Source organism: Colossoma macropomum, unplaced genomic scaffold (assembly GCF_904425465.1).
Source record: "Colossoma macropomum unplaced genomic scaffold, Colossoma_macropomum, whole genome shotgun sequence".
In the NCBI taxonomy this organism is placed as follows: domain Eukaryota; kingdom Metazoa; phylum Chordata; class Actinopteri; order Characiformes; family Serrasalmidae; genus Colossoma; species Colossoma macropomum.
In genome coordinates, this window is record NW_023494809.1 from 16780516 (window position 1) to 17068873 (window position 288358).

Here is a 288358-nt window from a genome sequence, read left to right on the forward strand (position 1 = left end):
AGAAGAGCAGATGCATGTTTTGTACACTCTCAGAACAAAAGGTACTAAATTGTCACTGGGGTGGTACCCTCAAGGGTATGTCTTCACTACTCTTAGGTAGTGAACTTAATTGTACCATATATACAGTATACATCCTGTCTCGTGTCAAATCTTTTCAATGTCTTGTTTCGTTTTAAAATTAAATTAACTAGGTCATAAAATAGTACAAATATATACCTATCCCTATTTAAACCTAACCTATTTTTCCAACAATTTTTCAAAATTTTTGCAAAAATTCTGTTGTGGCGATGTAAACAAAGTGACTCGGAGTGGTTTGATGTAAAATGGTTAGTTGTAAAGAAAGTTACAGACTTCTTTAGTTGCAAATTTCTTTATAGTGGTGGTGATGGGAACCAGCGGGTCACCATGTCAACAACACAAATATAGCCATTTTATTTACTATCCAAAACCAGCAGTGAACCTAAACATGTCTTCTGAGTTTTTATATGCAACGTTGATGATGGTAAAATAGTGGAAAATCTGAAAGAATTTGTGTTTTGGGGGGACTACTTTGCCTTACTACAGTCTGCATGTACCCCTCCACCATGAATGGATTGAAATAAATTGAATAACGAGACATTTTAGGCCAAAATATTATCACAAACCTATCAGACATTTTGTGTAGTAACTTTCTGTGAGGGAGATTTTAGAGGCTTCAAACTCCTCAGATGTTTGGCTCCTATCACCACCACTGTGAAGAACTGTGAAGAACTCTGCAAGTTTCTCTAAAATGAAGCATTTCACACCAAACCACTCTGAATGACTTTGTTTACCTCTCAACCATTTAATTATGCAGAACTTTGAAAAATTGGTGGAGTTCCACTTTAAGGTACAAATTTGGATCTTACTACATTTGGAAGTACATTTACATTGTTTGTACCCTCACAGTACCATTTTTCTGACAGTGTAGGAAAATGTTGCATTGAACTAATTGTTGGCTTCATGTTAAACAGTGTTCATGTTAACGTGCATAATCTTGCCATTGTTTTGTCTCAATTGTCTCAACCAAACATTAGTGCACACTGAAAAGTTGATGATCTGGGCCTGGTCGTGTCGTCATTTTACAACTGGTGACACGTCCATGGGCGCCTGACCTTGAGTGGGGGAGCATCTTTTTTTTGGATGATGCTAAAATGTTTATACCATCAATTGTGTGCCAGGCACCCAAGACCCAGCACTGACAAGAGGTGTGAGAGGTGGCAAGACTATGAGCCCTCAGCACCGCCGAGAGCCACGAGAGGCGGTGCGATGTTTGCACCCATGCTGCGGGGCGAGGGAGGTGATGTGGAGGCAGACCAACAAGCCCTCTCTTTCCCTCTCAGATCAGGTGCTCACGCTGTGCTTAACGAGAGCCAGAGTTTGGCTTCGGTAGTGCAGGTACCTTTAAAGAGAGAGAGGAGAGAGAAAGACGGTCAGCAGGGCAGCTGCAGAGTGAAGAGACTGCTGGAAAGCATGTTATAAAAGAAGGATTGAAAGGTCTGAGAGTAAAAAGACCCCTAAAAATGGCAGGTTTTTGTTTTTGTTTAGAAAATAAAGCAAAAGTGCTTGCTGTACTCGTCCACCTTGCGGGCGCAGTTTTTTATATATTATTAGGATATTTTTCTTCTTTAGCTGGCAAAAATCACGTTTGAAATGTTTTTTTTATAGGAGCATAATTAAATTATATGAAACATTTAACTGTGTTCATGCAGTTGTTTCCACAAGAAGGCTTTTTTTTTAAAATAAAAAGTGGGGGAGCATGCCATTTTTGCACCCCTTCTAATGAAAGTAGGTGTGCACATGCTCCATTTGTTCCATTGCTCAGGCACCTGACTGGTTACACCTATAATAGGAATGATGCATTTAAGTAGTTGTTCTCAGTGAGAAAAGTGAATGGAGTTGTCTAAAATGGCCTCGATTGCGTCCTGTTGCAAACAACAATGTTGCATAGTCTATATGTTTTGCCCTGTGTACATTTTTTACCCTGAATGTCTATGGACTATTACAACCATAACTATTAGAGCTAGGCCTAAGTTTGGACATAAACTGTCAAAAACAAAGAAAAAAAACACCTCTACAATCATTTCTGCTAGCCCCCCTATGGGATTCTAGTAGTACATTAGTGCTAACACTGGTGCACCTGAACATTTTTTGCTGAGGATTAAACACAAACATATGAAAGTAGTAAAAAACATTCCATATGTTTTGTTTGAAGCTAGTAACAGACATTAACATATTTTTAACTTGTATGTTTTGCAGTGACTCTTTCAGTTCTGGCATAGAACTGCTGCTGTTACATTCCTAACAAATAACTGAAACCTGCTTACATTGTTAGAAATAAAGGTTCTGTGCAGGTACATTTTCGTTCATCAAGGTACAAACAGTGTAAATGTACTCTCAAAGGTACAAGAGTGGTTTAACGTCCAATTGTGTACCTTAAATAAGGTTTTCCCAGGTAAAAAGTACATATTTGTACCATGTCATAACCTAATGAGATGAGACGGGTGTGGAGGCAATACAACTTAGAAAATACAGTTTAAATGAACTATGGTACAATGATGTTCCCTGACTAAAGGTACTGAGATGTACCCTTGGGGATACAACCCCAGTGACAAGAGGGGTACCGCCCCAGTGACAGTTTCGTATCTTTTTTCTCAGAGTGTAGAATATGGCTCGTATTTACAGTCAGTGACATATCTAGAACCTCCAGAGGGCCTGGAGTATTTTCTCAGTAAATTTCTTCCACCCATTATAAAAATCCTAACAATTTTCCAACCATACTGTGAAGATTTCAGCCCTTTTATTTCTATTCAAAGCTTAATAGGAATATTACTATGATACTCACAAAGTTAAAGTAAAAAAACATCATGATTCTATTAAATAAAAATGTATAAAACACATATTTCTTTAATGTCACAGAAGTCGTTCAGCAAATGATGAGGGTTTCCTACTGGAATTATGTAATTGTTAGGTATTTAAAATACTAATCATGCTACATACACGCTACAAAGCTAACATGAATTGAAATGGTATCACATGGGAGTACGTTTAATGCTGTACCTTATCTATTCTCTATATATAACAATATGAGCTGCTCAAAAGCAACTTAACCACCAAAATTGGGCAAAGTTTGCTGGTTTCTGTGGGATATTTTGGTGAGGGTGTCAATCTTATGATGTCAATTTAGTGTGCCGCAGTGTAAGGTTGCATGTTGCAATATTTGTATTTTGACTACTTATAATTGACCCTGTGATTCAGAGCATCCAGTAATATTTGGGGGAAAAACATGCGTACAGCAAAACATATCAGCTTTGGAATATTGTTTGTCACAGGGTAAACGATAACAGTGATCAAGAATGTCGTATATCTTTCCTCCTAAAGAGAAACAGCTTAGCCCAGAGTTCCTAATATGTGCATGACACTGCCTACAGAGGTCTATTTAGTAAAGATAAATGACCTCTGTGGAGAAGGCACATTGAACCTTCACAGCATTCAAAATCAGGAAAGTAGGTCACTGGACAACAGCATGGCCTAATATCTGGTCAACATGTAATTTCTATAAATAATATTGATAGAGCCCTGTGTTCCAATTCTGTCACACATTCTGAGTATATTATTGTAATGTCTGTTTTAGGGGGAGCTTTTCATCTATCTTTTGTTTCCTATGTAAGAAAGGTTGTCCTGACTGGCCATGCAACCATACAGAGAGTTTTATTTCTGTTGTTACATATTTGTAAAATAGTAACTACAAAACAGCAAGCTTAGCACAAAACCTCCAATGAATCACGCTGGTTTCCTCACATTCTCCTGCCATATGGTAGCTTATATAAATAAAAAACTCATTCTGGCCCAGCAGTAGGTGTGATTTGCCTCTCTTTGACATTGCCCTGGTCTATCCACCCCGTTTGTCTTCCCCCAAGAACAACTCCACCTCTCGACTGTGGGCCAAACAGATGTATAGCAGGCCGGTCATTCATCCTCCACTGACCTCCCATTGAGAACATTTCCTCTTCAGGAGAAACCTGCAAAACCAGAGAGCTGACAGAGATCCAGCTTCAGCTCCAGCCAAGGACTCTGCTAGCCTTGCACTTATCCCAACTTGCCTAGTGAGGCAGGAGTGTTAGCAAAGGCAGATCAGAGTCAAATTCAAGAGCACTGTAGGAGTACCATGTTACTATATATATATACAATACTATATACTAAATATTACAATGTGCAGGTCTGTTTTTGCTGTCCTGTTTGTCCTGCCCCTTAATATTCTGTGAAAAAGACAAAGAAAGCAAAAGACACAGTCACACCAACATCTAGCCAACTAAAGCCCTATATATGTTTGTTCATGAGATTGGTGCCTGCTGATGCACAATTAACCATTCACTGATGTTACAGTTATAGACTTATTTATATTAATATCTCACATCACTAATACAGAAGTCAATATCGCGATGCCGATTGAAAAACAGTATTTCGTGTAGCCCTAGCTGACCCATTGCTTTTATAGTGCACAGTTGAGCTCTATTGCTGGGACTCTTACTCGAGTCCAAAAGGTGCCATTTATCATCTGTGGCCAGCAGTCCATGAGGATGGAGTCAGGATGGATAGCAGGGTTTCCTCTCCGCCCTTCTGTTGAACTCAGCCGGAACGGATGGATGTCCTATAAGAACTAAGGCAACCTGTGGCAACAGGAACAGCCAAGACTGGAACATAATAGACAAAAATGCAAGCAGAAGAAGAGGAAAGAGTTTGCAAACATGCTGGAGGCCTTGTTAGAAAAGTACTGATAGATAGATAGATAGATAGATAGATAGATAGATAGATAGATAGATAGATAGATAGATAGATCGATCGATCGATCGATCGATCCGGCATGGGACTAATTCTCAGTGCTGTGCATGGGAGCGGGCAGGTAACCAGCACACTGCAGGCAGGAGCGGGATAAAGCACGCATGAAGAGAAATCCTGCAAATTAATGAATAGCTTAAATAAGGTGGAGCAATCAATAAATCATAAGTATAAATAATATAACATGATAACAATAAAACAATTAACATGAACAAAGTATTTCTAAACAGTTGCAAAACAACCATTCACATGAACACGTAAATTCTTAAAAGCTTACAGAGATGGTGGAGCCTTCAGTCCAATGGCCACAGTTGGCAAGTCCAGCAAAATACCAAACAGAACTGCATAGGTGGGAGAGGGCCCACAGTTTTGGATGCGGGCAGGTTCCAATTTTCTGCAGGAGTGAGCGGGAGCTGGAGAAAATCTTGCGATGTGACCTCTACTTTGGACTCCTTCCCCAAGCGAATGAATCTAATGATTGGAAGCACATTGAAAGAGTACTCAAAGAATTCCAACCACCAAGTGAAAACTTGGTGAAGGGCGTGTCTTCTGAGAACGTGAGAGAATTATCTACCATTGTCATCATATCTTCATTGATGTTATGTTGATTTTGCATTTGAGACCTAAACATCAAGGAGCTAAATTGGTGTGATGTTGATCATTAATAAGTAAAGACTTATGATGTAGCGCTCACAGCAGTGCATGCACACTGTATTTTAGCATATTTTTTGTTTCACACCTAAAGGAGCCATTACATTTCATCAGTTTGTTCCTTCATTTAAGCCAAAGGTGACAGCTCTGCTTCTAAAACATTACATTTGGTGCAGTGGGCATGAACACCTGTTTAACCAGGTCATGAAAGAAGCTGATTCAAGCTGCATATTTGTGGAAGCCCCAGTTGGATGACATATCAACATAACATACACTGTAAAAAATGGCTCACCAAATCAACCTGAAAAATTACTTCATGTAATAACAAGCAATTAAACTAGTTTTATTCAACTCAAACAATTACTTTGATTGAAAGAATCGTGAAGAAAATTTGTTAATTTACTTGTTACCACCATATTTACCACGGGACCACAGTTTGAACTAATTAAAAAGAAGATTTTGTTCCAAAAACAACTTACAAGAATTATGTTATGATCTATTTAAAAAGTAGACATTAATTGAGTAATGTAATGAGCTAAATATACACAGGATCATTATTTAATTGGTACTTACTATTGAGAGGTGTCTGTCACAAACCTTAGCCCCTAAATGTCAACTTTAGAAAATAATACTTACTTTTTTCAAAATCATGATTTATGATGTAAAATGAATTTAGATGTATTATGAGTTTCAGTTTTGAAGAAAAAAATTATTTAAAAATAAATGCTATCTTAAGTTTTTATGTCACTACCGAAACACAGAGTTTTAGGCAGAGCTTTATTTTAGCCACACCCCTGCATTTTAGAGCAGGAAGTGAGACTGCAGCCCTGTTCCTCATGACCACATGATGAGCAGTAAGATCCCATAGTTTTGAAGTAAATGTGTTCCAAAGTCAGGGTGTAACATTAGGATCTGTCACCACAAAAACATAGATTTTCTGCAATTAAGTAAACTTTTTGTGTTTTAATAAAAATATTCTGATTTCATGTGTGTACACCTGTTCAAAGTTATGTTTGGTAAAGTTTTGGTTCTGTTGTGATTGCTTTGGTAGCAACAAAATAAAAATTTCAGTCATTCACTTTAATATCATAAACATAAGTTACAGAGTCACTCAAAGCATAAGGATTTTAGTCTAAAGTCCAAGACACTTAAAAGTTTGAAATGGGTTTTTAACTATGACTTTAAAACAATTTGGTAGAATGATTTGTATACTAGATAACATTAAACAGTGTTAAAGGGCTCATATCCTTCAGTTTTCTTGTGTTTTATTGTGTGATTTTATGTACCATAAATTGCTCATAATTCATTTTTACATAATGATAATTATTTTCATTGATTTGTGAAAATAAACTCTGTTCTGATTGTTTGCGCCTCATTCAGAAAGCAATCTGGGCTGAAACACTGCTTATAACTTCAGTGTGAATGGGTGGAGCTAAACTGCAGTAGGCTGAATAGGTAGAAATATGTAAATGAGTTGACATCGCAGAAACAATTAATTCTAAACAGCCTAATTAATCTTGAAGTTTAGTTTCCATATATGGACAGTATGACAATGTTACTGTGGCTGATACACACCGATCAGGCATAACATTATGACCTCCTTGTTTCTATACTCTTTGTCCATTTTATCAGCTCCACTTACTATATTGGTGCATTTTGTTCTACAATTACAGACTGTAGTCCATCTGTTTCTCTGCATACTTTTTTAGCCCCCTTTTGCCCTGTTCTTCAGTGGTCAAGACCCCCATGGACCCTCACAGAGCAGGTACTATTTGGATGGTGGATCATTCTCAGCACTGCAGTAACACTGACGTGGTAGTGGTGTGTTAGTGTGTGTTGTGCTGGTACGAGTGGATCAGACACAGCAGTGCTGTTGGAGTTTTTAAACACTGTGTCCACTCACTGTCCACTCTATTAGACCCTCCTACCTTGTCAGTCCGCCTTGTAGATATAAAGTCAGAGACGATAGCTCATCTGCTGCTGCACAGTTTGTGTTGGTCATCCTCTAGTCCCTCATCAGTGGTCACAGGACGCTGTTGGCTGGATATTTTTGGTTAGTGGACTATTCTCAGTCCAGCAGTGACACTGAGGTGCTTAAAAACTCCAGCAGCACTGCTGTGTCTGATCCACTCAGACCAGCACAACACACACTAACACACCACCACCACATCAGTGTTACTGCAGTGCTGAGAATGATCCACCACCCAAATAGTACTTGCTCTGTGAGGGTCCATGGGGGTCCTGACCACTGAAGAACAGGGTAAAAGGGGGCTAACAAAGTATACAGAGAAACAGATGGACTACAGTCTGTAATTGTAGAACTACCAAGTGCACCTATATAGTAAGTGGAGCTGATAAAATGGACAATGAGCGTAGAAAAAGGAGGTGGTCATAATGTTATGTCTGATCGGAGTATGTAAATGAGCTCTGTTTGGAATGGTGCCTCATTTACAAAGCAGTGTGACTGAAACACACAGTATAATTTCTGCATGAAGTGGGGTTCAACTGCTGCAAGGTGAATAGGGGAATGTATGTAAATGCATATATGACATGTATATGACAGGCTCTCACAGTACAGTTTCCATATATGGGCTGTATGGACTGGGTAGTGCATGGCACAGGAAAGCAAAGAATTGTTGGATTTGCATCATATTGGCCCGTTAAAGCAATAGTACTTGATGGTAGGGAGTGAAACCTGTTAGGTTTCCTAAGGTAGAACTGTAAAATAGTGTAAAAATGACTTCAAACCTCTGTCACACTGAAATCTATGCCACTTTTCAGATCATTAGTTGGTTCCAAATGAATGACATACTTATACTCATACAGCCTATAGCATTTAGCTTCAATCACTATGAGCCAATATCCACTAAAAAGGAATAGCAGGCTAATCTGTAATAGTCTCCAGTTATGTTTTAATCATTTTCTGGCACCCCTTTGATAAGCACTGTCATACTGAGGCATTCTAAAAGACTAATTCTGTTGGAGTTTAGCATGACACAAAGGCAGTTTCCATGTTAATGCTGATGGATGACTATAGGTTAGGAAATAAATGAAACGGTCCCCTCTGTTCCGATAGCGCAGAGATATATTGGAGCTTTCGGAGGCAGAGACAGGGACGCAGCAGCAGCCGTGTTGGAAGCACTGTCAGCATGGTTAATGCACATTAGTGCAGCTAGAGACAAAGCCTCTGACGCCGGGTGATAAGGAGAAGACGCTGGTGGGAAGCTGTGGGAGCGAGGCTGGGATTGGACTGCAGGCCTACAGGCACATATCTCAGCAGAAAGACTTTTTCATCTTATTCAAGGACCTGAAAAAATCTACAGTTGTTTCATCAGAAAGAATGACTTCAGTATCTATGAAACATTGTTCATAACCTTAGCCAGTTAACAGATTATATGTAGAGGTGGGCATTAACTAGTGGCATTTACTGAGTTACATATAATTAAAGGGGAATTCCACTGATTTTCAAAATTTCTGCATAATAAATCATTGTGTGGCAAACAAAGACATTCAGAGTGGTTTGATGTGAAATGGTTCATTGTAGAAAAACTTACCGACTCAGATTCTTTACAGTGGTGCTGAACCAGGGGTCGTGATGTCTACAACACAAATATAGCCATTTTATTTACTATCCAAAACCACCAGTGAACCTACGCATGTCTTTTGAGTTTTTTTCTATGTAATGTTGATAATGATGAAATAGTGGTGCATCTGAAAAAAAAAGAAAAAAAGTTCTTGTTAGGCACTGTTTTGCTTTAGAACGCCCTGCATAGATTTGATTGATTGATTTCTTCCTTGACACATGACGTGTCAGTGGTAATTGTTTTCAGTGCATTAAAATATAATTCAACTCTGAAGACACACAATATACATAATCATACAATGTAACATATACTTCGACTGGCCACTTCATTAAGTGCACATCCTTGTTTCTACACTCATTGTCCATTTTATCAGCTCCACTTACTATATAGGTGCACTCTGTAGTTCTACAGTTACAGACTGTAGTCCATCTGTTTCTCTGCATACTTTGTTAGCCCCCTTTTACCCCGTTCTTTAATGGTCAGGACCCTCACAGAGCAGGCATTATTTACATAAAAAAATTTGAATGTAGCGTGTAAACACTGTTAAAGTTTACTGTTCACTCTGCAGTCCAGTCCATACATGGAAACTAAAGCACAAAAATGGCCCATTTTGAATTCATTGATTTTGTCATGTCATGAAAATGAACACTTTTACATATAGCGTTCTTCTGTTGTTACAAGCTTGACTTTGTAATGATAGCAGAACCCTTTTTGGTGCTATATAGAACCTTTTTCAAAAAGGTTCTATGCAGAACCATATGCAACACATTCTCTGTCAATCTGAAGGACGATTTCACCATGCAAAGAACCATTTAAGCATGCAAATGGTTATATGTAGCTCATGGTCCTTAATAGAACCATTGCCTTTACTAAAGAACCTTTGAAGAACCATCTTTTTAAAGTGTGTAGCTCATATTTGTTTGACCATTTGATTTGATTTAATTCCGTTTTGCTGTCCTCAGGCACTAAGCAGGTTAAACTGAATAACCAATTAATAGAAATATGATATAATTTCTGTCAATCTGTAAAATGAAACGTGATACTGACAGTCTACATGACAAATAACCTACATATGAAAACAATTAAGACTTTCTTAAGAGAATATCTAAGAACATTGGGCTTCATTCATCATATAGTTTTTTTCTAAAAGTTGTTCTTGAGAAAGATCCTAAGAAAAAGTCTACGTCCAGATTCATGACGTGTTCTTAAACTGCAGAACTGTTCACACCTTTGTGCTCTTGAGTGTGTAGATTGTGATTTTACCTAAGAACAAATCCCAAATAAAAAAAGAAACTGGCGAATGTCAGAATCTTTGTGAATAATTGGGTTTTAAGTGGGTTTTAAGAGGAAATGAGGCCCATTCTTATGAATTTCGTAGTGTTTGTCAAAAGATCTTCCATAAGTCTTTTCTTAGAAAAAGCTTTTGTGAATCCTGCCTCTGGTCTTTCTCTACAGACTTCATTTCATAACTTCATTTTGACTGTTTGTTTGTGCTAGAATGATTGAAGATGTTCAGTAAGGCACATTTCATAAAAACCTCCCAACATTAGACAAACTCATGCCATTTTCTTGTTCCTTTAAGTCGTAAACTGTTGAAGTCTATTGAGGGGACGAGATAACAGGTTGTTTTAGGGGGGAAAATGTTTTAATTACAGACAAAGCGCTCCAACAGCATGATAATCAGGCCTGTCTATTCCTGTGTGAGTTGAGCCTGATGGTATATGCGATGTTTGTGGTGTCCACGGTTGTTTTCTGGCTGAAATCCATTATTCAGTCATCAGTCCAACCACCTGCTGTCGGCCATCACACATCTCTAATAGAGAATAACCAACACAAACGACTCTCTATGCTACTGCCGTCTCACTGTTGTTAGAAAAGCTTGTAGCTCAGAAACAGTAACTTTAAAAGAGAAGACAAAAAACATTCAAAGGCTGCTTTCACACCAGATTGATGCCTCGTCAGTGGTGGCCCACCCACTGTTATCATTGGCCCACCTAAAATGACTGCTCAGATTTGTTTTCAATATTAGAATCTGATCATAGCCAAAAAATGGGAAAATATTGAATATATGTGACATTCGAAATTTCATTTTTGACATTGACCAATCAAAATCACAGTTTAACTAAAAACTATAGGTTGTTCAGTAAGTGTTGCTCCATCCTGAGCCTACATGTCTTTCATAACGTATGTCTTTCTGCCATGCTGTCTTGTTTTCTATTGGCTCACACTTCCAAGGTCTGCAAATTTGAGGGGTTAAAGTTCACTAAATGAAGTCACAAAGCAAAATTAACTTCTAATGGAAAGTTTCCACATCCATTCACCAGGCAGCACAGCTGCCCCCTGCTGGCCCCATGCTAGTTGTTAGCCACTTACCTCCCCAGTGATTTATTTTTTTCACCTGGTCCCCAAAAGGCAAGGGAAAAAAAACAAATGTCTAAACTGGTGTAATGTGCTAACATGCTAAATTTTAGCTAATTTCTTTCTCCATAAAATAGTGAAAAAAATATTTTTTTGAGGTTTTGATGGTTGACTTCGTGATGCTAGAAATATATATATTTTTTATCTTACCCTTCAGGGCTTCCATAAATTTTTGAGTGTCATTAAAAATAATAAAATAAACACAGTGTCTCTGATGCAAAGCATTGCTCTTTTGAAGCCCCTCAAGCTATTTGAGTGCTAACTGAGCGCCCCCTTGTGGATTATCTCCAACATGCTTAATGTGAGTAAGTGAGTTATGAACCTGACCCATGTAAACCTGTATAGCTTTAATAATAATACATTAATGATGTCAACCTCTATAGACAGTAAACATTATATTCACAGCCTTTAAACTGTATAAATTCACTGATACCTGTGTAGAACATTTCTACCAATCAAATCATTAACAGCAACAGCAATTTGTCCAGTATTGTTTTCTATGCTGTGATATATTCCTCTGGTAATCATGCTAATTACTTCACACAGAATTAGAAATGTATTTTTACCTCATTTGACAGTTAAAGTTAAGCAGCTAAAAGGCCTCTCACACAGTTAAAGAGAAAGAGAAAGACAGAGAGAGAAACACAGATAGACAGAGAGAGAGAGAGAAAAGGACAGAGGCTACATTCTGTGATGAAATTAACTGACTGAATAAAGGAGTAAAGTGACAGAAATGAGGACTTTCACATCAAAAAAGTTTTAATATAACAGCAACATTTGGTTTGTTTGGTGCTGCTGAATAGTTCCCAAAGTAACTTATTTTTTCAGGTTTATTACTATTTTACCATCATCAACAATATATATAAAAGCTCAGAGGACACATATAGGTTCACTGCTGGTTTTGGATAGTAAATAAAATGGCTATATTTGTGTTGTTGACATCATGACCCCCTACCACCACCATTGTAAAGATACCTGAGTCTCTACATGAACCACTTCACATCAAACCACTCTGAACGACTTTGTTTACATCTTAACCACTGAATTATACTGAAAATATTCAAAAATAATACAGGATTGAGTTGATGTGTGCGGTCATACATTTATATACCAAGAATTTTAGAACACAGCTCAGCTAAGATTTTAGAAGTGGTATCTGGTTTATCACAGCTTTAAAAATGTGCCTGTCCACTCCCTTTATCTGATGGACAGCGAAGTTGATGAAAACTATGCGCTTCTTTTTTCCGTTATCTGTCCTTTTGCTTGGATTACAGTGTTTTGTATTAAGCATTCTACTTTGATATATTACTGCCTGGCTAAAGCAGTTTATCAATGTCCTGTGATCATTACTGGGAAGCTGATAAGGACTAAGCGGCTCAGGCAGTGTGGCGCGTGACGTTTAGTGGAATTAAGTCATGGGCGCTAATGGCTCTGTGCTTCTGATACGCAGCATGAGCACCGTACACGCTTGGGCATGTGCTAGGACGTTCTTTTATGTGGCTCTTTGTATAGATCATGTGGAAGAAGCAGTGAGCGTAGCCCCCTCCATCTGTTCCCTCAGGTTTTCTGCCAGCGCAAGTTTTCTAGTAGCTTTTTTCTAACAGGGGTTCCTCCAGTGACACCATTAATCATTCCTCACCCTCAGATTCAACTGCTAGATTCAGTGAGCTGCTGCATTTAGTATTTCTGTTCCCTACTACACCAATCTGTCTCATCTTAGGCCATGTGTTTGAACAGTTCAGAATTTAAACGTGCTGAGTTCCCTGATTTTTCTAAATTTCTGCCTAAATGGTGGTGATAAGAACCAGGGGTCGTTATGTTGCAACACAACTATAGCCATTTTATATACTAATGTGAACCTACACGTCTTCTGAGTTTTTATATGTAATGTTAATGATGGTAAAATAGTTGTAAACCTGAAAAAATAAGTTTTCTTTGGGGACTATTTTGCCTCACAACACCCTGCATATACATGGATTTTAGGCCAAAATCTTTGCATACGTTTATTTCTTTAGTTCATTTGAAAATAAAGAAAGATGACCATTTGGAAAAGTATGTTCATTGTGTGTGCTAACATTCCCCTCCTTCTTCTTCCTCTAAACTGAATGTCTCTGAACTCATCTGCAGCATTTTTGCGGCTTGAAACTGCTCTGTTTTGTTGTGTTTTGCTCTGCTTTTTTGATGGACTTTCAGAACTGAATCTTTTAAATTGAACCACACTTTGTTCTAATTGGTTTATGAGCTGATGCGCTCATAAATTTAAAAAAATATATTTTTTTTTCTTCTGTAACGTTATTAAAAATGACATTTTTTCAAAAAAAATTTAAATACCATGATTTCGTTATAGAGTAACAAGAGTAACTGTAATTCATTACTTTCCACCTCATTAAATCGTTATTTAAAACAGCATTATGTAACAGCTTCAAAACCATTTTGATGGTAAAAGTTAGTTTATATAGAAAATAAGTCAGTTATAGTAGGAAGAATGGCATCTCTGTCATTGCCATTCCAGGCCCAGAATGCTTGCTATAGCGCTATGTAACTTTGGAGGAGCAGGCACAAGATCTCTCAGAGAACTGCCTAACACTTTACGGTACCACATCACACACCAGCAACTCAACTAGCTATAAGAAAAAGCTTGGTATTCCCAGCATGGACATCATGGCAGAGGCTCAAAGAGACCAAAGAAGACATTGTCAGAGAAAGCAAGGAAGAGAAAAAGCAAGAGTGACCAAGCAGGAGACCAGACAAGAATAAATCTTAGACTGACTTGTACTTGTTGGCGAGAGCTAAAAGAGATGAAAGGATGCAAGACAGTCTCATGACTAATGGGACAAACAAAACTTCAGAAGCAGAGTGTACAAGATTGCGTTGTAGGCTGCAACCTTATCTGTGTCATCCCTGTCTCACAGAGTTTTGTGGTTTTTGCAGATGCCAAAATTCATCTAACCTCAGTCCTGCTTCAAGCCAGCATGCAAAGAAATAAATTCATCTCAGTTTGGTCAGTCTTTGTCGATCTCAGGTCAAATAAGCCTTCAAAGTTTGCAACGTCCTGTAATAAAATCCTGTGATATTCTGTGAGTTGACATGTTTCTTTCTCTTCTGATGTTGTCTTTGGTGGTGTTGTGCCGAATTCTGACTCCCCAGCAGAATCTGACTCTTGGGGTTGACAAAATCTTACGTGTATATAGGAAAACAAACATTTTGGAGTAGAAAGGTGTGGATATCTCAGAAAACTGCAAGACAAGTTAGGAGACAAAAATCCGACAGCAAAGTAAGAAAAAAAAGAAGAATATAACTCGTATAACATTAGTGATGTGCACTGCATTGCAAAAATATCTCCTCTTCTACTTACAAACACAAACATGGTCTGGATTAACAGTTTAAAATCTGCACTTTCCACGCAATTTCTTGACTTGATTCAATGAGCTATGAAATCATTCATATAAAACTGCACATTTTATTATTACTGGCAATAATTGCATCGTCTAATTTGACTATAGGCTTTAATTCTAAAAGGCTTGTGATGAGTATTGGAAAAGTATCAGAGATCAGAGTGAGTGACTTATTGAATTATTTAGCCCTCACATATTGCGGCTCATTACACATACATGTATCCATATGTCATGTTGTCCTGCTGTATGTTTTATTAATGGAACTAAATAGAGTTACATTTTTTATTTAATCAGACAAAGAGCTTAGAGCTTCAACTTTTATTTAATTATTGCAGCAGCATTTCTTTGTAATTATATTTCACTGACAGATATGCTTAGCATATAAATGGATTAGAAACACTTTATTCTGATAATTCTCCATAGATTATCTACAGATGCTTTAATTGTTAATCATCTTTTACTAACAACAGACCTGATTTATATCGCACCTTTCATTGCAGCAAGTATAATACATTTACATAGTTCACATGCAGTCTTATCCAGAGTGACGTACAATGGCAGGTCTTAACATTAGCAATAATAAGGTGCATTGTAATTATGTACGCTCATTAACTATTTGGCTGCTTATAGCAAATGCATTTTCCCGTTTTTTAACAAATCATACACAGGCTACCTCAATATCATGCTACACACAGTCTGAAAGGGACATTTTACTGTTTTTTTTTATTTCTACATAATTAAATGTTCCACTCTAGAGAAACACACTGAGTCAGAATTGTTCACAGAGGTGGTGAAAGGAACCAGATGTCTGATGATTTTAATGCCTCTAAACAGGGCTGGACTGGGACAGTTGTGCAGGCCAGGAATCATGGCAGGACTTAGGCCACACACATACTAACAGCTCCTACATCTGCATAAATAGTTGTTTAGTATGGGTTTTTATATGTATGTTCAAGGTAATACAAATAGTGGGTGATACTTAAAAAAAGTTGAAATCATTGAGTCCAAGCAAAATAATCAAATGTTTTTTCTGCTCTTTCCTTGTCTTGTTCCCCTGTATCTGTGTTCTGTTCTGAAATGTTATCTCCCTATTTCTGCATTTGCTGCGCAATTAAATGAACATGTAAAATATATTTTGCATTAAGTGCTGAAATAACTACTTCTAACAATATCCCCATTATCCCCAACATCTCCTCTGTATTTTTTTTAATTATTAGGTAAACCTAATGTAAGCTGTACCTGGAGCTCTTCCTGAACTTGAAGGTGTCTCATGCTCTTTTTCTGGTTGTGTATCTCCACCTTTGCAAAGAAAAAATGAAAACACAAAGTTAATTATCAATTTAAATGCATATTTTTTTCCTAAGTATCTAGCACTATATAGCATCACCAACCAATGTATGCAATGTACACTATGTGGCTCAAGCTTTACATCGTGCCAGGATAAAAAAAATGCTGTATGATTTATTTTTTAAAAAAGCATCAGAGCCACACTTGTTTCATATAATGTATGCATTTGAAACATCCACGAATGAACAATTGTGCCTCAGCTAAAAAGCACACTTTTTCATGCTAATCGCAAGCATCAAGACAAATCTTTTGAAAAGTCACAAATAATCAAACTGCTGTGTACTGATTGGCAAAACTGTACATTTAAGATTATCTAGACTTCTACGTACAGTACCGCTTAGTGTAGATGTTACTATGACAGCGGGCATCACATGAGTCCAGTCAGAGTGAGACGAGCAGCAATGAGCAGTGCTTGTGTTTTTAATTGCGTTAAAATGATGTCAGACTTAGGAAAACGCACTTCACATGTACTTATTAAAGGAGGCCAAGAGCAAGACGTCATGTTCTGAGACACATAAGCTGGTTGGCCGTCCCACCGCCGTCTTTCAAAGATCAAAACCTAAACTTTGTCTCCTCTGCAGACTAGTTTCTGCTCCCGCCATGTTGAACATTATAAACTTTCACTATGACCCAAACGCACATGCGCAGAACTTACACTTTCCAATTGGACATGTAATCGGATACAGGCGTTCACACGGCTATTATTCTTCTATTTAAAGGGGTTTTTCACAGGATTACCCACCTCATTCAATCAGATAGAAATTGCATTCCAAATGGCCTCAATCAGACTAGCCTATTCCGACTGAGGTGTGTACATGGACGCACTCTATTTCAATTGAACTATTAGTTGAATTGTTAACGGATTATCAGGCTGTGTGTTAACATGACTTTTAAACTTTTTCACATCAAACCATTCTGAATGTCTTTATTTTCATCTCAACTATTGAATTAGACAGACATTTAGAACAGTGGACTAGCAGATTAAACTATATATAATTGAGTACTAACTAATGTACTGCCTCGTGGCTCATTTTTACTTCTCCTTAGTTCTTTTTACTTTAAAAACACTGCAAGGTAAATTATTTTGACAATCAGTTGTTTCCCTGAACATAAAACACGTTGCCTGGAAACACGCTTATAATGGAACCCAGTGGGCAGTTGCTTCATTTAAATATAGAAGTCAATGGGCAATTTGTGTGCTAATAAAAGTATATTTTGAGTAAATATTACAGTAGTAATATACAGGGAAACCTGCAGATACAGAAGACAGAAATTGGGCTGAAAAATGCTGGAGAATGTGCTGAACATTTTTTACAGTAGTTCCCTCTGGTTGAAGGGGGAAGTGGCCGTATCCTGGGGTTTGACACTCAGCAGTTAGCCCCGCCCCCCTACTACCATGCTAATGAGGTCAAACGAAGAACCGCAGAGCCAATTAAACTAGAGGGGCGAAGCACAAGAGGACCAGATTGAAGAGAGGACAACACAGGCCAGCGGCCAAAACGCCAGCTACTGGGGCCAGAACCAAGCAGAAGGAGGCTAATGAAAACATTTTTAATCCAGCACAATGAGACACAGCACTGTAATGTCCAGCATGATAATGTTTAAGTTTTAAATTGACAGCAGTGCTTTAATAAGACACGACTGACTTCACTGATATTTCCCAAAATGACTAATATTACACAGACTGTGGTATCACTCAGGAAAGGGCAAAATATTACAGATCTGAGTTTAATTTAAGGGACCATTTTTCATCAGCTTTATATAATGGTGTCACATTTTATCATGTGAGGTCATAATGAATCCTTTCTTGAACCTCATTTTTAGGATGATAATTCCATATAATAGTTCAAATAGTTTTATCTAGTTTTGCCTTTTTCACTAGATAATAAGAATATCGAGCTCTGAAAGCTCCCTCACAGAAAAGTTATGAAAACACTGCCTAAAACATACTTTTGTAATCCATTCAGGGTGGAAGGATACAGGCAGGGTGTTATGAGGCAAAATAGGCCTAGGTTTTTTTGAGGTTTACCTTTATTTTACGATCATCAGCATTACATATAAAACTCAGAAGACACATGTAGGTTCACTGGTGGTTTTGGATAGTAAATAAAATGGCTATATTTGTGTTGTGTTGTATATTTGTGTGACCCCTGGTTCCTATCACCACCACTGTAATGAAACCTGAGTCTAAGTTGCAATAAACCGTATAATAATAAAATTGGTGGAATTCTCCTTTAAGCTACATGTTATGTATAAAGTACATTGAAAGTAGTTTAACAAAGGGTTTTACAAAGTTTTTTAATGCAACCAAAAATAAGTGGTCACAAATTACTCTAGTGGTGGGCATTGTTATTGTTATTGAAAAAAACAAAATGATAATACCTGGTTATTGAGGGTCCTTTGGTGGTCCCATTGAGGTTCTGGGTAGACCAGGGCTGCAGCAACAGCTGGGCTACAATCTGTAACTCTAAACCTACAAAATGCACCAATATTTCAGTAAAATGGCCAGTAAATGTAGTTACAAGGTGGCTGTTTCCAATAAATTGGCCATTCTAGGGTATATAGCTGTGAATCGCACTAAATATAAAGTGTTGAGACCAAACACTGACATAAATTCCTAATACATTTTAATATATATGGTGAATAAGCTTCTGTTTTTGTCTCTCCTGGCTATAATTTCAGAATGATTATGCACACCTGCTCTTCAGTTTCTCTCAGCTATAGGAAACACCCTGCAGTTCATGCAGAAGCAGCAGCCTTCCTCTTCCCACCGCTCAGCCGCTTCCTGCAGAGAATAAACAGTGCCGCGGGGGCCTTATCCACGTCCACATCCATAATACTAAGCAGCCTCTTCTGCAACTGCTGAGCAGCTCAATAAAACCGTCTGCACTGGCTTTTCAGGCTGTTCTTTCCTCCAAAACTAAACCTCAAACCAGATATTTGTACATGCAACATATAGTCTGCAGTGTTTTGAAGCACCCCTCAGTAAATATAATCCTCAATAAAACATTTATAAATCTGGAGTATGATGTTAAAGGTCACTTGTGCTCAGTAAAAACACAGTATAAAAATAGCAAGGCTAAATTAAGTAAGTAAAAGAATCCCTTCAAACGTGTAGTTATCTTAAAGCAGCTGGCCCTGCTAGTGAGTGGATTCAGCTACTTTAAAGGGCCCATATCATGGAAAAACTAATTTTCCTCTCTTTGTGTTGGAATAAAAGAGTTTGATGTAGTATGTAGACAGTGTTAAAGTTTCAAAGCATACCATTCACTCCCTAAACCATACAGTCCATATATGGAAACTACACAGCCTATTTTGAATTCACTGTTTTTGTGATGTCTCAAAAAAGGCAACTTATTTGCATATATCTTCCTATTTAGCCTAAGCCAATTTAGCTCCACCCATTCACACTGAAGTTATAAGGAGTGTTTCAGCCCTGACTGCTTTTGAATAAGGCACAATATAGGGCAACCAATGAGAACAGAGTTAATTTACATATATTAGTCTTAAAGGCACAGCAACAGTCTTTTTGATTCTGAGGGATAAACAGTGGGCAGTGGATCAGTGGAACTGCATTCTCTGGAGTGATGGAGCTCCATCCAATACCTTTGGGATAAGTTGGAGTGATCCAGAACTAATCTTCCAACATCAGCACTTGACCTCACTAATGCTCTTGTGGCTGAATGCAATCAAATCCTCACAGCAATGTTCCAACATCTAGTGTAAAGCCTTCTCAGAAGAGTAGAGACTGTTACTGCAGCAATTGGGGAAAAAACTCACTATAAATTCCCTTTATTTCAGAAGAAGCGCTGGTGTCTACAGACCTTTGGGCTTATATATATCTACAGTGAGCAGTATTCCTAACCTCAGCTATCTGATTCAGTTAGATTATGTAAATATTCTCACCTACACAGTTTCCATGCTGAATGGTCTTTTGGTCAATAACTAATGGATTTGAACTGAATGACACCCACCAGCTTGTGGTTTGTGAATGGCCTTTTGAAGTCCAATTGTGCAGCGGCTTTTCCTGCATTGTAGTCCATTCTATTTTTGGAATAGCTCCCCATTCTGGTTAAAACATGTCAATTTCCATAAACCTAAGCCTCTTTCTGCGCTTTCATAAGCTGTGAAAGGCTAGTCTTTTGCATTCTCCAGGTATATTACATTTTAACCAGTATGGCTCCATGGAGATGTGTCCAAAAAGTGCCATGAACATCAGTTCTATGTGGGCAATACAAAAAATGATATCCTGACCAGTGAAATCATCTTAAATGGAGGAAATATATCTAATATTTCTCATTATAATATTGTTGTAAGGCTTGGGATGCATATTGCTGGTAAATAAAGCAATAAGCCATGGTAGGGCGTGCATTACAGTGATTTTATGGTGGGTGAAGGCGTTATTAGGCACAATGTGAAAAATCCTCTTACCTGTGATAAAATCACTGGAATGCACTCATGCCTTTCGCTAAACGGCAGATAACATAAAATATAGTTTATCAAAGCACGCTGAGGAAGCCCATGTGCTGAAACCTGTCTGCATTTGTGAGTCAAACAAATATTCTGCAGTTATTATAAGAGAGCTGTCCGAGCTTTTTTCATTTTTCAACAATAAATATGATCAAATACACAATTCTCAATAAATTATGTCAGTTATTATTAATACCTGTCTGGGGTGTTTCCTGCCTTCCATTGAGTGCTGGAATAGGCTCCAGCACCCTCCCAATCCCAGGAAGATAAGTGGCTTAGATCAGTGATGAGTGAGTTATTATTAATAATAATTGCCATAAACAATTATTCTGATAAGAAATATAGTTCCTTTAGAGTAAGTTATTGTTGCCAAGCAAACATGGACTACTCCTTTTTGTCAAGTAATAATGAATATATCATATTATAGAAGTGTTTAATGCAAAAAACTTTTGCACTTTCTAAGTAGTTTTTGCTCACTAAACTCACCACTGCAATGACAATGCTAATTTCCATTAGCACTTTTACGCAATTTCCAGTCTTATTTAGCATCCAGCTAACAGTGTTGTATGTCCCCTTTTCCCAAGCTGGGGCTCAACCTCAAATGGTTCCCTACTTCCTATGTAGTGCACTACAAAAGAATTAACATACTGGGTCCTACACTGCAATACTGCATAAAATATCTAACAAATAGTCATTTATGGTCATTGCACAGTCCACACTGGATAAAAAGTGCACTATTTGGGTGTAGAAGCCAAAATCCCTGCTGAAAAAACAGCACAGACCTGTATGAAGTCCATGCTGGTCCAAGCTGGTTTATGCTAGTCTGGCGCTGGTTTAGCTAGTCACCCAGCATGATCATGATAGTTGACCAGAATACCAGCAGCCAAAACACAACATATGCTAGTTTTGCTGGTGACCACCATACGAACTTCCACTGCTGCTGACCAGCACACAAGCTTTCAAAACACAACAAATGCTGGTTTTCCTGGGGACTAGCTATGATGGTCAGAGAGAGTCATTTTAGGTTCAGCCTAGGTTTTGACACTACTAAAGGCACATCTGACTTAAACACTGACATTTGAAACATGTAAGATGTTCAAGTGACATTATTTAGTCTTTTATGTTGCAGTTTTACTGCAAATCATGTGGTAAGTACTTAAATTCAAAGTCTGTGATATTAATGGAGGAGTTGTTTAGCCTGTTAGCTATGTTTAAGCCTGTTAGCCAGCTGATCGGCCTAGTTCTGGTTAAGAAAAATAGGCTGCCAGCTATTCATTTCAAACTAAACAGGGTTCTTACTTCATCAGTACACTCAGTGGCCCTGCGAGCAGCATTACAGTCAGCAATGGTTCCATTATGTGTTTTAGTGACTTGTAAAACAGAAATCAGTTGTTGTGAAGGTAGTCATAGGTGTGCGTATCGAGTAGTTTACAGCAGCTTCGAACATGGCCGTTAAAATGCTTTAAAATCCCAAGATAGATTTTATTTTTCAGTGAATAGCATTATGGGAAGCACATTAAAAGCATAGAATTTAGGATCATTGAAACAGCAAAGAACCAAAGAAGGAAAAAGGCATCAGCACTAAAGATGTGATGACTGACTCCAGCTTCCGCGACAGATGAAAAGTAGAATGAAACGGCATGGCCAGAAGCAACATCTTATAACTCCATTATGATCTTTATTATCAAAAGACTGCCATTTCTTTCATTTAGCAAGCGCAAACTCGTGTCTTATCATATCCATCCTAGAGGAGGAAAAATAATCCCCCCTATACAGAAGGAATTGAGCAGATAGAGGAAGAATATGGGCTTAAAAACTCAATACAAAAGACAAATGAAGGCCAGATGGCACCAAAAAAAATCCCAGAGGGCATGTTTTGAAAGGAATGACAAATATGATGCTGGTATCGCAGAATATTTTTCACTGCTAAAGGCGCTGTGCTTACTGACAAGCAATCAGTGAAACTGCCTGCATACCTTCAGTAATAAAACGCGCAGCACTAGCCTGCATGAGACACAGCCGGCAGCTAATACAGCAGCAAAACTGCAAATATTTGCTTGTGGTAAGAGTGACATAGTCTCTTGAAAGTGTTGTTTAATGAAGTACCATCTTGTTGAATGGCAAACAGATGGCATTTTCTGTTTTTGTGAACTTACTCCTTAGTGACTAAGCAATAACGTTTATGTGGCCAAGAGCACCCATGTTTGTTTGTCCACTTTACAGACAGAAGGTAGGTCAAGTAAGGTATTTAAAGGAATACTCCAGCATTTTTCGACGTAATCCCTATCTGTTGCATCTGTCACTTACTGTCGATTACCATGGATGATAATTTCAATACCCTTCTGGGTTCTGAAGAAAAGAATGGAATGCCACTTAACTCAAAACATACTTATAATAGAACTCAATGGGCAGTTGCTTCAGCTTCTCAACCATGTAATCCTCTATGCAAAAATGACCAGCCAAGAGTGTCGTTATGGTCATAAATGGATTATTGATGTACCTATAAGGCTGTATATGGTAGGTGTTTCTAATAAAGTGCCCAGTGCCCTGACTGCTGGTCATAACATTGGTCCTTCCCAGCTACAGCAGTGAAACAATCAAATAAGCTGTCGAGCTAGTCATTGGTTGCATGTATGTGTTTAAATACTGATGTGTACCATTAGCTTAAAAAAATTCACAAGCTAACAGAACAATCACAGTATTCTTCAGTGTAATATTGTACTTTTTATTAACTATGATATGGGCAGATCTGTAAAACAGCAATATACAAAGTATAAAAATATATCACCTGAATGTCTGTTAAAGGCAGTTAAAAGCTTTCAGTGCCCATGTACTCTGCTAGAGTACCCCTGTAAGCATGGTGCTAAAATAATATTGCAAATCCCATAGGTTCCCTTTTGGAAATTAGTATCATTGCGGTGGTGTAAATCGGATAATTACAGGTGGTCTCTTATGAAGCATATGAAAATGTTTCTACATGAAACGTTGCCGTACCTTGTGAAAGAAAAAACACTTTTCAAAAGTGTACTTAATATGACAAAGCATAAACTTTTCATGCTTTCTCTTTAAACATACTGTAATACATACTAAATACATACTTTTGGAACAACTTATGACAAGTGTGTTTAAAATATAATTAATCTATGATTACATATTAAACATCATTATTACATATTGCTTTGTCAGCAGTCACCTATGTAGTGTATTTGTGCAAAAGTCAGAGACCCGTCTTTTATTTGTTTAATTTCCAGTCAAAACTGCCATTGTATACAAGATATTAATTTTTCAGTGTCAGGGAAAAACAGAATATATTTAACAGAAAATTACACAAAAGCCTCAACATTTAAATATAATTTTTTTATAATTTCTTTTTCCCTTTGCCTTTATTACAGCTTTCATTCTTTTCAGAAGAAGTCTTCAGGGATATTTTTTCACACCTCCAAAGTTCAGTCTTAAAAGATGATTTTGCATTTTCTGCTTCTCACCATCCAAGTAATCCCAAACACTTTCAGTAATGTTGAGGTCGGGACTCTGGGCTGGTCAGTCCATTGTTCTGAGAACACCAGCAGCTTCTTTGTTTGATGTGTCTGTTTCCTTTTTTTTTAGTAAGAACTTCTCAACACCTATACATCCTTCAGACTCATAGTGTTGAGTTGTCTTCTCACAGTGGAAGGATATGGAATTTTTCATATCTGAAGTCAGAGTGGAGCTTGATTTTCTCCTCTCTCTCAAAGATGAAAGCTTTCAGTGCTGTTTATCTGATGGGGACAGTTTTGATGGTCTACCAGCTCTTGCAGGTGGTTGTTAGGAGTCCCATTTTCTCTGTAGCTTTTAATCACTTTTTGATCTCCAGTTTTGGAAACTCACTTATTTCCCTCTGTTAAATCTCATCAGAAATATCTCCTGAGAAATGAATGACTTTATTCACTAATTGAAGGGTGGTCTTTGACTTTTGCACTGTACCAATAAGCATGACCATCTAGTGTGGTGTTTCTATTATTTTGTCCACCCACTGAAAATGTACTACAAAGAAAGATATTAGCAGATAAATGCTAAACATTAAAAATCAGCATGACGCACACAGACGTTAATTATTCAGAAATGGTTCCTCATGTTTATTTATCAATTTCCCTCCTATTTGTTTATCGTTTGCTTATTTATTACACCCATATAGCCTACATGCTTGAACATCCCATTTCCCCGAGCAGTTTTTAATTACAAATTCAGAGAGGCGGAACTAGCACTGAGCTTATCGCCACTCTGATAGAGATTTTATTCCATTAATTAAAACGAGCAGCGAGTTTTTGTTTTTTTTTCCCAAGGAACCGAGAAAGAATCGGTTTCTTTGAGATGCTTTAGATTCCTTCCTGTTCACGCTGCTGCTGCTGCTGCTGGAGCATTTCAGTAAAAGCGGAAATGCAACAGTAAGCTAGATAAGACCTCGTTTGCATAATTGCCATGTTGTCACTATTCATCCCATGACTCACCCATCAGTTGGCTGAATTCTGACTTATTTGGTCACATAACCTTCATATTTCACATCCAGTCAGAGATTCTTGTATCATCCGTCTGAGATTCAGAAAGACCCTCTAATAGGATTAGCATGTGTACAGATGCATTTGCATTTGAATCCTTCTTACACTGTCTTACCAAGTTAAAGCTAAGAAAGGTTGACAGAAGGAATATTCTGGAGATCGTTTATGTGCTGGTGACTATTTGAAAGCCATCACTGTCCTTCTCGATTGTGCCTTTATAACTGATATATGTAAATAAGTTCTGTTCTGATTGGTCACCCTTATATTGTGCCTCATTTCAAAAGTAGTCCAGGGTGAAACACTCCTATGTGACCAGATGGGATAAAAATGCTGTAGGCTGAATAGGTGGATATATGTAAATATGTTGGTGTTCGTTACACCACAAAAACACTGAGGATACACTTTAAAGGGCCCACATCTTAAATTTTTTGACCACTTATAATGTATTTGAGTGGGTTCATGAAACAAATACCAGTCATAATTCAGTTTTACATTGCCAATTTACAACCTCTCTTTATCCCTTTACAATTAAACAGGCTGTTTTTTAACTATGCCTTTAAGACTGGTATATGTACATGAGCTCTGTTCCGATTGGCTGTGCATCATTCAAAAAACAATCTAGTCTGAAACACTCCTCATAATATCAGGGTAAATGTGCGGAGCTAAACTGCTGTAGGCTGTATAGGTTGATATACACTATATTGCCAAAAGTATTCGCTCGTCTGCCTTCACACGCATACGAACTTGAGCGACATCCCATTCTTAATCCATAGGGTTTAATATGAGGTCGGCCCACCCTTTGCAGCTATATCAGCTTCAACTCTTCTGGGAAGGCTTTCCACAAGGTTTAGGAGTGTGTTTATGGGAATTTTTGACCATTCTTCCAGAAGCTCATTTGTGAGGTCGGACACTGATGTTGGACGAGAAGGCCTGGCTCGCAGTCTCCACTCTAATTCATCCCCAAGGTGTTCTATCGGGTTGAGGTCAGGACTCTGTGCAGGCCAGTCAAGTTCTTCCACACCAAACCCGCTTTATGGACCTTGCTTTGTGCACTGGTGCACAGTCATGTTAGAACAGGAAGGGGCCATCCCCAAACTGTTCCCACAAAGTTGGGAGCATGAAATTGTCCAAAATCTCTTGATATGCTGAAGCATTAAGAGTTCCTTTCACTGGAACTAAGGGGCCGAGCCCAACTCCTGAAAAACAGCCCCACACCATAATCCCCCCTCCACCAAACTTTACACTTGGCAGAATGCAGTCAGACAAGTACGTTCTCCTGGCAACCGCCAAATCCAGACTTGTCCATCGGATTGCCAGACAGAGAAGCGTGATTCGTCACTCCAGAGAACACGTCTCCACTGTTTTAGAGTCCAGTGGCAGCTCTTTACACCACTGCATTCGACGCTTTGCATTACGCTTGGTGATGTGAGGCTTGGATGCAGCTGCTCACCCATGGAAACCCATTCCATGAAGCTCTCTATGCACCGTTCTTGAGCTAATCTGAAGGCCACATGAAGTTTGGAGGTCTGTAGCAATTGACTGCAGAAAGTTGGTGACCTCTGCGCACTATGTGCCTCAGCATCCACTGACCCCGCTCTGTCATTTTACGTGGCCTACCACTTCGTGGCTGAGTTGCTGTCGTTCCCAATCGCTTCCACTTTGTTATAATACCACTGACAGTTGACTGTGGAAGATTTAGTAGCAAGGAAATTTCACGAGTGGACTTGTTGCACAAGTGGCATCCCATCATGGTACCACGCTGGGATTCACTGAGCTCCTGAGAGTGACCCATTCTTTCACAAATGTTTGTAGAAGCAGTCTGCATGCCTAGGTGCTTGGTTTTATACACCTGTGGCCATGGAAGTGATTGGAACACCTGAATTCAATTATTTGGATGGGTGAGTGAATACCTTTGGCAATATAGTATATGTAAATGTGTTGAGTTTTGAGTTTTCTCAATTTAAAACGGGTTGGTTTTGCAGCTTAGTTTCCACATGTGAACATGTGAATATGGAGTTAATTGTAGGTTTTGAAACTTTAACATTGTTTACATACTACATCAAACTCTTTGATATTATTAAAAAGAGGCAAACTTTTCCATGATATATGCCCTTTAAAACTAGTAAGAGTCAGATCTTTTGGCTGATTTATATATTTGAATAACTGTTTTTTGCTGTTGTTTCTGATAAATGTGTACAAGATTAGTGCTGGGTGATATCTATCCCCCTACACCAGTACTTAAGCTATTATGATAAATACTAGCAACATAAATACATTGCAGAAGTTTCCCTTTGGTGTCATTGTTAAAGGGAATACATTTTTCAAACATTCATGTAATTCAGTGGTTGAGAAGTAAACAAAGTCATTCAGAATGCTTTAACATGAAATGTTTCATCATAGAGAAACTTACTTACTCAGATTTCTTTACAGTGGTGGTGATAGGAACCAGGGGTTGTGATGTCTACAACACAAATATAGCCATTTTATGTACTATCCAAAATCACCAGTGAACCTACACGTATCTTCTGTGTTTTTATATGTAATGTTGATGATGGTAAAATAGCTTTCTTTAAAAAAATGCTTTCTTTAGGAACTCTTTTGCCTCACGACACTCTACATGTACCCCTCCACCATGAATAGAAATACATTTTTGACCAAGATCTCCACAAAACTATGGTAAAATGATGTCTCAGACATCAGGCAGTGTATTCACAACCCTTTAATGTAATCATTTGTGAGGGAGCTTTTAGAGGTGGACGTCTGGTTCCTATCACCACCACTGTGAACAATTCTTACATGGCAAGTTTCTCTAGAAATGAGCATTTCACACCAACCCACTCTGAATGACTTTGTTTACATCTTAACCATTTAATTGTGCAGGAATAAAACAGTCCAATCAAAACAAGTCCGATTTTTTTTTAAAGATTTTTTTAGAATAGTAGCAGCTCTCAGCGTGGACCCAACACAATCAACACAATGTTGTCTTTCAGTTTCTTCATTAATTTTGGTAATACAGTACTGTGCAAAAGTCAGAGACCACCCTTCATTTATTTATCTGGTAAAGCAGCTATTAAGTACAAGTTATTCATTTTTCAGTGTCAGGAAACAAAAGCAAAAAACAAACGTTTACAATAATTGTTATATAATTACAACTAAATATAATATCAGTTTTTCAGTACTTAGTATGTCCACTCTTTACCTTTATTGCAACTTCTGTTATTTTCAAGAGATTTGCTTTCAGTTTTTCAAAGAAACCTGCAGAGATATTTTTCCAGACCTCCAAAGTTCTGTCTAAGAAGTTGTTTTTGCTTTTTCTGCTGCTTACCATTAAAGTAATCTCAAACACATTCAGTGATGTTGAAGTCCAGACTTTGGGCTGGTCAGACCCTTGTTCTGAGAACACCAGCAGCTGATTTGTCTATTTCCTTTCTCAGTAAGAGCTTCTTGACAGCTACACATTCTCTAGACACCCAGTGTTGTCTTCTCACAGTGAGCAGATCTGAAGTAAGAGTGGAGCTTGATTTTCTCCTCTCTCTCAAAGATGAAAGCTTTAAGTGCTGTTTTTCTGATGGGGACAGTATTGGTGGTCTACCAGGCCTTGCGGGTGGTTGTTAGGAGTTCCATTTTCCCAGTAGCTTTTAATCACTTTTTGAACTCCAGCTTTGGAAACTCCTGGATTATCTTATCTATCTAATCTCCTCAGAAATATCTCCTGAACAATGCTACTGTTATGGTATTAGTGTAATACATTTTATTCTTGCCATTATGTACACATTTCAATCAACTTCAAGTGAAATTCAATGCAGCACTTTTTTCAGTGTGAGTGGACTGATTTTGACTGGCCGTCTGCACCACTTTCAAAAGAAAAACATGTAATATTTTAAGCCTTGTAATGTCTACATGATTATTTGACTGGGTAAAAGAAAATTACTGAGTTGTATTTTGAAACACGCTCCTCTTTTGCCAGGGTCTGCTGCGGTGACTCAATCTGTCCAAACAATACAGCCACTTAGTCACAAACGATGGCTAAAGAAACTCTGAATGTCATCTCTCTGACCTCTCGGCCTCCGTCTCAGTCTGCATCGCTGCAAAAAATGTCCAGCTGAGTGTATCTTTCCTCACATGAATGCGCTCAGTGTCAGAGTCAGTGTCTCCGCGGTTCATTCTAATGGCTTTCAGTGTCTCATTATGAGTAGTAGTAGCCGTAGTGCTTGCTGAGTGAGAAGACATGAAGGACAGTCTGTTCACTTTCATTCATTCAGTTTCCTTCACAGTCAGTGCACTTTCAGTCCTAACACTGCCAGAAGATACATGCACTTACACTGGTTTAGAAGAAGCTTCTCTCATCTGAACTAAAATCTTAAAGGGCCCATATCCTACATTTTCCTTGTATTTAAATTTGTTCCCACCTGTAGTGGTGGGAATGTTTGTGTGGTTATGGGCCAAAAACAATCATCATTTCATGTTACGTGACTATTTTTCAACCTGTCGTTATCCCTTACAGGCTGTACATCCCTGGTCAAAATGCCACTTTTTTGCTGACTTTAACATGTTGGAACAAGATATAAATGTGCCATAACTTTTGCACAGGCCACTTTTTTTTTTTGCTAAACATTACATCCAGTGTATAAAGAGAAAATATGCAGAAGTGTGCTCAGTGTAGAGATTGTGTTAACTTTATTTCACTCAAAAAATCAAAACCACATAATTTGATCAGTGGTACCCAAACTTTTGCATACAACTGATATATGTAAAAGACCTCTGTTCTTACTGACACCCTTCATGCAAAACGCAGTCCAGGCTAAAACACTTTTTTTTTTCTTTATAACTTAAACATGAATGATTGGGGCTAAACTGCTGTGCATAGGTGGATATATGTAAATGAGCTAGTTTTTGTGACATCACAAATACAGTAAACTCAAAATGGGCTGTTTCTGGAGCTTAGAAAGCATTTTTCAGTTTTTGACATAATTTGAAAATGCCTGTTGACCTTTACATTATGTGTAAATTTCATGATGGACCAAAAGAAAAGGCCCAGAATTACTTGGAAAAAAAGTCTGGTTCCATTGACTTACATTAAAATTAAAAGTTTTTTCCTTCTCCTGTACAGTTACCATTTTGGAGATACAAGGTTTTGTTCTGACAGCAGCGATATTTGGTCTTTAGACTGGGGAGTGAACAATACATTTTGAAACTATAACAACTCTTTTATTTAAAAAAAAATAAACAAGAAAAATTTATTTTTCCAAAATATGGGCCCTTTAACCATTTTAAACACTCTGGAAGTCATTTAGCTCTACTTTTCTAATGTAATTACATAATTGGAAATTTAATCATATGCTGAATTACATTTATGCTTTGTTTACATCCTGTATTTACAGGAGTTATTAGTTTTTCTTTTAAACCCAAATGAACTGAAAGTTTAGAATCTACACTTTCCACACCATTTCTCCTCTTGCTTCAATGAGCTACAAGCCAGAAAGAATTAATCTACGATTACAGCATGGTTTTGTTATCACCACCTATAACTGCGACTTCTAAGCTTAAAGGGAAAGTCCAGCATCAGTGTCAGATTTACTAATGCTCAACCTGTTCAGGCCTGGAACCATCTATGAGCTGGCTGTTACTCAAAAGCCCTTGATGTACTTGAGGAGTGTCATATTTTATGCAGGTCGATGCATGCATACAAATGCATTTATTAGCATGCACGGAGTGGCATCAGGCCCGAGCAGGACATGCTGAATGTGAATATTGCAACATGGGAAATGTCCACTGGTTGCCAAGGCTCATTTAACAGCGCAGACATCACTTCACATCCCCGAGTCACTTTGATCAGCCGCGTCATCAAGTATGACAATGACTAAACACTTCTGGGCACTTTTTAGACATTAGCTGACACTTTTTCCTCTCTAGAAGAGAAGTCTCTCCCTGTTTGTGGTGTTTTTCCAGCTTTCAAAAGCAGGAAGAGCTGCTATGAGTAGTTATGATACCTATAAATTATAGTTATGATAGCTTCCACAGAACGAGTGCTTTTGCTCAGATTATCACACTCGACTGAGAAAGTGTTAAGCTTGTGTGAGTGCACAGAATAGTGTAGTTTATTATTTCATATCAGGTAAGCTAACTGGCAAGTAAGGTAGCTAATTAGCCAAATTAGATACTTTAGAGCAGTGGTCACTAATCCACCTCCTGGAGATCCTGGAAAAACTTCTTAGGAATTATTTTAATTTTTTCAAGACCTGCATTGGAGAACATTCTTATGAACTTCCTCGTGTTTGCCTTGCGAAGCTTGTTGTCTTGAGAAAGCTTTCGTGAATCCAGCCCCAGATCTCTTGAACTATGGTTGATGACCACTGCTTTATAGTGAGATAACATGACCAAAAAGACCATTAAATATGTCTCAGGATTAGTGCAGAATCCTGTTGTACCAGTGCAGCACTACCTGCGTTATCCACCCAGAGGAAAGTTCTTTGCTTTTGTGATATAACACTGATTTATCCTATATTGGATTATTTTTTGTATGGATTGCAAAAAATTCAGTGTAAGCTGCCGACCTTGTTTTCAGTGTTGCCAGATTGGGTGGGTTCCCTCCAAATTGAGCAGACTTTAGATGGATTTAGAGGGTGAAAAAGTGCTTTGTCTGGTTTTAATAAAGTATATAAAACTACATTGTGTAATAATGCAGCTGAAATTTGAAGAGGCCTAAGTTCTCCTCACATCCACTCAGTTATGAAAACTTCAACTGATACATTTTAGTCAGTCTTGTTGAGAGGAAGCCGCAACCCCGGCCATCTGTATCATTCGCAGTTGACATCAGCGTCCAGTTTATTGTGGATGTAATGGATGCGCGTTCGGGTCTAACATGGAATAAATGATCCAGTTCACTCTGCTTTACTGACTGTTACGCTTGAGATATTAGTGCTGTTCAATTGCCTTTCTGATTACATAGCATCATTAGTCATGTGAAATACAATGAATTAAAAATGCTAATACTCTAAAAACACTGATGAGTTTGTAAGAGCTCTGAATGTTATGGAAAAAAATACACATACAAATCAAAGCATTTTAGCTGGGATACTAAAATTAAAAAATCTAAAGTAAAAGTAAAATTTGGATATCTTGGCTGGTGTCTACATGTGGGGTAAGTGGAAAACTGTGTAATTTTATTTTTCTGACAAACGATTCCTTTAACCACTAGGGATGTGTGGATCGATACTAAAAAATCAATACTCCCAATGTTGATGTTTCCTTTTGAGAGTCAACCCTTACATGAAAATATATGATATGGGGTGTTTTCTTTAACCAACAACTAATAATTGTTTAAAAGGATTGTTCATGAATGTATGCTTGATGCTACACAGCCCTACTGGTGACATCCCGTATAAATAAAAATAATGTGTAGCCATGACTTAGTAAGGCATGGGATTAAGATCATGCCTTATTAAGCTGTGGTCACTGCTTATCTCATTCCCATGCCTTACTGAGTTGTGGCCACTCATTAGGATCTCTTTCTCACACCTTACTAAGTTGTGGCCATGCATTAGGATCTTGTTCCCAAGCCTTACTAAGTTGTGGCCACGCATTAGGATCTCGTTCCCATGCCTTACTAAGTCAGGGCCACAACTTACTTATCTCGTTCCCACGCCTTACTAAGTCATGGCCATGCATTAGTTTTATTTATACAGGATGTCACCAGCAAGGCTCCGCACAATTTTTTTAAAAGTGGAGTTTTAGCATAATACGTTGATCAGTGGGCATATATAAGCTTAGAATGGACAGATTGGTATAGACCAGTGTTTCTTAGTCATGCTGGTGACCCACAGCACTGCTTGATTCAACACAGCTCATTGACTGATTATGGAACTCATGAGTTGAATCAGATGGTTGGAGTAGTAAATAGTGAAGCTGTGCTGTGGGTTCACATCCCTGTTATCAACATATTAGCTTGTATTACGTGTAATGGCATTGAAAAAGATCAGTGCTATATCGCTCAGCACTGTTAACCACTAGTCAATCTCAGCGCAGGAGGCGGAGCTACTGCTAGCCAACCCTCACGCAGGAGGAGGGACGCTACACGCCAAACGTAGCTTAAGAAGCGGAGCGCCAACCAACCACAGCGCAGGGGGCGGGGTTTGTCAGAATACGGGTGTTAAAAAAAACAGCGTACCGCGTCCAGCTCAGCAGTTCCTGCTGCAGGTGCCACTGAGAGCCGGGCGTCTCCTCACATTTCTCTTTATTTCTCTCTGTCTCTTTATGTTTCTCTTCTCTTTCTTCCTCTTTCGCTTCTTTCTTCCACTCTCTTTCTCACCGAGTGGTTTTCGCTCACCTGCACATTCGCTGTCAGTCTCTCTGTCTTCCTCCCGCTCTCTCTCTCTCTCTCTCTGAGGTCCTGCAGTCTGGCCGGCTTTGCGCCAGCAACATCCTCCACTTTCTCTCAGCGTTTTTAACTGGATTGCAAACATATGGGGAGCAGATAGAAGTGCATGTTCCTGCCTACTGCTGTGGGAAAACAAGATGAACTCCAAGCCATGCAAGACAGGAAAGCCCAGCTGCTGCCAAGGATGATGGTGATGACCGAACTCTTGGGCTGCTGACCAGCAAAACCAGCAGAAAGCCTGCTGATTGCACTGGGGGGATTTGTCGTCGTCTGCTCTGGAGGAGAACAACATAAATACATCTTTTAAAAATTGATTTTTCATGTTGCTGAAGTTGTTGTTGAGGCTCGTGCTGTGCGTGCTGCAAACAAGTGAAGAGCAGAAGGAGAAATGAACTGGCGCACGGATCGATTCTGAGGATTGTTCCTGAAAAGAGATGGAGGATTTCTTTCTGGTTTCTCCAAATGTCAGCATCGTTGTGTCGCTGAAGAGTGAAGGTGGAGAGCAGCAAGGAAGCTAATGAAGGACCTGTCCACGCGCTCCGTGCAGCGGAAGGATTTGGAAGCGTTTGGATGGATTTCAGGCTCATGTTTTAAAGCCTGGTTTTATCCCGAGCTGGAGAGGAGTTGAGCTTTTCTTTACGGAATTTTCTCCCCCGCATCAGCAGCTGCTGCATGAAATCTCTCTCTCTCTCTCTCTCTCTCTCTCTCTCTCTCTCTCTCTCTCTCTCTCTCTCTCTCTCTCTCGCTCACTCACTTTAGACCCATCACTCGTTTCTTCTTGAAGTATTCCCTTCTAAATGGAATTAGTTGAGGTCGAAGCACGTTGTGAAAGGAACAGACATGGTACATGGGCGCAGTTTCCTTCACGGTGAGTCCAGAACCCCCCAAAACCCATCTTAAAGTGAATCCCACCGATTTTTTTTTAAATCTCTGCATGTCAGTGGTTGAGAAACTTACAGACTCAGATTTGTTTACAGTGGTGGTGATAGGAGCCAGGGGTCGAAATGTCTGTAACACAAATATAGCCTTTTATTTACTATCCGAAACCACCAGTCAACCTGGACATGTGTTCTGTGTTTTTATAATGGTAAAATAATAGTAAATCTGGAAAAATGTTTCCTTTTGGGGACTCTTTCGCCTTATAACATCCTACATGTACCCCTCCACCACGAACCTTATCTCAAAAATGCTGTGAAACAATGTCTCAGGCATCAGGTAGGTCGTGTATCCTTAGTCTTTTCATGTAATAACTTTCTGTGAGGGAGCTTTTAGAGGTGGACGTCTGGTTCCTGTCACCACCACGGTGAACAATTCTGGCTCGGTGAGTTTCTCCAGAGCAGAGCGTTTCACATATATATATATATATATATATATATATATATATATATATATGTGTGTGTGTGTATATATAGATGTTGTATAGAATTCCCCTTTAACTTCACTCTGCCTTCTCGGTTCACGCGAGACTGGCATTTTACCCGCGCTTTGTGCATGAGTTAGTCTTTGCGCGTGAGGTTTACATTGTGTCTTTTCTTGTGAGGTAGGCTATGCTAACATTTACGCGTGAGGTACACGTGAGATGTACTGGTGGTTTATGCGTGAGGTATATTGGAGTTGTAAGCGTGAGATATGCTGGCGTTTCATGCGTCAGTCACACTACTGTTTGATGTGTGAGGTACACTGATTTTTAAGTGGGAGGTATTGTAATGTTTTATGAGTGAGACTGGTGTTCTACAAACAGGGTTAGGAGGTAATGGAATACAAGTTTTGGGAATACATATTCACAATACAGAAATTAAAGGGGAATTCCACCAATTTTTGAAAAAAAATATGCATCGGTCAATGGTTGAGATGTAAACAAAGTCATTCAGAGTGGTTAACTGTAGAGAAATTTACTCACTCAGTTTTCTTTACAGTGGTGTTGATAGGAAGCAGAGGTCACAATATCTACAACACAAATGTTTTATTTACTATCCAAAACTACCAGTGAACCTACATGTGTCTTCTGAGTATTTATATGTGGTGATGATCATGGTAAAAAAGTTTAATTTTCTTTGGGGACTATTTTGCCTCACAACACCCTGCATGTACCCCTCCACTATGAATGGATTAAACAAAATATGTTTTAAGCCAAAACCTGATCACAAAACTGTCATAAAACAATGTCTCGGTCACTAAGGAACATCTTCATAACCAATTAATGTAATTACTTTCTGTGAGAGAGCTTGAAGAGGCATCGAACGCTTCACACGTCTGATTCCTCTCATCACCACTGTGAACAATTCTAACACGACAAGTTTCTCTAGAATGGAGCTTTTCACACAAAACCACTCTGAATGACTGTTTACATCTCAATGATTTAATTATGCAGAAATTTAGCAAAATAAGTGGAATTCCCCTTTTAGTATCTGTATTCAGTCTGAGTTATATTTTATAAGGTCAATATTCAGAATACAGTTACCTGATACATTTTAAGTAAATACTTTTAGAATACTTAAAAATGTATATTTGTCATCTGTAAAAGACACACCATCAATGCTTATTTATGAACTATTTTAAAATGAGCGCACAGTGTGTAGACATGCTCTAAGAAGTTCCTGCTAAAGACTGAGAAGACTGATGAATCAATGTGATGATCAGTTATTAATCTCAGTGTTACTGAGCTCTGCTAAAGCCTGAGTAGACTGATAAATCAGTGTGATCAGTTATTAATCTCAGTGTTACTGAGCTCTGCTAAAGCCTGAGTAGACTGATAAATCAGTATGATCAGTTATTAATCTCAGTGTTACTGAGCTCTGCTAAAGCCTGAGTAGACTGATAAATCAGTGTGATCAGTTATTAATCTTAGTGTTACTGAGCTCTGCTAAAGCCTGAGTAGACTGATAAATCAATATGATGATCAGTTATTAATCTCAGTGTTACTGAACTCTACTAAAGCCTGAGTAGACTGATAAATCAATGTGAAAATCAATGTAATAATCAGTTATTAATCTCAGTGTTACTGAGCTCTGCTAAAGGTAGATTGGAGTTCTAAATGTGAGATATTACAGTGTTTATGCATGAGCTATACTGATGTTTTTTATGCATGAGTGGTTGGCATTCTATGTATGACATACAGTCTGGGTACTGGTATTTTGTATGTGAGGTACACTGGAATTTTATAAGGTTTACACGTAGTCTCTGTGAGACATAAACTGTGTTTTTCATGCATGAGCAAGCCAGGAGTTCTATGCATGAGATATACTAGCATTTTATGCGTGAGACGTACAAACGTGTAATGCTGCTTTTATGCGTGAGCTACACTGGCTATTTTAGGTATGAGCTATAAGTGTGAGATATACTGGCGCTTTTACTTTTAGGGTTGAGGTATGTTGCTGTTGTAGATGCAACTAATACTGGCTGTTTTTGTTTGCAGTGTAGTGGGATGTTAGTTGTGAGGTAGATTTGCAATTTACATTTGAGGTATATTGAGGTGCTTATATAAGAATATGTAATATTTAATAATATAATATGTTATATGAGAACACAAACACTAAAAGAGTTCAACACTGGGGATTTTGCTGTGTAGCTTCTGTTCCCTATGTACGCTACACACTGAAAGTAGCACCTTCTACTTTGTGCTTAAAACCTATCCTCTTTTACAGGTTATTTAATCAGAGTTTTTATTGTGTTTTTCTCTTTTGAAATGAACCTCATAATAAACCTGAAATAGAGTTCCATCTTTCTGGGCAATGAACTAGCACAGCACAAATTTATCGATTAGCAATACAATAGCCTTCACAGGCTTTTGGAACTGATAATAATGCTCTGTTGATATTAAATTCTTTCACAGCTGTTGCAAGTCTCCTCATACTTGGGTTGTCTGGGGCAACGAAGAAGGAAGCAGGTAATTTTTTTATTTTTTTTACCCCTTTTGGTCACAAAACCCTCACTTATTCTCAGTTCACTCATTAACGTTCTTCTTCCAGTGAAAAACAACTCAGGGGTGCAGCCAGCAGGGCAGTGCGGAACGTGGGTGAAAAATCCAGAGGGAGGGCTCTTCACATCTCCAAATTACCCCAACAAATACCCCCCAGAGAGAGAGTGCATTTACATCATTGAAGGTACGCGCACCCCAAGGGCGGATTTATCTGCGTTTCATTTCAGCTGCCCTTTGCGTTTTGTCTGATATCTGCTCATTGGAGGAAGAATGGAGCACATTCACATTCACTGTTTACTCAATTTTCTTTGTATACTATGTCAGTGATGTTGTGTAAGGGAGTTTCGGTAAATTTCACTCTAATGTAAGCATGTATAAGTCTATTTCTCATGAATGACACTGTATCATCTGCACAATTTCTTGTTAGTCTTTATCAGTAGATGTATCAGATATACATCAGATATATATTGTTTCAGACACAGCAGTGTTGCTGGAGTTTTTAAACACTGTCCACGCACTGTCCACTCTATTAGACACACCTGCCTTGTTGGTGGCAGGTGGTGACCTTGTAGATGTATAGTCAGCGACAGTAGCTCACCTGTTGCTGCACAGTCCTTCATCAGTGGTCACAGGATGCTGTCCACAGGATGCTGTTGGCTGGATATTTTTGGTTGGTGGACTATTCTCAGTCCAGTAGTGACACTGAGGTGTTCAAAAACTCCAACAGCACTGCTGTGTCTGATCACTGCAGTGCTGAGAATGATCCACCACCCAAATAGTACCTGCTTTGTGAGGGTCCATGGGGGTCCTAACCATTGAAGAACAGGGTAATAAAGTGTGCAGAGAAACAGATGGACTACAGTCTGTAACTGTAGAGCTACTAAGTGCAACTATATGGTAAATGGAGCTGATAAAATGAAATGGACAATAGAAACAATGGCCAGTGTTGAAACAAGGAGGTGGTTTTGAAGGTGTAGATGTTATTGAAGTAAATTTAACTAAGTTTGAGAAAATTGCCCTGAAAGTTTAGGTAAATTTAACATAAATTTAACAGTATTAGTATATGAATGTAAGAGTATCACCTTCACAATTTACTTTATTTTTACTTTAACAGTAGAAAAACATGCACACTTTATTAGAGATGCTGTAAAAGTAAATGAAAGTACATTTATTTAAAATCTGGTAAGTAAATATTACTAAAATTTAAGCAATTCTAATGCCAGGTTAAGTAAATTTCACTCTAGGTACATATTGCCTGTTGGCTAATAACTGGTTATTAATGGATGAGCAAATCAGTTTCACTTTCTCAGTTTCCTTTAATAATAAAAACTGTGCAAATATGCACACTTTATTAGTAATTTTATGGAAGTAAATTTAAAACCTGCTCCTCACTAAAAGAAGCAACACCAGTAATCACTCTGGAACCAGATCACAGCACATCCAGGTGTCTTTAAATGGATCTGACTCATCTGCGTCTAGAAATTAAAATAACATTGATATTTAATGGGTTTTTTTTCTGAATAGCTGCGTAATTCCAGTTGCACCTGCTCAGCTCAGAATAGTCAGCTAATGTGCTTGTTGACCCATGAACCAGTTTAGAACAGGGAACAAATTACAAATCCCAGTTTTGCTAATGATCTAAACTGGCTGAGCGCTCTAATCGCTCTTGTAGATTGTCACCATCATAATAAGATTACAAACATCTTGATTGGAGGATCATCTTTACAGAGGAAATTACATACTCCAGTCTAAAAATATCCAGCTTTTTCGAGTCATGAAGGATGTGATTGGTTCACTCTATTCTTTCTAATTCATTCATTTTATCTTGATTTTTTCATGTTTGGTTTGCTTGCACTTTCTGAAATGCTGTATTTTCTCCACAGTATTATTAATTTTAAGTTCGTGCTTTTGTGCTTTTGAGATATGTACACTAAAAATGTAATATGTTGATTTTATTTGTTTCAAAACATTCCCACATTAAGTTCTGAGATGCACCCATATGAGAATTGTGGGCCGATGCCGTTATCCGAAATGGTTCTTGTAGCAATGTAAAAACTGTATTATCATTACAGAGAGATATAACATTTATTTTTGCAGTAAAATGAATAAAATACAGATATTTTATGGAAGTTACCTAAACATTCAGCTCTCCCAGAGTACAATAAATACATCATATACATCATCAATTATTGCTTTAAAATATCTGTCAAATCTAAACATCTGTCTGACACCGATATTTCGTGTTTTTAAGCTATTTATGGCAACATCAGTACTTTTGTCAGTCAGTGTGTTGTTGTGGACTTGAATCCAGTTCCTTCAGTGCAGCACTTTTGCAGTGCGCATAGCTTGCATGGGTGTTGAAAATATGCCTTCTTTCTCTTTAAATAATGATTTAAATAAGGCTGTTAACCCATTGTACAAATCTGATCATTTAAATTTCGTTTGGTGCATGTTAGGGTCTGACCGATGTGAACATTTTAGGGCCAATACTGATACCAAACGGTATAGCATAATATTCAAGTAACCAAACATATCAGCCGATTGTAATTATACATTTACATTTTAGTTTCAAAGTTTTCTACTTCAGTAGTTTTAGTTAAACAGCTTTATTGACTATATGATTGTCAGCAGAGACTCACAGTCTTAAATAATACATTGTAGCTCTGGGTGTGGAGAATGTTTTCCACTTTTAGTTTCTGTTTATCACCTCTAATTGTTCTTATTTTGCATTACATCTCTTTATAAAGTGTTATGATATTCTGATACTCATACACGTTTAAATTTAATGTCTGAATTTTTTGTAATGTTTACCTTGAAGGTGTCCTGTGTTGTTATAGGATAATACAGCTGATGTATCGGTTGAGCCCATGTGTTTCAATAATTAAAAATGGGATTTGGCATGTTTTTGCTCAAAACACGAAATCGACAGATAATAAAGTGAGGCAGGTAAGAGGTGTATTTGAATGCTGCTGCTACATCTGAACTAAAATATGGTAGCATAATTATACACATCTGTGTAACATGATTTGAAATAAAAAAAAGTAAAATGCCAGTTTGGCCCATTAAATAGCAAACGTTAGTCATATTGTGAGTTTGGTTAATAGAAAGTTTCATGTGTTTGTTTAACCACACGGTGTGAGCTTTGGATGTAAAAATAGCTTGTAAAAATTGACCGAAACAATTGGCCATCAGCCAAAAAAGAAATCAGCCAAGATGAGTTTTCATCACTTTGTTTAATCATTTTATCATATTTAGTAAAATAGGAAACACAAATTTGACACTGAATACAAAATATTAGATGAAAAAAATAGTTTTGTCAGTGCCTGTAGATAAATTGTATTTTTTACCATAGCACAATGTGGGTTTCCCCAATAACGTTGCTAAGGGCTCTTCAAAATATGAAAATTAGACATAATAAAAAGATCAAATAAGTACTGTTAATCACCTAAAGTATAACTATAGCATTTATTCCCTTATTATTTCCCTTATAAATGCAGCTGTTGGACATGAGTGGGTCAAAATTGACAGCATGCATTCAATTACAGCTTAATTGTTCCCTGTAGATTGCAGTCATGTTTGTGTTTTGTGTTTGCTTTTGCTGTTCCAGCTCCCCCGAGACAGTGCATTGATCTCTTCTTTGATGAAAAGTACTCAATAGAACCGTCATGGGAATGTAAATTCGACCACATCGAAGTGCGGGACGGTCCTTTTGGCTTTTCTCCGATAATTGGACGTTACTGTGGTCAGCAGAGCCCCCAGTACATCAGGTCCAGCGGCCGCTACCTCTGGATAAAATTCGTCGCAGACGGTGAACTGGAAGCCATGGGCTTTTCAGCGAACTACAACTTCACAGCAGGTACCGTGCCATGTTTGTTTCTCTTCTCTCTGTATCACCTGCTGCTGCAGCTTTACGGCTGTTATTTATAAACTCTCCTAATTTACTGATGTCGGTGCCATTAAGACAGCGGCTCGGTTTATAGCCAGACTGATTCAGTGTAGCACATTGAAATGCTGTAATGTGGCAGCTGCTCTTTTGACATATTGGACTCTGACTTGACTCTCTGACCTCTGGGGCCGTCGTGAATTCCTAATGCAATCAGTAACTGCTTGTTAGAATCTCAGCCTCTTGATTTTTGCACTGGTATCGTGCTTCATATATATCATATGTGGCCATTAAAGGAATACTCCAGTGTTTTTGACCTAATCTCTGTCTGTTCTATCTGTAGCGGATGGTCGATTGCCACAGACACTCATTTCAACACGTTTCCAATGGGCAGATGCTGAAATGTGCAATCTTATTGACAGTAATGATACAGATGCAGCAGAGGCTGGAGTGTTCCTTACGTGAGCCTGCTTGGCTCAAAATAGTCAGCTAATATGCTTGTTGACCCATGAACCAGTTCAGAATAGGGAACAAATTGCATTTCCTAATGTAGACTGTACTCATTGTTGTATTGATTCACATTCACATCTCAAAATCACAAATTGGTCTTTTTTGCATATCCCAGAGCACAATATTTTCATTCATATTTGAAAAATCAGATACTCACAAAAAGAATAATTCATATATGCCTGTTGTGGTTACTTTTAAAATCATGAGTTTCATCATTTGGCCACAAAGTGGTGCTGAATTGCTTGTTGACGGTGAAAAGTGTTCTACTAAATTAATTTCCTCCACTGTACGTTTTCTTTCCACGTTGAACTATTTTCTTTGAAATGGACCTTGCCAGTGGTGCAATCACACTGTGGACCCCTAATGGGGGAGCGAATTACAAATCCTAGTTTTCCTAAACTCACTTGTAGATTGTATTCATTTCTGTATTCATTCACTCACTTTTTTAAAATGTTTTTTTTTTTGCATATCACAAAAATCACAATATATTCAGTCATATTTAAAAAATCAAACACTCAGAAAAGAAATAAAACATCCTTTGAAATCTGCACTTCATTTTTTTAATTATTTGGAACTTATTTGAATTATTTGAATTGCTTGCTAGCAGTGACGTGTTCTAAATAATAAACTTTCTCCTGTGTGCGTTAATTTTTCCATTTGAAATGAAACTTGTCAGTGGTGTAACCAGTGGTGCAGTCACGCTCTGGACCCCTAATGAGTTTTTTTGAACATCTTATCTCACAACTTTACGCTATTTTATCACAATTTAACACCCATTAATTTGCTGTCCAAGGTAGCTACAGTTACTTAATACCAGCCAACATACCAAACAAACATTACATTACATCACCAACTTGTTTGAGACATAACAATAAACAAGCAAATGATATTGTCATTTCTTTATTCACTGAAGGACATTTTTTAGGGTGGGACACACGAATCGCGCTGGAGCCCATAAGATCCGAATTACACGACTGAATCTTGTGACTAAGTTTGTACATTCCTTCTGTGTCACACTCTCATGTTTGTACGTGGTGCTTTTCACAAAAACTTCAACAGTGCCTTGTTATATCTAAATTTCTATGTGTGGCTCTTTTCTAGAGATGTGAATTTTGATGAATTCTTTTGACCGAAAATCAACGGTTATTAGTCAGTGATTAATTGTTAACCTACAGTTGTTGCTCATGAAAATATGTAACACAGCACTTTAAGGTGTATTGAATGAAAAGACAGCCTAATGTAACAGATATGTCAGTAACGTAATGTGGTCTACTTACTTACATTTACCACATACCACTACGCAGTCGGTATGCACAAGTTGCGTCTGGTCAAGGTTGCTGGCCTCAGCAGCTCTCAAAGCCGTCTCCCTGAGAACATTGGCAAAATACTTGGCTGTCTTTCCTAGGCCTTCTTGCAGAAAAGGGGTCACACAACAGTTCTTCTAACGCTTTTTTGTGTTGGGGAGTAGATTCTGCAAGAGTCAATTTCAGCATGTCTTGATGTTGGGGTAGACTCTTGGCCAATGACTTTGAGAGCCGAAAAGCATGGATTTGTAGCACATCACTGATCTGTAGCTACTCCAAATAGTGTAAACTAAGCTTGAACGAAAAAACCACCTATTCAAATTCAGTTGTTTTTCAGACATTAACCTAATTTTTTAATCAAAAATATTGGTCGGACATTTATGTGTTTGTAGTAAAGCATTAACATCACTTCTCCTTTCAGACCATAATACATGCTTGCATTCCTGATAGGTGATTGGTTGACATGCTTGCAAGAAGGCGATTAGTTGACGTGAGAAGTCAGTAAGAAGACGTGTGAAGTGGCAGTAACAGAAACTAACATGTTGGTAAAAATATGGTTAGATGTCTGGTACTGTTTTGTTTTGATAATATTGTCAAGTCTATACTGAAAAAAAGTAAAAAAAAAAAATATTGAATTTAATCAATTCATATGCGTGCGACAAATATTTAACATATTGCAACACTGATTACTTTCAGTGTACTTACTTTCAGAAATAATTACGTTGTGCATTTTTATGTAATATATTGTTGTCATATGTTTTTACTAGAGCTGTCAATCCATTAAAATAATTAATTGGAAGTAATCATAGCAGTTTGTGTAGTTAATCGCAATTCTCTTTTGCTCAAATGTGACCAAAAAAAAGATGCATGATTTCCACGGATGAACAGTTTCCAGTCTTCATCATCAACAGCCAGTGAGAGCAACAGCGGCTGCATGTTCCCACCAATGCGTATATATATATCATGTATACAGCTCTCCCACAAACACTATCCAGCATAGTCTGCTGAAGGTGCTGAAAGTTTCACTTCAAAAGCCATTTAAATGCTGTATTTGAATGAGAAGGCTTCAATCATGGATTTTATCAGAGCAACACAGAGCACGCTACAGCTGGGCTTCAGCCTGCACTACTAAGTCTGAACTAGAAAAATGAGTTAACAGCATTAATAATGTATCATAGAAACTGCTAACCACAACAAATGTTATTGATGAGTTACTTTGGCAGCCCTAGTTATTATTATATATTTTATTTCAGTCATGTGTTGTGTAATGTTTTATACAAAATTATTACAAAAAACTATAAGTAAAAGTTGATATAATATATACTTATTCATGTGGAAATTATGTGCACATTTGAATCAAGTACATTCACTTCCCTTTTTTCAGCCTAGTAACCACCACTATGTTTAGAGACATAATTCCTGCTGCTTCAATCAGCGGACATTTAATATTGAATCAGTAATAACTGGAGGCAGTGAATGTGACAGCTATAGAGCAGATCAGTGTGGATCAGGACGGCTCACGACTTCTTTATTAATAATGCAGAACACTTGCGGGTAAAAACTGTTACAGAATCTGGTGGTAATACTCGGGATGGCTTTATACCCAACAGACGACTGAATGTGAGATTGAGGTTTCACAATGCATTGGCAGATAAACTGAGTTGTTTCTGCAAAATTAATGCTCATAACTGACGTTTTTAATTGTCTACAATTGCAGATAAACTGTGACATTTGTCATTAATGATGTGACTAATATTTGTGTGATCAGAGTTTTGAATGTGCACTGTGACACAATCAGAAGATCACTGTTTGTACATCTATAGCACGCTGAACGAAAAGTAATACATTTACTTATACATATGCATTTCCCAAAGGGAAATTCCACTGATTTTTCCAAATTTCTGCATAATTCAATGTATGAGTACACGATATATTGCTTCTTAATCATTATCATCACCTCGGATTTCGCAGTACTGATATTGCAGAAGGATGCCATATACAAATGAGCCAGTGTTTTGTTGTGTACTATGACCACATCTGTGTGTTTGGATGAAGGTTAGCAGGTCATCCTTTAGCCATGTCCCATCAAATGTTCATGAATATATTAATTGAATATATTGAAATGTATATTGCAATTGCAGTGTGTAGCAATGCAAGTAATAGTTTGCAAAATTTTAGAATGTCTTGCTACCCTTAGTTACTGTTGCTATGTCTGTCAAACCAGGCCACCTGGTAGCACTCAGAAGAGTACATGTGAAAACACTGTTTATTCAGAAAATAAACTGGCTGTACAAAATGTTCAGTGTAAATATGCATGTTTGAGAATCTACACAATATGAATGTAGGTCAGTTTAAATAAAAAGCAATTATCAGTAATCATTTTCCAAACCAGGGAAGCCTCTGCATGTTAAAGCAGCAGATCTTTTATGTCTAATAAGGTTTTAGTGACTGAAACTGCATCTTCAGCTGAGCTAATGTTAAAGTTAGCGCTAACCACACTAGCACTAAGAAAACTCATCTTAACATTGCTCTATAGTGTCATTTATCATTAAACATGATATTAAAATGAATGTTAGCAAGTACAGTAACTTAGATGAATTTGAGTTTAGCTTAGAGCTGCTTGTTAATGGTTTTGCTATTGAGCTGTGAGTTTTTCAGCTTCAGGGAAGGGATGAGTAAGAGCACCACTGTCCAGATGATCAAAGAATATAGAATATTCAAGAATTATGTTCCCCTCATGGCAAAGTTGTTCAGAAAAGTTTTCCTTCACTTGATGGAGGAATAGCACTTTTGCCCATCTTAATTTTGCGAAGGGTCAGTTGCTAAATGGTGTTTGTGTAGCCCATCCAAAGTATTGAACTACTGTCTAAATTGCCCTCTAAACTCATCATTCTCTAAACTTATCATTCCCATTGCTAGAATGAGAATTAGCTCAATTTACAAATAGTTTATCTGGGGAATTTTTTGTTATTATTTTTTTGTGTAACAAATATCGCTATATTTATCACAAAATCCTAAAACACTTGACTTTTTCTCAATGTTGTTCAGCCCTAATTCAGTGGTTGAGATGTAAACAAAGCCATTCAGAGTTGTTTGATGTGAAATAGTTCATCATAGGAAAACTTTACAGTGGTGGTGATAGGAACCAGGGGTGGAAAAGGCCGTATATTTTAGGCCAAAATCTTCTCAAACCTATCGTAAGACAGTGTCTCAGATCATCAGGCAGTGTATTCATGACCATTTCATGGTTTTAGAGGTGGATGTCTGACTCTAGAGCAGAGCATTTCACATCAAACCACTCTGAATGACTTTGTTTACATCATAACCATTTAATTAGGCAGGATTTTTTAATTCAGTATTCATATAGTTATTTTATACACATTTTGGGTAAATTCAGTGCATGAAGACCTGAACTGAATTGGCCTAATTAAACGTTTAGCAATTATGTAACACTACCAGAACACCATAAATAGATTTTATGTTGTAGTTCCTTCACTATGCCTTTGACTGAGTCAGAAAGAGGTGAAAAGACTGTAACTGTGTGAGCTAATTGGTATTGTTAAACACAAACCATGCAATTACAGCGACTCACAAAGGCCTGACACACTTCATTTACGCTTCGTTCTGGAGGACGCCCTATTGCCATAGTGAGAAGATTCAGTATGGTCCATTTATAAACCATTATTTGACATTGATTCTTCACAATCAGCCTTTACACCGAGTTAATGTCTCAGTTAACTCGGTCTCAGAGAGGTTTTGTGTGAAAATGACACCTGGAAGAGATAAGTGGACCTGGTAAAGCATGCTGTAGTTTTCTATGAATTATTTCTGACTTAAAGCTCATTGAAAAAAATGGAGAAATTATGTGTAAAGTGTAGATTCTAAACTTTCAATCCAAACCCAATTTGTGTTTGTAAGTAGAAGAGATATTTTATTATGATTTGAATTTGTATTTGAACAGCTTCTGCAGGTAAAACAAGCACAACATTCAACATGAGGCTGAAGCTGACTTGTTATTCACCAGCTTCATATTGAAATTTACCGTTCCACCTTAAATGGTGCAGAAGTCAGGCGCCAGCTGTACCATTTAAGGAGGAAATGAAAAATCAAATAAAAAGCTGACGAATAAAAAGTCAACTTCAGCTTTGAACATTCACCATCATGTTTGTTGTCTTTTCTGTAAACTTTGATCAGCCCGGTTGTTTAGGTTTCTGTTGTTATCTAAATCCTATTCAAACTAGCAGCTGTTTTTAGTTAACTGAGCTAGTTTTAGTGCTGAGCTAGTTTTTATTTTAATCCAGTGCGCTCAATGTTCCCAAAAATAAGGGTGCAAAAAAAAAAAATAAAAAGTTAATGTACAGTCACACACTACTACCATGCTGTCATTAAAAGGCTGTATTAAGGTTACCGTCATTTTGGTATTCAGGGTTGAAATTAAAAATTTTAATTAGCTAAAGAATGCAGACTGACTTGTTTAGGACTTGAAAATTAGGACATGGGACTTGAGACTTGCCTGTATTGACTTGGGACTCGACTTGAGACTTTCCCTTACTGACTCGAGACTTGAATCGAGACTCAACTTTCTTGACTTGGGGCTTCACTCGGGATTTGAGTGTTAAGACTTACTTGTTACTTGCAACTTAGTGACTTGTTCCCACCTCTGGTGTCTACTATGAATTATTCAGTATGCACTGTAAATTATTCTGGAACCAGTATACATTTTTCAGTACCTACTAAGAATTATTCATGGTCTACTATGACTTAGTCAGTAACTGCTATGCATAATTCCTTAGGAACTTTTTCAATAACTACTATGAATAAATCAGTACCTACTATGAATTATTCACTGTCTAGTAACTACTTTGAATTATTCAGTAAGCACTATGAATTATTCAGTGTCTATGGTGTGTTATCTCATAACCACTATTAATTTTTCTGCATCAACTATGAATTATTCAGTAACTACCATAAATTTGTCATCATCTGCTATGAATTATTTATTAATCTCTATAAATTATTCCATAACTACTATAATTTATTCAGTATCTAGTATGAATTATTCATAATCTACTATGAATTATTCAGTATCTACTATGAAACTAATCTTTAAATTCTCTAGTTATGAGCATGAGATATTGAAGTGCTGACCCACATACAGACTTTTAAGGGGTTAAATCTCTTACAAAGTCCTCACTGCAGCACCCTAAAAGTCATGGCATTTTACATCTTTTCTCTCTAGCAGAGTTTTCATTCATCTGTTCTGCCATCTGCATTAGCATGTGTTAGCACTGGCAGGAGAGCAGCAGATGCTGGACTTTTTTTGGTGGGGCAACATCGAGTGAAGTGAATTTGTGGACTTTTATCTCGCTAATTATGGAAATCTTATGCCATGGATATTCTTTATCAGGACCATGGATGCTGTGTGTTTTTTCCCCTAGGCTGTGTGTCGCCCATACTGAACAGAAGCTCTTCTATTTCATCACCAGCTGCAGTAAAGGAGTAAAAAAAACGGTGCCTTTACAATTCATCTCTCAGAGATCACTCTAGATAACTCTTACCTTCTCTGGTGAGCTGTTTTTTCTCTGAACGCAGCCACATGCTGCTGTGCAATCTTTCCTCGAAGCCTCAGACGTGCAGATGAGGCTCCAGTGCCGTGACTGTCATCTCTAAAGTAGACTAGCCTGTATCGTCTCCTAATAGTCATATAATAAAATATCTCCTGGTTTGGATTGTTAGTTTAGAATTTGCACAGTTTCTCCATTTGTTTCAATGAGCTACAAGTCAGAAATAATTCATAAAATTACAGCACAATTAATTATTCAGTAACTACTATGAATTATTCAATATCTTTCATGAATTATTCATTAACTACTGCTAATTATTCAGTATCTACTATGAATTGTTCAGTGTGTTCTGTGACTTTTTCCGTAACAACTATGACCTTTTCAGTAACTGCTATGATTTATTCTGCTATGCTCATTGCTCACCAGCAGCTCAACACAGAATCACAACATTTAACACAGATAGACAACAGTGTCCTAGTCAATCTGATAACAGAGTTACATGGAAAACATTTTATTTGATTGTATTAATTAAAATATATCTGAGTCAGTCTCCATTATGCTGGCAGAATGGCAAGTAGGGGGCCTGCAGAAAGAGGTTAAAGTTGACGAGGTGTAGTCTGAGTGTCTATTTCTGGTTCATGGCAGTAAATACATTAATCTTTCACTCGGTTATCTGACCCAGAGAGTGATGGCTGTGCCTGGACAGGACGGAGAGGGATGTGCTGGTGTGGATGATCATGGTTCTGCTTGAATGAAATACAGCAGCAGCTTTTAGAAAGCACAAGCTACTATAAATCTTTAGACAGTGTCTGCAGTAGCTGTACAGTCTACGCTGTTTAGGACTGTTGTGGCACATTTTTAACATTGCTACGTTTGTGTTTCTCACCACTGTGATATCAAGGTACCACTGCTGCTTTGCTTGTTTAATGGTTTGAAATTATAAACATGGCATGACACAGAATATTTCTGGACAAATTGTTTTTTCTTATTAGAGAGCACTTTTATGTCTTTTTTGCTTTATTTTAGGCTCATAAATATAATTGATATTTATGCCTAGCGAGAACTCTGGGAGCTGCATTTTAAATCAGCTGAAGCTGTTTGTCTTTTTTGGGAGTTCAGTTAGGAGATCATTACTGTAATCAGTCCTGCTAGAAATAAAAGTGCGGATGAGTTTCTTCAGGTCTGGTTTAGTCAGAGAATCTCTTCTTTCTTTTTGATGTTCTTGATGTTCTTCTAAAATGCTGATTTACTAACTGCTTTTACTTGACCGCTAAAACTGAGATCAGAGTCCATTAGTACACCAGGTTACATGCTACTTCTTCAGATTTTAGGGCTCTCAAACCCATTTAATCAATTAGTTTGTGCCTCTCGTTGCTATTTCCGAATATATTAAAATCTGTTTTGTTTTTGTTCAACCCCAGAAAGTTTTGTCCTGTCCAGTTAGTGATGTACTTAAGGCACTTACAGAGTGAGTCAAGGGGACCGTAGTTGTTTGTGAAGAGGGCAAAGTAGATCTGAGTATCATCTGTATAGCTGTGGCAAGATATCTTGTAGGTGTTGGCCAAGATGAATTATGTATAAATGAAATAAGAGTGGCCCAAGAATTGAACCCTTGGGGACACTGTGCTCTTAGAAACCTTATTTTCTATTTCGACAAAATAGTTCCTGCCTAGCTGGTATGAACTGAACCATTTTAGGGCAGTTCTTGAGAGTCCAAACCAGTTCTTAGGTCTATCTATAATAATTTTTATGGTCTATGGTATCAAAAGCAGCACTGAGATCGAGCAAGTAGAACAGATATTTTTCCAGAGTCTGTATTTAAAGAGTTTGTGGGTAAATGGGTTTAACTCTGCTTCAAATTACAGTATAAAAAATGACACTAAACAATGCTTAATAGTCAGATTTATCTTACCGAACAACTGGTGTACTGCAAAGATAGTTCTATCAGAAAAATATGTACCAAGGTAATGCCATGACTACACTGTATATGAAGGACACAAAGACAGACCTAGAGTTACACCTGAGAGTGATAGTGGTAATAATCTATGCATTATATGATTTCATTATATGAAATGATAATTCTTGACTGAAAGCAAAACTGAAATTCAGTACACATTCAGTTGAAAACCAAAAACCAAAAGAAAAGGTTCTTGTAAAGAGAATTTGCTTTATTATTTATGCTTTTGAATTATAAACATAATGCTGAGATGCTTCACAGGGGATAATCACCTTGTTGGGAAAGAGAACTGAGAGAACTTGAAGTCTAATTTCATTTTACACAGGTTTCTAAATAGTATACAACATTGATGAAATTATTCACTCTTTCTGAAAGCTCTAAAGCTGAATTCCAGAGCACCTCCTCTATAACGATGGAAAGCACCTTGTTTTCCAATTTGTAAAGTATGTGGGCATGTCTTTGGAACTCCCGTCTAACAGTCTGAAGTGTCTCCAGCAGGGGGCTTGAACACACAAGTCACTTTAGTGTTAGTCATTTAGTGAAGAAATAGTCGTAAACACATACTACCAGAATCTTATCAACACTCATGTTCACAGTAGCATCTTTCAAAACCAAAAGATATTGAGTTACTCAGTATTATTTATGTGATTTCCATTAAAGATCTTCATTAAATCAGTTAATGTTGAAAAGCATGTACGTTAAAGACTATAGAGTGCAGCTGCAGCGGATGTGTTATTTTAAATATCTATTCCTCATTTTTATTTACATTTACACTTATTTGTTAAGTGCTAAATTTAGGACTTTATTGTAGACTTATTTAATTATGTGCTCTTATTGGCTTTTTTCGTTTTCGCCAAAAAATTTTGGTGCATCCCTATTAGTTATTGCACTTTAGGGCCTTTGTAATAGTGCTTTGTCCTTTGCTGCTGTCCTTGGCCTTGGTCAGTCTCTCTCTCCCCTCCTGGGCTCTGTGCACAGTATTACTCCCTTCATCTCTGTCTCTGAGATAAAGTGATGTAGATGAGATCTGGCTGGCTTTAATAAAACGTAAACTCACTCACCTCACATTCCTATAGCCAGCTCAATAGCTCACCTCTGTGGTAAACAAACCCAGCAGCACTTAGAAAAAAACAACAGAGAAGTAAATGCAGTGAACGCTGTTGATCTGGATATTATATTACAAAGCAAAGTTAAGCCAATAGTTTAGTATTTCACATAGAACTCTTAAGGCTACAGGCTACTGCACACGTCAGGCCAACAACACGCATCCCAAAACAGTGACTCTCAGCATTTTCCTATTATTGTACTATATTAAACCCAGGACACAAGTTACATTACCTTAACTTTATTACCTTATCTACGTTAATGTAATTACTTTTTCTTATAATGAAGTGGTGTAATGTATTCTTGTAATCACATTGCAGTTACTGACTTTCTCATACAGTCATATGCAAAAGTTTGGAAGCCCTGGTCAAATGACTTTAAAAGGATAACAAATCCCCCACAGAGAACACAATTCTGCACATTTTAATGCACAGTTTATTTACTAAATTTAACATATTGGAAAAAAAGGAAAACGTAAAAGTTGTGACACATTTGTGCAAAAGACTAATAGTGTTGTATATTTGGTAAATAATACAAACCTGTATTACATTCAACAGATTTATAATATTTCATAATCCATTACTTTACCATCGCTGTTCACTGTAGTGTGTTCATATTCTTTTCTGAACCTCATGCAGAGTCATGATCATCCATAACAGCGACAGTGTAACACATATCAGACGAAGTAAATGAAACATTTCATATGAAGAAGATGAAGGAAAGCTAGACAGAAGCTCATTCACAATAATCACGATAAGGCAGTGATGGAGGGAGTGCATTTAATCTCCTAATTTGTGGATTGGGAATAGTATTGGATTTAAATCACTCTAATGACCTTTGAGATTAGACCAGGCTGGCCCCGGCGCAGCAGATCAGTCCATGTTATTGAGCTGTGATGGATTCAAACTGGAAAATTGAAAATTTTAAATTGAAAGAATGGACCTTCCTCGCTTTCGGGTGGCCACATGTCTCTGCAGTGAGATTGGGCAGGAATTGAAGTGAAGTCTGGTTTTTCTGACTTTCTATAAAGTCTCAGAGGGAGCTGATATAGTTTGGGAGATGCGACAGGTGGATCAGGCTGAAGACCGAGAAAGTATTTCAGAACGACTGGAATCTGTCTGGATTTTTTTGCAGTCGTGTGCTAAGGCATGCTACAGCTGAGCCAGAAAACCAGACTAGAGGAATAAAGAAATGCTACGCTCTTAAATAAACGTGATGCCACTGAAGAACCTTTTCAGTTCCCCAAAAATGGTTGGTGGTTCTTTAAACAACTTAATTGACACAACTTATTTGAAAGGTTTTTATGGAACCGAAGTGTTTCCTCTGTGGCATTGAAAGAGCTTTCTTAGCAGCATTTTCATTGAGTCATTTTGTGCTGTTTACAGTAGAGTACATTTGTGAAAATAGAGGTTCCAAAATGGCTCATGGGGGTTCTACACTGTAAAAAAAATATTTGTTTGGAAAATTCAACCTAAAAAATTTACTTGGTAAGCAGAAATTTAATCAATGAGTACATATATATATATATGGAATATATTAGATGATAAACAAATAGTCGTTTCTCGAGGCGTGAAGACCCCTGTTCACTGGCAAAAGCATCTACTGTACACATACACCTACAGTGTCCACAGAACTGGACCTTGGAGCAGTATAAAAAGGTCACCTGGTCCGATGAGTCGTTTTTTTTTTACATAACGTATACGCCCAGGTACGTGCACCATTTACCTGGGGAAGTGATGGCACCAGGATGCACTGTGGGAAGAAGGCGAGCCGTTGGAGGGAGTGTGATGCTCTGGATGATGTTCTGCTGGGAAACCCTGGGTCCATCAGTGTGGACCAAGTTCACCCCTTCATGGTAATGGTGTTCCTCAATGGCAGTGGCCTTTTTCAGCAGGCACACTGCACACGTTGTTCATGAATGGCTTAAGGAACATGACAAAGAGTTCAAAGTGATGCCCTGGCCTCCAAATATAAAATAACACACATGTATAAAATAAATGTGCAAAAGTTATGGCACATTTCACGTTATGTTTCATTCTTTTCAGTATATTAAACTCGGTGCAATAAAATTAGCGGAAGCGTCTTATTTAAGTGTGTTCTCTTTAGAGGATGTGTTAACTTATGTTCACTTCATACGTTAAATGAATGAAAATCAACAAAACACATTAATTGACTTGGTCTCAGTTGACTTTCGCATATGTATATATGTATATGTACAGGTGTGACAAACTTTAGGTTTCGGATACCAGTCTACCATGACATTATCATATGTTTTAAAATCCCTCCAAATACAAGCTTTATTAACCCGCCATACAGTCTGTAGTAGGAATAGACTTATACTCTGCAGAGAATATATATATATATATATATATATATATATATATATATATATATATATATATATATATATATATATATATATATTTTGCTGCTGTAATCGTACCCAAAGGCATCGCAGCATAAATTCCATTTGGGAAGTGCCGACACGGCACACTCTTCTAAAGAAAAACAGCAGAACTGCCGGCGATACAGCTGCCACCAACATGTACAAGATCAAGTGCCTCGTTTTCCGAGTGTTCATAGACTGCAGACATTTTTTTGCGAAAAATGTTAGAATGTTTTGTGAAAGGTTTGATAGTGTTACTGTTTTGAAACATACATTATATTGTCCTACAGTACTGGTCAAAAGTTTGGATGCTGAGAATGTTTTGCCTAATATTAAAGACCTTCTTGATCTAAATGCTTATGCATAAATGCTTAAAAAAAAGGCAAATATAAAGAGTGAGGTTCAATACCCATGAGTGAATTTATATATCCATATTTGATGTTTTAACTTAATTTTAACATTGTGCGTAAATTTTATGAAGAATGGACCAAAAGAAACATCCCAAAATGACTGTGAAAATGTCTGGTTCCATTAAAATCAAAGTAGGTTTTTTTCCTTCTCCTATAAAGTTATTATTTTGGAGATCCGAGGTTTTCTTCCGACAACAGCTATACATATATATATATATAGATATATAGATAGATAGATAGATGGATATCTAAAATGTGTATGTACAGTACTGTTCAAAAGTTATCAAATACAAGTTATCCATTTTATCCATAAGGAAAAGGCAGGAAATGTATTTAACAGAAAATTAAATATATCAATTAAATATATAAGGGTCTCTTTGACTGACTTTTGTACAATACTGTATGAATTTGTGCTACTTTGAATCTAAAATTGAAGATACTTTGGGTTTCTTTAACCAAGCCTAGCCCACTGTGTATTTCCATGTGTATTATTTCATAGTTCTTTCACTATTATTCTAAAATGTGGAAAGAGTACAACAAAAGAAAACCTTCTAGAAGTGGATGTCTCCAAACTTTTGACTGGTACTGTATATTATATTAACTGCAGAAATGTGCAGAAATTGAACATCTCCCTTGGTTATTTTCTGTCAGTATCTGTGACTGCTAGATGCTGTTTTCTAGGGGATGCGACTGAGTCGACACTTTTTTCATCTAATAAAACTGGATTAAAAGACTTTATGCAATATCTCCACCTGCCAGAAATGGTTTCGTTGCACATTTTTTTAGAACATCAAAATAAATTCAATCTGTAAGTCCATCAAATCCTGACCACTAAACATGCATATATGCTGACAGTAGATTTGGGTTTAATGGAAACATTCTGCCAGCAGAAGAGCAGACTCGTCTCCTAAGAGAGCCAGTCTAACTCTGAAGAAGACAAAACATAAAGCCAACGAGAAAAAAGCATGCTGTAGTTTTATATGATTTATTTCCGGTTCAATGCTTGTTGAAACAAGTGGTGAAATTGTGTGGAAAGTGAAGATTCTGAACTTTTTATACATACCAGATTTGTGTTTGTAAGTATTAGAGGAGATTTTGTTATAATTTGATGAAAAGTGTTGTTTATAGTCTTTTTTTTTACATAAAAACCTGTTGATACAGTATGTAAACCATATGTTAGTGTAATTTATTAAAGATTAACTATGTAATAAATTATGTAAGTAAATGAACATTTGGGCACATATATATGTCTCATTATTATGCTCCACTAGAGGACACTACAGAGCCTACATCTTACATTTTGTTCAGAGTTTCTTATCTGTTTACTCTAATGAAGGAAGCATAGAATGCCTGCTGCAACTGTCTAAAAGCTACTGCAGCTGTCGGAAGGCTAATGCAGCCGTCTAAAAACTTCTGCAGCCATCTAAAGGCTACTGCAGCTGTCTGAAGGCTGCTGCTGCGCTCTAAAGACTGCTGTAGCCCTCTAAAGTTTACTGCTGCCATCTAAAGACTTCTACAGCTGTCTAAAGGCTACTGCTGCAGTCTAAAGACTACTGCAGCCATCTTTAGGCTACTGCTGCAGTCTAAAGACTTCTGCAGCCTCCTAAAGGGCTACTGCTGCTGTCTAAAGACTACTGCAGCCATCTTAAAGCTACTGCTGCCATCTAAAGGCTGTCTGCTGCCGTCTAAAGACTATGGCAGCCGGCTAAAGACTAGTGCAGCCATCTTACCGCTACTGCTGCCGTCTAAAGACTACTGCAGCCATCTTAAAGCTACCTCTGCTGTCTAGAAGCTATTGCTGCCCTCTCCATCTAAAGGCTTTTGCTGTGGTCTAAAGACTCCTACAGCTGTCTAAAAGCAACTGCTGGCATCTTCCTCTAAAGGCTACTGCTGCAGTCTAAAGACTACTGTAGCCGTCTAAACGTTACTGCAGCCGTCTACAGACTTGTGCATTTGTCTAAAAGCTACTGCTGTGGTCTAAAGAATGCTGCAGCAGCCTAAAGACTACTGCAGCCTTTTAAAGACTTCTGCAGCTGTCTAAAAGCTCCAAGCTGTGCTACAAATAGTAGCAGAGAGTACAAAGCATGGCTACACCACATAGTGTTAGATGCAAAAGTTTGGGCAACGCCTGGTCAAATGACACGTTTTGGTGATTTTCTAAGTGAAAGTAAATTAACACATCCTCTACAGTGAGCACACTTCTGCACACTTTAATGCACAATGACTGTTAATTCACTGAATTTAACATACTGGGGAAAAAATAAAACAAAATATGGCCCGTGCCAAAAAGTATTAGAAAGTTTGGTATCAGCTCAGCTTCTCACAAACTCACTGTTTTTCAGCTAAAATGTAAAAGGTAAAATATGAAGTGACTAGGCTTATACTGTTAGCTGAGGTGAAAACAGATGATCAGAATTGGTCTGTTTATATTAAAGACTGACTACAGATTTGTTGTCAGGGTAGTACACTAATTTTAAGATGCAGAGAGGCATCACAATCTCTGGTCACTGTCCCCTGATGCGTCAGATACAGTAGACTGTAGCCATGATTCCTATACTTTTTCCCCCCTGTGGGGGTGGTGGTGGGGGGTTATTTAAATATTTTTCAAAAAAATGCCATGTAAATTCAGATAGCAGATTGCAATGCCCATGCCTAGCACACATTTCTGTGTTTCAGAAACTACTTTTTTTCTATCAATAATCAGCTGTTGCTTCTCGGATGTTTTCCCTGCCTGGTTATAAAAAATGCAGGTGCTTCAAGCTGCTTGCTGCTGATCTAATTTCCTAAAGTAATACAATCAGACTGAGGTGTTTGGCACGAGTAGATGCAGGCTGGGAGGGAAATAGCACTCGGGAATGAACACTGGTAGCCTTTCTCTCTCCCAGACTTATTCTTCTCTTTACATTATTATTTCAGTAAAGTAAGGATTGCTCTAAAGTGGACAGGCGAAAAAGGAAAAATAAGAAAAGAAAGAGAAAGGTTCTGCAGCGTAATTGCTAAGATGAATAACAAACACTTTCTGATGCTTATAAAAATGTCCCATATTAGAGTGGAAGTTACGTCATCTGATAATTGATATTACTAATTGGGTCTACTGTTTTGGTGGAAGAAATTTCCAATATTAAATACATATTGAAGCAAAGTAGAACTCTGGAGGTGAAGTTCTATGATGAACAACATTATAGCTGGTATGATCTGCTACCAAATCACAGGCCAGATCGTATTCGCTATAACATACAACCTCCAACGTTCAAGTGAGAAACTGGACAAGAGGAAGGAAAAGGAAGGGAAGAGAAGAATTCTGCTTTTATAATAAACTTTCTGATACTTTCAGGATGGATGAGATATTGCTTGCCAGTCTTTATCGCAGTATGTGAGGTGAAAGTGAAGCTTGAGTAGTATGTTTGTCATATCGTATTTCCTTATAGTTCGTAGGGGTGTAATGATACGCACATTTCATGATACGATATGTATTGCTGTTTTTGCATCATGATACAATACTTTTTCAATACAGAATTAGTAATGCTAACATTACTTCAACATTTATTTACTTCATTTGAGATCAATTTGAAAGGGTAACAAACACATAATTTAGAATACATAAAAAAAATAAAAAACAATATAAACAAAAGTGAAATCTATATATATGTAACCAAAACGTAGCTGTTAGGCTACATCTAAATATTAAACTGAGCATTACAAGTTTATTTGCAAGCAGATCTTGTGTTCTATATAAAGTGTGGGCTTTCACCTTCTGGCTGAAATGAGTGTGAGAGGGGGTTTTCTAATCTGACTGAGTCACTCCCAGCAAACTGCAGAATCCAAGACTTGGGACAACTGAGCAGTGGTGTAATCAGAAGCTATGAACACCTCTATGAGTTATTTGTTTTGCCTGTTCAGAATCAACACTTGAATCCTGTGGGGAGAAGTAGCTGCTGAGACTTGTGTTTTCTCCATGAAGTTGGCTTTCTGTTCAGCTTGGCTAATTTTCTCCTCGCTCTGGTAACTGACACGTTTAGGTGATGTCTTCACAGATGAGTTAGCGTAGTTGAGGTATTAACACGGGTATCTGATCTTCACATTAGGCAGCGTCTGCATGCTGTCACCATTTTATCTACCACTCTTTGCCCATCATTATTCTACTTGACTGAGAAACCTTGCCATTTCAAACAGCATGGCTAGTCAATCTTCTGAGGCAGGCTAACCAAACCTAAACTAAATAAAAAACGTTCAGAGAGCAGCGAAGGTTTTATTTTATATTGTGGATCCTGTAGCGTGAAATCTAACGGTATTTAATTCACAGCACGTCTCACAACCCCTGCATTGAAAAAATGAGTATTAACGTGTGTCTTGTGACACACCTAGGAGTTTGTGAAACAAACTGAATAAAAATCGACCCATTTTGTGTGTTGTTAGATCTTCTTTGTGTGTTGTTAGATGTTCTTCATGATGAAATAGCCACTTTTTAGTATAAACCTTATAAAGAATTAAGCTTTTTAGAGAACATTATATATTGTCGGAACACACCAGCTGGAAGACAGTGGTCTCCTCTCTCACACACACACTCTGAGTGTACTCTGTGTTATTGTGGCTCAGTCTTCACTCATAGGAGATACACTGTGTGCTTATCAGACCCACAGAGCTCACTTAGACAATCCACATCACACATTATTTAACTTGAAACTCTTACATCTCTCTTTCTTTTCTTCCCAAATCGGACTGGGGACAGTGTGAGTCGGTGTGTGTTTGCTTTTGTTCAGTTTTAGGACAGAAATGCTCCTGACTTTGTGAAGTGCTTTCAACAGAAACTTCTTTAATTTAATTCCATCATTTCATTTCAACCTCTTTCATTTTTCAAAACCGAGGTGCAAAACAGTTTTTTGGTTCCTGAGATTAAGATTAGTGTTAGGTTAGGAAATATATATGCATGTGTGAGACATATTATTATTATTATTATTATTATTACTACTATTATTGCTTACAATACTGTGCAAAAGTCATTTTTCAATGCCAAGAAAAAAAATGGGAAACAGGAGATTTTTCCACTCCTCCAAATTATGTGTTAGAAGAAGGTGTTTCACTTTCTTCTCATGATCCAAGTAGACACAAGTTTATGCATATAATGTATATCAGCCATATTATTTTATTATATAGATGCTTATATATATATATGTGTGTGTGTGTGTGTGTGTGTGTGTGTGTGTGTGTCAGCATGGCTTCTGTTCAACATACTCTTCCTCTCTTTATCCCCTTTCTCTGTCTCTGCTCTGTCTTCCTCTCTTTTCTCTCTCTCTCTCTTTCTCTCTCTCTCTGACTCTTCTTCTCTCTCTCTTGTGCACACACCCTTTCTCTCTTTATATATATATATATATATATATATATATATATATATATATATGTGTGTGTGTGTGTGTATGTATCAGCATGGCTTCTGTCCAACATACTCTTCCTCTCTTTATCTCTCCCTCTCTCTGTCTCTGCTCTGTCTTCCTCTCTTCTCTCTCTCTCTCTCTCTCTCTCTCTCTCTCTCTCTCTCTCTTTCTCTCTCTCTCTGACTCTTCTTCTCTCTCTCTCTTGCGCACACACCCTTTCTCTCTCTATCTCACTCTCTGTCTTTCTCTCGGTCTCAGTCTATCTCTCTTTCTCTTCTTCTCTTTGCTGTCTCTCTTTCATTCACCCTCTTCTCTCTCTGTCTTTCTCTTTTTCTGTCTTTCACTCTGTCACTCCTTTTTTCCTTCTCTGTCCCCATATCACCCTCTCTGTCCTCTCTCTCTCTCTGTGTCCCCATCTCACCCCCTTTTTCCTCTGCTCTCTCGCTTGCCCCCACCCTCTCTCTCTCTCTGCAGAAAAACCTTTGCTGTCTCAAAGCCCTCGAAGCCCATGCAAATGTCTCCTTTAAACTCATACTGTATTCATCTCTCTCTCTCTCTCTCTCTCTCTCTCTCTCTCTCTCTCTTTCTCTATGTCTGTGTCTCATAAAGACATACTGTCTATTCTATTGCTAACATTGATTTCTATGTTCACTTACATCTATTCCCATGATTCCCGTGATTCCTGTGAACATGTTTTAAGCCACTCAGCCTTTAAGGTCAACACAAAGAAGTGGCTGCTTCTGATGTTTCATGCCCTCTTCTCCATTAATAATGTTGCTTATTAAAATTGATTCTAAGCGTCTACACTTCACTTCCACACAGTCATAACAACAGAATTTACATATTAGTTTCATTGTAGGTACTGAATAATTTATAATAGATACTGAATGATTCATAGGAGATCATGAATAATTCATCCTAGATACTGAAGAATTCATAGTAGCTACTAAGTAATTAATAGTAAATACTGAATAATTTACAGTAGTATGTCACTGAAAACTGGATAATGAACCTAGATTTTGAGAGAGGTTAAGGCACATGATCAAGTAACTGCTATGAATGCCTGTAGAATTTGTCACTGGCTGAATGTTATTATTTTGTAATATATTGAAAATGCCCGAAAATTTGAATTTTAAATCTTCATAATAAATCAAATATAATGCTTTGATAAAGTTATGGTGGTCTGGGCTGAAATAGTTGTGTTTATTTATTATGCTAATTTCTGCTTCCCTGTGGGATTCAAGTAGCAAATTAACACCAAGCTAACAGCAATTAACATAAACGTTTTATGCCCATTCCAAGGTAAACATACACATTTGTAAATTAAACACATTTTATATGTTTCATTTGAAGCTTGTAACAGACATTAACCCCTTAAATGGTCAAAGCGGGCCTAGTAACACACTTACATAACCTAAGAATAGCTCAACCAGTTTGCATGGAAGTCCTTATAGTTACTAAATAATAAGCCTTAATGTATGGTAAGCCTGGGATTTTAAGGGGTTAACCTATATTTGAGCTTGTATGTATCAGTTCCACGGTGACTCTTTCAGTAAAGAATCCTGGCATTGCTGCTTTCCATTTCTAACAATGGACTGAAATGTGGTTAGACTATGGCTCGCATTCACAGTCAGTGACGTATCTAAAACTTCCAGCAGGCCTCGAGTGATGTCTAACATGTAAGGCCTTCAGTTCAGCTCCTGTAGTCCTAACCAATTAGACAGTGGGCTTGGCTGTATCTGTTGGGCATTTCAGGATTTTTAACCCTTTTGTTTCCCAATGAAACTTAACAGTGAAATAAGAATATTACAGCAATACTTGGGTTTAAACAAGCATGACATTTCTATCAAATTAAAAAAACTAGAAAGGACTGACTTGTATTGTTTCATTGCACAGAAATCATTAGGCCTTCTCTGAAGTCCTAGAAGGCCCTGAGGGTTCCCCACCGCATAGCTCTGCTTTCAAACATGAGAGTGTCATGACGGCTTTAGCATGTGCAGCAGGTTAAAATTAAAACACTTTAATACTTGCTCTCTCCTGGCATTAGATAGAAAGCCTGGCTTTAAATACCAAATCCATTACTTATTTTCACTGGCACATGCCACTTAAGCCAAGAATCATAAGTGACCTCACATTTGATGTATGTCACGGGCGTTTTTGCTGTTTGGCTCTAAGGCTTAGGGACAAGTGGCTGCAGATCGGAGAGTTTTAGGAGTATTTTAGGAGTGTTTTTAATCAAAGCCCGCTCTACAGCGCTGAAAGGAGCTCAGAGAGCTGCAGTTCATTCATAATCATGATGGCTCACTGCCCAGTGAGGTTAAAATCTTGCTGAAATATTACCTCATACGATCCTAGATCCTCAACATTCACACTGTATATCCACTCACTGTGTAGTTTTGCCAGTTTATAGCTGACTTATTATACTTTTCTGAGTCTGTTATGTATATATTTCCCACTTTGTTTGCAGATATAATAGTCAAAACAAGGGCTAAAGTCGAAGTTAATATCTTAATATTGTGTTAACATGATAAGTTATCAATGCCACGTTTTTTTTTAAACACCAGTAGTGCATTTTTCTAGTGGGCTGTGACCTGTGACCCCCCTAGTAGGTCATGGTGGTACTGTAAGAAGGCTGTTGGCAGTCATATTTATCTTTGTAGTGCAAATCTTCATTACAATATATAGACATTTATCCAGACTAGTGATTTTAAATATGACTAATATTAATGTTGCTAAAATAAAATATCAAACATACTAAATATCAGTGATTGGACTGGAAAAAATGATGACCAACATAGCTACCTAGATATGTTTTTGTTTTCAGTGCAAGTCAATATAAAATGTGTTTCTTTTGGATCATATGGAATTCCTCTGTCATAGATAAATGTCTACAAACAGAAATTTAGGATTTTTGGTCAAAGGTATGCGGTCAAGTGAGACGTTATATTTGCTTGTATTTGAAACAATCAGGCTGACTGAATCTTCTTGTGAGCCGCAATAGCTTTCGAGGTTTGTTGTGTTGGCTGTGAGTTGCAAAGGATTGACCCTTCGACCCATCTGTAGAAGTGCAGGCTGAAGCCCAGCTGAAGCGCGCTGTATGTTCCTCTGATTGAATGTGTGATTGTCACCCTCTCATTCAAATACAGCTTTTTAAAAGTATTTTAAAGTGATACCTTTAGCACCTTCAGTTAAATAGGCAGTGATCGTGGGAGAACTATCAACTAGCAGCAAACTAACAAAAGGAACAGCAAAGTTGATCTCAAGTTCCTCTCAAGAGCCTCCACTGCTGTATAAACAATAGTGAGAGGCTACAGTCATGGAGGAGTCGAACCACTGACTGTATATATGATATACATGAAATTTACACTCATTAGTTGGAATATAGTGACACTGTTGCTCTCACTGGATGTCGGTTGGAAATTGCGCTCACTCTGCGGAAACTACACGTTCAGGCTCTGCATTCAAAATAATGTTATTGATATACTGAAAGCGGTAAATACTTTCCGATGAAGCTTATTTTGTTCAGTCATATAGCTATAACAAAATGCACTGCTTTTAAATGGAACAAAATCTTTCTTTAGGGTCAAATTTGAATAAATAAGACAAATGCCTTAATTATTATGCATTATTCTTTAATGCACTACTGATTTCTTTTGATCATAAATCACCTTATCTGATTTTGGGTTGTATTTGTGTTATTATATACTATTAGAGTGCTTTTGTTTGATTGTATTTGTGTGTAGGTGTAATCAGTGTCAGTTTTACATCCATTAGCTCTTTTCTCTTTTCTGCTTTGCCACTTTCCATTAGGTGTGCAGGTCTGGAAACATCAATTAAAGTAAACACTCCCGGTGGGGATATTAAAAACCTTAAAGGAATACTCCAGCACTTTCCACCTAATCTCTGTCTGCAGCTTCTGCAGCACATAGTTGATTACCACAGACAATAAATCTAAATTTCCCTGACAGAAAACATTATAATAGAAAATTCTCCCTAATTTAGTGGGTGAGATGTAAACAAGGTCATTTGGTTTAATGTGAGATGATTTAATCATAGAGAAACACACTGACTCAGATTTCCTTTTGGTGGTGGTGATAGGAAGTAGGGGTCACAATGTCTACAACACAAATATAGCTGTTTTATTTAATATCCACAACCACCGGTGAACTGCACTTGCGATTTTAAATGTAATGTTAATAATGATAATATAAAAGTTCTACTAGAAATGGATTTTAAAAACACATTTGCTCAAAACTAGTGCGAAAAACAATGTCTCTGACATCAGGCAGCAAAAGTAATAATTCCATTCTGATGATCTTTTAGAGGCATCAAACTCTTCAGACGTCTGGTTCCTAACACCACCACTGTGAACAATTGTGACTCAGTAAGTTTCTCTAGAACGGAGCATTTCACACCAAAACACTCTGAATTACTTTATTTACAACCATTTAATTATGCAGGAATTTTGAAAAATCTCCTGTCATTATCCCTGTAACACATAATAATGACTTCCTCAGGCAGCAACTAATTGTTTTTTGGGCTGCATTATGCAGACATAAAATGTGTGTTGAAGTTGTTGGATATTGTAATTACACTGATCAATAAATTGCAATTAACTCTATAGGACTGACACATAAAATGGCTCTTTCTGCTATTTTATCTAATCTACTGTATTATTAATGATTTATGGGTGTTGTAATTGTGTTTATTTTGAAATGGAAAAACGTGATCAAACAAAGCCGAAAATTTAGAGATTTTTGTTTAGTTTATGTCACAATTTATCATTTTTGAACAAGGAAGTCTTTTGCATCTTTTTATATAGTGATATTCAACACAGTAGCTCATAGAAAGCTGCAGTTCTACATGCTGAAATTGATTACATGATTCTACTGTTGCCAACGCCAGGTGCACATGCCATACCTCTTCTACTTTTTCAACTTGCCTAGTTTAGATTAGCCAACATTAATATAAATTCTAATCTATATTCATTATGCTGATAGGTATTTTTACCAATGTTCTATAAAGCTTGTCCAGCCTCCCAACAGCACATATTTGTAGGTGGACCCTGGATAGGGTAATTAAACTCTAGAAACTGTGGTACTATTTGGTACTATTGCCATTTGTTACTGTTATTAGTGAATTCAAATAAAGTCTGCTTATTTTTTAAATTATAGTTTTGTCTCTGAGGTATTCTGGGGCAACGTGCCACCTGCAGCTGTCAGAACAGCCAAGTGAAGATGAAATTACGGTGAGAACAGCAATGTTATAAGCATAAATAGCGCAGAGCTTCAGCACACTTGAGAATGTGGCCTCATAACGACTCCTTGAAAAAGCCCAGTTGTTAGCATTGAAATCTGTTAAATGCAACTAGATGATAAACTGCCAGTTGAACTTCACTAACAGACTCACATTAACTTGTTTACACGTTATATTCTCTTTATAATTGGCTATATTATGCTCTCACTGGTAGTCGGCTAGACAGGTAACAGAAACCTAGCTGGCTAACAGGCTAACACTACAATAATAAAAGACAGACTTCAGGTTTAAGCCTTTAAATAAAGCTTTACTTAAAAACAGAGACATACAAAGTAAAGAATGTTACTTATATGCCTGTTAGAGGCTAAAAATGTCTTGTATGTATTTAAACTAGAGCTGACATAAAAATCTCAAATAGCTCTGAGCTAATCCAGCTAGCTTGACGGTAATATAGCTAGCTACCGTGGTGAAAATACAAGGAGCATAATTGAAACGCTGGTTTAAAAAGCAGGTTTCTACATTAAACATTGCTAAACTAAAAAGTTTGAATGAAATGAATTTATTAGTGTGAATAATTGGTGTAACATTAGGCTGTAAATAGCATCCTCTGGCTAAAGCATGGGTGTGTGGGGGTGGTGCTGTCATAACGCCGTTATCTCAATGTCCGTCACCCACTGACGATGGATGATGGCATCATGTGTTGGCCAAACCCTTCTCATGATAAAAGACATACTTTAACCAGACATGTATTCAAAAGCAGTACAGCTGGCTGCATGGTATATACATCTTGCAACTACAGCGTAGCTTGAAACTGCACCATGCAGAGTGATACATGTGTTTTCATGAACAAATGCAAATGACTATATGCAGTACATCTGTTTAGGGGAACTTCTGCATTGAGAGAATATATTCATGCATGAAACAGCAAAGCTTTTCTACATTTTTTTCTTTTTTTTCCTGCTGAATAAGGCACTTTTCAGATGACTCTTCCCACAGTTGTTGGCTCGTTTCTGCGGCCGCATGTTAAAAAATGATAGTTGTCCTCTAACAAATGGCGCAGGCTCCGCTCGACTCAATGAATATTCAGATATGGAGCAGCCTTGGGGAAGCACGCTGGCCCGGAACTGTTATCAGGCCAGTTTCACTTCTTTCTCTTTCTTTCTCTCTCTTCCCATTCCCCCCTCCCAGAACGGCTGTATGTTTTCAAGGACTAAAAATAATTAAAGGAGGCGCACGGCTGGTGTGATTAATTGAGCTTGGCAATCAGAGACGGAAGTGCAGGGAGAGCAGCTTTGTGCAGTAGCCTGTACAGTGGTTGTGTGGGCAGCTGGGACAATGAAAGCCCAAAAAATAAAACAGGGCTGCACAATGTGGGATTACATGATAGAGAGCACACAATTTTTGTCCATTCCGATACCAATATCGATACCAAAACCTTGAGTATCGCCTGATATCCAATATTTCTTCTTTAAGAGCTACTAAGCTTTGAAATGAGCTATTTGTAATTGAAGCACTTCACTCAACTGAAGTCAAACAAAAATAATAGCTACTCTTATACATTAAAAAACAATATATTGCCATGCAAAACACATTGTTAATCATTATTATAATATTGGGCTTTGCCATACTGACTGTCAGATAGCTTCAATATGCAGGTGAGAATACTAACCAATCACAGTGCTTTTTACTATATGGTGTGAGTTTCTGTGGGTGTTTTTGATGATTGCAATATATGGTATACCACAGTATATAGTGGTGTAATCGCAGCACTAGCATTTTGTCCATATTGTGCATCACTTAAATTGCATTACCCATGTGCAGCACTGTGATTTAACCCTGAAGGATTGTGTAACTGCAATTAGAGTAGCACCACAGAGCATCAGAAAGCTAGAAAGTGAACCAGTTAGCTACACTGTCAGAAAAAAAGGGTACTTTTGAGTAAATTTTAGTCCCCTAAGGTACAACATGGTTGTTTTGGTCCAATTGTATAGCTTTATGAGTTTTAAAGGTATACTATATTCACATTCCGAATAAAAAGGTGTACATTTGTACCTCTTTCTGGCTTGACTTTAATAATTAGCAATGGTGGACCATGATTTTTAGGACTAGGCCTTCAATTCTCAATGAAATCAAATCAAATCAAATCAAAACTCAATGAAAACATGAAGAAGCTAACTGTGATTCGTGTTAAGATTTTGTTGCAGTTCTAGGTGAAACACAGACATTTGAAGCTAAAAGTCATTCTATGTTTTATTTGAAGCTTGTGACAGACATATTAGCATATTTTTACCTTGTATCGGTTTCAGTGAGTCTTTCAGTGGAGATGCCTTGTATAGAGCTGACTGTCTCTTTTCTATTCTCTATGTTTGCACTTTCGGATTCACTTACTTTCAGCAGTTTGTAGAATACTTTCAGCATATGCTGCCCTCAATGTTCTCAGCGCAGTGTTATCCTTGTAAGTTAATCCTGAACATCTATTTTTCTTGGTTTGACAAATGTAGAGCAGAGAAGAAGTAACACACTGACAGAGATGAAGCGGTGAAGAAGAGGATGGACAGGATTGGACAGTGTGAGAGTTTTGCTGTATGACAGTGAAATACGAGCGATGGGTACAGATTCAGTGCAGTTTGATACAATCAAAAAGTCAGCACGATACTTCCAGAATTGGTTGTTCAAACATTTTAAAACTTTTTTAAAAATCACTGGCCACTTTATTAGAGAAACCTACCTTGTACTTCCACTCACTGGCCACTTTATTAGAAACACCTACCTTATACTTCCACTCACTGGCCACTTTATTAGAAACACCTACCTTATATTTCCACTCACTGGCCACTTTATTAGAAACACCCACCTACCTTGTACTTCCACTTATTGGCCACTGTATTAGAAACACCTACCTTGTGGTTTCACTCACATGGCACTTTATTAGAAACTCCAACCTTTTACCGCTAGCAAAGAGGAACTATAAGAGAGCGTTTCAGATAAAGTGACTAGTGAGTATATAGTGATTTGATGTCAGTTGAGGAGTCAATCACAGTTGTTCATAGTACATCCTCATTGCATTTCATGGGGTGACTAGACATTGCATTTACTTTTTGACTAGAAATTTATATACAGTATTTAGTATCAGTAGCATATTTGCTTGTGCCATTGCTATTAACTGATAAATCCTTCTGCTTATTTGAATGGACAGGCCTGCATGAGAGATTTTTTTCCCCTTTTTCCCATTTAATGTTGCAGCTGATGTCATTTGCGATCTCATTTGGTTTAATCGGACAGATGAATCAGTCTCTTAGGGGTCCGGTTCCATTTCACATAATTAGCGACTTGGTGGAGGTGACAAATGATACTGGAATTAGACGCTAATATTCTAACCCAATGTTTTCCAGTTCTGCTCTTGGAGTCCCACTACACTGCATATATTAGTGTTTATTTCTGCTCAAAAACACAACTTTAGACAAAATAAGGGCTTGTTCTTTAGGAGATGAGTTGAGTCAGGTGTTTTGGCAGCAGGAAATCACTGAAATGTGCAGCACAAGAGGAAAACACTGCTGTAGCTCAATAACCCAGAGCTAAAACCAAGAAACTTCCTCTGAGTTCCCGGTTCTTTTTTTAGTGAATTGCTGACTTGATTAAACGGCATCTGCTTATTTAATGTTTTTTGTCTCATTAAATCACAGTGAGGACGAAATGTCTTTAAGGGCTGCACAATTTATTGTTCTTTAATGATTATCATGAAATTGGTCTTTGCATTAGTGACGTTGGAGAAGGCTGCAATATGCAAACAAGCCTCTAACCAGTTGCCAAATTTCACTCAGCAGGACATCTCACAAGAGTCACTGCCTGCTGCTGAGTCACTGACTGATACACATTGTTAAAAAAAAACAGGCAAGCATCGGCCTAGAAGGACAGTAAATGGCAGTATACACTTAATTAATTTTATACTGACACTATTAGACTATTAGAAATCCCATAGGGACGCTAGTATAATTTAGTAGAGGTGTTCTAATCATTTTAAGTTTTGACATTTCAGGTCTGAATTGAAGGCCTCTAACACAGTTAGGTACTGCACAGTTGTAGTCCTAGTATTTTGTTCATATCATTCAGCTTTAAAATGAATCTTTTTCATTGAGCTCTACAATCTGGTGTAGAGAATTGCATGCCTGCTTATAATATCATTATATTGTAACTTAAAGCATGTTCATTCGAAGCTATCACTCATTATAAGGTCAAAAACAAATACTAATAGATTATAATCCACAATAGCAATAAAATCACCTTTCCTGAATAATTGTTTAGTGAAGTGCTATTTTAAATTATTGCCACTATGCTAATTGTGAAAGCTTTGTGTAGTTTTACATTTATTGTTAGAAAAAAAAGACAAATAAGTAAGCCATTACGATCCGATCTTGTTGGGTAATTAGAGCTGGAGATATCTGAAACAGCCTGACAGACTCTTATGAAGGGCAGTACATGGCACAGCTGGGATTTGAACCTAACAGTTTCAGATTAATATAAAGTCAGCGATAATAATCATGCTGTAATTTTTTTTATGAATTATTTTGTAGCTCATTAAAACAAGGGAATTGTGTGGAAAGTGCAGATTCTAGATTTTCAATCCATACCGCATTTGTGCTTGTAAGTAGAAAAGGAGATATTTTATTATGATTTGAATTTGATAACTGGAAGTAGCAAGTAGGAATTGCCAACGCATAAACTGGGAGATGCTAATGTTATCCCGTTTAGCTGAGTGGTTGAATCAGGGATGTTTCAGTCACATTTCCAGTGAAAATACAAACGTAGCAGACTCTCAAGACCCTTGAGAAATGAGACTAAGCTTGATTTCTTATTAGAATTCTCCATTCCACTTTAAATGGTTCAGCAGTTGCATTCAGGAGTTTGTACACTGCTGCTCCATTTAAGGTGGAACAGAAAATTCAAACAAAAAGCTGACAAACAGAAAGCCAACTTCAGCTCTTTAGAAATTCAGAACTAACATTTAGCACTGTTTTGCCACAAAGCAATATTAACCGGTGTATCTATGCATTGTTCAGGTTTGTTTTTACTACTTTGCACAGTAAAAATATTTCATATTTACTTTGGCTGTTAAAAATGACTGCATTTAGAAGTGATGAGACATCCCAGAATAATAAGTCACTGTTAACCTACAAAAATAGGTTTGTTTAAACATCTAAAAGGGGTTTATTTACCATCTACCATGAAATGGTATGTACAAAAACTTTCAGACATTTTATTTATACCTATATATTTTTTTTTATGCCATACCACCCACTACTAAATTGAATGTAAATGTAATTTATTAGGTAATGCATTATGTTACTAATTATGGAATTAATCATAAAATAACATTTGAACAGTATAGAAAAACAGCCTCTTATTCCAGACTTCTAACTCTTAAGACCCCCGCCTGAATTAGTAAAAGCTGTCGGATTGATTAAGATGATTAGTTCTGCTTGAGCTTTCTCTGGGATTTCATCAAAGCAATGATAGATCCTCTCTGATCCCGTCCTGCATGTTTTTTTTTATTCCTGCAAGATTTCTGATTACAGCTGCTCAATTAATAACTGCTCTTTACACAAAAAGCCAATTTAAGACCATTAACGGTTTTCTAAAAACGATAAAGTTATCTCCAAGTCCCCGAGACGTCTTTACGGAGCTCAGCTGAGGCATGACTTCCATTAACACAGGCTCTTGGGGTTGGATATAAATATTCCTCTCTTTAATTTAGATAACGAATAAAGGATGGAGCATCAGTGGAGTGTGGTTGGTGTGTGGGGGGAAAAAAAAGAAAACAGTTGATCCTCTACTTTCCCCCCCCAAACCATCCTGACTCGTTCGGCCTTACATGACTCACCTCTTACTCACCCATCATCCGGGCAGCTGCCTCTTTCAGATCAAATCAAAAGTAAAAACGTCAAAAGCCAAAAGCCGAAAGCTCCTTCAGACAGAGCCTGTCGAGATCTGCATTGTCCTCACATATGTTCAGCAATGACAGCGAAATAAAGGGAGAATGGAGGAGAACAGAGTGAAACAATAAACATTTCCTTTTTACGTTCATTCTGTGTGACTTTTCACCACTCGCTGTGTCTTGTAAATTAGTAACCGTGTACAGTCACTGGCGGCTTTATTGAAAATTCCAACCTTGTACTTCTTCTTGGCCACTTTATGAGAAACCTCTCCCTTGTACTTCCACCAACTGGCCACTTTATTAGAAACACCTACCTTGTTCTTCCACTCACTGGCCACTTTATTAGAAACACCTACCTTGTACTTCTGCTAACTGGCCACTTTATTAGAAACACCTACCTTGTACTTCTTCTAACTGGTCACTTTATTAGAAACACCTACCTTGTACTTCCACTCATTGGCCACTTTATTAGAAACTGCTATCTCATACTTCTACTAACTGGCCACTTTATTAGAAACTGCTATCTCGTACTTCTACTAACTGGCCACTTTATTAGAAACTCCAACCTTGTGCTTTCACCCACTGGTCATTTTATTAGAAACACCTACCTTGTACTTCTTCTAACTGGCCACTTTATTAGAAACTCCAACTTTGCACTTAAACCAACTGGTCATTTTGTTAGAAACATATATCTTGTATGTTCACCAACTGGCCACTTTATTAAAAACTCCATCCTTGTACTTCCACCACCTGCCCACTTTATTAGAACCACATACCTTCCACTCACTGGCCATTTTATTAGAAACGCCAAACTTGTAGTTCCGTTTATTAACCACTTTATTAGAAGCACCTACCTTATAGGTTACATTAAATAGGTGTACAATTGTAGACTGTAGTCCATCTGCACAGTTTATCAGCCCCCCTCTAACCTATTCATCACTGGTGAGTTTCTGACCACAAGAGTGCTGTTGCAAAGATATTATTTGGGTCCATTCTCAGCACCACAGTGACACTGACAGGGTAGTGTTTGTGGGGTTCACCAGCAAAGTGGAGCTGCAAAAGAGGGGTTTCCAGGAAAGTAGCTGTAGAATTAGCACAGCAGCATTTACACACTCATACAGAAGTCAATGAATGCACACACACACACACATACACACACACACACACACACACTCAGTGCATCAGATCTGAACGTTCTGGTTTTAATGCGATGTGCAAACATCACCATGTTTCTCCTCTGTCCTCTTGAGGCTGTGTAATGCAGAATATCAAAGTCAACCTGGATTCTCGGTCTTGTAGTCTCTCACATCAAAGGCCAGCCAGCATCCTTTCAACTGACCGTGTAACATGGATATTAATGTAGGAGCATTCTAATTGATGTTTCAGCTAGTGCTGTGCAATGTGATCACATGTTATTTTATGTTTGTTCATTTGTTAGTAGCTAATGTTAATGTTGTAATTTTATGTTTTAATTTTTTGTCAGATTTTCTCTTGAATTTGATGTTTAAAAATTATACAAATAGTCAAACGCTTTGATATGGTTTTTGATAGGAATGTGCCGAAAATTTGCCTACTGAAAATTTTCACCCAAAAATGGTCAAACGTAGCACTTTTGGGGAAAAAAGACTAAACAAACCAAATACAAAGTGCCAAAATGAAACACTTTGCAAATTATGGAAACAATGGATGAGAAAAAACATTTTTAATTCTTTTCATTATCCATGATGATGAAATCAGCTTCATGTTTTTTATTTGGATTTACCTTCACATCACAGGAAACACTGTGTATAATACTAAAATTGTGTTTTAAACATATAGCAAAATTTGAATTAAAAAAAGAAGATCATCTGACCTATCCAAGAACAATGTGGGTCTAATATTCGAATTAGCTTGCATGGTTGACAGCCCTAAGTCCAGCACTGCCAGCCTGCTATGCCACTGAAGCAGAATTAAACACAAATGAGTGAAATTGGCTTTATGTGGTGTTGCTGGGTTAGCTTTTGCTTGGTGGTTAGCTTTCTTGCAGCTTCAGCAGAGAGACAGGTAGCGCTGTGGGGTACAGTTTTATTAAAGGGCAGGACACCCCAAATCAGCCTTGTGAAGATGCTGTTTACGTATGTGCTATCCAGGATTAGGACTGCAAAGTTTACATCAGGAGGGGAATGTTGGCAAAATACATTGTCCATTTATTGATCAATAAAAAGTTATTTACGGGACATACTTTGTAGGTGTATACTGTGTGCCCACAAGAGCACTGCTTTAAATGATGTGGCAGTTACATAGGATGCAATGCCTAGTTCTGATTATTGACAGTTGTTACCACAGAAGGCGGCAAATGTGAGACTCCTGGAGGAGAAATATACAAACCTAATTCCAAAAAACAGTAGGAAAACGTGAACGCGTATGGGAACCAGTTAGCTTGGACACCAGTTGGGACATAACACCGGCTCCTGTGTGAATGCACTGTTGATGCATATGCTTTGAAGCATATTCCACAAGCTTTTTATTCTATACTTTCTACAAGGAAGTCAGGGCATTTAGTTGGTTGTTTCAGAGTCATTTTGTTCTGTAAATGCATTGTGGCAACAACACAACAATGCTTTGGCTTTCAAAAGAAAATGTACTTTTAAATTCGGCAGTATTTTTAAATCCAAGTACTCCAGTACTTTAACTCAAATTCAAATTTGACTGAACAACTTTTTACTTGTATTAGAGTAGTATTTGACCAGGAGCACCTTTAGAAATAAAGGTGCTGTGCAGGTACATTTTTCGTTCATCAAGGTGCAAACAATGTAATTGTACCCTCGAAGGTACAACAGTGGTTTTAAGGTACATATTTGTACCTTTTCACAGCCCAATGTTTTAAAATAGAACAATAAAATAAAAAGCCTGGAGACGAGATGGGGTGTGTGGAATCAATACAACTTGGACAAGAGAAACAGAATTTCAGTGGATTATGGTACAATTATGTTCCCTGACTAAAGACACTGAGATGTACCCTTGTGGGGACCACCCCAGTGACAAGAGGGATACTGCCCCAGTGACAGTCTCATACCTTTTTTTTCTGAGAGTGTACTTTTTGCTCAAGTAATGAAGTTGTGTACTCTGTCTGCACGTAAGTGACTGAGATTTTCATGAATTCTCATGAATTTTTATACCTGTGAAAAGTTAGAAAACAGGTGTTTTTGGTCGTTCCACAAATTTCCCAGTCTTATGCTGTCCCTGTCTCAACTTTTTTGGAATGTGTTGCAGATATCAAATTTTGATTTAGCGTACATTTACAAAAATCAATCAAAGTTAATAATGTAAAACATTCAATATCTCTTCTTTGTGCTGTATTCATTTAAATATCTGTAAAAGACAGTTTACAAAACACTGCTTTCTGTTTTTATTTGCATTAAAACTACTGTCCCAACTGTTTTGGAGTTGGGTTTATAGGTACTGAATAAGTCCTGTTACTGAAGAAGTCATAGAAGACACTGAATAATTTGTAGTGCTGATTGTGATTTATGGCACCGAAAAATAATTCTGCATTAAAGATGACAAACATTGTTTTCTTTTTTACTAGAGCAATGGCAAAAAATAATATTGCAATACTACCAATAATCTAATTTTCACATTAAACGATATGTCAAGATATTTCTTTCTTCAGACACCTGATCAGTTGGAACAGAGAAAAAAGAACCAGTAGTGCTAGATTTTAAAAATTACTGTCAAAAACTGTGAATACAATGATTTTTATTCCACATTTTGCACAGTGTTGCACTAAATCCCGTTAAGAGGGACTAATTTTATATAATGATGATATCCACGATACGTTCAGAAAAGCATATTGTATTGTAATGTGACATAATTTATCACAATAATAACATATGTTGTCATATTGCCCAACCATATTTTTTCCATTGGTCCACATACCTTTGTAATGACTGTGTCACCTGCATTTATTGGTAACACTTTAGGTGGAGTGGTCCTTTGTAGACGATTAATAAACTCTTAATATTAAGTGACCCTTATTAGTCCCACAATGGGGAAATTTCACCTCTGCTGCGTTTAACCCATCCGTGCAGTGAAACACCACATAGACACTAGTGAGCGGTTAGGTGCCTTGCACAAGGGCACTTCAGTCACATGCTGTCAGCACTGGGGATCGAACCGGCAACCTTCCGGTCACAGGGCCGGTTCCCTAACCTCCAGCCCATGACTGCCCCGGAGAACCAGAGTATCAGTAACACATCAACAACATATCAGTGAAGTAGCAGTAGTGAAGCATCAGAATACATTGAAGTAAATATCTTGTAGATGTTCTGTTGATATATTACTTACATTAAGTAGATGTTAATATGTTACTTCCACCTAATCTTCTCCCTGGCCCTAATCCTAACCTTAACATCAACCCAAAACCTAACCCTAACCCTGGCCCTAATCCTAAAACCTAAACTTAACCTCAACGTAAAACCTTATCCTAACCCTCATATGTTTTTGGCATGTTTCTGAAAGTCTGTTGAGTGTTTGTTTCATCTAAAAGGACCACCCAAAATAAAACGTCACCCATTTATCTGTAAATACAGTGGTATGTTTGTTAAAAGCAAAAACTGTAACAATGCTGTCATGAGTGTCTGTTTTGATACGGAACAGGCAGAGTTTTCTCAAAGCGTTGTGCTCTTACAAAGAGATCAGAGATCAACAGTTAGAGTGTTAAACCGGTGTGATTCTTGCTTTAACTGTTTGTGATGTTGTTTTTGCTGCGCTGCCAGCAGAGCTCAGAGAAATTAAACTCTCAGTGAACATAACAGCTACAGGAGTTTACATTAAAGCGACTCACATTCACACGAAGTGCTGTAACATGCTGAATCTCCTGCTGACTGGATGAAGACTGTGTTTCTGTTCAAGCTCTGATGTTTATGCACACTTCAGCCTCACACTGGGAGTCCGTTAATGTGAATGAATAGCTGGAAGAGAGTAAAATAATGAGGTGGATTATGTGAGTTTATTATTGTGATTACAGTCTTTCGTTTTGGCCTGTTTTCATTCTCTCAGCGTGAATACGTTATGAAAGAATTCACTGCATTTCTAATTAACTTCATGTGTTTGTGGTAGTTTTTGATTTGCTTTTGCAAAAATGCTCTCTCTCCCTCTCTCCCCCTCTGCCTTTCTTCTATCTCTCTTTCACTCATGTTGTCTTGTCACCATCAACTTTCTGCCAAGTAGAATTTGTTAGCGTAAAGCATCATGGGATTGGACCTAATCTGTGATTTCTGTGTGATTTCTCCTTAATCTGACTGCTGCTGGTCAGTTACATAACAACTGCGATGCTCAGAATTACTGCATGCTCTTACCAGACTGTCGACCAAAAATTTAGCCTTCCAACAGGATGATCATTTACAGTTCATTGTTCTTTTTTTGAGCATATCTCAAAAACCCTAGCCAGTACACGACTCTGAAAAGCTTTACACACTTAAAATCATAGTATTTTTCATTTAAAACACAAAAATGTTTACTTAATTGCAGAAAGTATGTGTTGTGGTAGTGACAATTCTTAATGTTACATGCTGATTTTCAGACTTTGAAAATTAGCATGTAACATGGGGGGGGGGGTTTAGTCATATCCAATTACACCCACTAGCTAAGTCTCCCCCAATCCCATGCTACCACCAGCGCTAGGAGGGCAAAGGCTTCCTTCAAGCCCTGTGAAGCGCCACCGCATCTTTTCAGGCTGCCACTAACACAACGTCAATGGACAGCCGAACGCGCTAGGAGGAAAGCGTCATCCGCCAGCTCTGCTACGTCAGCTAACAGATGCCCGCGCTGACTAATGAGGGTACAGGGGAGAGCGAGGCCAATTATGCTCTCTTGGACTCCCGGCCACGAATGGCTGTAGCATCACCAGGAATTGAACTCGTGATCTACTGATGATAGGGTCAACACTTAGAAGGTTGCGCCACTCAGGAGAGGGGCAGCGTTTTTCAAATTAAAAACTGTAAAAAGTATTCAGCATTTAGGGTTTGGGACAGCCACCTCCCAATATAAAGTACCCTATAAATTATGGTTTTGTACATATTTAGCTTAATACTGTATTTAACTTATACATTATTATCTTGGGTTTGAAGAAATCATAACATAATCCTTGTAAATATCGAAGATCTGAATACTTAATTGTTTTTTAATTGTGTTTTATACAATGGGACCACAGTTTGCACTAATTTAGTAGAATGGTCCATATAATGAGTGATAGTGATTAAAACGTTTTTTTCCTTTGCTCTCCTGCACCAGCCAGCACAGACATGTTCAAACAGTTTGAGCTGCAGTGGATCAACAGTGAAAATATCAGCCATGTGGAACTATTTCACATTTTTTAGACAAGCGATTTATAATCTCTGTTCACGATACTCCACTTGATACAGAGAATACAGCAAAACAACAGAAGCAGAAAGGAAAGTCCCATGCCGATACCATCTATACATTCAGTTTATTAAAAGACAAAAAAAATAACTAAAAATAATGGAATTTATCGCCTTGAATGACCAACAGTTCTCTGATTTTGAGGATGTTGAATTTCATGGCACTCTAGCCATACTGTTATCATGTTAGAAAGTTTGTTTTATGTAAACTGTTTTTTTGTTTTTTGGTTTTGATCTTTGCCCAAATGTGTTCTGATTTTTGGTTTAAGCTGTAATTTCTATGAACCTAGAGCTTTGCTTCACATTTGGTCATGCCACGCTCTATTCAGGTGAAAAGTTGATGATATTGTGTGTATAAAGAAGTTCTTTGATGTAACTGTGTAGCTGTATGTTAATATTAAGTGCTTTATACATGTAGCTGCCTTTCTAATCATCCCTTCAATCAGCGTCTCTGATAGACTTTCTCTTCAACGTGCTCATCTAGTGTAGAGAGGATGGAGACCAGGTTTTTCCTCCTAAACCAAGTAAATAGTTGAAAGACTTCCAAAGCATTCACACTGGGAACATGTTAAATATAGATATATGTGCTAGGATACTAAATACAGCAAGTAGCAGCACTCATAAAGTAACATATGCATGAAAAATCCAGCAAAATCACAGAGATGTGTGTCTGGACAGGAGTAAATTTATCAGATGACCACTGTTTTCAGAGTAAAACAGTAGGTAATTGGCCTGTAATTTTCTCAGGGGAGGAGGTAGAAAAACTGACATGGCCAATACAGACAGAAAGAAAATCACTAAGGAGCACCTGTAAGAGAAGAAATGACCCCAGATCCACATGGGATTAAACGCACAACAGAGAGCTGTAAAAATAGCCTTTAACAATACATCATCTTCTGCTTCAGTTATCTCTAATGAGCCTCACATTTCAGACCCTTCACAGATCCCATAAAACATAGAATGGAATCGAATTAATATCTGAAATTTGAGATTTTGGTCCAGTTCAGTAGATCTAATGTTGCTGAAACAGTAATTTTCCCCCCAAAACAGAATCTGATCATTAGTGTAAGATAATGTACCGCCTGCCTGGCTTGTGTGTGTGTGTGTGTGTGATGATGATGATGAGTGAGTGTAAAAATCACACTTAATGTATTATCAGACTTATTCATCTGCTCAACAGAATGTTCATCTCTCACTTATCCTGGTGTGTCATAGACATGATTCTAATACTGTTCTGACTTAAATGATACAGGATATCTCAATATACAGTATAACATAATTGTGCAGACATTTTGAAAAATCAGTGGAAATGTCCTTTAAGTGTTATTTAAAATTCATACATAATCATCGTCTTACTTTGTCACAGAAGCAAATTTCAACCATTCAAGCATTTTCCTTTTATCTAAATGTCTAAGATTATGGAAAACATGCGCTCAGTCAGGGGGGTGCAAACTTTTGACTGATACAATATGTCAAAATCTGTTGTTTGATTATATTTAAGTATGTTTTCAGTACTGTATATTTTTGTTTCAGAAGGGTAAGCCCCTCTCCTCTCTGCACCTTATAAATAAATCAGACATGAACAGAAAAAGGACTGAGAGGAAGTCGCTGTTGACTTAGCAACCGGCCTAGCAACTGACAGGTATCTGCAGTGAGTGTGTTATTGTTGTTATGATGCTTTTGTTTGGGCAGAAAAGGCTGGAATAGTACTTAAAGAGAAATGTGACTGATTTTTCTGCATAAATCAGTGGCTGAGCACAGAACAAGTCATTCAAAGTGGTTTTCTTTGTGCTGTGCCTAATAAGAACCCTATGCTCAATTACACTGCTCTGGCATGTCAACTCATCCATTCGTTTACAGTAGGAAGCGTTGGTTCCTTTTTAGGGGGATTTTTGGGGGATGCGCTGCATCCAAAAGTTCAGCGAAGGTGAACTTTTTACAGATGAATCCAGCCAACATGATGCGTGATGGTCTAAGAAGTGTAACAACATCTTACCATCAGCCTGTTTCACATAATGAGGGGTGAGGGGAAAATGGGAGTGATGTACTGAGATCATTACTGTAACCATAATTTTTTATAAGAAACCATTTTTAATTTTTTTTTTAATTCTATGTAAAGGAACCAAGTTTGCATTCAGGAGCAGTTGGATGTTACCTTGTTCCGCTTTCCATGAGGCTGAAGTTAGCTTCATATTTGCCAGCTTCTTATTCAGCTTTTCCATTCTATCCTAAAAGGTGCTCCAGTTACACTAATGTAAAAAACTGTAGCTTCATTTAAGTTATGCTTCATCCTCTTTTCTACAATGCTATGTGAAAAGTATTGTTTTTATTTGATTCCTTGTACTGTTTCCAATCATTGCTTATTGCAACGCTAATAATGAATAAAATGAAGAATCAGGGTGAAGAGTGGGATCAAAAACATTCTTCTGAGCAGAGTTTGTGCTTATAGCGGCTGATGAGCAGTGTTGGCATTGTTTAAAGGCTGTAATTAAACTCTCACTACTGGAACCCTGGACTCCTCAAACTATCCCTCGAGCCAATTACGAAGGAAAAACACAGAGTCGACTCCAAGCGTTTTGACTCTCAGAGCAACTGGCTAAGTGAGAGAGAGAGAGAATGAATGACAGAAAGTGAGTGAAAGAGAGAGAGTGAAATAGGGAGAGTGAGTGTGTGAGTGAAAGAGAATGAGTGAGTGAGTGAGAGTGAGTGAGTGAGTGAGTGATAGAGAGTGAGTGAAAGAAAAAGAGTGAGTGAAGGAGAATGAGTGAAAGAGTGAGTGAGGTGAGTGAAAGAGAGTGACAGAGAGAGAGAAACAGAGAGTGAGTGAGTAAGTGATAGAAAGAGAGTGAGTGAAAGAATGTGTGAGTGAAAGAGAGTGACAGTGAGTGAAAGAGTAAGTGAAAGAATGAATGAGTAAAAGAGAAAGAGTGAGTGAAAGAGAGAAAGAGAAAGTGAAAGAGAATGAGTGAGTGAAAGAGAGAGTGAGAGTGAGCAAAAGAGTGAGTGAAAGAGTGAGTAAAAGAATGAGTGAGTTAAAGAGAGAAAGCGAGAGTGAGACTGAGTGAACAAGAAAGTGAGTGAAAGAGTAAGTGAAATGAATTGAGTGAAAGAGTGTGAGTTAGTGAAAGAGTGAATGAGTGAAAGAATGAGTGAAATAGTGAATAAAGGGTGAGTGAAAGAATGAGTGAGTGAAAGAGGAAGAGCGAGTGAGAATGAGTGAAAGAGTCAGTGAAAGAGAAAGTGAGAGTGAATGAAAGAGAGAGCGAGAGAGAGTGTGAGTGAAAGAGAGAGAGCAAGGGAGTGAGTGAAAGAGAGAGAACAAGAGAGAGTGAAAGAGAGCGAGAGTGTGAGTGAAGGAGAGAGCAAGAGAGTGATTGAAAAAGAGCAAGAGAGTGAGTGAAAGAGCAAGAGAGTGAGAGAGAGAGAGAGAGAGAGAGAGAGAGAGTGAAAGAGTCTGAATCACTGATGTTTCATCCTTTCAGTGAAGTATAAAACACTCTTATATGTGCGCTGTGTGCTGGAGTACCACATAATGACCAAAGTACACACACGCATTAAACAGACCACAGCAAGTGTGTGAATCTCATTAATCTGACCATTCACACACACACACACACACACACACACACACACACACACACACATCCTCCCACACACACTCTCTCCGTTCATTCACACACTCACACTCTTCATCTTTAAACAGATATGCACATCACATCATCCTCCCACTGGACAATAAACTTCACAGCTACATCAACACAGTCCTCTCTACAGCTGTGTGCAAAAGTTTGGGTGCCAAACTCAAATTGTTTTGATCAAAGTGTTTTGATAATTCCATGGTTCCATGTGCAAATAATTTTAAATTGTTTATTTTTTTTTTGTAATATGTTAAACCAAAATTGTGTGCATCCCTGTCCCTCATGACTACATAGTGAGCAGTTAGATCCCATTACTTTGAAGTAAAAGTACTGAGTCTGAAAATCAGTGTGTACCATTAAGAATTGTCACTACTGAAATACATTTTTTCTAATATTAAGTAAACTTAATTGTGTTTTAAATTAAAAATATTATGATTTTATGTGTGTAAAATTGTTCAGAGTCGTGTACTGGCTAGATTTTTGAGTTCAAAATTAGTTAAAATGTTCACTACTGAAACATTACCAAATGTTCTGATTGTTTGTTAGTGACAAATCCAAGCTTAAATTGTTTGTTTTAATAAAATAAACATTATTAAGGTGTAGGCGTTCATAGTAATGGGACTTTTAGACTGAAGTCCAAGTCAGTTAAAAGTCTAAAATGCTTTTTTGAGCCAATTTATTAAAAATTATATACATATGTATATATATATATATATATATATATATATATATATATATATATATATGAGAAAAATATTCCTGTGTTTAGTCAGATACATACAAACTTTTGCCTTTGACTGACAATTGAAATAGAAGGGGGTTAAACTAAATTAGTTTAAAATTCTGTTTTATCAGGTCTGGGCACCCACACACACAAACGCGCGCACACACACACACACACACACACACAGTGTGTTGGTGTGAGGTCGTGGGCAGCATATGCTCCCCTGCTGATGAACAGGGCTCCCTCAGGTTGGCAGATTGGACTCTAGTTAAAAGCTGCGCTGGTATGTAAATGAGCGGGCAGGGGAGGCACCAGTCTGCAGGGGCAGGTAATGAGGACCAGCAGACGCAGGACAGACCCTGCAGAGCCACTCTGCCCACTCACACACACTCCGACTGCCCATATGCTCCCGGCTGTGCGCCCACACCACCACCACCACCGCTCAGGACACTCCAAAGTCATGGCCGGGCTTGGTTGTTTACTCCACAGGAAATTAACAAATCCAAATGAACCCAAATTGATTGCTGTAGGTGGCAGCACAGCAAACAGCAGTGAACAGCTTTGAATTAAACCGTGGTTGTCTTTTGTAAACAGTGTGAGGAAATGATGGGTTTCATTGCAAAATGCATTATAGACCAATATCAAGAATTTCATGGGGCCTGAAATCACTTAAATGTTTGTGTCTACAAGGTTTAATATGCTGTGAATGAAGATTTGTTGCAAACTGGGATATTTAAGATTTTCTAGCTAAGTATTTTCTGTGTATTTGAATACTAATTGTGTCGGATTTTGTTGGACTAAAATTAATGCAGAGTCGTTGTTAAAACTGAAAAAAGTAGCATTACTGTGTCAGGAGAATAAAAACAGGCTGAAATATGTTGTGCATTTGCTGCTGTAAAGCATGAAATAATAATTTAAAAGCCAGAGGTGTTGAGTTTTTCAGACCACGTCGTAGGTCTTCATATATTGAGATCGCACACAAAAGCTCAAAAAGGATCTGGCTTGATGTTTAGGTCTCAAGGGCAAACTCTGATGAAGATATGATGACAGTAGTAGATCATTCACTCACATCCTTGGAAGACACGTCCTTCACCAGGTTTTGACTGAGTACTGAGATTGAATTCTCTTTCAACAAACTCTCAATCATCAGATCCATCCACTCATGGGGATCCGAAAACTCATGTTACCAGTGTTCTTCCGCATGTTGTGTGCAATTACACTAGAGATGTCATCAAATCCCCAGATTTCACATTTTAAACCAATATTTTTCAAATACTTTGTTCAGGTAAGAAAACAAATGCTATATGGGTCAACATACTAAAGATTTTGTACAGTGTACAGCTGTGTTTCCAGAACAGTCTCACCTATGTTGGGTACAATAAATTGGTATTAATGTTGGATATTACCCAGCATGGTTAGAAGTTTAGCTATGTTCACATGTGGAATTTCTGTGTCTTTACAGTAATTAATTAACAACCAGCAAAAAAACAAGGTTTTACCATCACTGGGTGCTGTTATCACAATAGCTTGATTAAAGGAGAACTCCACCAATTTTTCAAACATTTCTTCATAATTAAATGGTTAACATGTCAACAAAGTCATTCAAATTGTTCAAAGTGGTAGTGATAGGAACCAGACCTAAACTTCCAAAAGCTCCCTCACAGGAAGTTAATGGTTTTGAATACACAGCCTGATGTGTCAGACATTGTTTTATGGTAGTTTTGTAAAAACATTTTGACCTAAAATACATTTTAAGCAATTTATGTTATTCCATTCATGGTGGAGGGATACACGGACGGTGTTATAGGGCAAAATAGTCCCAAAAGAATGCTTATTTTTTTCTAATACATTTTCTAATATTGTTGGATCAAAATTACATTTCTTAAATTAAATTAAATTATAAAACTCATTGGTAGGTTCATCGGTGGATAAATAAAATAAAATGGTAAGTAAAATGGCTAGATGTGCATCATAGTTATCGGGACCCCTAGTTCCACCACCACTGTAAAGAAATCGGAGTTGGTAAGTTTCTCTACAAAGTAACCATTTCACACCAAACCATTCTGAATTACTGTATGTATTTAGTTTATGTATCAATCACTGAATTATACAGTGAGTTTTTAAATTGGTGGAGTTCCCGTTTAACCGTCATCAGGCATAGGCCTGGTGGCTAAGATTAACAATAAAAGGACTACGTTTTGGTTTTAACATTTGCAGCATGGGAATTTGGCTTGTGATTGAAGATTGTTTAGTGTAAAATATGACAGGAAGTCACTGAATTTGCTTAATTGAAAGTGCTGTATTGAAATATAAACTATATCAACAGTTGTGGCTATAAGTTAGTGCAGTAAAGAAACTGTATTGATGTAATACATTTTATTCCTATGGAAATGATGTAAACATTTAACCCAGGTCAATTCAATTCACAATTTTCTGAGAAAGTACATAAGAGAAGCTGGAGGGAACTTAAAGAAGAGAAGAAAAAGAGGAGAGTAATTCACACGGGCAGTGATTTTAGTGTAAAGATGGGGCTGTGGAGATGGTAGAGTAGAAAACAGCTGGTCCTCCGCCAGCTCTGTCGGTAAATTGGATTTTTGCCATGGCAGCGCTGCTCTGATAGCATCAGATGGCCAAGGACTGGAGGTCGATGGGCTAGATCGCTCACAGACAAGAAGACAGAGTGAGTCGAGAGAAAGAGTGGAGTTCAGAGTGGAAGCAGCAAGATAAGAACCCAGCCCAACTCTGAAAAGTAGAGACGTTGAAACAGGGCAGAGTTACACAAATGGATGTACCATCACTGTGGAAACAAAACCTTTTATCACTGAAACAGTAACTTTACAGGAAAATGTTCTTAACTTTTAATGTAAGTTAATGTGATGAGATTTTATTCCAAGTCATTTTGGACCATTTGTTTGAGTCCTTTTGTTATGAAATGTTGACGCATTGTAAAAGGCAGCTGGCAGTTTCAAATTTTAGAGAGATGGTCCTACCTTGTTTCTACACTCATTGCCCATTTTATCAGAAACATCTACCATATAGCTCCACTGCATATGTGTACAATTACAGACTGTAGCCCATTTGCACAATTTATCAGCCCTCAACCCCACCATATTGGTACAGTTTCTGACCATACTAAAACTAAGAATCACACTACAATTATGTCAATCAAAAAATCTATGAATTTATCATTAAACATGCTTGTTTACCCAGACATTGTTTTGAGAGACTGATCTTAAACCTCACCTTGTTTTCTTAGCTCTCCAGTCTTTGCCTAGTTTTTCCATAAATATATTTTGAATGTAAAACTGCAGATATGGTGGTACACAACTGATTATTGTTTATGTATGTCTTGTATATATTTACATTTCTTTTTGCAGCACAATACTGCATTCACTTACTGCACTGAATTTACTTGATTCAAATGTGTACATAATTTCCACATGAATATTATGCATTTATCGTTCAGTTTACTTACTTTGGCAATGACTGTGTTGACATTAGGGGTGGGATAAAATATCGTTACGGTGATATATTATATTGCTTTCTTTTGCGATACATTATCGATACACTGGTGCCAAATATCGATTTATTTATTGAAACATGCATCCGCTGTAAATGCTCCAAACGGACTCCCCCTCCTTCGTGACTCCACATGGTGTCGTTAAGACGGTAATCAAATAAATAGGGTAAAACTACAGTGAAGAAAAAGAAACTCAGGGAGAAATGGCGGACAACGCAGGGAAACAAATCAGAGGCACCGTCCTCTTTCAAGTCGAAGGTCTGAGTTCACTTTGGCTTTTACAGCATTGAAGGAACAAATGAAACAGACAAAGACTATGTGATGTGCAAGAATTGTCTCTTTAAAATAAAGTACACGGGCAACGCAAGGAACATACATAGCCACCTCCTGATCTGGTTGTTGAAAAAACAGCTAACGTTGCCACAACTCGGAGTCAGCCTACAATTAATACAGGGCTACCAGTATTACTAAGGACCAATTCACCCCTTGCCCCTAACACTTCGTTCACGTCTAGGGTTAGGGTGTCCCAATTTTTGTTGAGATTGAGTTGTAGGGGTTGTAGGGCTACAAGGCCCTCCAAACAGAGGTTTTTCAGAGGCACACTCCAAACGTAGTGCTATGAGAAAAAGAGAAAAACCGACAAGATGGCTGCGCGAGCGACCAAAGAAACCCACAAATGTAAGTATTTTCTCTGTAAAAAATTACGATAATCATTGTATAATCTTAGTTTGATGTCGTTTCAATGTATTATGCTTGTTTTCTTCATAACAAGCATAAAAAAACACTAATAGGATACTAATGTCTTGGTAGCTAGCTAGCTAACTTTCCCATTCCACCTTAAATATTCCAGCAGTATTGACGCCTGAAGCACCAGAATGTAACTGCTGCACCATTTAAGGTGGAGCAGGAAAATTTGAACAAAAAGCTGGTGAATATCTGACATCAGCTTCATATCACCAAAGAATTAGCAGTGGGTGATAATAAATAATTGTCTTATACCCCTCTTTGAAAACATATGATGCCCTAAATGTAACTAAAGCCCAGCAGCGAGGTTGCTGAACTTTTTCTGCTATCACTGAAGACCGGCCGGGTCACCTATAGAGCACCGCTAATAGCCTCTTAATGAAGCACGTTTTGAGGGTTGTCCCATTTCATAGGGCAAGATTTCAACCACTATCCCTTGTAACTCAGTTCCAAGGGGTTAGGGTTTATTTGCAAGGCCCTTTGCCAATAAAGTATAGTCAAAAGTTAAGGTGTTCTACCTTTAGACATTTTAATCCCAGAACTGCTCTGCTTTCTGGCAGTTTATCTCTTTTTTACTTTGGAATGATGACACACACAGTCAGTGTATGTGTGTTAAAGAGGCATGAAGCTGAGCTATGCACTTTGTTGTTTCATATTGGTTGTCAAATTCTGTGAAACTGACATTAATAAATAATTCCTGCTATTTGCCTGTTTAGGAGTATTTTACTTTCTTCAGTTACACAGATATCGTGATGTATTGCAGAGGATAGTCTTGCAATATATCAAGTATCACAGAATCACAGTATCGTGATATCATTATTATCATGGGCAACGTATTGTGATAATATCGTATCGTGAGACGCCCTGTGATTTCCACCCCTAGTTGGCATAACAGGTTTTGTTTTTGCAGAGCTGATGTACATGTTTACATCAAGTCAGTTCAATGAAGCACTTTTTGCATTGCACTAATCAAATCAGGACTACCAAATTTCTTCTTCATTTAACGAGTTCCCACCAATTACACCATTCAAGCATTTAGCCACACGCCCACTCTACAAACAACTATGAAAAAAAAGATATACACGCTCTCCTTGCTCATGCCTTTGAGCTGAAATAGTAACAGCAAGGAAATACAGTTCATAAAGCAGGTGCTGAAGCAATGCACGGTGACAAAAAAATCAATAACGTACTTTGCACATCTTTCACGAAAGCCCTTCTAGGGATAACTACCTAGCGGATGCTTTGATTGTCGCGGTGAATGCAGTATGTCTGCACAGCGTTAGAGTACTGCATTCAGCGCCAAGACGATAAAGCAGCAAAAAAATGACTGCCTATTATAAAGAGTTTATGTGAAGTGCAGTATTGATTGTTTCAGCACTGCTTTCATGAACATTTACCTCTAGTTCAGCAAAAAGGAGCAAATGCCTTTTAACTATGTGCTACATCAGTGGTATTCTTGATGTTTTTTCAGCAGCACATTCTGAACCTTGTCCTCATCTGGTTGGAAAAAGTTTTCATTGATTGATGAAGTCTAATAGCCTATAATCTGTTTTCTGACATTACATTTTGAATGTTTGTTGTCTACAATGAGCCAGCCATTTCCAGACATAATCATCAAACATAGAGCTTTTATGAGTCTACACTGATAATATTTCAAACCTGCAGTACTGTGCAAAAGTCTTAAGCAGCCAAGAATATTTATCAGGGCAGTGAGTGTGTTTTTGCTAGTAAAAAGACTAGATAACATTACAATAAATGTAAATACAGTAAGACATTACAAGAATGCTTTGTTTTTAAAAAAGGTTATTTACATTTATGACAGACATGCTTATCCAGAGAGGTAGGCTAATGCAGCATTCTTGCCCAGGCATTCTAATGCTGCAGGTGTTGTAGCAAAGACCACTAGAGGCAGGCCTGAGTCAAGACCAAGACTGTGAAAAGGCAGAGAAGAGACTGAGTCTAAATGATGTTGAGACAGAGAAAGAACTGAGACAAGACAGAGTACAAGTGATGTCAAGACTGAGACAAGACTGAGTCTAAATGATGTTGAGACCGAGAAAAGACAGTCAGTACCAAGTTCAAATGATGTTGAGGCTGAGACAAGACAGACATCATTCATTTAATTTCCTTCTCGAGAACTATTTCCAAGTGCACCTTAAATAATGTCGAGACTGAGAAAAGACGGAGACAAGGCCGAGTCCAAATAATATAAACACAAAGAAAAGACAGACAAGACTGAGTCCAAATGATGTCAAGACTGAGAAAAGACTGAGACAACACCAAGTACAAATGATGTCAAGACTGAGACAAGACTAAGTCCAAATGTTATCAAGACTGAGACAAAACCAAGTCCAAATGATAAGAAGACTAAGACAAGACCGAGTCCAAATAATGTAGGAACTGAGAAAAGACAGAGACAAGACCGAGTCCAAATGATGTCGAGAACAAGACAAGACAGAGACAAGACCGAGTCCAAATTATATTGAGACTGAGACAAGACAGAGACAAGACCAAGTCCAAATCATAGACACTGAGACAAGACCAAGACAAGACAGAGTTCAAATGATATTGAGACTGCGAAAAGGCAGAAGGTCCAAGTTCAAATGACTTCAAGACTGAGACAAGACAGAGTCCAAATGATGTCAAGACTGAGACAAGACCAAATTCAAATAATGTAGAGACCAAGAAAAGACAAGTGCAAATAATGTTGAAAACATGACAAGACCAAGTTCAAATGATGTCAAGACCAAGAAAAGACCAAGACAAGACAGAGTCCAAATGATGTCGAAAACGAGAAAAGACTACTCTGGTAACAACGTCACGAATGAAAATGGATGATTATCAGAGGAGCTTTAGCAGTGTAGATTGTTTATTAAAGGTGGAAAAAGTCAGGAGCACATTTTAATTAATGATCTCATTATTTATTAAAACATTATTTTCCTTATTTTAGTTTATCATTTCTTTATTTTATTACTGTTAGTGAACTAATTTTATCATTGACCTGTAAAGCGTTTGAGCTGCTGCTCTATAAATTAGGTGTTATTGTTATATATTATTGTGATCATTTTTTCACATGAAAAACACAGCTTTGTTCTTCAGTTTGCTCACATTTGAGAATAAATATGTTGATGTAATAGCTTTCTTTCCATTTGAATCCAAGAAATGCAGTGTTTCTGCTTTTTCAGTGCTGCTTTCAGAAGCAGTGCTGGGATGTCAGTGCACAAATGTAAAGCTCAAGTCACACAGAATTTAATCAGCTGGTCTTTTGGAGAAACAAGAGAACATGAGGCATACATGATGGAGAGATTTTCAGAGATTTTTATAAGGAAAGGCCTCGATTTCTGAAGCTAATAAATGATGAGCACGGCTTTTCCCGTGCAGTGCTGTGGAGAGGTTTTATTAAAAAGACGTTTTACAAATCCAGATTAAATTAATATTTCCTTGTGCTATTTGTAGGAGCAAAACTCGAACAGGAGGAGTAGTTGAGAACTTCCATAGAGAGTTTGTAGCACTAGAATTGCTTCTGGCCTAATATGTGCATATATTTATATATACACTGACCACCTGCTTGTTTCTACGCTCATTGTCCATTTTATCAGCTCCACTTACTATATAGGTGCTCTTTGTAGTTCTGCAATTACAGACTGTAGTCCATCTGTTTTTCTGCATACTTTGTTAGCCCCCTTTTACCCTGATCTTCAGTGGTCAGGACCCCCATGGACCCTCACAGAGCAGGTACTATTTGGGTGGTGGATCGTTCTCAGCACTGCAGTAACACTGATGTGGTGGTGGTGTTAGTGTGTGTTGCGCTGGTCTGAGTGGATCAGACCAGCGCAACACAACCCTCAGTGTCACTGCTGGACTGAGAGTAGTCCACCAACCAAAAATATCCAGCCAACGGTGTCCATATATAGCTAGCGGAGCTGATGAAATGGACAGTGAGCATAGAAACAAGGAGGTGGTCATAATGTTATGCCTGATCAGTGTGTATATATATATATACATACATACATGCAGCTATTAGATGTTCATTTAATGACATTTCATTCAGGCTTCATACCTTCGTTCCCCTAAGGTGTTTTTTTTTCTCTTCCAAAACTGTTCTATGCATGAATGTGTTCTCCTCCTTCAGACTCCTTTGCAGATTATTCATTGGAAACAAACCACTTAAAGATGTTTATTGGAATCATAGTCGCATTTTTCCCCAGGAAGCTGCAGTGTTAAATGTTAAAGCAGAAAACACTGCTGAGACTTCATAATGAAGCTTAGCTCGTGCTTATCTGTTTGAAATGAGGAAACACACTATTACAAGTCTTTTGGGTCATAATCACTGTTAAGACACAGACGTGCTGAAAAGATAATTAAGCAGTTCACAGGAGAAACTTCTGTGATCACTTTAATCTAGCAAGCCTACATGAATTCTGATCATGATTTGTAAGAAGCAGCGCAGGCCCAGAAATAATAGATTATTCATCGTCTTGCTTCAAAACCGGAATTATACACACTGGCCACTTTGTCAGAAACTCCTCTCTTGTAGCTCTGACTTGCTGGTGTACATTTAGAGACTGCTGATAAAGTGGCCAGTGAGTGGAAGTTGAAGGTAGGTGTTTCTAATAAAGTGGCCAGTGAGTGGAGGTACAAAGTAGGTGTTTCTAATAAAGTGGCCAATGAGTGGAAGCACCATACTGGTGGTTCTGATAAAGTGGCCAGTGAGTGGAAGCACAGTGTAGGCCAGTATGTTTTGCCCTGTGTATATTGGCCTGTGTATATTGTTTATACAACAGTTAAATAAATAAAGTTGGAAATTAATAAATTGGGCCGTGAACGTGTCATTGTCATGTTAACAGTTTAATGTTAGCAGTTCCTTCCGCCAAATTATAGTTCCTTAACAAGCAGCTTGTTGCTACGTCAGAGTAACAAGCTCCACTCACTCGCTGCACAGCCGGCAGTTCGTTCTCCAGCTCCTTACACAGACCAACTGACCGTTTCAGAATTTAGTGTAGTCTCATCTTCAGAGTCTGACCAAATCGGCTGTAGGTCAAATGTAATCTTAAAAGTATCCATTTTCTGTCACTGGATCCTTTCAATTATGAGGTCAAGAATACAAAATCCCTTGTATTTTAACATGATATTTGAACATTCTGACACAAAACATTCTGTATAAATCTGGTACCGTCACAGAGGGATTCTTTGCTGTTCAAATACACTGTGGAATAAGCTCCGCTGTGTGAACACACCCTAATGCTAATTTTATCAGGCTTTAATTGGAAGTTTTTCTTGTGTATTTGGACCCTTTTAATGGTTTTCCTCTGATAAAACTAATCAAGCCAAAATAAGATGTACATATTTAACAATGTGATCATGGAATTCAATTTCATACATCATTATGTAATAAAACTTAAATATAAAGTCAAAGACAGTAAGAGCTGTAGATGTGTAAGGGTTAAAGTGATGAGAAGGTCTGTGTGTACTGCTGTGAGCTGTTTGAGATGCAGGACAGAAGCAGGTCTGGATGCGCTCTCACATGCATGAGCAGTTTGACTCCTGGACGCATGACAGGACTGTACTGTGTGTGTGTGGCTAGCAGCTCAGAAATATCTCTGGTTGTCGCCTTTTATTTCCTTTTATTCCTTTATTTTTCACCAGAAATGTATGTGCTGTTTATTAATTAATGAATTGTTACATGTGCCATTAGATTAATGCATTTCACCTGTTATTCTTTTATTCATTTTATCTGTTTCTAATTCATTCATCCATTCATTCATTCGTAGGCAGCGGTAAGTGAGGTTCTGCCATTTCCAAGTTTAATTCCCAGATTATTCATGTTCTTTTTTTGACCCTGTGCATTCTGTAATTAGCAGTGAGTCCATTTAAAGCACTCCATTTACTGCTGAAATCAGAATCAGTGAAAAAGCAGCCTGAAAGGTGAGGTTTTAAAGTGTGCACTATGTTCTGCTTCGGCATTGATTAAATCATTTCACCAAACATAGGGAACAAAAAGACATAACAGAGTAATAATAAATCTGCAGCTAGCAGTACTGTTTTACTCAGGGAGAGTTTATACAGTTATCTCAAGAACAAAAGAATGTAACAAAGCAAAAGTAATGTAATAATGTATGTAAATACTGTAAATAATATAATATTTTGCATTTTTATACTCATCATAAGCCTTGTATCATTCTTACATATATATTCACATCATGCAGCCTTGGGGGCATCTTTTTGCTCCTGTAGCGCAGTGTGGTGGAGTGTGTGGCAGAGGGAGGCAGATGGGGGGATGGTGTGGAAAGGAGGAAAGGAAAGGTGAGAGAATGAAAAGGAAGTACTCCCCAAGGTCAGCCGTAATGGATGGCTGCCCGCTCTGGCCACTCACTGTGCCTTCAATCAGCTGGCCAATCAATTACAGCTGGATCAGCAACTGCCAGAACCCAGTATAACCATGAGACCAATATAACCATCTGATCAATGCAACCATCTAATCAATATAATATAACTAATATAACCACTTAATGTATGTAATAAAAATAAAATAACTATCTAATAGAATCATCTGATCAATATAATATAACCAGTAGAACCATCTAATCAAGTATGATCAGTATAACCATCCAATCATTATAATATATAGCGAATATAACCATCTAATGAATGTAATATAACTAGTATAAACAGCTAACCAATATATTATAACTGGTATCCAGTGTTGTACCAGTAAGCTGTAGTAGCTCATATGAAGACGCAGCCTCTGTTACTCATCCGACATTATTTTTGAATAGTAAAACATTTTTGCATGTATTTCTCCGCTTGCTGCTGATGTTTCTGTTCTTTTTAGCCTATTAACATCAGAGCTAATGCCTAAAAGAGTAAACCTCCAGCTCCAGCCCTACGTTTCCCTCAACTGAAGCACTTATTTATTTCCGTTTTTTCCCGTGGATGTCCGTTTATTAACTCTTGCAAATACTCGAATATCCAAATTAGTCCGAATGATCCTCCACATTTTGAACTCCACTCCCCTTCATTACCCATTACCTGTCTCGCTCGTTGCTTGTTGCTTGTCGCTTGTCACTAAATGGCAGCTACAAATGACCTTTTCCCGTAGGAAATGACCGCACACCTGTCGCCTACTAATGGAAACTCAGGGTTACATTGTAAAGGCATTCTTTCCATTTTCTGTTTCATCTGTTGGGACTTAGGGGTCCGTACGTCTCTAATGGAGACCCTCATCTACCTAAAAGGACCAAATTGTCAGTGAAGGGTTCAAGGATGTGTGTGTGTTATTTAGTGAAGTTGTCATGGCTGGAGTGCGTGTGTGTGTGTGTGCGTGTGTGTGCGTGTGTGGGTGTGTGTGTGTGTGTACAGACACGATTTAAAAGATTTTAAGCGGCTTTTGACTTGGATTGCCATCACACAGTGTGAGTCCTCTCCAGCAGAGAGAGAGATAAAAGGAGAGAGAGAATGAGAGAGAGATAAAAGGAGAGAGAAAGAGGGAGAGAGGGGATAGATAGATAGATAGATAGATAGATAGATAGATAGATAGATAGATAGATAGATAGATAGAGGGAAGTCAGAGAAAGAGAAGAAAGAGTGGGGAGAGAGGATAAAGAAAAGGCAAGAGATAAACAAGGGAAGAGAAAAAGAAGAAGGAGATAGTGAGAGAGGAAGAGAGTGATGGAAAGAGAGAGAAGAGAGCGAGAGATACAACAGGGGCTAAAAAGAGAAAGGAAGCAGGTGAGAGAAGAGAAAGGGAGAGAAAGAGAGAGAGACACAAGAACCGTTCATTCCATCATAACACTAGTTTGGTGTGGAGAAGAGCCCGTGTTGAGAGAATGAATAACTCTTCTCTAATTCTAGTTTTACAACAGTGTGAAGGCCAAAGACACCAGAAAAGCAATAATCTCATGGTCCCAACAACTCGCAGTGGCACTCTTGACGTTCTGATGAATCATCTAGCCTTGTTGAAATGTCGAAATGTCTTATTGTAGCGCATATTTATAGGTAGTGCACTAAATAAAGCTATAGGTGGGATATTTTATTAGCCCATATCACCTTATCAGAAGGTAAGTAATAACATTTAGCTGAGTCTGTATTACATACTTGAAATGCGCCTGAATGAAGATTAAAAACATGATTAAACGTTAGTTAAAGTAAGGTACTATTAGGGTTAGGCAATGTTTTTCTAACTGGCATATGACGATGTCTACAGGGAAACATCATGATGGTTGATGACATGGGGTGAGGGGTGGTAGCGTTTGCCTCGCAAAAGCACTATGAATACTCGACACTTCTTAAAATACATATTTATAAGTTCAGATCTCTGGATAAGTGATAAGTATTAAATATAGTTTTCTACGTTACAGCAGAGATGCCGGAATTATGAGGCGGGGGGCATCAGTGATGGACAATGGCATCGTCTGTTGGCCCAATCTTGGTTACTATACTGCACTAATGATGTGTCCATGCATGGTAGGACTGCATGATGGGTACGACAAATTATTAGATCACCAGAACAGATACCTGATTCAATTTGATCAGCACAATGTACAGGTGTCAAAACACTTCTCTCAACTGAATTTAAATGAATTCTGCACAGTGTAGGGCATAGTAGAAAAAAATTTAAATATCTTCACTGTACAATACTCAAATGCTGATTAACACCTTACATGGCGAGAGCCCACTGGGCCCAAAGTTTTATTGCATACTGCTGTGACCTAAGAATAGCTCAGCCAGTTTGCATTGAAGTCCCTGGAGTTACTGAATAATAAGCCTTAGTATGAAATAAGCCTGGCATTTAAAGGGGTTAAAGATGAAAGGGCTGATTAAAATGATAGAACTGGCTGTTGGTTCATCCTTAAAAGAGGTTGAAAGAAGCTTTTTCCAAAAACCTTTTTACATTATGCCCTTATGCATGCCCCTGTTTTCTAAAATTTCTTCCTGGTTCAATGAAATAATTTCTGACCTCACTGAAATTTGTTATGCACACAGCCTGTGTACAGTCATTCAGAGTTAAAAATCAGCATCTGTAATGCATCCGAACCAACCTAACACAAAACACTTTACTATTAAGAGAATTGACAAAAAATAAGAGATATTAATATTTCTAGAAAAGTGTGCCTCTTAATTGCCATCCACCGTAATCAACATCTCTCTCTCTCTCTCTCTCTCTCTCTCTCTCTCTCTCTCTCTCTCTCTCTCTCTCTCTCTCAGACTCTTTCTCTTTGGGTTTGTTCTTCTCTGCAGTGCTGCAGTCCAGGTGTATTAAATTATTTGTCAGAGAGGCTGAGCTGAGGAAGCTCAGGAGAAAGCTGGGGGAAAATCAGGCTGTGAATGCTAGCAGGCAAATGAAAGTTGAATATGCATATTACATACTGCATATTATATATAAAAATGCATATTACAGATGGCAGGCTGGTGGATGTCGATTAAGAAGGCCAGTTGGCTTTTAAAGTGAAGAAAAAAAAACACCCACATGTTAATTAGAATGAATTTTTAAGCAGTCGTATGGTCAGCAAAGGAGCAGTTTTCTAGTCCTGGTATAGCAAAGATGTATTTAATTTAGAAAATACACCAAAAATACATACTACACCTGCAGTCTGACTTAAAACCTACGTTCTTGTTTTAAGTTTCAAACTCACTCGCTGCAGTTTGGACAGTAATATTCATAAACACGCTTCAGAAAAAGGCGTAGAATGTAACGGCCTGAGAGAGTGTTTGTGGAAGTCTGCGAGTTGTTTGCTTTAACTCAGTAAAAGACTCTTCCTTCAGTAAGACAGACTGACTGATGGCGGTGTTTATCCTCGCTGCCGCCACACTGAATACAAAACATGACGCCGCTTAGCTGTTTCGTCTCTCTACACCAACACAGTGGATTTGAAATGAAGCAATCAGCTTTTCAGCTTTAATTTAAGGGCTTTGACAAGCATATTGCATTAACTGTTTAGGAATTACAGCCATTTTTAACATAATCCCTCCATTGTCACAGCCTCAAAAGTAATTGGACAGTTGGATGCATGGCCAGGTGTGGCCTGTTCTCTCGTTATTTCCTGATGATTTAACCCCTTATATGGCCAGGGCCCACTGGAAGGCCCAAAGTCTTATTACACTTCTATAACCTAAGAATAGCTCAACCAGTTTGCATTGAAGTCCCTGTAGTTACTGAATAACACACCTTAGTATGTAATAAGCCTGGGATTCTAAGGGGATAAGGAGGTAAAAGGTCTGATGAATATGGATTTGGTGGCTGTTCATGGAAAATCTTAATATGCAATCCAAAGAGGATGCAAGGGGGACATCATTAGGCTAAAAAAACATAACAAACCTATCAGAGAGATAGCAGAAACTTCAAGAGTAGCCAAATCAACAATGGAAGTCCACAGAAGACAACAAAAAAGCCTGCCCAGTTCTGGAACAAGAGTCTTTACACAGATGAAACCAAGATTAACTTGCACCAGAATGATGGGAAGAGAAGAGTATGGAGAAGGAAAGAAAGGGCTCATGATCTAATGCATACTACATCCTCTGTCAAACATGTGGAGGTAGTGTTATGGTATGGCTGCCAATGGAATTGGTTCACTGCTGTTTATTGATGATGTTACTGCTGATATAAGAAGCAGGATGGATTCTGAAGTGTATAGAGCTATAATTTCTGCTCAGATTCAGTCAAATGCTGCAAAACTGATAGGACGGTGCTTCACAGTACAGATGGATAATGACCTAAAACATGTGGAAAGACCCACAAACAAGCAGCAACTGGAGGCGGCTGCAGTAAAGGCCTTGGCAAAGCATTTCAAAGGAAACTTAGCATTTGGTGATGTCCATGTCTTTCAGACTAAAGGCAGTCATGCAATATTTTTGTTAAAGCCCTCAAATTAAAGCTGAAAGTCTACAATCTAATCACATCTTGATTGCTTCATTTTACATCCATTGTGGTGGTGTAGAGAGTCAAAAAGTACAAAAATTGTGTCACTGTCCAAATACTTATGGACCTGACTGTGTAATCTGAGGAAGGGTAGTTTAAGAGTGTTAGATTAATATTACCCTAGGATTATTTCTAAGGGTTGTTTAAAACAGGATTAATATAACCTTGGGTTTGTGGCCTATACCTGAGTATCACATAGAGTGCACCTCTGGTTACGTCATGCCTTTGAACTAAGCCCAAATAAGTCCAAAAGACAAGACTTTCAGCCTGTAAGCATAACGTCCAGAAAACCAGAAAAGAAACTGACCACTGCTGCAGAAGGCTCTCGTCTCTCTCTTTCTCTGTTTCTCTCTCTCTCATCTCTACATAATGAATTTTCATTTTCATCACGATCCTCTCGGCTGAGTTATTGTTCCCAGATTACAGCTCATTATCCAGAAGTTACCCTAAAACCGCAGAGGCAGCAAGTGAGCGGCAAGAGCCGTGAAATAGTCTCTGTTTCTTCAAAGACAAAGGAAAGGAGACAAGTAAATGTGGTGGAGTAAGGTCACATACAGTGTAAGTACAGTGCCCATCAAAAGTTTGGACCCAACTACCGATAGACAGGTTTTATTATTATTATTATTTTTTATTTTCCACATTGTGGAATAACAGTGAAGACGTGAAAACTATGTGGAATCATACAAAAAATAAAAAGGTTGAAAAACAAATCCTCAGTAGCCTACCTTTATTTACAGCTCTTGGTGTTCTCTCAGGCAGTATTATTATTATTATTATTATTATACTTAAAAAAAAACCATTATATATATTATATACATTAGCATTGGTTTCACTATTTGCATTTGTCTGACATACTGTTTAGACAGAAATAACCCCAAATTATGTTAATCCCAGGTCATTTTAATTCCATGCTATAAAATGCAGAACTGCAGAAATGAACCCAGGTTATATTAATCCAGTGCTATAAAACAATCTGTAGAAATAACCCCAATGTGAATGCCGTGCTATAAAACCAACTACAAAAATAATCCCAAATCATGTTAATTCTGTGCTATACAATAAACCATATGTAGATCATTTTAGTTGGTTTATGAGTTCAAAACACTTTTCAGACTGTGACCCTGTGCTTTATATATATTTATTTTATTAAAATAAATGATTGAAAATTCAGTTTTGTCACTAGATGAGGACTGAATCTCATATGCTAAATCATAGGTTCATTTTATCTGCACATATGGACACCTCACTGTACATATCTATCTATCTATCCATCCATCCATCCATCCATCCATCTAAATGTTTCATTAGTGACTGTTTCAGTAGTAACAATTTTAGCTTATTTTGAGCAAAACTCAAAAATACCAGCTGGTAAATAACATATTTACACACTTAAAATCATAATATTTTTCTTTAAAATGCAAAAAAATCACTTAATTGCAAAAAAATATGTGTTTCAGGAGTGACATCTAACTGCTCACCATGTGGCCCTGAGGGACAGGGATGCAGTCTCACTACCTACTCTCAAATGCAGGGGTGTGGCTAAAATTGGTTCCGCCCATGGACTGAAACTCTTAAGACAAAAAAACACGGGGCAACATTTTCTGAATTTTTTTATTTAAAAATTAAACTCACGATACATCTGAATCTTTCAACTTTTCAATCAAAAAGATCTTTAAAAAATGTTGAAAAAAAAAATGCAAAAAAATTTAAGTATTATGTTCACAAGTTGAAATTTAGGAGTTAGGGTTTGAGACAGACACTTCCCAATAAAAAGTACCCTACAAATGATGATTTTGTATATATTTAGCTCTCTTAGAGATCAATGAATGCTTTGGGTTTCAGTAGATCATAACATAATAGTATCTTAAGGTCTGAATACTTTCTGAACACTGAATGTTTTTTTTTACTGTAGGCTGCAGTTTGAAGTAATTTCATAGAATGGTCCATGAATAATCTCAGGTTATAAAACGAACCATGTCAGTTAGCAGAAGACCTGAATGTCTTTTGTTCAGTCAGGTCCAAACTTTTGCCAAAATTGTATGAAAACATTTACTGTCACTTATAGAAGAAGAGCCATATTAAAGAAGCTGGACTGTTCATCTTAAAAAGAGCAAATTCTTGAAAATCTACCATTTTTGCAGAGAAAGACCGTGAACCTCAAACAAACCTCAGTTGTTTTTTAAACTTGGCACTTAACACCCAAAGCTTCTGATTATGCCTGATTGCACGTCCTGTCAAAATAAAGCAAGGTTGCTTAAGTAAAAACACTATATATAGAACAGCAACGAGGTCCATATTGCCAACCCATCTGCTAGAAAACACAATTACACGCTACACTTACACATCTCCGAACTGAATGTCAGCTTATGTTTTTCCTTTCCGAATAATTTGTCGTGGCGGATGAGGCGGCGTAATGGAGTGTGATGAGGCGGGGTAGGGTTGTTTATCATTAAATAATGGAATATCAGAGCTGTTTAAATAGCCTAATTTAGCCAGTCGTATGAATCTTCATCTGAACGTCAGCCAGTAGCAGTCAAAAGTTTGGACCACCTGAATATACACTATAATGTCCAAAAGTTTGTAGACACCAGCATTTCTCCTGAAATCAAAAGTATTAATAGGGAGTTTGTGCCACTTTGCTGCAGTAACAGCCTCTGTTGTTCTGCGAAGGCTTTACGCTAGATCAGGGGTTCACAGCTTTGGTCCTGGTGGGCCGGTGTCCAGCATAGTTTGGTAGTTTTCCTTCTCAAATATATTCCCTAAACCTGGCAATTTACAGGTGAGTTGAATCAAGTGTGTTTGAGCAGGTAAATCACCAAACTGTCCTGGATGCTGGAGCTGTGCACCCCTGCACTAGATGTTAGAACATTGCTGAGGGGATTTGACTGCATTCAGCATTAGTGAGGTCAGCTACTGTCATTGGATGATCTGTTCTGGATCATTCCAGCTCATCCCAGAGGTATTGGATCGAGCTTTATCACTCCAGAAAATGCAGTTCCACTGCTCTACAACCCAATGCTGGGGGCTTTATACCCCTCTAGCCCATGCTTGGCATTGGGCATGGTGACCTTAGGCTCATGTGCACCTGCTCCATTCTGTAGGTAAATGCTTTTCTATGGCAATTATACAGGCTGTGTGCACAGTTGAACATCCATATCAGCAATAGGTGCACAATTCTGATATTCTAAAAAACCTGGGTCTAACGTCTCTCTCTCCCTCTATTGCAATGCAAATGGTGCATCTGCCGCACAACATACGGAAATTAAAGGCTGTGTTCAGTCAATCCATTATACTAAGTGGTGTTGTCAGGAACAATTTGTAACTCACTCTGCAACATTGCCGTTCAGATTGCCTGACTTAAAAGTTTATATCAGGCAATAAGCAGGCAGAAAACAGCTACGCTATGTGTACGTGTAAATGTGTGTAAATATGTGTAGTCGTGTCTATTTATTATGTTTTCAAAGTGTCCCTTTCTTTTCTGAAACTGTAGCGCTCTATCTATCTATCTATCTATCTATCTATCTATCTGTCTATACTATACACAAACAGCCATTTAACAGAAAGCTACACGGAATCCAGCTAAATATAATATCAAATTTTGCAGTATTTATTGTTTTTGTTGTGTCCTTTACCTTTATTACAGTTTCCATTCTTTTCAGGAAAGTTGCATTCAGTTTTTCAAAGAAATCTGCAGCCACACTATAGTAGTTGGTTGTATTTTAAACTGTTTTTCTTTAACTAACAAAATACTTTGATTGAAAAAATGTGGATAATTACATAATACTTTACAATTCTGTCAGTTATACCTTTAAAAAAGCCTTCACATCAGCTTCTCCCCTGTTCCACTTTTAGCTGCACGGTCAAGAGGTGCCACGGCTTATAAACGCATTCTTTATAGCTATTCTTAAGTCATACATTTTATTACTGCCAAGATCTATTTGGAATCTGTTAGATTTGTGTTTTTCGTCTTTCTCTTCTGAAGTCAAGCTCGATATGAGTTGTTATGAAAAATATTCCTCCAGAACTGATGACTGATGGCTCCCAGAAGATGCTGTACCAGCTGTTTTAGAAAACTCACACACAGATCAGTTTTCTATCTCTTTTGGCCACATGTCAGCAGAGGGACGTGGACTGGTGTCATTTTCTTAATGCAGCCATAAATCCAATTATTAGCTTTTTGGACCAAAATCCACCTCGGTTGATGTGAAGATGCTGAAGTTTCATCAGAGATATAGATAGACAGAGAGAGAGAGAGAGCGACAGACAGAGAGAGAGAAAGAGAGAGATATCCATACTGGACCAAACTAAGATGAGCATTACGAACCAGATTACAAGTGTTTTCTATGCGTTTGTTTCCACAGTGATAATAAAATCATGCTGTAATTTTTATGAATTATTTCTGACTCATAGCTCATGAGGCTCATTTTGCAGCAAGAAAAAACATCCTTTACATTTTCGACATATTTTAAATAGTCAGAAAATAGTCAGACGTGTGGACTCGAACCTGTTGATGCAGAATATAAGTGTAATTCATTATGTAACAATGTAATTAATGATTTCAGTAATTAGAATTTCATTAGTTTTGCAAAATGATAGTAACAACTCAACTTCAGATGAGTTAGGAATTGTTGAGGAAAATCATGACCAAGATTTGTGTTCTCCTCCATTTCCATACATACAGTCATGTGCAAAAGTTTGAGCACCCCCCACACGTCAAATTACATGATTGATTTGATTGATTGATTTTCTAAGTGAAAATAAGTTTACACATCCTCTACAGAGAACTTAAATATGGCATTTTTTTGCAAATTTTACTCCACAACTTTTGCTGAGTTTAGCATCTTGGAAAAATTGAAACCTAAAATATTAAATGTGCCATAACTTTACACAGGCCACATTTGATGTTATATTTTCCCCAATAAGTTAAATTCAGCAAATAGTATGTGTGCATTAAAATGTGCAGAAGTGTGTTCTCTGTAGAGGACGTGTTAACTTCCTCTAAGAAGTCTAACTTCTCACTTAGAAAATTAACAGCACATGGAGTCTGACCAGGAGTGCCCTATATTTTGTATACAACAGCACATAAGATCACCAACTGCTATGAAATGCTGCTTTTTAAATCTGTTTTATGAGTAAAGCAAAGATTTGGAGCTTCCTTAAGGTTAGAACAACTGGAATCCCACACTGCCCAAATCATCATGTTTTCTTTGTCCTTTTCTCAACATCTTACCATTTTAAAGCTTGATTGAGTTTATTTAGAGGAAAAATAAATGATATGTAAATATTAGTGCCAGTATTAATGACTAGTTTGGGAATAAAGCCAAAAGCCATCCCCCTTTTATCCCCTTGCAATGAAGTCAGCACTCATCAGCACTCAAACCTTTCAGGTGTTTAAACCATCTTTAGACCAACGGTGTTTCAGTATGTTTTTAACAGTTTGGAAAAGAAAAAAACAGACAAATCAGTTATGAAGATAAACATTCAGTTTGCGTTCATTATCCATCAACGCCATTGAAGAACAAAAAATGTGTAGTTGAACTGAGGGAGCTCCAAAACAGGCCAAAATTGCATTTTACAGCTACTGTGGTTAGGTCATTTATATTCCAAAAAGTGCAGAATCTTGGTGATATTTGGGTATAATCTAAAGTTTAAAGTATCCAGAAGTTAACTATTCAGTTGAAGTTCTCTTTTTAATGGCTTCCTTTTCATGAAGCTGTTCTGTTCGGAGTAGTTCTGCCTGTATTTGTTGCGAGTGAAAGCAGCAGTAGTGCAGAGTTGAATAAGCCAGACTGCTGTGATTTCCTCTGCATCTGTGAACGCAGCCTGTCTCGGACGCCCCGCTGTTTACCAGCTCAGCGCCGTGCCACAGCCACTTAAAACCTCTCACACAAGCACTGATTAATCATCTTTAGTTCTGAATATCAATCTGCGATAAACAGTGACATCCTAGAGGATCTGCCAGATTCTCAAGTCCTTCACTATTAACTCTTAAAAGCTTAGAACGACCATTGTTTAAATGCAATTATAATATGAAGTCAATACATACAGTACTGTGCAAAAGTCAAAGACCACCCTGCACTTATTCACTGTCCACTCAAAACAGCCATTGTGTACAAGTAGAGGAAATATTTGTGAGATTAGATATAAGATAATTTGCATAAAGGAGAAAGTCAAAGGAAAATAAGTGAAGTTTCCAAACTTGGAGTTGATTAAAATGATTAAAAGCTACAGAGAAAATGGGACTCCTAACAACCACCTGGAAGACCTGGTAGACCACCAAAACTGTCCCCATCAGATAAACAGCCTATAAAACGTTCATGTTTGAGAAGACAACTTAAGGTTATGGGTCTGAAAGGATGTGTAGATGTCAAGAAGATCACTGAATGTGTTTGGATTACTTGGATGGTGAAAAGCAGAATATATTAAATGACCTTCTAAGACTGAACTTTGAATGTGTGGTTGCATATTTCTTTGAAAAACTGAAAGCAAGGCTCTTGAAAAGAACGGAAGCTGTGATAAAGGTAAAGAATGGACACACTAAATACTGAAAAATGTGATATATTTAGTTGTTGAGGTTTCTGTGTCATTTTCATTTGAATATATGTTTTCTGCTAGTTTTCTGATGCTGATAAATGAATAACTTGTGTTTAATTACGATTTTCACTGGAAATCAAATAAATAAATAAAGGGTGGACTGACTTTTGCACAGTGCTGTAGTTGATGAATTGCATTTACGTTTGAATTACATTCTGTATTGACCAGTTTAAGTCTGCACGTCTGACGTTTTTCTGTGTGTTTCAATTGGGGTTGATCAGTATGACAATATTTATTACTTTCATGATAAATTACATCACAATATTCGTTTCTGAGGATATCGTGGAAATGGTCAGAACTTAAAGAACACTGACCAACTACATGTTTCATTCCAAAGAGAGCATAACTACTGCTGTTTAACTAGGTTTGCTGATTTATATGAAGTGTTAAAGAAAATCACAGGTTCTTAGGTTTTGAAAGCATTTTCCAGTGTGGCACTGTTTCTGTTTTTCATCTGTTCCAACATATCAAACATCAGAAAAACTGCATGTTGTGATGCTTATCATGCATCATGAAAATGTTGAAGTATATTTTTGCCCTATCACCCTCTCCTGCTTTCAAAAATGCAAATGGTGATGTCTGTTCTTTCACAACTGTACACAGCAATGTGTCATCGAATTCAAATCATAATATTTCCTTTTCTACTTACAAACATGAGTGTGGTATGCATTTCAAGTTTGTTTCAATCAGTCAGAAATAATTTAACAAAATTTAAGAAGTGTTGTTGAAAATTCATGTTGTGTTGGCCAGAAATGTTAATACAGTCAATCAGAAAAGCTGTACTTTTTCAATTTCGTCATCCTTCTGAATCTTCATGTTTCATCTCAGCTCTTTAGAGCAAGCAATTTTTTTTTTCCAAAGCCTTTAGCCTCTGTGTTTTGTATTTGTACTTTGTTTATTTGTTTGTTGGGCTACTCGCACAGACGGGGAGAAAAATTGCGCTGTGGGAAATGCAAATAGCTTTGCATACATAACCTGCTTCATCAGCCTGTGGTGCTACTCGAAGGCAGCGAATCTGAAAATAGGCTCTGCTATCTGATTTGGAGACTCTTTGTGGTGTGAAACCGAACAAAAAAGGGGAAAAATGCAATCTCAAAAACGCAATCAGACACTTTAATTACCTTTCGGCAAAATCCCTTCAGCTTCAGTCCCACTCCTCTAATATGCAGACCTGCTGTGATGAAAAAGATCTACTGTAGTATTGATTTATTGCTTGACTAGCGGGATGAGAATGGAGTTGATTGTGGCTGTCGAGGGGGGTGCGTTTAACCCTTAGACGTCTAGAGTTTTTACTATTGTTTTACTATAATATTACACAATTACATCATTACTTACTTTTACATTTAACTTACATTCTGTATCAACAGGTTTGAGTCTGCACTTCTGACCCTTTTCTGTTTGTTTCTAAATTTTTTTGTAATTCACTGGTTGAGATTTATTCAGAGTGGTTTGGTGTGAAATGGTTCACTGTGCTGACTTCTTTATTCTTTACAGTGGTGGTGATAGAAATCAGGGGTCATGATGTCTATAACACAAATATAGCCATTTTATTTACTATCCAAAACCACCAGTGAACCTACACGTGCCTTCTGAGTTTTTATATGTAATGTTGATGATGGTAAATTAGTGGTAAAGCTGAAGAAAGTAAGTTTTATAGGGGGCTTGGGGGCTGTTTTGCCTCACAGTGCCTTGCATGTTCCCCTTCACCATGAATGGATTTTAAAAATAAGTGAAACAATGTCTCAGATATCAGGCAGTGTATTCATAACCATTTCATTTTCTGTGAGGGAGCTTTTAGAGGTGGATGTCTGGTTCCTATCACCACCACTGTGAACAATTCTGACTCTGTACATTTCTCTAGAACTGAGCATTTCACACCAAACCACTCTGAATGGCTTTGTTTACATCTTAACCTTTTAATTATGCAAGAATTTTGGGAATTTTGGAAATATTGGAATTCTGAGCCTTGAGTCAGACATAATTAATAGAAAACTGCACTATGGTTTTGCTGGTGCTGGTGATCACTACAGTTTGTAAGGGGTTAAACGCAAACAGCTGTATATGAACAGCTGTCTGAGTGAGGGGTGGATGGTATTGATCAGGATCAGCTGTTCTCCAGGGAAATAAACCCTCCGGCCTGAAGTCCACCCACTAATTCTTCTGCTAAAATAACAGCTCGATCAGTGAAGAGTGAGTCCACAGGGAGATTTTACAGGACTCCCTCTGTTAGCACCAGTAAAGTAATAAAGCTGTGCTCTAGTGGAGATGGGGAGGAAGAGGATGATTGAAAACGTTCAGTTTTGATGGAAGCGGGGAAAATCGATCCAGTTTGAACGATGTAAGAACAAAAAAAAATATTCTTAGCAGTGATTTCTGTGCATTTTCAAACAATTTCTGACATCTGTCACTACATCAGAAAAATAGTAGTCACAGCTATTGGTTAAAGAGAGCATGAAAGCCTTTTTTTTCTAATATTGATACTGGAGCCTTGAATATTGGCAGATATTAATCTGATTTTATTTCCTTAAAAAACTAAAAAATCATTCTCAACATATTTATGTTGGAGCTGTCAAGCGATTAATGGTGCTTTCACACCTAGCTTGTTCATTCCTCTACTTGCTACTGCTGTTCAGGAATGCTTAACACATTTCGAGCGAGCTTAGCAAGCAAGCTGAAAAACGTTCCACCAAGCCAACAAATTCCTCTCGTCATTTATGGTGTGATCGCGACTGATTACTGCTTATCTTAGTTCCCTGTTTCTCTCTTCATTCCCAGTTTCTCTCAGACTCTGAAGATCTTTCGACTGCATGAATGCAACTGTAACCTGAAAAGGCATGCAAGCTTGCAAAATATACAAATTTACTGCACAAATAAATAATTCACTTATTAGAAAATGATCCCGAGCCCAACCCAAGTCCAGTTTTGTGCACTACTGTGGGATATATCAGTACCACTTTTTCCCTTCAGATACCAATACCTGATGCTTAAGTTTTTGCCGACACCAAGGCCAAATCCCATCCCATTTTTACCCCTACTCCTTGTTTTCGAGTGTCACGTTGCCCCTTGGAACTGAGTTACAAGGGGTAGTGGTCGAAATTAAATGGGGCAACCCTCAAATAAAAAGAAGATTATTTCATTAACAGGCTACAAGCAGTGCTCTATATGCGACCCGGCCAGTCTGCAGTGACCGCAGAGGGGCAGTAAAGTTCAGCAACCTCGCTGCTGGTCTTTAATTAATTTAGGGCATCATATGGCTTCAAATAGGGGAGATGAGACAGTTATTTATTATTGCCCACCACTAATTCAGTCAGCTGTTCGCCAGCTTCTAGTTTGAGTTTTCCTGTTCCACCTTAAATGGAGCCGCAGTTCAGACGCCTGAGGTGCCAGAATGTAAATGCTGCACCATTGAAGGTGGACCGGGAAATTTAGCCAGCTAGCTACCAAGACATTAGCATGCTACTAATAATTTTCAATGCTTGTTATGAAGAAAAGGACCATAATACATTGAAACAACATTAAACTTAGAGAATACAATGGTTATCTTATTTTTTAATGGAGAAAATACTTGCATTCATGGGTTTCTTTGTTTGCTTGTGCAGCCATCTTGCTATTTTTTTTGTCATAACACTCTGTTTGGAGTGTGCCTCTGAAAAACCTCTGTTGGAGAGCCACGTAGCCCTATCACTTTGCCCTACCCCTCTATCTCTAGACATGAATGCAGAAAAGGGAGGGGTAAGGGCCAAGTAGTGAAATGGGACTGGGCCGAAGAATCAATAGTAACTGCATTTAACCTAACTAGCTTATAAGTCCTGGTGCTTATATAATTCCACTTTTTTGAATTTGGGTATAAATCTAACACAGACATGATCAAAACTGTTGTAGCCTTGTTCAATTTATATGTAAGCTAGACAGCCTACATATACAATTGCTGTTTCATCATTACTAATCAAAAGTGTTGTAATGCAGACTTGAACTGGTTCAGAAACAAAACTGAACACTTATTGGTAAGATTGGTGAGATTCAGTCAAACAAAGATATCACTCACTCCTAATGATGTCTCTCAGTCTAAAGGCCTTGAAGGTTCCCAAGTGGTCACCTTTCACCCAGTTATACAATGATGGAATGACCCAGTTCGATCAGTTCGATCTCCTCTACCATAGACCATTGCCATGTCTGGTAGGATAGATTGTAGATGGACATAAACAAGTCATTATCTCATGTCATCTTATGTCACAGTGTTCTTCTTAAGGAACGTCATAAGCCTCACAGAGACACAAGGGCCAAAGAACTACATTCTTTTCTATTATTCAAAATTTTCAAGTAATTTGTCTCATATGTGAATCCAGTTTCACTCACGCTTACATCTCTGAGCGTCAGACTCTGTGGGAGTTTAGTAAATATTATAGTCATTCACTCTGTCGGCAGCAGCGTTTGAGATTTCTGGGCTTGTTTTGCTCAAGGCTAAAACTAGGCTAAAAGGCTATTATTTCCCTAAGAGACTGGTGGTTCCTTCCGTATATCTCTCGAAGGTTCTCTCCCTCGGTAACAGCGTGTGATTACTGAAAAAAAGCCTGGCCCAGCCTTTCAGGTAAAGGGCTACTGTTAGTGTGTTTTATACTGTGGTTCTCACAAAATGCTGGCATTATAGATTGTGGCACAAGCGTCTGCTTGTCAACCCACATCACCGACATGTTAAGTTCTACTGGTGCAGTGCCAATATCAGTGTGGTATTGGTATCGGTGCAACCCTAACTATGGATCTACTATGGATCAAAGAGTCAAACTAGGACAATGTGTTTATGTAGAGTGAATATTTTTATGGTTAACATCCCTAATTTATTTTTTTATTAATGCTCAACCGTGATGTTATCATGTGGTTACTAAAGTTACCTCGTCATTTACTTTACTTTGCTTTACGTTTTGTGGTGCTACAAGCAAGTCTGTGATATTTCAGGCTAGATTAATTACCAAAATGAACCAGATTTATTTTTTTGTCTGATATCTGATGCAGAATTGATGCTGATATTGGTCTGATATCAATGTCCAACATTGTATCTGTACCATTTCTAGTGCTCTGTATACAGGAGAAAGAAAATACATGCAGCTTTTATTAGAAACACAAAAACAGGCCACAGCTGACCTTTTGGTTTCTGAGGTTAAGGGTAGAGTTGGGTTAGGTGTGGCATTTACATACACTCAAATAGAAGTCCATGGAAACACTCCCCTAGAATATGTATGTGTGTGCGTGTGTGTGTGTGTGTGTGTGTGTGTGTGTGTGTGTGTGTGTGTGTGTTTGTGTGTGGCTTCTGTCCAAACACATTGCTCTGGGGGCTTAGAGGGGCTTTAGATCCAGAAGAGTTGAGCTGCAGTACAAATATCCGCTCTAATGACTGTTTAGGGCAAAGCAGCAATACTGGCATCCCACCCCTGTTTACTGAATATTATCATTAACCCTCAGATTTCCCCGCATTCATCCGCTCCGTTTCATCTTTTCTTCCTCTCGTGCCACGTTTCCGCTCAATCTCTGCTTCATTTTTGCTGCTACATGAAAAAAGCATGCCACTGTTTGATAGCCTCTAAAAGGATTTGACCTCTAAAAATGCCGCATCTCGTCCTTACATGACATTACTGTATATTAAACTTCAGGGCCCCCTCCCTGCTAAGCTTTGGGCAGAAATCGAGATGCGTGTGTTTGAACTTGTGCTGAAAAAATGCATCAGTGCATCATAACGCATCAATCTGAGGCTGGCAAGAATTAATTATAATCAATTATGGTGATAATGGATAAAATATGGGATCATTTCATTTCATTCAAAACAAAATTCTCCTGCTGTTTTTGAACAGAAAATTATTTACACTACTGTGTAAATAACTGCTCTAATCATGCTTATGTATTGAATACAAACACACACACACACACACACACACACATCTTCTAAGCCGCTTATCCTTCTGGGTTTGTATATAATCACCAGCTATTTTGGTAATCGATTAACCGGTTTGAGTGATTTTTTGAAGAAAAAGGGGAAAAGAATCTCTGATTCCTGCTTCTTAAGTTTGAATTTTTCTGGTTTCTTTACTCCTCTGTGACACCAAACTGAATATCATAACAGAAATAACAGAAAATAATCAACAGATTAATCGACAATAATCGTTAGTTGCAGCCCTACTGTAATGCAGCAGTGACAATGTAGCAGCATTTACGCAGCAGCTATAATGCAGCAGTAATATGGCAGCAGTGATAAAGTAGCAGTAATAATGCAGCAGTTATAACATAGCACTGGTAATTCAACACAATAGTGCAGCAGCTATAATGCAGCAGGTATAACACAGTGCCGATAATGCAGTGGTGATAAGGTAGCAGTGATAATGAAGTAGGGATAATGCAGCATCTGTAATGCAGCAGTCACAATGTAACAGCAATTATGCAGCTGCTGTAATGCAGCAGTGACAGTGCAGCAGAGATAAAGCAGCAGTGACCATGCAGCAGCATTTATGCTGCAGCTATAATGCAGCAGTGATAAGGCAGCAGTGACAGTGCAGCAGAGATAAGCCAGCAGTGACCATGTAGCAGTGATTATGCAGCAGCTATAATGTAGCAGCAATAATGCAGCAGTGATAATGCAGCATGGTTGATGGAAGAGGGAAAATGCAGCTGTGATAGGGCAGCAGTGATAATGTAGCACAGATAATGCAGTAGTTATAATGCAGCAATGATAAGGCTTCACTGTGAAGTCACTGTGGTTTGAGGCTGGTAGACTGAGTGGAGAGTTTAAAGTGCCTTTGGCAGAGTCTGACAATGATTAATTGAAGTAATTCATTAGTTTGATCAACCAATTTAGCACCTTGGAAGATATTAATCAGCCTCCTATTTAAATGTCACTAGGAAGCAGCCAAAAGGAAACAAGACCTCTGGGAAACGTAGTGAGAAAGCACTTAAAGAACTCAGCTAATTCATGAGCGCTGTTTCTTTATCTTAAGAGGGCTAAATAACATTTATAAAACAGGGAGGGGGGTGAAATTTGTATTAACCTCTTAAATCCCTGAGTTATTAGATACTAGGGCTGATTATTCAGAAACTAAACAGAAAACAATTATTATAGAGTTATAGCAGAGAGGAATTGGCTCCTGGCCATTGATGCACCTTATTAAGGGCTTAATAAGTTAGAATGTATAAATATATAAATAGATTACCTTATATTAGAAATATGATATACTGTTAATCTTCAACCATTATGTTGCTTATCAACTGTATCCTACTGTTAACTATTAATCAACTATGTTGACTAATGAACTTATGTGTATTGTGATTATTACTATTAATCAATTAAATGTATTGTATATTATTATATATACATTAAAAATTATATTTTATCTCAATTTGAAAGCAATAATCAACTTGAGGGTTATAGTGTGTTATAGTGCACAGTTTGTGTTAGTTCTTTGTCCCTGGTTCTTTAAGTAATATGTGGTCACCAGTGGTCCTGTGGTCCTGTGGTCAGAAACTGCCAAGTGGTGAATGGGATAGAGGGCTAATAAATTGTGTGGTAACAGTCTGTAACTGTACACATATATAGTGAGTCTATAAGGTAGGTGTTTCTAATAAAGTGGCCAGTACGTGGAAGTACAAGGTAGGAGTTTCTAATAAAGTGGCCAGTGAGTGGAAGCAGAAGGCAGGTGTGTCTAATAAAGTGACCAGTAAGTGGAAGTAGAAGGTAGGTGTTTCTAATAAAGTGGCCAGTGAGTGGAAGCAGAAGGCAGGTGTTTCTAATAAAGTGGCCAGTGAGTGGAAGTAGAAGGCAGGTGTTTCTAATAAAGTGGCCTGGAAGTGTATGTGTATGTGCTAACTGTCTCAATAACTAGCTTGTGCGTACATGTGTGCATTAATCAAAGAATGAGTGATGAAACACTGATGCAGTCTCCAGTCATGATTTGTTTATTGGAAGGAATAATCTGTACACGGTTCAACGGCAGCATTTCATGTTGACAGGCGAATGTGTGGGGTGGTGGTGGGGAGTGGGGTATATATGTTTGATAGCACTCGTGAGTGTGCGCACAGAGCAGGGAGATTGGCCTGCATGGTTTAGTGGTGCCGTGAGCCGATGCAATTTCAGCATTCAGAGGAAACATATTTCTCCTGTCTGTCGTTATGAGTAAATACTGAACGCTTCAAAAGATTGCATTCTGAGCCAGGCTTTACAAACTGAGTGTTAGGAGTGAGAGGTGGGCGCAGGCCAGCCACTTACACGCACACACACACACACACACATTAGTTTTTATACCTTTTCAGGACCTGGAGTCATATGTATAATAATGTGCAAGTACCTATGTAATAATGCATGCCATATAAAATACACTTTCTATTTGCTGAGTTTAACATGTTGGAAAAAATAAAATATAAAATGTGCCCTGACTTTTTCACAGGACACATTTTATGATGTATTTTCTCCCCTATATATTCATTGTAAAATGCTTACAATAATAATAATAATAATAATATGCCCCATATCTATTACATCTATGTAATTACTTATATATGTATGTGGACCATTCTACCGAATTAGTTCAAACTGCCGTCACACAGTAAAAACCTTAGATATTTACAATGATTATGTTCTGATCTGTTTAACCCAAGGCATAATTAACAAAATCATCATAGGGCACTTTCTATGGAGAGATGTCTGTCCCACTTCGTCATGTTACTACTGAAATACATATTTTCTGCAACTAAGGAAACTTTTTTGTGTTTTAATGAAAACTGTTCAATGCTGTGTTTGCTAGTCATGTACTGGCTAGAGTTCTGCTCAAAATGAGCTAAAATTGTGACAACCCAAACAGTCACTACCGAAACATTTGGTAACATTTCGGTAGTGCTATGATTGCTCCAGTAGTGACAAAATGGATGTTCAATCATTTAAAAAAATATTTTCTTTATACCAATTCAATTTAGTAAAATGATCCATATAAATACACACACACACACCCCTTCTAAGCCGCTTGTCCCTCTGGGTCGCGGGGGAGCTGGAACCTATCCCAGCAGTCATTGGGTGGAAGGCAGGATACACCCTGGACAGGTCACCAGTCCATCACAGGGCAGACAAACAGACATATACATTCACACACACACTCACACCTAGGGGCAATTTAGCACGTCCAATTGGCCTGCCTGCATGTCTTTGGACTATGGGGGGAAACCCACGCAGACACGGGGAGAACATACAAACTCCACACAGGAAGGACCCTGGTCACCCGGCCAGGGAATCGAACCCAGGCCCTTCTTGCTGCGAGGCAACAGCGCCACCCACTTCGTCACCAAATAAATACATTTGTTGTAAGATTTGATATGTTTGCTTTTAACAAATGGCAGATGGTGCTTTTGTAAAAAAAAAAGCACTTTACAATGTCAGAACCACAGGTTCCCGTTTACTTCAACAGAAGTAGGAAATGCTGTATAATTCTGCTTCCTGTTTGAGTGGATCGTATCTAAGGACACACACACACACACAGTGAGATTTCGCAGGTTACACAGTCTACTCAACTCACACATGCCCTTCTGATTAATGCAGATTTACACCTAGAGCAAAGACACAAAATACAACCCTGCAGAGACTTCACACCTCCTGAAAGCTGAGAAGTACATAAACTACTGACACGATTTTAAAAGCCTCCATTCAGAGTTCTACATTTGTATTTGAAGTGTAGTTTCTCTGTAAAAGAAATGTTTCTTCCTTTACTGCAAAGAATCTAATGTTTTTGGGATCATTTACCCCAAAGTGTGTTCAGAGGGTATTTGACCTTTTATTAGTTTTAGTGTTGGTGTGAATGTGACGTCACAATACATGGAGAAAAGCATTCCAAACAACACAGTAGATCAAATCATCCATTAAAATCTCATTATTTGTTGCTAGACTGTCCACCTTATTTCTGTGCACTGTGATGCTTTGAGTGACTTATGACAGGACAGAACTTTTGGCAAAACGTAAAAAGACAATACACTGAATGATTATAACATCCTAATATGATAGGAATGTGGGAATAAGTGAAAACATCAATAATGTTAATCGATAGGATGCTTGAATACTTGTGAGCAGATGTTTGTAGCTTAAGCGATCTGTCAACAGAAACCTGAACCTGTCTGAGAGCAAGGCTTTAGTCAGAGGACCCTATTTATAGCCTGCACCAATTACTCACGCTAATAAAGTCATTTCATTAAAACTTTTTAATTGTGTTTACATTGAGAGTCAGATGCAGGCAGAGAACCGTAAAACACAGCTGTCTAATGTAGAATGCTGAATTTTTTTTTTTAAACCTGTGCTTCAGTAATGTTCCTTGTATGTTCACCATGGCAGCTGTCTTTGATAGCGTCAAGCTAGCAGTGTAGGCCTGGCGCTATGTAAGATTTTTTATGACAGCTCTGGTTTAAATATGGACAGTTGTATCTTGTATTAGGCATGTAAACTGCATTCTTTACTTTGTATGACTCACATTTTAAGTACCACTTCATTTAAAAGCTTGAGCCTGAAGTCTGTCTTATTGTAGTGTTAGCCTGATAGCCCACTATAGCTTTCTGCAGCCTGTCCAGCCAATTAGTGAGGGTAGAATGCAGGTTTAAAGAGAGCATTGTGTGTAAACCAGTTAAAGCGAGTCTGTTAGGAGCAAACATTGATCTTTAACTGCCAGTTTATCATCTGGTTGGATTTTATGTGCTCAGATTTCAACTCTTAACAGCTGAGCTTTTTCAAGGATTCATTATAAAGTCACATTCTCATGTCTGCCGCCGCTCTGTGCTGTTTATGCTCGTAGCATTGCTGTTCTTGTTGTAATTTCATCTTCACTCGGCTGTACTGACAGCGTCAAAATGCACTTTGTCCCAGAACGCATCAGAGACATTTAATGGGACAAAACAATAACTTAAAAGTAAGCACACTTTCTTTTACTTCACTAAAAACAGTAACAAATCACAATTCCGTTCCTTAACTGGATATTTTAGCTATAATCCTGAAACACAGTGGTCACATAAAAAATAAGATGGATTGCTTTTATTGTGTATTTGTGTGTTATTGATGTATATTTTTGCATTGTTGTAAAAGGGGGGGATTAAATTGTTCATTACCACATTGTTGCATTAATTGCATTTATTGTATATTTGTGAAATAGTAATATGGCGATGTTTGAAATACTGTAATAATAATAATCTTTTTTATCTTTTCACCCTACTTGCCACATCACTTTGTCTCTCTGCCTGCCTCTTGTTGAAAATGAAAAACTGATGCACAATTGTTGCTTATCAGCCACAGGTGTGTAGTTCAAAATATATGACATTCATGTATGTTAACATGACAGATGCTGGATTTTGAACTTTACGCTGGTAACAATCTGGATAGTCCTTTTCTTCTCTGGCCCAGATAACATGACGTCCATTATTTCCATGAACAATCTGAAAGATGGACTGGTCTGACCACAAAACACATTTCCATTGTGCATCAGTCCATTTCAGATGAGCTTGAGTCCAGAGATGTCGGTTGTGTTTCTGGACATTGTTGACATTTGACTTCCACTGTGCTTCGTGCAGACAAAACAGACATATACATTCACAGACACACTCACACAATTTAGCACATCCAGTTAGCATGTCCATGGACTGTGGGAGGAAACCCACGCAGACACGGGGAGAACATGCAAACTCCACACAGAAAGGACCCTGGTCATCCGGCCAGGTTATCAAACCCAGGCCCTTCTTGCTGTGAGACAACAGCGCTATCCACTGCACCAAGGTTTGACATGTTTGCTTTTAATAAATGGCAGATGGTGCCTTTGTAAAAAAGCACTTTACAATGTCAGAACCACAGATTCCCATTTACTGCAACAGAAGTAGGAAATGCTGTATAATTCTGCTTCCTGTTTGAGTGGATCGTATCTAAGGACACACACACACACGCACAGTGAGATTTCACAGGTTACACAGTCTACTCAACTCACACATGCCCTTCTGATTAATGCAGATTTACACCCAGAGAAAAGACACAAAATACAACCCTGCAGACAACTGTGCTTCGTGCAATCTTAACTTGCATTTGGTTGGAGTGATGGACAGTTTTTATTGATAATGGTTTGTCAATATATTCTCGAGACCGTGTGATCTGAGAGGTTGAAGTTCACAAGCATTCATTTGTGGTTTTTGGCCTTTTCCTTCACACATAGAGACTTCTCCTTCCCTGAATTTTTTGATGATATTATGCACTGTTAGAGGTGAAATACCTAAAGTCCTTGCAATCTCTAGCTGAGGAATGTTATTTTTAAGCAGTTGGATTTTTTTTACCAGCACATCTTTGTCAAAGTAGCGAGCTCCAACCGATCCTTGTTCAAAAATACTAGGCCTTTGCAGGAGACTGATTTTGTATCAGAGCATAATTGTATCACCCATCGAAGATGTTTTTGAACATGTCACAGTGTTTCTAGTCTTGCATTGCTCCTGTCCCAACTTTTTTGAAATGTGTTACAGGCATCAATTAAGGAATGAGTTTATATTTGCAAAAAACAATGAAGTTAATAAGATTACATTATAAATATTCAACATGTATACATTATATGTGGATCATACATGTATATCAGATAGATGGGTTTAGTTTTGGTGTGATGTGGTGTTCTTGCTCAAGCAGGGATCTGAACCCCCTGTGGAAAGTAGCAGAATTACCTGCTATACTATATCAACCACTAACACAATAGTTCAGCTACAACTACCTACCTCAGTGAAATTCTACACAGCACTAGCTAAAACCAACCAAAACCAGTCATTTCCTATAGGATTAGGCGACTTGTAGCTGCCATTTGGTGACAAGCAGCAAGCAAAATTGTGAGAGGGTGACAATCGACAAACCAAGTTCAGTTTTTTTCTCCACTATGCAAACGAATTGTGACATGATGAAGCCAGAATCTAATTGTTTAGCTCCAACAAATTCCTTGGACCAATTATAGACCCTGCTAGGCACATGTTGGTTTTGGATGCTGGTATGCTGGTCAACCAATAAAACCATACTGGGTGACTAGCTAAACCAGCACTAGACCAGCATGTTGTTCTAGGCTAGGCCATCCACAACATTTACACTTATAACCGCAGTACATAAAGCAAAACAGCGATACATGTATATTTAATATTACAGTGTATATTTCTTGGCAGGAGCTTTATGTTACTTTTTTTTGTGATGACGCATCTGTTGCCAGTCATTTTATTGATGTCTGGACCACTGTTTTTTTTAACTCATACTTTTTTGTCTATAGTAATTGATATCCAGTCATCTATTTTTTGTAATAACTAATCAAGTGGTAAAAATGATTAGCCGTAGCCCTAGTGCAACCTCTTTCATTCTGTTTGCAAATCCATACAAGAATACGCTGGACTAACAGCCATTGCCATAGAAACTTTGGTGAAATCATTTGACTGAATCATACTTTTCAAAGTGCGTTGAAATGGATGAAAAGTCACTTAAGGATATGAACAAAGGACACTCCCCACTGTCTCTTTGCTATTAGTCATTTTAACTCTGTATGCCACTTTTTTGTTTATCAGTCTCCCGCTGGAGAGATTCATGCATGAGTTACTGGCACTGAGCTCAGGAGTATTGTCACCATCTGAATGTGGGAATGAGCAAAGTAATACTTCTCTCGCAATGACTCAGTATAATCTGTGATTTAGTTTGCAGCCTTTTGCTTTAGCTTTAGCATCTTTGGTAGATGGCTATTTCTGGGCTGCTTTTCATAATGCAGGCTTTGCCGCAAGGCCTCCACATTACAGAGTGGATGTAGAGCCTTCTGCTTCTTTTATGTTGTAATCTTATATTAATTATTTCTCATAGCTCACTGAAACACTGCTGGAAAGTGCAGATTCTGAACCGTCAGTACAAACCACATTTGTGTTTGTGAGTAGAAAAGGAGATATTTTTATGATTTGACGTTGACAGAAAACCACGCTTTATATTTTTGCCATGTTTTTTGACATTGATAGGTACAAAACAGTCAGACTCTGTAACTATGGAGTCAACTTAAACTTGCAGGCTTACTGTTTATTTATTAATCATCTTAAGACTTATTATTTATAATCTTGTAATCTTTCTGTACAGTTTACAGTTGACAATGTGGCACTAGTCCCTTCACCGTCACATACTGCTTTGACACCAATCTACTTCTTTAAAACCACCTCCTTGTTTCTACACTTATTGTCCGTTTCGTCAGCTCCGCTTACTAGTGCTGCTGTGCACCATGGGGCCTAAAGAATGAAACTTTGTTCCAATGTATACAAGTTAAATTGAGGAATGACAATAAAGACTGTTTGACTTCACTGATTACAGCAAAAAGGCAAAAATAACACCATATTAAAAGAATCCTTTTTGGATCTTAAAGGGGAAGTCCACCAATTTTTAAAAATGCATAATTAAATGGTTAAGATGTAAACAAAGCAAAGTCATTCAGGCAGGTTTAGTGTTAAATGCTCCATTCTAGAGAAATTTACAGAGTCGGAATTGTTTACAATGGTGGTGATAGGAACCAGACATCCACCTCTAAAAACTCCCTCACAGAAAGATATTAATTGAAATGGCTATGAATACACTCTGATATCTGAGATATTGTTTAAGGTTAGTTTCGAGAAGGTTTTGACTTATTTTTTTAAGACTTTTTTTTCAGATTTACCACTACTTTATCATCATCAACATCACAGAAAAAAGGCACGTGTGGGTTCACTGCTGGTTTTGAACAGTAAACAGACTGTGTTGTAGATATTGTGACCTGGTTCCTATCACCACCACTCTAAAGAAACCAGAATTGGTGAGTTTCTCTACAATTAACCATTTTACATCAGACCACTCTGAATGACTTTGTTCTCCACCATGTATACAGAAACTTTGAAAATTGGTGAAATTCTCCCTTAAGCAAACAGTTGACACTGCTAAAGCTCTCCACTGACAGTCATCGATCTTTGCCAGTGGCACTGTACCACCATAGCAGTGTTTTTATGGATGCATTAGTGTGACGGTGGAACAACTTTTTTTTTCACTGGAAACATGGAGGCGCCGCGTAAAAGTTAAAGAAATACTCGTCCTGCTCCACCTGAAGCAACTGCCCAACTGCTTATATATAGGCCTATTTTGAGCCAAAAGATTTTTTATCCTTTGCTACATTCAGGCAAACCCTTTGAAGTTGTTGTCTGTGGTAACTGGCCTTATACAGATCTAGCAGATAGAGATTAGTTAAAAAGCTGGATTATTCCTTTAACAGAGCTATGGTAATCTTTAGAAAGCTTCTGTAACCGATAGTGCTAGTGTTGCCTGTAATAAACTGTGTAGGTCCGTGGGACTGCCTGCACCTTCCGGGTTAAATGATGCCAAACCCTCATCATAAATCAGTGCAGTAACCAGCTCACTTGACCCCAGAGGTCAGTGTTTCATTAACCAGCTGCCACTTTGATTTTACCACTGCAGCCTTTCAGGCTGAATAAAATATAGACGTGTTTTCTGAAAGATTGGTGATGAGAGCAGTAACAGCCTCTACTCTATACTGGAACATTGCTGTGAGGATTTGATTGCGTTCAGCCACAAGAGCATTAGTGAGGTCAGTTACTGATGTTGAATGATCAGTTCTGGATCAAAAACACCACTCCAGCTCATCCCAAAGGCACTGAATGGAACTTCATTACTACACAGAATGCAGTTCCACTGCTTCATAGCCCAATGCTGGGGGGCTTTATATCCCTCTAGCCCAAACTTGGCACTGGGCATGGTGACCTAAGGTTCATGCCTCCCAAGGGCATGGCTTTGAAAATCACTCACTCATTCACGTGTTACAGTCTGAAGTTTCTCCAGCAAGGGGCAGTATTAGCATGCAATGAACCTACACCATCCATCCATCCATCCATCCATCCATACATGCATACATGCACCTTCCTCTACTCCTGTCCACTTACTTTGATTTGTTTCACTGTTCCTTCCTCAGAAACTCACTTTACCATATTGCTCTTTATTACACTGACTCTGCCTCTATTGTAATTTTATTTCTCCTGTGTGCTTTATTTGTAATTGACAGCTCACAGCATGTGCTTTAGCCCACGGTCTCTGAGGCTCACACATACACACAGAGAGCTTCTCCCCTCTGGCTTGTGGCGATCACACTGTTGGCCGTGTAAACAGTGTCAGAACCTCTTTCACCAGATCATCAGATAGAGAGCACATGCACATCAGATAACACCTCTCCACTCAAACATCCTTTCTTCTCCCCGCTCGCTGAGAGACAGCACTCACAGCCCGAGTGAAAAGAAGAGGCAGAGACAGACGCCTTTGATGGAACGTGCCGGACATTTGAAAAGAAATGTGTGGGTGAGAGAGCGTACGTAAGATAGAGTGGCTTTATATTAGGGATTTCAGTAGTTGGCACTAATCAGCAAGTCATGAACAGTCGCAGCATCATCAGGGATGGATGGACAGGTTGGACAGTTGTTTCACAGATCGCCAATAGCGGAACCACTCTTCCCCAGTCTTCCCATGTGAACACATGTTTATAATGAAGGGTGCTGTTGGTTATGTGAAACTTGTTTTGTATCTAAGCTGGTTTATGCAGGTCTGGTGCTGGTTTAGGTGGTCGCCCAGCATAGTCATGCTGGTTGACCAACATACCAGCATCCAAAATACAACATATGCTGGTTTTGCTGGCGACCAGGCCATGGTGGTCTATGCTGGTTTTTCTGGCAGGGACTACACCACTGCTTTGAAGCCCCCTCCTTCTCCAACCACAACATTCCAACGATAACACATAATAAAAAGTATAATTTATGTTTTGAAAATAAAAAATAGCATAATTATAGCCGTTTTATGTAAGATTCCCACATATCCATCCACCTCTAACACAGAATGCTATTAGCTATCCATATAGATAATCTAGCTAGCTAAGCCACTAGCTTAATTATTAACTATTATAAACTTGCTCTTAAATCATTACAAAAAGAAAAAAAATTTACCCAAAAGAGCTACACTTATACTAAAAAAGAACCCGTAATGAATTTAGAATGATTCAGATGTCTCAAACCATCTTAAGTAAAGGTTGGCCATGCTAGAACAGCACTCGAAAAGAAGTTAGAGTGACTTAAACGTGTCAGCTTATGTTAAGCAGGAGTTGACTTTACAGACAAATGTCAACTAGCTACCAAAATGGTATACTAGCACAACAAGAGTAATGCTAGCATTTTTCAGCTTACATTAAAGCACTGTAGAAACACTTTAAGAAGGTATACAATCTGTACAGTGCTCTATAAGAGTGCAATCTATATTTTTCTCCTCTACTGTCTTGAATTAATCTATAATACTTTTGTAGTATCCTATATAAAACCCTAAACTGCTAGACTAGCATAGCTGGTCACCAACATATTTTGTGTTTTGGATGCTGGGATGGTGGTCAACCAGCATGACCAGTTAAACCAGCATCAGACCAGCATAAACCAGTTTAGATCAGCATGGATGCTGGTCTTAGCTGTTTTTTGTTTGTTTGTTTCAGTAGGCATGCAGTAAATGTCTGAAATTATTATCATATTTATCCTGTAGAATTTCCTGTAAGCGTCAAGATGTTCCCAATTCTGTATACATTAAAATGTGTTGAATGAGTCTTGAACTTTTATAGTGCTTAAGCCTGGATAAAAGTTATACTAGCTAGCTAGCTACTCTGTTGTTATGCTAGTACACCCCTAGCCACTTGTTAGCTACTCAGTTGTTATGCTAACACACCACTAGCCACTAGTTGATAAGTGTTATTTGCGCAAGATGTTGATGGGGGCTAGTCTAAAGCCACATGAGCGCTGTTTGCTAATTTAACAGCGCAGATTTTGCTGTGTATAACTGCGGATTAGGGGCTGTTGGCGAGTCTGTCGTGATTTGTGATTTTCGGGATCCAGCTGGGCGCGTTTTCAAAGATCAGCCGAGCGTCCGGATTCAGTTTGAAGAGACTGAGTGAGAGTCTTGATTGTGAATGTAAATGCCAGAGCCGCGGTCCCATTTCCACACTCTTCTCTGCTTTGATCACACATCTCATCTTCATACTGCCAGTGAACTTCATTTGATATAGCAATTTTCTCTCTCTCTCTCTGTCCCCTCTCTCTCTCTCTCTCCTTATACCCTTGTTCTGTAATATCTGTTCATTCTTTCATTATTCTCGCTCCGTAGCTGGTTAGGCTGAGGCGAGTCACAGCCTGATCTGAGTTTCCAACATATTTGTATGACACCTTTTCTAAACTGTCCTCAGCCAGTCCTGCTTTCATGGAAAGTCCTTTCAGTGGTGCTGTTTTCAGTAATCCTTCAGTTTTATTGTAGATACAGGTATAAAATGTTGCTAATATTCTATAGGTTTCAAACAGTCCTGTAAGAAGCTGTAAAATGTATGACATTTTCAATGATAAACTGACTTATAATAACCAAGAAAGCTGTGTAGCATTGAAAATGAACTAATAATAAAACGGGCAAAATGCAACTTAACATAAAAATGATATGAATGAGAAATGTATTATTACTATATTATATACTTATGGAATTGAATTTAAAGTGCCTTATTAACTGTTTTGTCTTCTCTCTCTCTCTCTCTCTCTCTCTCTCTCTCTCTCTCTCTCTCATTATACCCTTATTGTATATGTTCATTCTGTCATTGTTTCTGCTCTACAGCTGGTAAGGCTAAGCCAGGTCACAGCCTAATATGAATTCCCAGCATGAATTCCTTTGACTACAATGAGTGGTGAACAGTGTGAACATACTGGCTACTGCATTTAAATCCATGTGTCAAAAATGCATCACTGAGGTGGACCCAGCATCCCATGACGAAGTCTTAATTGGAGCGATTTTCTATAGCACTGTCATATTGCAGTACTACTTTTAACCCCTGAAATGGCCAGGGCCCACCAGCAGGCCCAAAGTTTCATTATACACTTCTAAAACCAAAGAATAGCTCAGCCAGTTTGCATTGAAGTCCCTGTAGCTAATGAATAATAAGTCATATTTTTAAGGATTTTAAGGGGTTAATTCAGTTTGTTACCTTTTGTTACATTATGTTAGTCAGTGGTGTACAGTAAGTGCATTATTTTAGAATATTATTTCATCGCAGTACGTTTAACAGTAAAATGTCCCATTTTTACAGAGTTTACCAGTTTTTATGTATTAGGATCATTCTACTGAATTGGTTTAAAGTTGAAAAACCATTTCAGACATTAATTAATTCGGACTTTAAAATCGTTTTGCTTTATTTATCCTTTTACTTTGATTATGTTTATTTTTTTACATAAATGATTTTGTCACTTAAAAACAATCATAACACTACCGAAACATTACCAGATGTTTTGGTTATGACAATTTTAGCTAATTTTGCCAGTATATGACTAGCAAACATAGCTTTGTACAGTAAAAAAACAAAATCACACATAAGATCTTTATCATTAAAACACAAAAAAGTAAACATAGTTGTAGAGAATATGTGTTTTTAATGTTCACACTGATTATCAGACTTTGGGACACATTTACAATGGAATTTAACTGCTCACCATGTAGCCATGAGGGACAGGGATGCAGTCTCAATTCCTGCTCTAAAATGCAGGGGTGTAGCTAAAATGAGGCTCCGCCTACAGCCTAAATTCTGTGTTTCGATAGTGACATGAAAACATGGGACAGCATTTTTAGAATAAAGTTTTTTTATTTATTTAAAAATGAAACTCATCATGAATCTCAATCTTTCAACTTCAAAACAACATTAAATAAAAGTATTATTTTCACAAGTAGAAATGTAAGAGTTACGGTTTGGAACAGGCACTTCCCAAGAAAAAGTATTTTGCATATATTTAGCAGATTGCTATCTCAGTAATGGCATAATGAGTGAATATCTAAGCTCTGAATACTTTGTTTAGTTTTTTTATGGGACTAAAAAAATGGGACTGCGGTTTGATCTAATTCAGTAGAATAGAATGGTCTAATATACCAATGAATATGATGCACTTTCAAAAATAAATCAAAGTTTTTCCCATTTTCTAAACTGAGGGCTCAAAAGGAGAATTTTTTAAAATATCTCACAATTCTTTTACTTTTGATGCTTAAATACATTGAAAACATTAAATTTTGTTCTTTAACCCAAGTAGAACATCTTTATATCTAATATATACATACTTCTACTAATGTAGAGTAATGTCTTATCAAAGCTATCTATACCTTCACTCATTGCATTTTGTGTACTTTGTTCACTACTGGTTACAGTACATGTAATTTGTTGCTGTACAGTGTGCTGTATGCCAAATACTGTGCAGACGTTTTATTTATAAAGATGTGTATGAGTGAAAGAACACCATATAGTTGTCTTTGTGATTGTGACATACGCCCACCAGCTGCTTTATTAGAAACCCATTTCTTGTAGCTCCATCTTGCTGGTGTGCAGTTAGAGACTGTAGCTCATCTGTTGATGCACCGTTTGAGTTGACACTTCCTAAATGGTCAGTTTCTGACCACAGAGCCACTCATAGCTGGATATTTTGGAATGGTGGTCCACATTTTAACCTAGCAGTGACACTGACATGTGAAAAAACTCCAGCAGGAAGGCATTTCCACTAATGTGGCCAGTGAGTGGAAGAACAAGGTTGGTGTTTCTAATAAAGTGGCCAGTGAGTAGAAGAACAAGGTTGGTGTTTCTAATAAAGTAGCCAGTGAGTAGAAGTACAAGGTTGGTGTTTCTAATAAAGTGGTCGGTTAGTGGAAGTAGAAGTTTGGTGTTTTTAATAAAGTGACCGGTGAGTGGTAGCACAAGGTAGGTGTTTCTAATAAAGTGGCCAGTGAGTAGAAGAACAAGGTAGGTGTTTTTTAATAAAGTGACCGGTGAGTGGAAGCACAAGGTAGCTGTTTCTAATAAAGTGACCAGTGAGTGGAAGCACAAGATAGGTGTTTCTAATAAAGTGGCCAATGAGTAGAAGTACAAGGAAGGTGTTTCTAAAAAAGTGTCCAGTTAGTGGAAGTACAGTGTTGGTGTTTCTAATAAAGTGGCCAATTAGTGGAAGGACAGGGTAGGGGTTTCTAATAAAGTGGCCAGTGAGTTTTCTTAATCAGTAAGAAAATTCACTCAAATATTCAAATTAATCACTGGAACATTCTGTGGTGTCTACCAGTGCTTTTGGGAAGGTGCTTTTGTTCCACCCACCCATCCGCCATACATACATCGGCTTGTAATGTTTGATTGGACCAGAGAATGTTTATATCACATATTGGGTAAAAAAAAATAGGACTTTTCTCAAAATTACCTGGAGCAGGTGTTTCTAATATAGTGGCCAATGAGTGTTCTTCTTTCAATAAAGCCTGATTCTGATTCTGATTTTGAATCTGAATAAAAAACAAAATAAAGACTGGTCAGGTTTTCCATAGCAAGTTCACTTCTGTATTATCAGGCAGTTCCAGACTACTGTAGCTGCTGGAGGAAAACAGTAGGTCACACAGGGACACTTTTCCTCTCCAAACCAATTTATTACTTGGTGTGTGCACATGTGTATTAAGCTCCTTCAGGGGACTGAATCCCCCCAGGATGATGAAAACATGAATGTTATGTGGTTGTGGGGACATTTGGCTTCTCTCCACAAGGAAGAAAAAGTAAACTAGGCCAAATCTGACTGTCTTATCCCGATGTATTTGTCCATATAACATCCATATGTGCCAAAACACATGCAATATGTGCAGTCAGTGAATATTTGCCAAAAATAAATGAAAGCGAATAGCTGCCAATTACCATTATGCAAATGACATCAGCCTAATTTGCAACTATTAGATTCCATTCATTGTTAGCGATATTAGCCTGTTTGGTTGCGCTTTCCTTTTAATTAGCCTGTGTGTGTATCTGCTCTATTAGTGCAGTACTGCATGGGCATTTCAGTAGCAGCAAAGCAATGGAGTAAATAATGTGGATGCAATTCAAGATAGCTTTATTGGCATGACTGTAAGGAGTTCAGAGTTGCCAAAAGTTTAAAGCTGAACATGCTCTGTAGAAGCAACAGCAGCAATAGAGTTAATAGCAATAATAATAATGATTATAAATCATCTCACATGCCATAACTGGGAGAAATCCAATCTGATAATGCATTCTGCATGATCAAATGGTTAAGATGTAAACAAAGTCATTCAAAGTGGTTTGCTACTGGAGAAACCTAAGGATCAGAATTGTTCACAGTGGTGGTCTTAGGACCCAGACGAGTTCACAGACAGATCAATAGCTAATATGAATATGGTGGACAACAACTCAAGAAGTCAGGGGCCTCATAAGGCTGCGTACTCAAAAACAAGGCTTCATCTCAAAACAATAAAGATAATAATGGATGTACTAGGTGTCAGCAGTGTAATTACACCCACATAGTATTCAATCATATTTGTGACTCTAAATCATCTTATTTTACAGTAAATACAGATAAACAGATACTCTTGTAATAAACACCCTCTGTGTTTATTATGACAGCGATAAATAGATATAAGATGACTGAAAAGAAGTTATAAATAGCCAGACTGAAGTATGATCCTTCCTTTTGTTAGTTGATGCAATTATTCATACAACATCAATAAGCAAAATATTACCCAAAGAAAATGTACTTTTTAAGATTTACTATTTTACTATCATCAACATCACATATAAAAACTCATGTTTAGTGTAGGTTCAGTGGTGATTTTGGATAGATTCAGTAACTTTTATATACAATGCATCATCACATCCAACAATTATGAATGACATTGTTTACATCTCATGATCAGTCATGGTGGACCGATGGTTATGAATGATTCTGAAGCTTTTTTTTTTACACTAAAATATTTTGTATTTTCTTTTTTTAGATCCTGACTTTAAAGACATGGGCGTCCCCAAGCCTCTTCCTTGTACGTATCCTTTATTATTATTCTCCTCTAAAATCTCCACAGCTCAGTCCATACAGTGTGCCTTTCATCTCTGCTAACATTCTGTCTCTCTCTCTCTCTCTCTCTGTAGTTTGTGAGTTTGAAATGGGTGGGTCTGAAGGCATCATCGAATCACAGCAAATCTCCAAAGATGGTAAAGCATCTCAGACGGAGGCAGTGGACTGCAAATGGTTCATCAGAGCACCCCCTCGCTCTAAGGTGACATGTAACTTTTTTTTTGGGGGGGGTGGAGGTTACTCAGCTTTCTCCCCCATTTTAGTCATGTCCAATTCCACCCGCTAGCTAGGTTTCCCTCTATCGCATGATGCCAGGCTGGGAAGGTAAAAGCTGGCTTTTCAAGCTACTGCTAATGCAAGATCATTGGAGGAGACTGTTGACATTAGCTAATGCACACCTGTTGGCATTATATGGCTAGCATTATATATAGGTATGGGGAAGAGGGAGGATCTCGGACGGCTGTGGCATTGCTGGAGATTGATTATCAGACAACAGGGCCATCTACCTTTTTTACTGTTAATGCTATAATTGTGAAAGCGATTGTTTGGTCTAAAATCAACACAGTTTTGTTGTCAATCAGCTACACATTACAGTACTAACACTTGCCTGCGGCGGAAGGAGAGGAGGGAACAGCGAGGAGTAGATAAATCAAACAGAGTGCAGTGTGCTGATTCCTAGCAATGCAAACCTTTGAGGAATTTAAACATTAATGTACATAAAATTTGAATAATCATTTTGTCTGCCTGAAGAACCAAGATTTAGTGCCATTCTTATTGATGCTGTCAGCCGTATAGCCTTTAGCTTACTAACTAACCAGCTAGCAGTGATGAACTTGAGTCAGCAGTCATGTATAAGAGATGGTGTAGATGTTGTAAATGTTATGGTTTTGAAATATTAAGTATTCGTTACTATGGTTTATAAACAGATTTGTCTGCCATTTTGGGGGATTTAAAATGGAAAATACATCAGTTCACAATCATTTCTGGGCAAGTTCTACAACACTTGTGTTTACTTGATCCATTGCCCCTTTGATGGCTCATCTAATTAACTTCACTTGAGCTAATAAACCAGAGCAGCCCATTGGATGATATCAGAGATTCCTGGAAATAATGAGGCTAAGAGGATGAGTGCATGTTAAAACTGGTACTGGTATTGAAACAGATGATAGAGCTACAAAACTCATGTTGGTAACAGGTAATGGAAGCTTATACCACCAATTAGCATGGTGCTAATGTCTAAATCATCACACAATTGTCTCAAACTGTGTGGAGTTGTTAAGTAGTCTCTAATAGATGTGCTTATGTGGTTGCAGACACTGAACGACACACTGTTCTCTATAAACATGGAATTGCAGGTAGCAGTGTTATTTGGTAAGCTTCTATTATTTGTTAGCTACATTAGCCTCATAGCTCCATCATAAAACTAAAGAAGGAAACTTCAAACACCAGATTTGGTGTCTTGGCTGGTCATTTTCATTTGTAAATCTGAATTTTGGCCAAACCATCACTTCAAGTATGACAGTAACAACAAAAACAGCAGCAACAATAATAATAGTGACCTTGACAAGGTAGTAACATACAGAACAATATGTGAGGGAACCAGATGGGATGTTAATTAATGTGTGTGACTGGGTGTGTCTATGATAATATAAACACTGCTGTTTTTCCCAAGTGGTTGAATCCCTTCATAATACATTATTCTCTCTAGGAGTCTCGTTATATTAGAATTTTCAGCAGCTTTAAAGTCAGTGTGAAATCATCTCCTTCCGTATTGTGACGTATTTGTTAGTAAGATGTATTCTCTCCATGATAGGTAATGAAACATGCTGTTATTCGTTAAAGATGCAGTATGTAAGATTTGTTTGTTAAAATTGAAAGAATGACACAGAAAGCTGGTGATCTAGCAGTTTATCCTACCGAATATGGGGTACTATCATTAGTACAACGTAGTGAACATTTTATTGTGTTTTTAATGTTAATTCAGTACAGAGTTTAATATTACTGATTACTACCCCTGATAAAGTGATTTAGGCTTAAAGCCTTTATGTAGGCAACTGTCTATAAATATGTGCTATGGTAGGACATTTCAACAAGGTACCAGCAAGCTAAAAGGGAGACAGATAGAGCTTGAGCTTTTCAGAGGTGGAGACAACAAAGTGACCTGAAGGGGCTCAGGAGTGATGCTGAATTGGCTTATTTATTTCCAGTGCTTCTGTCTGTCTCCTTTTGTAAACGCAATCAATATAAAATATACTTGGCTAACATTGGCAAATAGATGTCTGACTGAGTGGAGGCTTACATAACTAATAGATTCATGTGCTACACAGCTGTCGTATGAATAGTAATGTTAGCTAGCAGTCAGTCCTCTGTGGTGAAGCAGGTAACATATCCATATTTTTCCCCTCAGCTGTTTTTGCACATTTCATGCAGTTGCATATTTCCACCAGAGAGGTCGCCAATTCCCTAAATTAACCACTTTCACGGTGATTTACCAATCAGGAGACGTTTTAGAGGCGGGGGAAAAATCATTACATGTTGATGGAACATTATAGGGAATCAAGAATTTAGTCTTTTAAATGGTATAAAATGATGAATCAGGAGCATGAACTAACAAGGTGAAAAAAGGGTCCCTTTTGATTTCAAGTTGACTCTAAGCTGTGCAGTTGCTTGCTAACTTGATACAGAGGTCAACTTTGCCACAAATGGCTAACGTTAGTTAACTAGCAGACTGAGGAACAATTCCTCCATTTAGTTGTTTTTGTTTTGTTTTTTTTTAAAAAAGTATCACCTAGCTTTTGTTTTGTGTTAGCTCATGCTTCCAAGCTTCCCAAATATGTGCAGTTACAGTTCACGTAGATAACCTTAGCACAAAGTGAGCTTAGCTTTTACTAAAGTTAATTCCTTTTTCGTATTCCTGCATCCTTTCCCATTCAAGTGTTTTGCCTTTTTGCCATGCAAATTTTACTTGCATTTGGTGTGACAATGGCTTAAGGCAAATAAAGTAAACGTAACTGCAAAAAATACTGTTTTGGCACATGAAAACGTCTTGAAGTTAGTCAATATGTCTAATATTTCATATTAGGGGATTGTTATAAGAATATTAAAAGGTCATTTAACTAGATGTTTTGTACTAAATCCCCAAGAACCCTAAATCCATGTTTTCTTTTAGGTGGGTTAATCTTACTCTTCTGGGCTCGCAATATACGTGTACAAAGTACATCCCTGTAAATAACTGCCTTACGCCTATTAAGTGGGCAGTGAGTTTTGCCAGCAGTCTCTCGCTGGGTGGTCCTAATTTTGGGGAGTATGTATGTTAGCTGGGTCCCCACCAATCACAAGGCTGAGGTGGTTTGTCCCACCCACACAGCTTTAACAAAACTGTATTAACTTTCGGTCTTGTTCTCTCCATTCTAGTCTGAGAAGCCTAAGATAAGCTAACCTAGCACAGATAAGTGAGCTAGCAAGTACATCTATTTGACCATTTGTCCAGTCAAATGGCCACACCAGCAGTCCCAGGATGCAGATCCAGCAGTAAAGTAAACAAGAACCTCCACATAAAATCTGGATACTATTTTTAGTGGGTGAACACAGCAGGGTCTACAACACCACATAATACTTTTATTTATTTATTTATTTATTTATTTATGTAATTTATTAATTTTGATAATTTAAAGAAATAATGCTTGAAACATGCAAAATTATTTCTGACTGCTGGATAAACACTAAATCACCAAACTAGGCGATCCATAACTTGCCCAAGCACGTTTGACCCCCAAAGTCTAGTTTGTTTGACTAGTGTGGTCGCTCTGTACCACTTGAAGAGGTGGGCTCGGTCATGGTTTAGTTGAACTTGGGCACAGTATGCGTCTAGTGTGTTTGCTAACCATGCCCGAGAACAGAACTCAAACATGACTGTCACACTTTTCAATTCATTTGAGAATATTTGGGCTAATAATGTGTCTGGTTCTCACCTTATTGAAGAACAGGAATTGTAATCAGCAACTAAAGCTGCTCCTCCCTCAACATAAGCTGTCTCCATAAAAATCATATGCATTGCATAATCAATAAATCTATAAGGCATTTGATAGGAATGTGTATCAGACCAAAACGACTCCAAATAAGCCACAAAGTAAGTACAATCATGAACTACATTGCGCTGTGTGAGAGCACTTTTTTTTTCAACACAAAAAGTCACATCGTGATGACGTAAGCATGCTCGGGCCTGGATCTTTAAGCACTATGTGAGCGCAGTGGGGAGGGGGCACAGTCATGCTGGGGCATGCAACAAGGCAGCCGGGCATAGTGTGGTAGTACTAAGAGACTTTCACTAGATAGAATGATTTAAGGGGCCCATATCTTGGAAAACAATTTTTTTCTAGGTTTTTGAAATAAAAAAGAGTTTAAAATAGTGTGCGATCACTTGTGACATTTCAAAATGTACCATTCACTCTTTAGATCATACAACCCATATATTGACAATAAGCTTCAAAAAGAGCCCACCTTGAATTTATCATTTTAGTGATGTCACAAAAACCAGTGCATTTAAATACATCCACCTAATCAGCCCACAGTAGTTTAGCTCTGTTCATTCACGCTGAAGTTATAAGGAGTTTTTCAGCCTGAACTGCTATTTAAATTAGGTACAATACAGGATAGCCAATCAGAACAGAGCTCATACATATATCAGTCTTAAAGGCACAACAACAAAATCAGCCTGATTAATTCTAAGAGCAGAAAACAAGTTGGAACACCATCATGTAAAAATGAGTTCCAACTGTTTTGGCAAATAAAGCCACACTGTTAAAAGTGGAGCTCGCTGAAAAAAGGAAAATGGAGGGTATATTTTAATATAGTTTCACTTGTGAAGTTTTTTGGATTTTTTGCAGTGCAAGAGTGGATTTGTTCACAAAACAGATATTTCAGTTGTGAAAAAAGAGTATTTTTCCTGAGTCACAGTGGTTTTTTGGTCACTGCATAATTCCATATGTGTTATTACATAGTCCTGATGTTTCTAAAATGTACATTTAAATGCTTCTAAACAATTTTAAATGTGGAAAATAAAGTAAACCTGTGTAGGTGGATCCAAAGTGTTGTACGTCTATGATTGCGGATGTAGTTTTTTGCAGCAGGATAGCAGCACTCCTGTAGGGTCATTATTCATATCATGGTGGATGAGAGAGGGAGAGAGAAAGAGTTCAGAGGGACGGCTTTGGGCTGTAAAAGGTCGGGCCATGAGCCATGCGGTTTATTTGAGGTCAGGACTGTTTTTAATCAGCGCGCTGTTGCCTGGGGAGAGGTTTACAGCTGATGAAGTAGCCCAACTCCGTGCTGTTCCTGCTACACTTTCTATGGACACTTTTTTCCCCCCTATCTTGTCCATGATGCTTCAGCACACAAATTGCTGTGTTTTCCTGCATCTGTTTTGGGCCTCCTCCAAGGCCTTTCTGAAGATGGATGAGACAGAACCTGTTTAGCCATTTCCGTGGTGATAACAGCTGTGGTCTTGAAGATTAGAAAGATCTCAGATAAAGAGTTAAAGGGGAGTTCCAAAGATTGAAAAAAATTCAGCATTTGAGATGTAAACAAAGTCATGGGAAATGGTTCACTGTAAAGAAACCTACAGACTCAGACTTCTTCATAGTGGTGGTGATAGGAACCAGGGGTCGTGATGTCTACAACACAAATATAGCCATTTTATCTAATATCCAAAACCACCAGCGAACATACACGTGTTGGTTTTTATATGCGAAGTTGATGATGGTAAAATAGTGGTAAATAAAAAAAAAAATGGTTTGCTGAGGGACTATTTTGCCTCACAGTATCCTGGTTGTACCCTTCTGCCATTAATGAGTTTTAAAAATATGTTTTACTGCAAAATTTTATCTCAAAACTGTTGGACAACTATGTATTAAACATCAGGCCACCATTTCATGTAATAACTTTACGTAAGGGAGAATTTAGAAGTGGATGTCTGGTTCCTATCACCACCACTGTGAACAGTTCTGACTCTGTAAGTTTCTCTACTATGGAACATTTCACACCAAACCACCGTTTAATTATGCAGAAATTTTGAAAAATTGTTGGAATTCCTCTTTAAATATTGCATTTTTAAAACAGGATCACTGTGTTGTTATGCAACAGATGATTGATGATATTTGGACCTAATGTGATTTATTGCCTTACCAATTGATTTCAGTGCTATCTGATGTCCTTGGAGAGAAGCAAATTAAAGCATATGTCCTTGTCTTTCATGGACAGAACCTATTGACTGTGCCATTAAGCTGTTTTTTGTCGTCTACCAGCAAAGAAGTCTCCTAAGAAATAGCTGTGAAGTGAAATGTTGATTTTTTCTTTCGTGGTTTAGCAGACAGTAGAAAAAAGTAATGCACTGAATCATGTTTTGCGTGTGAATGAAATGCATTACATCAAGTTTTGTGGTGTAATATATGTTACATATGTTGGAAGTATGTAAGCATTTGAAACAGTGGACTTTTTCTGGTTTACAAAGAATTATGCTGCCAATCCTCCGCCTACAAATGCGTTCCTAAATCCTAGTTACTGTTGCCGAGTCAGACAGGCTTTACTGAAAGTCTGGCAAAAATCCCAATGAAGAGTGGCTCAGCTTTCTCTGTTGCAAGTTTGGTCTCCAGTGATGCCACAGCCATCCATAAGCAGGAGTTCAAGAGATCATAATTGTCATAATTGTCCATAATTGAAGACAAACTAAAATTCTCATTTTACTAGCACAACTATTGGTGAAATATTGAATAGTTAATACTAAATTTAGACTGTTACTGTTTAAATTATTATTATATTGTTTGCACTTGAAAGTCACACTGTTAAGATAGATCAGGTGTACTTTTTTGTATAATCAAGGCAACGTTAATGAGTCACTACACTAGGCCACTACAGTGCTTGTTTAGGGTCACTACATAACGACACTACATAAAGTCGTATGCAAAAGTTTGAGTGCTCCTGGTCAAATTACAAGTTTTGTTGATTAAGTGAAAATAAGAGAATGCAGTTCTGCACATTTTAATGTACAATTACTGTTTATTTGAGTTTAACATATTGGAAAAACATAAAAAATGTGTCATACTTGGTGCACAGATTGCATTTATGTCTTATTCTTTCCCCAATATGTTTCCCCAAAATGCATCAAATACACAGTAATAGGGCATTAAAATGTGCATAAGTATGTTCTTTGTAAAGGATGTGTTAATTATTTGTAATTAAATTGTGTTAAAACATGTCATTTGACCAGGGGCACTCAAACATTTGCATGTGAACGTTAAGTTTCCAATTTAAAATGCTGTGCTCCCAAGCTGGACTGTGTTGATGATCAGGACTAGGCTGATTTGAAACAGCAATGACAAATTTGCCAGCATGCTAACGTTACCCGAATTACACAACAAGAAAAACTATACTTGAACTATCCTAACAGGGTGACATAACAAAATTATAAAAACACTCTCAATATATGTGTGTGATATATATCGTGTTCTACAGTTTCTCATTAGGTTGAATGAATAACTCACTCTAAATGTAGGTATTGTGTTATAAACTGAGTCGTGTTCTACAGTTTCTCATTAGGTTGAATGAATAACTGACTCTAAATGTAGGTATTGTGATATAAACTGAGTCGTGTTCTACAGTTTCTCATTAGGTTGAATGAATAACTGACTCTAAATGTAGGTATTGTGATATAAACTGAGTCGTGTTCTACAGTTTCTCATTAGGTTGAATGAATAACTGACTCTAAATGTAGGTATTGTGATATAAACTGAGTCGTGTTCTACAGTTTCTCATTAGGTTGAATGAATAACTGACTCTAAATGTAGGTATTGTGATATAAACTGAGACGTGTTCTACAGTTTCTCATTAGGTTGAATGAATAACTCACTCTAAATGTAGGTATTGTGTTATAAACCGAGTCGTGTTCTACAGTTTCTCATTAGGTTGAATGAATAACTCACTCTAAATGTAGGTATTGTGTTATAAACTGAGTCGTGTTCTACAGTTTCTCATTAGGTTGAATGAATAACTGACTCTAAATGTAGGTATTGTGTTATAAACTGAGTCGTGTTCTACAGTTTCTCATTAGGTTGAATGAATAACTGACTCTAAATGTAGGTATTGTGTTATAAACCGAGTCGTTTTCTACAGTTTTTCAGTAGGGTCGGGTGGGATCTTTAAAGCTTGCTGAACCTAACAAAAGTAGCAACAGTAGAACACATTTGTGGGCGGAGCGTGGAAAGGCCAGTTTCCCCTTTTCTTAAATGCTGTGGTCTCTTTGATAGGCCCCTATTGATTCTCCAGTGCCATTTAGTAGATTGCATGACAGGCTGTTGGCTGGAGTATTAATACATTTAAATGGACTGTAAGTGATAAAAGCGCCTAAAGCTTCTCACCGTGAGAGTTTAATTGTGTTACAGATCAGGGTTGCCACACATAGCACATAATCCCCATTTTGGGTTGCCAAAGTTAATTCTGTAAATGGCTTTAGATCACTGTTGCATTTTCAGCCTCACAGGAATGTTTACTTTAAGCACAGATGGTGGTGGTAGGGGGGTGCTGTAATCACATCACAGTACTGTTCAAACAGCCCATCTCACATACACTCGTATTTCCAAAGCCATTAGACCCACAGGCCTAAAAACCTCAGCAACACAAACTACATCACACAGACTCTTCATTCGATTTACAGGCTGATTGAAGAGTGATAACTAGAGCCCTGACGAGCTTAGAGGAGCCGCCAAGTCCAAATTCTTTTTGTTGTTAGCCACAAGATTTTTCTTATGTTAACCACAAAATATATATTTAGTTTTTCGATTTTTCATTTTCTTAACCATAAGATGTGGATTTAATTGGAAATGTTTTGTTGTGCTAATGACAAAATGTAAATTTAATTAGAGATTTTTGTCCTGTTAACCAGAAAATGCTAATTTAATTGGAGATTTTTGTTGTATGAACTATAATATGCCTTGGAAATCTTTTTGTTTTTAACCATAAAATGAATATTTAATTAGAGATTTTTTGTTTTGTTTACTACAGACTGCATTTTTTTTTGTTGTTGTTGTTTTGATGACCACAAAGTATGTATTTAATTGTAGATTGTTTGCTATGTTAACCTCCAAATGCATTTTTGATCAGAGATTTTGTTGTTGCTAACCACAACATGCATACATGCATAGTTACATGAAAAAGAGCTCAGATTTGACCACTATTAATAATATACGCGCTACTCTGTGTCTGATTCATGAATCTTTCGTACGACGAGAAAACTAGCAGAGATTTGAGTGCAAATTATGAATTGGCGTAAGTGCATGAAATCAAGCGCCAGCCCACCAGCACATCATTTACATATGATTTACATGAAGTTTGCCCTTATTCAAGTAGATTTTTTAATGGGAAGCCTATAAAATGACAACATGCAGCGGCTTGTGGGCCAGTGCCTGTGCTCACAGGTCAGTGCACTGCTCCCTACTGACCAAACTTTACAATCTTATAAATATGACAGCTGAAAATAATAAAATGTGAAACCAACAAAACATCCTAGTTTTCTTAAGACTGTGGAAAGATGTGATTGTGTAGAGTCATTATTTTCCAAAAATTACACAATTAATAAAAAAAAACAAATAATACATAACAGTTAAATAACATAGATAACAACATAGTGCTGTATTTTTGCAGTGTGCGAGATGCTTCTGCACTAGCTGGGTTTTTGTATTTGTCAGTAGTAGAAAACACAGTGTAATATGTCTTTAAATAGAATGTCAAATAGCTGCAGCATTTATTTACATTGGTACAGGGTGATATACCAGTTTACCTGGTATACTGATTGGAATTCTTTTTAAGGTATTAGTTTTGTCATTACCGTTATACCGGTATGCAAATGAATGCAGATAATATGATGTTCAAACAGTGCAAAACACACTTCCCTCACGTCCCGTGTAGTAATTTGTAGCCTGAGGTATGTTAGTCCAGTTTATTGTCAAAGGAGCAGACATCAGATTGTAATGAGTTAATGAGGGAGAAAAGAGAGTGGAAGGGAAAGCCAGTCTCTTGGGGTTAGCCCTTAGCCCTTAGCCATAAGCCTTTAGCCATTAGCCATTAGCCATTAGCCAGTGTGCCATGCTCAGCCAGCTGCTTCAGGCAACACCGCAGTATCTGGCTACAAGCCAAGAGACTCCACAGCTTCTCAGCTAAAACTGATAGTGTGAACAGCTTGTAACATTTACTAAATCCCAGCAGCGTCTGACGATCATTGATGAATTATCAAGCGTAAGAGATGCACATATCAGACAAATGACTTTCAGACGTAAAACATCATTCATCCATATTTCTGAGGCTGAAGTTGGCTTCCTATTTGCCAGTTGTTGTTTTTTTTTAAATTGTCCTGTTCCACCTTAAATGGTGCAGCAGTTACATTACTGCTGCCATTAAGGTGGAACAGTATAACGGGCCTTCAACTGTGTACCATTTTGTCCGTGCTCAGAGAAGCCACTGTGGGCTTTAGATACCTCACCTTTATCCTGTTAGCACTAGGAAACAATGTCGACATCTGACTATATATTGTTAATTTCAGTTTTTACTATTTCGCCCAATAAAAATATTTTGTATTAACTTCATTAGTTAAAAGTGGTTCTTATTAAAAGTGTAGGGACATCTAGAATAATATGCCATTGTTAATCTACAAAAAAGGTTTACTTGCATTGAAAATTGTTTTATTTGAAAAAAGTATACATAAATACACAATACTGTGATATATACCAAAACTGTCAGTAATCTGAAATATATTGTAATATAAATTATTGCCCATACAGCCCACTTTTAATATACATCAATGTCCATGTAAAATAAGCATAGTTTATACTTTTATACTGGATTGCCATATGCACAAATTATTATCATTATTGTTATTTACTATTTTTATTCTTATTATTGCAATTATAGATGATGTTAGTTAATGATGATATTGATGTTATGATAATAGATGATGTTAGTTAACTGCAAATTAAGCAAATTTTTCAGGTTGTTAAACATTTCCACCCAAATTTACATACAGATGTGAGTTTGACCGTACAGATATACCAAAGATGAACCCGATGAATAACAAAACTGTCTGTGAAATTTGCACTCGCTCATTGTATGCAACAAAGGGCCATTATAATCTCTCAAAATTATCACATTTGTAAATATTTACACAACAAACAGAACAAAAACCGGGTTCACAAACTCACAGGCATGACTGTAGTGGCCCCTTTCAAACATGAATAGCTTTGATTCTTCACCGTACACAGAACCTTTCTCTGAGCTGGCTGGAGCTTTAGCCATCAGCTGGCACCCAGTACAAATTAGTCAGCACAGGGGACGTGAGCTGCACCTCAAACACACTCACCCAAAAAGAGATAACGCACAGCCCTAAAGGTTGCTGCCTCAACGACACGCGCACGCTGATAATGTATTCCAAAGCAGCGGTGGAGAAAAAGCTTACTAATTGAAAAACTGTAGCTGAGAAGGCTAATTAGAGTGTACTCAAGCAATCAAGCCTTGGTTGCAAGTTGGGGGTGCTTGACATGATCCACAAGGGAATGGGGTAGACAGTACTGCTAGAATTAAAGGAACAGAAAAATTTCAGCAATTTTCTACATCCTCCTCCTAAGTGTAGTTGATCAGCCATGTTTGGTGTCTGAAGTTGCCATGACAACTTCACTTAGGACTGAATTTAGGAGAGAAGCTGTTACAGAACAACAGTTCTTAAGTTCATTTTCTTATCCTAACTCCAGATAAGAAAACAGTAATACAGAAACATCCTAACTAGACATTTTACTAGACACTAGACAAATTTCCTAAATTCTGGCCTAACTTTACCCCAGAGGTGACTTAACTTCTGTTTTAACCATCTATTTCTATCGTTTTGTGCAGTGACAGGCGGTACAGTTCACTATAAGTGGCATACTGAGGTTCCATTTATCAACATCGAAAATGGTGCTTTGACTTGTGAGGGGTTTAAAACCCCAGATGCAGCAGACACAATCTCTACCATCCCCTCTTTTTACCTTTGTTTGTTAATGTTGGTGAAAACTCAGCAGATAAAATATTATAATGATGGTTGTGAATAATGAGTGGACAGAGTTGAACATGTTGCTGTTTATTAGGTGGAAAAACGTTAGTGTGGTTGATTAAAGTTGTTAGGGAATAACATTTAAGTATAATGTGGTGTAATGTTAAGTATAGCTAATAGTGTTGTAATTCTGCTTGGACAAAACTGCAGGAACAGATTTCTTTTTCTTGATGAATATTTGTCTTGGTGACAAAAATATTTTCTTTAAAAGTCGAGTCAGGGACATTGATGTCATGTCTCACATGTCTCTCTTGAAAAACATTCATTTGGGCGAATAAGGTGCTTTCATTTATTCATTTTAGCTGAATGCACATACCTAGTAGCAAACAAGTAAAACCCACAAGCTAATAAAAGACCTCAGCCACTTTCAAACATAATAATAATAATAATAATAATAATAATAATAATGATGATGAAAGTGTGTTGTTTTATTTACTATTTAACAATTGTATTCATAATCCCTCCAGTCATATTTGTGTATTTGAAACAAATCATAGTGAAGTTCAAGATTTCATAATTCATTTAATGAAGACTATTCATTCCACTGAATAATTATGAAGTTAGATATATACTACAGTAGGCATGGTGGTGATGAGCAAATGTATCTCCAAGTGGAGAGTAGAAGAGAGAGTAGAAGAGAGAAGGGTTTTGGACATTTGAAATCCCTCTGGAGCTTTTTGGACTCTGTGGGGACAGGGATTAGGGTTTCAGGGTAAGATTACTGGGTCGGTTATGTCATGGCATTTACAGCCTGTTGGAACGACTCTTTTCATCCTTAAGAAAGGCTGTTGGTCTTTTTTTTAAGCTCAGCTGAAACATACGGTCTGATTCTTCCCTCAGTCTTTCTTTCACATGTCCACTTTAGCATTCCACTGAAAAAAATAATGGATCCACTGAATTTTTGTATATGGCAGTTCTACTTTAATAAAATGTATTAGACCAACACAATTACAGTAATCAGGAATACAGAGTTTTGTTTATGTAATATATTTTATTTGTGTGAAAATGATGGACAAATTTGAATCAAGTTAATTCAGTGTTCCAGTGTTATATTTGTTCTGCACTAAATGAATGAACTCCATTCACAATAATGACAATTGCAGAGTTCACTATATTGTCAATAGATTATCATTTGGGAGCAGACTGATAATTAGCGACCAAATTGGTGATAACTTTGACCCTAAATCTTTTTTAATTGTCATGTTTTTGCTGTTGTTTTAGCTCAGGGCTCAACAAGCGCTGAATTATTATCAGCTTCATCTGCCATATAATTATAATCAGCTCAGTTATCAAAAGTGAAAGGCGCTAGTTAATCCTAGATTAGCAGTGATTCTTACTTCAGCGTAGTTGCATGCATGTGAGACAATGTCTGAAATCAAAACACAAAGGTTTAGAGTGAGGTCAGCACCAGGACTGCCCACAAAGTCAGACTTCTTCCATTAAAAGGGAATTACACCAACTTTTCTAAATTTCTGCATAATTTAGTTATTAAGATCTATTAGAGTGGTTAGATGTGAAATGGTTCATTGTAAACTTAACTCTGATTTCTTTACAATGGTGGTGATAGGAACCAGGGGTCATGATGTCTAAAACAGAAATATAGTCATTTTACTTATTATCCAAAACCACCAGTGAACCTACACATCCTTTGAGTTTTTATATGTAATGATGATGGTAAAATAGTCACAACACAGACAGGCTTGAAGGGCTTCAGCTTAATCATCGCATCTTATATCTAAAATTTCTTCCCTTTTGTTCCTTGATCGTTTTACTATTATTTATAAAATTATTCATTTCCAAGGATTCAGAATGAACAGCAAATGTTATCTCAACCCGTTACTGTTAAGCCAGCACTTAAACTGTGTAATGCAATGTGTTTACATCAATAAATGTAATATTATGTTCCATGTAATGTAATACGAAATCTATTTTCCAGTGTATAATTCTTTTACTTCATTACGCTGTGGGAATCATAACTAGATTCATGCAAATTACTAATTAATTTCAGGTGCAGATCTTTAGCCTTTAGGACAGATATGCCACCACATGCATATGAAAACAAATGAATCTGGTGTTTCTGCTCTGCTGGTGCATGCATTGAAAATCTTCATAAGCCGTGCCTTTAACGAGACAGTTTAATCCTGTTCTGTTGGCCTTATTTAGGCCTGTTGTGTGCAAGGGTGTAGTTTTGGGGTCATAAGAGGTGAGGGCACTATGAACATACACACACAAGAACACTGAAAGCTACTAATAACTGATAAATTTTATAGTTACAAAGAAATGATTATTTTAAATACAGGATATTACATTGCTGTTTGTTAAACTAGTTGTGACAGCTGGTTTAAGCTTTCCGAAGCACTTGTCTCCTCCTTTCTGCTCAATAATTTAGAATATTTTAATTCCTTGCCTTGTCATCTTCACCAATACAGCTTTCAGCCCGTAATGGGACTTGTCTTCTTAGAGTATGTTACTCCTAGTGAAACTATGGAAACAGGTGTAGTGTAACCATGGAATTGGTATAGCATAACCGTGGAATGGGTGCAACTATGGAAATGGGTGTAACTATAGAAACAGGTGTAGTGTAACCATGGAAGTGGGTGTAACATAACCATGGAATTGGTGTAGCATGACTATGTAATGTGTATAGTGTAAGTATGGAAACAAATGTAGTGTAACCATGGAAGTGAGTGTAGCATAACCAAAAGAATGAGTGTAGCGTAACCATGGAATTGGTATAGCATAACCATGAAATAGGCGCAACGGTGGAAATGGGTGTAACTCTGGAAACAGATGTAGTGTAACCATGGAATTGGTATAGCATAACCATGGAATGGGTGCAACTATGGAAATGGGTGTAACTATGGAAACAGGTGTAGTGTAACTGTGGAAGTGGGTGTAACATATCCATGGAATTGGTGTAGCATAACTGTGTGAGTGGTATAGTGTAACTATGGAAACAAATGTAGTGTAACCATGGAAATGAGTGTAGCATAACCAAAAGAATGAGTGTAGCGTAACCATGAAATTGGTATAGCATAACCATGGAATGGGTGCAACTGTGGAAATGGGTGTAGCTATGGAAACAGGTGTAGTGTGACCATGGAAGTGGGTATAATGTAACCATGGAACTGGTGTAGCATATCTGTGTAATTGGTATAGTGTAACTATGGAAATAAGTGTAACACAACCACTGAAGTGAATGTAGCGTAGCCAAAGAATGAGTGTAGCGTAAGCATAGAATAGATGTATCTTAAGTGTTTTGCAACTCTGGAAAACTCTGGTGTAACTATGGTAACAGGTGTAGTGTAACCATGAAAGTGGGTGTAGCATAACCATGGAATTGGTGTAGCATAACTGTGGAATGGGTGTAGCGTGACCATCAAAATGGGTGTGGTGTAGCACAACCATGGAAATGAAATCACAGTAACTATGGAACTGAGTGTAGCATAGCCATGAAATGGGTGTAGTGTAACCATGGAAATTGTTGTAGCATAGTCATGGAATAGGCATAGCATAAACATCGAAGTGAGTTTGGTGTAACCATGGAGATATTGTTGCCTTGTCATCTTTACCATTACAGCATTCAGCAGCCAGTAATGGGACATGTCTCCTCAGAATTTGTTACTCGTAGTGCAACTATGGAAATAAGTGAAGCATAACCATGGAAGTGGGTGTAGCATAAACATGGAATGAATGTAGCTTAAGTTGTCGTAGCGTAACCATCAAACTGGTAGTAGAGTAACCATGGAAATAGGTGAAGTGTAATCATGGAAACAGGTATAACATAACCATGGTGGATATACCATAACTATGGAAGTGAATGTAGCGTAACCATGGAGATTTCTTTGCCTTGTCATCTTAACCTTTACAGCAGTAAGACAGTAATGGGACGTGTCGGAACTTGTTACTCTTACTGCAGCCTTCAAAAGGAGTGCAACATAACTATGGAAAGAGTTTAGCATGTCCATATAATGCCTGTAGTGTAACCATGGCAGTGGGAGTAGTGTAACCATGGAAATGGTGTAGCCCAATGATCCTTACATCAGTGTTGTAGCTCTACATTTTTTATCAGTAAGTCTTTGCTGTTAATGTCATCTGGATTATGACAGCTGGGCAGTAAGAGCAGAATTGCACTCCCCACAATCTGTGGTTTTTGAAATGAATTTTTTGAAAAATGCCCAGTGGAAACTATGATCAGCTGTTTTTTTTTTCCCCCACGTTCAATTGGAGCCTCCAGATTCCCCCGAAGTGTCAAATGTGGGAAATTAGCCGTGGGCATCTCTGAATCTCATTAAACTTCATCTCCCTGGGGGACGGCCGAACAGACCGGCAGTCCTCACACACCACCATTTGTTCTATTTGAGTGTGTCTGCGCAACGCCCACACTGCTTAGTGTCAGACTGCTGATGGTGGAGGCCTGCAGGAACACCGGGGGTTCTCCAGCTCATTAGTAATGTTGACGGCTTGTGGGTGTGCAGCATCTCCAGGACAAGCCCAGTGATGTGGCTCCATAGCAGCTTCTCATTTTATCACCAGTCTGGTGTTTTCCTGGAGGATGAGGGACATTCTTATACTCATATACTCAATGTCCACTTTGTTGGAAACCCCTTCCTACAAAAGCACTTTTACAAAAGTCACTGTGGTGATTAAGCTGCTCCAATGACAGTAGTGTGGCATATATTGAGAAGCAATATTAATTTCTTGTGGGTAGTCTGTTTTTTTCTGATTTAATCACTTATTTATTTATTGGCTATACATCATTCATTCATAGAATGTTGCATAATGCAATGTTAGCTGTTTCTGAAATTTCTGAGGATTTATTTTTCGTACATTTAGGTGAATATATGCTCTCTGTCCACTTTAGTAGAAACACCACCCTGTTCGTCTACTGACTAGCTACTTTATTAGAAACACCAACCTTGTCCTTCCACTAACTGGCCACTTTATTAGAAACACCTACCTTGTGCTTCCACTACCTGGCCACTTTATTAGAAACACCTCCTTTTTACTTCCACTTAGTGGCCACTTTATTAGCTCCACCTACCTCATAGGTCCACTATAATTTATCCATCCATGCTCATCCCACAGGTGTGTTCTTTTGTAGCTACTGTTGCTAGAACAATTCAAGCTAGTGAGAAACTAGCACACAACCCAGTTTTGGTCAAAATAGCTACATTTAGATTGAAGTATTCATATTCAAAAGGTATATATTTTGTAAGTATGTGAAACCGCATACTGTTAGGATAGAGTGGGTATAGTTTTTAGGTCACAAAATGTTAGCATGTTGGCTAATTTGTCATCACATCCAACCTTCTTATTTTCATTTAGCTAGACCAACAGTCCAGTACAGTGGAGTAGCATTTTGAACTGGAAACTCAACATATTGTATTGAATCCAAACTCCAATCTAAATTCATCAGATTGAGTGGGATTTTTACCAAAGCTTGCCCACCCTCATACCCTTGTACCTACAAAAGAACACGTTTGTGGCCGGTACCTGGATAGGACAATTACAGACTGTAGCCTGCTCAGTTTATTAGCCTCCCTCTACCCCATTCATCACTGGTGGGCTTCTGAGCTCAGGACCACTGGTGTCCAGATATTATTTATGTGGTGATTCATTCTCAGCACAGCAGTGACCCTAACATGGTAGTGTGTGTGGTGCTGGTACAAGTGTATCAGCGGTGTTGCTGGGTTTTTATATGTGCCAGTGTCACTGCTAGGTCGACAGTGGACCAGTACCCGAAAAAACAAACCAATAGAGGCTCTGTGGTTAGAAAGTGACCACTAATGAAAGACTACAGGATGGCTAACGCAAACTGCATCAACAGATGAGCCTCAGTCTCTAAAGAGAGGTTTTTAATAAAGTGACCAGTCAGTGTAGCATCATTTCTCTTGTCCTTTTGCTTGGTTGTCATGACTGAGTATTGTTCTCATTATAATGAGTAATGATAGCACACCATGGGCAGTGGACTCAGGCCACTACCGAACACAGCGCGGGGGGCAGTCCAGTCTAATAGCCTCCACTAATGACAGGCTTGCATGTTGAAGCTGTCAGGCAGTGTTTCTTTGGCAGCGTCATTGTGAAAGAGATTCATTCTAACAGAGAGTGTAATATTTCCTGCAGTGAAATTAGGACAGTCCTGTGGAGAGGGATGAATTTGGCTTGATTAGCACCAAATTAAAGCGATTGTTATCTCAAAAAATCTAATTTTCACACTTTGCACCCTTATCTAAAATGTAATCAATCAGTCAAGACATGTTTAGTGTCTGAGGTTTGCTTCTTTAGTTTTGCACTGGACCAACAAGCTAACTGTGTTAATGCAGTTAGCTAAAACAGATAAAAAGAGTCGCAGCTTGTACTAAAGCCTGAAGTTTGTCTTTCCTTTTGTCCATGTTTATTGATAACAGTGTGTCATACAGTGTCAGAAACGACATAATTAAGTCTATTAGAGATTATTTAAGGACTCCACACAGTGGGAGGCAAGTGTTTGATGACGTAGACATGCAAGTAAGCATGATGCTAATTGGTTCCTATACTTTCCAATTTGAATTTATTTGTATAGCACTGTAACAACTTTTAATGTTGGGAGGAGTGAGGACACGGGGAGCAGGTGTGGAGAGCTACGTTTTATTTATACACAACACAAAAACCACTTGGCTTTTCTGATAAATTAAGACAAGACGCTCGCTAGGACTTTTCAGTCTCTTCCTTTCTTTTCTTAGCTTAGCTCAGCTTTGCTCTGCTCTGACGTCTCCACCAGTCTCCTTCTCTCTCTGGGCTCTGCCACCTACTGAGGAAAGAGATGGCTATAAGTAAGCTGGCAGAGACAAGGCACAGGTGAATATCATCAGCTACTTAGCCCGCTGGTTCAGCCCGACCGGCTCTTTGTCCTGCATTTGACGCTTGGCCATGCCCCCTTCTCCAGAAGCACGTTTTCCAAAGAGCATTTGCATAACTTTGACCAATGCCAGAAGGGGCATGACAGTGCTTTTAAAGTGAAACCTTTCAGCGACACTGTTTTTGAGAGTAGTTACCATCATGACCCTATTATGAGCATGCTTCTAGTGCCATGATTCTCAAAGCAAGCAGAATAAACTCACACGACATGCTGCTGGTATAAAAAAGCTTTAACATGGTCTGTTTGCATTTCATATTCAGTGAAAATGAGATACATCAACACTGACATTTAATAAATCCCCAAAAGAGAGAGTAAACTATAAAAATAAGCTAGTGAATTTTTAAAAAGGTGAGAAAATGGCATTTCATATGTAAGAACAATATGTAAACATATATAAACATGCATAAATGTATGTATGTTTGCATATGTATAAAATCCAAGGAATTTTACATGTGTTTCATTGACTACAGCAAAGCTTTTGACTGTGTTGACCATATACTATTATGGAATGTTCTTAAGGAAGTGGGTATAGCAGATCATTTCATTCTAATAAGGAACCTCTACACTGATCAACAAGCCACAGTCATGACAGAAAATGGACAGACTGGTTTCTTATTTGTAGAGGAGTTGGACACGGCTGCCCACTATCACCATACTTGAACATGTTATGATAGAAGCAGGACTGGAGAAAGATGACCAAGGATTCAAGGTTAGTGGACGAAACATCAATAACCTTCAGTATGCACGTGACACAACACTCATAGCGAAAAGTAAGGAAGACCTAGAGGCTCTTGTAAGGAAAGTAAAAGAACAGAGTGAAGAGGTGGATCTTTTGCACAATAAGAGGAAAAGCAAAGTGTATGACAGTGAAAAAGACCTTTACTATTGATGGAGAAGACATAGAAGTGCTGGACAGCTTTTGCCTACTACAGATATTAACAACAAAGGATGCAGCAGTCAGGAAAGGTGACACAGACTGTCACAGATCAAGGATGAAGGAGTTTGAAAAGATCTTCAAACATAATGATTTGTCAGCACAACCAAAGTTCAGAATTGTCCAGGCTGCAATCTTTTCTATGGTTCTTTATGGATGTGAATGCTGGTGTAACAAAGCAGGACAAGAAAAATATTGATGCCTTTGAATTTTGGTGAAGGTGAAAACAGCAAGAACACAAACAAACGGACCCTCAACCAAATCAAGCCTCACCTCTCACTCGAAGCCCAGATAACCAAACTGAAGTTGTCTTATTTTGGACAGAACACATTTCAGAGTCACATTTTAAGTGGGAAATTATGTTATTATATTATATTATGTTAATTGTTAGTATTAAATATAAATATAAAATATTGCATTTATGCTGTTATTTTATTTCAATTTTAAAATCTGTTTAATGCTTTGCAAAAAATACCACTGACACACTTTTTCTGACCAAATTTATCCACTGGTTGATCATTTAATAGTGTTTTTTTTTTATCTGGTCATGAACAAAAACAAACGTGGCAGCTGGCGAGACAAACATTCACCGCCTCTGAGACCAACCAAAACACTGTTTCTGAATGGTCCTGTGTTTATTTCATGTTTTTGTATGTGTGTCCTTTGAGAAAGTCCCTCTTGTTAAAAGTAAAGAGAGAAAAAGAAGATATTTATTTATCAAATTTTGAGATAAGGTTTAATGTCCAGTAATCTGGACATTTGGACTCAGTGTAGTAAGGTTTTTTAGGTTATGTTATTTCTGAAACACAAGTTATTGTTGTCTACAGCACTGCGCTGGTGCATAAAATGTATGTAATATGTTTAATATTGCATATAAATCTGTGTAAAGTGTAATGTGGCTTATGTAATATTTTCTGGCATTTTTCTATCAGTGTTCTCAATAATTTTAACCATTTGTTCATCTTAGATATAGTAATGTAAATCATGTGTAGTGTAAATGCTTTGTGTTAAAAAGCTTTGTTTATTATTATGATATAACATTATTCTGAAATTTGTTTAATATTTTAGGAGCCATTCATTTAGATGTCCAGGTAGTTCCACAAGTTCAGAAACATTTTCATGCAACTGTACCTACAGTAAAAATCAGTGGTTACTTTGTGTCTTATTATGTTGGTGAGAATAATGTTCAGTGTACTAGACACTGAATATTATTTGTTTCCCAGTAAACAAAAAAAGTAATTCTTGTATTTTGTTATTTAGAACACAGTAGAGAGTATGTTTCATTACAAAATATGCACAAGGTTGAAATACTTCAGTATCTGTGAAGTCAGTGGTGTGACATGCACAACATGACTAAACATCACTAAAACTAACATTCAAGAGGAATAATTTAATAGTTTTTTGTTGATTAATTTATGAGTAGAACGAGCAATACACAGACATCAGCTTTCTGTAGTTTTTCATTTTAAGCTTTATTTCATGTTTTTGAGGTACTTTCGCTACCACAGTTGTAGAATGACCTTGATGAAGAACGCAAATGAAATTTAAATCCATGGTTGGATTTTCAATTCAGTTACTTGTTAGCTACATTAGCCTCAAAGCACCGAACCTAAAGAAGAGAACATGTCTCGGCTGGTTGACTACATTTGGGCTAATGGGGGAAAATGTGTAAATTAGATTTTTTTGCCAAACTGCTCCTTTAACTGAGAAGAAAATAGATGCTCTGCTGCCTTCTGGGTTTAGAGATGCTCCAGCACAAGCCGTGTTTTTGTGCTTTTTGCCATCACACTGAGCAGAGACAGAAACACTGATGTAAATCTGCTTTGTTGTGAAGTGTCTAAATCGGGTGGCAGTTTGAAGTATGAGATGGGTTTATTGACAGCATCTCATTATGGAGATATCAGTCACAGTAATACGGCTGAGATGAAAGAGCTTGGTGACTTTGATACAATCCTAGAGCTGTTGATGAAATATACACCTGTAAATGATCCAGATGTCAGCCGTGTCATGAATGAAATGATGGATCTACGGTGCTGTTTGTGGGAGAATAATATGTTTTTGTCAACAATGCTCATTTACAGGGTGCTAAAGTCTTGCACTCTGTACGCCGCCTGTCAAAATGTTGTGGACATCGTGCTTTACAAAATGTTTTTAATACAAACAAGCATGTTTTTGATACCGATATGCAGTAAATTAATATATTACAGCTGGTTGTTTAGAGGAAAACAATGTCACACTGTATGTGTTCTCTTCCTCTCTCTTCCTTAGATCTACCTGCGTTTCCTGGATTACGAGATGCAGAACTCTAATGAGTGTAAGCGTAATTTCGTGGCGGTGTATGATGGCAGCAGTTCTGTGGAGGATCTGAAGGTGAAGTTTTGCAGCACGGTGGCGAGTGACGTGATGCTGCTGACCGCGCTGGGAGTGGTGCGCATGTGGGCGGATGAGGGAAGCCGCCGCAGCCGCTTCAAAATACTCTTCACCACCTTCCAAGAACGTAAGAACAACCACACACATGCACAAGGACATGGTATATACCCCTATGGAAATGGGTACCATGGAAATTGGTGTAACCATAAAAAAGGGGTGTAGCATTACAACAGAAATGGTTGTAGCATAACTGTGAAAATGCATGTAACATGAAGGCAATTGGTGTAGCGTAACCATATGTAACCATGGAAACTGGTGTAGCATAACCTTGAAAATGTGTGCAGTGTAACCATGGAAATGAGTGTAACCATAGAAATAAGTGTAGTGTAACCTTGGAAACTGGTGTTGCGTAACCATTTAAATTGGTGTAGCATAACCACAGAAATGGGTGCAATGTGACCATGGAAATGGGGGTCATAAACCCTTTGAAACATGTGGCGTAACCATTTAAACTGTTGCAGCGTAACCGTGAAAATGAGTGTATCCATAGAAATAAGTATAGTGTAACCTTGGAAACTGGCGTTGCTTAACCATTTAAATTGGTGTAGCGTAACCACAGAAATGTGTGTAATGTAACCATAGAAATGGGGGCATTGAACCCTATGAAACACATGTGGCGTAACCATTTAAATTGATGCAGCATAACCGTGGAAATGAGTGTAACCATAGAAATAAGTGTAGTGTAACCTTGGAAACTGGTGTCGTGTAGCCATTTAATTGGTGTAGCATAACCATGGAAATGGGTGTAATGTAACTGTGGAAATGGGGGTAGTGAACCCATTGAGACAGGGGTGGCGTAACCATTTAAACTGATGCAGTGTAACTGTAAAACTGGGTGTGTCATAACAACAGAAATGGTTGTAGGATAACCCTGAAAATGCGTGTAATGTAACCATGGTAGTTGGTTTAGCAGAACCGTAAAAATGCATGCAGCATAGCTATGGAAATGGGTGTAATATTATTATAGAAGATGGGTGTAGTGTAACCCTGGAAATCGGTGTAGCAAATCAGTGAAAACAGGTGTGGCATGCTCTTTCAAACAGGCGCAGTGTAACAGTGGAAATAGATGTAATGTAAGTATGAAAAAAGGTTAGAGTAACCGTGCAAATAGGTATAGTATAACCATGTAATTGGGTGTAGGGCCCAATCCTGGTGTTGGAGATCTGCCACCCTGCAGATATCAGACCAAACACACCTGGCTGTAATATTTCGGTGCTCCTGAAGGCCTCAGTATCTGAATCAGGTGTGTTAGATTAGAGTTGGAGCTGAGCTCTTCACGGTGCTGGATCTCCAGGACCAAGACTGGGCACCTCTGGTGTAGGGTAACCATAGAAATGGGTATAACTACCATGGACATGAAAAAATGGGTGTTGCGTAATCATGGAAACAAGTGTATCTCATATTTCAGTGGCGTGGTTGTATTTTAGATTTTTATCATTCAGTTTAAGTTTTGTGTACTACACCTGTGCACACACACACACACTTCTGACCAGACCCTAAGCCGTGACATGTGGGAGATAAAACATTTCAGCTATAGGCTCTCTGGCCGTCTTTACATGTGGCCATTAAAATGCACTCCTCCATTAAGCTGCTGGTGTTTATGGTCTGCAGTTGGCTGGAGGCTGAAATGAGCTACAGTGAGTTTAATGATGGTTTTTTGCTGTGAAGGTGTTCTTATAGCATCTTATAGCCACTGCTATATATCCACTGGTGTATATCCACTGCTGTATATCCACTGCCATATAGACACCAACACCAGCCTGTCATTAAAGACAAAGAGGAAAATAAACAACACACCAAACAGCTCACCGAAACACAGTCAGCTTGGCAGGTTTAGTGACTGAACCCTACAATACAGAGGGAAATTAACAAGGTGGCATGAGGCAGCTTTCTTTCTCTTCCTCTGTCACTCTGTCATTCTTTTCCCTGTCTGTATATCTGTCTATTTATCCCTCTGTTTTTCCCCTTTTCCCTCTATCTCTTCTCTCTCCTGCACCTCTGTCTCTATCATCTTTCTCTTTCTCACTCTTTTTCTCAGTATCTCCACCTGCCCTCATCCCCTTTTTTCTGTCCTCTCTCTCACCCTCTCTCCCTCTATTTTCTTTCTCTTCCCTTTCAATCTCCATCATGTGCTCTCTCTCTATTTCTCTCAGTGACCCCTCTCAATCTCTCTCACCCTCTCCCACCCTGTTCTCTATTTTCTCTCTCTGTCTCTCTTGCTTATGTTTGTTTTTGGTGTTTTGATATCAGTCTGCCTGTTTCTCTTGTCTGCCCATTTGTTTGTGTTTGTTTGTTTGTTTTAATACAGCTCGCCCTGTGTTGGCCGAGTCTGACCGCTGCTGACTGAACTCTACTAAATTGAATCAGCATATATCCGTCTGCAGGACGCAGAGAGAAAAGAGAGGGAATGTAAAGGTGTTGTTTTGGAGAAGAGAGAGAGAGAGAGAGAGAGAGTAGAAAAAGGGTTCTATGTCAGCACGCATGAAACCATTATTGTCTCTCTCTCTCTCTCTCTCTCTCTCTCTCTCTCTCGTCTCTGACCGCTACACGCTTCATTACTGTTACTATGGTATCCCATAGCAGCGGCCAAAATAACAGAAACATGCCGGTCGTGTGTGTGTGTGTGTGTGTATGTGTGTGTGTGCGTGTACAGTGAATGAACACACAGGATGTGCTGTTGCCGGGGTAACACTCCTGCACAACTCTCTCAATCTCTCCATCATGTGCTCTCTCTCCTTTTCTCTTACTCCCCATTTCCTCCTCTCTCTCTCTCTCTCTTTAAATCTCTCCATCATGTGCTCTCTCTCCTTTTCTCTTACTCCCCATTTCCCACTCTCTCTCCATCCCTCTCTCTCTCTCTTTAAATCTCTCCATCATGTGCTCTCTCTCCTTTTCTCTTACTCCCCATTTCCAACTCTCTCTCCATCCCTCTCTCTCTCTTTCTTTAAATCTCTCCATCATGTGCTCTCTCTCCTTTTCTCTTACTCCCCATTTCATACTCTCTCCATCCCTCTCTCTCTCTCTTTCTCTCTCTTTCTTTAAATCTCTCCATCATGTGCTCTCTCTCCTTTTCTCTTACTCCCCATTTCCTCCTCTCTCTCTTTCTTTAAATCTCTCCATCATGTGCTCTCTCTCCTTTTCTCTTACTCCCCACCCCCCCTCTCTCTTTCTGTCAATTTCTCCATCATCTGCTTTCTCTCCTTTTCTCTTGCTCTCCATTTCCCCCCTCTCTTTCTCTCAATCTCTCCATCATGTGTTCTCTCCTTTTCTCCTGCTCCCTATTCTCTCTTTTTCTACTGCTCCCATTTCCTCACTCTGTTTCTCCTGCTCTCTTTTTCCTCTCTCTCTTTCACTGTCTACATCTCCTTTTCACCCCTCTTTTTTCTCTCTCACTAACTTTCTTTCTGCCTTGCTCTCTCTTTCTTCCTAACACTTTCTCCCATTTTCCACTTTCTCTCTCTCTCTCTCTCTCTCTCTATATATATATATATATATATATATATATATATATATATATATATCTCCATCATGTGTTCTCTCCTTTCCGTCGCTCTTTCTCCTGCTCCCTTTTCCCTTTTTTTCTATCACTTTCTCCGCTCTCTTTCCCCCCCTCTCTCCCTCACTCTCTCTCTGTTTCACTCTCTCTCTTCAATCAAAAAAAGCACCACAGCTCGTTTTCCCAAAGTGTCTGTTAACACTGTTCTGCTGTCATCCTCAGCTTTTTTCTTCATTATTCTCTCCATCCTGGGGATATTAAGAGCGCTAAGTGACGTCAGTCCATTTTAAGCAAGCCATCAAATGTGACATTTTCTACATATTTGATATTTTGCTTTGAAGATTAAACAGAAAAAAGCACATTTTCCAGACACATCATTTCAGTTGATTTGGACCTCATTCATACAGCAGTGCAGGCACGCTGATGGAGCGTTTACAGGGACAAATCCAGTCAAACAAACAAATCAGATTTGATCCTTCCAGCCTTCTGTCCAAAGACAATCGAGTGCTGTTCAGCAAAGCCGAAAAAAATCCATCAGTGATGGAGACGTTTGGTCTGAATTCTCAATTATGATTTAATTGAAGAGGTGAGGACGCATTACTGAGTGAGCAAAAGGCCACTTTTATTAGGAGATCATTAGAAATGAATTCCTCTGGAGGCTGGAGTAGATCAGCTTCTAATACTCCCTCTCTCTCTCTCTCTCTCTCTCTCTCAACTCTCTCTCTCTGTCTTCCTTTGCTCTTTCTCTCTCTGTATCTTTCTCAGTTCCTCTGCTGTTCCTCTCTTTATCTTTCTCTTTTTCTCTCTTTTTCTCTTTCCTCTCTTCCCTCTCTACTTCTCTTCCTTTTCTCTCTCCCTTTCTGCGTTCTATCTAAATCTTTGTCTTTATATATATATATATATATATATATATATATATATATGTCATGCCTGTATGAGCTACCTGATTGTCGCCACCTTGTGGTTAGATGAGGAACTGCAAGAGGTTTAAGCTCAAGGAGGACGTTACAGCTGGAGTGATGAGTCATCCTAATTTGTGCAGTTATTATTCACTTGGGATCAGCTCATGGAATAAAAACGTTAATATATCACCTGCATAATTCACTGCAACCTTGAAATGTTCAGGTTGTTTTGGGAAAAGTCCTATTGTTTTAACCCAGTATGTGATATAAACTCTCTGGTCCAATAAAACACTGAGAACATAAATATCATTACAACATGACAAGGAGATGTATGTATGGTGGATGGGTGGGTGGAACAGAAGCACCTTCGCGAAAGTCACCTCAGCGATTAAGCTGCTCTAATGACAGTAGCGTGGCATATATTCACGGACCAGATTCATTTCTGTATTTTTCATTCTCCATTTATCACTTTTTTATTTCATAAGACGACTATCCAGCATTTATCCACACCCACTTTCATTATAATGCAGTGTAGGCCATTTCAGAAGACTCTGATGATTAAATTAAATTTTGAAATGAACACCTACCTTGTGCTTCCACTAACTGGCCACTTTATTAGAAACAACTACTTTCCTGGTCCACTATATACAGTGCCCTCCACAAATATTGGCACCCCTGGTAAACATAAGCAAATTGACAGGAAAAAAATAAATCTTTTCATGAAATAAATATTTTTTCTCAAATCAATGCATGCCACAATATTTGGTGCCCCTTCAATTAATACTTTCTGTAGCCTCCCTTTGCAGAGATAACAGCTCTGAGTCTTCTCCTGTAACGTTTAATGAGACTGGAGAACACACGGCAAGGGATCTGAGACCAATCCTCCATAGAGAACCTCTCTAGATCCTTCCAATTTTGAGGTTTCCACTTGTTGACTCTCCTTTTCAGCTCATCCCACTGGTTTTCTATGGGGTTTAGGTCAGAGAACTGGGGTGGCTATGGCAAAATTGTGATTCTGTGGTCAGTGAGACTTTTTTTTGTTGATTTTGGGATGAGATTTGGATCATAATCCTGTTGGAAGATCCAACTATTGCCAAGTTTTAGCTTCTTGGCTGCAGCAGTCAGGTTTTGATTTAATATCTGTTGGTACTTCACACTGTATATCTGAATAAGTTGTCCAGGGCCTTTGGAAGAAAAAGAGCCTCACAATATCACAGAACCACCACCACCGTGGGGATGAGGTACTTTTCTGCATGGCTGTATGCATGCCAAACTCATCTCTTGTGTTTATTGAAAAAGCTCTACTTTGGTCTCATCTGACTGTAGAACACGGTCCTTATACCCTGCAGCCACACAGGCCCTTTGCAGATAAGATTGGACACCCCTGGACTAGAGAATCAGCAAGTGAGCTACAGTCTGTAACTCTGTGATTGATCTGAACGATTGGGGCAAGATATATAATTGCAGCTTGTCCAGGCATGTTTATTTTTTTTTGTCCAAGAGGAGGAGCATATCTAGTTTTTCTGTCTTGAGGCTTGAACACTGAATATAGTCGGCTAAACTACCTCACCATGTACCCATGAATATGTGGTTGCATCTGATTGTTCTCCTCTACAGGCAGTTCACCAACTCCATAGACTGAATTTCCACACTTAAGACACAAGACAATTTTGTTGATAATATAGACTACAGTGCCAGATCATGCTATGTGAAATGTATTATTTATTTAAAAAATCTTTTAACCCTACCAGCGAAGTGAAGCTACAGAGGAGAGGTTTCCACTATAGTCGCCAGGGAATGTATCTGTTTGAAAATGAACATTAAAGATGAGACTTTTCTTTAGTCTGCAGTTCACCATCTGAGGGGAATTCTCAAATTTCATGCAGTTCCACCTGACCTTAGTGCTAAAGTTAATGGATCTGCTAAAAGAACCTGTATCCAATCTCCACACATGCTTCTTATTCCATTCATATTTGAACAGCTGGATTAAAATTCATGCCCAGCAGAAGGACACAGAACTAGCTTCACCGGATTTGAGTAATGTGTTGCTAAATCTGAACAATATCAGCTCACAGATGTCAGACTGACATGGTGCGCATAATTACCAGCTGTGTTCAGGAAGTGAATATTATGTATCGTGTGCTGTTAAGTAGAAAAAGATGAAATAGGATGTTTGATTTTATTCTCTTTATCTACCTTGTAGCCACTTATGTAGTCAGTAGACACACTTTTACCTCAACATGTGGACTCTGAATTACCTGCATGCTGTATTAATGTAATGTTTATGAATGTATATGCGCATTTATTTTATGTATTTGCTCCTTTTTTACATATTGTGACATTATGTTTGGTCTGTTGATTGCTGGCATGGATAGTAATAAACTTGCCCCTTGTGGATAATTATAGCTGATTATTTTCAATTGTTCTATCCATGCTCAGCTCGTAGCTACTGTTGTGAGGTGGCTGTATAAGCTTTAAAGAATGATGGTAATAATCCAATTCAACCTAATGAGAAACTGTAGAGCAACTCAGTTTATTTCACAATACCTACATTTAGAGTGAGTTATTCATTCAACCTAATGTGAAACTGTAGAACACGACTCAGTTTATAACATAATACCTACATTTAGAGTGAGTTATTCATTCAACCTAATGAGAAACTGTAGAACACAACTCAGTTTATAACATAATACCTACATTTAGAGTGAGTTATTCATTCAACCTAATGTGAAACTGTAGAACACGACTCAGTTTATAACATAATACCTACATTTAGAGTGAGTTATTCATTCAACCTAATGTGAAACTGTAGAACACGACTCAGTTTATAACATAATACCTACATTTAGAGTGAGTTATTCATTCAACCTAATGAGAAACTGTAGAACATGACTCAGTTTATATCACAATACCTACATTTAGAGTGAGTTATTCAACCTAATTAGAAACTGTAGAACACGACTCAGTTTATATCACAATACCTACATTTAGAGTGAGTTATTCATTCAACCTAATTAGAAACTGTAGAACACGACTCAGTTTATATCACAATACCTACATTTAGAGTGAGTTATTCATTCAACCTAATTAGAAACTGTAGAACACGACTCAGTTTATAACACAATACCTACATTTAGAGTGAGTTATTCATTCAACCTAATTAGAAACTGTGGAACACGACTCAGTTTATAACACAATACCTACATTTAGAGTGAGTTATTCATTCACCCTAATGAGAAACTGTAGAACATGACTCAGTTTATAACACAATACCTACATTTAGAGTGAGTTATTCATTCAACATAATGAGAAACTGTAGAACACGACTCAGTTTATATCACAATACCTACATTTAGAGTGAGTTATTCATTCAGTCTAATGAGAAACTGTAGAACACAACTCAGTTTTATTTCATGATACCTACATTTAGCACAATTTGCACATTTTATTTACATGTTTTCATCCAACATGTTAAATTTAACAAATAATAAGTGTGGCATTAAATTGTGCATACGTTTCTTCTCTCTGGGGGATGCATTAACTTTTCACCTAATAAGTCAGCAAAACATGGAATCTGACCAGGGGCGTCCACAAACTTGCACAAATTAGGCCTTTAGTATAGATGGGGTGTGTGTTTTTTGTGTGTAATTGAGCTAATATTAGCATGGTGACAAATTCATCCACGTTGTTGTTTTGTCCTCTCCTGTAGCCCCCTGCGAGGCAGATACATTCTTTTGCCACAGCAACATGTGCATCAACAACTCACTGGTGTGCAATGGAGTCCAAAACTGTGTGTACCCTTGGGATGAAAACCACTGTAAAGGTGAGTAGATGACTACCACACATATTCATATTAGAGCCCTAGATAGCCAACAGTGTCCTCCATAGTTCTCCTTCTGTTCACAGTGGTGCTGATATGAACCACATGTGCAAAGTGTTTAATGCCTCTAAAAGTTATTACATGAAGTGGTTGACTGAGACATTGTTTTATTTTAGTTGTGAGAAGTTTTCGGCCTAATATGTCATTTTAAAAACATATGGTGAAGAGATACATACAGAGTGTTCTGAGGCAAAATAGTCCCCAAGAAAAACATATTTTTTGATTTACCACTGTTAAAATAATGAACATTACATATAAGAACCCAGAAGACACGTGTAGGTCCACTGGTCTTTTTTTGGATTGTAAATAAAATAGTTAAATTTGCATTATCGACATAGTGACCCCTGGTTCCTATCACCACCACTGTAAAGAAATCTGAGTAGAAAAGTTCCTCCACAGTGAATCATTTTACATTAAACCACTCTGAATGACTTTGTATACATCTCAACAAATTAATTCAGGAGAAATTTTGAAAAATCAGTGAAAAGTTGTAGTTACACCAAATGCAAGTAACGTTTGCCTGTCGAAAAAGCCAGTTCACTTGAATGTTTTGCTTTGTGCCGAGTTCCCCTAAGTAACTCTTCGAATTCGCAAACCTCAGAAACATGGTTGAACAGAAAACGAGGGCAAGCTGTGGAATCTCTCTAAAAAAAGATTAAATGGATGTGTTGCAAAAAGAAAAAAAGTCTAGTTGGCATTTGCTGTTTACCAAACAATATGTTCCCTCCCAAGCTACTTTACATCAGGATTCAACTGATATTTGCTTCACCCAGTTGAAGAAAATAGTGAAGCGACAGTCTGGTATGACCTCAGCTAGTGTTATTTCACCGTTACGCAAACGTTTTCAACATTATAGGAAACCTTAGCTGATCTCATAGAAAAAGAAAAACATCATCTGAAGTATGCAACACTTAGATAAACCTGAGACATTTTGGAAACAAGTGCTGTGGGATGTTGAACCAAAAATTAAACACAATTGGTTTAGGTAAAATAGAGCAGCATTTGATGAAAAGAACACATTGCCAACTGTTAAGCATGATGGTAGATCTGTTATGCTTTTAAGTTGTATAGTGTTTAAAAGACCTTTTTCTTTAGGATATATAATGTATGTAATTGTTTTCCGCATAGGACATCAGATATTTTTTGTTTGGACATTCTTACCATTAGAGTCTATAATATTTTGTGACACATAAGCCATTGTGGGTCAACAATCCAATGATTCGGTTTGATTTTGGCACAATTCAAACTTCACTAATGTGACTGGAGGAACTGTTTATACAGTAATATAATAAAGACAATAAAATGACAATAAATTGGATTATATGTTGGACAAAAAACAACTGCTTAATTTATAGAACATATAACTGATTATAATCCAAAGTCAGTGCAGTCGAATCACCTTCAGATCAGTGCATTTTTCTGCCCCTCAATAGTTCAATGGATAAAAAACTGGAGCTTCATTATAACAGTCATGCGATTCTTCCTGGAAAACGCTTGTGCTTTGAAAGCACAACAGTGACTTTTAAGGCCGCCAGAGTCCTGGAGAAAATAATGATCCCACCTGCAGCCACCCATTTATCTCAGAATGACTGTATTCAGGTCAGATATGGAAATAACCACAATTTATAAGAGTCGTCTGGGGCATTTGTGGGTTTATATCTCACACAGGCATTCAGAGCTACAATTAGCCGGAAGCTGAATGTACGGCTGTCAGCATCTTTAGAGGAAAGGTTTGTTTTCTGCTGTTCATGCAGCACTGTTTAGACACAGCACTGTCTATACGCTCCCAGTTAGCTGCAGAATGCCACAGTTTTGGCTTTGAATCTGTTCTGCAGTGCGAGCATTTTCTCCTCTCAGAGTAAAGCTTGTCTCCAGCGTGGCTCATAAATAAACAACACGTTTCCTATTAGACTGACTTGCTGAGGTGTAGCTGCATTTCAGTTAAGCTTTAAATATGCCTAATTATACACCTAAACTTTAATAGTTTCGCAATAATGCCACTGTGACTCAGTGTGCTTTCAGTCAGCACTCAATAAGTGTAAATATTGCTTAATTTTGTACTTACAAGTGCAATGTTCTTTATTTTATGTTAATAAAAAGTGCAACACTCATTATTTTATGACAACTGCAGTAAACTGACCATTTGTCCTGTTTTTATATACCTATATTCACCCAAACTCTGCCTATTAAGTCAGCCACTGGCTCACGAGCTGCTGAATAATATTCTTTTATTAGCTCACTATCGAAGCATCTGCATGAATTAAGTTGTGCTTCATTTTAATTATATGTATGTGTATATGAAGTGGGGCATGTGCAGGCGCTTGTTTTCATGCACTGAAGCTGATTCATCAACTTCACTCAAATATCTACTTGTTCTGTCATCACATGACAGTTTCCTGATTCTGATGTGGAATAACATCCAAAAAGTTCTAAACAAAAATTTAAAATGAAGTTCTAATAAAATTAACACCCAGAAAGAAGTTCTAATAAAAATATTATCCAGAATGAAGTTCTAATAAAATTATTATTCAAAATAAAGTTCTAATGAAATTAACATGCAGAATAAAGTTCTAAGAAAATTATTATCCAGAATAAAGTTCTAAAAAATTAACATCCAGAATGAAGTTCCAATAAATATAATATCAAGAAGGTTCTAATAAATTTATTAAAAAATTTTCTTTAATTTATTTCAAATCTGAATGCATAACTGTGCTTATTAAGAAAAGGAAGAAGAAGGAAAAAAATCTGATTAAGTTCTAATAAAATGAACAGAATTATGTTCAGAATGAACTTTTAATAAATTTAGTACCTATAAAGAAGTTCATATAACAATAATGTCCAGAATGAAGTTCTAATAAAATGCATATCTAGAATTAAGTCCTATTGAAATTAATATCCAGAATGAAGTTCTACTAAAATTAATGTCTAACATTTTCTAATTCTAGATCTAATAAGATTATCCAAATTAAAGCCCTAATGAAATTATTATTTAGAAGCAAGTTTTTATAAAATTATTAGAAAATTACACATGTAATTTTTTCTATAGGTTAATGAGACCTAACTGCCCTTATTGGGGAAACGATTTGAAGGAATAATGATTAAGTTCTAACAAAACTAACATCCAGAATTAATTTTTATGATAATCAAAATTATATATGGTATGAGGTTCTACTAAAAAAAAAAAATACCCAGAATGATGTTTTACTAAAAGTACTATCCAGAATTAAGTTCTAATAAAATGAAAATACAAAATTAAGTTTTAATAAAATGAATTTAAATAGATAATGCCAGTATATTATTTATTATTTAATAATTGTTGTAATCCAAATGCTTGAACTATATCCTAAAATTAAAAAAAAAAAGAAATGAAATACCTTCTAGTGTCTTGTTCTGAATCTTTAAATCTTCACTGTGTAAAAATAAGTTATCAGTGTGTAGAAAAACTATTATTATTGGGGCAAATTATTCCAAATTTTTTGAATGTTTTGTTAAACATGTTTGTTTTGGTAGTGGTTAGCTTTGCTTACCACTACCAAAACAAATTTCCAAGAGAATAAAGTATATAATTATTTCAGTTTAATGTCTTAACCCCTGTTTGTGTATATGTGGTCAGAGAAAAGGAAAGCTAACCTGCTGGACAACCTGAACAACACGAACGGCACCATCATCGGAGTGACTTGCTGCGTAGTGCTGATCCTGCTGGTTGTATCTGTGGTGGTTCAGATAAAGCAGCCACGGAAGAAGTACATCCTGCGGCGGGACGATTTCGACCCCACCGTGTTTCAGGAGGTCTTCCAGGAGCCCCCACATTACGAGCTGTGCACGCTGCGGAGCGCCGCCGCCGCCTCCGCTGACCTGGCCGAGCTGGCCGAGGACCTGGAGAGTTTCCACCGGCTGCGGAGGTCATCGTCCCGCTGCATCCACGACCACCACTGTGGCTCCAACCAGCCGGGCAGTGCCAAGGGTAGCAACCTCAGCCCCACGGCCATCATGACTGAAATCCAGCCTCAGCCCGCGAGGCCGCTGCTGCCCCCGAACACAGCCAACCGCCGCAGCATCCTGGTGATGAAGCACAGCTACTCTCAGGACGCCTGCGAGCTGGACGACGAGCTGGACGAGGTCCCGACCACCAGCCACAGGCTGTCCAGACACGAAAAGGCAGTGCAGCGGTCAGTATCAATTGATTTTTGATGGACTTTTTCAGAGTTTTAGGGGGAGGGGAGGGCTTAACATTTTCGCCCTGACTTTCATTTTCCTTTTTTAAACCCCCCCTTTTTCAGTTTTTTAAGTTTTTTTCTTCTCACATTGTTTTTTTTTTCCTTTAAAGCTTCATTTTTTTGTTTTAATCCTTTTTATTCACCAAGACCAGAATGCACAAGGATTTTTTCTTGGTGTAGGTATCAATATAAATTTCACCAAAATGATATTATGTATAGATCATCACACACCAACTCACCTGTCAGGTCAAATCATAGATTTCCAAGAAAAAATTCAAGAAAAAATCTTATAAAATATATACACCGACTGGCCACTTCATTAAGTACACTTACCTTGTAGCTACACTTTTGTCCATTTCATCAGGTCCACTTACTATATACGTGCACTTTATAATTCTACAATTACAGACTGTAGTCCATCTGCTTCTCTATGTACTTTGTTACCCCACTTTTACCCTTTGACCACCACAGAGCAGGTATTATTTGGGTGGTGGATCATTCTCAGCACTGCAGTAACACTGACGTGGTGGCAGCGTGTTAGTGTGTGTTGCACTGGTACGAGCGGATCAGACACAGCAGTGCTGCTGGGGTTTTTCCAACACTGTGTCCACTCACTGTCCACTATATTAGACAAACCTACCTTGTTGGTCCACCTGGTAGATGTAAAGTCATCTGCTGCTGCCTAGTTTGTGTTGGTCATCCTCTAGTTCACTGTGGGCTGGATATTTTTCGTTGGTGGACTATTCTCAGTCCAGCAGTAACACTGTGTCTGATCCTCTCGTACCAGCGCAACACACACTAATACACTACCACTGTGTATATTTGTTGTTCTTAGTTTTGTATTTGTGTCCAGTGAACATTCAGCTCAGTTGAGTCTGTGCATAAGCAGTTACAATCAGTATTTAAGATGCAGTTTAGAACCTGATGGGTTAAACTTCATAACCAGAATATTCATAACTAAAAAACAATCTGGATAGATTAAATAGAAGTTTTTGCTTGAATGTTTTCATGGAAATTCATGACTTGACCTGCCAGATCCTAGAGCCTAGATGAGTTGGTGTGGAATGAGCTGATACCGTGGGACCAAATGTCTGAGACCACATTGAAAATTTGTGATTTTTTTTTTAGAAGATTTTGAAACATAAAGACAACAAAAAGTTATGAAATGACAATGATAATGCAAATCATTAAATCTAAAATATTCTGCGCTATTTCTAGGCCACTATTCAAATTTAAGCAGATTTGTGACTGTACAAAAGTCTGATTTCTTCCATTGAAGATCATGTATAGATGACTGTCAGGTGGATTTGATCTACTTACTAGAGGCTTTTGCACAAAAGTCCATGCTAGCCTGACTACACACTGTAATTAAAGAAGAAGAACATGAATTTCAGTATCTCAAGAATTCTACTATTCACTCAAATTGCTATGCTGAAAATATAATTGAGGGGTTTTGTTCCAAAATGCATTACAGACCACTTTAAAAACATTCTATTAAACGATATTAGTTGTTGAGAGTGGGCTTTACACATACAAGACATATCAGTGCTATATTACAATTAATATCACCTTTACTGAAGAAATCATTTTTTGCATTTTGGAATCAAACTCTTGAGTTTGTGATGAAAAATGATCAATTCTGTAAAATTATATAAAAACTAGAAAAGAATGCAAAATAGAGGCATTTTCTTTAGTGATCTCAGACTTCTGAACCCCACTGTATAACCACGATACAAATCACATAATATATATGTAAAGGGTGTTATTTTAAATTATAAAGTTGCATCATAAATATTGACGTGGTGTACAGTTATAATGTATGTACAGTCATGTGCAAAAGGTTGGGCACCACTGGTCAAAAATGTGCTATGGATTTTCTAAGTGAAAAGAAGTGAACATATCCTGTACAGAGAACATACTTCAGCACACTTTAATGCACAGTTACTATTTATTTGCTGAAATTAGCATATTGGAAAAATAATATGCAAATGTTATGGCACATTTAATATATTTTGTTGTTTTTTCCGATATGTTAAGTTCAGCAAATAAATAGAAATGATGCATTGAAATTTGCAGAAAAGTGTCATATTTAAGCTTGTTTACTACAGATGATGTGATAACTTCTTTTCACAAAACATGTCATTTGACCAGTCATAATTCATCCAAATCTTTGCCTATGACTGTATATACAATATGTTCAGTTTAAATGCAAGCATTGCACATATTTTTGTAATATTATTGGAACCTCAGCACTCAGTAATTATAAAAAGGCTGGTTGAATGGTAAAGGAAAAGGCCTGAAGGCACCATAAGGTCCAGGCTCTATTTGAGTTTATGCTCAAATCTCTTTACATGTCTAGATTCCAGCAAGTATACGGGATAAAGTGCCCATTTATTGAAGGTCATCTGCATTCTACCGGATGCATGAAGACACCTATGGATCCTAACTGACCAACAAAGACCTCTTTTGTTCAGAGGTTTATTTTTTCAATAAACCTGCAATATGCTGTTTTTACTCTCTACACAAGGGCTCGCAGGTTTGGCCTACAGATTTCTTGCAGATTTTCTATTCACATAATGTACATATAGGCCAATCAGGAGTGATAGATGTAGAATATTTAGATGTAAACATATAGTTACAGATGCTTAAACTACTAAAAATATATAATAATAACTTGCATGAATTCTGAATCTGCGAGTATTTTACAGTACGTTTTGCACCGTGACTGCTTGAGAATTTACATGTTAACAGGTCGTACGCTAACTTTCTATAAAAGAAGAGTAAAAGAAAGTCATTTATTTGCATGCACATTGTGCGTGTGCTCTGTTTTGTGTCACTGAGAATTTGTCCCTTCCAACTTGTGCATGCAAGAGATATAGACCCAAAACCCAGATGAATTCTGGGTAATATTTCTTTCTATGCAAAAAAGCCATTAAGATATTAAATGATTAAATGTAAGAGCGGTGATATTTCAGGTTCTGCCTCATTGGGTCTCTAAGCAAACATGAATCAGAGTACAACACAACTAGGGTGTGAGACAATCAGGTAAGCCCTTTTTTTTAAAAACAAATATACCTATATTTTTATTTTATTTTGTATTTTGTGTAGTCATTGTGATTCAGTGTCTCTGTTGTTTTGTTATTTATTTTTTTGTTATTTGCTCTTATTTTCATGCTCATAAAGATGGTTAGCATTTAGGTGTGAAACCATCTTGCTTGTCCTGTGATTTCTTTTTTTTTTCCTTTTGCATTGTTTTTTTTTATGTTTAAACTTATATGTGATGATTTGCTCATGTGCATGGAGTTTCTGTTTCAGTGTCGAAGCTACTGAGCCAGGCAGGTACAGATTCAACCATGCCTACACTGAAATGTGTAATGCCCTGCATTGACTTGGTTTTGAAATGTACATCATTTCCAAATGAATAAAATATACTATATCAACACAATTATTGCAAAAGTATTTACCATATAAAGACTTATTGGTTTATATATATATTTTATTTATGTAGAAATGGTGTACAAATTTGAGTCAAGTAAATTTTATGCATTTTTCAACAGACAAACAGGCACAAAACATTATAAAGCAACATGTGGCTGTTCAGTTCAGGCTCTTCTTCATAGCAGTGAATGTCTGGATTAAGTTCTCCTACCAAACTTCTTGACAAAGTCCTTGTTTCAAGCCCCAACTGGAAACTGCTTTATGATGGTTTGTGCACATTCATCTTTTAGAAAATCATACTTATCAAGAAGATACATTGCATATGATATTCTATCACTGTGCAAGTGCATAAATTGTGTAGCCTTCTAAGTAAATTACAGTGATTTTACTTACTAATAGTAAACCAGTTCTATGTGGGTCAATTTATTACACTCAGCTGGGGCCTGGCAGTCATGTTAGATTTTCTTAACAAGAAAATCTAGAAAAATACTTCTGTTTTATTCTTACAATCATGCAAAATGTCAACACTGTGCTCCCAACTGTTTTTTAGTTATGACCTTTTAAAAAATTTTTAATTGAATTTTGCATATAAATGTTGAGTTGACATGACGGAACTGAGCTGAAATATTAACTTGCTATAAATACAACACTAAGAATAGTATTTCACTTTAAATTATTTAGTTCTAGGATAATATATTCCCACAAGAAGTTAATGTATTGGAAAATGTACTTTTTTTATATCTGACCGAGGTTCTGTGCATAATATATCTCCCAAAAACAAGAAATGGAAGTATGTCGCCCCTTCAATTAGAATACAGGCTTCTTAGAGAGTTATAGAGGTTAATGCAGAACGTCAGCATTAATCCACACACTTAAAAAGGATGGTTCTTCGGGGGTTCTTTAGTGAAGGCAATGGTTCTGTTTAGAACCATTAGTTCTATATAGAAACATTTGCATGCTTAAATGGTTGTTTACATGGTGAAATCGCTTGATATCATAACAATAAAGAACACTTTGTGCTACATTTTCTAAAAGGTTCTATATAGAAGCATATACAGCACATTCTCTATCAATCTGAAGAACAATTTCACCAAGTAAAGAACCACTTAAGCATGCATATGTTCTGTATAGAACTGATGGTTGTAAATAGAGCCCTTACCTGTACTAAAGAACCCTTGAAGAACCATCTTTTTAGGTATGCAGCATGTTTATACATTTCTTTTAAAATAAGCTATTTAGACAAATACCTCACGTTTAAAAGTATATACATATTAACCATGATGGATTATTGATGAGACGTAACTGTCCTTACTGAGGAAAACTTTAGAAGGAAAAAAGTTTAGGGTCAAAAAGACCTCCAGAATGGATTTTTAGTTATGAAGCCATTTAAACTTATGGTATGGCTTCAAATATTAGATGCAGAAGTAAATATTTATTGGGTTTGATAAAATATTCTTTATTTTTAATTTAGGAATACTACCTGAAAATTTATAAAAATAAATTGGAATTGTATTTATACAGGTAATATTTCTGCTCAGTTCAGTCATTCTGTAAGCAGTTATGCTTTAGTATTTAAAATGCGAATTAAAAGATTTACAGGACAAACCTTTCGAATGCATAACTAAAAATGTATTTGGTGCACAACTTAAAAGTTTTGTGTGGTTACTTGAATAAAACGTTTTTAACTGAATTTTTTGACCTGCTAGGCCCCAGGTGAGTTGCCGTGAAATGACCCAAATACATTTTATCTATATTACAGTGCAGGGTTTCTTAACCTTTAACCTGCAAGACCCACAAAATTAATGTGGTATGTATATTATGTATCATTTTTGGTGAAGATAACTTCCAAGTAGCTAAAATCTTTCCTAAAGCAGTTACATGCAGTTTTACATTTAAAACGCATTTAATGAACATATATGAACGTACATGAACATATGAACATAAAACCTTGCTATTTAGCAAACATTTATAGTAAGTACCAATAAAGCAGGCCTACATGACTTGCGGTGTAGCTCCTGGTGTGGCCTGTCTAGAAAATAGTTCAAAAATGAGGGAAGTGGGTTTGACTGAATGTTAAGCAGCCCTGCCTGTCGCACACAACTGATATAAAAACTACATATTTGAATTCATTACCAGCCTTGAATGAAAAAGAAAAGCATTTCCTCTTGTTGTCTTTGATAATTCATTAATTTTGTTACATTAAGCCTCTTGTTTTGTGTCTGTTGAATCACACTGTGAACTGTGCGCTGTTGTGTGTCTTTGCTCATGTTCTACGTTATGTTGCATTGTCTCCATTATATAGACTTCTTGAAAATAGTGCAATCCTGGATCAGTACGAACGAGCTTCAGTGAAATATGAAAACATGGACCGGAGATTTACACCAGCATGATGACATGGACACTTTAGTGACAATTATAGGGCCTACAAAACACATTACAGATGTAAATATGTCTCTGTAGCAAAGAAAAAGACTTGCTTGGAATATCTGAAACTTGAATTTAGGAGCATTAAGTTAGTCCATTGCCCTTTTATCTTCGGATTTTTTTTAAAACTTTCAGTCTAAAGATCACACAATGTCAGATGTTATTTTTTTGAAAGAGAATTATTTCACTTCAGTTTACAAGAATAAGTGTGAAGAGTACTTCTTGTTTAATGTTCTAGTGCATGCATTTGTTATTTTGCCATAAAAAAGATGTTTTGTTTTGTTTTTTATACACTGGTATTGCCGCTGATTATGATTCTCCATATCTACAATCTACACATATTTCCATCATTTTTGACTTTTGCATGTTTTACACCTATTTGACATTACGTTTAATGATTGATCATACAGGTAGCTTACCCAGAACTATTTTATTGTAGAGTCTAATCAAAGGCATTGTGAATTAAACTAAAGTCCCCCTTAGAAGGCTAATTCCTGTACTAACGTATGCATGCTAAAATCTTAATGAAAGATAAAACGTATGGCTAACCTAATTTAAGAATGTTTTATTTGAATTGGATGAATTTGCAGTATAACATTAAAAGTGCAGGTGCTTTGACAGAAAATACAGTAACTTTTGCTACATTTTAGTGGCACATAACCTTTGTACATGAAACTTTTGTAGCTGGACCACCTTTAACACTCAGTTTATGTATGCTTTATGAGACAAATGAAAATAATAAACTTTGACAAGCTTCCTTTTCATGTTTCTTATGCCACCTGGGCCTAAATCGTAAACTGAAAAAAGAAAATGTGTTGTCTAACATACTGAATATTTGATTTTTTCTGAAATTGGAAGAACATGTTTGTCACTAGCATGTGGAACTGCAATGATTAGCAATGACTATTTTATTAAATAGCAACTAAATTTGTACTAATGGATACAGTATGATATTGTGATGATTTTCTTTCCCAATTCTGATGACAGATTGTATGTACATTTCCTCTACTAACAGGTAATGCTAAATGACTTAGTACCAAAGCAGCATTAACATCCCGTACATACAGACACATTTTTGTTGCTAATTTTGATAATCTTAACAAACATTTTCACTCTCACTAAGCAGTAATGTTCAAAATGACATACAATGCATATACCAACTAATACTGTACCATCAGCAAAGGCTGCAGCACAAGACAAGGTATGGATATAAGCAGGGCGTGGGAACTGGGGGTGCAGAGGGGGCTGCAGCACCCCCGATTTCAGGATTGCAACTGTAAAAATAATAATAAGACATTCTGAACTGTCACTTAGATGTATTTATTGTTGTCACGCACCTCATTATAGCACTATGACGTTCTGTTTGATGTAAGCTAGAAAAAAAATCAATTGAATTGATGTCATCGGTCACGCCACATATACTCTGCTTGAATTTTAGCACCCCCATCTTAAAACACCTGCCCGCGTCCCAGGATTAAAGCTCTGTTTCATTGGCTTTTTGATTATAGTGTCAGTTTATAACATGTTTAGCCTATTATGTCATCATAATAGTAACATTTGAACCCTTGGCAGAAAATGGTAGAACTGTACCGTTTATTAGCAGATCAGATTAGCAAGCTAAGTTGTGATCACCGAATTGAATTGATCACTGTTAGTGCTATGACTTGAAACCAAACTCACTTGACCCTTTAATAAAAGACATATATTTGCCTTTTAGTGAAATGTTGAAGGAATAGCTCAACTACACTCTAATGCTGATGTAGCTAACAGGGAATGGAATGGAATAGCAGCTACCAGTGAGCATGAATTCATTTGCAAGTGCTATTCGATGTCAATTTACTTTTATTCATGTTTTTAGCATGTAGGCAAACTGACACTGGACCTATACTTTAAAATGTATGTAGTCTCATATTTGGAACAATGTTTTCTATTTTTCCTGTGCAAAACCAATAAAGAATATGCAGTAAGGAGGAAAATGTAGGATTTTGGGGTTGACCTAATAGTGTTTTCACTTTTTCTACAGGCAGATGCACCATTGCCCTGCATCTTTCCAAGTTTGACCGCTTAAGGGGCTAACTTATAGCACCCTCCTACTGACAGGACTGTTGCATTCAGCGAATATAAACGGCATTGTGGTCGAACTTGCTTTTTCTCTGATTGCCTTGGGCCTCTTGGCTTTTGGTGAATGCCACTAACTCGTGTTCCTACGTTGAATTTAAGCCCCTGAACAGTATTTTAGCACCTAGACAGTAGGCGTATGTCTACAACTCCTGACAACAAACTGAAATCCAGGGGTGTATTGATGGGGGATGTGGTGGGGGGTTTGTGGGGGTAGGATGGGGTTTGGGGAAGATTTTTTCATTCTATTCTCCATTTTTTTAATTTTTCATTGTGTAGAATATGAGTCAGCTATTTTTTCTCTTGTGTGACCTTTACAAAAAGTTATCTAATGCCAAAACAACATTAGAATTTCAATGATGGTAAATGTCGATTCAAATTTGTTACTGTCTTAAAGCAAACATGAATGAGCTGCATCTTTTTATCACCTGATAAGCAGATGTCAGTTGCCTAAATTTGACCTGATTTTTCTGTGATCTGTCTTCTAATCTTATAACACTTACCCCACCAAGCATCTCTGTGGACACAAAATGAAGAATGTGGATCAAAGTTAGATTCAAATCTCAACCATAATCTAGAAATCGGTCAGCAGGTCTTGTCTATGCATACTTTAATAGAAAAAAAATCACTACAATCTTCATAGATGAATTATTGATCAGTGACTTGAAGGTAGAAAATCACAGATTTTTTTTTCATTAAACATGAAATGTCTGTATGTTCAAAATTTGCTCATTTGACAAAAGGTCTTCATTTGGTTCAACGTTGGATAAAATCCTGAACATATTGTTTTCAATAAAGTGACATGAATAATTCTGTCGAATTCTTGCTTCATGCTTGATTATTACATGACATTTTACAGAAAGTATATGAAAGCTCTGTTGTTTTGAATGTTTCGCCTCATTAGCCTGCACAAATTGGAGAGGCTTTTAACTTGTATGTGCTATTTATATTTTTTTCTTTTCTGGGAACTGAAAACTGATAATGAGAGATCAGAATTAATGATGGTTTCACATATGAAAGGTAAGTTAAATAATGCACCAAATTCATGCACACATTTTAAAAATAATTACTGCGAAAGTTAAAACACTACAACTCCCATGAGCCCCAGCTACCGTGTCTAAGCTGCGAAGTCAACAGAAATCAAGTCTTAAAAAAAGAAAACACAAATAGAGCATGTATTTTATTCAGTGAAAGTTAAACATGAGTACATTTTGTGAGATAGCCCACTAATGATCAAGAAGTCAGCATATTTGACTGCACACGTTTTATTCAGAAATTTTCAAAACACTACAACTCCCATGATCCTCAGCGGACATCAACAGCCGTCTAACAGACTAAAAAGTCTCACTTTGAAATATAAAAGATTTTATTCAGTGACAGTTATACTCGATTAATATTTGTCGTAGTCCATAAATAACCATATAGATAAGCTTAGCCGTGTAAAAAACGTTTATGTTAATATGCGAAATTATCACAGGGAACTTTAGTTTTGAAGGGGAATATTAGCACCAGGGTTGCTAGGACAAGCAGTTGGACTCTTAATGAGAACTAAGATTGTTTTTCTAGGTTTTCACTGGCCATTTTGTCAGTTAATATCCACGCTGTCTTGAGAGAAAACTGTTTTTGTCTTTAAGTAAAACAACAGCGTGTTCGTAGCTAAGCTAGCATATCAGATACTTCTCGTGAAGCAGCCAGCTAGCTAACCTAGTTAGCTAAGTTAGTGGTACCTTAGTTAACGTTAATATCTGACCAGAATCAAATATAAATCGGTTATTAATTCTTAATAGCTGGCATAATGGCTTACTCTCTCATATTCAGAACTGGCAGAACTTCACATTGTGTACAGCAGATATTAAAGCGTGTAAATATCACCTCGTCTCCACAAGTGTCACCTTTGCAGGTGAATAATCCTGTTTTAATCCAGTTAAAGTTAACTAAATCGCCTTTTGCCCAGTGGACATGTATGCAGCGCTGGTTTGCTGTTCAAACTCGAGATTTTCACGCTGGAGCTCAGTGCAGGAACATAAAGGATCATGAGGGAAAGGACAGGACCCAGGTGTCAGTCCATAAGAGCCAGACATCATCTGGCCTCTCGGCGTCACAGAAAGGTTGGTTTAGGGATTTTATTACAGTTCAGACGTCATAATAAAGTGTAATAGCTTTATGTCAAGACCATGCTGTTGGCAGACGTAAGTACTCAGTTTTGCTTGGTTTGACCAACAGTAAAGCAAGCTGGGAAAGATTTCACCTATCTGATAGTGGTGCTCATTGGACTTGGAGTCACAGGTGAGATTAATGCTGTTTTGGAATTTCCTAGTTAAATTGTTGATTATTTAAAGGGGCAGTCCTGCTTAAAACTAGCATTTGGTATGCTAGTTGTCATGATATGTAATATTATGCAGTGCAGCTTTGCATCCCTCAGCTTCATGAGTTTGACAGAATTTTTATGTTTTTTGTCAATAATCAATATTCTCTCACTACAATACCCAGCATGCATTACACAAATACATCACACAGCCATTATATCAGCTATCTGGCCTCCTTCTGTATTAGCCAACTAGCAGGAAAAAATTAATTTGAACAGTCCCCCCACAATTATCCACCCCACTGCACTTGTAGTCTGTCAAATGCTCCTCCCACCTTCAGGATGCATCATCAGAAGGGAGCTTTTCTAGACTTTAAACCAGAAAATCTCTCTCTAGAGACTACTGCAGCTCCATAGTTGAGGAGAGTAGGCATATGTAAAACAGATGTAGTGATAGTTTAATTTTTCATTTTGCCCAGAGTGTTCCTTTAACACTGACAGTGTGCCTATAGAGGTTGTATAACATCTAAAGTATTGACTTGGCATCATTTCTCATAGGAGGGCTTCTGTATGTCATCTTCCAAGAGCTGTTTTCATCATCAAGTCCAAGCAAACTGTATGGAAAGGCATTTGAAAAATGCAGATCACATCCAGAGGTAGGCAAATTTGGAGAATTTCATCACAAAATAAGGCACCTTTTTTCAGAAGGAGTACACAAATGGTTGCTTTGTGTGGTTTGTAGGTAATTGGAGCTTTTGGTGAGCCCATCAAAGGCTATGGAGAAACCACTCGCCGGGGTAGAAGGCAACAAGTTCGGTATGAAAGCTGTACTTATTTTTGAATGTTATGAGACAGGTATACTTTCCAGTTCCAGTGGTATGCAGTCATGTATTTGTGGTTTGTGTGAAATGCTCCATTTTGGAGAAACACAGTGTATCAGACTTGTTCACAGTAGTGGTGATAGGAACCAGACGTCCACCTCTAAAATCTCCCTCCCAGTTATTAACGAAATGGTTATGAATACACTGCCTGATGCATGAGGCATTGTTTTCACAATAGTTTTGAGGTTTTGGCATAAAATGTTTTTTCTAAAATGTTTTTTTTAAAAGACAGTCATGGTGGAGGGGTACATGCAAGGTGTTGTAAGGCAAAATAAGAGTCCCCAAAGAAAAAAATATATATTCATGTCAAATGAAATGGATACATTTGCTTAATGGATATATCACCACCGTTATAAAGATAACTAGGCTGAGTTACTTTGAACCATTTCAAACAGCATCAGAACACTTTGCATGATTTTGTTTACAAAGCAATGATTGAACTATGCGGAAATTTAGAAAACTTCCCTTTTAACTGGCTAATCTTCCTGCAGACATATTGAATACATCAAGGATGGAGAGAAGTACATGAGGCTGAAGTTTTACATTGAGGGCTCAGAGCCGGGACTGCGCGGAACTGTTCATTTAGAATCAAAACAGGTGAATTTCAGAATTTCATTGAGCTCATTTTAGTCATCTTATTTAAAAATATCATTTCTTTGCTATACATGTAATATGAAAATGCTTATGAAGTTTCATTTGTGGTGTTGATCTCATTTTACAGAATCCTGAGACGGGAAAATTTGAATTCCGCTACATATTTGTGGACATAGACACATATCCCAGGAGGACCATAGTGATTGAGGACAACAGATGATCATTTTCAGGGAAATTTGTAGAAGTGTAGTCAGTGAACCCTGGACAGGTTCTCTTCAAGCACTTACTGCTCATATTGGAATTAAAGCCTGTTAAGCTTTATGTTGAACTTTATTTGATTGCATTCGGCTAGGTTTCCATGCACTATAATAGCAGTATTTCCCCTAGATTTCATATATTGCGTATTTTGAAGATGTCCGTCTATTTTTGCAGGGAAATTTTACAAGGAATTAAATAATGAAATAATATTATTTCATTAATTATTCAGATTTATTCATATCAGTTTACACTAGGTGCTTCAGAAAGTGGTGCTTATGCAGATTTTGTATTAATGATCACATCCCTCTATGTTGGGGTCAGTGATTACTGTGCAATTTGCAGTTTCCCAGCACTTCAATAGTTCCATTAACTGTAGCCACATTTTGTAAGTCATTCTGTTTAATTGTGTCCAGTATATGAAAATAGCTGATTCCAGATAAGTGAAGAAAATGAGCTTTTGTGCTCGCTGACATGCTTGCAAACTGCCTGATTTTCGTTAGTCACTGGTCAACTCAATATACTTCTTAAAATGAGTTTTTGGCATCAGCAATTAAATCATATCGGCTGGTGCTGCAATTCTGTCATTTAATTAAGATGACCTGGAAATGAACCAAAATAGTGGTCATTACTTGTCATATAATCGTTGTGTTATGATGACAAGCATTGGACATATTTGGATTTTTGCATGCTTTGAAATGTAGCTGTTGTAATATGGAGTGATTGGAAAAGGAGAAAAGGCTTAAAGGGGCATTCCACTGATTTTTGAAAATTTCTACGTTGAGATGGAGCAAAGTCATTCAGTGTTTTAATGTGAAATGGTTCATTGCAGAGAAATTCACAGGCTCATATGTCTTTACAGTGGTGGTGATAGGAACCAGGGTCCTGTCTACAACACAAATATAGTCATTTTATTTACCATCCAAAAAGACCAGTGAACCTGCATGTGCCTTCTGAGATTTCAGGGGTTATGTTGATCATAGTGAAATAATGTTAAATCTGAAATAAGAAAAAAAAAATGCTTTCTTTGGGGACTGTTTTGCCTCATGACGACCTGCATGTACCACTCCGCCATGAATACATATTAATAAATACATTTTCGGCCATAACCGTATTTCAGATCTGCCATAAAACAATGTCCAAGACATCAGGCAGCAATTTCATAATCATTTCATGTAATAACTTTGTGTGAGGGAGATTAGAGGTGGACATCTGGTTCCTATCACCACCACTGTGAACAAATCTGACCTGGTAAGTTTCTCTAGAATGTAGCATTCCATGTCAAACCACACAATTTTTGAAAAATTAGTGGAATTCTCCTTTAATGAGAGCAACTGGAGTGATGCCAAGCAATAATTTTCATTAGCACTAATGATCTCTGTTGTGGTGAATAAAATCACAGTACTTTTTGTGGTTGTACTTAATTTATGACGCAATATGAATCAACTTCCAGTTCAATATCTTCATATGTTTAAAAAGGAGTTTTGAATGCATTAACTGATGTTTCATGAACCTCAATTTTTGTCTTTTTTATTTGTATTGCTTTCCGTCACACTGATAACGTCCAACCAGGTTAAAAGCAAGAAAAAGAAGACAGAAAAGCTCACATCTATGAACAATGGCATTGCCTTGTCAACCCTAATTTCTATTTCTTAATCATGTGCAGTGAGCTCACTACGCTTGTTTCTTTACATAATGCTTTAATACTAATTACTTACCAAATATTTTAATGTTTAAAAATTATTTTATGATATCTTCAACACAGATACTCAGATTCCTCTTAGACAATGTTATGCAGTCAGAGACAGTGGAAGCTCCCTCTCTCGCTGGAGTCCAGCAGGGGGCAATATTGTACAACTACAGGAATTGTGCAATGAACGGCAAACCAATTGGGTGCCACATTACTATAGATTTACTCTGTTACAGGTCAAAGAAACTGAGATTATCACATTTATGATCCAGTTTATGCACTGTTAATGTATTATTGAGTTTTCTCTCATTGTAGATGTAGACAGGTCTCTATTGAAAAGCAGCTAATACTACCAACTCATAGTTTAATACACATAGACTTAATACACATGCTTTCCAGTGCATGTGTCTTCAAAGGAGATCAATAGAAATTAATAACCTAGCAGGGTTTATGATCAGTGCATGATGATTTCCTACTCTGGTTAGATTATAAGCTTTGGTACATTATGAATTTCTTCATTATTTATGGAAAATAATTTATGTAAGTGGCAAATGGTTAAAAAGGAAATCTAATTTTGTACAGTTAAGAAAGAAAAGGATCATGATAGACATACACTGACAGGACTGAAGGACGCCAAAGCAAAGAATTGTATAGAACATTGTAAGATAGAATATCTTACATTTTGCAAAACTCTTAACTCTTTTTTAATCTTCTTTTTTCTTTTTCATATATATATATATATATATATATATATATATATATATATATACATGATTCCCCTTATATATTATTTCTGGTTTCAAGGCCTGAAGGCCGTATTGATTGGCTCTTAAGCCATGAGGCTAATGTTGTTAATAAGTAATGGGAATCCATGTCACCCAAAATGCTAAAATGATAGACAACTGTTGTATTAAACACTGAACATGCCTTGCCAACTATGTTTATAATAGGAGGGAAAATTTTGTTACTTTAATTTTTTCAGTGAACCATTCCTTTAAAGAATAGAGCTTCTAGTAGGTTTTATTCATTAGGTATGTTGAAGACTAGCCATATTGAAAGGGATCATTTAACAAATCCAGTTGAGTTGGGTGAATAAATAATTTGTCCCTGAAATCTTCTGTTTGTTAATATGAATTTTAAATAATTATCCAGCATTTGTATTTATTCAAGCTAAGCTGTTTATAATACTGAAATGCTTCTGGCCATCCAAACATCTGATAATGCAAAGGGCTCCTTCCACATTCTGATGTGTAATAGAGGTGAAAGTAGAGAAAGTGTGCTTATATGGTAATACGTCCTCTTTGTGTTGGCGTGGGGTTTTCCTGTAGTGGTTTACAAGAGAGAGTGGGCTGTGTCTCAAATCAGCTGCTAGTTATGCACCTAGTGAACTTCTACCTAAACTAGGGGTCCCCAAACTTTTTGTCTTTGTGGGGCCAGGGTGCAATGTTGGTGATGGGCTGAGGGTGTAAGTGACAACACAATATAAAAATAAAGTCACATTGAATAAATAAAACAAAAATGATGTAACATTACACTGTATTTTTACTAAATTGTATAATACAATTTTAAAAGGAAAATAAGAACTGAGCAAGTTAGTTTAAAAATATCTTTCCTCATTGGGTGAGGGGGTGGAGTTCTGTGAAATTCTGGCTGGCCAAATTAAACATCCTCACGGGCCAATGTTTTGCAGGCCTTATCTAGGGAACGAAAGTCAGTGACCTGATGAGGTCATGAAGGGCCTGGATTTACTGGAAGTCAGGACACTTAAGGCCAAAACTTCAGCTGTTACACTGTGCACTCAACTTTAAGGGGAATTTTCTGCATAGTTCAACTCTTGAGATGTAAACAAAGTCATTTAGAGTGGTTTGGTGTGAAATGCTCTGTTCCAGAGAAGCTTAGTATTGTTCACAGTGGTGGTGATAAGAATCAGATGTTCACCTCTAAAAGCCCCCTCATAGAAAGTCATTACATTAAATGGTTATGATGCTGCCAGATGCCTGAGACATTTTTAGGACAGTTTTGAGGAGATTTTGGCCTGATTTTTTTTTTATCTGTTCATGGAGGAGAGATACATGCAGGGCATACTGAGGCAAAATATTCTCCAAAGACAACCTATTTTTTCATATTTATCACTACTTATCATCATCATAATTACATATAAAACTCAGAAGACGTGTAGGTTCACTGGTCTATTTGGATAGTAAATAAAATGGCTTTATTTGCATCATGACCCCTGGTTCCTATCACCACAACTGTAAAGAAATCAAAATCTAATAAAAGCCTGACAGCATATTACAGATTTTAGCATTTTAAAACACTCTGCAAAAGACAATACTACATTTGGACTCCCTAGACAATGGCTGATCGTCTGTTTAGTTTACTACATAAAGAAAACACGTGATCGATCATATACTCATCTGAACAGAATAAGAAATACTAGTGGTAAATGCATATTTAAATCTGAGGGTGGCTCTCTTATTCTCTTGAGGGGAATTCCACAGATTTTTTGATTATTTCTGCATAGTTCAGTGGTTATTCAGAGTTGTTTGATGTATTCATTTTATTTGCTATCCAAAACCACCAGTGAACCTACACTTGTCTTCAGAGTTTTTGTAATGTTTGTAGTGTTTTGTTCATGATGGTAAAATAGTAGTAAATCTGAAAAGAACATAGTCTTTGGGGACTATTTTGCCATACATGTGCTAGGCCAAAACCTTCTCAAAACTATCATAAAACAATCTCTCAAACATCAAGCAGTGTATTAATAGTCATTTTATGTAATAACTTGTGTTCGCCTAGTTCCTATCATCACCTCTGTGATGATACAAACGACTCTGAATTACTTTGTTTACATTTTATGATTCAATTATGCAGAAATTTGGAAAATCGACAGAATTCTCCTTTAAAGTACATTTTTAGTCACTTTTAAAATAGAAGATCTCTAAGGGCACAAAAATAGTACCATTTGGACTGTGGGATGTATTGGGTTACTTTAAGCTAAGTAAGAATATTCTAGTGTCTTTGAGATCATTTAATACCCTGGAAATGTTTGAATCACGAGTTACTCTCACTACGTAGGGAACAAGGAGTCGATTTGAGTCGCAACCAGTGAGAACGGTAAGTAAGTGCTTTAGCATAAATGACGCAGTTCCGTTCGTGGGCGGTCCGTGGATGTGCAAGAGCCAATGAGAGTGATGCATTTTATGAAACCACGCCCACATCGTACCATCGCCCTCCTGGGAGGGAGCCTCTGTTTTTACGGAAGATTGAAATGGGAAGTTTGATTCAGTTTAACAAATCAATCCGAACTTGATTCAATGGATCAAACGCCCACTTTAATGATTCATCGATTCACTAGTCAAGTCAACTTTATTCCTGCCTACACATACAAAGCTATTTCAGATTCTGGAAATTGTAGTTTTGCTTTAATGTCATTCTGTGCTTCTAAAACACCATGTTAACATCGTGTATGTATCCCACACAGTCAATAGACTTTAACATTGGCCACTGTCTTTTTGACATTATCCACTGGCTTACATCACATTATAGACATAAGTGACTCTGTTTACTGTACCCTTGACGTGTCTTCCTTGTATTATAACTACACTACAATGTCTGTTGTACGAAGTTGCACAAATATAGTTAATTTACTTGAATGTAACTGAAAACCTAAGCAATGCTAACTCCAGAGAGAAAATGTAAAACAATTCAAAGATGTTGTTTTTAGTATGTGATATTATAGGATTTTAAGCGGTTAAATTGTCAACGGTCATTTATTTGAAAATCATTAGAATCGGACGCCACCAAGAAAAGTTCGATTCAGTTGAACTTGTGAGTCAATTCCCTTCAGATCGATTCCCCACAAAGAGCTGATTCAAAAGAAAGGTTCGTTCACGAGTCGGCCGTCGCTAGTAGCAAGTACGCTAGCTGTACAGAAAGATGCGTATAAATGTTATTTAGGTAATGGAAAAGTGAATAAAGCAGAAGACACGTTTATCCTTGCAGCGTTGGGAGTTAAAACCGCGAGAAATTTGACTGTTATTATTTTTGTTTTGCTGGTTTTAGTCCCACAAACCTGAAGCACATTTTTCGGTGGGCAGGCTAGTTAGCTGGCATGCTAACGGTCTGTGCGTTGTGGCTTGTAATTAGCTTAGCAGATCAGCGGAAGGTGAGTCACTTTTGTTTGCTCAGAAACTAGCTCACTAATTTTATTAACGAAAGTAAAGACTTACTGTGTAATAAACGCCGAGAAGTATTGAAATAATTCAGTGATAAAGGCAAAGACGTTTGTAGCTCTAGTTTAGCTGCTTGAACTGAGCTAACCCTGATAGCAGCGTAAGCATAGCCAAATGTAAATAAAGCAAATAAACAAATATGGATTAACAAATGTTCAAAGTTCCTCGTATATAGACAGTTAAAAAGCATTTATCTGTGTCTTCTAACTCAGAGCATTGTTTTTACTCTGCACATGGTAAACAGATATTGTTTTGAGTACTGGAAGTCTATAAGCTGTTGAAGATGGACAGTATGGAGTGAAGAGGTAAGCTAGTTAGTTTATCACGTTGCTGTTGTTATCATCATCATCATCATTATTATTATTACTAAATAACTTATTATTTTGTAAACGTCGAAGATAGACATTACAGAGTAAAAAGATGAGCTAGTTATTATTGCAGACAGATCTAAATAGTAAGGCAGTTTATTATTCTATAAACAGTCAGAGATGGACGTTAAAGTAGAACTTAACCGATTTTTAAAAATTCGACATGGTTAAATAGTTCAGATGTGAACAGATCATTCAGAGTGGTTTGATGTTAAATGCTGCCAAGTCAGAATTGTTCATAGAGGTGGTGATAGGAACCAGACACCTGAAAAGTTTAATGCCTCCCTCACAGGAATATATCACATGAAATTGTTAGATTTACCCTGCCTGGTGTCTGAGACATTGTTTTATTATAGTTTTGTGATAAAGGTTTGGCTTAAAATTGTTTTAATTCGTTTATTTTAATCCATTTATGCCAGAGAAGTCTCTTTAAAGAAAACGTAGTATCAGATTTATGACTGTTTTACTATAATTAACATTACATGCAAAAACTTAGAAGGCCATGTAGGTTCACTGGTGGCTTTGGATAGTAAATAAAATGGCTATATTTGTGTTGTAAACATCATGGCCCCTGGTTCCTATCACCACCACTGTAAAGAAATCAGAGTCTGCAAGTTTCTTTACAATCAGCCACTTCACATCAAAGCACTCTGAATGAATATATTTACATGAAACAACTCTGAATACTCTTAAAAAGGGTAAATCTGTTTATCGATGCTGTTCAACAAACTGCCAGACTTTTAATCCAGAAAATTGTATGTGTTTCCTTGCTGTTTTGATTTCAGCCAGACTGACTGCAGATTGATTATGAAATCAGATTTTTACTGAGGATAACTATGGAGCTGTACTGGTACATGTAAGTCTTGGAAATGCTAATTTTAAATCATTAAAGCCACTACTGTTTATTCATTTGGCTAGATTTTTAGTCCAGAATGAATTTGCCATGATCTGTTAATAAACTATTTGTTAGATATCCTGGGCTACATCAACCCATTCATGTGAATTAAATTTATTATGATGAGAATAAATTCCACAGAACTTGTTCTGATTGGATTTAAAATATATATGTAGCTCTATCTTGGATGAACATCGAACACCTATATTTTTTGTACTTTTATCCAAGGCAAATGTATACAAAATTTGATTTTAGATAGGTCTACCTATAATTTTCATATTTTTTGTTCATAATCAGATGTGGATTTTCTATCATTTGTTAAATAGTAATAGTATTATATTTGGTAATAGTAGTTTAATGTGAATACAACGCAGAATTAAAAAGATAAGTCATTTTTTTTAGCCATGTAGTTTAATCAGCAGCAGTTTGTTTGTTATTGAGCAGTTAAGTGTTGTGAAAGATGTGCATATAAGAAGAAAGTATGAAGTGGGAACCTGTTCTGAGAGCATGTATTACTCATAAATATGTAATATAATAGTAGCGTAATAATAGAGTGTTAATAAGTTAGCAGGTTCTTATGAATTGTGTTCATTGCCCAAAGTTAATTTTTGAACTTTTTTATGTTCATCTTTTCAGAGTTGTCATAATATTTATTATGATAAAGATCTTCTTCTACATCTGCTGGTACCGCTCAAGACAGAGGCAGCTTGCTGCTTACCTCAGTAATCCCCGCAATGCACAGATCGTTATTGTGGGTGGAAGAGCCTATCTACACCAGATGTGTGAGAGACAAAATGTAAGTATTCTACTGTTCCATCTGGAAATTACCCTGCACTGCTGCATTGCTTTCACTGGTCTGAGTAATTCAGTTTCTAAGTTTCTTATCAGGTCAAAGTCCCAGCCAAACTGAACGTAAATATTAGAGTTGGCACGATACCACTTTCTTTTCAGATATTGATACCGATACTGAGACCTTGAATATCAGCCGATACCAGTACCAATTTCAGGTTTTTTTTTTTCTATAAAAACTGCTTTAGCTTTGAAATGAGCTATTTTTAATTCAAGTACTTCGCTTATAAAACGCCATACTCAGACAGCTTAAACAACACTGGAAGATACAGAAAGAAAAGAAATAGCTAACAATGTGACAGATTCATAGTGTTTTATTATTATTATTATTATTATTATTATTATCATCATTAATTTAAACTACAAACAGTCAGACTGTTATTTTTGTTTTACAGATTAGGCTCACTAACCTCAACCACATTTTTTTTGTTTGGCAGGCTAATTAGTTGGCATGCTAATGGTCTGCGTGTTTTGAGGTGTAATTAGCTTAGCAGATTGAGTTTTGTTAGCTCATAAACTAGCAGACTAATTTTTAACAGAAATAGAGTCAGAACTGTATCATAAACCATGTTAAATATTAAGATAATTTAGTCATAAAGGCAAAGAAATTGTAAATGTAGTGTAATACTCAGCAAGTTACTTACTGTTCTGATGCTAATGTCAAACTGTAATTAGATGCTGTCATTATCACATGTCCTACTTTGCTTTATGTTGCGCTAAAAGCAATTTCAAGATGTTTCAGGCTAGATGTTTTGTATGGGATTTGTTCTTTTTAATCTTTTATATCTGCAGTTTCTGCTAATGTCAGTCCAGTAATAAATGCACTTGTACGCAAAAATTTGGCCACCCCTCAACAAATTCTGCACAATTTCTAAGCAAAATTTTCTGGGTCTTAGAGATCACTTATTAATAAGTGTTGAAGTTGTAAAATGTATAAATATGATTCTCAGGCTTTGAAAATATCCTGTATATGTTATTTTGTTTAGGTAAAAAAAGGTCATATTCTACACTTTTAAATTATTTAAAATACAAACTTTGACAGAGTGTCCAAAGTTGAATAAGACCAGTTGAAATTTATGTTTAAGTAATGATTTATAAAACAGGATTTTATTTGAAAACATATGTAGATTGATGCATGTTTCCAACCTGATGTACAAACTTCTGGCAGTCAGTCACTGTGATAGGCTTAGTTAACCAAGCTCCAGAGCTAAATCATGAGTGGGGGCATCTGCAAAGGGACTGTGAGGGGCCTCTGTGGAGAGAATCAACAGCAAGTTACCAAATAAGGGTTAAGAAATCTGCAGATTAATAAAAAGATGCATTCAGACTCTACTATGTCTTTCAGCTTAGCCTATTATACTACCATTTGTACATGTTTCTGTAATGACTGGCAGCAAAAAACAAAGTGAAACTGAACTTTGTGTGCACTGCCTCTGCTTCAGTTTAACTGTGATTGCTTTTGCCACCTCAGTATAGAAGCAAGTACAAATTATAGTGGGTTATGACCCCCTGATGCCGGGCCTGTGTAACTTATTTCAACAGATGTATTTCATAAGGAATCTAGCCTACTTCATTAAAACCATGCATGTATTCAGTTGAAAAATCAATTAGGCAACGTGATAAATAATTAAATCACTAAAGTAATTAAAAAATTAATACATTTTACAAGTGGACACCTAATATCATGTGGCTCTGCTGAAGGGATACACTGTGGCACTTCCGGTGATGTAGGTCTGTTTTCTTGTTGGATTGTTGTAAGTAATTTAAAATGAGATCAGGACATTACATTCCTCGCAAAAAATAAACCAGACTGACGCAGGTAGTTATATTGGCTATATTGGACAGGCAGACTCATCCTTCTCTTTTACTATATCTTTACTTATGTACATTTACATTACCTTTTTTCCCCTGTTTTTATGTATAATATAAAAAACATAAAACACACCATTTAGTAAGCCTGTTAAACCAGAGAGTCTGTAGAAGAGTTTCCATGTATGGAAGAATTTCCATGTATGGACTAGGGAGTAAATGGCGAATTTTAAAACTTTAATGTTTACATACTTTACTATTAACTCATTTATTTAAAAAAAAAGATTAAAATTCAGTTTTCCATGGTGTTCCTTTATTCTAGCTCCTTGTTGTGTGTTTTTATTTATTTATTTATTGATTTATGTATATATGTATGTATATGTATGTTTGTATATATAAATGTATTTTCTAGAGCCTGTGAAAAGTCAGCAGTAGCCAGAACAGCAAAACTGCGTGGAGTAGTGCAATAATAGGGGCCAAGCACTGAAGCTGCTTCTGTTGACAGCTCAAGCTAACCAACATATATGGCCTGCCTGCAGCTATCCAGTTCATATACATGATTCAAACAACACACAACATAAAGCTGGTAGCTCACAGTTTATAAGGTTTTTTTGTGGTTGAGCTAAGCACCATAAGCTAATCAGTAGCTAACAAAACACATTTGTAGGCTATAGCTTAATGCTACTCTACTGAACAGAAGCAACATGACGTTTATAAGAGTTTCAGAATTGTGTTCATTTAAGATGTAAACTTCGTTTAGGATGGTTTAATCTTTGCTGTATCGTTTTAGCAATGACTCCGGTGCGCTTGGTTAAAATTAAGTGAAGTCAAAAACTTGGAGTTGTGCATCACAAAGTAGGGCCGGAACAAGTTGTGCTATTGTGCCCTCATGCGTACAATTTAAAAGCGGCCTTAGCGCAATAAAAACCTGCCTATTTAAATATCTGTTGTTTGTCGACAATTAAATTTAATTTTTAACTAAAACATTTGTTGGAACGTTTAGGTTTTTGCCAGTTAAGTTATTCATTAACATCTCTGTATAATATACTACTACAGTGACACAATAATGTTATTACATAATGCAGTTACAATAGTACAAAGATGCTTTTAGATACCATTACAGTGTTGCTGTTTCAGTGCGGCAAAGATTCGATTACATAATTTGATACTGTTGAGGACTAGAATTTGAAGTAAAGAGAAATTATGTTTGCAGTTTTTTTCCTACACAAAAGTATTTTATACTAAAAAACAGAAGAAGTTGAAAGAAGTAGACTTCTCTCAAGCGTAATTGTGAAACTGAAAATATGTCAAGAACATTAGTTTTGCTGTACCTTGTCAGATACCGATTTGAAGAACTGCTGTGTTCTACCTTTTTCTCAAGAAATTTAGGATAAGCTGTATTTTTAGGTCATCAGAGATCTCTTATCACAGGAAATCCTCAGTTCAGCAAACAACACGCAAGAGTTAAAGAAGTTGCACTGATATAACTATGCTACTATGTGAAAGATTCTTACAGACCTTTTGTGAGGATTTTTTATGTTGGTGGATCAATCGCTAATCGTACGTGTGTCATTGTATAGGTTCAGTGAAGTGTATCACAGTATTCTTTTTTTTTTTTATCTCTTGATCTTTGTCTCATAAAGATCGCCTTATATGATCTTTGTTTGACACCAAACAAACACATCTGTTGGGGAAACCTCTTGAAACAACTCAAATGTCATTCTGTGGTCTCTGAAACATCTGTAATGCTGCGTTTACATGAAGGCAAACCGGATGTTCCATTGTTTTCTGTGCAACGGAAAATTATGCCACTGCCAGCTGCAACATTCCCATGACCGCAGTGGTGAGCGGAACGTTCCGTCAAGGGTTCAGATTTCCTAACTTCTGCTGTCAGCAGCAGCGGTGAAATAAACAGATTTCTGCGGAGTCACAAATGCCGAACTTCTAATTGTTGAAGTCCAGGATCAACCTGTATTATACAAAAAAAAAAAACTAAAGAACAGACAGCATCTTCCTGAGGAATTATCATTGCTGAAGCTCTCCTCTGATAATCGTCCATTTTCCCCGGTGTCACCATGTGAATGCAGCATTAAATTGGAATGGAGAGCGAAGTCTCAAATCTAATACAAGAAATACTTGCTAATAGTATATTTAGATCTACAGCGCTAGGAAGCTAGATAATTTAATGATTATTCAATACTATTTTAGTAAATGCAAGCAAGCTGCCGCCGCTGTTTTCCATTCCTGCCAAGTGGCTGAAACCTGGTTAGACTACTGCTTATATTCACAGCCAGTGATGTATCTAGAACCTTCAGAAGGCCTTGAGTGACTGTTTTCTAACCCCATTGTCAATAGAAATGTGGTTAAATCCTCTGTTACTTCCTATTTTTGCTGTTAGTTAATCTAATGTGTAAGGCCTTCACTGCAGCTTCTGAAGTTCCAGTTTAGCTGTAACTGCCTAGGGACCACAGAGAAAAAGTCCTGATTGAACAATTTTTCATGGAATATTTCAAGAATCTAGCCCCTTCGTTTCAACAAAAAATGTAACAATGAAGTAGCATTATTACTACAGTACTTGCTGATTTTAAATGCAACAAGCATGATGATTGTTAAATAAAAACTACTTTTTTTTTGAAGGTCTAGAAGGGCCTGATGGCTCCCCTCTGCAAATTGGCTATGTGTGATAAGCAAATGCAAAGCAAATGCACAAGCATGCAAGCACACAGTCATCCTGAAAGTGAAAGTTTGTAAGCTACTTGGCCATGTGATTGTCTGACATTTGTTTCGGAGGGTTGAATTAGCCATTGTTGTTTCTTACTTCCTCACCCAGCATTGCCACTTCTCTTAATTATCAATTGAGTGATTCATTTAGCTCATCAGGGGTTCCTTGCTTATGTAGGGCAGACAGAATCACATAGATTTCACCTTGAGTCAAATTCTGGCAAACCAAATACAGTGGAGAAATTGAAAAGTATGGCTTTATAATGCCGTCATTCCAAAATTCTTAATTGGCCTTTTTATCTGCAATTAAAATAGCCGCTGTTGTAAAGAACACGGTTGCTTTTGCTAACACAGCTCACACAGCCCCATGCTCTGCTGTCTGCTGAGAAAATGACGCTTTTTATTAGGTAGTGCTAGAATGTGGTTGTGTGTTTCTGTAGCTCCTTGTGGTAGGACATTATTCAGTGCTTTTTATAGATTGGACATGATTTTAATACAATTGAAAATGTGGGATGTTTTGGGGCTGGAGAAAACTTGCTCATGGACTGAGTCTGGCCCACAGGCTTACATTATTATTAAGTGCCATCAAGTGGATTCTAGCTCCTGGTGACCATATGGATAGTGTTTCTCCAGAATGTCCTGTCATCTGTTTGGGTCTTCAGGCTTCTTAATGGCTTGTTTATGATTTCTCTGATTGTCATCCTCATCTAATTCAACTGTTCCAAGCATAACTGTCTTTTCTAGTGAATTGGTTTGGCTTGTCATTGCATAATATGTCTAAATAAGAGCTTCAGTTTGGTTATCTGGCCTTTGAGTGAGAAAGGAGACTTGACTTGGTCCCAGATCCCTTTTTTTCTGGACGTAAAGTGTACTCTTTTTATTGTCCAGTTTGACGTCCATAATCACAGAAAATACCACAACCAGCACAATTCTGATCTTTGTTTGTAGAGTCATTACATGTGAAGATCTTTTCAAGCTCATTCATCCTTGTCGTATTTCTTGACTGCTAAGCAGGCAAAAACTGTCCACCATTTAAACATCTTCACCATAAATGTTTGTTACTGCTCTTTGCTCTTGTCATAGCCTTTGTTTTCTTCATGCTGAGCTGAAACCCCATGGTTTCTTGCAGACTGCAAAGTCTTGATGTATGATATGAATTAAAAAGTAGAGAACATAAATTTCTTACTGTGCTAGAAATTGAAGACTGGTGCCTGGTGACTGATGTGTTTAGGATGTCAAGTCAAATCAAATTTATTTATATAGCACCAACAGATGTTGTCACAAAGCAGCTTTACAGAGACAGATAGTTACATAGATACAGGGGGACAGATAGTTAGTTCTGTTATGGGTGACCGAACAGAACAGAGAGTTGGCAGAGTGCAGCGGTAGGCCTGGCTATGGCAACATAACTAAGAGGGAGAGCCAGAAGGTAACAGGACATGAGGGCTCCCTGAGAAGTCAGCACCCCTCTGCTCCATCGTGAACAAACTTGAGTGAATGCATAAGAGCAGTGGGTTGACAGCACCAACATTTCCAGATTATCATAAGACTCTCTGTCCGTGAACCCCCAGATCTGCACCTATTTCTAACAGGAAAACTAATTAACCAAAACTCGACTAAACAGGTACGTTTTTAGCCTAGACTTAAAGATGGAGGCTGCGTCTGAGTTACGAACACTGACTGGTAGGTTATTCCAAAGCTGGGGGGTGCGTTGTGTGTATGAGATTGAAACAATGAATTAGTAGTTGGAGCAACTAATGCAACTAGTGTTGTTAAGAATCTGTTAACATTTCTGTTCTCTCACCATCAGTTTATCGTGTTTTCATGATGAAAAGTGGCAATTAAGATCTTCCATCTCAGTATGTTTTATATTTGACATCACTGTGTGTGGGTGATTTTAACTCCCACTTCTGCTCTGTTCCACAGACATCAATCTGGCCAAGCTGGTATGGAGTGCAGGATGACGGATCAGTGGGTGAACCTTCCGCCTCTCTTCCACCAGCTTCATCCCTCTCTCATCTAGACATGCCTCCTCCATACGAGGCTGTGTCTGGAGGTAAGACCAACAGCTCCAATAACCTCTGAGATAAATGTCTGCTTTTGGTGATTTCAGAATGCTGTCACAGCCTCTCAGGGTCTGTATGGGGGTCTACGTTTTAATTCCTCATCCCATAGCTACACAACACACTATTTTAATAGTAGGTACTAGGGCTGAACGATATGGCAAAAAAATCGAATCGCAAATTTTTCTGACCAATTGTGATTACGATTTGAAATGTAATTACATGTCCATAAATATTTGAGTATCATAACCGTTACACATAAAAACGATCAATTGGAGGTCCTTGAGTTGTAGCAGAATGTTAAATTATTCAGTATTTTGGCTTTATTTTACCCTTGTTCTCATTAGTGCCAATTAACATAAGTTATAGGGTCACTCGAATCAAACTGATTCATAAATTAACATAATTAAGGTATAGGGTCACTCAAAGCAAAATGATTCATAAATTAACAAAGTTATAGGGTCACTCAAATCGAAATGATTCATAAATTAACAAAGGTATAGGGTCACTCAAAGTGAAATGATTCATAAATTAACAAAGGTATAGGGTCACTCAAAGTGAAATGATTCATAAATTAACAAAGGTATAGGGTCACTCAAAGTGAAATGATTCATAAATTAACATAATAAAGGTATAGGGTCACTCAAAGTGAAAATGATTCATAAATATTAAACAAAGGTATAGGGTCACTCAAAGTGAAATGATACATAAATTAACAAAGGTATAGGGCCACTCAAAGTGAAATGATTCATAAATTAACAAAGGTATAGGGTCACTCAAATCAAAATGATTCATAAATTAACAAAGGTATAGGGTCACTCAAAGTAAAATGATACATAAATTAACAAAGGTATAGGGTGAAATGATTCATAAATTAACATAATAAAGGTATAGGGTCACTCAAAGCAAAATGATTCGTAAATTATTATAATAAAGGTATAGGGTCACTCAAAGCAAAGTGATTCATAAATTAACATAAAGGTATAGGGTCACTCAAAGCAAAGTGATTCATAAATTAACATAATAAAGGTATAGGGTCACTCAGAGCAAAATGATTAGTAAATTATTATAATAAAGGTATAGAGTCACTCAAAGCAAAATGATTCATAAATTAACATAATTAAGGTATAGGGTCACTCAAAGCAAAATGATTCATAAATTAACATAATTAAGGTATAGGGTCACTCAAAGCAAAATGATTCGTAAATTATTATACTAAAGGTATAGGGTCACTCAAAGCAAAGTGATTCATAAATTAACATAAAGGTATAGGGTCACTCAAAGCAAAGTGATTCATAAATTAACATAATTAAGGTATAGGGTCACTCAGAGCAAAATGATTCTAGTTTAAAGTCCAAGTTAGCTAAAAATCCAAAATATTCTCAAGTCTGAAAATCTGACTAACCAATTCAATAGAATGATCCATATAGGCAAGAACTGTTTCATTTACTACATCACAGTAAATGCAAAAATTAATGAATGAATTCATTTTAACATCATAACTATTTTCTGAAGTTGTGTTCTGTCATATACAGGGTTTACAGTCTTTTGAACATGAAAATCTGTGAGGAATTTTAGGTGTAAGAAATTTATAACAAAGCTCAATCCCTAAACTCTTTGCTAAGCCTGGGGACAGCTGGCTGGAGGGGATTGTTTGCAGAAAGTTGTAGCAGTTTACATGGCCTTAGGTCATTGAGAGGTTAAAGACATCAACATAAATCTCTGCTATTTTTATTCGAGAGAGTATTTTTGGCTGTATATCGAGCTGTGCACGTGGTTAAGTGGGGCAAATAAACAGAGGCAAAGGGTAGAAATGCCCCCATATTCAGTGTTTTTGCCATTTAAAACATGAGGACAGAGGCAAAAAAGTGCCCCTGTGAATGTAATAAATCAGGAACAAACTACTAAATGAAATAAACCAGTGGGAACGAATATCATCGCTTTGCAGACTTCACCAACACCATTTCTATACCATTTTCAGTAAAACAGAAAAGACATTAAATCTGAATGCTTAATTTTTAAGCTTAATATTCAGTTGCAGTGTTATGTTTTGCGAAGTGCCCCCATTTGTTTATAAAATATCCCTGCATGTCAGCCAGTGAGGGCAAAAATTGCCTCGGATTGAGACCAGCACATCATCCAAATTTAGATTGATGTCTCTTAATTATCAGGTTTCAGAAGGGACATGTTGCAAAGACTATTTTAGCGTGCCACGCACCAGATTGTAAGCGGAAGATGTGTCCAAGGGGCAGATGAGTCTCAAACTTGGAAAAATAACAGTCTTCATAAACTTGTATGAAGTTTAGTTGGTAGCATGAGTGATTCACTGATGTTTATTCACTAGTCTTGTGGGGCTAGACATCATCTTGCAATGAGTATACACGTCTCAGGACAACTTGTTACGCCTAGGACGCATTAAGTCTACGTTTAAGAACAACTCTCTATAGCAGAGTTTGTAGTAGTCTAAAAGTGTAAAACTGCATTGTATAAAGTAAAAAATATATTGTTTGAATGTATTATATGCTTCAGATGTCTGTGTTTAGGCTAAACCTAGAATGAGAAAGTGAAAACGAACCACTGTCAGCTGTGCTAGGTGGGTAAAAAGCCGACTTAAAAGTGAACATGAAGTGAAGAGTACATTAAACAGTGAAATACAATGCATATTTTTGTAATTATGAGAATACATTAAGTCTATGAAATATTTGAGCATCCATGGTTTATTTTATCAGAGCACCTTGAGAGCGCTTTTGCATTCATGTTTATGCGTAACAATATACATACATTTGTTTACAAGCCTAGGTAGCATAACACTGTCATCACCTAACATCTTGTTTCTTAACAACAGGTGATATTTGTGACTTTTCAGCTAACTTATGTTACTTATGAGCTAAGGACAGGCTTGTTGTCTGTCAGACAGTGTTTATGAGCACAGTACCCCTACTTTGACCTCCATCTTCCTGAGATGTTGGATTGGTTTAGAAGTTTCACACTCAATTTGTTTACAGCCCCAATAAGTCTTTGTTCCCTCCCACATTTAGCCAAAATTTCTCATGATTGTCCCCAGACATTCTCATTATGACACCCTGCGAGACTCTTTCACCAGTGTGGGGAGTTTTGGAGCCATTGAGTGGACTGAGAACAGCTGGTGAAAGCTCTTTTTCTCTTATACTGTGGCTTTGGAACGTTTAAAATGGCCAGCTTCTTTATAACTAGGTGTGGGCGTCATGACAGTGTTATCGTTTTTGTGATGAATTATGTCTTTCCTGAGTACAAAGTGGATAACATCATTACTTCTAGAACACTGAACAACTGTGTGGATCATTAAAAGACAGATTTAGTCCAATTATAAAGAGCCTGTAAACAACAACTACCATCGTAACTGCATAAACTCCATAATAACCAAGTAGGTGATTGGATGGCTGCCCATTATGACATCATCTTGTTTTATGAATTTATAACAGAAGTGAGAAGTGCAGACTTAAACCTGTCACTACGGAATGTAAATGTAGTTTATTATGTAATTACATTGAAATGTTCTATCAAATTAACAGTGATAAATCTAGACTAGTGGTTTCAAACTTCAGGGGGAGACTCAAGGTTTTTATTTTTAAACAGCGCGGAATGCTGGATGTAATCAGCCGACAGGATGTGGCTGTGACTATGTTGCATTCAGAGCGACACAAGAACTAAAAAAACCTGCCTGATCACCATTTCCTTCCCTTCTGGCTAACGGTTCACGTTCTGTAGTACATGCTTCTACAAACCAGGTTTCCGCATTATCAGTAGATAACTTCAGCTGACTCTAGTAAACGTATTCTTTCAAAAAGAAACTTAAGTAGAAGTGCAGTGGTATCAGGTCAAAAAATATACTCTGCAGACTCAAAGGCAAAGGTTAAAGCAGAGAGTCTAGGCTAAAGCCACAAACAACATAACTTGTTACTACTTAAGGTGATCTAAAGTGGGTTTAGTTTAATAGTATTATAGTTCCAGTAAACAAATATGCATGTCAGAATGTGAAAATGTATCTTCTCTGCTGCATTTTAACCTCCATCTCTGCTGCCTTTTTGCCTCCATCAGTAACACTGTCATGTACCGCAGAGCTGATGAAATAATTGCACTCATGTGGCCTTGTAAGTTTCCAAACCTACATATGAATTGACATTATGCCAAGGAAATGACTTGGCAACAATGGCATTTGTGTTTTCTGCAGGTCATTAAAGTTTTCTCATAAGATGGAAACAGGAAGGTAGACGTCATGGATAGTAGTCACTTGCTGGCTGGTTCATTGATAGATTATTTTAAAGTTTTAAGTGCGTCACAAGATGATAAGTTTTGATCTTTGGATAGGAGTCAGCATTGTGATTTGACTGTGTAACCACTGGAGAAAAACACAAAAATGTCCAGTACACTGGCTTCTCACAAATAGTTCTGCCTTATATTTTATTTTTTGTCATTTGAATTATTGTTGTAGCTCAGTTCAGAATTTTTCAACCCTGCTCCTCAGGAACGCTTGACTTGCATATGTGACATCTAGCTGCAACACCGCAGAACAAAGCCTCGGCTTGGGCGCAAGAAGCCCCGGTTTGGGCGGAAGTTAGCCAACTGGCTATAGATTTATCTAAGTGAACTGGCTTGCTGAAGTGTTGGGGAGAAAGCTCACATAATCAATAGGTAAATGTTTGTTAGCACAAAAAATTTGTTTCAGAGAAAGTACGCTGTAGACTCCCAACCTCTGGGCCATGTGTCTGTACAGGGCTGTGGGCTGTTTGATGCTGGTCTGCAATAATGCAGTGCAGTACCATGTAGGGGTAACATCACGTCTGTGTATGGCTGTGTGTGTGTGTGTGTGTGTGTGTGTGTGTGTGTGTGTGTGTGTGTGTGTGTGTGTGTTTTTTGTGAGTTGCTGTTGGCTGCTTTTAGTTGATGGCTAGCATAAGAGAAGAAGAAAAAATAAGGAAAATGACATTAACAAACTAAAAAAACAAAGCTAATGAACAAACTAACACCCCTACAAACTAAAAAACCCAAAAACATTGAAGACAAAAATGAAAATGAAACAAGAGGAAAGAACATATTCAATATAAAACAACTGCTGATAGCTACATAAAATAGAGGTTGTCACTAGAGGATGCTAATGCACCAAATTCATTTTGGACCGTTTGCGGGGAAAACGATAACGAATGAGGCTATAAAGACGTACAGTCACTTCGTTTGAAGTTGAGACTTTGCCCAGCCTAAGCTTGGCTGGATAGTACTGGCATATTTTAGTGTTTTTATACTTTTAACACACCTATTTAAGCTCAAGAGTAGCTTGCCAATAGCTTCTGAGAAGTGAGGACCAAGGTTGGGGAATATATCAAGAACCAGCTAGTTGTAGCATGTAATTCAGCTGTACCTGAAAGCATGATTCATAATAACAATAGTCAACACATTACTAATTTACCTCATGAAGCACGTTGCTTCATGTATCTCTAAAGGAGCTAGAGTAATTACTGAGCGAGGGATGATGTTGAGGAAACGAAGGAGATAAATCAAAAGGGTGCGGCGCTACCACATTGATTTTGGAATGTTAAGATCTATTAAAATCACTGACAATGTTCAATAAAGTTATTTTTTGGCCAAAATAAAGTTATTGGGCTATTTCCAAATGTGAAAACAACAACACTGAATTCGATTAGTTGATTAGCAACAAAAATAAACAATTCTATCCTAGATCTGTCCTATCAGTGTGAGATATAAAGTAAATATTGAAATTAACTCTGTAAATGTAGGTATTGTGATATAAACTGAGTCGTGTTCTACAGTTTCTCCTTAGGTTGAATGAATAACTGACTCTAAATGTAGGTATTTTATGAGCTGTGTAGTAAGCCTGGGCGATGTTATCGGATATCGTTGTTGAAGGGTAAGTAACCCGATGGCAATATGTAGAAGGAGAAAAAGAACAGAGAGAGAGCTGGATAGGACTCCATTACTATTAAACAGCTTGTAAATATTGTAGCGTTTTATGCTATTGAAGAAGACACAGCAGTTTCTACCAAACTGTTGAGCTGTATCTGGTTCTAGCTTTGCCTCATACATGGAATGGTTCTTCCGTCACTCTCAGCCTCGCTACCTCTTGCTTGGCCGCCAAAGAAAAAACAGCAGAACAACTAATCCAGAATAAACATGTAAATATTTTCTGAAATCGTTGCAATGTGTTGGGAAAACTGGGGTTCACGTTTAAGAACACACTCCAATAGTGAGTTTTTTTTTGTTTTTTTTTCATCTGTATGTCTGAGAGAAGGGGTTGTGGGACTGTTCAGTTGTCTTGTCCTCTCGGCTTGATGTTATTGATAAGCACGATTTTTAAACTAGACAATATCATGCTGTTAAAGAACATGTTTGGAGGACTGCATGCAATCTTGGAAAGCGAAATGATCTTCAAACTAGAGAAATAATTAATATTTCTCATATTTAGATTAGATTTAGATTTTTTAACTTTGTCATTTTATGTAGGAAAAGTCTTATTCCATTTGCAGAGAGTTTTGCTTGTTTCCCAGTTTAATAAGACATTTTCACTAGATAAAATGATTTAAGTAAAAATCTAAAGTAATAAGTTAAATCATAAAAGGCAATTCTGAATCACACTAAAATAACAAAAAAGAAATCAAAGTGGGCTCAATTTTGAGATTTAATCATGCACTCAGTCATTTCCCTAGAAATCGTAATCAAACTGAATCATTATGAGGTACAAATTGCAGCCCTGGGGAACCATTGGGGCCCCAAAGCAAGCAAACCTAGAACAAACCTGTTCCATTGTTAAACACAAGCAGGCTTGTATGTGTAGGTGTGCAGTGGCTAGCAGAATGCATGCAGGTTTCCTGAAGTTGGACAATATCTCATATTTTCGATGAGTCACTGAGCAGTAAAAGCAGCAGTGCAAGTGCCGCGATGCAGGTCAGCTTGTTTATACCAGCTCAGGGACAGCATAGAGCTCTGCAGGGTGTTTTCCAGGCCGTGCCGGTTGTGACATGTTTCTGAGTTGAGTGGGCTGGTGCCTCTGCTTTCCACTCTTAATATAGGGTTAACCTTTATGAAGTGTTATGTGGTAAAAGAAACAAAAAATTGTAGTTTAGAACTTTCAGATCTGTATAGTCCTGCGTACAGTTGCATATATAATCTGTGGAAGACCTTTGCTGCCACTTAAAGGAGAATTTTTTTGAAAATAAGTAATTATTTTAAGATAACTAAGTCATTACTTTGGCACTGCTGCCACAAAAGTTTATAAAAAATGTGTTGGCTATTTTTTCTCCTCTCCATGGCAGGAATGGACTTGGAATCAAATAGGAAAAATTTGAAATTGTGTACTATAATTTGCAGAGAAATATATTTAAATATAGAAAAATACATTTAAATGCTATATTTCACTGTGTTCCCTGTAGAAGATGTTATTTTCAATTAAAAAAAACACATGAAATTTGATCAGTGATGTTGAGACTTTAGCATAAGACTTCATGTATTATGTTATTATATGTAAATAACATAGAAATACAACAGTAATAGCTCTAGACAACTAAAGGTTAAGTATGTCATTGTATCTCCACTATAACTCTCTTTCTTTCTTCTCTTTACAGCAAATGACTTGAAGCCTCCTCCATATAGTGAATACGCTCAGAACGATGACACTGATGCCTCTCTGAGCATCGCCATCCCCGAGGGAAACGATTCCAGCACCATCACTGATGACCCACCTCCATACACACCCAGCGCTGTCTCTCCAGCCAGCCAGCAAGCAGACACCAGCATTCAGGGCCAACTGGAGGCTGAAGGCAGATCCAGCTAGTCTTTTTCATCGCCAACTCTCAATTTTGTCCACTTCTGAACACAGCAAGGGCTGTATTTATCCATGCAGAGGTTTCTTTTCAGCCCCAGCTTTGAGTTACGGTCTTGATTTTTTTCTTAGTTTTCTAATCCAGGAGGTAATGTTGTTGGTAAGGGTGTTGAAATAGGAAAATTGTGATGTGGTAAGAACAATCAAACAGATCTGGTGCCCTCCTGTGGTGAGATGTGGTATTGTGTGACCTCCAGTGATGTAAAGGGTGCTTTTAGCTCACCCATGCCTTATTGTGGTTTCCTCTTATATAACCAGCATCATGCTAGCACATAATTATGTAACACACGTGCACATGCAGTAATCTAGTCCTATAATGCATTTTTTTCTGACTTTGTTGGGAATTTTTTTATTTCTTCTGTGTAATCCTGAAGACTGATGCCATGGATTCAGCAGCCTACAGCTTCCAGTCGTAGTGGCTTGAATTAACTGTACATAGGCTTGTGGATTGATCAGTGCCATTTCAAAAAAAAACAAAAAAAAAAACAGATTCCTCAGAGACAATGTTGTAGACACGTAGTGATAATGTTTTCTCTCTTGTCTAAAGGCCCAAAGGGAGAGCATTATGTATAGAGGTTTAACCTCACCTTCATACATAACCTCAGTTTGTATGTGATGACAATTTCAAAAAACTATCCCTCAGCACTTTTATGTCTTGTAATTGCCTTACTTTTGTCTGTTTGTAAGTGACAAGTATAATCATCGGAGTCAGTGTGGCTCTTGGCCTAATGAAGTTGTGTGTAAATGCAGGGAGTTTGACTCCTACACTCTTTAGCTTCTGGCTTTTCAGGTGACAGTAATGATTTTTATGCATTTGGGCCACAGTACCCACATAAATGAACTCTGCTTACTTTTAAATAACTTAATTTTTTTTGTCTGTGTGTATGGTAATGATGTATGCCAAATATGTGATCTAACATGTTTCGTTTTCGTATTAATGTTGTTGTGTTTTGAAGAATGTATGAGGTCAACTGTGTGCAGTTGTGAATTTATCAGGTTAACGTAATGGGATCAATACGTTTTTTTATTAAACTATCAAGATAAAAGAAGTTGATCTGTGTCTACTTGTAGACATTGTATCTCCCTCATATCTCACAGTATAATTTGACATCATTTATTTGCAAAGTCTTAATACTGCTTTATTGTTGTTACTGAATAGTACTGTACATTAGGGCTGTCTAGATTATTTGATTAAAAAATGAAACAAAATGTACATTCTTGATGAATCAGCTCAGTAATTAGTTCACATTTAAATGATAGGGTTTTCACTGTGTTTGGCAGACTGAAGATTCTCCACAAGCTCCTTAGCACTCAAACCGCTTTTGTGTGCATCACTGAAAGAGAGGAAACCCACACCAGCAGGATCTTGTATAAGTTTGTAGTTAAAAGTTGCATATATTGGAAGTAAAATTAAATGTTTGATGTTACAAATTGTATGTATACTAAGTAAATGTGTATATGAAGTAAAAGGTTTCATTTGACTAGGCCTAGGCTGCACAGCTCAGTAGCTAACAGGCTAACACTACTCCGATAATATTCAGTTTGGCTTTACTGAAGGATTCATTCTAAAACTGCAACATGACACTTAAATGTCTGTTACAAGCTTCGAATGTCTTTTTAGGTGCTAACAAAATACTGAAAGCTCCATAGAAGCACTAACAGATTGGCATAGTCATAGCGTACTTAAGCTATCGATATAGTGAAGATGTATTAAACCAGGAGAGGCTGTGCATTACTGTGACTTTATCATGGAGTGTTCTTGGCCACAATGTGAAGGAGAATAAATCCCCCTTACTCAGGGTAGAATCAATGTAATGCATTGGCTTTACCTGCTCCGTGTTGGTCCGGTGGGGGTCCTGATCATTGAAGAACAGGGTAAAAGTGAACTAACAAAGTATGCAGAGAAACAGATGGACTTCAGTCTGTAACTGTAGATGGTTATAATGTTAAAAAAAAAATAAAATAGACCTTTTTAATGTTATGTGATCGGTGTACAATGATAGACTAACTACTGTAAATGAACTACATTAGTTGATAGAAGAATTGTTTAATATTAAATGGGTAGAGAAGGCAGTACTGTACAATTTAGTGACAAAAAGCTTTACAACCTATATCTAATAAAATAAAAAAAGCAAAGTAGAAGAAAAGACTGGAAACAAACAAAACAATTTTCACCTTAATTTCCTCCGAACTTAAAACACCATTACGCTGACCTACATGTCTCAGATCATCAACTACATTTCGGCTAAGGGGGGAACTGTTTTGGATTTTTAGCCAAATTATCACGTTAAAGAAAGAATAATGTATTTTAGTGAAAAATTTATTTAGGCATCAATAAACCGAGTTCATGACCAGCGAGGTGTAGGACTGTTCCCCGTTAGGAAGACACACTCCAAACTGAGTGGTATGAGGAAAACAGGAAAACCGACAAGATGGCTACCAAAGAAGCCCACAAATTTTCTCCGTTAAAAATTACAGTAACCATTGTATTATCTTAGTTCAATGTCGTTTCAATGCATTATGGTCCTTTTCTTCATAACAAGCATTACAATTACTAGTAGTATGCTGGTGTCTCTGTAGCTAGCTAGCTAAATTTCCCGTTCCACCTTAAATGTTGCAGCAGTTCTGGCGCTTCAGTCGTCAGAACTGCTGCACTATTTAACGTGAAACTGGAGAATTCGAGTGAGAAGCTGGCGAATATCTGACTTCAGCTTCATATCACTGAAGAATTAGGGGTGGGAGATACTAAATAGTTGTCACACCCCCCTCTTTGAAGGCATATGATGCCCTAAATGAACTAAAGACCAGCAGCGGGGTTGCTGAACTTTACTGCTCCTCTGCTGTCACTGCAGACTGGCAGGGTCGCCTATAGAGCAGCGCTAGTAGCCTGTTAATGAAGTAAGCTAATGTTCTTCTTTATTTGAGGGTCCCATTCTTAGAGGAAGATTTCAACCACTACGCAACGAGACATTCAACAACAAGGGGTAGGCGGTAAAAATAAGACATGGGATTAAGACAAAGTTCCTGTCCAGGACTCAGCTTTACACAGCAGACAGAATACAGGAGGGAAAATGTCCTCAGCCTAGATCATGGCTCTTATTGTTAGCTAGTCTGCTAGGCTCACTCACTAGCTATAATCAGAACATTCTCTACTACAATCGCCACATTGTAAAACCTAGCCCCGCCCTTCAAAATAAAGGTCCCATGTTGACCTGAGCATAACAAATGGCAACATTTCCTATGAATTAAATAGGCTGAAATAAGCATAAACAATATTTTTCTTTTTTTAAACTAAACAGATGCAGACATGATTGACGTCGGCATATTTTATTTTAAAAAATCAATTCTGGGATCAATAAAGAGCATTTAAGACCGGCAAGATATAGTACTGTTCCCTGTTGTGCCTCATTAGGGCCACTAGAGGGCAGTAAAACATCATGTTTGAATTAGGCTCTGTTCTCTTGCCCAGGGTTAAACGGAGACACCAGTATCTGTTTCTTTTAACTTTCTTTTCTTATCAGAAGTTGCACCTCATGTTAGTTTCTTTTAGCAGCTGTATAAACTTGCGTATTATCATATGCATCACTCTCCTGAGTCCTTGCCCTGTGTTGTCCTGTGTAGGCTGTTAAAATCTCGGCAGAAACAGGAGTGGGTGGATCCTGCAGCAGGCAAGTCTAGATATAGTGTTTGCTCCCACAGTAAGTTAAGCCTCTACTTTTGCTTTGAACTGCTACATCTGACTCACCCACGGTGGTGATATACGCTGCCTATCAAAAGTCCGAGGATGCTTTGCCTTTTTGGAAATTTCCAAATAATGTTTCTTTTCAGTTCAGTAAGTAATCTGTGCAAAGGTTTTGTTAGTGCTGAACAGCTGTGTGCTCATGCTGTGGGTATATTTATTATCTCTCAGCTTCATGTTCATCAGTGTGTCTTCTTTGGCATGAAGAGCAGGTTTTGTGTAAATAATGATGCAAAATTTGACTGATGTTAGAAGCACATATTGAAACTCAAAGGTGGATTAAACACCTAAAATGTGTGAGTGCTAACATCACAACAAGGGGGTAAATTGGTCACGGCCTGGGCTTTACTCCCAACTAGTGTGTGAAATACCCACTGGTATTTGGGGGGTGGGGGGTGGCTGGCTACTCCAGCGTTGAGTAGATGCTAACTCCCTTGCTAAATAGACGCTTTCCATCTGCAGTGGTGACAAAATGTAGGCTTATTTTTCTTTTGGAAACTCACCATTTCCTGAGTGAAGCAGGCTAAACAATGACCTTTCCCTAAATGTGCATTTTTTTCACTAACAAACAGCATAATGTCGTTTTCAGGGACCCTCAGAACTTTAATTGAGACATTCAGTGGGTCCGAGAGGTTAATTAAGGGGTCCCAGATCCATCAGGACCCCTTGGTTTGGGACACACCTTGGTCCCAACCTTGCACTGTCACTAAAAAGCTAAGTTAAAAAGCTAGGTGGTCCCAAACCTTTGCCTCACATTTATGCCACTGAAACCCAGTTGGCAGGAAATTAGTTTTTAAAAAACTGCCCATGCTGTAAAAAGTGGACATTGGTTCCACATGAATAAAATATACTACATCAACTCAGTTCTTACCAAAAGTGTGTAAACTGAAAGAAGAAATGTGTCGATGCATCATATTTTATTCATGTGGAACAGTTGTACACATTTGAACCAAATAAAGGCGGTGCAGTTTTTTTCAATGCACCTGCAGTGTGGAATTCCAATGCACTGAAACTTTATTCTTATCCTACATTGCAGATTAAAGTCTAATACATGTTGATGTTTATCTCAAAAAAACTAAGACTTTAAATTATGTGTTTGCATATCTACTGATCCTTCTATGAACAACTATTCACTGTCTTAACTAAACAAGTTAAAGGTTGAAGTACAGTTTACTTCCCCACCACCTTACATGTCTGTAGTATGTATTGTTTATTAATCATTATTGCTGTAGCAACATTGGCTATCATGATACCACAGAAGACGTCAGTAAGCAAATATGTCCTTTAATTGACTCTTTTACTGTGTTGTGTGAGCATCCTGACCAATCAGAGGTGTTTCTGTGGACATTGTGGTGAATTAAAGCTTTTGCAGGAATCAAGTGTTAAAAATAAATAAATAAATAAATGAATAAATAAATAAATTAAATTAAATAAATGCAGGCTGGTCTTTAATCATGTCCTATCAAGGTTTTGACAATGTATTGTAGTGTATTGCAAAGCATAAACCTAATATAGATAATAATATAGAGCAAAATACTCACAATATGGTATTTCGGGCATATTATACAGCCTAAGGCTGGATAATATGGCAAAAATATAACATGATACTTACCTCACCAATGCATAGCCTACTTCATAATACATTTTATATATGAAAATAATTTTTCAGAAGTTTTTAATCAAGTTGGTATAAACAAAAAGCACCATCAGAACAACAGTGGTCTATCTGTCTAAGATCTCTGTGTACAGGGATACACTATATGGCCAAAAGTATGTGGACACCTGACCTTCACATCTGTATGAGCTTGTTGGACATCTCCACTCCAAAACCATGGGCGATAATTTGGAGTTACCACATTATTTTGGAGTGTGTGGGAATTTTTATTGCCCATTCAGTCAAAAGAGCATTTGTAAGGTCAGATGATGGCACTGATTCCAGTTCATCCCAGAGGTGTTCAGTGGAGTTGAGGTCAGGGCTCTGTGCAGACCTCTGGAGTTCTTCCACACCAAACTCATCAAACCAAGTCTTTATGGAGCTTACTTTGTGCACAGGGGCACAGTCATGGTAGAACAGGAAAGGGCCTTCCCTAAACTGTTCGAACAAAGTTGGAAGCATATAATTGTCTAAAAGGTCTTTGTATCCTGTAGCATTTACCTTACACTTCACCAGAACTAAGGGGCCCAAAGCCTGAAAAACAGTCCCAGATCATTATCCCTCCTCCACCAAACTTTACTGCTGGCACTATGCATTCCAGTAGGTAGCGCTCTTCTGGCATCTGCCAAATCCAGATTAGTCCATCAGACTGCTAGATAGTGACATGATTCATCAGTCCAGAGAACACATTTCCACTGATCGACATTCCAGTTGCAGCGTGCTTTACACCTCTCCAGCCGACGCTTGGCATTGTCCATAGTTGTTATAGCCTCATGTTCAGCTCCTCGGCCATGGAAACCCATGTCATGATGCTTCTGACATACAGTTCTTATGTGGGCAATTTGGAACTCAGTGAGTGATGCAATGGAGGACAGATGATTTTAATGCGCTACTGGCTATAGTTCTGTAAGTTTGCGTGGTCTGTAGCTTAGTGGCTAAGCTGTTCCTCCTAGATTTCACTGTAATAGCACTTACAGTTTACTGGGGCAGATCCAGCAGGGCAGAAATCTCACAGTGCCACGTTTAAAGTCACTGAGCTCTTCAGTACGACACATTCTACTGCCAGTGTTTTTCTATGGTGATTGCATGGCTATGTGCTTGATTTTATGCACCTGTTAGCAATGGATGTGGCTGAAATACTTGAACTTAATAATTAAAAGTGGTGTCTGCATACATTTAACCTTATAGTGTATTTTAAAATGAACATTTACAGAAGTAAACTATTTAATAGGAAACAGGTGAAAAAAATCAAACAGTTCATAAAAAACAAATGAATGAATGAACAAAAATGAGTAAAATTATATCATAATGGACTGACATCCAGTCAGCTTGTTACTGTGCTGTTTAAGCAGTTAATATACACTGGTTGTTGTTGTTGTTGTTTACAGGCTCTCTCTAATTAGTTTAAATTTTATAATCAGTGTTCTAGAAGTGCTGACAACGCCCATCATATGCTTGGGGGCATGAAGAATTCTGACTGAGTTTCTCTAGAATGGAGCATTTCACACCAAATCACTCTGAATGACTGTGTTTACATCTTAACCATTTAATTATATAGAAAGTTTGGAAAATCAGTGGAGTTCCCCTTTAACTATTCCCGGCCCAACACACCTGATCCAGCTCATCAGTAATTATTAAGCTCTTCGTTAGTTCATCAGGTGAGTGTGCAAGTCAGTGGGTCCCCAGGACTCATCTCTAAACGTTCCTTCTTCTGTCAAACAGAGGAGGAACTTGCAAGCCCGCAGTGAAAACAGCAGTAGCAGTGAATTAGCCATTAGACTAAGAAATGGTGGAAAGGTGTTAGTGAGGAATGTATGATGTCTGACTCACGCTATCCAGATCATCTGGAGGGTGGAGCTTTTTCATCTCATTCCTGAAACTGAAAAAGTTTTGGATTCAACTCTGTGGTAGACCAAACTCACAGCTTAATGACTGTTAACGTTCAGACTAATACTGGCTCGTAGGTAAGTTAAACTATATGTGCAGTAACAGCCTCTACTCTTTTGGGAAGGCTTTATACTAGATGTTGGAACATTGCTATGAAGATTTTGATTGCAGTCAGCCACAAGAGCATTAGTGAGGTCAGCTGATGTTGGATTCTGGATAGTTCTGGATCACTCCAGCTCATCCCAGAGGTATTGAATAGAGCTCCATCACTTCAGAGAACACAGATCCACTGCTCCACAGGCCAGTGCTGGGTTGCTTTATACCCCTCTAGTCCACGCTTGGCATTGGGTATGGTGACCTTAGGCCAGTGTGGCTGCTCCAGAATGTCCCATTCTATTGGTTAGTGCTTTTCTGTGGGTTATGTTCTATGTTCTAATTGTCAGAACAAAATGGTAACTTATAGCAGAAGGAGAAAATGTTTTTAACATTAGTGTAAGTTTGTAAGATTTTTTCCCACAATGTAAAGAACTTTTTTCAAAGTCTTGAGTCTCTGGGGTGCGATTCCAAGATGAATCTCAAGTCTTTGAAAAGCGAGTCCGAGTCAGGCCTCGAGTCTCTGAGATGCGAGTCAGAGTCAAGTCTCGTGTCTTTAGATTGTGAGTCTGCTCGAGACTTAACTTGGACTCACACCTCAGAGACTCAAGGCCCGACTCAGACTCACTTCTCAAAGAACTTATCCTAAAGATTAGTTCCTTTCCTAAAGACTTGAGACTTGACTAAAACCTGCACCCCAGAGGCTTAACTCAAACTGGCACTTCAGATAATCAAGACTAATTATTGATATAATTGTAATAGTTTTGTGTACTATATTATTAGATGGTGAATTATAACAAATAACATTTTATTTTTGCTTGCAATATGAAAAGAAACAGACCTCAGTTCTGAGCCTAAATTAAGCTGAGATTGATTTAAAGCAGATAAGTGTTCTCCATGGACCACCAGAAAGAACAGCTGTCTACTGGCATTGCTTTATCAATGCTTTCTCTGATTTTTTTTCATGGCTCTTTTTCTCTCTCCCTCGAGGCTCCAGTGCTTCCCAGTTTCCTCTCTCTTTTTTAAGAGTGTAAGTGAGTGTTAGTCTACATTTATCGAATGCTAATTAGGACTTGGATTCATATAAAAAGAAAATGTCATGTTAGAATTTGTGTCAGCCAAGGTGATGCCACCTGAGGGTTTGAGATAGCTGTAAAACCTCATGTTTGAGTAGCATCCACATAAGTCTGGGTGCTGTTGTTATATGATGAGTCCTATTTTATGAACTGAGTGCTACACAGCTAGCTTGCTGGTGCCATCCTTTGTTCCATGGTTTTGGAGTGAATCTGTGAGGATGGAAGACAGACTTTTACTTTAAAGGAACCATTTATGTTTTTCTTGTATTTTATTTATTTTTTTCCTGAGGTCCACTTCTAACATTTGTGTGGTTTTATGTACCGATGACAATCATATTCTACACTTTTTGTAATTGTATTTTTTAGATATTTTTGTGGCCATTTATGTAGTGAAAACATTCACAATTCATTTTTTTTCATGACCATTTTCCAACCATCACTTACAATTAAACCAGCTGTTTGTGTTACTGTCACTTTAAGACTGATATGTAAATGACCGTTATTCTGACTGGCTGTTTTGTATTGTGTCTCATTCAAAAAGCAGACCTGGTTGAAACAGTGTGAATGGTTGTGGCTAAACTGCTGCAGACTTAATGGGCTGGCATATGTACTGTGAATGTGTTCACTGTTGTGACATCACAACCAAGATGAATTTAAAACAGGCTGTTTTTGCAGCTCATTTTTAACTGTATGGACTGTGAGTGAGTAATATATTTAGAAACTTTAACATATTACATTAAACTTCTATTTTTTAAAACAAGTGAAATTTTTCTTCAATGAAATGGGCCCTTTAAGGCCGATCTATGTAAATGAGCTGTATTCTGATTGGCTGCCCTGTGTTATGCCACTTTCAGTTTTCCAATCTTAAATAAATCACGATTTTTCCAACCTCTCTGTCACTTACAATTAAACCGGCTGTTTTTTGTTACTGTCACTTTAAGACTGATAAATGTAAATGACCTCTATTCTGACTGGCTGTTTTGTATTGCACATCAATCAAAAAGCAGTCCTGGTTGAAACAGTGTGAATGGTCATGGCTAAACCCCTGTAGGCTGAATTGGTCTGGCATACTGTAAATGTATTCAACCATGATGAATTCAAAACGAGTTGTTTTTGCAGCTTAGTGTCCGTATATGGACTGTATGGACTAAATGGTTTGTTCTGAAGCTTTAACAATATTCATATCGTTCAAAAAAGCGATTCAGTTTTCCATGATATGGGCCCTTTAAAACAAACCTACTCATAGCCATTTTACAATGTAATATTTGTCACCGGAGGCCCCAGACAGAGGAAGGTGGTATAAATGGACATGCCTGAGGCACAACATTAGTCTTTATGAACGTGTGGTCTGCCGATGATGATGATGATGATGATGATGATGGTGGTGGTGATGATGGCTGTGGTTTTGATGTGAGAATAGATGAGATTGGAAAGTGTTGAAAGGGAAAATGAATTGATTACATAGCCTGTCTCAGGACGTCAGACTGTGTGCCTGTGCATTCACACACTACGTCTGACAACCGCCTGACAACTCGGAACAAGAACCCGAGTATCTCGTAATCAAGAGCTACGATGACAGGCAAATTACAGCCTCATTAGATAAGGCCTTATCAGCGATGTAGGGTCTAGATTTCTCTTATCTTCAGAAAAGAGAAACAAATGTCCTCCCCTAAAGAGACTCCACACACCACTGCAATTAGCCCACAGGGGGGGAAAAAGGGCTGTTTTGACTTTGACTTATTATTTCTGCTGTTGTGAGGGTGGGCTCATTTTTAATTATGGCTCATTCTGTTTGGAGGCGCGCTGCCGGCGCTTTAGGAAAACTTCAATAACTGTTTTAAGAGACAGAGAAATTGGTGAGGGGAAAGAACCAAGCTGATTCCTCCCCTCGAACTCTTCTTTTCTGTCTTTGCTTTGCTGTTTTTAAACCAGACTGTGAGGGATGGTGTCAAGGCCTGTGGGCAAAAATATCCATTACTATACATAGGAAATGATGGTCATACGAGAACAAGCATAAGAAACACAGACCACCCACTGGAGTTCACCTTTAACCATCAACTCTACTGACAGCATGATGAAATTACATATAACCAGAAATAATTCTACACTGAGAAAGTGCTGCTGATTCAAATGTATACATAATTTTCACATGAATAAAATATAAAATGTCAACACGGCTATTGCCACAAGTAAGTAAACGGAACCAACACACATTGTGTATAGGGCTAATATACAGTTATTTGTGTGAATTGAGTAACGTTAGCCGAGTAGTCGATTAATCGATGAGCTCTGTGTGAACAGGTTTTCAGGACAAGAGGACACATTGGTGTAGAAACCAGGTGGGACACTGGAATCAGTGGAATCAGAAGGAATATATTTTGAAAGGCATTTTGCCGGCAAATCAGACAAACTTCCCATTTCGTGCTATGTTGTGTGTTGGGTGACGCTGGGCCTTCTTTAGCTTTTGTTAGGGCTTGTGTTGAGGTGCCTGTTCAAAAACAAAGAGCTTCTGCCTATAGTTTGTGTATATTTAATATATTTCAGTTTCAGTATTTTCTTGTATTTTTATTTTTACTTTGTTTACTCTCTGTAGAGCGATTACTTGAGCCTCACCGCAAGCATTTCAATGCATGCATGTCCTGATGTGCAAATGACAAATAAACTTGAAAAATCATGCTTTGTTTGAATGTCCTCCAATCACAAGCTCCACTGGCTTCAGCTTTGGCCTCGTCGGAGCGTCTGAGGTCAGTAACAAGAGCACATCGAATAGCAACGACGGCTAATTACAGCTATGAAAACGTGTATAACGTCTTGTTACAGTGCTAGGAGGGTTTGGGTTTGCTAACGTTAACATGAACTATGCTCAAGTCGTCAAAAAACACTCTGGAACATCAGGTAACGTTGGCCGCGTCCCAAACTGCACACTGCCACACTAAATAGTATGTGAAATATAGCCCACCACCATTACAAGTGCTTTCAGCAGTGACGTATGTAAAGTTCCAGAGTGTGTTGTTTGGGACGCAGCCTCACTGTTTACCGTTAATGTTAGCCGAGATCACAGGACACAACGTTACTGAGTAGCCTTAAGCTCTATTCGGACGGGATTAGTTTTTGATGATGTTAATGCTAGCTAGTTTACCTCAGGACATCTGTAATGTTTAAAGCATAATTTAGACATTGTTTCGTTTAACCTAACCATTTAGCTAGCTAGTGAATACAGTGCGTCATTAGCTTTGCGATTAGCATGGGAATTCATTACATATCGGCCTGATTTTAGCCACAGAGATTAATGAGGCTTAAGTCAGCTTCCTATTCGCCAGTGTCTTCTTTGAATGCCCGTTCCACCTTAAATGGTGCAGCAGTAACATTTTGGCACTAATAACTGCTGCACTATTTAAGGTGGAACGGGCAAATTCGAACAAGAAAAAGGAGACTTCAGCTTCGTCAAAGAACACAAGTAAGCGCCTCTTCAAGTGTCTCCATACTGTTTAATGCCATTTTCTTGGATCAATAAACAGAAATAATACAACAAGCTTAGTTTCTCATAAGCCTCTTGAGTTTCCTTTAGAATTGTTTTCAAGCAGCTATGCAGCTCTATGACTTCAGTGGCAGATTCATAGTAGCAAATGTGTCCCCGCCAATGTCAGACTCATTCTTATGCCCTTGAGTGGATGGCTTTTTCATGTGAAAACAATGTTTATTAAATGATTTATCTTTTAAGCTAATTAAGCAGTATATAGTTAGCTGTGACAGTCTGAGCTGGAGTGGTTTTTTGAGTAAGTTAATACTTCTAATCACCAGAAACTGATAAGGCTTAGAATATTGCAGTGACTGGCACTAGTAATGTGACATGGTGAGCTTGGTGATGGCTGTAAGGGAAATGTTGGCTCATTCTGACAGATCACTTACAGTCTGTACTGTGCGTCCTCTGGGAGGAGTTCGCATCAGAATGAAGGGAACGCCACCATTTACTGACAGTTCTGCTGCTTCACAATCCACACCAGTATGTTTTCTTTTGTGATGGTGGAAGGAAATGCATCAGTGGAAAGTTAAGTTGACTTGCATGTTGTATGTGACTAATTTATCCTTCATTTTAAGAAAAAGCTCCCATACTTCACTTCTTTTTTAGCTTTTTAGCTCGGATGTGAGAGAGTGCAGACCTGCACTAATGCCAGAACTAACTGTTAGCCCAAAGCCTTGCTTATGGTACAGTGTGTCTGGGGCCTTTAATAAACCACAGCAATTTGTGCCTGAGATGTGTGTCATCTTTGATAGCAGTAAACACTACAATATGTATAAAATGTGTGTGTGTGTGTGTATATATAACTGTAACAGAAGGAGCTTTTAGGCAGACTGCATGTGCGTAGTAGCTTAATTACACTCATAGTGACAACAGGCAGGGGTCAGAGAACAGGCAAACAGGTATGCACAAGGCATGTGGGAATGCACAAGGCATATGGGGAAAAAAACAGGTAACAAAGCTACACTATATTGCCAAAAGTATTTGCTTTTCTGCCTTCACATGCATATGAACTTGAATGACATCCCATTCTTAATCCATCAGGTTTAATATGATGTCGGCCCACCCTTTGCAGCTATATCAGCTTCAACTCTTCCGGGAAGGCTTTCCACAAGGTTTAGGAGTGTGTTTATGGGAATTTTTGACCATTCTTCCAGAAGCTCATTTGTGAGGTCTGACAGTGATGTTGGATGAGAAGGCCTGACTCACAGTCTCCGCTCTAATTTATCCCAAAGGTATTCTGTCGGGTTGCGGTCAGGCCAGTCAAGTTCTTCCACACCAAACTCGCTCATCCATGTCTTTATGGACCTTTGTGCACTGGTGCGCAGTCATTTTGGAACAGGAAGGGGCCATCCCTAAACTGTTCCCACAAAGTTCGGAGCATGAAATTGTCCAAAATCTCTTGATATGCTGAAGCATTAAGAGTTGCTGGAACTAAGGGGCCGAGCCCAACTCCTGAAAAACAACCCCACACCATAATCCCCCCTCCACCAAACTTTACACTTGGCAGAATGCAGTCAGACAAGTACGTTCTCCTGGCAACCACCAAACCCAGACTCGTCCATCGGATTGCCAGGCAGAGAAGCCCGATTCGTCACTCCAGAGAACACGTCTCCACTGCTCTAGAGTCCAGTGGTGCCGGTTTACACCACTGCATTCGATGCTTTGCATTGCACTTGGTGATGTAAGGCTTGGATGCAGCTGCTCGCCCATGGAAACCCATTCCATGAAGCTCTCTATGCACTGTTCTTGAGCTAATCTAAAGGCCACGTGAAGTTTGGAGGTCTGTAACGACTGACTCTGCAAAAAGTTGGTGACCTCTGCGCACTATGCGCCTCAGCATCTGCTGACCCCGCTCTGTCATTTTAGGTGGCTTAACACTTTGTGGCTGAGTTGCTGTCGTTCCCAATCACTTCCACTTTGTTATAATACCACTGACAGTTGACTGTGGAAGATTTAGTAGCAAGGAAATTTCATGACTGGACTTGTTGCACAGGTGGCATCCCATCACGGTACCACACTGGAATTCACTGAGCTCCTGAGAGTGACCCATTCTTTCACATGCAGACTGCTTCCACAAAGTCTTTATGGATGTGGTGCTTGGTTTTATACACCTGTGGCCATTGAAGTGATTGGAACACCTGTATTCAATTATTTGGATGGGTGAGTGAATACCTTTGGGAACATAGTGTAGGTTCAAATGCAGGGACACAAAGAATATAGCTCAAAACTCTAAAGGTCCAAAGGAAATATTGTGACAACAGAACTGTGCAAAAGCCATGAAACTATTTATCTTGACAGCAAGTGTAATGTAGGGGCTGAGGCAGCTTGCAAGCGCGAAGTGACCTTATTAGGGGCATTCTGATACTCACTGTCGTAGCAGACAGGGGTCAACATACAGGCAGGAAAAGATACAGATCCATAATCAGACAAAACAAAGAGAGTAGCAGGGGTTAAAACCCGTGAAAACCAAACAGAAGAAACAGGCTCAGAACTAAGGTGACAAACACAGAGACTTCTCAAACTCACAGTGAAAACAAAGGGGTATCTGTAGCAGTCCTTGGAATGAGCTGCAGGTGTGTGGGAAAGGAGGAGACTGGGCCAAGTGAAGAATCCCCAGAGTGGGGGAGACATGACAGAGAGTGTTTTTGTCAGTAAAACACTATTTAAATAAACATAAATACAGTAAATCATAAAAAGGGGCCGTTAATAAAGTTATGAATATGTAGGTTTGAAGAATACAGTTAGAAGAAGGTTTGGTTCCAGATTTTTCTCTGCACTCAATGGATCACTTGGTTCATTTCCATCAGCAGCACCTGATTTAAAGCTCCAGGAGAGCTTTAAAATTTTTTTTTTTAATACATATATAAACATTTGGTGGTAATATATGATCAGATCCTCATTCAAGTCAAAATAGATAAAGAGAACCCAATAATACAAATAACACAATTATAGAGTTTTTCATACATTTATTGAACCAAAGTAATCCAACAATAAATGTTGGCAAAAGTATGTGAGCCTCTACAACAGGGGTGCTCAACTCCAATCCTGGCGGGCTGGTGTACAGCACAGTTGGGTGGTTTACCTGCTCAAACACACCTCAACTAATCTGTTAATTACCAGGTTTAGTGTGTGTGTTAGACTAGGGTGGGGCAACTGCCAAACTGTGCTGGACACTGGCCCTCAAGGACTGGAGCTGTGCACCACTGCTCTACAATTATCAGTTTGGTAAGGGTCATAATTAGGGTCAGGAGGTTCAATCGAGTGGATGCCAATCAGGTGTGAGTGTGGCTGACCATACTGTATTTAAAAAACTTCAACCTGAGTCACCATCAAGGTCTGGACTTTACTGCACACGTTTGTTAGTGCATGCCATGTTTGAGTCAAATGAGATTTCTGGAGACTTCTCATTAGGTTGGAAGCAGAGGATGCTCATTAGGCTAGAAGAGGTTCCAAAACTACTTCTGATGAGTTTGGACCTCACTGATCCACTGTCAGGCAGACAGCGTACAAATGGAGGAAACTCCATTATTACCCTTCCCTGGAGTGGTCATCCAACAAAAATGACTCAGAGACTGAGGCGTAGAATATCCTGGGAGATCACAAAGAACTTCAACATAACATCTGAGGATCTGCAGTCCTTTCTTCCACTCAATAATGTCAGTGTTCATGCAAGAAAGCCCACCAACATAAGAGTTGAAGCAGTTCTGTAAGGAGGATTGGGTCAAGATTCCTCCAAGTCAATGTGCAGGGCTGATCAACAGTTACAGAACTGTTTGGTTGAAGTCTTGCTGCTCAAGGGGGTCAAGGGTGTCCTGTAAGCAGAGGTTCACATACTTTTGCCAGCAAAGACATTTAATGTTAGTTTAATGTTACTTAGTTCAGTAAATGAATGAAAAACTATATACTTTTTTGTGTTATTTGTTTAATTGGGTTATCAACTGTTGCATTAAATGAATATTTTAGGTCACATTTATGTAGAAATTCACTGATTCATTTATGTAAAAATATGCTCATTTTCGAAAAGCAACATGTCCTAAAACTTTTGATTGGTGGTGTAGGCCTGCGTGCTTCATAAATTCTCAACAAGTATTTCCAAACTGTGGTGTAGAGTTGCAGCAATATTTCACCTTCTACTGAGACCACTTTTTTGCATAAATTCAGAAGTTGGAGCTTTATGCGAAAGGAAAATTGTCACAGCAGCAGGAGGGCGCCTGACACATGATGAGGCTTATGGAGAAATCATAGCTTCCTGAATTAGATTTGCCTGGGAGCAGAGGTGTGAAGCCACCATCATTCTTCATCTCCACAAAGACAAACATGCGTAAAACTACAGGAAACCGTCCTCAGCCTACATGACTTTTCCTCCTTAGCCCAAATGTGGTCAATCAGCCAGAATATTTTTGGTATCTGAAGTTTGCTTCTTTTTTTTGGTACTGGAGCTACGAGGCTAATAGAAGCTTACACCCATTAGCATGGTGCAAACTGCATGCCTAAATCTGGTTGCGTAATCTCAGATAGACTTGTTTATTTGGTTTTTGACACTGTATAATAGGGGTGGGAATCAATATCACAATATTATCACAATAGCTGAGCCACAGCACAAGTCTGTGTTGATATTTAAAGCTGTACAATGTACGTTTTTTTTGTTTTATTGAGTCAGGAGGAAAAAAAGCAGGCTAAAATATTATTTAAAATAATCATTTAAAAGTCAGAGGCATCGGGTCGGGTGTTTTTTGGACCAAATAGTTCGTCTTTAGACATTAACATCACACGCACGGACTCAAAAAGAAGGTCCGGCTCGATGTCAGAATCAACATCAAACTGATAGAGATGTAATGACAACAGTAGATAATTCACTCACATCCTCAAAAGTTCTTCATCAAGTTTTGACTGAGTTCTCTTTGAATACTCTTTTAACATGCTTGCTCTCAGAAAGGGGTTTCTGAAGCATAATGTCATACACATTTTCACCAGAGAGGTCTCCAAATCCCCAAATCTTGCATAGTGTAGCTTTAAAGATTTGTGGTTTGCTAAGTATGAAGAAGTTCCTGTTTGATCCAAGTTTACTCTTCATCTCACTTCGAAAGCAGACAGATCAATGTAGCTATCCTTACATGTTTAACAAATGCTTTAATCTTGAGCAGTTCACAATGGAAAGTGAATGTAATGTTACAAGGGTCAGTTTATTGGAGTCCTGCTGACAGATTAAAGTTGTTCCAATTCCTGCCTGAATAGGGGGATCGAACCACCCCCCCCCACCCCTCACCCCCACTACACTATTTATTTTTAATAATAACTGTGACCAAGTTTGAAACATAGGTCTCACCAGCCCTATTCTTATGGATTAAGATAGAAATATATTTTGGTAATCTATTTAATGCTGTCTAATGCTGCCTTCATGTCAGAAATATCATATTTATGAGATAAATGCACATGAACACCACCACAATGCTGTAATTAGTAGTGAGAAACTCATATTTTTCAATGAGCCCTGACATTTAGATTGCACGTCAGAAAAAAGCAACGGTAGCCACTGATAGTTGTGTTGTAAACTGGGTGTATTTTAGTTATTCAGCAGCTGCACATGAGCACTGCAAGTTAAAATCTTCTTTTAATATCTTCCTTTCATTTATGTGCAAAAAAATGGATATGAGCTTACATTATGTGATCTTTTAAGTGGAACATCATTCACATCATGCACATTCTCTGCTCTTTATTTTACAGTAGCACTAAAGTAACATACTATCCTTGATATAGCAGAAAAACAAAAGTGAACAAAAAAGAATTATTCTTTGAGCATCCACCGTCATTCAGACCAAAATCACAAACACATATGGCAACCTCTGTAAGTAGGAACTCAGGAGGACTAAAAGGAAGCATAACAATGGGCTTCCTATATGTTAAAATGTTAAAATGATAATAATAATAAAATACCAATACTTGGCCTTTATGATAATATTGATACCATTTTTAAACCCAAAATATTGTGATATTATACTATGTTGAAGTTTTATCAATTTTATCCAACAGTATGTCATAGTTTTAGAAAACACATAAGCAAGTCTATCAGAGATTCCTTAACACCGTTACACAGTTTGAGACAAGTTATAATTTAGCCATTTAGCCAGCTTCCGTTACTTGTTGGCTGCACTAGCCTCATAGTTTCAGGTCTAAAACTAAAGAAGCAAACTTAAGACACCAAACATGTCTTGGCTGATTGACTACATTTGGTATAAGTAAACTGTGAGTTTGAGCTATGGCCATATCTGTCACTTTTAAGGGAGACATGATGGCTCGATTAAAGACATTTTTGCTAATTCCATAAGGCTCTTTTTCAGGAGGGAGAAAACATTGACATTTGGGTTACGAGTTCTGACCCACAGCCCAACACCCCAGTGTGTGACCTCTTAAAGGCCAAATATTGACACAGTCACAAAGCTTTCTTGTGCATTGAGAAAGCATGGTGGACCTACATACTGTGGTGAGGGTTGGGGGGAGTAGAGTACAACAGGTCTGTGTGAAAGGTCAGTTAATTTGTTCCTGTAAACTATCTCTTAAAGCCGAGTCCCAAATGGTGCTCCTCAAAGTCCTCACTTTGGTTGATGTAGACAGCATGCAGACCTTTAGGGCAAGAGAGCTCAGGGGTACTTGGAATAAATGTGTGCATTTAGGATAGACCTGTGAGACGTACAGTGCAGCATCCAGTGTATCGGTCATACCCACTTTTTTAGATGAGATAATTAGCTGACCTACAGTGGATTGATTTCAGATTCAGCTCAGTGACCTGTTAATTTAATAAACAAATACATTTTTACCCATATCTGAATATCTTGCTCTACCCAGACGTAAACACAGCCTAACACTCTGATCTCAAGGAATTTTGAGTAAGACAGTTCTAACTTACAGGACAAATGAAATACATTTGACATAAAAAAAGTATTTTTTACAAAAGCCTCAGGTTTCATTTTCTAAAAGTTAAAGAAAAAAGCATTTTTTTTCTTCTGAGGTTTATGTACATACATAAATACAGTCATATGCAAAAGTTTAAGTGGCCTTGGTCAAATGATTAGTTAACACATCCTTTACAGAGAACACACTTCTGCATGTTTTGATGCACAATTACTGTTTATTTGCTGAATTTAACATATTGGGGAAAATAAAACATAAACGTGGATTGTGTAGAAGTTATGGTACATTTTATACTTACTTTTTATATTGTTCCACTATGTCGAACCCAGCAAATATATAGAAACTGTGCAATAAAATTTGCAGAGAAATGCCATATTTATATTTGTTCTCTGTAGCGGATGTGTTAACCTATTTTCACTTTGAAAATCAGCAAAATACATCATTTTGCCAGGGGTGTTAGGAATGCTTAGTACATATGAAACATACTATAATTACATATAGTTCTTTACATTACACAAACAGTACTGTGCAAGTCAAAGACTGCCATCGTTTACTTTCCTTTTCCGTTCAAAATGGCCAGTCAGTATGTTATTCGTTTTTAAGGAGACATTCCTTTTGGAGATTGGACTTAAAATAATCAACTTACATAAGGAAGGAGAAACTCAAACGGAGAGTAACAGGAGTTTCCCAAACTGTAAAAAAACGATTAAAAGCTACAGAGAAAACGGGACTTCTGACAACCACCTCAACAAGCACCTGTAAGGCCTGCTAGGCCACCAAAACTGTCCCCATCAGATAAACAACACTTAAAGCTTTCATCTTTGGGAGAAAATGAAGCTCCACTCTCGATTCAGATCTGAAACAATCCACAAGTGTTTCTGTCCATCCTTCCACTGTGAGAAGACAACTCAACACTATGAGTCTGAAAGGATGTGTAGCTGTCACGAAGCTCTTACTGAGAAAAAGAAACAGACAAATCAAACAAAGAAGCTGCTGGTTCTCAGAACAGTAGACTGACCAGCCCAGTCCAGACCTCAGCATCATTGATTATGAATGTACTGATGGTGAGATGGTGAGAAGCAGAAAATGCAAAACCAACTTCTAAGACTGAACTTTGAAGGTGTGGAAACATTTCCCTGCAGGTTTCTTTGGAAAACTGAAAGTAAGTGGAAGCTGTAATAAAAGTAAAGTGTGAACACAGTATTGAAAAATGTGATATCATATTTAGTTGAGGCTTCTGTATAATTTTGATACCCTGCTTGTTTGGATTGTCTGTCTCCAAACCCTGCACACAGAACATTAAAAAACCATCCGTGCTTTGCTATTGCTCACTCACAGAATTTCATCATCTGCTCCTCGTGTTCGATTGAAGCCGATATGTCTGAGGGATCTTCCCCTTTGATCTGCTACCTTCGTAGCTCTTGGCGATGAGAGAAACGCGTAATAAAAAATGACACGAGTGGAGAAGATGGGCTGAGTCAGCTCGTCTTCTCGTCTGGATGGTAATTGAGTTGACTGCTGGTGTGGGAGATGGTGTTGATGGACCGCTTTTGTTTGGTTATCGCTGCTGACTCGGCCAGATCAGACTTTTTGAGGAGATTCAAAGGCAGTTCTTAAATGTCTGATTATTAATAGCCGGGAGGCATTAATCACAACTTTGTACCAACTTGTCCACAGTACACCACCCTTATCCTCATCCAGGCTCATTATTGTGCTACTTAGTATATACATTTGTAAGCACATTTAAAACAACAACAATATATGCCCATAATAATAATAATAATAATATAATAATAATGATAATTTAAGACATAAATGGACCTGTACCATAATAAATGTTCAGTATCAAAAGAACCATTTTTGTTATTTTTTATGCAATAGTGTGTTAAATGTGGATTTAAATGTTTTAAAATTGAAACACAGTTGTTTTTATGAGGTGTTCTGAATATTATTTTCATTAGAGCATCCTAGATGCTAATTGTGAGTAATTTTAAGAATTTTAAAATCATTTTATACATTTATTTGCCACTAAACACATTTGATTGAAAGCTGTGTATGGACTAGCCTGAATAAATCACACTGCACCATGCTCAACCTCAATCAGCTTCTTAGCTCAAATGACAGCATTCACAAAAACCTGTTATGTGCTCTAGATTGCTTTTAAAGTTAATAAAACTTACTTGGTGTCTGAAGTTTGCTTTTTTAGCTTTAGCACTGGAGCTACAAATGTAGCTAACAAGTAATGGGAGCCCCACCAGTTAGCATGGTGCTAACTGCATGCCTGAATCAAACCATGTGGAATAATCTCTAGGTTTGATTATGTAGTGTCTGACACTGTATGACACACTGTTATCTATAAACATGGACGAAAGTACAGACAAAATTCTATGCTTTGTAGTTTTGCAGTGTTTTTTTGGATAACATAAGCTTCCATTACTTGCTAGCTACATTAGCCTCGTAGCTCCAGTGCTCCCGCTCTTCTAGTCACTCCAGTTTTGGAATATCAGACAGTCAGCCGTCGTCAGTGAAGTAACAATACTGCATTCAGTAATCAGTGTATCTCGCTGTGAAAGACCACTATAAGAGAACGCTGATAAAAACTTTAAAGGCCCATATCATTGAAAACCAGGGCCACATCCTCACATACCAGGATAATTTTAGTTTTTCCCTCCATTTTTCAAAAACAGTCTTCATCCACTTCAGCAATTTTTTCAAAACTCCACATGAGAACACAAAAACAACTAGAAAGCACTCGCATAAGCTTGTCTGCCTAGTAGTGGGAGATAATACTCAATAAAATTTGATGTCATACACTTTAGGAAGAAAATTGTGAGCATGCATACTGTTCGAAATATAGAGCGCACCACCAAATTAAAGCAGAGATTTTCTAACAACGTGATAGAGACATATTACAAATTTTGTAAAATCTAACCTGACCTCCATAATTCTATATTTCACATAGATTCAAAGTCAGATTTCTGCCAGAAAATAAAAAGAAAAAGAAAAAAACACTATTCTCACTTGCCATAAGGTTGTTTATGTTGCCATGGCTATGCCACTGTCTCTAAAATGTCCACACAGTCCTGATTAGGCAGAGAAGCTGAGCTTTTCTAGCTTTTCACACAGTTTGAGTGAAGGATTTATTTTCAATCTGCCTTTAATGATCGTCGAGTCACATCTTTAGAGTCACTGAGGTATTTTTAATACTTTCAGTCGAGGTGATGTTCCGTTAATGAGAACTGAGCGCAGTATATTCTGACGCCTCTGCACAGCAGTTTAATAAAAGAGTAAAGGTAAATTCAATTTTAAACAAGAGTAAAACTCTAAATCACCCCAAAGTTTTAAAAAAAACAGGGTTTTCAAAAACCTCTGTCTTCAGTGAACAAAAATGGCTTTTCCTGTGAACAGGAGGCCAAAATGTAGAGAAAAAGCTATGTTTTCAAAAATATCCTGATAGGTGTGGACGAGGCCCAAATTGACCTCGCTATTTGTAAATAAAAGAGTTTGTTGTACGCATATCGGCCTACTCAGCCTACAGCAGTTTAGCTCTGCCCATTCACACTGAAGTTATAAGGAGTGTTTCAGTCTGGGTGGCATTTTGAAAGAGGCCCATTACAGAGTAGAGCTCATTTACATACACCGATCAGGCATAACATTATCACCACCTCCTTGTTTCTGTGCTCATTGTCCATTTTATCAGCTCCACTTACTATATAGGTGCACTTTGTAGTTCTACAATTACAGACTGTAGTCCATCTGTTTCTCTGCATACTTTGTTAGCCCCCTTTTACCCTGTTCTTCAGTGGTCGGGACCCCCATGGACCCTCACAGAGCAGGTACTATTTGGGTGGTGGATCATTCTCAGCACTGCAGTAACACTGACGTTGTGGTGGTGTGTTAGTGTGTGTTGCGCTGGTCTGAGTGGATCAGACACAGCAGTGCTGCTGGAGTTTTTAAACACCTCAGTGTCACTGCTAGGCTGAGAATAGTCCATCAACCAAAAATATCCAGCCAACAGCGTCCTGTGGGCAGCGTCCTGTGACCACTCATAAGGAACTAGAGGATGACCAACGCAAACTGTGCAGCAGCAGATGAGCTATCGTCTCTGACTTTACATCTACAAGGTGGACCAACAAGGTAGGAATGTCTAATAGAGAGGGACAGTGAGTGGACACAGTGTTTAAAAACTCCAGCAGCACTGCTGTGTCTGATCCACTCATACCAGCACAACACACACTAACACACCACCACCATGTCAGTGTCACTGCAGTGCTGAGAATGATCCACCACCCAAATAGTACCTGCTCTGTGAGGGTGCATGGGGGTCCTGACCACTGAAGAACAGGGTAAAAGGGGGCTAACAAAGTATGCAGAGAAACAGATGGACTACAGTCTGCACTTGTATAGTTAGTGGAGCTGATAAAATGGACAATGAGCAAAGAAACGAGGTGGTCATAATGCTATGCCTGATCGGTGTATATCAGTCTTAAAGGCACTGTAACATAAACAGTGGGATAAAGAGAGGTTGGAAAATAGTCATGTAAAATGAATTGTCACACTTAATAAGTGGCCCTCAGGGAAAAAATAAAACACAAGCACAATATAGAATGTAGGACCTTTAAAGCCTGTCATGTTCATTCTGCTTGATGAAGCAGCTTTTCACATTAGCACAACACAGTTAAAAGCACCCAAATAAATGGGCAGTACTTTTGTGGGTTTTTTTTAAATCACATGTCTGAAGATCTTAACCAAAGTCATAGTGCTCAGCAGAGATTAGCAATGGTACAGCTGAAACAAATGCTAAAAACTCTGAATGACTGTTTACATCTTAACCATTTAATTATGCAGAAATGCTGAAAAATGAGTGTAATTCCTCTTTAAAGAAAAATGGAACTTAATTTTGTTAGCAGTGTGGTTAATTTTCTGGCCGATCCTCAGCTCAGTATCTGTCACGACTTCGTTTTCTTAATGTCAACAGGAGCAAGAACAGTGCTGCAAATGAGCACCTGAAAATGGATCGCGGCCCATGCAACATCAGCTCAGCATAAAAACAAAAGAGACGGTAATCTTTTGTCATTTTGAAAGATGCTGTTTTTGGTCTTGTAACCATTGTGGCATGGCTGATAGTAGTTAATTAAGAGATAATGGCTCTATTCACTGATAGCACTCAGACAATGGAAGCAAAAAAGCGGTCGTACAGAAAAAGAAAAATGAACACCAGGGATTAGAGAGGCGTTTAATTAAAACCCTTGATGTAGTCGGACATTGGAAGAGGTCCTGCGGAGTAAGTCAGGTAGGACCTCGTTAAAAGTACTGCAGGAAATTCATCCCTCACTCTTCTTCAGGGTCAATATTTGACTTTGATTTAGTTCAGTTAAAGAAAAGTTTTTTGAAAAGTTGTCTTTTCGTAAAGTTCAGAAACCTTAACCCGATCTTTCTAACTGTACTCTCCCTGGCCACTTTATTGGAAACTGCTCTTGTGCTGGTGTACAGTTAGAAACTTCAGCTCATCTGTTGATGCACAGTTTGTGGTAGCCAGCTCTTGGCTGGGTGCCTTTGGGGGTGGACCACTCTCAACAAAGTGGCCAATGAGTGGAAGTAGAAGGTTGGTGTTTCTAATAAAGTGGCCTGTGAGTAGAAATACAAGGTTGGTGTTTCTAATAAAGTGGCCAGTGAGTGGAAGTTCAAGGAAGGTGTTTCTAATAAAGTGGCCAATGAGTGGAAGTTCAAGGAAGGTGTTTCTAATAAAGTGGCCAGTGAGTGGAAGTACAAGGTCAGTATCTCTAATAAGGTGGCCAGTGAGTGGAAGTACAAGGTCAGTATCTCTAATAAGGTGGCCAGTGAGTAGAAATACAAGGTTGGTGTTTCTAATAAATTGGCCAGGGAGTATATTTATGCTTCAGGGGTAAACAGCACCAAAATATTATCTCCAAACAAAGCTGCTTAAGCAGTCGAAACAAATGTGAGACCAAATCCAAGTGGATGAAGATTCACAGTTCAAGTAAGTGTGAAAAAAAGCATCATTAGCACTCGTATCTCTCCCACTGGAGTGAAGCAATATGCATTATTCCATTAGAGTAGGCGCTAAATCCGCACTCCATGCTTCATGGCTGACAGGCTGGTAGCGGGTCGATGTTTTAATGTAGAAACAAAACTCTCCTCGTCTAGTGCTAGGATCCCCATGGACCTTCGTAGATTCCGGTGGGGATCCTAGCACTTGACGTGGGAGCAATTAATTGAAATCTCTGCTTCAGAAACAGAAAGGTGTTTGTGCAAGTGTAATTTTGGATTTTGTGGCTTTGGACGTTTATAATGAATGGTCTTCGTACTCAAAATGAATCTCTTCCCAGTCTGAAAAGGATAACGTGAACTAGAGTCCCAAATACATCCACCCTAATCACAACACAGCTTAACAAGTTATGTTAGAGAGGGTGATCAGGGCCATTAGGAAAATTCTCGTTGGGCCAGTAGGGTTTTGTGCCGATTTCTGCAGACATTGGCAGTAGCCACAGCCGTTAGCAATCTGGCTAATTTGCAGAATCACAGAAGTAAACATAATAATAAAGTCTATTGACTGACTGCATATCTATCATATAGCCTCTCTTTCATGTGTTTATTTAAAGTCAGTGAGGGAAAAAATGGTAAATGGTTTGTACTTAGACACTGGTTTAATTAGTGTTTCCTCTATTTGCTGCTGCTATATAAAGCCCCGCTCCATCAGTGTAGCACAGTATTTTTGTGTTTGTGTTTTTTGCGTTCCATTTCTGAAGATTTTAACCAATGTCAAAGCGTTGAGCAGAGATTAGAAATGGTGCAGCTGAAACAAATGATATCCACTGTGAATGACATCTTAACCATTTATCTATGCCATTGTGTAGAAATGTTGAAAAATGAGTGGAATTCCCCTGTAAAGAAAATTGGAACTTGCCAACTCCAAATTTCACCCAAGTTGAACGCAACATGACATTTCACACGCAAAATATATTTACCCTGGAGGTCTGTGCTGCCAAATCGTTCATTGTGGTAAATCCCACTGAAATTGATGTAATTTCAGATGTGAAATTTCGCTAGCAAAGGCAAGTGTGACTGGGCATTAAGACAAGAATAAAAAACACAGTTTGGGCTGTATGAAATATGTGATAGATTCATTATTTTGCACTAGTTTGCTGTATATTAACTGCTTAAAATCCCAGGCTTATTACATAAGGCTTATTAATTAGTAAGTACAGGGACTTCAGTGCAAACTGGCTGAGTTATTCGTAAGTTACAGAAGTGTGTAATAAAACTTTGGGCCTGTCGATGGCCTTGGCCATTTAAGTGATTAAGGCCCTGATTCAGTTCTGTTTTTAACTTTTAACACACTTATGTTACAAAAGTGGCCACTCACTGTGAAAGGGGAGGAGTCAACAGCAAAGACCAGATTATTCAAATGGAACATACTCAGCAGGTTAGCCTCAGTAAGCTAATTGGGTAGCCGTGCAAATGACTGTTGGAGAAGTTTGAGCTAGCATTTTGTACACTAGTCCAGTCTTGGTCTCAAGGCCATAAACTAGTGATCTCATCTCGGTCTCGACATCATTTGGGCTTGGTCTTGTTTCGGTCTTGGGGTAAAGTGGGCTTGGAAATCATTCTCGAGACCAGCCGAGTACAATGCCTCTGTCTGAAGTCATTGAAAGCTGAACTTTTTCCTATTATTATTTAATATAAACAATACCTTCAAACAGAATAAAACAGTCCTTTATCTACACCTGGGGTTCCCAACCTTTTGCAACTCACAGCCCACGCAGACACCCACAAAAGCATCTGTGGCCCGCAAGATTTACCCAATCAGATTGTTTTTTTGTTTTTTTTGACTTACCCAGTGAAAGCTGATCTTGTACTGAGTGCTGGATGTCAGGCTGAGGAGAGGAAAGTTGCAAATAGAGTTTTGACTCAGTTTGACAGGTTTAGAGATGTTCTTGCTATGTTAAGTCTCCAAGTGATGGTGTATGTTGTTGAGTTTCAAATCTTTAAAGAATCTGTGAGCTAACAGCACCGAGCGGTTTTTCGGTTCCCATGCACATGCCCAGTATACACTGTGCTACATTTCTTTCATTTCGGATATGCTTTCACTGAAAATATGTACGTAACTAGTTAGTATTTTGCCAGAGCAAACAAGACATAATCTTGCTCTATATAAATCTGATGTTCTATTTTTGCAAATAATTAACATGTCATATTTAAATTTTTTTGTCAAATGTCTATATAGTAATGAATTTTTGCAATTAAAAAAAATGAGAGTTAGCCCCCTAGCCTAACAACTGCTCTCATTGTGGCCAGTGGTGGGCGCCACAATATACAGTATATTGACTTCGGCTCAACGTGTCCAGGTACTGGTCTTGACTTGGACTCGCCTCTAGCAGACTTCACTGCTACACTATTTTGAGCGTAACATACATAACGTGTGAGTAATTGCTTTGTCTGGCTTTAAACTTTGGTGCCTCTATTTGTTATTATTAGCTTTGTAGCCTTTAGCATGCTAACGAGCCAGTTAGCAGAGGAAAGTTTTATAATCAGTCATGTATAACAGATGCAGTAGTTTGTAACTTAAGGCCCAGAAAATGGAATGTCATAGTTTTTAAATATTAAGCATCAACATTAAGTCCTTTCACCCTTAAAATAGCTGTGGGGATTCTCCCAGAGGGGAAACAACGAGGTCAAGTGCACAAGCTCAAACGGCCCATATCCTACATTTTCTAGTATTTTAAGACTGTTATATATAACTGAACATGGTTCTGATGGGCTGCCCTGTCTTTTGCCACAGTTAAAAAAGCAGTCTGAGCTGAAACACTCCTTATAACTTCATGAATGGGTGGGGCTAAGCTGCTGTAGACTGAATAGGTGGATATTTGACATCACAAAAACAGTGAATTCAAAATGGGCTGTTTTTGTATATATAGACTTATATAGACTGGGTTCATTTTTAGAAATGTTACTGGTGTTTATATGCTACATCAAACTCTTTTATTTAGGAAAATGTGGTTTTGCATGATATGGGCCATATAAACCCAGGCTTAAGGTTCCAGCTATACTTTCTGCTTTTTGCTGATGTAAAATTGCTCTCTCTCTGTGCAGTCCAACTCAGTCTCACCCACACTTTTACTCCCTCCATTCTCATTCAGTTTCCATTCTACTACAGTACACAGAAATGCGCCCTATGGCCAGATTGCCTCGTCATATCTCCAACACAATCCAATTTTTTAAAAGTAAGTGGACCATGTAAGCAATTACGCTCAGCTTTCATTCCTAACAGTGGGTGCTAGATCACTGCTTATTTCTCATTCACACCCAGCTCAGAAATCTATTCTGCTTCTTGCGTGTTTGTTCCATTAAGATACAGTGATTGCTGTGCTTTATTATGTGTTTGTCGGCCACTGCAGTGCAATAGTTGCCATCAGTTGCTGTCCGGCCAAAAGCAATGATGTTCATTCATGAGCTCTTACATAACCCTGTTCTCATATGACCCATGAGAGAAGAAATAAGACTGGCATCAGATCAGCATAAAAGATTTATAAACACTGTTATAGAGGCTCGGTGGACTAAAATGAGATATATGACAGTTTTCTGGTGTTATTCCTCAAGTTCTCCAGAGTTCACTCAGTTTCCACTGAGATATTGAGATGACCTGAATACTGAGGCTCCAACACTGAATGAATAAATGAATGAATGAATGAATGAACAAACCTGGTATGTATGGATGTACAGATGTACTCTTTAAAATAGGGATGCACTGATACTACTTTTTCCCCTTTCGATACTGATATCTGATCTTACAATATACGTCTCATAATTTTATGCCAGCTTTATTTTAACAGTGACACATAGAATATCAAAAGAAAAACTAAAGAAAATTACATGAAATGAGAAATAAAAATTAATTTGAATTTCATTGAAGGAAATAAGTATTTGACCCCCTAGTAAAACATCATTTAATACTTGGTGGCAAAACCCTTGTTGGCAAGCACAGCAGTCAGACGTTTCTTGTAGTTTTATAAGGTTTGCAAACTTCAGGAGTAATTTTGGCCCACTCCTCTCTGCAGATCATCTCCAAATCCTTAAGGTTTTTAGGCATGCATTTGGAAATGCGAAGCTTCAGCTCTCTCCATAGATTTTCTAAGGGATTGAGGTCAGGAGACTGGCTAGGCCATTCCATGACCTTGATATGCTTCTTATGGAGCCACTCCTTTGTTTCCTTGGCTATATGTTTTGGGTCTTTGTCGTGCTGGAAGACCCATCCACGACCCATTTTCAGTGCCCTGGCGGAGGCGAGGAGGTTGTCACCCAGGATTTTGCGATACATGGCCCCGTTCATCTTCCCGTCGATGCGGTGAAGTTGGCCTGTGCCCTTAGAAGAAAAACACCCCCAAAACATAATACTTCCACCACCATGCTTGACGGTGGGGATGGTGTTCTTAGGGTCATATTCTGTATTTTTCTTCCTCCAAACACGTCGAGTTGAGTTGAGGCCAAAGAGCTCAATTTTGGTCTCATCTGACCACAGCACCTTCTCCCAGTCTCTCTCGGAGTCGTTAATATGTTCATTGGCAAACTTGAGGCGTGCACTGCAGGATTTTAAACCATTACGTCTCAGTGTATTACCAATGGTTTTTTTGGAGACTGTGGTCCCAGCTGCCTTGAGATCATTAACCAGCTCCTCCCGTGTAGTTCTTGGCTGATTTTTAGCCTTTCTCATGATCAATGAGACTCCACGAGGTGATATCTTGCATGGAGCTCCAGGCCTAGGTCGATTGACAGTAATGTTGTACTTCTTCCACTTCCGAATAATTGCACCAACAGTTGTCACCTTCTCATCCAGCTTCTTACTTATGGCTTTGTAGCCCATTCCAGCCTTGTATAGGTCAACAGTTTTGTCCCTGACATCTTTAGACAGCTCTTTAGTCTTGCCCATGGTGGAGATGTTGGAGTGTCACTGAGTCTGTTGGCAGGTGGCCTTTTATACAGGTGACAATTTGGGACAGGTGTCTCTCATGCAGGTAATGACTTCACTGAGATTAGGGTGTGTCAGTGGTCTGTGGGAGCCAACATTAGTCATGGTTTTTAGGGGATCAAATACTTATTTCCCTCAATGAAATGCAAATTATTTTTTATTTAAATATTATTTAATTTTCTAGATTTTCTTTTTGATATTCCATCTCTCACTGTTAAAATGAAGCTACCATAAAAATCATAGACTGTTTAATTATTTGTCAGAGTACAAACTTTCAAAATCAGTGGGGGATCAAATACCTATTTCCTCCACTATATATATATATATATATATATATATATATATATATATATTATAGTCAATACCAACACTAACTCTATCTAACCTAAAGTATTAAAAGCGAATGTTGAATGTTTTGTTGATTTTTTTTTTTTGTTTGTTTGTTTTTTTAATGAAAAGTTAACACATCCTCTACAGGGAACAACATTAAATATTTACTTTTTCTGCAGATTTTAGAGCACAATTTCTATTTAACACATCCTTAACTCATAATGGAAGTCAATGTAAATTTTTTACCTAAGTAATTTTGGACCATTTCTGTTGGTCCATTTATCTTGAAATTGTCACATGATATAAGTTTTCACATTAGGTAAAAAAGTAGGTACAGACAAAATGAAGACAAAAGGTTTTGCTCTGACAGTGATGTTATATCTAAATATTAAAACACACATATTTAGCACATGTATTTTAAAAGATCAGATATGTTGCACATATATTGCAAATATTTTTTTAATACAGGCAATTAAAGTAGCATTAGTATTAACCTTCACTGGAAATAAAAGGCCGTGCCCAAACTCTGAAAAACAACCTCAGTCCATTATCCTTCCTCCACCAAACTTTCTGCTGGCACTATGCATTCTGGTAAGCAGCGTTCTACTGGCATACACCAAATCCAGATTTAATTATCAGACTTTCAGATAGTGATGCTTGATTCATCATTCTAGAGAACATGTTTCCACTGTTCCAGAGTCTTGTGGCAGCGTGCTTGACACCACTTCAGCCGACGCTTGGCATTGCGCATGATCTAGGCTTGTGTGCAGCTGCTCAGTCATGGAAACCCATTTCATTGGGCTCCCAATACAGTGCTTGTGCTGATATTTTGCTTCCAGAGGCAATTTAGAACTCTGTAATGAGTGACGCAACCAAAAATAGGCGACTTTTACACACTTCAGCACTTAGCAGCCTCGCTCTGTGAGTTTGCGTGGTCTGCCTCTTCATGGCTGAGCTAGATGCTTCCATTCACATACAGTTGACCGGGGCAGAGATGTCACAAAGTGACATTTGGCAAAGGTGGCATCCTATAACATATTTAAAGTCACAGAGCTCTTCAGTACGACCCATTCTAGAGCCAGTGTTTGTCTATGGAGATTGTATGGATATGTATTTTGATGTTGTTAGCAATGTGTATGGCTAAAACACCTGAACTCAATAAGTGGGAGGTGTGTCCACATACTTTCGGCCATATAAGCCTGCATACTACATCAGTGCATCAAATGGTTCTTCATAGTCTTTTTTCAGCAGTGGAAAATACTAATTGTCCTAAGTTACACTAAGTATTATTTTAGAAGAATTGTACAGTGGGGGTCCAAAAGTGTGAGACCACTGGTAAAAATGCTCCTATATTGCATTCCTTTTTAATCTAATTCAAAGTTTTTCATCACAAATGATATCAGCAAAGCAATTTGAGTGAAAGGTAGAACCTTTGAATGTTTACATGAATTTCTCAGTATTTGGTGTGTCCCCTTTCACTGTAATGACAGTATGCGCTGGCATGGACGCCATAAGTTTGTTCAACAGCCTCTGATCAGTAGATCATATTCACCTCAGAGAGTCATCTGAACACAAGCTTTAATGGAAGCAATAAGACAAAAAACTATTTTGTACAAAGGCCTTAACAAATTTTACAAATGTGTTTTTTTATTTTTTTAAGATTTTAAACTTTTCTGTTTATTTCCAGCTTTAAATGAAAAAAATACAGATTTCCAATGTGGTCTCAGACTTTTTGATTCACTGTACCTGGATGTGTTTATTTTTGATTTTCAAGTATATGTTTGGCCCCACGCTTTTATTTTCAACTGAGTATGATTTTGAGTATTCATACTTTCGCTTAAGTTTCAGTGTAGGTTTTACACCCCCAACCTCAGGTATATACGGTTGTATGCAAAAATGTTGGCATCTCTCGTCAAGTTACCTGTTTTATTGATTTTCTGAAGTAAAAATAAGTTAACACATCCTCTACAGAGAACACTTCTTACTGTTTTTTGCTAAATTTAACAAAAGAAACACACAATCTCATTTTTTAAGAAGTTGGGACGCTGGACAAAATGTAAATAAAAACAGGATGAAATGATGTGCAAATTATTTAAACCATATATTTAATTGAAATTGTACAAAGACAACATATCCAATGTTGAAACTGAGAAATTTTGTTTTTTGAAAATTATTTGCCCATTTTGCCAGTAACCCTTTTTAAAAAAGTTGGGACAGGCATGTTTACCACTGGGGCGGCACGGTGGCGCAGTGGGTAGTGCCGTCGCCTCACAGCAAGAAGGGCCTGGGTTCGATTCCCGGCCGGGTGACCAGGGTCGTTTCTGTGTGGAGTTTGCATGTGCTCCGGTTTCCTCCCACAGTCCAAAAACATGCAGTCAGGCCAATTGGACATGCTAAATTGCCCCTAGGTGTGAGTGTGACTGTGTATGTCTGTCTATCTGCCCTGCGATGGACTGGCGACCTGTCCAGGGTGTATCCTGCCTTCTGCCCAATGGCGGCTGGATTAGGCTCCAGCACCCCACCGCGACCCAGAAGGATAAGTGGTTTGGATGATGGATGGATGTTTACCACTGTGTTGCATCATCTCTTCTTTCAACTTCTTTTAACACTCTGTAAGGAGCCCAGTTGCTGTAGTTAGTTCAGGGTCTCCTTTGTCATATTTTTGTTTCATAATGCACCAAATGTTTTCAATGGGTGACAGGTCTGGACTGCAGGTAGGCCAGTTTAGCACATGGACTCCTTTACTATGGAGACATGCTTTTGTAATATATGCAGAATGTGGTTTGGCGTTGTCTTATTGAATAAAGCAAGGCCTTCCCTGAAAAAGATGGCAGCACATGTTGCTCCAAAACCTGTATATGGTTCAGCATTAATGTGCCTGTACAGATGCGCAAGTCACCCATGCCATGTGCACTAATGCACCCCTATACCATCATGAATACTGGCTTTTGAACTTTGCACTGATGACAAGCAGGATGGTCTCTCTCCTCTTTAGCTTGGAGGATGTGGTGTCCATGATTTTCAATTCATTAGACTACAGGACACTTTTCCGCTTTGCCTCAGTCTGTTTTAAATGAGCTCAGGCCCAGAGAAGGTGTTGGCTTTTCTAGATCCTGTTTATTTATGGTTTCTTCTTTGCATAGTAGAGTTTGAACTTGCATTTGTGGATGCAGTGATGAACTGTGTTCACAGACAGTGGTTTTTGGAAGTGTTTCTGAGCCCATGCAATGATTTCCACTGCAGAATCGTGTCTGTTTTTAATGTAGTGCTGCCTGAGGGTCTGAAGATCACGGCCATCCAGTATTAGTTTTTGGCCTTGTCCCTTGCATACAGAGATTTCTCCAGATTCTCTGAATCTTTTAATAATATGACGTACCGGAGATGAAGAGTTCTTTGCTATTTTACGTTTTGCCTGCGCAGTCTTTCACAGAGTGGTGAACCCCTCCCCAGCTTCACTTCTGAAAGACTCAGACTCTCTGAGATGCTCTTTTCATACCCAGTCAGTTTTACTGACCTGTTGCCAAATAACCTAATTAGCTATGAGATGTTCCACCAGGTGTTTTAGCATTACACAACTTTACCAGTCTTTTGTCGCTACTGTCCCAACTTTTTTGAAACTTATTGCTTGAATCAAATTTAAAATGGGCATACATTTTCAAAAACCTCTCAGTTTCAACATTTGATATGTAATCTTTGTACCATTTTTTATTAAACATAGGGTTTACATGATTTGCCCATCATTGCATTACAATTTGCACAGCATTCCAACTTTTTGGAAACAGTGTTGTAAAATATGGCCTGTAATGGCACATTTATATTTTGTTTTTGTTTTTTTTTCCCAAATTTTAAACTCAGCAAATAAATATAATTTGTGCATTAAAATTTTCAGAAAAATGCCATATTTAAGTCTGTTCTCTGTAGAGTATGTGTTATTTTCACTTTCACTACATATGACTGAAGTTCTCTAAATAACATTTTATAATACTGGTTCTCTAAAGATCCATAACTATAGAGAACAGTACACAATAACAGACAGTTAATATTATCACCTGTGGATGTAAATATACACAGACATTTGTGTGTTGACATGTGAAACGGAAGCTGAAAGCAGACTGTTTCAGCAGGCCACCCCTGCCGTCTCAGGAAAGTTTGTCTTCTTTCCAACCACACAGGAACGCAGTGACAAACTGTACTTCCCTCCTCCTGCGCTCGCTCCTTCCGCCTGACCCTCTCCGAGCCCAGCAAGTAATTAAAATTAATTAACTTGTCTGGTGTGTAGCAAAAAACCAATTACCCCAGTGTACACTTGCTTGTCAACAAAGTGCTTTTCATGTGAGAAGGTAGTGTTGGCTTGTTAGGCTGCGGCGGCAGCGCCGGGCCTGCGAGCGGCTGGATGATGGATGGCCGACTTTACGGAGGTGGCTCGCTCTTAATGAGCAGCCCAACCTGACTCCAGTGTCACCATTACTGAAGAGGAGGGCAGATTAGAAATAACGATCAAACGTGCTGAAATGGTAATGATAGTGACTGCAGCTCTGTTGGTACAGATTAGTGCTGTTAGTGCTGCTGGGGTCTAACATTAAAACCGCTACTGGAGAGGACAGTAATGACCACTGTTAGGCAGAGGCGTATAATACAGTGGTTTATTGCTGGTCTGTCTGTTTATTTATTTATTTATTATTTATTTATTTATTTATTTGGCATACAACAAGACTGTTTGATTAACCTATCCACGACAACAATAATAATAATAGAACTTGCACTAGTACGAGTGGATCAGACACAGCAGTGCTGCTGGAGTTTTCAAACACCGTGTCCACTCACTGTCCACTCTATTAGACACTCCTACCTTGTTGGTCTACCCTGTTTACATTATGACTAGTTTGTGTCGGTCATCCTCTAGTCCTTCATCAGTGACACAGAATGCTGCCCACAGGACGCTGTTTGCTGGATATTTTTGGTTGGTGGACTATTCTCAGTCCAACAGTGACACTGGGGTGTTTAAAAACTCCAGCAGCACTGCTGTGTCTGATCCACTCAGACCAGCGCAACACACACTAATGTGACACCACCATGTCAGTGTCACTGCAGTGCTGAGAATGATCCACCACCTAAATAATACCTGCTCTGCAGTGGTCCTGTGGGGGTCCTGACCACTGAAAAAGAGGGTGAAAAGGGGCTAAAAAAGAGTGCAGAGATACAGTCTGTAATTGTAGAACCACAAAGTGCTCCTATATGGTAAGTAGAGCTGATAAAATCATCAGCCCATACATTTGTTAAAATTATGCAGACATTCTGAAAAATCACTGGAATTTCATTTGAACACATTTGTTGACAGCAGCTGTGATTCTTGCACACAGCTTACAGCTTATTCTGTCTGTTATGACAGCTGTTTTTGCCTAAACGATTCTAATTTTGCCATCTTATCATAATAATTGTCTGTTCCTGGTTTGCCATGAATGAAGAGCTCAGGCTGCTCTGGTTTTGCGTCGAAGCCGTTTGGAGTGTAGGATGTGGTTTCATATCCTCCTGTGTGTGTGGTAGAGGGCAGGGAAGTTCCCCTGAAATGTGAGAAGGAATCCACATGGGTATAAACAGCTTCTGGGCCGAACAGGAGCTCACTGCAGTCTCACCGCTCTGTCCCCTGCAGCGTTTTCGTGGCAGCTACTGAATAGTTGTTTTATGGGCTGTGATAGAATTTAAAGGAACAGTTTGGCAAAAAAATCTCATTTAAATAACCCCTCACTCCCTTACCCCAAAAGCAGTTGATCAGCCAAGACGTGTCTAAACTTTGCCTCTTTAGTATTTTTTTATCACTGGAGCTATAAGGCTAATGTAGCTAATAAGTAATGGAAGTTTATACAACACCAATTAGCATGGTGCTAACAGCATGCCTACATTACACATTCACCTCAAACTAGGGCCGTGCGATAAATCGGGTATTTATCGTTATCACAATGTGTTTCTGCGATAAATGCATCATTGAGGCCTGCGATGGTAGAGCAGATTTAATTACTTCACATGCAGCACCAAGTGATGTAATTAGATTGGCCTAACAAGTGCTTCCCCGTGCTCGGCTCCCTGCTCTCGAGTGACTTAATCACTCAGCTAAACAGCCAGTTACAGTTACTCTACATCTTTAACTGCTTCTGTTAATGCTACTATCACAACAAACCTGCACCATCATAAAAAAAATTTAAAGGAAATAAATATATCTTCATTCCTTTTTGTAGGCCTATCCACGTTATTCCTGCACATCATAATGCTTTGCATAACTTATGACTTTGCGTTTTACTTTTGGCAAAACGTAAACAGACAATGCATTAAATGCTTATAAAATGCCAACATAATAGAAGTATATGAATTAATTAAAAGGCAAATAATCTTTTTGTTGCAATGCTTGAATGCTTGTGCACTGATGTTTGTAATGATCTGTCAACAGAAAGCAAAACTTGCATGAGAGAAAAGCTTTAATCAGAAGATTCTGTTTTAGCCAGAGATCCTTCCCCAAAGGGACACGGCAATCCTTGGGGTAAAAAGCATAGTTTAAATACAAACATTTTAACCTCATAACAGCCAAGGAAGGAACATATTCTTCATTATGTAAGCTGCAGTTTTACAGTAACTTCTTCTGCAAAGACTTGAACTTGGTCTGTCTTTTAGTAGTTAAGCGTTAGCTGGTTAGCCAGTTAGTTTTCTGCTCAGCTTTCTCTAGTGAGAACAGAATACATTGTTATAAATAGGACATAAAGTGTAAACCAGTTACAGAGAGTCTATTAGCAGCAACCAGTGATGTTCAACTGGCAACCCGTCATCTGGATTTTATGGGCACAAATTTTAACAATAGCAGTTGTGCTTTATCAAGGAATCATCATGAAGCCACACTGTTTTCTGAAGCTCTGTGCTTTGCTAAACAGTTATGAATGACACTTCAATTTCCCATTGAATATTTCAGCCATAATCTTGAAATACAGTGGTCACATGAAAAATAAGGTGCATAGTCAGGCTATAGTCATGAATAGAAAAAGCTGTTAAGGGAATCCTGACTGTTTATGGACTAAAGCATATTATGGAACTCTGTTTCACAGGCTACAGATTCTCCACAAGGGTGCAAATAGCTGTTGATGCTTCATAACTGCAGTGCTTTGCACAATAGTAAATGGTGCTTTTGTTATTTTTTTGGCTGTTTGCTTAAAGAAAATTTTAATCACAATTTATCGCTCTCTTCTCATTGTTGTGGTATCAAATAGCTTCATTAAATTTTTATATCCATATCATATAACCCTGCATTTAATGTCCATATCTATAAACATGGACTAGAGTACCAGCAAAATCAGGCTTTGGGGTGGTTGCTGTTTTTAGCAATACAACTCCTTTCTTTGTTCTTCTCAAGAGGGAAGTTGGTTTGTCCTCGAACGTCTCTTTTAATATTATAACTGAATTCTATAGTCAAACAGTCTACCAAAACAGCTAGTATTGATTTCATTTGGCTGGACTAAATTGACTACTGCATATTTCAGATTAAAAAGATTTGTTTGTTATTTTTTACATTTATTTATTTGCTCCAGAACCATAACTCTCCAAACATGTTTTAAAGAAAAGGCAGTACAAACAGTGCTCCAGTCTCTATCTGTCATGGTGGACAGTGATAAATACAGCCTACAGAAATCTTCAACAGACAAAGAGAGTGATAACCCTGAAGCGTATTTCATTATCACTCTGAACATTTAATCTGTGGCTGCCCTCATGAGAGGACACTCCATCATGACTGGAGCCAGAACCGGACATTAGGCCCTCAGAAAATGGTCAGCATGGAGCTCCTCACCAACAAGATGCCTCGGTTTCAAATGTTTGGGGACCTCTTGCCTTCTTTTTTGAGATTGATGCTTGATTTTCGCTGTTACTTTTCAATTATGTAAGAATTAATTCAATGTTTTATGTTTTATTAGCGTTGTGGATGCATTATAAGGCATTAGAGCAGAGTGAATGGCTTTTTAAGTAGTTTATTATTGCACAGAAGGACATGATATGGCACTAAAATTTCATCATCTCTGGATCACAGTGGAGAAACACTGTTATTGCTGTTTGCCTGTGTGGGTTACAGTACTGCTTCTTCGCAGAGGAGAATAGTAAAAAAGGTTTTTGTCTCGAGTTTTCCACTTTTACTTCCAGTCAAAAGCGACTTTAATTTTTTTTTTTAAATGAAGATTTCTTCAGTCTATTTTATACATTTCAGTCACCTTCCAAAATGTTCCAGAAAAGGGCATTAAAGCTCCCATATCCTACATTATTATTGTATTACACCGCCTATAAGGTTGTGTTTTTAGATAACAGTGTGAAATAACGTCAAAAAGAGCACAAAATATTACATTTAGATTTACATTTACTCATTTAACAGACTGTTATCCAGGGCTAAATGTACAAAAAAAAAATTCAATTTCACATTTCAAAACAAAAGTCCAAGAAGTTTTTTAAAAGCACATATTCTTTTCTAGTATTTCATTTTTTTCCCATTGAAGTCCACTTATACTATAGTTTGTGGTTTATGCACCAATAACAGTCATAATTAATGTTTACATGACCATTTTCCAACTTCTTTTGTTACAGTGCCTTTATGATTGATGCATGTAAATTACTTTTATATATATATATATATATATATATATATTGTCTTATATATCACTGTCTTGTGTTTTGTCTCATTCAAAAGCAATCCAGGCCAAAACACAAAACAGTTTGTGAATGAGTGGGGCTAATCTTCTGTAGGCTGAATCTGCAGAAATATGTAAATGAGATGAGGTGTGACATCACAAAAACAGTGAATACAAAACAAGCTCTTTTTACAGCTTAGTTTCCATATATTGACTGTATGGACTGGGAGTGAACAGCACATTTGGAAACTTTAACACTATTTACATACAACATCACACATTTTCATTCACAAAAGTGAAGAAAATTCTATTTTCCATGACATGGACCCTTTAAAACAACTATACTTTTCATATTCTTCATTGATTTTTTCCATTTCACTGTCAGGCATGGTCCTCAATATATTGCATATTCATGACCACCACTTGATTGACAGACTGTGTCAAACATAACAGTGCAGTTTACTTTCAAGCATCACACCATCCCAATGTTACATGAACAGGATAGTTATGTATCTACTGATATTATATATCTACTGATCTGAAAAGTAAAAGTTTTGATAACATACTAAACGAGCTTATCAGTTTTTTTTAACAGTCATCTCAGTAGAAAGCTAACATGCTAACAGGGTTTCACGAGTTATTGTTTGGCTTTAAGTTTAAACAACTTATTTAATTTAAACTTATTTTAGCTGTTCTAAGAAGTATTAAAACCTTGGTAGTAAAATGAATGAACAGCACTGTTAGCTTGATGCTCATAATAATGAATTCCATATAGGTGCTAGCAGAAGTTAGCATTATGCTAGCAGTGTTAAACGCAGACAAAAGCTAGGCAGGAAGGGATGTTTTCAGTGTAAAACCATGCAGCTGGTGTAGCTTCATGATACACTTTTTTAGGCCCAAAGGTGGTTTAAATACCTGAGGTGTCTGAGTGCCGTTGACTGCTGACATCACAACAAGGGGATACAAAGTGTGGCATTTGGGTTTATTCCCAAGGTAGAGATGTCACTAGCCATGTCTTGACGAGTCAGCTCTTTTAAATGAACGCTTGGAGCCGGTTTGAAGAGCATGTTTTGCTTTGTTTTGTTTTATTTTATTTTTTCAATTGTTTTTGTAATTTAACAAAAAAGAAAAGTGTGGATCTTATGGCGCTGTAGCTGAAAATCACAGGGACCTCTTTTCTGGATCTCTTTGTAATGTTCTGGCTCCACCCACTCATTATCCCCAACACCTGTTTCTTGTTGTGTTAGTCTGTCTCTGGTTTTGTTCTTGGTGGTTTTTGTATGCCTCAATTTGTTTTTACCAGCCTTTGTTTATTGATCAAAGGATGCTTTTGCCTGCATTTTGCCAGACTGCCGCTCTTGTAATTTCTGCCTCTTGAAATTCCAGTGAAATTACGTATCAACATCTAACCTCTTGCTTATTCCTTTTTTATTAAAAGAAACAAAATGCAGAATTGACTGTTTCACTGAAAATTAATTGATTAGATACTATTACTAATTTACTAATTGTAAATATTCTCTTTACTAGTTGTTGCTAATATTGGCACTAATATTTATACATACATACATACATCATCTAAACCGCTTATCCTTCTGGGTCGCGGTGGGGTGCTGGAGCCTATCCCAGCTGTCACTGGGCGGAAGGCAGGATACACCCTGGACAGGTCGCCAGTCCATCGCAGGGCAGTCAGGCTTTAATTTGGTAACTTAATTGCAAATCAATAAAGAAAACATGCTTGTATTGCAGTTTGAAGGCTAGATGTCCCCAGACTTTTGCCTGGCAGTGTATAGAGTGGTAAAGGATGACCGAGGTGCTTCACAGTTGGCCAGCTCAACCTCCTCAGTTTAATGGAGCCTGAACGGCCACAGCCAGAACCCCAAGGACCGCTGTCAGCTATGACGGAGTCACTGCTGAGCCAGGTTTACTCCTGCTTATATAACTCTCCTCAACCTGCAAAATAAAGGTGCCAAAAATGACTTCTTTGGAGCTGTGCCATAGGAGATTTAGTTTAAGTCTAAAGAAACTGCATATAGTGCAAAGGTTCTACTACAATTCTATCCTCACAGAACTGCACCCAAGGACATAGAAAAAAAACATGCAATTATACTGAGTGGACGTTCTGTAAAGATACTGTTTACAGAGTTAAAACAGAAGTGTATCTCTTTAATAGAGAAATATACTTACTCAGTTAATCCAAGTGAATTGAAGGTCCTTTGTTGGATTTATGCTCCTGACACTATTAACGTACATGAAAATATGACTCTACAGTGCTTAATATGCAGATGTTTTGCATTATGCTTAAAAAGGATGTCCACTGATTTTTGGAACCTGCTGTATAACTAAATACTAAGTCATTCAGAGTGGTTTGGTGTGAAATGCTCTGTTCTAGAGAAACTTACTGAGTCACAATTGTTCACAGTGGTGGTGATAGGAACCAGACATCCAACTCTAAAAGTTCCCGCACAGAAAGTTACTACATGAGATATTATGAAGATGTTGCCTGAGACGTTGTTTCACGATAGTTTTGAGAAGATTTTGGGCTAAAACATATTTTCAAAACCCGTTTATGGTGGAGGGGTACATTCTAGGTGCTGTGAGGCAAAATAGTCCCCAAAGAAAACTTATTTTTTCAGATTTTCCACTAATTATTAACATCATGAACAATACATATTCAAAAAATATTGTACAAAACTCAGATAACATGTGTAGGTTCACTGGTGGTTTTGGATAGTGAATAAAATGGCTGTATTTGTGTTGTAGACATTGTGACCTCTGGTTCCCATCACCACCACTATGATCTGATTTCACATCGATTTCACATCTGATTTCACACAGGAACAAAGTCTGAATGACTTTGTTCCTGTGTCATTGTTTTAGTACATTATTTACTGTATGTGTAGCTTTGTTCATGTTAAGCATTTTTAAATATCTTATGGTGCATTCACAGACCCTCAGCCATTGCAGTGTCCTCATAGAAACACTTGTTTATTAGTACTGTATTTTCCATCCATCTTCATAGTGTTCCATGATATCTGGACAAAAGCATTTTTATAGTAGAACCTGATAGATTTCACCACCATCATGCAAAAATATTCAAAAATGCATGAACGACTGCGCTAAAATATGAGTTCATGCACCACTTAGTTATATTTCCTCAAAGATTTCCTCCATAACTAGCAGAGCTATTACCAGAGGAGCCATGACTTATAGCAAAGCAAAGTTCAGGCATAATTCAGGCTGTTGGAAGTGTGCAGAGACTTTCTGCACTAGTTCTGTAAGGTACTGCTCAAAGGTTTGGAATACTAGTCAAACATTTGTTATTTGATTTAATAATAACTTGTGTAGACATTATAAACAAAGACAGAACACATTTTTAGATGTATTTCACAGTATTTCAGTTTTTTGGTAAGAAGATCTTGTGCAGAACTGATCTAAAATACTGTAATGATCTATTTATAGTTATTTCTAATCAAGTGTCAAGTTACCTGCCTTGAGATTTAATCACTGTCTTCTGGATATTCATTTTATTATGATTTTATTTTTGATGTTATACAGCTTTCTCAGTCATTATGGAATCATCTACTGCTGTGTTTGTTGTTCTGGAAACATCCAACATTTCTTACATTTTACTCCTTCATACTTTAATTTGTGTAATATTAGAATCATTTTACATATAGTCAGCATTTAGTTTGAGGCTGAAAAAGAGCCTCAACAACTAAATATAATATGACATTTTTCAGTATGTAGTTTGTCCATTCTTTACAGCTTCCCTGGGGTGGTCAGTCCATTGTTCTGAGAACACCAGCAGCTTCTTTGTTTGATTTGTCTGTTTCCGTTTCTCAGTAAGAGCTTCTTGACAGCTACACATCCTTTCAGCGCCATAGTGTTGAGTTGTATTCTCACAGTGGAAGGATGGACAGAAACACTTTGTGGATTTTTTCAGATCTGAATCAAGAGTGGAGCTTTGATTTTCTCCTCTCTCTCAAAGATGAAAGCTGTAAGTGCTGTTTATCTGATGGGGACAGTTTTCATGGTCTACAAGGTTTTGCAGGTGGTTGTTAGGAGTCCCATTTTCTCTGTTGCTTTTAATCATTTTTGATGAAGTTCCAGTTTTGGAACCTTCACTTATTTTCCTTTGTCTTTATCCTTCCTTACACAAGTGGAATATCTTACATCTGATCTCAGAAGTATCTCCTGCAGTGATTCTAAGAGAGAAATAAGAAAGACAGTAAGGAGAAATGAGGAAAAGGTGGATTTAACAAGCTAAGTTAGATAGATTTTACAGTTTAAAAGAATATTCTTAATGAAATGTTATCCTCTATTGATCTTCATGGCCAACTTATTATTATTATTATTATTATTATTATTATGATTATTATTGTTATTGTTATTATTATTATTATTTAGACATTCTGCACATTCTGCCAAATAAACTGTGCCTGTCTAGACGCCAAGAAAGAAACAAAACAAAAGAATCAATGTTATATTACAGACTGTAGTCTATCTGTTTCTCTGCATACTTTGTTAGCCCCCTTTTACCCCGTTCTTCAATGGTCAGGACCCCCATGGACCCTCACAGAGCAGGTACTATTTGGGTGGTGGATCATTCTCAGCACTGCATTAACACTGACGTGGTGGTGGTGTGTTAGTGTGTGTTGTGCTGGTAGAGTGTGAAAAAATTCTGAAAAAATCCTAGAGGAAACACTGTTCGGTAACTTGCACTTTATGACTATTTTAACTGGAAATTAAATAAATGAAGGGTGGTCTCTGACTTTTGCACATCTGTATGTAATCTGCAAGTACAAAAACAGTATTTTTCCTTTAAACAATATATATAAACAAACTGTCTTGCATGAAAAGAGGGTTGTTTTTGGCTCCGTGCTGAAGTTGCTCCAGGCGTTTTCTAGCTATTTAATGAAGCTCAAGTCTATTGACGGTGATTTGGTGAGTCAGTACATTCAGAAATAATTGTGCACTGAACACTCAGTCCTATTAATCACTAGTCAACAATAATGAAGTTCTTAGCTTGCCAGGTTCTTTTGGAAACGTACATAGTTAACTTCATTAAAGTGGAGTTAATGTGGAGTTAATGTGGAGTAGTGTTTTGCGCTATGCAGATTTTAACTGGACTCGAACACCTTCAGAGATGATTCAACACAGTTGATTGGTGATTTCACTGTAAACAAGCACGCTTATGGAGATGCTGGTATCAGTTCTGGCCACCACAAGCTCCAAAACGATGTGTGGATCTGGCATAATTTTATCTTGTACCTAAGCGGAGTGGAATATGATTGGTTTCGGCCTGCAGTGATGGATGGAAAACCTTTTGGCTTACAGTGCTACGCTCCAGCGGTCGTCTATCATATTTTGAGTCGTGCCCTGCGTTTTCTGCACATGATTCATTAGAAGGAAATAATAGACTTCTTTTCTTCTCTAAAGGAGTAGATTGATGACAGTTTTTTGGTGTATTGAGTGCATGTGAGAGGATTAACTGGAAACTAAGCCTGTAATGTGTCCTGCGTTTTGGATATATATCCAACAGTGTGGCAGCTACATCATTTCCAATGCTGCACTGAAATGCATTTCATCAGAAAACACCAGAGATGGAAAGTAGCAGCTTACAGTTAGAGTACATGGGCATGTTTTTTTTTCCCTTTAATAATACATTTCTATCTATATTAAATCAGATTTTACTCCTACATGATTTCTAATTAAGTATTCAACTTTGCTTTTTCAGTTTTTACCAGAAAAATGAAGCTAGCTGGCTACTTCTTAGCTAAACTAATCTTAGCTAAACAGCAACTGTTAAATAGCTATTTTTACCATTTTCTTTTTGAAGTTTGAGAACAACAAGGATGACAGCCTTTTAATAAACATAATGACAGTGCTTATACATTCTATTAAGTCTCTTTTAGCTAGCTAATTTAGCTGATGTAAGCTTACGTTGAAGATGGTCTAATACAGGCAGCTAAGTAAGCTAAATCTAGCGAAACCTTGAGGAAATGCCCAAGTTATTTACTCTTACTCAACTGAATTATCGCTGCTCTTACAGAAGTAGTCATTTTTAGTACTCTTTTCACTCCTGCAAACACAAACTGCAATGTAGGCCCCGTCTCACAGAGCTTAGCCAGCTAACTTCAGACCTTAAGTATGGGACATCGCACACTGCGTGACAGGCTGTAGTGATGTCGTCGGCTCTTTGAGTCGGTTCTTCTAGGTGGAACATTCTGGCTCTGCCCCCTCATTATCCCCAACACCTGTTTCTTGTGTGTAACTTGATTCTGGTTTTGTTTTTTGTCATTTTCATGTACTTCCAAGTGTGTCTTGTTAGATGTTCTTTTGCTTTTTTCTCCCTTTGTTTGTTGATGGTTGATGGATTTGCCTGTCTCAGACATTTTGCTCATTTGTTGCTACATCTTTTGACCCCCTGCCTGAGACATTGGATATATTTCTTGATCTATTTTTTAGATTTCCATAGGCATTGGGTAATAGACTGTCAATCATATGCAGTGCAACATTGATGGAAATGCATAAAGTGAATCTATTTAGCAATAACTGACCTATTCAGTATAGCCAGATTTAGCAAGAGTGGTTGATTTTTTTTTTCTTGATTAGCGTCTTGATAGTTTTATGTTTTTTAAAATAGTTCTTTATGACAAATATAATTCATTTTTTGTTCAGTACTTCATAAGAAGGTAGATTAAGGAAAATTAAACATAAACAATATTGTGAATTCTTGTAAAAAGGTCTGGAAGAGCCATTTGTGAGCTGAAAAAGCCGATGGTGAGCTGAGCCGATTGACTTGACTCACTGAAAAGAGCCGGAACGTCCATCGTTACCATTCTCCCATATGTTGCAGGAAGGAGAAGTGCCATGAGAAGGCGCTGCGGATTGATGTTTCAAATGGGAGTTAGATTTATTTTTTGTATTCATGTAACTGCATTTTTTGTGGGGAACACTATTTCCATTAGGCTTTCCGTTGTGAAGCAAATGATTCAAAAATGTAAAAAAGGTACTAGCCATGTTATATTATAGCTAACTTCCCCTCGCTAGCACGAGCTAACTGCTAACCTAGGCGCGATTTAATGTGAGCTACCATGCGGTAATTTGACATTTGCACAAAACATTAGCAAGAAATGCAAGATTAGTAAGACTTTCATAAAGAGTCATAAAACAGCTTAACTGTGGTTGCATTTGTTAGGTAAAGCTGAAACTTGGTCAGGACCCTCACTAAGATGAGCATGCTTCATGAGACAGACCCCTGTTAGACCGGATGTCTTGCTTTGAGGCCTTTTTGTTGCATGAGATCTCTTTAGGTGAAACATAATTTTAGATTTACTTTTCTGCACTCTCTTTCTGAGAACACTAAAACACTACAGTCAAGAAAGACAGACAGCACTACAACTGCTCTCCCCCTGCAAACTTTTTCCCCCCAACCACCTTTTTTTATGGCCATACCAATGACAATAAATCACAAAGGCTATTTAGCTGATGACCGTTTGATTTCTTTTGGATCGTGCCTGAGGCCAAAACAGGCAGCAAACGCAGTGTCTGCAAATATGAAAGTTTTGGCTGCGTTTATACCTCAGAAGGGTCTTTATCTCACTTTTGATCTGCTGTGAAAAGGTGTGTTGAGTCACAGCTTTACAGCTAGAGAAATTTAATACACGTGCACAACTAGGCTACTGTTAGCCCAGAAGAAATTACATATGAAAAAATCCAGACCCAGACACGTAGTTATTAACTGTCCCTGACATGAGAGGCATTTTATACTTATGATTTTGCTGTCACCAGGAAAGAGAGAGAGAGACAGACACAGACAGGTTGCTAGATTTCTACTGTAGTACACAACGTTTCTGGATGTGCTCTGCTTTCTTTTGAGTGGCTTTCCGTCTGAGTAAATTCACTGTCTCATTTCAAAGGTAAACGCTGAACCCGCAGAAGAAAAGCCACTTGAAATGTAAACCTCAGTTTTCACTCCTCCACTGTGGCACGTTTGCCTTTTGAATTCCGATGTGGGCGAATAACAAAGAGACTCGATGTTTAGTCTAACACAAGGTAAATTTAAATCCAAACAGTGTTTTATAACTTGTAAACAGTGGGGATCAACTGTATTAGCATAGACTATTACACACTGAAAAAAATATATAATATACATGTAATAGGGTATACTTACACTAGGCCACATTGAGGTTCTCTATTAAAAAAATGCTTGCTGGAAGAGGATCTAATACACTGTCAGAAACAAGAAACACATACCTTTTTCTTCCACTCAGTGACCACTTTCTCAAAAAAACCCTACCTTGTAGCTCCATCTTGCAGTTAGAAACTGTAGCTCATCTGTTGATGCACACAGTTTGGTGTTTTTAATAAAGGGACTAATGAGTGGAAAGACAAGGTAGGTGTTTTTTAATAAAGTGGCCAGTTGGTGGAAGTATAAGTTAGGTGTTTCTAATAAAGTGATAATGTTTCTCTTTGTTTATATATATATATATATATATATATATATATATATATATATATATATATATATATATTCCTCCTTTCTCACACACAAATTCTATCTTTCTCTTCTTTATTTACATACCCTTATTCACTCGTTTCTCCTCACTCTTTCCCCTCCAGCTTTATTCTCTCTTTATCATTCTCTTTCCTTTTCTCCTGTCTCTCTCTCCAGTTCAGTTTATTTTTGCTCTCTTGTGTTCTATCTTTCTTTTCCAATATTGCACTCTCTCACCCTCTTTCTCTCCTTCTTGTCTTTCTTTCTCTTATTCTTTACCTTTCTGTTTCTCTCTTTCACAATCCCCCTCTCTCACTCATTCTCTCTCTTTCTGTCTTTTGTCTCTCTCCAGCTCTCTCCTCTTTCACAATCTATCCTGCTTTCTCTCTTACTCTCTATCTCTCTTTTCCTCTCCTACTCACACACTCTCTCCATCTTTCTCTTCTGTATTCACATACTCTCATACTATCATTTCTCCTCCTTCTTTCCTCTCCTCCTTTATTCTGTTTCTTTATCACTCTCCTTCTTTCTCCTGTTTGTTTGTCTCTCTCTCTCCCTCTCCCTAGTTCACTTTATTTTATCTCTCTCCTTTTCTGTCTCCCTTTCCCAATCTTGCGCTCTTTCTCCCTCTTTCTCTCATTCTCTCTCTTCCTTTTTTCTTTCACTCTGTCCCCTTTCTCTCATCCTCTGTTTTTTCTGTGTCTCTCCGGTTCTCTCTCCTTCTCTTGCTATTTGTTTCTCTCTTTCTCAATCTATCCTGCTTTCTCTCTCCCTCTCTATTTCTTGTCCCTCTCTATCTCACTTTCTTTCTTCTCCTCTGTCTTTCTTCTCCTTATTCACATACTCTCCTTCCCACATCCCTCTTTCCCCTCCTCTTTATTCCCTCTCTTTATCCGTCTCTCCCTCTTCTTCCCGTCTGTGTGCGTCTCTCTCTCTCTCTCTCTCTCTCTCTCTCAGTCTGAAGCTCTTCCTCCACATCTGCGTCCACACTCACGCGCACTCACTCACTCCTCTCGCGCTCTCAGTGGGATCGCACGCGCTCAGTGGGATTTTACTCTCTGTCTCTGTCCCTCTCTCTGTCTCGCTCTCTCTCTCCTGATGAACAGGAATACTCGCACTCTTTCTCCGGTAAGTGACCCCTTTTCATTCCTCCTTTTGTCTTGCGCTGTTTCATTTCTTTGATCCGCTGCGGGTCTCACGTTTCGTCTCGTGCAGGAAAAACCTGCGCGCGACTCCGCTCTGGCTGGACTGAAGTAGCACCGCGAGCCGCTGAAAGGTTTTGCTTCGTAAAATCTACACTTTTTCATAAAGGCCTGAAAACTGCGCGTGCTGCTTTCCCTCCGGGCCAAGTTTTGAGGAGACAAATCACTTTTCTAGTGCGTTGTGCTCGTGCTTAGCGTTTCTGAAGGTACCTGCAGTTGTGGTGTTTATTTTTTGGTCGCGCATGCGCATTTCATTCGCAAAATGAGGCGACAGTCCGCTACGGTGATATTAAAGGCTTTTAAAATCTTTCCAAGTCGGTTTTGTGTCCAGAGTGCAGCCCGTACACGGTGTTAGTGATCCAGCGTCCAGTGCAAGTTTGTTTGGTTGTGATTTAATCCACCACAGGGTGGCGCTGTCACAGAGTTTATATCATACAGCCTGACAGACTGATTCAGCCTTGAATAATGCTTAGAATAACTTTACGTTGGCTGGACTGTGATTGATTTGATGGTCTAATTGTGCTGAAGCGCTTCACTGATCTTCAGAAATGTCTGCTTTTGTACTTGTGAAATGTGCAGAGTAATTTGATTAATTATTCTGATTTTTTACAAAAATATCTATAGTAAAATTATATGAAACCAAACACTTTGTATACCCATATGGAAATCTGATATAGTATGGCAATATGTGGATGTCAAATATATGACACATATCAGCATATGAGTTTTCTTTATATCTAACTTACATGAGTCACCTATGTGACATATATGCCAACTCATTTGAAATGTTCAAATATGGGACATAAATTTCAGCCATAAATCAGCCTATACAAACATGTGTGTAACACATATATTTAACAATATATGATAGAAAACATTCATGTATATGGATGCCTTGTATTACTCATATATACTAACTTCATGTTATAGAATATATTGCCGCTGTCCAATGAAAAACAAGTATCTCCAAAATAGTAACTTTACAGGAGAGGGCAAAAACCTTCTTTACCTTCAATGTAAGTTAATAGAAAAAGTTTTTATTCTAAGCAATTTTGGACCATTTCTATTGGTCCAATCATCATAAAATTTTCACACAAAGGACAACTGCTGAGCTCAAACGATGCAGAAAAGTAAAAATTGCAAAAAATGGAGAGACATCTTTTTCACTGGACAGCGACAATAAGCATCTTCCTTGTTTCTTCCACATACATCCTAATGAAGAGAAAATTAATATAATAGCTACGTAAATTTACTCTAAAATTTCAACATTAGGCAATTGAAACATTATAATATTAAATAAATGAAAATATCGTTTCCTGACACATTTGAATATTTAAACATATAAAATAGTAACAATTACAACTGTAGGGATGTATGTATCATCATGGATATATGCATGTATTATGCATATATGTCTAATATTTGATACATATATATTCATAAACTTTAAAATATGTGCCTGACCTACTTGGTTATATGACCACATATCAGATTTCTGTATGATTAATGCTGTGTAATAACTCACTTCTAATAATCTGTTATGTCTTCACCTCTGTGTAGTACTTTGTGTAGTACTTTGTGTAGTATTGCCCAAGTTTACCTTAAGTTTTTTGTCAGAATACTGTAGAAATTCCTGTAGTATTACTGTAGATGTAAGCATCTATGAGTTGGTTTTGGGTTATTTTTGAATATGACCCCCACCCCAATTACAGTGTGTTAGACTTCTAAAAGTAGTATTAAAGTAGTATCCTCATAAATACTGTGTGGTGTAATGTGGCTACACCCTTTATAAAAAGAGGCGTTCTCTAAAAATAAGGCAGTTCTTCAGTTCAGTGGTTATATAGAACCATGACAATTCCAAGAATTTTCCAAATGCCTCTGGTTCTTTGCTTGCTCTTGATGGAGAAGCTGTTGTATATTTTTTTTAAAGCACCTTTTGAATACAATGATACCATAGTGCAACAAATGGGATTTTAATATTGGTACGGGTCATAGAACCTAGACCATAGAATCTTCTGTTGGTCCTCTATAGAGTGGAAAAACTGATATCTTGGCAAGTGAAAGCATCTTTAGTGTGGCCAGTCATGAATAGTTGATAGCTCTCATTGTGAGACTGATGTAAGAATACTCAAGTCATTTTATCCGGTGGTATTTTCTTATTGGCAAATAATTTTCTTTTTCAGTCAAAAATGCTTGAAATGTAAATTATCTACCAGTAAGAAAATAAGTTGAGTGATTATCCAGTAGCATAAGATAGTCAGGTAAAATGAAAGTAAATACAAATGACCAGAAATAGGTTGAGTAGTCTTCTAACATCCTTACAGCCGTCTCACAATGAGGAATATTAGTTAGTTTATTTGTCCAAAAGTCTGTAGACACCTACTTCTCCCATGTTTCTTCTAAAGTCAAGGGTGTTTTGCTGCAATATCAGCTTCTACTGAGAAGGCTTTAAACTAGATGTTGAATGTTGCTGTGAGGATTTCATTGCATTCAGCTGCAAGAGCATTAGTGACGTCAGGTACTGATGTTGGACGATCGGTTTTGGATCACTCCAACTCATTCCAAAGGTATTGGATGTCACTCTAGAAAACACAGTTCTACTGCTCCACAGTCCAGTGCTGGGGAGGGCTTTATGCTTGGCATTGGGCATGGTGACCTTAGGCTCATGCGCACCTGCTCTATAGCATCCTAATCTATTGGTCAGTGCTTTTCTATGGAGATTATACAGGCTGTGTTATTGTATGCCTGTGTCAGCAGCAATGAGTGCATCATAAAGGGGACTTCCACCCAATTTTCTAGATTTCTGTATAATTAAATAGTTAAAATGTTATAGTTTTTCAGAGAAGTTTCATGTCAAATGCTCGGTTCTAGAGAAACCTTGAGTCAGAATCATTCACAGTGGTGATGATAGGAACCAGACGTCCACCTCTATAACCTCCCTCAAATGAAGTGGTTATAAATACACTGCCTGATATCTGAGACATTGTTTTATGATAGTTTTGCGAAAGTTTTTGCCTAAAACATATTTTTAAAATTCATGATTGAAGGATACAAGCTCGGTGTTGTGAGGCAAAATAGTCCCCAAAGAAAACTTATTTTTCACAGATTTACCTCTATTTTACTATTATTAATATTACATAAAAAAATGTAGGAGGTTCACTGGTGGTTTGGCTAGTAAATTAAATGGCTTTATTTCTGTTGTAGACATCACGACCCCTGGTTCCTATCACCACCACTGTAAAGAAATCTGAGTCGAAAAGTTCCTCTACAGTGAACATTCAGAACGACTTTACATCACGGAATTTATGCAGAACATTTGAGCAATTGATTTCTTAAAGTAGCAGGATTCACACATTAGATAAGGACATATACAGTACATTGGCTAAATTGAAGATAATTTTTCTTGCAAATATGTCACTTTTTGCAGTGTAGAGCCCTTTTTTGTTTAAAGTGTTGTTACTTTCCACACCATTACCACAATTAACTTTTTTGTGGTTTTTCTTGCGTTGTGGCTTGTGCAGTGTGGAAGCAGCTTTGTGTCAGTATGCCGCTGTTAGCCACTGACATATCCAATCTCATTTAACACAATAGGACTTGTCAGGTCATTAAGCATAATGGCATCAACCTTGCACGGAGAGAGAGCATTCTCACCCACACGCGTGCGCGGGGCTGGACAAATTTAATGCGTTTCAGTTTCCCCGCAGTGTGCTGGGGCAGCTGGCCGAAAAATGGGAAGTGACTCTTTAAATAGGCGGCAAATGCAGTTGTTTATGGCTCTGAACATGAACAATAACTTTACCTGTAAGAGTTTTCACTCTCAGGAGGATGTGTTTGAGTTTACAGCAGATTGCAGCATCTTTTATTTTATGCATGCACACAACGCACGCTCACGAACAAACATACGTCAGCAGAATATACGGTTCTGTCTAGACGCTGTAAAGTATCCCAGTTCTCTTCAATGTGTTTGCATAATAGATGTTTAAGATGTTTGTAGTGATGGGAGTAATTTTAAAAAGGAATTTCTCTGACTTTTAACAAAAGTCTGCATAAAGCCCAATGCTGGGGGACTTTATACCCTTCTAGCCAAGCTTGGCATTGGGCATGGTGACCCTAGGCTCATATATGGCCTTCCAGAGCATCCCATTCTATTGCTCATTGCTTTTCTATGGAGATTATTCAAGCTGCGCTATTGAATGCCTGAGTCAGCAGCAATGTGAACACTTTAAAGGGGAATTCCTCTGAATTTTCTAAATTTCTGTATAATTGAATGGTTAAGATGTAGACATGTATTCAGAGTGGTTTGATATGAAATGGTCTGCTCTAGAAAAACTTACCAAGTCAGAATTGTTCACCGTGGTAGTGATAGGAACCAGACGTCAATCTCTAAAAGTTCCTTCACAGAAAGTTCTTGTATAATAGTTTTTAAAATGCTGCCTGATGTCTGAGGCGAGGTTTTGAGCCTAAAATATATTCTGTGAATATATCCATTCATGGCGGAGGGGTACATACAGGCCGTTGTGAGACAAAATAATCCCCCCCAAAAAACATATTTTTCAGATTCATCGCTATTTTACCATCATCAACATTACATATAAAAACTCAGAAGACACATGTAGGTTCACTGGTGTTTTGGATAGTAAATAAAATAGCTGTATTTGTGTTGTAGACATTGTGACCCCTGGTTCCTATCGCCATCACTGTGAAGAAATCAGAGTTACAAAGGACCATTTCACACCAAACCACTCTGAATGACTTTGTTTACATCTCAACCACTGAATTATGTGGAAAATTTGGAAAATTCTGTGAAATTTCCCTGTTTAAAGTACACTGCAATATAAAACGCAAAAGGAACAGTACCATTTCAAATATTAAAAGTTACATAACCACATACAATTACCTTCTTTTGTAAAAGTTTCAGTGGAAGTATTTTGAGGCACAGCCAATCAGAACAGGGCTCAATTAAATATATATGTCTTAAAGGCACAGTAAAACAAAAACAGCTCTAAAAGCTCCCTCACAGAAAGTTATTACATGAAATGTTTATGAATATGCTTTCTGATGCCTGAGGTGATAGTATGTTGATGATGCTAAGAGAAAAAAAAAGGTTGGAATATGGTCATGTATTAATAATCATATGCATTATGACTTTTTTTGGTACATAAAACCACAAAAATGTTATAAATGGACAAAAATAAAAAACAAGAAAAATGTAGAATACAGGCCATTTAAAATGAAGCTGTTTTGGTGGTATAAAGAAATATTAGAGGTGCAATAGAAATGTTAATATAATACATACCTGGTGAAATGATTTCAATATGTATTAAGGTTTTTTAAGTATATTTTAACCCGTTAATGTCCTTGTCTGAATTGTTCAACATCCTGTTCATATGCTTGAGCACAAAACTGAAGAAAATTTTCAAATTGATCAAACCATGTGGAGTTTTTATCACAGAACAATAGAAACTCCACATTTTATTGTGAATACAAGTATGAAAATGATATATATTCAAAAAAAAAAAAACCAAATAGTTGCTTTTAGGGATTCATGAGGTATAACTATAAATACTATACACATTTTAACAATGTTGTTCAGAATGAGTTGTTGATTTTTCTTGTATTTTTTTTTTTTTGCCTAAGATTGTGTGAATGAGTTCTGTTCTGATCGTCCTGTATTGTGCCTCACTAAAAACACAAGTTCAATGGAAATGGCTAAAGCTAAACTGCTGTGGGCTGAATAGGTGGATATATATGAACATGTTGGTGTTTGTGACATCTGTAGCAATGCTTACATGTTAGATCAAACTCTTTTATTTCAAAAAGTGTGGTAAATTCTTTTTTTTCCATGATATAGATTCTTTAACACTACTGGATATTGAAATTTAACACTGTAGAATATTGAAACTCCAGAGAGTAGCTGAACTATAACACTGTGGTATATTGAACATGCCATGTTATTCATTTGAACTCTTTTCAGAAGAGTTTTTCAAAGAATCAGTCACATTATACCCCACAGACTTCTCTATAAAGCACATGCATCAGGATGTGTGGAGAAACGGTGGAGAAAAGTGACCCCTGTCCAGATGGTTATATTATTTTGGGTCGTCTTAAAGCGTCTTGAAGTCTTTCTCCAGAGTTCGTTGCCTTGCAGTTGTTGAAGTCCCAGAGGACAAAGGCTGAAAAGGGCTGAATTCCGAGACGAGCTGTTGAGTTTTCTTTAGGCAGTGAGGCTGGATGAAATTACAGAATTACAGCACAGTTTCTATACAGAATGTGGACGTGCCTGGGACAAAAGAGAAATGCCTTTGGATGATTTGGAGCAGTCTATGGTGTAATGTTACTTACAGTGCTGTGCAAATCAGAGAACACTCTTCATTTGTTTAATTTCCAGTCAAAACAGGATTTAAGTAGGTTATTCATTTTTTTTCAGGAGATATTTTTGAGCAGATTAGATATAAAATAATACTGAAGAAACAGGAGTTTCCAAAACTGGAGCTCAGTGATTAAATGCTACTGAGAAAATAAGACCTCCAACAGCCACCTGGAAGGCCTGGTAGACCACCCAAACCTCCATAAACAGCATTTAACACTTTAATCTTTAAGAGAGAGGAGAAAATCAAACTGCTTCAGATCTGAAAAAATCCACAGGTGTTTCTGTCCATCCTTCCACTGTGACAAGACAACTTTATGAGTCTCAACACTATGAGTCTGAAAGGATGTGTAGCTGTCAAGAGGCCCACACTGAGAAAAGGAAATAGACAGATTAAACAAAGAAGCTACTGATGTTCTCAGAACAATGGACTGACCACCCCAGAGTCCAGACCTCAACATTACTGAATGTGTTTGGATTACTTGGATGGTGAGGTGCAGTGTTTTTACACAGTACTGCATGCTAGCACAATTCATTCATGCTATATTAGTGATGTTGGTTTTATACGACCTCCTTGTTCCACAACGGCAGAACATATTAAAGATTAAATATATATATATATATATATATATATATATATATATATATATATAGCTATGTGACTCACTTTAATCCATCTTTATAGTTTGTCATACAGTGTCAGAAACCACATAATCCAGCCTATTAGAGTTTACTGAACAACTCCACAGTGACTGAGGTCAGTGGTGATGATTTAGGTATGCAGTGAGCACTATGCGAATTGGTGGTGTAAAGGTGTTCATGACTTGTCATAGCTACATTAGCTTCGTAGCTCCAGTGGAAAAGAAAAGAAGTAAAACATGTCCTGGCTAATCATCTACATTAGGGTTTAAGGGGAAGCTGTGTAAATGAGATTTTTTCCTGAACTGTCACTTTAATTTCAGGATTATTGTTGGTCACTGTGGCGCATTGTTTTGTGACAGCACCTTTCTGTGTTCGTTCACTTCTGGTCTCAGCTGCATTTGGGATGCAGCGCCTGCCAAGCCTGTGCTATCAAACACATCCAGCACTTCGGTCTGCTTTAGTGTTGACGGATGCACAGCTGACTGCCAGTTCAAAGAGACTGCTTTGTCACTGACACTTTCAAACGTCCAAGAGACGTAAGATCATTTAAAATAAATGCCTTCGACTTTTGATGAGGGACACAGGCATTTTTTTGTTTGTGCTCTTGGAAATGTTAATGCATAACGTTTTCAGTGCTTGGCTTGGCATGATTGGGGCATTGTACACTGAATTGCACTCACTGGCCATTTTATCAGAAATACCCACCATACTGTCATATGCAAAAGAACACTCCTGGTTAACACATCCTCTACAGAGAACACACCTAAATATGGGATTTTTCTGCACTTTTTAGTGGCCAATTTTTATTTGCTTACTGAATTCAACATATTGGAAAAAAGACAAGACATAAAAATTGTGCCATAACCTCTGCACAGGCCATGTTTATGTTTTTTTGTTTTTTCCCCAAAATATATTCAATTGAACAAATAAACAGCAGTTGTGCATTAAATGTGCAGAAGTGTGTTCTTTGTAGAGGATGTGTTAACTTATTTCACTTGTGATTTTAGTCCTATCTGAATGCAGCATGTCAGTCATTTTTACGGACATGCACTCCAGCATCAGTAAAGATTCCAATGCCTTTTACCTTCCATAAACGAGCTGTAGAGATAACCGCAAATAACGCTATTATATTTTGTGGAAAAGAAGTTTCTTTAGTGTGGAGGAACTCAAAGACATTTTTACTTGTGTTCTCTGTCCCTAAAATCAAGCTGTACTCTCCTACCTCAAGTGGACATTTCAGAACATTAAAACGTGGAAAATTACAGAAAGAAGTTAATATTTGCAGTGATGTTAAGTGTGAATTTCCAAGCTAGTAATAAAGCTAATGACACATTTGCTTTTACTTCATTTCATTTACTTCATTTAAGACAGCAAAACAGATGGTTAGGGAAAACAGAATAACAGCTAAAGTAAATGTTGTAAGTAAGTGTTTTCTGCTCATTTCTGCAGAAAAGGCAATGTGTAAATTGAGTAGCCACTCCCATCTGTCATATACTGAGATTTCTTAGCCCAACATTCTTTGGTAAACCTGCTTTACTCCACCTCCCTGTAGAAAGGTAATGAAAAATGCAACAAAACATGTAATTTTACCAGGGGTGCCCAAACTTTTGTATTTGACTGTACACTTTTGCATTTGACTGTACACTTTGGGGGTATCCAATGGAACCACAAGGGAAGATGCTTAATTGGTCATTAAATTGCATTCAAACAAATATCTGTATTATTAGTCATATTTTCATTATTATCGCGATTTGTGTTTCTGCAGTAAATACAACACAAAGGACTGTGATGACAGAATAAGTCATATTACTAACATTTGCAGAGCAAGAGTGATAATTAGATTGGGGGGCTGTAGTGTTTGGAGCTGTGTCTAAAATTAGAGCTCTTGTGTCTCCCATAACATGGTCTCTTACATGCAGTGTGAGGAGTTAACCACTCTACTATAAAGCCAAATATGAAAACTACCCTATTCTTCAAGAAGTCCACTGCTGAGATGTGAACAAAGTCATTCAGAGTGGTTTGATGTGAAATGGTTAATTGTTGAGATTGCTTTACAATGGTGATGATAGGAACCAGAGGTCTACAAGTGTCTTCTACACGTGTAAAATGGTGGAAAATCTGAAAATATAAGTTTTCTTTGGGGACTATATAGCCTAACAGTGCCTTGCATATACCTCTTTACCATGAATAGCTTTTAAAAATTATATTGTAGGCCAAAACCTTCTCAAACTATCATGAAGCAATGTCTTTGACATTAAGCGTGAGTGTATACATAACAATTTCATCTAATAACTTTATGTAATATAGCTTTTAGTTGCATTAAACTGGATTCACATGTCTGTTTGGTACCATTCACCACCACTATGAACAGATCTGACTCTGTATGTTTCGCTAGAACTGAGCCTTTTCAATCAAACCACTCAGAATGACTTTGTTTACATCATAACCATTGAGTTATACTGACATTTGGAAAAATTGGTGGAATTCCCCTTTACCTACTAATCTGTGAAAATGCTTTTTTATTCTTACTCAAAGTGTGAGAAATATGCGAAGTGCTACTGTCACAACAAAGCTGCATCACCATAAAGTGCTTTTTTTAAAGGGCCAGTGAAAATGAGTGGACAGGGCTTTAACTGTGTGGTTTTACGCCCCTTTTGGGACTGACTCTGCTGGCCATAGAACAGTTACAGCAGATTTTAGCATAATAAGAAATTGAAAAGGTGTGGTAGGGAAAAGAAAACAGGAAGCTGTTTCAGTACTTAGAGCTGAGTGTCTTACCTTGAAGCAAATCCACACTCACCTGCAGTCCAATACAGTACCCTAACCTTCAGTCTGCAATCCAATATAATACGAACCTCCAGTCCATATTAATCATACGGCAGCTCGATTCTTTCAGCATGTGCCCCTGGGTCACATTCATTTGCGCTCAGGACGTTGCCATGACTGGGTCCAGACCCTCTGTGAGAAATGTGAAGTGTCCATCAGACACAATAGGTTTGCTGTGGAGAGAGAATTTGCAGAGTGAAGCTTTTATTGTCATTGATGCTGCCTGCAAAGGTTCAACAATGTTGCCATAGCTACTGTGGAAGATTAGATAAGTACATGTGGAGAAGAATGGTGTGGAATGGAGACGAGACAATTATGTGTGTCCTGACTGTAGTAAAAGCAGAGAAAAACAGGACTAACCTACAGAATCAACTGAAAAATGATGTGTTTTTCACAAAAGTCCATTGTTTAATTTCTTCAAACTGAAAGAGCAAAACCATTTCCTCTTTGTTTTCTGGGGTTAAATTTAAGATCAGTCTCAGGATTAGGCTTAGACAATTATCATTACATATAGATACATTCATATTTTAATGATGTGTGTGTGTGTGTGTGTATATATATATATATATATATATATATATATATATATATATATATATATATATATATATATACTACATATCTGTGCTATCCAAAAAAAAAGTACCTCCAAATTGGCAAGAGAAGGCAAAAAATTTGTTTCAAATTTATTTGAGATTTTATTCCAAGCAAAAATTGGGACATTATTACATATAGATGCATAAATATTTTATATATATATTATATAATATATATATATATATATATATATATATATATATATATAAAAGAACATATTATTATTACATATATATAGGGCTCCCCTTTGCTCTCAAAATAGCCTCAGTTCTTAATGGCATGGATGCCAAAAGATGTTGGAAATATTCTGGTCCATGTTGATGTGACTGCATCATGCAATTCCTGCCATTTTTTCAGGTCCACTTTTATGCTGCGAATCTCCCGTTCTACCATATCCCAAAGGTGTTCTATTGGATTCAGATCTGGTGACTGTGAAGGTCACTGAAAAACAGGGAACTCATTGTCATGTTCATGAAACTAGTATAAGATGACCTTTACTTTGTGACATGGTGCATTATCATGCTGGAGGTAGCCATTAGAAGATGAGTAAATTATGACTATGAAGCAAGGCACATGGTCAGCTACAGTATTTAAATTGGCTGTGGCATTCAAGCAATGATTAATAGGTATTAACAGGCCCAAAGTGTGCCCACACCATTACACCACCTCCACCAGTCTGGACTGTTGACACAAGGCAGTTCATGAATTCATGAATTCATGCTGTTGGCACCAAATTCTGACCCTACCCTCTGTCTGTCAGCAGAAATCCAGATTCATCAGACCAGGCTATGTTTCTGCAGTATTCAACTGTCCAGTTTTGGTGAGGTTGGCTGACAGAAGAGAAACCTGACGTGGTCTTCTTCTGTTGTAGCCCATCCACCTCAAGGTTCGATGTGTTGTGCACTGTGAGATTTTCTGAGCACCACAGTTGTACAGAGTGGTTGTTTGAATTACCTTAGCCTTACTGTCAGCTTGAACCAGTCTGACCATTCTCTGTATACCTCTCTCATCAACGTGGTGTTTCCATCTGACAGAGCTGACGCTTACTGGATGTTTTTCCTTATTGAATAATTCTGATGGAACTCCAGAGACTGCTGTGAAAATCCCAGGAGATCAGCAGTTATAGAAATAAACCAGCTCATCTGGTACCAGCAATCATGGTCAAAATCACTAGATCACATTTTCCCGTGTCTGATGGTTAATGTGAATATTAACTGAAGCTGTTGGCCCGTATCTGCATGATTTTATGCACTGCACCACTGCCTAATGATTGGCTGATTAGATAATTGCATGAATGAGTAGGTGTACAGGTGTTTCTGTTAAAGTGCTCAGTAAGTGTATACACAATACGTGTGGGACAAATTATTACATACAAGTACTAAAGTGTTCTTTTATTGAACTTTTTCTTTGACGGTTCTTCTTTAATCTGGTATCCTGCTGTTCTGATGAAGGTCAGTGCGTGCTGGAGTATCAAAAACAAAGAAAACAGTTCACTTTTTAAAGCCACAAATTCAAACACAAACACCACCATTTAGTGACAAAGACTCACATGGGGAAACATTGATATTTGTGTTTTATATCATTTTGATTCCTAAATTAATTAATGAACTTTAATAAATACAACAAAATGGAGTCAGTATTTAACTTAATATAATTAGATTTGGTACAGACTTTTGGGCTGCTTTCTGAAATGCTGCCATTCTGAATCAGCGCTATAGCACTCTTTACTGTGGGAATCTTAAGATGTATGTGAGAACTGAAGCCTGTTCTCACAGTATCAACAACTGTCAGACTAAAGCAAATGAACCAACCCAAAACTCCAAACAGAGTGGAGTGTTTGCTTCAGTAATAGCTGAAATATTTGGATGTCCTTAAAATCCACCTTACTGGTCAAATACCGAACTGCATTCTGTATTTCCATGGTGTTAAAGGGCCAATAGATGTTTATTTAGTATATAAAGTTTAAACATGTGTATTATTCACTCCTCACAGTCTATATATGGAGACTACGCAGCAAAACAGCCTGTTTTTAATTACTTATAAAAATGATGTCATAAAATCCAGAGCTTTTACACGTATCTGCCTATTCCATGTATCTGTTTTTGCATAGTTTCTGTATACAGACTGTATGGACTGGGGCGTGTGCTGATATATGTTCACACACTACATTACTCTTTTATGTTCCCCCACTCCAAACAAAGTGAGGAAAATGTCACTGGAGGTGTGGTGAAACGGAGATGTGTCCACATGTCGGAGAAAATTAGCAGCATGTCTTCATTCCCTCAGTTTTCTGGGCTGATGTGTTTGCTGTAGCCCTAAAGCTGCACAACTCCATTTCCTTCAGCATCTGAACATTTCAAACCGCAATCCGCCACCACTCGCTCTGTGTGTGTGTGAGAAACGCTGTTAACAAATCCCCTGGGCTGGTGTGTGTGTGTGTGTGTGTGTGGTGTGTGTGTGTGTGTGTGTGTCCACAGCGCTCTTATCAAAGAGTGTCGACTGATAGAGAGTTAAATAAAGACTGACTTTTTTCCTCCACTAATAAAGCTCTGCTGCTGCTGTTCTACACAACTGATTTAATGGGCATCCTGTTTATACAGGAAACACTTAAAATATACAGTATGAGAGAGAAAGAGAGAGAGAGAGAGAGAGAGAGAGAGAGAGAGAGAGAGAGGACAGAGGGGGCCGAAGAGATGGGGGAGAGAAAAAAGAGGAAGAGTGAGAGATAAGGAGAGTGAGAGGACAGAGGAGTGAGGGAGAAACTAGGGGAATGGTGAGAGATAGAGAGACGGAGTGACAGAGCAGAGGAGAAAAGAGAGGAAAAGAGGCAGAGACGAAGAGTAAGGGATAGAGAGAGAGGGAAAAAAAGAAGAGTTAGGCAGAGAGAGAGATACATGGAGTGATAGGACAGAGGAGAGTAAGAAAAGAGATTAAAAGAGAGCGACAAAGGATGAGTGAGGGAGAGAGAAACGAGTTACAGGAGGAGAGAGATGGAGAGAGAGTTAGAGGACAGAGAGGAGGAAGAGATGTATGTGAGAGAGGAAAAAAGAGAGAAAGGAAGGAAAATGGTGAGGGAGGAGAGAAAAAGGGATGGAGAGAGGGAGAGAGGAAAAAACAAAAAGAGCGAAATAAAGGGGTAAAGAAAGGCAATGATGAAAATGAAAGAGAAAGAAGGGAAGGGAGAGAGGAAGAAAGAGAGAGACAGAGAACAAGGTGGAAGAAGAGAGTGATGAAAAAAGAAAGGGTAGAGAAAGAGGAGAGATGGAGAGAGCAAAGAGAGAGAGAAAAAGAGAGAGAGTGAGTGAGAAAGGTAGAAGGAGAGAGAGAGAGATTTTGGACTTTTTATTTATTTATTTATTTATTTTTTTGCCCGCTGTTTATTGTAATGATCCTGGCGAAGGTCTCTGTATGGGCAGTGAGTGATGACCGGTCACTCTCTCAGAATCTGCTTTTTTTTCTCTGTTTGGCTGGTCATTGTGTTGTAAAATCTCCAGTTCAGATCTGATCCCTCTGCGGTTTGTGTGAGAATCCCAGCTCTCATTAGCCTGAATAGCATTTTTGCTAGCATTCCATAAAGTTTGCCCAACCTCATTCATTCTAGTGAGATCTGAATGCAGCTGTCAAACCTCATAGTGTGAACATGCTTGTGTCTTTAAAGCTCCAGTTCTGTTATCAGTGGGATCTTCTGTTTGGTCTAGATGTAGAAGTGATTCTTTTTGAGCGTAGTGGAGTTTCTCTGAGTCTCTTTATGGAGTTCACTGTGGAGTCTATAGTGGAGCTGTAGATTATTTTGGAACATTCAATTCAATTACAGTCAACTTCAGTAATATTCAGTAAAATTCTCAGACTACTTTCAGATGTAAACATCCAAAAAAAAACACTGCTGTGTAAGTAGTTCCTCCAGTCACACTGGTGTATTTAAATTTTGGTGAATCGAATCACTATGAAATTTGAGATTTGATTCATTGAATCATATTGAATAGTTTCCTAAGGAATCATAATTGAATCAAATCATCATGAGGTCTGAAATGTGTATGGCACTATATGGAGCTCATATTGGGCTAGGAGCTGTACTCGCCCCTATCTGTGGTCCTCCTGGAGTGAATCTGAGCGCAGATTGATTCTCAAAGCTATGTGTGTCCTCTCAGGAGGGGCTAGACTGTGTAGAGCTTTAATAAACAAGCTGGACAGGAAGTCTAACTACACAGCTTATTCCACACGGCTTTATTCTCTTCTCCTCTCTCCAGTAATGGAGGCCCAACTGCCAGTTCTTTCTTCTCTAGTGGTGTAAAAGTGGATGGTGAATGTGATGATTCAAATGCTTGCATTTACTAGAGCAAATTATTCTGGATTGCACCAAAGTAATGGAATCGAATCGAATCAGGATAAAATTTGAGATTTCATGATGCACTGAATCATTTCCTATAGAGTCATAACTGAAACAGTCTTTTCAATCAGTTACACCCCTCGTCTCTTCTCTTATCTTCTCCTCTCTTCTCTTCTTTTCTCTGCTCTTCATGAATTTATTCCTCCCTTCTTGTCTTCTCTTACTTTATCTTCTCTTTTTTGATTCTGTTCTTCTGTTCTTCTCTTTTCTGTTTTCATTTTTCTTCTTTCTCCACTGCTCTTCTCCTATTTATTATTATGTCTGTATTTTGCTCGTCTTTTTTCTTGTTTTCCTATTTTCTCTTCTCTTTTCATCTTGATTTTCTACTCTTTTCTTCGTTTTCCCCTTTTCTCGATTGTTTTTTCTTCTCTCCACTTCTTTTCTCCTTTCCTCTTTTATTATTTCCGCTTATCTTCTTTTTTCCTTGCTTCCTTTCTCATATTTTTTCGATTCCTTTTTCTTCTCTCCACGTCTCTTCTCCCTTTTTCTCCTTTATTCTTTTCTTGTTTAATTCTTTTCTTCTCTTCCTTTCTCCTTTCTTCTTCTCTTCTCCTCTTTTCTCTATTCTTCTCTTCTCTTTGCTTCTCTTCCCTTCTTTTCTCCATTCTTCTTCTCTTCTCTTTTCTCCATTCTTCTTCTCTTCTGTTCTCCTCTTTTTCTGCTTTATTATTCTCTTCTCCTTCTCCATTTTTCTTGTCTTCTCCACTCTCCTCTTTACCTCTTTTCTCCATTCTTCTTGTCTCCTACTCTTTTCTCTTCTTGTTTTTCTCCTTTCTTCTTCGCTTCTCTTCAATTCTCCTTTCTCATCTTCTGTTCTCCTCTTTTCTCTGTTATTCTTCTCTTCTCTTTTCTCAATTCTCCTCCTCTTTTCGTGTTTCCTCTTCACCTCTTTTCTCCATTCTTCTTGTCTTCTTTCCTTTCCTCTTCTCTTCTCTTCACCATTCTTCTTCTCTTTTCTCTTTTCTTCTCTTTTCTCCATTCTTCTCTTTTCTTCTCTTCCCTCTGTTCTCCTTTCTTTTTCTCTTCTGTTTAATTCTTTTCTTCTCCTCCTTTCTCCTTTCGTCATCTCTTTTCTCCATTTTTCTTCACTTCTCGTCTTCTTTTCTCTCCTCTTCACCTCTTTTATCCATTCTTCTTCTCTACTCTTCTCACTTTTCTCCTTTCTTCTTTTCATTTTTTCTCCTTTCTTCTCTTCTCTTCAGCTCTTTACTCCATTCTCTTCTCTTCTCTTCTCTTCTCTTCTCTCTTCTCTCATCCTGAGGCATTGTATCTGTATCTGAAACTCAGAAATGATTTATTTACTGTACTTTATTGCCTTCTCAGAATTATGATAATTCCGACAGCTTTATTCTGCCATTAAATGCCATCGAGATTTCCACCCCTGGCTGTTGTCTGCGGTGTAAAATGTCAGTGACTCAGAAGGTGATTCATAACCGTCGCTGCGTTCCTGATGCAGGACCAGCGCCTGATTCTTTTCTTCCTTTGTGGTGAAGACGGGCCGTTAAACTGCGCATCTCTCCGCTCTGACAACAATTTGATATTTGGGTGGCGGGTGCGTCTCCAGTCTATCCGGATTTGCGATAGCATCCGGCTCGGCTGCGTTTTGGCTGACAGGTGAAGCGTGCACGAGGCCGGTGGAGGCAGGGCAGGCTGACAGTGATGTGACAGCAGAGGAGAGGAAAACTCATTCCTTTTCCTTCACCTCCTCCTTTCCCATATAAAACAGCATTACTCAGAGCTGCAGATTGAGCTGAGGTGCTTTCTTAAAGAGCCTAAATCCTACTTGGGTTTAACTAACGATTCTTTCCATAATCGATTAATCGGTTAACTTATTACACAATAATTAGCTGCCCTGTATTTCCTTTTAATTTAGCATTGCAGATTATTATTTATTTTCAGTGTGATTTAAGTGATTAAGTGACTGAGGTCGTGTTACTTTATGTCCCAAAAACGGTCAAATTTCTTTTATATGTGACCATTTTCCAAACTCTCTTTATTCCTTAGAATTAACAATAAATAATAAGTGTAATAGTAATAGTATAGTAAGTATATTTCAGTTCTCTGTGGAGGATATGTTAACTGTGTTTTTTACTGCAAATGTTAGCGCACAAATTTTTTTATTGGCTGGTTATGAAACATTAAATATAAAATGTGCGATGACTTTTTGCACAGGCCTTATTTTATGTTTTTTTTCCCCCAATATGTCAGATAAGCAGATTAAAAGTAATTGTGCATTAAAATGTGCAGAAGTGTTCCGTAGAGAATGTGTTAACTTGAAGAAAAAAAAATTTGACCAACAATTTGACCAGGGGTGCCCAAACTTTTGCATATAACCATATGTAAATGACCTCTGTGCCTTTGACTGGCTTGTATTGAGCCTCATTCAAAGCTCATTCTAGGTTCAAACACTTTTTATATAACTTAACATAATACTGAATGGAGGTGGCTAAACTGCAGTAAGTGGTTGTTTTTGTGACATCACAAAAACAGTACAATCAAAATGGGCTTCTTACTTTAAATATATAGATTAGTGAGTGAATGGTACATATTGAAACTTGTTACATTTCATATCAACCTCTATTATTTCCAAAAATAATAGGAAAATGCAGTTTTCCATGATATGGGCTCTTTAAGGTCTGTACTTTATGGTCAGTGTTCATGTTCCTGCTAGTGCTAAACTGAAGCAGCCATTAAGCCATTAGGCTGTTAAGGAGGCTCAGTGAATTTCCCCACCCAGTCTGTGAGCAGTGTAGATCTAGAGGAGACAGAAAGCTCTCTAATCAATACAAAACCTTCTATAGTCTCTCTACTTAAAGCACGGAGCTGCTCTGAGACTGAAAACTCAGCAGCAAATGATCAGACATCGCATCTCTGTCTGATGCGCTCAAAATGTGTTGATTGACTCTTCTGAAATGGATGATTGCTCGTCCAGACTATGCAGAGGAGATCGATGGGTTTTGCTCCCAACAGAGGTGGGTGCCATTTATATTTAAAGGCTTAAAATTATTTTCCAGTGCCCTACACTTCCAGGAACACGTTTCAGCTCGACGCCTGCAGACAAAATGCTCGAGAGTCACTCAGATCGGACAGGAAGTGGTGATCTTCACCCTCGCACTGATCACATCCTGGCCGCCAAGAGGAAGCCACAACAAGAGCAAATAAATCAGAGAATATTTTTAGTTTTCCATGTTTATTTCTCATGCCCTGCTGAGTTTTGGCTGGCTGTGTTGACTCTCCAGGCTGAAGGCTTTGGGCTGAGAATGTGCAGGATGAGTTTTTTCTCTGGTTCTAATCCTGCAGTTTCAGTTTGAAACTTTAATTTTAACTTATTAAACTCCAAGAATTAAAGGGCCCATGTAATGGAAAAAGTTCAGATATGTAAACTAAGCAACAAAAACAGCTCATTTTGAATTCCTCATGCTTGTGATGTCAGAACCATGAACATGTTTACATATGGCTGCCCATTTAGCCTATAGCAGTTTAGCCCCACCCATTCAGCCATCAGCGTTTGAGCTCTGCCTATTCAGCCTACAAATGATTAGCCCCTCGCATTCAGCCTGTAGTAGTTTAACCCCACACATTCAGCCTGCAGCAATTTAGCCCCACCCATTCAGCCTATAGTAGTTTAGCCCGATACATTCGGCCTATAGTAGTTTAGCCCTACCCATTAAGCCTATAGTAGTTTAGCCCCATACATTCAGCATATAGTAGTTTAGCCCCGCCCATTCAGCCTACAGTAGTTTAGCCCCACCTATTCAGGCTATAGCAGTTTAGCTCCACCCATTCAGCCTTCAATTGTTTAGCCCCACCCATTCAGCTGGCAGCAATTTAGCCCCACTTATTCTGTCGACAGCAGTCTTATGCTGCTCATTCAGCCTGTAAAAGTTCAGCCTCACCCATTCAGCCTACAGTAGTTTAGCCCCGCCCATCCCGCATACAGCAGTTTATCCCCTCCCATTCAGCATACAGCAGTCTTGTCCCGCCCATTCAGCCTACAAAAGTTCAGCCAGTCCCATTTAGCCTATAGTAGTTTAGCCCCGCCCATTCAGCCTGCAGCTATTTAGCTCCTCCTGTTCAGCCTACAGCAGTCTAGCCCCACCCATTTAGCATACAGCAGTCCAGCCCTACCCATTCAGCCTATAATAGTTTAGTCCCACAGAGTCTAGCAAAGCTACTGGAGTGGCTGTATGGAAATGAATAAACATTATGCTGTTCCTGGCTTTCAGGAAACAAGTGGATCATTCCAGCCTTCCAAAGGATCCACACATCCAAAAGGAGCAACTGAAGGTTATTTTCTAATGGCAGTCTGCAATAAATATGACCAAAATAAAAATGTCTTTGTGAATCACTGGAGTTGTGTGTCCAGGCTGAGGGCATTGGCAGCCTCACCTTGTTCGTGACTTTACAACAGGCTGGCCGAAAGCTTTTTGTACTTCGCTGTTGTGCTGTTCTTGGTTAAATAGCGTATAGGGGCATCGGGGGGTGGGGAGCAGCTCGGCCAACACATTTCCTGTGGACCTGAGGCGTATTTTCCTTTGCCAAAGTAAAAGTGGTTTTGTGGCAGTCTGGTTCAGGTGTTTAAAAATAATCTGAAGCGCAGCAATGCAACAACGGTCACTCTGTTACCCTGCTGGTCTTTCACTCCTTGGTGTTTTTTGGAAGCACGGCTGGACTCTGCTTTTCACACGAATCCAGCAGAATAGAAAAAGCTCCACCTGTAGAGTCTCACATGCTTTGGACTGGTTGTGTTTTCAGTTATTTACCAAATTGTTCTCATACTGAGTGGAAAAAATCATTCAAAGACAATTCTTTGAAATCTGTACACCTTAAAAATAACGGTTTCTGAAAGGGTCTTCGCTCGGATGAGATTTGGATGCGCAATTGTTGGAAAACTTTAATTAGGATAGAAACTGTACATCATATAGAAATATTTAAAAATGTTCTTAATACCCACATATATCATTTCCAACACTGAAAACCAGTGAAAGGTTCTTTAAGGGACCAAAAGTGGTTCTTCTATTGTTTTGTTCCAAAAAAACATTTTTAGCAGTAATTTCAAGACTTTTTTGAGCCATGGCAAGAAATTGAGCTGTTTAGCAGCTCAATTTCTTAAAGTTAAAGCTTAAAGTTTAGCTTTTTTAGATGTTTTTACAAGAAGTGACTAAGTGATCATGCTTGATTGGTTGGTTTGCAATAACTTAATCATAATAACCTTTTAAGCTCAGTGCAAAAAAGCTGCTGTTTCTGTAATTCAGATGATGTGATTTATTTGTTTCGATGTGTGAAGAACATGAAAAGTGCTGCCAATTCAACCTCAAAACTACCATTTTAAACACGAAAACACATGAATAGGACTATAAGTCACGTGTGAATATTAGTGACCGTGCTAGTTTGGAAATAAAGCCATGGACCACGCCCATTTTCTCCCCTTGTTGTGATGTCAGCACCTCTTTCAGGTGTTTAACTCACCTTTCAGTATGTGCAGAGATCGAAAAATCAAACATTATTGAAAAAATGGTGGCAAAGTGTCAAAAAAGTAAAACAGAAGTATATATAAATAAGACACTATAAATACAATATACAGAACTGTGTTAGTATGCTTGATATAGTGCTGTAGTACAGTGTACTGTGCACATAGGCTGTGCAACATTTAAAGCTAAAGGTAATGGGAAAACGTTCAGATTAAACCCAGTCTGAATGAAAGGTGGTTTGTTTGTGCTTTTAAATGATCAGAGTTGCTTCTTATAATGAATCAGAGCTCCTCTCCGCTCCGTCCTGCAGGGAATCGCTCTAATGGTTTCCCCACGGCGAGTCATGAAAGCTAAATATTATTGGCTGTTAAGTGGGAGAGAAATGATGGTGCCCTTGAGCAATTAGTCCAGGCCGTGCGAGCGAGCGATGTGTTTTCTGACATTCGCAGCGTCCCACGAGACGGAGGATGAAACCTCGCATCGTCCCTGCCTGAGTCGTCTCCCTCTGCTGTCTGATGGATGACCTTTTGATCGCTGTTTCCTCACTTTTTAATTCATTCGTTGCATGACGTCAGCCATGATCTCAACCTTTAGCTCCCTAAACTCTTTAACATACAGAGCAGGAGAGACACTTTTGGCTCCCTAAAGAACTTTTCAGTGATTCATTAACTTAGAAGTCATATGGTCTTAACAAAAACATGCTGTAGTCTTATATGAACTGTTTCTGAGTCGTAGCTCATTGAAACAAGTGGAGAAACCGTGTGGAAAGTGCAGATTCTAAATTTTCGGTCCGTACCACATTTGTAAGTAGAAGCGGAGATGTTTTATTATGATTTGAATTTGATGAAAAGATATTGTTGAGTGTAGTTTTGTTTTGCAGAGAGAAAACCAATACTTCACATTTTTGCCCCTTACATTTACATTTATGGCATTTGGCGGACGCTCTTATCCAGAGCGACTTACAGTTTGATCATTTTTTTACACAGGTAAGCGAAGGTAGTGTTAGGAGTCTTGCCCAAGGACTCTTATTGGTAAAGTGTAAGGTGCTTACCCAGGCAGGAGATTGAACCCCAGTCTACAGCATAGAAGACAGAGGTATTACCCACTACACTACACCAACCACTTTTTGTCATTTTTTTGGGGTAAAAAACAAAAAACAAAATAAGAAATGTCATTTTTTATTTGGGGAAAAAAAAACAAAGTAAGAAATGTTTATACCATCTGAATGTCTTTGTAACCTTTCACTTATACATTGTTTTAAGAAATAACATTATTTATTTATTTATTGTTCTTTGTTCCTGACTGCATTGAAGCAGCTTGGCTAAAAGAGCCAAACAAATCTATAGGCAAGATATTAAACAATAAAATCACATTTTAAAAGCTAAATCAGAGGCCTTATGGTACACGTCCACTTGCAACTTCACCTTGCTGTATCGACTTCAGTGGAGGAATGAGATGTGCATGATGGGCTGCAGTGCAGCGAAAAATGTCACCTTTATGCAAATGAGCATGGCCACCTTGTTCTGCGTAGCCAATCAGGCAAACGTAGACCAGTCTTCGTCACTTCCTTCTCTTTGAATCCGTGACAGTTTTACAATAATGAAAATGTCTGCTTTTATACAGAACTGTGGGCAGTGACGATTTGGAGGGAGGATGTTTGTTTAGATGTGGTTTACATGGTTCAAGATGACAACATTTAGCTAGTGAGATTGAGTGAGCTAACTTTCTAGTTTGGACGACTGCTGCATTCTGAAAATTATAAAAGCATAAAAAATCTGCATTTTAGTCTCACTAATCCTCTGAGCAGCAGCAAACAGCATATCAGACTGGTTACTGCCCCAGACACAATAAATGGCCAAAAGTATGTGGACAACCCTCCTAATTATTGAATTCAGGAGTTTTAGCCACACCCACTGCTAACAAGTGTATAGCCCCAGATACAATATATGGACAAAAGTATGTGGACACCCTTACTAGTTATTGAATTCAGATGTATCAGCCACACTTATTACTAAGAGGTGTACAAAATCAAGCCCATAGCCTTGCAGTCTCAAAAGACAGACATAAACAGTAGAATGGGTCAGAGCTCAGTGACTTTAAACATGGCACTGTCGCAGGATGCCTTCTTTGCCACAAGCCAGTCTGTGAAATTTCTGCCCTGCTAGATCTGCCCCTGTCAACTGTAAGTGCTATTATTATAAAATGGAAATCTATCGGAGCAGCATCTTAGCCACGAAGCAGTAGACCAACTCTCTTAAAGCGAGGCCGCAAACTCTCAGAGCGAGGCCGCAGAGTGCTGAAGTGTGTAGAAATTGCCTGTCCTCAGTTGCATCACTCACTATAGAGTTTTAAACTGCCTCTGGAAGCAACATCAGCACATGAAAAGCCCTTTCCTGTTACAGCATGACTGCGCCCCTGTGCACAAAGTTAAGTCCTTAAAGACATGGTTTGACGAGTTTGGTGTGGAGGAACTCCGATGGCCAACATCAGTGCCTGACCTCACAAATGCTCTTGTGACTGAATGGGCATAAATTCCCACAGACATATTCCTTAATCTTCACAAAAGTGGAAAGTGAATAGTGGAGCCTAGTATGTCCAACACGCACATATAATTATGACAGTCAGGTGTCCATATACTTTTGACGTTGTAGTGTGTGTTCAATACAGTTTCTTAATTTCCATAATGGAATAGAATCAAGTGCACAGGTAGTGTTAGTCTGGGTGTGATGGGTGTAGTCTTTAATCCCGGCCGTATGAGTCTGTTTTCACAGCTTATCATGAGCATCACTCCGCTAGAAAGCACACAACCCGCTTTCACATTCCTGAAAACACAGCACGGTAGAAACAATTAACTTTGCTGAGGTTTTCTTGCTTGAAATTACTGGTGGAAATTGCGGGGAAGGGGGTCAGGGGGGCTGAAATTATGCAAGATAAATGTAGGGTTGCAGGATGGTCGTCAAACCATCCTGTCTACCTGTCTTGGGTGTCGTTTTCAACACTTCTTCACAGTTATTGATAATCCTTTCTTTTCCTTCTTGGTTATCATCATATTTATTATTAATTGCAGATCAGACTAAGCATTTTCACGACAAAATCATTGTAATAGGCAACAAAACTGAACCTGTGCTGAAAATGAATGATGTTCTTGTTAATAATATTACTTGTTTTGTGGTTTAATATTACTTATGCTTGTATTTATAAAATAAGTGTAGGCGTGCTTTGTTTACCCAGTTTTACATTCAAATCGCTGTATGTAAGCTATAGCGCCCCCACTTGGCAGACCAAATTTGCGCCCTTAGAAATATATATATATATATATATATATATATATATAGGTAGGTAGATATAAAGTACACTCTAAAAAAAGATGGTTCTTCAAGGGTTCTTTAGTAAAGACAGTGGTTCTATGTAGAACCATGAACACCAAAGAACCCTTCGCATGATTAAGGGGTTCTTTGTATTGTTTTTCAGATTGATGGGGAATGTGCTATAGATGGTTCTTGAAAAGGGTTCTATATTGCACCGAAAAGGTTTCTCTATTCAAAACAATAGAAGAACCCTTTTGGTGCTATATAGAACCTTTTTCAAAAATAACTATTTTTGTCTAGTTGGAAGACTCAGAACATAATGTAACTAGAACGGAACATCCAAGCCAAGAACCATTTAGGAACCTTTATTTTTAGTACTGCGCCAGCCTCTTGCTTAATGTTTGTGCTTAATTAAGAGCAATGGAGAACTGGATCTTATCAGAGAACACTGGTGTAGGTGTACTCTCTTTTGAGTTGCTGCTATTTAATTTCAGAGCAACTGTTAATTAACATAAAAAAATATTGTGCATAACATGCAATTACCACTTATTCTTTTCAGTGAGGTGGTTGATTTTGCTCTTTGCAGTGCTATACTGTAATTACAGTTGTGTTACTCACGCACGATTCATTAAAAGCTCCTAAATGAAAACCAAAAAACCAAGAAGGCGTCTCATTTTTAAATTAACTGCAGACAGAACGCTTTTTGAACAATTACTTTCTTGTACTCTCATTAACCATGCAGCATAACCCCCGTCCATATGGCCCGCTTTCAGGAACGGCAAAACCTGTTAATAAGTGTGAGGAAACTGCGGCTCCTTCTCCGTCAGCTTTACAAGCAGGAAATTCTGCTGTCTTTGGGAGCAATTAATGAAACACTTCAGGAAAAAACAAAGACAAAACGTTCTCCCTCGTACGCATGTAAAAATAAAGGTTGAAAAGTTCTAGAGAAAACTTAAATTAGTATAGAACCTTTGCATTACATACCTGCTGTCAAATCACAGCATGCTTTTGTTATCTGTCATCAGTGCATAATTCAGTGGCTGAGATGTAAACAAAGTCATTCAGAGTGGTTTGATGTGAAATAGTTCACTGCAGAGAAATGTATTGATTTCTTTACAGTGGTGGTGATAGGAACCAGGGGTCACGATGTGTACAACACAAATACTATCCAAAACCTCCAGTCAACCTACATGTGTCCTCTGAGTTCCTATATGTAATGCTGATGATGGTAAAATAGTGGTAAATCTGAAAAAATAAGTTTTCTTTGGGGACTTTTTTGCCTCACAACACCCTGCATGAACTCCTCCACCCCATTTTAGAGGTGGACGTCTGGTTCCTATCACCACCACTGTGAACAATTCTGACTCAGTTTCTCTAGAACGGAGCATTTCACACCAAACCATTCTGAATGACTTTGTTTACATCTTAACTATTCAATTATGCAGAATTTATTTTAACAACAAACATTACTCACTGCCGCCCTCTAAAGGTGCTATAAACAAATGTCAAATAAACAAACATTACTCACTGCCGCCCTCTAAAGGTGCTATAAACAAATGTCAAATAAACAAACATTACTCACTGCCGCCCTCTAAAGGTGCTATAAACAAATGTCAAATAAACAAACATTACTCACTGCTGCCCTCTAAAGGTGCTATAAACAAATGTCAAATAAACAAACATTACTCACTGCTGCCCTCTAAAGGTGTTAACAATGTTTGTTTATTTGATGTTTGTTAACACCTTTAGAGGGTGGCAGTGAGTAATGTTTGTTTATTTGATGTTTACTCACCGTCGCCCTCTAAAGGCGTTAACAAACATCAAATAAACAAACATTACTCACTGCCGCCCTCTAAAGGTGTTATAGCACCATTCCGACAGTACATTTGTATTTGTCAGACCCATGATGTGTCTTAATAAATGTTCTGCTTTCTTTCTTTTCGAAGCGTTTACATCACTGTTTACAATCTGTTGCAGTGTAAACATATGATTGTGATTGCTACTACATTTAGCTTAAAAAATGCTATAAGATGATTATATTATAACTGTAACTGGCCCATTTGGGGTCATTTGTCTTTTAAGTTAAAGCGGAAGGAGTCTTGGGCCACTCCAGTGAGTCAGTGGAGCTGTGTTAAATGGTGGTCCTTCATGATTTAAGGATTGTGGCTGTTAGAAATAGTGCCGTGCCCACAGTCCCAGTGGAATAAACTCCCACCTGGAGGCCACATGTGCCTGTCCTATAGAGCGACTGAATGGAAAAGCGCAGTCATCATTAAACTGGAGGGTGGAGGGGCTCATTAAAGGGATTATTTATGTGCGCTGTGATGTTTTATCGCCGCTGTACGCTTTCATAGAGCGCTCACAGGCCACGTTCCTGAGGCAGGAGAAGAATACGTTATTGTTTTGGACTTTTAAACTCGACTACTGCAGTTTGAATGCAGTATGACTGGGGGAAGGGGGGGTGGTGTGCTGAATGTTTGCCAGTCTTCAAGAAGGTGTGAAATTCTCCATACTGTTTGTCTGTTTGTTTATGTTTATTTATGAAGCGTTTGGGGAGCAAATGCAACTGGCCTTCGATTTGGCTGACTTTTGAAGGAGCTCAACAAGCAGCTTTTTTGGAGATTTGAGCCCTGATGAGCTTATTAAGAGAGAATAACAGTATTACTGTTACCTATTTGCAGTGTAACACTGTTTTTAATCAAAACGTGCAAAAAAAAAGTGCATTTCACTTGAGGTGCAAAACTAGGTGAAAAATCTGTCATTAACACTGCAATTTAGATTCCTTTTGGTTTTTCTTTTTTCCTTTGCCTTTTAAACTCTTTGGCTGGCTTTACATGCTGGAACTTTCACGCAGCCAGTTGCATTTTGGGGGTTGCCTGCAACATAATTTCCGTGCAACTTGACAGCATGAAGCAGTTAAAAAAGTTGCATGCAACACATCTGATTACTCCACAGTTAGCCAAATTAGCAGCTCATATTTTTTGATACACTATATCATTCTAGCTATAAAGTCATCCTAGAAGCACAAGCACATTGAGGAGCACATCTCAGTCTCCTCCTCTGTAATGACTTCCATCATTTGGATGGAAGTCAATCTGAGCTCAGTGTAAAATTAGGAGGTGTCAAGAGAAGAGAAAATGAATCTGGCTACTTTAATCACTCTAACAGCAGCTAAAGAAGAATAACCGCTGCACAGGCAGCTGTTTAAACAGCTGTTAGGGTTAGCTGGCTAGTTAACGCAGCTGGTTACCGAAATGTTAGCTAAGAGAAGCTTCCATTTGTTGTCGTGACTGAGGAAAAAAAACAGCCAACCTTGAGTCAGTTGGGGGTGGGGGCTCTTTTTTACAACCACCCAATAAACCATCTACTGTTTTATTTTCTTGTCAGTAGATCTTGTGAAATATGTCCTTTAAAGTGTGTCGTTTGACGTGATCATCTGATGCATTATTGGCGTTTTGATTGGCTGTTTTCATGAAACTTATTTCACAAAGTTGAGTCGTGTTCAACTGTTGCAACTGAGTTTCGAATGAGTTGCAGGTACACTTTACGTTATGCAGTTCAAGTGTAATTTGGTTTCATGTAGGTTTCAAGCAAGGAAAATTGAGAGCTTCACCATATAAAGACAGCCTTAGAAGTTGCAATAATGGCTGGCAATAACAAAAAATGCTGAAGTTTTATAGGAATCATTTCTGACTCGTAGCACATTAAAACAAGTGAAAAAATGGTCTGGAAACTGCAAATTCTAAACTTCAAATTCAATTCAAACCACGTTTGTGTTTGGGAAGTAGAAGAGGAGATATTTTATTATGATTTGAATTTGATGAAAAGTTATTGTTGTGCATGCACGACTTTTCCAAACCATTTACCAAAAGGTGTGTTGAGATTTTATTCTATATTACAAGAATTCTGTAAACAAGAACTGAATAAAATGATACATTATATTGCTGTTGTCTGAAGACAACCTCGTATTTCCAAAATGGTAACTTTATAGGAGAAGGAAAAAACATACTCTACTTTTAATGTAAGTCAATGGAACCAGACTTTTTTCCAAGTAATTTTGGGCCGTTTCTTTTGGCCCATTCATCATGAAATTTATACACAATATAAAGAGCAACAGGCATTTTCAAATTATGTCAAAAACTGAAAAACAACAAAAGTGGAGATACAAGGTTTTGTTCCGACAGCAGCTGTCCATTAGATTCATTTTTGTGAAGTTGTCTGCCTTGAGATTTGGTCTCCACTTTAGAAATCTGATGAATTCTGTAAATAAATTTAATTATAATCTAATTCTCAATGTTTTGCAGCTGTCTTCGTTATTTAAGAATCTTACACAGCTCTGTTCATCACTCTGAACACTAATCTCAATAATTTCTTCAATTTATTTATTTAGTGTCCTATTAATTATCTGAAAGCTATGAAACGACACAGAACAAAAATATTACAGTCATTTAATTTATGTATCTACAATCAAATTAGTTTTATGTTATTGAAAACTCAGATTTCCAACTTTTGAACTGTCTGTATTTTTGTCATTTTTTGACATCAGACAGAAGAAAAGTGCAGACTCTGTAAATGAAACATAAATATTGTTTATTATGTATATTTGCAATAAACAATGGTAGTCATAACTCCAGACCCATGTAAGGGTTAATGTTAGTTTGGGTCACACTCTGCTTTGGTTAGGTGCTCTGTGTCCAGAGTGTGGTGGATCCTGTGGGACTTCCTCTCTGTGGCTGGTGGAGCTGAGCTGCTTATCCAGCTGCACCCATCAGCTCCACCGGCCTGTTTTCATTTGTCTGAATCAGTTACTGCAGGCTGAGCGGCAAGAGGCCACTGTTATAACATGTGCTGCATGTTATTTATGGAGATTCCAGGTGCTCCTTATAGATCCCTGCCCTTTCTCTCTATCTCTGTCTCTCTCTCTCTCTCTCTCTCTCTCTCTCTCTCTCTCTCTCTCTCTCTCTCTCTCTCTCTCTCTCTCTCCCCCTCTCTCTCCCTCTCCCCCTCTCCCTCCCTCCCTCCCTCCCTCCCTCTCTCTCTCTCTCTCCCTCCCTGCCTCCCTCCCTCTCTCTCTCTCTCTCTCTCTCTCTATTTCTCTTTTTCTCTCCTTTCATGCTTGCTATCTCACACTCTCTCTCCTTTCACTTAAGCTGTTTCACACTCTTTCTTTTTCTCTCCCTCTCCTCTCTCTATTTCCCTTTTTCTCCCTCTCTCTTTCTCTCTGTTTACATTCTCTTTCTCTCTGTCTCTCTCTAACTCATTTTCCCTCTCTTTCTCTTTGTTTCCCTTCCTCTATCTCTCTCTCTCCTCTCTCTCTCTTCTCTCTCTTCCTTTTTCTCTCCTTTCAAGCTCTCTCTCTTTTCATGCTCCTTCTGCTTTCATGTGAGATATTTCTCCCTTCCTTTCTTTTTCCCCTCTCTCCCCCACTCTCTCTCTTTCTCTCTGTTCACACGCTCTCTCTCTCTCCCCTCTCTCATTTTCTCGCCTTTCATTCTCTCTCTCTCTTTCCCTTTCTCTCCTTTCTTGCTCTGTTCTATTCCTGTAAATTCCTATATACAGATAATTACAGTCTAATATTCAGTAACATTCACTTTTTTATTGCCATGACTTTTTGTCAGTTTATGTTTTTATGACTAGTTTATAACATTTTAATACACTCTGTACACTTTATTTTTGAATAACAATTAATAATACAAGAAGTGATTCCAAACTTTTTTGGAACACCAATTTTTTTCATTCTCAATACCTTTGAAATAATTTATAAAGTGTTATATTTTGACACTTTGTTATAGGTCTGTTTAACACTATTACTTTCTCAGTCTGATTTTTCTACATTTTATTCTTACTGTGGCCAACAATTCCTGCTCTTTGGCAGTAGGATTCCCTGAAAGTCACTGAAACATATCCAGTGGCTAAAACATTAGATGCATTGCCGAAGATTGGTAAAATTTGGAGTCTTCAGCTGAGCATTAGACCCTCTGCAATACTCCGCTAATCAAAAGCCAGGATTCTTTATGTGTCTTAATATATCACCTACTAAATAAAGTTGATGTGCGACAGTATGACAGATGATCAGGCTCATTCAGATGCAGCAGCATGCAGTCACTCAGGTTTCAGTCTGACTGTTACACGCCTCTGGCAATGCTAGCGTGACCCAATGACAGCATCCAGGAATACAGCACAGTCGGGTTGCAGATATTTATCCTTCTGTCATCACCAGACATGTCAAAAGGTAATGGATGCAGAATATATGGCCAGTAGTTAATAATTCATATTTCTATTTCAGCCATTACAATATAGTGGATTAAAATATGCAGTTTATAATAGTGTCATGTAGGGACATTTTTATTACTTGAAAACAAATTGGTTCCACATTTTCAGTGTATAAGCCTTAACCCTTAGATGTCAAGTTATTAAGTTGGCTTGACAATGTTCTTTGTTTTATTGTTCTACACTTCTCTGTACCGTTTTCATGGGTCACAGTTTTCAAGCTATGGCATTTTTGCCACAGAAATGAATGGCAGAATGTTCAAATCTAACAGCCACAAATGATGTCAAACGCTGTGCCTCATAGACATTACATACAGACTCAGGCAGTGGTTAAGCAACACCTTAGTAACCACCTGTGATACTTTAGCAACGGCCTGGCAGCACCTTATAAAGCACTTGGGACAACATAGCAATAGCCAAGCCAAACCTTAGCAACCACCTGGGATACTATCCAAGATAGCAAGAGGACAGCAGGCCCTTGTTAGTCCAATGATGGAAAAGCTAGTGGCCCACTGACTTTTTGCTTAGCATTGTCTGGATGGCCCACAGATTTTGAACTAGAGTATTAGACAAAATGCCACTATTTATTGCTTTTTCCACTCACAGTCAAATTGACTTATTTTTCAAGAAAATCTTTTTATATTATTTTTTCCCCTCAATTATACTTCTCTTAGTTTATTTTCCAAAGTATAAGTCTATGTGCATTTAAAATCCTTTGAGGAGCTTAAAAACTAGTTAGACCTTGTATGCAAGACAGTAGTCTCGGTGGTCCGGCAGTGGCATGCAGTCAGTGCTGACCTTATCAAGCCAGCAGACTGATACGTGCTTGCTTTCTAGAACAGCAATGGCCTACAACACCTTAGCAACCACCTACATGGGACACCGTAGCAATGGCCTAGCAACACCTTAGCAACCACCTATCCGGGACACCACAGCAATGGCCTAGCAACACCTTAGCAACTACCTACCTGGGACACTGTAGCAATGGCCTAGCAACACCTTAGCAACCACCTACATGGGACACCGTAGCAATGGCCTAGCAACACCTTAGCAACCACCTATCTGGGACACCACAGCAATGGCCTAGCAACACCTTAGCAACTACCTACCTGGGACACCATAGCAATGGCCTAGCAACACCTTAGCAACCACTTACCTGGCACACCATAGCAATGGCCTAGCAACACCTTAGCAACCACCTATCTGGGACACCATAGCAATGGCCTAGCAACACCTTAGCAACCACTTACCTGGCACACCGTAGGAATGGCCTAGCAACACCTTAGCAACCACTTACCTGGGACACCTTTGCAATGGCCTAGCAACACCTTAGCAACCACCTACCTGGGACACCATAGCAATGGCCTAGCAACACCTTAGCAACCACTTACCTGGCACACCGTAGCAATGGCCTAGCAACACCTTAGTAACCACTTACCTGGCACACCGTAGCAATGGCCTAGCAACACCTTAGCAACCACCTATGAGGAACACCAAAGCAATGGCCTAGGAGCACCTTAGCAAGCACTTACCTGGCACACCATAGCAATGGCCTAGCAACACTTTAGTATCTACCTGGGATACCATAGCAACCACTTGGGTTGCCATATTGATGGCCTGGCAACACCTCAGCAGCCTGGGATTTCATAGCAATGACCAAGCAACATCTTAGCAAACACATGGGGTAACATAGCAACATCTTAGCAACAACATAGGATTTCACAACAGTGTCTTTGACAAAGGTTTTTCATGAACTTGTCCCTTCTATTCACATTTGTTCTGCTGTACTATTTAAAGATAATTATTTAAATATATTTAATTACAGAGGTATGTAATGAATTACATTGAATTCAGATTCTATATTTCTGTTTGTTATGTCAAAAAATTACAAAAATGTGGCAAAAAATGTAAAAGATGGTTTCTTTATGCAAAACAAGACTGTACACACGTCAATAACTTTGTCAAATTCAAATCATAATAAAATATCTCCTCTTCTTCTTACAAACACAAATGTGGTTTGGATTAAAGGTTTAGAATCTGCTCTTTCCACACAACTTCTCCTCTTGTTTGAATGAACTACAAGTCAGGAATAATACATGTAACTTTACCTCATGTTATTATTGACAGTGAGAAGTGCGGTTAAAGTGAAGAGTGACGTTAAAGTAGATGACGTGTTAGCAGCTCAGTCCAAAAACTGATGTCTGTTGAAAACATCCGTCTAGAGTCTGTTGATCATTGTAATTCCATCCAAACATCCAAAGTTTGTCATGTGAAGATGGACGCACGACCCCGCAACATGACTGGAGTGCAGTAATAACACAGCTGCTCAAAACAAAACAGTGGCTCATGAGTGCCTGCTGTAGGCCGGACGCACAGCCCAGTCTGCTTACAAACAGAAACGAGAAGGAAAACGCTTAAAAAAGGTCTAAAACATCTGCAACAGCTTTGAAATGGAGCGCAAATGGACCCCTCCATTAGTTTGGGTCACAGGGTGGACATCAAACGAGCTCTGCGTGCATGAAGTTTGAGTCTAGAGGTCAGTGACTGCCAATTACATGATTGGATTCAGAACAGCATAGCAATTTGTAGCTCAGTGTAGGTGTATATTGATGTTACCACACAGATGTCCAATTATGCCGTAATTTTGTTGTAAGAAACAAGAAAAGCGTAATATAATTGAATTGCCAGTTTATTGGGTACCTTAACTACATTCATTGACCATTTTACTAGGTGTGCCTGCACACTCTGCATAGCATCGAGCCTGATATGTGTTTGTGGGTGGTGCTGGCACAAGCAGTGGTCGAGTTAAAGTGGGATGGTGGGGTCAACCGAAAAAGTTTTTTTGTTGTTTTTTTGGTCATTTTTGTCATTTAATGTTTGTTTCTATAGAACAAAGTGTGTCCTGTATAACAACCTATAAGCTATTTCACTTTTATTACATTAAAGTTTTCATTTTACTATTATTGTTTAATGTGAATTTAATGTGAAATACATGCAAAATGGCACCAGGGTCAGTTAGCATCGGGGTCAGCTGCATCCTCTTTCAGACTCTGAGCTATTTTGTGGTTTCTGCCACAATGCTCAGCTCTCTAACATTGGCGTCTTCCACCCTCAAGAAATCAGTAAGACATGAGCTACTTAGTGCTGCTCACTATGTGGAACAATAATCCTTTATTGCTGCCTCTCGATCTGTTAGTTCTTTAATCAGCATTTTATTCCCTCTAACAAAACTCTCTGCAGCAATTACCAACAACTTTTACAATATCAGTCAAGTTAACACTCATAACTGTAGTGTTAGCAACTCTGACGCAGTTCTCTTTCTGCAGCTGCAGCAGGCAGTGCTGGCTTTTTTATTATTTTTACCTTTTATTTAACTAAATATAAAATAATAATCCTGGAACAAGCTCCAATTTTCAGTTATATTAACTTCAAACATTTCTCACTGGTTAAAACCATCTCTAAGGCGATTGCACACGCTGCACAGCAATGAAAAGTCTGTGATATTCCATTGTTTTCCATTGAAAATTCCACCAGTAGTGATGGCAACGTGGAACTTTATATCAAGAGTTCAATTTTCCTAACTTTTGCAATCAACCGTGTTGCAATAAATGCTTTGTAATAAACCAGATGTTGTTTTTTTTTTGGAGGCACGAAGGCGGAATGTCTTATTATTGCAGGTTTACTCAGTATTATGCAGCAAAACAATAAAGGAGTACAGAGTGTTTTCATGTCCCTCTCTACTGTAAGCTGAAGCTCTTCTGTGATAATCATCCGTTTTCACAGTCACCATGGCAATTCTTTCATGGCTGTTTGCCACAGATGTGTTCTCGTAACGAGAAAACATGTCTGAGAACAACTTGTTAAACTTTTGGTGCTGGATAGCAGCAAAGTCTGACGCTAACAAGGATATATATGCCTCTAAAACCAAAACCGCCCCCAAAATCCTCTAGTCTAGTGGTCTTCAACCCTGGTCCTGGAGAGCTACCTTCCTGCAGAGTTTAGTTCGAACCTGTGTCCAGTAAGCTGCCCCACCCCCTTACTTTACTCTAATACATCTGACTGATCCAGCCAATCAGGGATTTGGGAAGAGGTTGTTTAGCTGGAGCAGGAGTGGCAAAGAGGGGTAGGAACTAGGCTGTGCTGGAAGGTAGTTCTCCAGAACCAGGGTTGGAGACCACTGCTCTATTCCTTCCTTTTTTAATGTCCGAAGTAATCAACAAGCAATTTCTCATGGTTGTCCACATTTTCTGGCCCCATGAGAGTAACAGTAGAGCAGCAAGGTGGAGGTGCAAGGGAGGGGTTTCTAATAAAGTGGCCAGTTTGTGTGCATTATATGTAAAAATGTCAGCAACATTGCTGTATCTAACACTCTTATTAGTGCTACACTACTATACCATCCAAATAATATCTGGTCATCTGGTGGTCTTGTGATAGTCCTATCCCATTGATGGATGGGTAAAGGGGTACTGATAAACTAAGCAGCAACTGTATACCTACACAGTGCACCTATGTGATTGGTGTTTCTGATAAAATGGCCATTTTTAGATACAGAGTGAAGTTTCAAACAAACTGGCTGCTCTGTGTAGTGTTTGTTAATAATTATGGTGAATTTTGGCCTTTTGAAACGCTGGGAATGCACTTATTAGGTTACAATATGTAAATGAGTCAGTTTTCACATGATCCAACAAACATGAATAAATGGATACGATTACACTTGCTATGTGGTGTTTTGTCCATACTGTGCAGCCCTAATTCAGCTCTAATTGTTGTTTCCTAATGTTTTCGACCCTTGAAGAAGTGAAAAAGACAAAACAGGCCAAAAATAGAACTTATACAACCACAAAAAAAGTTAAAAGAGATCTCCCATTCCTTTGAAGTCAAAATACACAAAAGTGTGACTCAGTGGGGTCAGCTGCCTTGTGTATTTATAGACGGACCTTTCTTTAGGGCAGTAGATTGATAGATCATTCCTATGCATGCTTGCTATTTGAACCTGATCATGTGCGAGGTTGATGTAAATAGTCCAGCTCTCTATAGAAGCAAAGCCTTAAAAGAGAAAGCTCCTGTTAACACTTGGCCTTCAGATCTCTGTTCTTTCCTCCGCACACTTCAAACTCCTCTAGCACACTTACTTAACTGACTGTTTCCACAAACTTGCAATTAAACCAAAACTGTTTCTGAGTTTCTGCATGAAAATAATACTGAGAGCGCAGAAGTTCCTGGCAAACAAGGCCGTTGGAATAAATTAAAAATCAAATGGAAGAAGATTTAGTTCAGATTTCTGTATTTTTTCTAATGTTTTCTAACACATATAATTATACAGTACACAAAATCTGTACAATACTCTGCAAAAGTCATTATTTATTTCATTTGCCATCAAAATAGCCATTAAGTACTTAGAAGAGGAAGAATCCTCAACAACTCAGTATCAAAATGTGACCGTATTTAGTGTGTCCACTCTTTGCCTTTACAGCTTGCATTCTTTATAAGAGACTCACTTTAAAGAAATCTGCAGGGTTCTGAAATCAGCAGCCCCCTTTCTTTTTATTTGTCTTTCCTTTTCTCAGTAAGAATTTCTTCACAGCTACACATCCTTTCAGACTCATAGTGTTGAGTGTCTTCTCACAGTGGAAGGATGGACAGAAACACCTATGGATATTTTGAGATTTGAAGCAAGAGTGGAGCTTGATTTTCTTCTCTCTCACAATGATGAAAACTTAGAGTGCTGTTTAACTGATGGGGACAGTTTTGATGGTCTACCAGGTCTTGCAGGTGGTTGTTAGGAGTCTTCTCTCTGTAGCTTTTTATCATTTTTTTAACTCCAGTATTGGAAACTCTTGTTTTTCCACTTTGACTTTCTTTTTCCTTATGCAAGTGGATTATCTTATATCTAATCTCCTCAGAAATAGTTCCTTAAAATATAATAATTCATACTTAATGGCTGCTTTGACTGCAAATTACATTAAATGAAGGATCTCTGATCTCTGTTAAATTTTTGGTGCTGGATAGCAGCAAAGTCTGACGCTAACAAGGATATATATGCCTCTCTAAAACCAAAACCGCCCCCAAAATCCTCTAGTCTAGTGGTCTTCAACCCTGGTCCTGGAGAGCTACAGTTTTGGAAACTCTTGTTTTTCCACTTTGACTTTCTTTTTCCTTATGCAAGTGGATTATCTTATATCTAATCTCCTCAGAAATAGCTCCTTAAATAATAATAACTCGTACTTAATGGCTGCTTTGACTGCAAATTACATTAAATGAAGGATCTTTGACTTTTGCACAGTACTGTATAATTCAACAACAATAATTGTAACAACCGAAGTCTTGATGCTGTTTGACTAAGCAAATTAACATGGACATTTAAACTCTAATGTAGTGTTTCATTCATAACTGTGAAAATATGCTACTTTAGATGTTGTGGGGGTTTTGCATTGTAGTTCCTTGGACGTCTTCAGGTCGAATCATGTTTTTAAAAACTGTTTTAATAGTTGTTTTGACAACCTCTCATATTGCCCTCCATCATTTACTTCTCCACCAAGAATAAACCTGCCCTGAGGCCATGAAGTCGTCATGTGTTCTCTATGTTGAGGACAGATGAGCTGTTGCTCTGTCTTTTGTCATGGGCGTTTCATTGTATTCTGATGTTCTGAAGTTGTCAGACCATATGTGTCTTATATATAAGTATTCTTGAAAAAATCAAGGAAAAACCACTTTTTCTTTACCAATAATAATAATGCAATATGTATATAAGCTAAGATTTGAAATTAAATATTTTATATAATACGTAAATAGTTATATAGCATGCTTAACTACTCAAACACTCTGCTCCACCACTCCTATTGTTATCATATATAATGATATTATGTGGTAACTGATGATATAGCACAGTCTCCTTGACTTGCTTTATGATTTGTGGCACTACAAGCAATTCTGTACTATTTCAGAATAGATTTTTTACATAATTAGATTCATTCTTTTTATCCTCTGATGACTGATCTAGCATATCAACCTGATACCAAAACCCAGTATCAGACCTGTGCCTCTAGTAAGAAGGAAATTTGTATTACATGAAAGCATTTTTGGACATTTTATAGCTTTTCTTACTGAGGTTACTAAGTTTAAGGACAGGATTGGGTTAGATATAGCAATATTTGGCTACAGTTACAGTAATAATTCAATAGAAAACCCCCATAAGGATAGTATTACAGGTTTGTGTGTATTTTCTCTATACTGTAGGGTAAAGGTTTCATGTTTCCGAGTCATTTACCCTTTCAGCTTTTCATGAGTGGTGAAAGTGATAACTCAAAAGAGCCTCAGACAGAGTGGAGGTGGTACACTGACTGAAACCTGATCACATTTGGTTTTTTGGAAAATACCTGAAGGAAATAATGGGACCCCAGAGCATAGATTTCATGTTTAATTTCTTTCTCGGGTGATTTTCAGACTCAGACAGCAGAAATGTGAGTGAAAAGTGACAGGCTCTTGATGGCGCCATCAAAAGCTGGGTTTCCAGCCATGTATTCTCAGGTGAATTTTGACATATTGAATAAAACAAGGTTGATGGAAACTGCAAATGTAGAACAAAACATAAAAGTTTGAGGTGGATCAGCTTTTTTGCAGATAAAAAGAAACTTGATCAATTCTTATGGAAAAACATTTACCGGATAAATGAGTTAAATAAGGTCATTTGACTGATCAAGTGTTTCTATTTTTTGTGATCATAGCTATGAAACAGATGGAGTGGACAGATGAAGAGATTAAAACAGATCTTTATCTTAACAAAGAAAAAAACTTTTCCTAAGACGTTATGTTAACCAATGTGTTCTTTCTCTTACAGTGTAAAAAACAGCCACACAACTGAACTCAACAGCAACCGTTCATTGTCCATCTGCACTGTGACGCGCTGTCCGATGTGTTTTGAGCCATCTGGCTGAATCTAAACAGATAATATAGACTTTCATTATAGAGCACTTCAGAAATCATCCTGCTGCTTTTATCAGCCATTACATTATCAGGAAATACAAGGGAACCAGTTCTCTTGGCAGCCATACAAGCCCACACTATAAAACTACCTCCACCATGCTTCGCAGTTGAAGTCATGTGCTTTGGATCACAAGCTGTTCCTTTCCTTCTCCATACTTTTCTCTTCCCATCATTCTTTGTCTCATCTGTCCGTAAGATGTATTTCCAGAACTGTATAGTTTTTTTTTAATGTTTTTAGCAAACTCTAATCTGGTCTACCTGTTTTTGAGGCTTACCGATGGTTTCCAACTTGTGGTAAACCCTCTGTATTTACTTTGGCGAAGTCTTGATTGTTGACTTTGACACAGATAAGTGAACCTGTTCATAGTCCTGACAACTTTTGTAAAGGGGTTTTCCTTCACCAGTGAAAAAATTCTTCTTGAGGTCTTCAAGGCCTTTTGGTGTTTCTGAGCACCTGTGCATTCTTTCTTTTTTAAGCATGTACCAAAGACTGATTTGGCCACACGTAATGTTTTTGCTCTCTCTTTCATGGGTTTGTTTTGATTTTCCAGGTTAATGATGGAAAGTGGAAACTCTTTGGACTTCATATTGAGAGCTAACAGCAACAGATTCCAAATGCAAATGCCACACTTGAAATAAACTGTAGAGATTTTATCTACTTACTTGTAAGTGAAACAATGTGGGAGTAACACACCTAGCCATGGAACAGCTTTGCAGCCAGTTGAGCCTCTAAAAATGGGTGGGCTACTAATGATATGTTGTATGTAAATCCTCTCAAATGAAAGCTGAAAGTCTGCACTTTCATATTCGTTATTTAAATGACTGGTTTGTTGTGAACTGGAGGTGAGCAATATGACAAAAATATGATCTCATGATACTTAAAGGCGATTTCAATGATACACAATCCATATCACAATACTTTGACACAGACAAAATGCACTAGTAGTGTGCCACATTTAAAAATCATCAAAACTATGAATACAATGATTTTTATTGTGTTTCACACATTGCATTGAACTGAATCAAATTAAACAGGCCTAATTATGGTCTAATTATGGCAGGCTAATCTGTAACCATGTAACATCAAGGATACATTAATGAATTTATGATATACATTACATCACAACTACAATATGCAGAAATATAACCACAATATGGAATTCACTGTTGTGCAGCCCCACTTTACAGCCCAGCTGCAGGCCATGGCTGACCTTGGTCAACCACTAGTCCACACTGAGGCACATATTTTGAAACATGCAGAAATCATCACAGAAAGCCACGTAGGACGTAATTATATCCTGTGATATCATAGCTGTTTGGATGTTCAGCTAATAGCTATGTTGGTTTGCGTATGAACTTGGACTACTTTTAGAACCTTACGGGAGACATCCAGTGAGATTTAAAGCATTTCTGTCTTGTTTTTGTGTTTACTCTGTATTACAGAGTGTTTGGAGAATTAAGATCTATTGCTGTATCAGGGGAAATAAAAGCATCTGATGTTGATGGAGTGCGGTTATATCATTCCCATAATACCTTAATTGGTTTGGCTCTGCACTGTTTGTTTGTTTTTTTTTTTTATCCCTAATGTGCTGAATTTCAATGATGTAGCACAAAATCATTTGATTTCTGTTTTCTTTTCCTCTAAGATGTAAATAAGCTCATTAGGCAACATTCAAAAGGAAGAGCCTGTGTCTTTAACACCATATATGAGGGGAAAAAAACATCTCATCAAATCTGAGGATTTCGTTTACATGTGCATGTAATTAATAGTATATTATGCACATGCAGAGCACATGATGTTTCCTAATGATGCACTGAAATAAATCATATGCATGGCCAATTTATCTGAAACACCTAGTACATAACACCTATCATTTGTTTCTATTTAAAATAAAAGCGGTGCATTTTGTTGTAGCTATATGAGTGGACAAAATAACTTAATCAGAAAGTTTTTATTACCTTCATTGTTTCAATAATATCATTTTGAACACAGAACCTGAACATGAAAATCATGTTATTTCCACAGAGTGAACACAGTGTCCAATTTTTATATCCAATGAGAGCAACAGTGGCTGCATGTTCCAATCAATGAGTGTATATATCATACATACCATATATATACAGTCAATGCTTCAACTCCCCCATGATTGTTGCCCCTCGCTCTCATTCATATGTATGAAACATAATTCCAAAATGATGTATATTCATTTGTAACAATTTTTATATAAAGAGATGAAAAGCATAACAGCTGACATATAATGAAAAATGCATGGTGGTATTTATCATAATATAGCATTGGTATTTGTGTGTGTAAAGCTCATTCCTGACAACTCATATTATGGAAAAAAGACAATTTCTGAAAGTAAACTGTATTGCATTTTGGAACAAAGCCCTTCATATGCCAAAATATTTGGCGCCCCTGGTCAAATTCCATGTTTTGTTGATTTTCTTAGTGGAAATAAGTCAATATATCCTCTACAGAGAACACTCTTCTGCACATTCTAGTGCACAATTACTGATTATTTGCTGAATTTAACATTAACAAAATAAACATAAAACGCGGTATGTGCAAAAGTTATGGCACATTTCAAGTTTTATTTTTTAAATAAAAAATTTAAACTCAGAAAATCAACAAAACATGGAATTTGACCAGGGTTTTTTTTTGTTAAACAATCATTGCACATAGTTTTTCGTAGCCTACTGTGAAAAATTAATGTGATATTAAGAAAATAATATTGCAATTATATATTTTTGCCTCATTGCCCAACCTTCCTGGACACACAGATGTTTTAAAATGAATAACACAGTAAGTGTTGTTTTTACCACATCTGTTTTGAGAGTGTATGAGCTTCTGCGCTGTCTTTTATAGGCCACATTACCCCCCACACACATGTGATTAATTGGTTCCACTGGAGCTTAGTAATTATTTATGGCTCCGCCTTCCACGTATCTTAAAACTCAATACAGTCTGCCATCTCCAGCAGTGGCGCCCAAGCCTTTACAGTGGGCTTGTTTCTGGAGTTTAATTATACGGCGGTTCAGGCAGTTCTCTTGTTATTATCTGTTTGCTTTGACAGCGTGTGTGTTTTTTTATCTGATTTACTCTCACGCAGCTGTCTGGATTCCTGTTAGTCATGGCCTTGATGGGAAATTGACTGAGGAAGTACACTAAGCATTATTCTGTTTCATCACCTTTCTGTATGCTGAACTGAACCAGAATGAAGCATATTTAGCCTTTTAAACTCAAAGGGTCTGTATGTGGGTCCACAGTTAATTCTTCACTCTCATAACTACACAAATCACATGTTAATTTCATAGTAGATACTGAATCATTCATGGTAGATACTGAATACTTTGTAGTAGATACTGAATAATTCATATTAGATACCGAATAATTTATAGTAGATACTGAATAATTCATAGTAGATACTGAGTAATTCATAGTAGATACTGAATAATTTGTAGTAGTTACTGAATAATTCATAGTAGATACTGAATAATTAATAGTAGTTACTGAATAATTCATAGTGTTTATTGAGTAATTTACAGTAGATACTGAATAATTTATAGTAGATACTGAATAATTCCTAGTAGATATTAAATAATTCATAGTAGATACTGCGTAATTCATAGTGGTTGCTAAATAATTCATACAAGTTACTGAATAATCCATAGTAAGTACCAAAAAATCTTAATAGTTACTGAATAATTCATAGTAGATGTCAAAATTTAATCATAATTTATACATTTAATTATTTTGTTATTGAATATTTAAAAAAAAATGCATTTAACATACAATTGTTAACAGAGGAACTATTTACATAGACATTGTTTATAGACAACAAAAACATCTAAACTTTGGATTCAAACTGAACTGAACCAAAAATAAGCCAAATTTAACTCTTAAAAATACACAATATTTACATTAAAGTGATATGAAGGTGTGCTGCTTAAGACACACCAAAGCAGAGTCCGCTTTGTTGTCTCAGCTCAGAGGACTTTTGATCAAAATCTGTTTTATCGGTTCATCACATCCTGTGTAATAATGTTGAGGGTCAGTTGGGTGGCAGCTTTCATTCAACTTAGCAGTCATTGTGTGTCCAGTTTTCTCAGAAAGGTGTGTGCGCTGTGGTCTCGGTGGGAGGTTTTTTGTTGGGCCGTGCGATCCGGATGTGCAGCTGCAGACAGAGACGGTGTAATTTACTGAGAGTTTCACCCAGCTCATGTTGGCCAAGCGTGTAATTAAACTCCTAAAAATGTCAAATGCTCTCTGTGACGGGCATTATGGGTATAATCTCTGAATTTCCAGGTGTGTATACGTGTGGGGGTGAATGTGCGTGTGGGTGGGTGGGGCGGTTGGAGTGGTGGTGAATGTGTAGATTTAAACAGCAGGAGGACATTTTCAGATCAGTTCTGGGTTCCTTCCTTATTCAGTTAGACTTTCTGTGTGTACAGATTACAGGCTTGTGATCTGACATCAGGAAGCCTCCCTGTCCTTTTAACTGTACGCTTGGATGCAGATACTACTGTTTTTAACAGTCTGCTGGCACAGTTTATCAACAAAACTTGCAACACTCTTGCTGCTAAGTGTGCAGTCCCATCCAGTCACTTTTGGAAACCACAACAACATCTTTAACCTAGTGATGCGCTGAAAAGAAAATTCTTGGCCAAAACAGAAACCAAAATTTAGGACACACTGAATCCAAAAACTGACTAAAGCTGACAATAAATAAAATGATTTATTAAATACATTAACTGACTAAAATGATTACAGTATGTAATTATTACAGCATGTAATCATCACATTCGTCAGCTTAGTAAAATGGTCTGAAACAGAACTAGTGTCAAATTAGTGCTAAACTTCCTTCGGGATCAATAAAGTATCTATCTATCTATTTATCTATCTATCTATCTAAATGTTCTTCCACGTGTTGCATGCAATTACACGTTTTCACCAGTGAGGTCTCCAAATCTCCAAAACTTATGTAGTGTAGCTTTAAATAAATACATTAATTAATTAATTAATTATTGAATGAATGAATGAATGAATAAATAATCTTTATTTATACAGCACTTTTCATGCCAGTGGCAGCTCAAAGTGCTTCCCAGACAGGTGATAAAGCTTAACAGTAATACAAAAAATGATGAGCAATTTAAAATATATAAGAAAGTGACACACAGATCAAGTTAGAAGATAAATACCAAGAGACGCAGAGTTGTAATTTAACGTCAAGTTAAAGAGATACGTTTTAGATGCTTCTTAAAAGTGAGCACTGAGCTTGACTGTCTAATAAAAGATGGAATTGAGTTCCACAGTTTAGAAACAAACTAACTGAAAATTGCCTCTCCATGTTTTCTGTAGTTTTACAGAAGGTATTTACAGAAGAACTGTATCTGCAGATCTAAGATCACATGCTGGAACATAAACAGGCAGACACTCTGTGATGTAAGCAGGTGCTTTAAGGTCATTTAGAGCCTTAAAAACTAGTAGCAGAACTTTAAAATCAATCCTGAATGATACAGGTAGCCAGTGCAGTTCTTTCAAACGGGACTGATATGATCTCTCTGTTTTGTTTTCGTTAGGATTAGTGCTGATGGATTTTGTACGAGTTGTAGAAGATATACTGTTTTCTTAGGAAGCCCTGAAAATAAAGCATTACAATAATCAGCTCTGCTTATAACAAATGCATGAACAAGTTTTTCTGCATTGCTCTGAGATAGAAAAAGCCATAACTTTGCGTAATTTCTTAAATGATAAAAAGCTACTTTAGTGACTGTGTTTACATGCAGGATAAAACTTAGAGCTCAGAGTCTAAGATCACGCCCATGTTTCGTATTTCAAGTTTGGTATA

General features: G+C 37.8%; 4 protein-coding genes across 6 annotated transcripts in view; all 4 read left to right on the forward strand.

Moving 5' to 3' along the window:
• The first annotated feature begins 34403 nt into the window (after positions 1-34403).
• On the forward strand, positions 34404-169753 carry neto1l (neuropilin (NRP) and tolloid (TLL)-like 1, like). Its single transcript, XM_036558694.1, has 11 exons — positions 34404-34502; positions 37467-37520; positions 37603-37737; positions 41161-41409; positions 126626-126667; positions 126777-126904; positions 148933-149161; positions 157202-157315; positions 160986-161541; positions 164565-164634; positions 169475-169753. Exons 1-10 carry the CDS (start codon positions 34475-34477, stop codon positions 164623-164625), a joined length of 1596 nt encoding a protein of 531 aa, XP_036414587.1. The 5' UTR covers positions 34404-34474; the 3' UTR covers positions 164626-164634; positions 169475-169753.
• Positions 169754-171076: 1323 nt separating this feature from the next.
• timm21 (translocase of inner mitochondrial membrane 21) lies at positions 171077-175101 on the forward strand. The gene is made up of 6 exons (XM_036558695.1): positions 171077-171677; positions 171793-171855; positions 172433-172530; positions 172617-172690; positions 173247-173352; positions 173477-175101. The coding sequence occupies exons 1-6, from the start codon at positions 171365-171367 to the stop codon at positions 173567-173569; spliced, it is 747 nt and encodes a 248-aa protein (XP_036414588.1). The 5' UTR covers positions 171077-171364; the 3' UTR covers positions 173570-175101.
• Positions 175102-179155: 4054 nt separating this feature from the next.
• On the forward strand, positions 179156-197317 carry si:dkey-118j18.2. 3 transcript variants are annotated; one of them, XM_036558288.1, is made up of 7 exons: positions 179156-179254; positions 179360-179462; positions 179774-179834; positions 180683-180753; positions 181429-181588; positions 188098-188227; positions 195848-197317. In XM_036558288.1, exons 4-7 carry the CDS (start codon positions 180734-180736, stop codon positions 196054-196056), a joined length of 519 nt encoding a protein of 172 aa, XP_036414181.1. In that variant the 5' UTR covers positions 179156-179254; positions 179360-179462; positions 179774-179834; positions 180683-180733; the 3' UTR covers positions 196057-197317. The 3 variants fall into 3 exon arrangements, with proteins under 3 accessions (XP_036414181.1, XP_036414180.1, XP_036414179.1); XM_036558287.1 differs by having other exon boundaries at positions 179157-179462; positions 180687-180753; XM_036558286.1 differs by having other exon boundaries at positions 179158-179462.
• Positions 197318-244182: 46865 nt separating this feature from the next.
• The window catches only part of sema5a (sema domain, seven thrombospondin repeats (type 1 and type 1-like), transmembrane domain (TM) and short cytoplasmic domain, (semaphorin) 5A), a 238508-nt gene continuing 194332 nt past the window's right edge, over positions 244183-288358 (forward strand). The window contains exon 1 of the mRNA XM_036558268.1: positions 244183-244581. The gene's annotated coding sequence lies outside the window, so the exon portion shown is untranslated. The remainder of the gene's footprint in view (positions 244582-288358) is intronic.

Coding starts and splice junctions, on each gene's coding strand:
- timm21 (XM_036558695.1), top strand. CDS start 171,365: ATGGCTTACTCTCTCATATTCAGAACTGGCAGAACTTCACATTGTGTA. Junction 172,531..172,616: donor AATGCAGATCACATCCAGAG/GTAGGCAAATTT, acceptor TGTGGTTTGTAG/GTAATTGGAGCTTTTGGTGA. Junction 172,691..173,246: donor GGTAGAAGGCAACAAGTTCG/GTATGAAAGCTG, acceptor ATCTTCCTGCAG/ACATATTGAATACATCAAGG.
- si:dkey-118j18.2 (XM_036558288.1), top strand. CDS start 180,734: ATGGAGCTGTACTGGTACAT. Junction 180,754..181,428: donor ATGGAGCTGTACTGGTACAT/GTAAGTCTTGGA, acceptor TCATCTTTTCAG/AGTTGTCATAATATTTATTA. Junction 188,228..195,847: donor ATACGAGGCTGTGTCTGGAG/GTAAGACCAACA, acceptor TTCTCTTTACAG/CAAATGACTTGAAGCCTCCT.
- neto1l (XM_036558694.1), top strand. CDS start 34,475: ATGGTACATGGGCGCAGTTTCCTTCACG. Junction 41,410..126,625: donor GAACTACAACTTCACAGCAG/GTACCGTGCCAT, acceptor TTCTTTTTTTAG/ATCCTGACTTTAAAGACATG. Junction 126,905..148,932: donor GAGCACCCCCTCGCTCTAAG/GTGACATGTAAC, acceptor TCTCTTCCTTAG/ATCTACCTGCGTTTCCTGGA.